At 40.6% G+C, this 288,358-nt stretch overlaps 3 protein-coding genes across 8 annotated transcripts; all 3 read right to left on the minus strand.

Annotated features, from left to right (window-relative positions):
- Positions 1–3,189: 3,189 nt before the first annotated feature.
- Positions 3,190–49,154, minus strand: birc2 (baculoviral IAP repeat containing 2). 3 transcript variants are annotated; one of them, XM_073043240.1, is made up of 9 exons: positions 49,003–49,154; positions 17,961–19,889; positions 17,544–17,643; positions 15,958–16,039; positions 15,807–15,852; positions 13,526–13,765; positions 9,974–10,225; positions 4,523–4,561; positions 3,190–4,310 (listed from the first exon to the last, which is right to left on the minus strand). In XM_073043240.1, the coding sequence occupies exons 2-9, from the start codon at positions 18,868–18,870 to the stop codon at positions 4,117–4,119; spliced, it is 1,863 nt and encodes a 620-aa protein (XP_072899341.1). In that variant the 5' UTR covers positions 18,871–19,889; positions 49,003–49,154; the 3' UTR covers positions 3,190–4,116. The 3 variants fall into 3 exon arrangements, with proteins under 3 accessions (XP_072899341.1, XP_072899342.1, XP_072899344.1); XM_073043241.1 differs by lacking the exon at positions 49,003–49,154 and adding an exon at positions 48,697–48,846; XM_073043243.1 differs by lacking the exon at positions 9,974–10,225.
- A 24,051-nt stretch (positions 49,155–73,205) lies between these two features.
- On the minus strand, positions 73,206–225,700 carry yap1 (Yes1 associated transcriptional regulator). 4 transcript variants are annotated; one of them, XM_073043244.1, is made up of 7 exons: positions 224,737–225,699; positions 156,605–156,723; positions 123,323–123,436; positions 100,785–100,972; positions 80,957–81,087; positions 77,520–77,641; positions 73,206–76,098 (listed from the first exon to the last, which is right to left on the minus strand). In XM_073043244.1, exons 1-7 carry the CDS (start codon positions 225,237–225,239, stop codon positions 75,860–75,862), a joined length of 1,416 nt encoding a protein of 471 aa, XP_072899345.1. In that variant the 5' UTR covers positions 225,240–225,699; the 3' UTR covers positions 73,206–75,859. The 4 variants fall into 4 exon arrangements, with proteins under 4 accessions (XP_072899345.1, XP_072899346.1, XP_072899347.1 ...); XM_073043245.1 differs by having other exon boundaries at positions 77,529–77,641; positions 224,737–225,698; XM_073043246.1 differs by lacking the exon at positions 123,323–123,436 and having other exon boundaries at positions 224,737–225,700.
- A 15,293-nt stretch (positions 225,701–240,993) lies between these two features.
- cfap300 (cilia and flagella associated protein 300) lies at positions 240,994–278,221 on the minus strand. The gene is made up of 7 exons (XM_073041871.1): positions 278,096–278,221; positions 273,287–273,368; positions 268,000–268,075; positions 260,816–260,982; positions 258,927–259,099; positions 247,055–247,121; positions 240,994–241,528 (listed from the first exon to the last, which is right to left on the minus strand). Exons 1-7 carry the CDS (start codon positions 278,200–278,202, stop codon positions 241,397–241,399), a joined length of 804 nt encoding a protein of 267 aa, XP_072897972.1. The 5' UTR covers positions 278,203–278,221; the 3' UTR covers positions 240,994–241,396.
- Between the last annotated feature and the right edge of the window lie 10,137 nt (positions 278,222–288,358).

Below are 288,358 nucleotides of genomic sequence, written 5' to 3' on the forward strand. Positions count from 1 at the left end.
CAGAAAATGACACTACACCCATGTAAACTGTAAAAGACTAAATAGGAAGTAGAATGGTAACAGCTAATCTTGGGAAGAGTGTTAATAGATTCTAATAGCAAATATATCTGGCATTTTCTTTAGAACAGTAGAATAAATCACACCTCAGTAATAAAGAACCCAAGTGTACTAAATGCTGCATGCTTAAATATTTCGTGTGTTGAATTAATGGTATGACTCAGCAACCAAAATGAGTAAATGAATGACATGGGAAGCAGCTGTAATCTGCATTTGCAAGTTTTTGAGAATTGTATGGTCTACATCCAACAATACAGGAGGAAGTTACTTTCACAATTGACAAGTCAACTATGCAAGCAGGTTAGGGAACATAACTGCATGGTTGAGCAGATAAAGATATACTGTTTTGTAGCATTCAGTGGCTGTGCTCATCAGGCAGTATCAAGTATAACAGTGTACAGGGGATTTGAAAGAGGACAAGCTGACCCAAAACATGTGCATTAAAACTCTGAGGTATGAGAAAAATCCATGAAAAACACAGATACCCAGGTTATATACAGTGGCATGCAAAAGTTTGGGCACCCCTGGTCAAAATTTCTGTTACTGTGAACAGCTAAGCAAGTAAAAGATGACCTGATTTCCAAAAGGCATAAAGTTAAAGATGACATATTTATTTAATATTTTAAGCAAGATTTTTTTTATTTCCATCTTTTACAGTTTCAAAATAAAAAAGGAAAAGGGCCCCAAGCAAAAATTTGGGCACCCTGCATAGTCAGTACTGAGTAACACCCCCTTTGGCAAGTATCACAGTTTCTAAACGCTTTCTGTAGCCAGCTAAGAGCCTTTCAATTCTTGTTTGGGAGAATTTTCACCCATTCTTCCTTGCAAAAGGCTTCTACTTCTGTGCGATTCTTGGGCCGTCTTGCATGCACTGCTCTTTTGAGGTCTATCCACAGATTTTTGATGATGTTGAGGTCGGGGGTCAGGGGACTGCGAGGGCCATGACAAAACCTTCAGTTTGCACCTCTTGAGGTAGTCCATTGTGGATTTTGAGGTGTGTTTAAGATCATTATCCTGTTGTGAAATGTTCCCCGTGCCACTGGCTGCAACACAAGCCCAAAGCATGATCAGTCTACACCCCGTGCTTCACAGTTGAAGAGGTGTTCTTTTCATGAAATTCTGCACCCTTTTTTCTCCAAACATACCTTTGCTCATTGCGGCCAAGAAGTTCTATTTTAACTTCATCAGTCCACAGGACTTGTTTCCAAAATGCATCAGGCTTGTTTAGATGTTCCTTTGCAAACTTCTGAAGCTGACTTTTGTGGTGAGGACGCAGAAAAGGTTTTCTTCTGATGACTCTTCCATGAAGGTCATATTTGTGCAAGTGTTGCTGCACAGTAGAACAGTGCACCACCACTCCAGAGTCTGCTAAATCTTCCTGAAGGTCTTTTGCAGTCAAACGGGGGTTTTGATTTGCCTTTCTAGCAATCCTATGAGCAGTTCTCTTGTGTTTTGGTCTTCCAGACCTCAACTTGACCTCCACTGTTCTTGTTAACTGCCATTTCTTAATTACATTACAAACTGAGGAAATGGCTACCTGAAAAGTTTGCTATCTTCTTATAGCCTTCTCCTGTTTGTAGGCATCATTTATTTTAATTTTCAGAGTGCTAGGCAACTGATTAGAGGAGCCCATGGCTGCTGATCGTTGGGACAAGGTTTGAGGAGTCAGGGTATTTATAAAGCTTTGAAATTTGCATCACCTGGCCTTTCCTAACGATGACTGTGAACAAACCATTGCCCTATCAAGCTAATTAAGGTCGGAGACCTTGGTAAAAGTTATGAGAGCTCAAATCTCTTGGGTTGCCTGAACTTTTGCATGGTACTCCTTTCCTTTTTTTCACTCTAAAATTGTACAGAACAAAAATAATACACTAATCTTGCTTAAAATGTTGAAAAGAATATTTCATCTTTAACTTTATGACTTTTGGAGATTAGTTCATCTTCTACTCATTTAACTATTCACAGTAACAGAAATTTTGACCGGGGTGCCCAAACTTTTGCATGCCACTGTAATCAAACTTCTGACATCTAACAAGTGGAGTTAAACAGAAATTCCTTCGTTTAGAGATATTCAATTTACACATTTTATATGCCATAAACTTTTTGAGGCTATATCTTGAACTGACAAGCATTTGTTATGATGAATACCATTACCATGTCCGAAGTACCCATAATGTATTTCACCTAATTTAATTCATGAAAATCCGCTTAATGTTTTCCCAGGAATGTGCCATATAGTACTGTGCAAAGGTCTCAGGCAGCCTAAACTTTTTTTAAAAATATGGTTTCAGATGGCACCGTATGGCTTCCGAAGAGCCCTGATTTCAATATCATTGAGTCTCTCTAGGATTACTTAGAGGGACACAAGCAAGCAAGACAGCCATAGTCTGCAGACGAACTGTGGCAAGTTCTCCAAGATGCGTGGAACAATCTACCAGCTGATTTTCTTAACAAACTGCATGACAGTGTACCTAAGAGAATTGATGCAGTTTTAAAGGCAAAGGGTGATCACACCAATATTGATTAGATTTAGTTATTTTACTGTTTATTATTCTTTAAAGTACATTTTTTTGTATATTTAGAAACTTATTTCATCATTTCAGAAAGCATCTTTGCTTTACAGAATTTGTTTACAAGTGCCTAAAACTTTTGCACAGTACTGTATATATAAAGATTAGGATATATTACATGTTTTTCAAAAAAAGTGGAAATAAGCAGCATTGGTAAATCTGACAACTCTAAACTGCCAGTGTCTCTTTATAGTTTCACGTCAAGACTTCAGCTTCTCCAACACAAGGCACTAAATTATGGGCCAAGATATTGATAGCTGATGGGTGGTGTAGTTAATATACAACATACTTCATTTTTCCACGCTGCACCACTATATTTAGGCCAGGCACCAATATTTCAACAGAATTAATTATTTTAAGGCACCTTAAACCAGGAGGCCACTTTTAAAAATTCTCCTCCAATAAAGCATTTAAACATTTATTCAAACCCTAATATTTATGCACCACATGCAACACTTTTCAATTTTCAGAATGTTGAACTTGTCAACTAATTATGCGCAGTTTGCTGAATTAGAAATGCAAATATAATGCTTTTGAATTAGTGTCATTCTAAAACTAAAAATACACGCTTTCATTTTTATTAAAACACATCTTGAATTTTCTAGCACTTCATGCCTTGCCAAACATCCTATTAAGATATTTTAATAAGGATGCATTATTTATATAAAAATACCTTTGCAACATTATCATACAATTGCCATTTTCAAACTCACCCACCTCATAAGTTAGCAATGCAGTAAAATTACACTGATGAAAAGCATTCTTAAACGTGATTATTGCCAATATCATTTATAAGCATGTCATCACAACAACAATATTTTAAATTGAAATTATGAATTCTATATCAAATTAAAATACAAAACACACAAGCACTCAATAGTAAAGGGCTTGAAGAGCAGGGACTTGTCTCTGGTTAAAACATTCACTCTCACCAAAAATAAAATGTACATCTAGTCTGAAAAGCATTATTAATAATTAATTAATTACAAGATTAATTAAGGAGGACCGTGCCATCAGCAGGGTGTATCGAAGATGGTAGTGGTAATCCATGCTATGAAAAAGAAAAGACCATGGACAGATGGGTTGAGTACATCTCAGAATTATTTGAAGATAGCAGGATTGGATATTTACCAGAATTAAATCAATTGACTAATCAACCTAAAATATTGATGTCAGAGATGGAAAGTCCAATTCGGAGTCTACAAATCAGAAAGGCCGCCAGTGAAGATCAGATTTCCACTGAAATTCTGAAATCACTTGGTCCGAAGGGAAAAATTAACCTTTTAGCGATATTAAACAACAGTTATATGACAGGAAATCTTCCGGAGGACTTTCACAAATCGGTATTTATCGCCTTACCAAAAAAGTCAAGGACGATAAAATGTAATGAACACAGGACAATAAGCATAATGTCTTACTGGTTCCAGCTACTGTTGAAAATAGTGTACAGCAGAATGAAATTGCGACATAACGACAATGAATTACAAGATTATGACAGGAAGGTTCTAACTGTTCCCTTGATAGTATCACGGCAGATTGGGCACTTTCTAAGGGAGGGTGCACAGTCTGTGCAAACAACCAAATGACCACAGGTTATAAACACAACTGAGACCTCCTTGTCCATGCATACTTTACAAGTTCTTTCTTCTTGCAATCTTCGTAATTGCTCTTCCATCGATAGACCTAAAGAAAATAATGAAATCTGTTAATGATTGATGGCTTTTTGAAGTTGTTTGTTACTCAACTGGTGCCTGTTTGTATGTCATTGCATTTCACTTCACTGCTTCAAACAGAACATCTTCGTTTTAACTGTTAAACTACAAATCAGTTTGTCTGTTGATTGTGCACAAATTTGTGTCATACTTTCTGTTTAAGGAAGTAAAAAATAAACTCACCCAACATATCTGATGGAGAATAAGACAGGCTTTTTTGAACTGAAAGAACAAATTAGAGCCTTATTAGAATTAATAATAATGAACATCAACAAAATATTTGCACATATGTTTTATACACACACTTATATATCACCTTAGAACTATGTGGAATGTTCTTCTTGAATCTATGGTACTGGATGAGGGTTATCTGAGGCTGCTATAAAAGGTAAGAGAACATATTTCTTGGAGTCTGGCTGAAACTTTAAATCTTTGCCGGCTATAAGTGAAGTACAGATTGGAAAGACTGCAGGAAAATTTTCACTATAGGTAGGAAAAACTAGTGGACATAGATTTAGAGTAAGGGGTAAAAAAGTAAGAGGAGTTTTGGAGGGTGGAGGCATTTTCACTTTTTACCTGGAATGCAGTGCTAGAGAATGGAGGAAGCAGAGCTACTGACAGCATTTAAGTATTGTTGAGCTATCATCAGCTGAACTAATTTAGGCAATTCACTGTGGAACTCTTAAAGTTTGCGCTTTATTATCTCTGCACAAATGTTCTCCCCTGGCCAACATCTTAAAACATTAATTCTACTGCTCCCTCCCTCTGCACCAATATTCACTCAGAACATTTCTCCAGTTTAAAGCATTGAAATAGGAGAACTTCCTTGCGATAGGTAGTCTCTGGAGTTCTCGATGCTTTGTAATTGAAGCCCATCATTTTTCATCTCTTTCCTTATCTGTTCAAAATGCTGTGTTTCAATCACGTTGGCTCTGGCCTATCTGGCTAAAGTGTGTCAGCTTCCTATTAGTTCTGGTCCAAGCCAACATCACTTTATTATCGCTCTTGCAAGTAACAACTTGTAATTAATGTCTTTGTTCTGAATCAGAGCAGACCAGCCAGTTGGTAGGCATAGGTTACTCAGGTCAGACACAAAATCCCCTATTCATAAACCTGCATGTTCTACCTTACCAAAGAATAACTCACAAATAACTTATTTGGAAATCATTTCTAGTTCAGCAGGTTATCAGAAGCTTCACTGCATCCATTTTTAAGCACTTTGATATAGCTATTCTAGATCACAGGGTGGCAGGGTGGGGATTCCTTCTGCTAGCTTGCAGGTCACCCTTAGGCAAGATGTAGTACCTGCTTAACCCCTACCCCCACCCCCATCAGTCATGCGAAGACATGGGAGCATGTGGTGCATGGTTGTATGAGCAATTGGTGCACATCACAATTCCTGGTTATGTGACTTGACGCTAGGCAATCTCCGAAGGATATTGATAATGTCTGGGGTCACCCATCCTGTAAAGACACTGCCCAGAAGAAAATGGCAAACCACTTCTATGGAAAAAACTGCCAAAAACAATCATGGTCATAGGCCATGATTGCCTACATCATACAGCATGGCACATGATGATGATTTTAGATCACAAAATGGAGGTTGCAGAACAGTTTCATAAAATGGCAGCCTTATATTTCTGCAACCAATGACAAGAACAAAGACATTTGCTTTGTCCGCTTCCACTGGCCTTGCCACATATCTGTCTGTTGCTTTGTAGATTATAGTGCTTTCTGTCCAACAGAGTTATAGACAATGTCTTTATTCTGTCAGGTAGTTGCAGGAAAGGAGGTGGCTATTTTGTGCGACTGTTCTTGCAGCCACCATTTTATGAACTGTTTAATGTATTGGCTCTTGCTCAGAGATAACTTAATCAGATCAAATGAACATGGGATACAATGAGTTTTCTGTTGATGATCTACTAAACTTGAGACTATTTTTAGATGAGAAGTTCCATTATGTAGAATTTAAGGCTTTTAGAAGGAGCAGCCTGTGATCTGGTCGTCTAGGCACAGTGTTTGGTTGACCTGGTTTGAATCGGTTTGAGTTGGAAATAACAAAAGAAATTACTTATGGCGTAAGACTGGGGAGCCACCTTGGGCCAGATCTAATGAGAAGCTGACACAGACCAAGTCAGATGAGCTTAAGCCAACAAAACTGAAACATTATGGATTTATCTGATGAAAAGGATGAGAATGGAGGATTTTGGAAGCACATATAGCAACAGCGCTGTAGAGACTAACCATTACAGAAGTGGATGTCCCAACATCAAAAACCTGGAGATTACACTGGGATCAAGAAGAACGCCTGGCCAGCGTAGACTTCTTACAGTGTTACAATTTCTGTTCATTGATTATTCATGGGGGGGGGGGTGTCAGGGAAACCTAGCAGAGGTGCGCACAGGTAATTAGCTTTGAAAATTCATGTGTTTGGTAACTGAGCCAATAAAGGTACTTGTCAATAAATATAGATTCTCTTTGTGCCTAACTGATCATTATTGTTGAGGGCTAATACCTGATAAAACTCTATTTGATCAAATTTAGTCATAATACACTACAGAACAGAAACAGGCCCTTCAGTCCATCTGTTCCATACCAAACTATTAATCTATCTATTCCCATCGACCTGCATCCAAACCACAACCTAGCCTATTTTAACCTTTGCCTATAGCTCAGGTTCTCAAGTCTTGGCAACATCCTTGTAGATTTTCTTTGTACTCTTTCAATCTTATTGACATCTTTCCTGTAGGTAGGTGACCAAAACTGCACACAATACTTCAGATTAGGCCTCACCAACGTCTTATACAACTTCAACATCACATTCCAACTCCTGTACTCAATAACACACACAAAATGCTGGTGGAACACAGCAGGCCAGGCAGCATCTATAGGAGAAGCACTGTTGACGTTTCGGGCCGAGACCCTTCGTCAGGACTACTTTGTCCTGTACTTAATACTCTGATTTATGAAGGCCAATATGCCAAAAGCTCTCTTTACGATCCTATCTAACTGTGATGCCACTTTCAAGGAATTATGGATCTAGATTCCCAGATCCTTCTGTTCTACCGCACTCCTCAGTGCCCTATTGCTCACTGTGCAAGTCCTAATCTGGATTGCCTCTAAAGTGCAATGCCTCACACTTGCCTGCATGAAGTTTTATCTGCCATTTTCAAGTCGGTCTAAATCCTGCTACAGGCTTTGATAGCTATCCACTAGATCCGCACCCCCGACTCCTCCCCCCCCCCCCCCAATCTTGGTGGCATCCACAAATTTGCTAAATCTGTTTACCACATTATCAGCCAGCTTGTTAATAGATAACAAACAACAATGGACCCAGCACCAATTCCTGCAGCACACCACTAGTCACCAACTTCCAGTCAGAGGCATCCAGCTACTACCATTCTGTAGCTTATCCTGCAAAGCCAATGTCTAATCCAATTTATTACTTCAGCCTGCATGCTAAGCAACTGAAGCTTGCTAATGTCCATGTACATAGACAACATCCACTGCTTTGCCTTCATCAACTTTCCCGGTAACTTCTTTGAAAAACTGTACAAGATTGGTTAGACACTATTTTCCATGCATACTATCCCTAATCAGTCACTGTCTATTCAAATACTTACATATCCAGTCCCTTAAAATACCTTCCAATTACTTACTCACAGCTGATGTAAGGCTCGCTGGCCTATAATTTCCCAGCTTATTCTTACAAGCCTTTCCTAAACAATGAAACTACATTAGCTATTTTTCCATCATTCTGCACCTCGTCCTAGGCTAAAGATGGCTTTAACTACCTCTGCTAGGACCCCTGCAATTTCTGCACTAGCCTCCCACAAGGTCTGAGGAAACACTTGGTCAATCCATCTTCATTTGCCTTAAGATAGCAAACATCTTCTCTGTAACCTGTATACATTCTGTGACCTCTTTGCTGCTTTGCCTCACTTCTATATACTGTGTCTGCCTTCTGAGAAAATTCAGATGCAAAAAATCAATTTAAGATCTCTCCTCAAGCTTTCAAGTCTCAACACCTTGTCTGTGTGCTTATTATCACATTCAAAACCAAGGTTATGAATACATCACTTTAATGTAACAAGCAACATTCCCTTGAACTTAAAGGATAATTTTGTACAAAAAAAAGCACAATTTTACCGAGAAAATCTATTCATATTGAAGGTCTAATTTAGCTGAATGAGGAAAAATACTGGTATTTCTTCTACAAAATATAAAGGCACTTCAATTTGAATTAATGTTTTACTTGAAGCTTCTCATTGTCAACTTACAGCCCTGGAGTCACAAAATAACACCTGAACAATACTCAATGATCACTGGTAAAACAAAAATGAACTGAAAAAAAAGATTTTAAACTGCAAATGGTGGAAATCTAAAATAAAAACAAAAAATGCTAGAAATACTCATGAAATGTTAATTGTTTTCCTTCCCTGTAGGCTGACCTGTATTTCCATCATTATTGGAGCAGGCAGGATGGAGAGAAACTTTAATACTCTCTAATAAGAGTAAGGTTTTGCCAGATGTCATATTTTTGAGGACATTTCAGATCAGGGCTTTCTTCTGTCCTGCTGGATACCACACCAACTCTCAAGTTTACAGTACAAATTTTTAATTGGATAATTCTACGTAACAGGACTCAGTTCAACAAAATTCAGTAAGTTATTACTCTCAAATGTTAAAATATTACATAATTAGAGCTAATTATTTTAAAATATCAAGATTTCTAACACAATCTGTTATAACACACCATTTCTCGAGCTTAAGCTGCAAGCTTAAAAGGGAAATACTGGACTCTTTTCAACATCAAGTGATTCGTTTCTAATACACTCCAAGAGTGGGGAATATTACGTAAAACAATCATCTCTAAAGCACCATTTCATCCCCTTCCCTCCACCCAACAATTAAACCGCCACAAACCCAAACTAACAGGAAAGAAGTGTATTTAAACACTGCCCCCAAACTATCTGGAACAGTGAAACAAACCAGGAGCCAACAATGTACAATCAAAATTCTTCAATTAGTGCTCAAAATATTTCCTGATTGGATGAAAACATGTTAAAAGGGAAAGAAGGGAGAAAGGGGGTATGATTTGCCCAGACAATGTTAAAAACTAATTTGACATAAATCCTAGCAACAACATCTGTTGTGCAAGCAAACATCAGTAACTTAACACAACCAATTTCATAGCTGTGCTTAAAAATAGAGCTGTTTTTGTTTCTGTGATGGTACATTTTAATACTCCAACCTGCAGCACCATAAGTGGTTCAAATGCAAATAGTATTCTTCAAAACACTGGATTTTGTACCCACCTACACAGGCAGAATGGAACGGATACAATTTGCACAAATATTATTGCACTGGAATAACATGATTCAGAATGCAAGTTGATAAGCTTTAGTCAAAGTTACATTTTAAACTGAAAATGCAGCGTTGGAAATGAAAAATGTCTCAGTTGTTACTTTCTACACTTACTAAGAAAATTATTAACTTAAAAAAAAGAATTCAAAATATACTGACAAAACAAACCACTGTGACAATATTTACAGACTACTTTTTCTATTGCAATGCATACTTAAGTTTAACATAAGATGCAGAAATAAATAAACTGCCACAGTAATTACATACCATATAACTTTTCATGCAATTCAGGCTCGTGTTTCAAAAGCACATCTTTGAAGGCTTCAGCTGCTGCTCTTCCTTTGCAAATGATCATATCCACTAGTTCTCTGACTTGTTCATTTGCACAAGATTTATGTTTGATCACATCGCTTTCCATTTTATTAATAACAGAATGAATTTCTAGATCTTCCAGCAAAGGCATTACATTGGTCAAATTATGACTCAGAGCAGCACAATTTTTCTTCAATAGTAATACATCTGCAAAAATAAGTCAGAATTTGCTAAGTTTTGACTAACAGTAATAGTGAAATGTCATTACATTTTAGAAGTGATGGGTTTATCTCTACTACAAGGGCCAAATCTCATCAGTAGTCAATTAAGGCTATTCTCACTGCTTAATGCCAACTTGTTCCTCTCAAAGACAAGGTAATTTGCTCTTGGTACTAGAACTACAAGTGATTCAACAAGGACTGGACGTTCTTATACTTGCTCGTAAAATGTAACAAGGATATCAGGATATTCTCAGTGTCAGTCAATGGGAGGAACCACATCTGGTCCCATCAGTTCATTAATTTTTCACTAATAGCTCATTATCAGTAAATGCATCTTTAAAAAAAATTCATCCAACTACATCGACTCCATGCCCCTACTAACAATTTAATGCACTACCCTCCCATTTGCATCACTCATAGGAATTTCCATTAGGATTCATGACTAACATGTTTCAGTGCATCTTCATAAACACAAGCAATTCTGCAGATACTGGAGAATCTGTCTGCATCTGTCCTCACCTCATCTTCCCACCACCTTAACAGGGACAGAGTTTCTTTCTCTTCTCCTCACCTACCACTCCATATCCAGCACATTGTTCTCCACAATTTCCACCATCTTCAATGGGACCCTATCACCAAAAACATCTTCACATCCTCCTACCCTTGTCCATGTTCTCCCCACTAAATCTCCCTCCTGACACTTAACCCTGCAAGCAGAAGTTTTTCACTTGCCCATTCAATTCCTTCCTCACCTCCATTCAGGTCCCTTAACAGTCCTTCCAGGTAAGGCAACACTTTAATTGTGAATCTGGTAGGGTCGTCTACTGTATCTGGTGCTCCCACTGCAACCTCCTCTATCTACACTGGTGAGACCCAACGTAGACCGGGGGACCGCTTAGTGGAGCACCTTTGCTTCATCTGTAAAAAGGAGTATTTCCCATTGGTCCATGGCCTCCTCCGTAACTACCACGAGGCCACTCTCAGGTTGGAGGAGCAACACCTCATATTCTGTCTGGGCAACCTCCAACCTGATGGCACAAATATCGATTTATCCAACTTTTGGTTATTCCCCCCACCTTCTCTCCTCAATTCCCCACTCTAGCCCCCCTCATATCTCTTCTCTTCACCTGCACATCTGCTGCTGCTCCTCCTTCCCTTTCTCCCATGGTCCTCTCTCCTCTCCTATCAGATTTCTTCTTCACCAGCCCTTTACCTTTTCCACTTACCACCTCCCAGCTTCTCACTTCATCACCCTCCCCCCCACCTGACTTCCCCTATCACTTTCTATCTTGTACTCCTTTCCCCCCCCCCCCCCCACACCACCTTATTCTGCCTTTCTCCCCTTCCTTCCAGTCCTGTTAAGGGTCTCCCTGCCCGTTACATTGCTTATTTATTTCCATAGATGGATGTGAGTTCGTCCGGCATTTTGTGTGTATTGCTCCAGTGTATCTTGCACTTTTGCAAGTGTCACATCCATAACCCCTACATAGTGTTAACAATTTAAAGATAGACATATTACCTACCATATATGTACGGCATTAAAACACATTTGCTTGTTAGTAGACAGCACGGTGATAATTCACTCAATGCCCCTTAGCAAGAATTGGCTATTTATCACTAAAGCAATAACTACATTAGTCACAGAATCAGAGGAATACTACATGAAAACAAACCCTTCAGCTCACAGAGTCTGCACTCTTCATTAAACACTTATTTTCATTAATTATACATGAATTCAAGTTTCTATCCTCCCCACTATCATCATCCACAAAGGGCAATTTATAATGGCCAATTAACCTATCAATCCATACATCTTTATCTTGTGGGAGGAAACCTGCAGTCAAAGGGAGAACATATAGACTTCCGCACAGCACAGACAGCACCCCGGATCAGGACTAAGCCTGGGTGTGTGGCACTGCGAAAAAGAGGCTCTAGCAGCTATGCTTGCCACTGTGATCAGTAACAATGCAGAAACCATAAATACTATATCCATATAGCCAAACTTCCTTTTCAAAGTCAAAACTGTTCATACAAAAGTCAGATAATGTAAGCATTCGCTTTCCTACCTTTCCTTCACCTTTTCATAGCCTATCTCCTTTCAGATAAAGAAGAACTGTAACTCAGCCAGACAATGCTTAGAACAGGGAGTGTAAAGATAAAGATAGTCACCCCATTAACACTTCAAACCATCAGCTCAAATACTGACATTGTAAAGAAATTAGCCACAGAACAAGATCTGCACATGGTAAATAATGTCACACAAGATGCCTGCGGACAGTATATGGCAAAACAGTAATAAAGGAACTCAAGACGAGGGTACACATAAGATCTACTGCATAGAACTCAGGGTAACCTATTTAAGGCCGGTGGATACCAAAACCTGGATGTATCAAGAGCACAAAACAAAACACTGACCAAAATTTCTATTCTAGCAGGCCCTGAAGAATCTAAAGAATCTGAGACTTTTTATTCCTTCAAATAGTGTATTTTTGCTGCAAGGATAGAGGGGAGAGGAAAATTCCAGCTGGTATCAGAGTTCAGCCACTTCAGGTTCAGCCATTCTTAGTTAAGAAAAGGCTGCAAATTGTCAGTGCTGATTACTTGAAAATTTTTTTTAAAACTGCAGTTACTGTAAACCTGAAATAAAAACTGAATGAACTAGAAACATTCACCAGGTAGCTGGAAAGAGAGCGTTTCTGGTTTGGAGCCAGAATTGGGAATGAGAGAAAAGCACATTACTTTTCAGTAGCAGAGAAGGTAGGGCAAAGATGAGTTAATGGGAACAGTTAGATTAATAGTCTGGGTTCTGTAATGATGAGAAGTGAACAAGGAAAAGGACAGGTGCTGCAAGCAACAGGCCCACAACACACAGCATGGTGGGTGGGGATATAGATGAGTGACACAAGGAAATCAAAGAGCAAGTTGTCATTGAAATGTGTACTTGGTGGTGGAATCTCGTTGCATTCTGTGTTATGGACAAAATTCTAACAATTAATGATGAGCAACAAATATATTTATTCAAAAATCCACAAGCTAGGAATGGTCATATGTTTACTTACTCTGCATAGCACCGTGACAAACAAGCCTCAAAATCAGAGATCTGCTCAGGTATATTGTATCTCATATTTTAGTCTATTAACTGAACTTGATCTCCCAAAAATGAGAAATGTGTAATTTTTGAAACACTGATAAATTGAGTTAGAGGTTCAGCTTTATAGTGATGTGACATTCTGTCTTTATAACCATAGCATTAACAAAAAGGGGCAAGCAACACTGAATAGCATACCTTCAGCCAACTCTTCCATTTTTCTTTCTCTGTCTTCTTGTCTTTCTTCATCTTCAGCATTCAATAAGTCAGTCACTAATTCTATAACAGATTTGTAATTCTCACCACTCGTGACAATTTTTCTTTGGACTGTCTGTTTCACAAGTTTTCGACTAAAACCCATTTCCATAGCTCCCTTAACAACTGGTGTGTTCATCATGACTGCATCCTCTGTACGATTTTCACCAGGCTCAAAATTAACTGAATATATAGAAAAAATATAATTAGACAAATGAAAGGTTCCCAAGCTGTTATCCTATCTGAATTATTAGAGATGTCCATTATCTCAGTATAACACCTGCAAAAGTTTAATAAAGTGAAACATTTGTAAAATGTTTGGACCAAAACTGACACTGTATTACACTAAACCCATGCAAACAAATAAAAAAAGGTAAATTTAATTAACTAAATACAGCACTCCTTTGCAATGTACCAAAAGTTCAAATATTGTCTCCAACATAATTCCCATCAGGGTGAAATGTCCTCAAAATTTCCCCCATACCCATAAGCCGAATTTACACTTCTTTATTTTTACCCCCTTCACCATGCTCAGAGATCACACGAACCATCCTGCCCATATGTTTCTAGTATTTGACCATGCTATTCCCCTTCAATGTTTCTCCGATGTCCAATTGAAAAGTATTGTATTTATGTTGCTATATTCTTACCTATCATACCAAAAGAATAGTCTTATATTGTTTCCTCACCCCATGTCATAATTCGTCACATCTATGCTTCTGACATGAATTGACTAAGCAATAAAAAGATATTAAAGCTAACATGGTACCCAAATGGCTATGATTTGTCCCTTGATTTCTAATCTCATTCGGTCCTGTACATTTACAGATATTCCTCCATTCCTATCTCTTGCATAAATGTTTTAAAATGACACTGTTATTGAAGTCATGCTTTTGAAGCCATAAATTTTCCAAAGCTTCTCCCTAAATGCTGCCTCTGTATTTTCCTGCCTTTGTGGTATTCCTTAATACTTACCTCTTTAATCATGTTTTAGTCATCTGCCCTATCATCTCCTTGTAAAATGCTCTAGTGAGGAATATCTGCTGCTTAAACAGTTTAAATGTGTTTAAAAGCATTAATATTTTTTAAAACCTTTGTAAAAGATTTGTACTGAGTACATTGAAATTAATCAAAGATATTTATTCCACACTTTTTTTTTAAAAGGACAATATTAGCACTATCAAATGGCTTGCATTTGATTATTAGCTTCTTGTCAATTAATTTAACAGTGAAAACCAATGAAATACAACTGTAAAGAACCGGAGACTAATGTGAAAACTGGAAAAAGTGGAGCATTCACCGGTGAGTGCCTTCCCACCTTTTATTTTAACATATCTGTTTATTCCTCCTCCCCCCCAACTCTTCTGCATTTGTAGCTTCCTTTTAACTGTTTTAATGTTCTTCACCTTAATTGTTGCTACTAGTAGCACCCGACAAAAGTTTACAATCCTTTGGTATTTAAAAAATAAGTGGCCAAATTATTTAATTACCTTATTTAATTGTTGCTTTCCTAGCAACTTTGGTTCATACTTAATGTGCACAAACCCCTGAATTACAGTAGGTCCAGCATTAAAGCACATGCTATAGTGCTTTCAAAAACCACTGCAAATCAGGCTATTCCTGCAGTATGGGAGTTACCCTAATTTATAAGGTTTTGAGATATTCACAAATATAGCTTCAAACTTTTATTTCATCCTTCAAGCGACTTACTTAGATTTGCATGTCTCTATTGTTAAATATTAAGTAAATAATTACTTTGCTCTATTTGTACTTTAAGTAAATAATTACTTTGCTCTATTTGTACTTTGTGCAGGGACACAAAGTACAAATACAGCAAAGTAATTATTTACTTAATATTTAACAATAGAGACATGCAAATCTAAGTAAGTCACTTGAAGGATGAAATAAAAGTTTGAAGCTATATTTCACCTACAGATTACTTTTGCCATTCCTAATCTACACAGTTCTAATTCATAAGGTGCAAAGGGGCAACCAAAGAGACAATGCAATGAAAGAACTCTCAGCTTCTCCCAATTAAGGATTAGCATGAAATAGTGCACAAACTTGCACATCTTTTGAATATAGGAGGAAACCCATGAGGTCAAGGGAGAACATACACAAGCCTTACAGGCAGCAGCAGAAATGAACCCGGTTGCCTGGCATTGCAATAGCATTACACTAACTGCTACATCACTATGTGACTCTAATGATGTTTTAAGGTTACCTGCTGTTTGAGTTTCTTCCAAGATATCATCAGAACTGGAATGTAGCTTTAAAAGGAAATAGTGAAATGTTTTAAAAATATTTATAAAAATGCCTAAAATACAGATATAGATACCACATGGCATTCTAAATTAACTGAAGCAGATTTTTACCTGAAAATCAAGCAGATGTGGAAACCTTGTCTGAATCTGATTTACAAATGTCTGTCCCTTCTCTTGAAGAAGATATTCACACCTGAAGTAATAATATACTGGCAGGTTAAAACTACGATCAGTTTTGTGGATTAATGTTCAAGTACAATAATTATTTAGAAGGGAGAACAAGGATAGTTGCAGGCCATACTCTAGTTATGGACACCCGACTCTACATTTGAACAAGCTCCCATAATATTAAATCCAATGGATCAACAAATGAACACACGTTTATTCCTACGAACAGCAAATTTGTTTTTTGTTCTTTCTTATCACATGCTTTTGATGTTATTTATTACAATACTGTGGAGATGTGATTAGCATTTTGAGTGATTTTCTTCATGTACTTTCTGATTTAGGGGCAAAACTACTTGAAGATGTCTGTAAAAATGGAACCAGTTAGTTGCCTGTGGATGATCTATATATTTAATTCTATTCTTTGGCAGACTCACACCAATACAATTGCATCACTTTAAAAACTAACTTCAGACTAGCTTTGGGGCAGCAGTTCTGATGAAGGGACTTGACCCGAAATGTCAACTGTACTGTTTTCCACAGAAGCTGCCTGGTGTGCTGAGTTCCTCCAGCATTTTGTGTGTGTTGCTTGGATTTCTAGCACCTGCAGATTTTCTCATTTGTGCTTGGGAAGTTCATGAAGCATTTATAATAGGAAGTACATAAATTATCAGAGGTGGGATACCTGACCCTAAGTCAACCATGTGTAGGGTTTAAACCAGGTGTGAACTCTGATAAAACATTCTGCCTCAGGTTGGGTCAAGCTATGGTACAATGACCCTAGCCAGGGCCTGTTCCAGGTGAAGACTGCCCAGCCAGGATCACTACATATGAATAGTACATCCAAGATTGTAATGCTCGTGGTGATTGGCAGGTTAGGCATAGAAAAACCACTCACACTAACTGAGGCTAACATGACTTTCTGTATGCCTGGAGATGGGTCAGGGATGGAACGGGTATCCATTTCTTTCACAAGCAGACCTTTAGCTTAACTTTAAATATATCAACATGTTTGTTGAAACAGATTGGAGGTGCAACACCTTATATTCTGTCTGTGTAGCCTCCAACCTGATGGCGTGAACATCAATTTCTCAAACTTCCAGTAATGCCACTCTGCCCGCCCCCCCCACCACTCCTCATTCCCATTTCCCTTTCACTCCATATCTCCTTACCTGCCTGTCACCTCCCTCTAGTGCTCCTCCCCCTTTTCTTTCTTCCATGGCCTTCTGTTACTGCTATTAGATTCCCCCATCTCCAGCCAAATCAACTTTCTAGATCTTTACTTCAACTCTCCCCCCCACCTCCCAGTTTCACCTATCACCTTGTGGTTCTTCCTCCCCTTCCCCACTTCTCATCTTTTTTTCCAGTCCTGATGATGGGTCTTGCCCTGAAATGTCGAATGTTTACTCTTTACCATAGATGTTGCCTGGCTTGCTGAGTTCTTCCAGCATTTTGTGTGTATTGCTTGGACTTCCAGCATCTGCAGATTTTCTCATTTATGTTTTGTTAAATACTTTTTTTGAATAATTTACCTTGGGAACCATTTTGCATGTTCCACCCACGGGTCATCTCCAGCCTCCCAACTTCTCAGGCCACCATCACAATAAAAACATTTTACATCATCATTTTGACCTGAGTGGAAGAAAAACACATTTTTCACTTCATTTGTTGATAATCCAAGCTTATTTTAGGTCCCTTCTATTTAAATAATCCTATGCCAAAAGCAAATGAAAATAAGGTACAAAATACTAAGATGAAATCATACTTGAAGGGAATGAGCAGCCCACTGAACACAGATTCTTCATTTCTTGTGAGAACTTAACATAAAATGAGCATATACAGTAGTGACAAATCAATACTAATCATGCAAGGGACCATAAAATCTTATCAAAGTAGAAAAGTCCACACTGTTGCAAAGCTGTGCAAAACTAGAAATAGAATGGTCATACCAACATAGTAGAAACCAGCTCTAGATAATTGTTCAGGTTGAATAAAATTCCTCACTGGCCATCTCAAAAACGTCTGTAGCCGTCTATCATAAGACTGCATTTCAGGATGTCTTGGATGCATCGCAGCATGTGGATTTGGCCTTTGCGATTCTGAGTTATTCATAGGAATGTTACCAATCTCATTCCCCAAAACAAAAGGGCATGTTGGAAAATGTCTTCTATGTTCAGTTGATGGACGATCTCCAGGTTCCCAGTTACCTAATCTTCCACCACAAACAAAACATGCAACTTTATCATCTTCCCCAGTATAATAGAATCCAGCTTTAGCTAGCTCTGTGGGAACTAAAGAAGAATAGGAAGGCCAGTTCTGAAAAGTTTGAAGTCTTGTTTCTTCACTACGCATAAATGCATTGTAATGAGGGCATCGCAATTGTTGAGAAAAGTCTTCCACGCTTCTGGAGGCCACAGGATCAGAGAGATTGCTACAGTACAAATCAGTTGGCGCTGCATTTTCATAATAAGACGAATGAAAAAAAGAGCCACCTGACAGAGAAAATTGAGAGCGGCTTGAAGAACAGTCAATGCCCGACCGCAGGTTATTAATGAAACTGCAGTTTGGGTTAGCCTTTTTGTGCCTTTCAACAGGATTATCTCCTGGTTGCCAGTTTTCAACAATAACAGTACAAGAGAAACACTGCACTTTATCACCTATATTGGTGTAATAGAATCCAGCACGTGCAAGGCTCCTTTCACTTATCAAAGCATTCGGTGGGAACTTAGCAAATGTTGAAATACGGTAAAGTTCTGAAGAGAAGTCATATTGCAGTTCTTGATCACCACCTATTCTAAAGTTGCCAAAATGTTGATTTTGAAGTATATTCATGAAGAATATTTTGCAGAATAAGGGCATACCTTTTTTTTGGGAGGAGCTTTGTTAATGGCTTTCAAAGGTAAAAATTTATGGACGTAAGTTTCAATTTTAAGACTGGAGCACTCAGGCAGGTGTATAATTTTTTAAAAATGCAGCAAGGCTTAGGAAACTAACTAAACATTTCATTAAAATAGTTAGGCCCTAACTTACCAGGTTCCATGCATTGCAGTGTATTAATGTTAACTGCTAGTTTGCAAGAATGGCTACCTCATTTAAGTAAGTTTGAGCCTGGAAGTGGTTGGTGGGCCAAGGATGGGGTAGTAATAGAAGAGAGGAAAGGCAAAAAACTTAATGAGGATGGAAGGGAGAGTGAATGATACACAAGACTTGTTCCTTCAAATCACGAGTTCACAGCAAGTTTTGACTTCGTAATTTGGACAGACCGAGAATGGCACTCATATCACCAGAATGTAGCCAAAAACTTGGTGGGGTGATTTAAATATAGCTTATTAATTGAGCTCCAGGATAGACTTTTATATATTAAATTTTATGAAAGGATTGTAATATATCAACTGTGTACTTCCCAAGTTATGTTGTATACATGCAGCAGCCAATGTGCATAGGGTCTTATTGTGACAACTGTCTTATTTGAGGGAAAAAATCTATTTCGAATTTGCTTTTCTCTCTCATTCGTAGCTGCATTATCTTGAGCTGGCAAAATATCATGTTAAAAATAAACTAATTAAGTATCTCTATTTGAAATAAAGCAAAGTGATCAATATTTGAAGTTCAACTGAATGATGCACTTTATAAAGTAATCTTAGAAGAAATAGGATTCCACAGTGAACAAATTAAGTACAAGATCTCAGTTAAGACAACTGCCTTCTTAAAAATAATTGAACAGAAACAAAGCTCCTTCCAAAAAAAGGTATATGCCCCTCGATGTTTAAACCTCCATCATAAAGTTAAAACTTCAACCTAAGAGAACGGTGCATCTTCATTGTTGGAAATATCTGCATGATAAGAATAACTGGAGACTGTCAGTCTTCAAAAGAAACCTGAAAATAAAGGAAAAAAGTATTGAGTACAACATTTTAGTACCAAGTATTATCTTGCAACCATGAAATTTCATTCTACATTTATCATTGTTCTCACTAACTTTTTTAAACACTAATGTACTTTGATGATAAGTAATCCTTCTACACTGTTGAATTACTTATTATAAAGACAAGTCTGTTAAGGAACAACAGTAACACACAGTTAAACATTGGAATTACACTATGTAGCAAATCTCAGTTGTTTCTTCATTGCCTTCCTTCCAAAGAGCACAAAGAATTATTTCATAATGGCACAAACAAGGTTTGAGAGCACAGTTCTTTCTGAGTTCCAGGAAAAGAACATTAAGATGTGTGCAGAATATTATGTGTGAAAGGGTGAATTGGAAACTATACCCCATTAAAGATGGTGATCGGTTGGAGCTTAAAAGAGTTCAGAAGGAACTCAGAGTACAGATAAGGGGGGCAAAGGAGCAGTATAGGAGGAAGCTAGAACAAAAGCTGCAGAAAAAAAGCATGAAGGAGGTGTGGGATGGGATGAAGATCATCACCGGATGCGGTGCAAAGCGGGGGGCGAACATAAGTGGAGATGTGGAGAAAGCGAACCAGCTGAACAACTTCTTCAACAGGTTCGACAGCTCAATCTCATCCTCACCGCAGAAATCCACACCAGGCTTACTTCCCTCACAGGAAAATAGCCACTCACAGGAGACCTTGCCCACGCCCAGGATTACGGCTGCACAGGTGGAAGGTCAACTGAGGAAGATCTGTACCAGCAAGGCGGCTGGACCGGATGGAGTTTCCCCACGATTACTGAGGGCCTGTGCGACTGAGCTGGGAGAACCACTACAGCGCATCTTCAACATGAGCCTGGAGCAGAGAAGAGTACCCAGACAGTGGAAAACATCCTGTATTGTCCCGGTACCGAAGAAACCACAACCAAAGGAGTTGAATGACTTCAGACCTGTTGCCTTGACGTCGCACGTGATGAAGACCATGGAGCGGCTGATAATACAGAATCTGAGGCCACAAACCAGGCACGCCCAGGATCCTCTTCAGTTTGCGTATAAGGAGAAGGTGGGAGTGGAGGATGCTATCACGTATTTGCTGCACAAATCACTCTCTCACCTAGATGGGGTCAGTTGTGCTGTGAGGATTACATTCCTTGATTTCTCTAGTGCCTTTAACACCATCCAGCCCAAGATCTTAAGGCACAAACTAACGGAGATGGGAGTAGACTCTCACATGGTGGATTGGATAGTGGACTACTTGACAGATAGACCTCAGTATGTGCGGTTGGGAGACTGTAGGTCTGACACGGTGGTCAGCAGCACAGGAGCGCCGCAGGGAACTGTACTCTCTCCGGTCCTGTTCACCCTGTACACATCAGACTTCCAATATAACTCGGGAGTCCTGCCATGTGCAGAAGTTCGCTGATGACACGGCCATAGTGGGGTGTGTCAGGAATGGACAGGAGGAGGAGTATAGGAAACTGATACAGGACTTTGTGATATGGTGCAACTCAAACTACCTGCGTCTCAATATCACCAAGACCAAGGAGATGGTGGTGGACTTTAGGAGATCTAGGCCTCATATGGAGCCAGTGATCATTAATGGAGAATGTGTGGAGCAGGTTAAGACCTACAAGTATCTGGGAGTACAGTTAGACGAGAAGCTAGACTGGACTGCCAACACAGATGCCTTGTGCAGGAAGGCACAGAGTCGACTGTACTTCCTTAGAAGGTTGGCGTCATTCAATGTCTGTAGTGAGATGCTGAAGATGTTCTATAGGTCAGTTGTGGAGAGCGCCCTCTTCTTTGTGGTGGCATGTTGGGGAGGAAGCATTAAGAAGAGGGACGCCTCACGTCTTAATAAGCTGCCGTGGGCAAAGTACTGGAGAGTTTAACATCGGTAGCTGAGCGAAGGGCGCTGAGTAGGCTACGGTCAATTATGGATAACTCTGAACATCCTCTACATAGCACCATCCAGAGACAGAGAAGCAGTTTCAGCGACAGATTACTATCAATGCAATGCTCCTCAGACAGGATGAAGAGGTCAATACTCCCCAATGCCATTAGGCTTTACAATTCTACCGCCAGGACTTAAGAGCTTTTTAAAAGCTATTATTAATGCTTTTTGAGATAGGGATTTAGATGCATATCATATTTTTTACTGAGTTAAGTATTGTATGTAATTAGTTTTGCTACAACAAGTGTATGGGACATTGGAAAAAAGTTGAATTTCCCCATGGGGATGAATAAAGTATCTATCTATCTATCTACTATAATATAAGATACATGATACATGAGGGTTTGCAGGAAGACATTGTTGGATACAACAGTTTAATTGCAATTTTCTTTGCAGACTAACAATTAGTTGTTACTTGTATTTTAAGTGTTCATATATACATGTAACACACACAAAATGTTGGAAGAACTCAGCAGGCCGGACAGTATCGATGGAATCAGTTGACATTTTGGGCTGAAACCCTTCGGCAGGACTAGAGAGAAATAAAAGCTGAGGAGTAGATTTTAAAAGGTGGGGTGAGGGGAGAGGGAAACAAAGTGATAGGTGATGGGATGAACCTGATGGGAGAGGATGAAGTAAAGAGCTGGGAAGCTGATTGGTGAAAGAGACAAAAGGCCATGGTAGAAAGAAAAGGGGAGATGAACACCAGAGGGGGGAGATGGGTGGGCAAGGAAATAAGATAAGAGGGAAAAGGGGATGGGAAATGGTGAAGGGGGGTTGTGGGGCATTACTGGAAGTTTGAGAAATCAGTGTTCATGCCATCAGGTTGGAAGCTACCCAAACAGAATACAAGGCATTGTTCCTCCGACCTAAGTGTGTTTTCATCACAACAGTGGAGGAGCCAATGGATGGATGTATCAGAATGGGAATGGGAAGTGGAATTAAAATGGGTGACTACTGCAAGAACCTGCTTTTTCTGGCAGGCAAAGTGTAGGTGCTTGGAAGACATCTCGCGATCTATGTCAGGCCTCACAACATACAAGAGGCCACATCGGGAGAACCAGATGTGGTATATGACCCCAACAGGCTTGCAGGTGAAGTGCCAGCTCACCTGGAAAGACTGTTTAGGGCCCTGAATGGTAGTTAGAGAGGAGGTGTAGGGGCAGGTATAGCACTTGTTCCGCTTGCAAGGATAAGTGCCAGGAGGGAGATCAGTGGGGAGGGATGAATGGACAAGGGAGTCGAGTAGGGAGCGATCCCTGCAGAAAGCAGAAAGTAGGTGGGGGGAGGAGAGAGGGATTGATGTGCTTAGTGGTGGGATCCCATTGGAGATGGTGAAAGTTTCGGAGAATTATGTGATGGACACAGAGGCTGGTGGGGTGGTAGGTGAGCATAAGAGGAACCCTGTCCCTGGTAGGATGGCAGGAGGATGTGGCAAGAGCAGACGTGCATGAGAAGGAAGAAATATGGTTGAAGGCAGCATTGATGGTGGAGGAAGGGAAGCCCCTTTCTTTGAAAAAGGACATGGTAGACACAGAGAAATTGAGATGGCATTTTTACAAGTTACAGGGTGTGAACTGTATAGTTTAAGTGGATGTGAGAGTCTGTTGGTTTATAATAGACATCAGTAGATAAACTGTCTCCGGAGATAGAGACAGTGAGATCTAGAAAGGGGAGGGAGGTGTTGGAAATGGAGCAGGTAAAGTTTAGGGCAGAGTGGAAGTTGGAGGCAAAGTGGATGAAGTCCACTTCATGTAATTGTTCAGTGTGTTTCCTGATGGTCACAGTATGTACATCTACATGTTCAGTGTGTCCCCTAGTGGTTACTTTTGTATGATTCTGGAAAGCTCTGGAAGTTTCTCTTGGCATTGCATTATTTGACTGGCTAACTCTTATCTGTAAATTTGAATGGAATTTTTCTTATCTTAATAGAATAAAGGGCAGCCCCACATTGGGTGACATCATCTTCTTTGTTTCTCTCTGAATAGACCTCTATCACTCTCGGTTTCCCAACTCTCTTGATTCTATTAAAACTTAATAAAATGATCATGAAGCAACAAGTTTTGGGCCTCTTTCCTGACCTCTGAAAAAGTGTTGGATTAAAACATCATAATCCAATATTTAAATCCGTGATATACATTAAATGTAAAGGCAAAACCCACATAAGAAAGCAATCTCCAGAAGATAAGTACTGAATAAGATAATAGTATTGATGAATTATATGGCCTGTGAAGAGAGTTTTAGATTTCTCAGGTATTGTACTCATCTTCAACATGGAGTTAGTGAAATTAATAACAGCACCTATGATAACTTTCCAAGATTACTTAATGTTCAGGATTACTTAATAACTAGTAAACTCCAGCCAATGTCTGAATGTGATATGCAACTCAAAAACAGAGGAATTAAATTACATTTAATCTTTTTGGCCCACTCAAGATCATATCTGTGACTCAATTCCAGACTCTGACAGCAACCTGCCATTTCCCTTTAAATCTTCGCTAAGTAAATATTTATTCAGTGCTCTTAGATTTTGTCAGACTCCCAAACCAAAAGAAATACTTTTCATCCCCTGATCACCATGAAAACATCAAATTAGTCTTTAATTACTGGACAGCCTTTGTACATAAAAAATGAACTCTATTATCAACCTGAACCCACATGCTTGCACATTAACCACATATAACTTTAATTGTATAATGACACCTTTTAAATCGAAGCAAGAGGTGGAGAGTGAAGAAGTAAAGGCATCTCAGAGAGAAGCCATATTTTTTAACTGATCGGAGAAAAGAGGCTAGACTGCGCAGGCGTGTGATGTTGTGCGCCAAAAGTTTAAAAAAGACCACCATATACAGTGGCCATTATCAGACGGGACTGAGTCAGAGTGGGACAGCTTTGGCTCAAGAGGCTTTGGCGTGAACAGGCAGAGGTGAGGGTAGGTTCTGGTAAGTTTTGTTTTGTTTGTTTAGAGTAGAGAGAATGCCAGGCAGGATGTTGGAATGCTCCTCTTGCAGGATGTGGGAAGTCAGGGAGACCTTCGGTGTTCCTGACAACGACACCAGCAAGAAGTGCATCCAGCTGCAGCTCCTAACAAACTGCATTAGGAAACTGGAGCAGGAGCTGGATGACCTCTGGATCATTCGGGCGAATGAGGTGTTTATAGATAGTAGCTACAGGGAGGCAGTTACACCAAAGGAGCAGCGCACAGGTAATTGGGTTACCGTCAGGCGAGGGAAGGGGAAAGGGCAGGCAGAGCAGGGCTCCCCTGTAGCCATTCCCCTCAACAAGTATACCGATTTGGATACTCTTGGGGGGGGGGGGGGGGGGGGGGGGGGAAATGACTTACCTAGGACAAGCTGCGGAAGCCAGATCTCTGGCACTGAGTCTGGTTCTGCAGTGCAGAAGGGAGGGGGGAAGAAGAGGAGAGCGGTAGTGATAGGGGACTCAATAGTTAGAGGTACAGACAGGAGATTCTGTGGTCACGACAGAGACTCCCGGATGGTTTGTTGCCTCCTGGGTGCCAGGCTAAGGGATGTCTCTGATCATGTGCACAGCATTCTGAAATGGGAGGGTGAGCAGCCAGATGTCATGGTACACATCGGTATCAATGACGTAGGAAGAAAGAGTGAGGAGGCCCTGAAGAGTGAGTATAGAGAGCTTGGTAGGAAGATAAAAAGCAGGACCTCGAGGGTGGTAATCTCAGGACTGCTACTGTGCCACGTGCCAGTGAGGGTAAGAATCGGATGCTCTGGAGGATGAACACGTGGCTGAGGAACTGGTGTAGGGGGCAGGGTTTCAGATTTCAGGATCATTGGGACCTCTTCTGGGGCAGGTGGGAGCTGTACAAGAGAGACGGGTTACACCCAAACTACAGGGGGACCAATATCCTTTCAGGGAGGCTTGTTAGTGCTATTGGGGAAGGGGGGGGGATGGGAACCACAGTAGATAGTGGAGCGGGGGTGAAAATAAATGATGTTAAAGTTTCATGCAAAGTCACAAATAGAAGGGTTGTGTGTGGTGGTAATTATCTTCTGAGGTGTGTCTATTTCAATGCCAGGAGTATTGTGGGGAAGGCTGACGAGCTGAGGGTGTGGATTGACACGTGGAATTATGACATTGTAGCCATTAGTGAAACTTGCCAACAGGAAGGGCAGGACTGGCAGCTTAATGTTCCAGGGTTCCAATGTTTCAGATGTGATAGACGCAGAGGGATGAAGGGTGGGGGGGTGGTGGCATTGTTAGTCAGGGAAAATGTTACAGCAGTGCTCAGGCAGGACAGATTAGAGGGCTTGTCTACCAAGACCATATGGGTGGAGCTGAGAAACAGGAAAGGTATGACCACATAAATGGGGTTGTATTACAGACCCTCCAATAGTTAGCGAGAATTGGAGGAGCAAATCTGCAGAGAGATAGCAGACAACTGCAGGAAACTTGAAGTTGTGATAGTAGGGGATTTTAATTTTCCACATATTGATTGGGACTCCCATACTTTTAAAGGTCTAGACGGGTTAGAGTTTGTAAAATGTGTTCAGGAAAGTTTTATAGATCAATATATAGAGGTACCGACTAGAGAGGATGCAATATTAGATCTCCTATTAGGAAAGGAGTTAGGACAGGTGACAGAAGTGTGTGTAGGGGAACACTTTAGTTCCAGTGATCACAACATTAGTTTCAACTTGATCATAGATAAAGATAGATCTGGTCTTCCGGTTGAGGTTCTAAACTGGGAAAAGGGCAAATTTGAAGAAATGAGAAAGGACCTAAAAAACGTGGATTGGGACAGGTTGTTTGCTGGCAAGGATGTCGTTGGTAAGTGGGAGGCCTTCAAAGGAGAAATTTTGAGCGTGCAGAGTTTGTATGTCCCTGTCAGGATTAAAGGCAAAGTGAGTAAGAATAAGGAACCTTGGTTCTCGAGGGATATTGGAACTCTGATAAAGAAGAGTGAGATGTATGTGTAGGAAACAGGAAGCAAATAAGGTACTTGAGGAGTATAAAAAGTGCAAAAAAAACTTAATAAAGAAATCAGGAGGGCTAAAAGAAGACATGAGGTAGTTTTGGCAGTCACGGTGAAGGATAATCCAAAGAGCTTCTACAGGTATATTAATAGCAAAAGGATAGTAAGGGATAAAATTGGCCCTCTTGAAGATCAGTGGTCAGCTATGTATGGAACCAAAAGAAATGGGGGAGATCTTAAATGTTTTTTTTGCATCTGTATTTAATAAGGAAACTGGCATGGAGTCAATGGAAATAAGGCAAACAAGTAGTGAGGTCATGGAACCTATACAGATTGAAGAGGAGAAGGTGCTTGCTATCTTGAGGCAAATCAGAGTAGATAATTCCCCAAGACCTGACAGGGTGTTCCCTCGGACCTTGAAGGAGACTAGTTTTGAAATTGCAGGGGCCCTGGCAGATATATTTAAAATGTCGGTATCCACGCGTGAGGTGGCGGTGGATTGGAGGATAGCTCATGTTGTTCCATTGTTTTAAAAAGGTTCTAAAAGTAATCCAGGAAATTATAGGCCGGTAAATTTGACGTCAGTAGTACGTAAATTATTGGAAGGAGTACTAAGAGATAGGAGCCACAAGTATTTAGACAGACAGGGACTTATTAGGGAGAGTCAACACAGCTTTGTGTGTGGTAAGTCATGTTTAACAAATCTATTAGAGTTTTTTCAGGAGGTTACAAGGAAAGTGGATGAAGGGAAGGCAGTGGATGTTATCTACATGGACTTCAGTAAGGCCTTTGACAAGTCCAGCATGGGAGGTTAGTTAGGAAGATTCAGTCACTAGGTATACATGGTAAGGTAGTAAATTGGATTAGACATTGGCTCAAAGGGAGAAGTCAGAGAGTGGTAGTGGAGAATTGCTTCTCTGAGTGGAGGCCTGTGACTAGTGGTGTGCCACAGGGATCAGTGCTGGGTCCATTGTTATTTGTCATCTATATCAATGATCTGGATGATAATGTGGTAAACTGGATCAGCAAATTTGCTGATGACACAAAGATTGGTGGTGTAGTGGACAGTGAAGAAGGTTTTCAAAGCTTGCAGAGGGATCTGGACTAGCTGGAAAAATGGGCTGAAAAATGGCAGATGGAGTTTAATACAGACAAGTGTGAAGTATTGCACTTTGGAAGGACAAACCAAGGTAGAACATACAAGGTAAATGGTAGGGCACTGAGGAGTGCAGTAGAACAGAGTGATCTAGGAATACAGATACAAAATTCCCTAAAAGTGGCGTCACAGGTAGATAGGGTAGTAAAGAGAGCTTTTGGTACATTGGCCTTTATAAATCAAAGTATTGAGTACAAGAGTTGGAATGTTATGGTGAGGTTGTATAAGGCATTGGTGAGGTTGTATAAGGCATTGGTGAGGCCAAATTTGGAGTATTGTGTGCAGTTTTGGTCACCAAATTACAGGAAGGATATTAATAAGGTTGAAAGAGTGCAGAGAAGGTTTACAGGGATGTTGCTGGGACTTGAGAAACTGAGTTACCGGGAAAGGTTGAACAGGTTAGGACTTTATTCCTTGGATCGTAGAAGGATGAGAGGAGACTTGATAGAGGTATATAAAATTATGATGGGTATAGATAGAGTGAATGCAAGCAGGCTTTTTCCACTGAGGGTAGGAGAGAGAAAAAAAACAGAGGACGTGGGTTAAGGGTGAAGGGGGAAAAGTTTAAAGGGAACATTGGGGGGGGGGCTTCTTCACACAGAGAGTGGTGGGAGTGTGGAATGAGCTGCCAGATGAAGTGGTAAATGCAGGCTCACTTTTAACATTTAAGAAAAACTTGGACAGGTACATGGATGAGAGGTGTATGGAGGGATATGGGCCAGGTGCAGGTCTGTGGGACTAGGCAGAAAAATGGTTCGGCACAACCAAGAAGGGCCAAAAGGCCTGTTTCTATGCTGTAATGTTCTATGGTTCTACACAGAACTACATATAAATTTCATGCAAATATTGCAGATCAGTGCCTACTGTGTAATAAATAAGACAAATTCATCTACACAAATTTGATTTGGCACTAGTGTAAATATCAAGGTTGACTCACATACGCATAAAGCAGTGCTGCTAATTTTTAAAAAAAGTGCTTGGATAACTCTACAGTCAGTCAGTATCCGTGGAAGCAGTCATTGCTTCAGGATGGTAATACTTGGATCCAGATAGTAAAAGGAAAGTGGTAGAACAAAGGGAGCATTGAAAAACCTTAATGGACTGCTTATCAGAAAATTAAGCTACTAAGCTTCTGTAGGTAGTTGTTAATGGTAGTGGGCTTGTGAACGATAATGAAAAAAATGGAAATACCGTAAAAAAAACTAAGCAAACTAAGCAGCATCAGCGGAAAACACTTAATATTTTAAATGAAACCCTGCATCAGATCTGAGAAAGAGAAATTATTAGTCAGTCTGGATAGCAATGTGTTGTGGGTTAAACAGAGGGAATTTCTGACAGACTGAACATGAGGTAGATGGGATGTGGTATCAGGGTTATGTAATATGTGACTTATGTGAGGATTGAAACTCCTTAGCCTAACAAGTGAATCTGCTGCTCAGCCAAATCAATTCATCTCATCACAAACTCCTTTTGTTCAACACAACTCTACTCCATTTCCCTTCTTCTTTCATCTCTTTCCCAGTTCTGTCAAAGGGTCTTAGACTGAAAATAATAACTGTTTCTCTTTCCACAAATGCTGCCTGACTTGCAAATAACTTTCTTCCTCCATTATCTGTTTGTAGCTCAGATTTGCAGCAACTGCAATTTTTGGTTTTCATCTCCTTATGAAGAAGGTAACCTGTTCCCTGTGTTCCTTTCTCACTCTCGTCAGTCCACCCAGGTTCTCTCTCTCTTTGTTCACTTTTTCCATCTGTCCCCTTCCAGCTTGTCATCTAGTCACTACTCTCCCCCATCTGGTTCCCTCTGCCCATCACCCACACACTTATCTATCTTGGTTTCCTCTCAGCTGAATCATGTTTCCATTCCCCTCCTTCATCTGATTCCACTTATTTACCTGTTTCAACCTCAACAGCCCCATCCCAACTCTATTTACCCCTCATTTTCTCCTACCAATCTGACTATCCATTTCCCTCCACATATGCTTCTTGAACAGTTGTGTTTCTCTAACCTTTGTTTGGGTTTGATTTATACTGACTCATATGGTGAGCTGACACAGGTGTTCTGAACTTTTGGGATTAGATGTGGGATTATTATGGGGATATTGCAGTGAAAACCAAAAAGTACCAATTAGTATGATAAAGCAGGATGCAAAATATTTTCAAAGCTGTGAGTCCAATTGTCATGTTCTGTAATTTCTCTTGTCTGGTGGCCAACTATATTGAGTTTAGCAGGTGGCATGACAGAAAATCTATGGCAGGAAGACCAGAACCTGTAATACTAAGCAAATAACTGTATCTAGATCACACACAGAATACTGTGAACAGTTTTGGTCCTTTAAAATGTTATTTTACTGGAATCAGAGGGACTATTCCATGATAAAAGGTTAAATGATTGAGACTCTGCTCTTCAGTCTGCAGAAGAACAAAATGCAACTTAATTGTAAAAAATTTTGGCTGTCATGGTAGTGTAGCAGTTAGCATGATGCTATTACAGCTTGGAGTGTCAGAGTTTGGAGTTCAATCCCGGTGTCCTCTACAAGGAGTTTGTATTTCTTCCTGTAGAATGTGTGGTTTTTCTCTGAGTTTCCTCCCATACAAAAGATGTAATGGACAGTCAGTTAATTGGTCATGGTAAATTGTCCTGTGATCAGGCTAGGGTTAAATCAGGGTACTGCTGGGCAGTGTAGCTCAAAGGACCAGTACAGCCTATTCTGCAATGTATCTGTAAGTAAAAAATAAATACATTTCTTAAAAGTCTAGATAGAATTGTAGGTTTTCACAAATAAAATAAAGTGAGGTATTTTATGTTTAATGAAACCCATAACATATTTTATTGAAATCCATAACCTAAACACAAAAGCACGCTAAAAGTCTGTACGTAACATCATCATCACGTCAGACCAGCCTCTTAAAGCAAAATCCAACTCAATGTCGGTGGTTGCGAATTGTGTACATTTCTCCAACTACGTTACCGACATAGGCCCCCCCCCCCCCCCATCAGATTTCACTAAAACCGGCAATGTGAGCCTGTGTGGCGCTCGGATGAGCTGCCTCACTCAGGTCCTGTGTTCCGTGGATGGAGGAATCGCTGGTGCCTTTGGCTAATCCAGAGGTGCAGGGACACACTCATGGTCAAACTGTGACGCCAGAAGCCTGGCAACAGAATACTCCAAAACTTGGTGGGCTGATTTAAGGCGATCTACCAAAATACATTCAGGCTTTCCCCTCTTATCTATGATAAGAGTTTTCACCCCATTCCAAAATGTGGAACACATTATTGTAAGGGGACCTAAGAGGATGTCAGTGTGCATCATGGCAGATGAAAACAAACGAGGTGGAATGTAGGTCAACAGGAACCCAAGAGTGCTGTACACCACAATGGGAGGTAGAAGTTGGTGAACTGAATTTACTGAGAACACGAGGAAATCTGCAGATGCTGAAAATTCAAGCAACATACACAAAATAAGTGTGAGGTTATCCACTTTGGGAGTAAGAATAGGAAGGCAGATTATTATCTGAACGGTGTTAAGTTAGGTAAGGGAGAAATACAAAGAGATCTAGGAGTCCTTGTTCATCAGTCACTGAAGGTGAATGAGCAAGTGCAGCAGGCAGTGAAGAAGGCTAATGGAATGTTAGCCTTTATTACAAAGGGAATTGAGTACAAGAGCAAGGAAATCCTCTTGCATTTGTAGAGAGCCCTGGTGAGACCACACCTGGAGTATTGTGTACAGTTTTGGTCTCCAGGGTTAAGGAAGGACATCCTGGCTGTAGAGGAAGTGCAGCGTAGATCCACGAGGTTAATTCCTGGGATGTCCGGACTGTCTTACGCAGAGAGGTTAGAGAGACTGGGCTTGTACACGCTGGAATTAAGGAGATTGAGAGGGGATCTGATTGAAACATATAAGATTATTAAGGGATTGGACAAGATAGAGGCAGGAAATATGTTCCAGATGCTGGGAGAGTCCAGTACCAGAGGGCATGGTTTGAGAATAAGGGGTAGGTCATTTAGGACAGAGTTAAGGAAAAACTTCTTCTCCCAGAGTGTTGTGGGGGTCTGGAATGCACTGCCTCGGAAGGTAGTGGAGGCCAATTCTCTGGATGCTTTCAAGAAGGAGCTAGATAGGTATCTTATGGATAGGGGAATCAAGGGATATGGGGACAAGGCAGGAACTGGGTATTGATAGTAGATGATCAGCCATGATCTCAAAATGGCGGTGCAGGCTCGAAGGGCCGAATGGTCTACTTCTGCACCTATTGTCTATTGTCCATTAAAATGCTGATGGAACACTGAGAATTTACCAGGCAGTCATGGTATCAGGGATCAAATCACTTGGCATTCACAATAGCTGCCCATATATGAACTCTGTCACAGACATCTAAAGGTCCTCTTTTGGAGCCATTTTGAGTCCCAGCAGGACTCAAAGGGGGCGATCATTACAAAACTCATCGGTCAGGGAAGCCGTCAGAGAAACTTTTAAGAAGCAGTGAAATGGCTCACATAGGCCATTGGACTGCGAATAATATGCTGTGGTGTGATGTAACCTAATGCCAGGGTTCTGGGCCATCACAGCCCAGGGGTCTGAAATGAATTGAAGATCTCAGTCAGAGGAAACATCAGACAGAGTGCCAAACTGAGCAACCCAGATCTGTTAAATGCCCGAGCCACATCTGCAGCTGTCATCAATGCTAGAGGGACAACCTCTGGTCACCTAGTGATATGGTCCACCATGGTAAGGTGGTGGGGGGTGGAAGGACTGACAAGGTCCACATTGATATGGTCAAATCATCAAATGCCCTAGTCACATCAGCTGACCAGTCAAGCAGTTGATTAGGTTATTGCCTTTAAGCACACTATACAGGGGGAGCACAGGTTCAGCAACTTGTGGAAGAAGCTGTGATCGAAATTGACCATATCTACAAACTCCTGTAGTTTTTTTTTGTAGTTTTGTAGGGCAGTGGGAAATCCATAATGACAGCTACTTTTGATAGGAGAGGGGTTTGCATCTTCTGCAGGGATGTGAAGGCCAAGAAAGTCAATGGTTGACAACCTAAACTGGTATTTAGCAGGGTTAATAATCTACCCGTGTTGGCTTAGGAGCTTGAAAAGTGTGCAGAGATGAGATACATGTTCAGATTTGGACGCACCAGTGACATGCATGTCATCCGGGTAAACAAAAAGAAAATCTAAGCTTTTTAATACAGAGTAGATCAGCCGTAGGAAAGTCTGTGCTGCATTTTTCAGTCCAAACAGCATGCGTAGAAACTCAGAAAGGTCAAATGGAGTTATCACAGCTCTTTTGGAAATGTCCTCTGAGCACACAGACACCTGATGGTAGCCCCAAACTAGATCGACTTTGGAAAAAATTAACTTCTGGCTAAACGTGCCAGGAAGTCTTGGATGTGTGGGATCAGGTAACGATCGGGGTGATGGCCTCATTAAGGAATCGACAATCACCACATGGGCGGCAACCACACTGACTTGGACACACAAGAAACCTGCGGGTCTCAAGATGGCGCTTATGGAGTGAAGCGGTTTTAGGCTTTGCTCCAAACCTTTTACTCTTTTTTAACCTACAAACACCCCCTAATGATCTTTTTATACCTATTCTAAAGGGGTTTAAACATATGAAATTTTTTTTTTAACTGTTTGAATCACTTTCAACTCGCTGAAATGTCTAAAGCAAAGGAATCGAAACAGACGAAAGAACCGGTAACTTTAGAAGCAATTGCGAATCTTATGGACGACAGACTTGGAAAACTGGAGAGTAAATTAACCGCAAAGCTTTCTACGTTTGATGAAATTTTAAAGTCATTTGATGTAAAACTTCAAGCACTTACACTGGAATCACAAAAACAACAAGCAAGTATTTTAGTTCTTGAAGAAGCCGCTCGCCAGAGACCGTATAATTGAAACTTTGCAACAACAGCAAACTTCGACTTCTCAACAGATGGATCGTTATAAATCTAAAATCACTGATCTTGAAAACCGCTCTCGAAGACAAAATCTTCGGCTAATTGGGATTCCGGAAAAATTTGAGAATGGCGATCTTACTGTTTTCTTTTCCAAATTTTTAATGGATGTCTTTGGCTCAGAAGTACTGGATTCCCCTCTAATAATCGACCGTGCACATCGCATTTCTCGTTTTCATTCAGATTCAAGTTTGAAACCACGACAAGTTATTCTCCGGATCCATTACCCTCATACCAAAGAACGTTTGATTCGGGCTGCATGGAAAACGGGTATGATCAGCTTTCAGGATTTGAAATTCCGTATTCTGGAAGATTACAGTCCCGAAGTCTTAAGGGCAAGAATGGCTTTTAAATCGGTTATGTCGGAAGTTCATCAGAAAGGCTACAAGCAAGCGCTGTTATTTCCAGCTCATCTGAGAGTTTCTCTCGAAGACGGAACTTATCGGTTGTTCAAATCTCCAGCGGATGCTCAAAGATTTCTGGAAGAATAACATTTTACCAGGTTGACTAATGTAATAATTAGTCTATAGATTTGGATCTTTTATAAAATTATAAAATGATGTGTTTTTACTATGTATGGCTTACATGTATTTTTTATACATGGTAAAAGTTCGTTTTTGTTTATTCTGAGTTTGTTATTTTTTCATATTATTAATCTGTTAATTTTGATAGTAATTTACTAGGGTTTTCTTCTAAGTTCGTATATACTTTTTTATATTTTTAACATTTAAATATTAAGATTTTTTAAAAAAATAAAATGTTGTTTCTTCTTCCCGAAAGGCTTTAGTGCTTGGAACGTCACATCCATTTTGATGTGTTTGAGTAAGTTTTAAACTTTCTTTTAAAACACTAATTCAGTATTATTCATCTATGGGTTTTATCACTTTAATTTTTATCTTTAGAAGTCCTTTTGTTTTATATAGATAATACTAACTTTATATTTTAATTTTTGTCGTACCAACCCTTTCTTATAATATGGGTGGTTTGTATCTTTTATTCAACTTTTTTTTGTTTGAGTTGCCGTCTTGAGACAAGGGGGTAATTTTAGTGTTAGATTGTCTGCTTACCTCTTTTTGGCTTTTTTCCTGGGGTTTTGAGGGTGGAGGGAGAGGGATTTTTCTTCTTTCTTTTCTTTTTGCTTGCTTTATGCTTAGTTTTACTTCATGGGCTCATATGAAACTACAAAAATGGTTGCAGTGTCGTGACTTCCGGTTCCTCCTTGAACTTACTTCCCTCTTCCGGATTCATGAGTTCATCTTCTCTTTAGCCTTATGTGTTAATTGTAATAAATATTGTCAATATGGATAGGGTTATTAATTTTGTTTCTTGGAATACTAATGGTTTAAATCATCCGATTAAACGGAAAAAAATATTCAAAGTATTCCTTAGAATGAATGCTAATGTTATCTTTGTACAAGAGACTCATGTAAGGAAGGTGGATAGTCAATGCTTTTTTAGGTTTTGGAAAGGTCAACAGTATCACTCGAATTCTCAAGCCAAAGTAAGAGGCGTTTCCATTTTTATAGATTCTTCAACCTCCTTTATACTTCATGAAACAATTTCAGACCCACAAGGTAGATTTTTGATTATTACTGGTTTACTTTTTAATCAAAAAGTTGTTTTAGTTAATGTTTATGCTCCAAATACTGATTGTCCTGAATTTTTTAAGTGTCTATTTACATCCTTTCCTAATTTGAATCAGTACAGACTGATAATGGGTGGGGATTTTAACTGTTGTTTAAACCCTTCAATGGATAGATCTAAGCCCATACAAGTTCTTCCGAATAAATCGGCCTCTCTTATCAATTCCTTTATGACTGATTCAGCAATTTGCGAAATTTGGCGTTTTCTACACCCCAATGACAAAGAGTTTTCATACTTTTCTCATGTTTATCATAATTATTCAAGAATTGATTACTTTTTCATTGATCAATGTTTACTTACAGATGTTATCGATTGTAAATATGACTCTATTACCATTTCTGATCATGCACCTTTGAAGTTATCTATTAAGATAATGGATTCATCTATTAATGCTAAATCCTGGAGGTTCAACTCTATTTTATTGCAGGACAGACTTTGTTAATTTTATTAAACAACAAATTGATTTGTTTTTCTCAACAAATTCTACAGCAGAGATCTCTAGTGGAATTTTATGGGACACTTTTAAAGCATTTATTCGTGGACAGATTATTTCATACTCTGCTGGAGTTAGGAAATGAACTAATTCTAAAATACTAACATTGGTAGATAAAATCAAAGCAATTGATAAGATTTATTCAATGACCCCCAGCAAAGAACTTTATAAAGAAAGAGTGGAACTTCAAATGGAGCATAGTTTGTTATTATCCTCTTTGATTGAAAATCAGTTAATTAAGTCTAGAACCCAGTTTTATGTATATGGAGATAAGTCTGGTAAATTATTGGCTAACCAATTGAAAACTGCTTCGGTTAAACGACAGATTACTAGGATTCGTAAACAAGATGGCACTCTGACGATCGACCATAAAGAGATAAATAAAGCCTTTCAAGATTTTTATAATTCCTTATATCAATCAGAATTTGCCAAGGATTCTTCTATAATAGATGAATTTTTAAGGAAATTGAATATTCCAAAATTAACAGTAGAGGATAGTGTATTCTTAGATACACCTATCACGGAAATTGAAATAAAAAAGGCTATTTTTTCAATGAATTCCGGTAAAGCTTCTGGTCCAGATGGTTACTCTGCAGAATTTAAAAAATCTTTTTCCTCTATACTTTCTCCTTGGCTTTGTAAAATTTTTAAAGATGCGTTAATTATAGGCAAATTGCCATAATCTTTTTATGAAGCTTCTATTTCTTTAATTCTTAAAAAAGATAAAGACCCTATTGAATGTGCATCCTATCGGCCTATATCCTTGTTGAATATGGATTTTAAGATTTTTAGTAAAATTTTGGCTACTAGATTAGAAAATATACTACCTCGAATCATTTCTGAAGATCAGACTGGATTTATTAAAAATCGCTATTCATCTTTTAACATTAGAAAATTAATTAATATTATCTATACTCCTTCATCCAAAATACCAGAATGTGTCATTTCTTTAGATGCTGAAAAAGCATTTGATAGAGTTGAATGGCCATATTTATTTAATACGATGCAGCATTTTAATTTTAGTTCAAAATTTATATCATGGATTAAATTAATATACTATAAACCCTTGGCTTCCGTTTTTACCAATAATCAAAGGTCTCCTTTTTTTCAGTTATTCCGTGGTACAAGGCAAGGATGTCCTTTAAGTCCTTTACTATTTGACATTGCTTTGGAACCTTTGGCTATAGCCATTCGTGAATCACCTAATATTTTAGGTATTACTCGTGGGGAGGGGACGTATAAGTTATCATTGTATGCTGATGATTTGTTACTATACATATCCGACCCTGAAAGATCTATTCCTGCTATCTTGTCCTTGCTGGCTCAGTTTAGTAACTTTTCTGGTTATAAATTGAATTTTAATAAGAGTGAATTATTTCCATTAAATATGCAAGTTCCAATTTATAAACATTTACCATTTAAAGTTGTTACAGATTATTTTACTTATTTAGGTATTAAAATTACTAAAAAACATAAAGATTTATTTAAAGTTAACTTTTTACCCTTAATTGACCAAATTAAGCAACTTGCTATCAGGTGGTCTCTGTTATCTTTGTCATTGGTTGGTAGAATTAATGCTATTAAGATGATGGTATTACCCAAATTCTTATATTTATTTCAAGCATTACCAATTTTTATTCCTAAATCTTTTTTTGATATTATTGACTCCAAAATATCTTCTTATCTGTGGCAGAATAAAAATCCTAGACTAGGTAAAAAATATTTACAGAAGCCTAAGAACGAAGGCGGTTTGGCTTTGCCAAACTTGAGATTTTACTATTGAGATATACGATATTTAATATTTTGGACACAAGAATTGACTACAGCTGCTTGCCCACAATGGGTAAATTTGGAATGTAAATCTGTACAAGACTTCTCATTGTTTTCAATCTTAGGATTTTCACTTCCTTTTTCTTTCTCTAATTTGAATAAACAAATAACTAATCCTATAGTCAAATATACATTGCGAATTTGGTTTCAATTTCGTAAATTTTTTGGTTTGAATAAGTTTATTTTATCATGCCCTATAATATCTAACTATTCTTTTCGGCCCTCTCTTATGGATCAAACTTTTCTTTTATGGAAAACAAGAGGTATAACATGTTTTCGTGATCTATGTTTGGATAATAGCGTTATGTCCTTTGAACAGCTACCTAATAAATATGATTTACCTAAAACCCATTTTTTTTTTAATTTTTTTTTAGGTATTTGCAAGTTAGAAATTTTTTGTACAATGAGTTACAGTCCTTTCCGAAACTAGGTCCATTGGACATTACGGAAAGAATTTTAGCTCTGAACCCTTGTCAAAAGGGTTTAGTAGCTGCTATTTATAATATGATCATGAAAATACAGCCAGAAATATCAGAAAAAAATTAAGAAAGAATGGGAAGAAGAACTTCATTGTCTTATATCCACTGAGCAGTGGGAGAAAATTTTACTATTAGTTAATTCGTCCTCTATTTGTGCTAAACATACCCTAATACAATTTAAGGTTGTACATAGAGCTCATATGTCTAAGGATAAACTTGCTCGCTTTTACTCTCATGTTAATCCAACCTGTGACAGATGTCACTCTGATGTTGCTTCATTGACCCATATGTTTTGGTCTTGCCCTTGTTTGCAAAACTACTGGAAAGATATTTTCAGTATTATTTCAAGAGTTTTGAATATCAATCTCCAACCACATCCTTTTACTGCAATTTTTGGTTTACCAATGGTGGATAATAGTCGTTTATCCTCTTCATCTCGACGAATGATTGCATTTGTTACATTAATGGCTAGAAGATCTATTTTATTGAATTGGAAATAAATTAATCCCCCAACTATATTTCAGTGGTTTTCTCAAACTATCTCTTGTTTGAGCTTAGAAAAAATTACAAGTGTGGTTTTTGATCCTTCAGTTAAATTTGAAGAAACTTGGAGACCATTTATTCAACATTTTCATATGAGTTAAATTGTCTTTTCCTAAATCTCACTTTTATTGTCCTGAATTGTGTGGATGGAGGTTCGGAGTTATCGGCACTACTGTATGTATTTAACATTATGCAATGGCCCATGTTGGTTAGCGTTTTTTTCCCCTTTTTTGGGGGGTTCTCTTTTTTTTCTTTTTTGTCTCTTTTGTTCATAAATACCATGAGTTTGGGAGGCTATATATATTGATTATTATATATTTGAATGTCTACTTAAAATATTAATTATGTACTCTCAAACACTTTGTATTCATGTTTCATTTATGTTTGTTTAAAAAATTAATAAAAAGATTTTAAAAGAAAAGAAAAAAAGAAACCTGCACTGAGCAGAGGTCTAGCCAATTTAGCCAGGATGAAGTTCCATGTGAAATGTTACCTACTGAAGCAGAGTGTCACCAGTGTGTTCCGTAAGCCTGGAGCTTGCTGCCGTTGGCAATCTCCAGCGAGGTTTTGTCACACTTTGCCTTCTCATCAATATACGATGCTGGCAGCACACTCAGTTGAGCACCCAAGTCACACAGGAAGCGTTGCCCTGAAAGGGTGTCCGTAATGAACAGTAGAAGACCCTGGCAGCTGGAACACATGGTGTTCACAGACCTCTGATGTCCCACTGCGCTGGCACTGTCAAAGCTAAAAGGTGGTTGGCACTTCCTAGCATTCGTACCAAAGACAGCGTGCTGACCAGACTTATTGAGGTAGAGAAAAAAGGAATGATGCACTGCTGCCTAGCTGACTGTAGTTTAGGTCTAGCTGCCCCTCAAAACTTAGTTGTTGGACAAAAATGGCAAATGTAAGAGAGGTTACTATGAAGCCAAGTCACTCTGAGTGAGCTGCAGAAGTAGAGGCTGCAATTGGAGATGAAGTTCATAGTTCCACAATTTAAGGCCTTGCACAAAAAGGGAATCTATGAAAGAGTGGCAAAGCAGCAGCCCTGGCTATATATTAAAAATAAACATTCCCTGGCCTGTAAAGAACTTGCAAAGTGTCACTCATAAGATACTGTAAAGACGTGGTAGAAGGCCCTGTGGTTTGATGAGACTGAAGTAGAATTTTTTGACGTTAGCAGTGTGGTATAAATCTAATACTGCACATCAGCGATGGAATATCATCCCTACTGTAAAGTACAGTGGAAAATTGTGTTTTGGGAATGCTTTTTAGCAGCAGGAACTGGAAATCTGGACAGGATTGATGAGAAGATGAATGCTGCTAAGTACAGAGAGATCCTGGATAAAACAGTCTCTGCCAGAAAGCTAAAACTGGAGAGGAAGTTCACCTTTCACCAGGACAACCACCCAAAGCACTCTACCAAATTGCCACTCTGCCCAAAAACCATAGGGCAGTTTCAAATGGAGAAAATTGATGTTCTTGAGTGACCCAGAGTCCAGAGTCCTGATCTTAACCCGATCAAAAATCTCTGGCAAGTCCTCAAGATTGCTCTCCACCGCCACTCCCCAACTAACCTTGCACAGCTTAAGCAATCTTGCAAGGAGGAATGGACATATTTTGCTCCATCACCATGTGCAAAGCTAATAGAGACTTATCCAAAAAGACTGCTTGCTGTAATAGTTGCAAGAGGTGGTTCAACCAAGTACTGAACAAAGGGGGGTGAATACTTTTGAACTGCTGACATTTCAGCTTTTGAATTTTTAGTTTTTCATGCTTAACAATTTTCCCTGTTCTTTGGGGCTCTACTGTGTAAAAAGGATTTACAATGAAAAGTTCTCAGTTAAATTGATCAAAATTCTTGGTTGTAATACTCATTTATGTGAAGAAAAGGTTGGGGCTGAATACTTTTACGAGACATCGTATTAGGTATTACTCTACATCCCATTGTTCTATTAAGGCTATCCAATCCACATTATAGTAAATAGCACAGATAAAAATACAAGATAATTAAAGATTCTGTTAATATACAGACTTCATATACAGAATGATTCAATATACAGTCAGCCCTCCTTATCCACGGGGGATTGGTTCCAGGACCCCCTGTGGATACCAAAAAACTTGAATGCTCAAGTCCCTTATTTAACCTGTCTCAGTGTGGGTGGACTTTAGGACCCGGGAGCTCCAGACCCGCCACCCACGGCTGCTGCTGAAACCACAGTGTTCCTGTTCTGTTGACGGAAAACAATCACGATTGAAAATAAAGTGGAAATAATAAAGCAATCAGAAAGAGATGAAATGCCATAGGTTATTGGAAAAGCATCAGGCTACAGGTGGTCAACGATCAGAACAATTTTAAAGGATAAAGTGAGAATAATGGAGCATGTGAAAGACCTTGCCCCGATGAAAGCTACAATTATTACTAAGCAATGCAGTGGTTTAATTATTGAAATACATACATTTCTTAAGTGTTTTATATGCATAAAAGGTAAAATATATACTATATACTAAGACAAACGTTTGAATAACTGACACTAAATAATACCGGATGTACCTGTTCCGACTTATGTACAAATCCGACTTAAAGACTGCCTGTACTTTAAATCATCTCTAGATTACTTATAGTACCTAATACAATGTAAATGCTATGTAAACAGTTGTTATACTGTATTGTTTAGGTAATAATGACAAGGGAAAAAAAGTCTGTACATGCTCAAACGGGTGCTGGAGAGAGAAATTCTGTGTTTTCCTGATCCGCGGTTGGTTGAATCCGTGGATAAGGAGGGAGAACTGTATCACACAAAGCACATTATAAGTATTTGTAAAGTCTTCAATTCTTCATCCATACATTCACTATTCCGTTGGTCAGTAATTATTTCATATGTCAAAATTCATTTCAATCCACATAAAGGAACAAGTAATTTTATAGCACTAAATTTTGTTTGTTCGTTTTGTGTTGTGTCATATGACATAAGTGATCATGGTCTTTCCATGACTATGATTGTTCCTGGCAAATTTTTCTATAGTAGTGGTTTACTATTGCTTTCTTCTGGGTGGTGACCCCAGCCTTTATCAATACTCTTCATATTGTCTACCTGGTGTCAGTGGTCACATAACCAGGACGTGATATGGAATGGTTACTCATACTACCATCCACCACCTACTCCTTTGGCTTCATTTAACCCTGATCGGGGGCTAAGCAGGTGTTACCGGCAGGCTAGCGGAGGGAAGGAGCACCTCACACTTCCTTTGGCAGCGATGTATCTCAACCCTGCCAACCATAGCATTAAATTAGACATGCTATAAATAGTAATACAGAGTTGTATATTTAAATCATTACTTATTTCTACCCAAAATATGGAAAACAAATTTCTTTTCCTCCCTTTCTCATCACTACACATCTCTCAAAGGCAGTGAAACATGTTGGATATTAAAACCTCAGCCAATGTTGCCATTCCTTATTTAAGAATCCAATACAGGCAGGATAGACAAAGGAGAGTCAGTGGATGTTGTTTACTTGGTGGAATGACAGATAGTGTTGAGGACCCAGTGCGTCTGCAGCAGAAGGATTTAAATTAGGAGAATGGTCAAAGAAGTGGCAAACAGAATATAGTGTAAGGAAGGGTATGGTGATGCACTTCATAGAAAGAATAGGCTTACACAATTTTCTAAATGGGGAGCTGTTCAGAAATCAAAGGTACCAAGGAACATGGGAGTACTTGTGGTGGTAAGGAAGGCAAATGCAATGTTAGCATTCATTCTGAGAGAACTAGAATACAAGAGCAATGATGTAATGCTAAGGCCTTATAATGCATTCATCAGACTGCACTTGCGGAATATTGTGAGCAGTTTTGCGTCACTTCTGTAAGAAAGGATGTACTGGCATTGAAGGTGGTTCATGAGAATTACCCCAGGATAATTCTTGTGATAATGCTAATAAATAATCCAGATAAATCTCACAGACTGTCTCTAATTTTTTTTAAAAGCATTACACCCACATTTGGGCAAAATACTCCAGTTGATATCAAACTACGGGTTTGTGAAGGTTCTTCCTGACTTTCTTGCTCCAACACTGCATGTCTATCTTTCAAGCACAGGGTTCCATTTTTTCCCCACGTTCCCAACTTGTCCTATTTTGAACAAATTAAACATTTATACCCACTGATCTCTGTTCTCATATCCCTTTTGGAATTGACCACTCCACTTCAAATTGCAGATTTGCAACTTTCATATAAAAGTGCAACACTTTGTTATTGTCTAGAGGGACTCAGATGTCCTCCCATCCAAATCACTAAAAGATAACAACAAGCAGGTACGTCAAGCAAATAGAATAGCAGATATGTACTGCTCTTTACAGCAAGAGTACAGATATTTTGCTCCAATTATATAGAGTCCTAGCAAGGTCACACCCAGAACGTTGTGTGAAATTCAGGACTTAATACTCAAGGAACTCCCAAGAGAAAGTGTGGCAAAGATTCAAAAGATTGATTCCTGGATGTCAAATTTTTCAACACAAGGAGAAAAGCAAATGGGATTATGTTCTTGAGATTAAAAGAATGCAAGGTGATCACACCAAAACATATAAGATTTTAGGGCTTATATGGAGATAAAGTTTTCTTTGGGTAGAATCAGTCCCAAATAACAAGTAATTTTTTTTCCACCCAAAAGATTGTAAATTTTTAGAATTCCTTGCCCAAGGGGGCTGTAAAGGATCAGTCACAGTGTACATTCAAGACTAGCATCAAAATATTTTAAAGTATTAAGGGCCTAAAGCATCTTGAGGTAAGTGTAAGGAAAGTAGTCCTGAGGTAACATATCAGCCATGACCTTATGCCAATGATCATCAATCAGGGTACAATTCCTGCCATTGCCCGTAAGGAGTCTGTACATTTTCCCCATGTAATGTTGAATCAGATTTGTGGGTCTGGCAAGTGATACAGAAAGCACTCCCTGCAAATTGGTATATTAATCTTTTATTTACAAACAGTAAAAATTCAATCAAACATTCATGTTCCCAAGTTAAAGACACTACAAATCTGAATACTCAACAAACATACTTAGTTAAAAGTGCACGCAGAGCAAACCTTCCCAGTGGTCTTGCCTTAAACAAAGGAAGAGAGAAAGTCCCTTCCACGTGCAATTTTATATACCCAGGATATTTGAAACTGGACAACAGACATCTATCCAATGCGAAAAGCAGCTGCAACTTCTAAACTAACCAATCACAATGGAAGAGACTTTCGACAATCAGGATAAGGTATGCCACATGGGTTTCCTCTCATAGTCCAAAAATATGTGGATTAGGATTAGTAAAATGTGGGCATGTTATATTGGCACCAAAAGTGTGGTGATACTTGCAGGTTGCCAGTACATACTGATTTGATTTGATGCAAGTTTTCATTCTAAGTTTTGATGTACATGTGACAAATAAAGCTAATCTTCTTTAAAATAATTATCCTGTGCTAAATGTCATACTCCTGCCTTTGGCACATTCTATTTTTTCTTCAGCTTTAAATTTCATTCTCTATCTATCTAGCCAATGCACCTGCCTCACAATACCTCCTTAAATCTATTCCCCACACATTTCATCCTTAAGTAGTAGAAATGGCAGGACAAAGTTATTGGTTCATCAAACTGCTCTTCCATTCAACAAGAACAAGGCTGATTTTCTATCTCAACACAATTCTTCTACCATACCCCCATACCCCTTGATTTATCTAATATCCACCTATTGATAAGGTGAAGGGTTATATGGGAGGCAGGGTTTAAGGGTCGGCACAACGTTGTGGGCCAAATGGCCTGTATTGTGCTGTATTGTTCTATGTTCTATGATATATTTGACTGATCTCCTACAGCCCTTTGCAATAGAAAATAAAGTGAAGAAACATCAAATTTTAGCCCTAAATGGTGCATGCCCTCATTTTCACATTATCACCCCTAGTTCTACATTGTTCAGCCACAGGAAACACGCTCCTTATAGTCAAGTCCTTAAAGAATTTTGCATGACTCAAGTCTTAATCTAAATATTAAAGGAAGGTAAACTCTAGGGATGGGTGGAGTTAAGTCTCTACCAAAGGAGGTGTAAGGAACTCCTTCCCTGTGCCAGCCTGCAGATCATTCTTGGGCAAGGTGTAGCACTTGCTTAGCGCCCCCCACCCCCAATCATTGTCACACAAAGCCATGGGAGCAGCTGGTGCAAATCGCAAGTCCTGGTCATGTGACCACTGACATCAAGCAGACAATCTCTGATGAGTATTAAATAATGGCAGAGGTCCATTGTAAAAACACTGTCCTAGAAGACGACAAAGGCAAGCCACTTCTGTAGAAAAATTTGCCAAGAACAATCATGGTCATGGAAAGACCATGATTGCCCACGTCATATGACACAGCACATAACAAAAGACCAAAGCTCTATACAGCTTTCTAGCTTATCACCATCTCAGGAAACAATGAGGTACATTTTTGCACTTCCTGTCTATTAACACTATCCTTTTTAGGTAAGAAAACCAAAACCATTGTGTATTATACACATTGCGCATAATACAATGAGTAGCCTCACTGAAATTCCAAGCTGATTAATTTCTAAATTTTCCATTCTGATGGATGTCAATAAGAAACATTCTCTCTCTTCACAAAATAACCTGATCCACTGATTAGTCATGTTGTTCATATTTCAAAATGGAATTGCAATCACAATTCTTCATCATTTTGAAGTACGTAGCTTATGCAAGGACTAAACAAGTTTAAAGCATGAGATGACAAGTGGCACAAAGTTACCATGTAATGACTTCCTCTAATAACTTAACCTTTGACATTTAAAAGCAAAGTAAAATAAAAGTCAAGGGCAAGACCTTAATGTTGAGGAGCACAGAGGGATCTTGGGGTCCAAGTTCATAGTTCCCTTAAAATGGCTAAACAGGTTGAAAGGGCAGCTAAGGCAGCTTATTGAATGCTTGCCTTTATTAGTCGAGGCTTTCAGTTCAAACATCAGGATGTTGCAGTATAATAAAACTTTAGGTTGGTTGCATCTGGATTATTGCATACATTTCTGGTTGCCCTATTATAGGAAGGATGTCAAGGCTTGAAGTTGGTACAGAAGTGCTTTACCAGCATGTTGCCTAGATTAGAGGGCATGTGCATAACGAAAGGCTGGACAAACTTGGGTTGTTTTCTTTGGAGTGGTGGAGGCTGAGGGGTGATCTGATAGAGGTTTATAAAATTATGAGAGGCATTGATAGGATAGACAGACAATATCGTTTTCCTAGGATTGAGGTGAAATCCAGAAGGCATGCATTTAAGGTGACAGGGGGTAATTTCAAAGTAGATTTGAGGGGCCATTTCCACCCCCCACCTCCCCACAGAGAGTGCTGGGTGCCTGGAATGTGCTGTCTGGGTTGGAGACAGAGGCAGAACAGAGACTTATTAGGGATGTTTAGATAGGCACATGAATGTGAGGAAAATGGAAGGATATGGTATTGTGTAGGCAGTGGGAATTAGTTAGTTGGCCATTTGATTACTAATCCAACAACTCAGAAGTTCAATGGTTTGGCATCTGATTTACCAGATATTTGCTGTGTTCCTTTCCCATTCACTAAGGCCTGACTCCCATGCTCCTTTCCCACTTAACTGACTTACTGAAAAATTTACCATAATACTATCAAACATCTAAAAGGTCAATTGGAGTATTCACCCAAGAGTCAAGAAATCCTGATGGCCCTTCAAAACCCCAAATTTCCTGAGATTATCAGAGTTTTATGGTCCAAGGCACGAGTCTACAGAATGACGGAATACTTTTTTACCGGCCTTGAGTGCAGTGCTTTGAACTCAAGAAACTCAAAAGTGACTGGTACACAATTCAACATTCATCCTCCACCAACAGCACAAAAAGGTATGTACTATATAGAAAGTGGACTGCAGTTACTTCTCCAGACTATAATATTTAATAAGGATTTTGCATCAGTCTTCACTGTGGAAGACACTAGCAGAATGCCTAAAATGCGAATATCAGGGAGCAGAAGTGAGTGTTGTTGCTATTGCAAAGGAGATGTTGTTTGGGAAGCTGAAACGTCTGAAGATAGGCAAGTCACCTGGACTACACCCCAAGGTTCTGAAAGGGGTAGCTGAAGAGATTGTGGAGGCATTAGTATTGATCTTTTAATACTAGAAGAATTATTGGACAGTTATCCTGACTTCCATGGTTGGAAAGATGTTGGAGTCTATTATTAAGGATTAAGTTTCGGGGTACTTGGAGGCACATGATAAAATAGGTCAAAGTCAGCATGGTTTCCTAAGGGGAAATCTTGCCGTACAAATGTGTTGGAATTCTTTGAGGAATGAACAAGCAGGATAGACAAAGAAGAGTCAATGGATGTTGTTTATTTAGATTTTCATAAGGTCTTTAACAAGGTGCCACACCTGAGGCTACTGAACAAGGTCAGAACCCATGATATTCCAGGGCAGATACTAGTATAAATAGAAGATTAGCTGACCGGCAAGAGGTAAAAGTTGGGAATACAGGGAGCTTTCTCTGGCTGGCTGCCAGTGACTAGTGGTATGTCGCATAGGTCAATGTTGAGACCACTTCTTTTCATGTGATATGTCAATGATTAGGACGAAGGAATTGATGGCTTTGTGGCCAAATTTGCTGATGATATGAAGACAGTTGGAAGAGCAGGTAGTGTTGAGAAAGCAAGATGCCTGCAGGAGGAGATTGGGGGGAAATGGGCACTGTGGCAGATAGAATAAAGGCGTAGACTATTTTCTAAATGGGGAGAAAATTCAAAAATCAGGAGTTGCAAAGGGACTTGTGAGTCCTCATGCAGGATTCCCTAAAGGTAACTTGCAGGTTGAGTCTGTTGCAAGGAAGGCAAATGCAATGTTAGCATTCATTTCGAGAACTCAAATATAAAAGCAAGGTTGTAATGCTGAGGCTTTATAAGACAATGGTCACATTGTGAGAGTATTGATGCAGTTTTGGGCCTCCAATCTAAGAAAGGATGTGCTGGCATTGGAGAGGGTCCAGAGGACATTCAGGAAAATGATCCTAAGAATGAAATGATTAACATATTAAGAGTATTTGATGGCTCTGGCCCTATACATACTGGAGTTTAGAACAATGAGGAGAGATCTCACTGGAATACATCAAATATTAAAAGGCTTAGATAGAGAGGATGTTTCCTATTGGGGGTTGTCTAGGACCAGAGGACACAGCCTCAATGGAGAGATGTCCATTTAGAACAGAGATGAGGAAATTTTTCTTTAGCTAGACGGTGGTGAATCTGTGGAATTTATTACTAGACTGCTGTGCAGGCCACGTCATCTGGTATAAAGACGGAGGTTGAAAAGGTCTTGATTAATCAGGTTGTCACAGGTTACCAGAAGGCAGAAGAATGGGGTTGAGAAGGATAATAAATCAGCCACGATGGAATAGCCGAGCAGACTCGATGGGCAAACGGCCTAATTCTGTTCCTATACTTTATAGTCTAATGCGACAACACTTGCAAATTCTATCACACAGATGAGTAAGGACACCACTACCTACCGATTTCCCATTTCACACGTCCTATTAATCTAGAAATAAGTAGCCTCTTCTACAAAACCGTCGGATCAAGAGAACCTCCATTTCCTTCTTCCCCCACCCCACCATCGTACCGCACGAACCACGACAACACCCTTCATCAGAAACAGTTCATCGGTTGCAGACAGCCGACTGCTACCTTGTCAAGGGCGACAGCGGCGCCCAGGTTACACAAAGGAAAACTGGATTCCAAGTCTTACCTGAACAGTTGTCTTACTTTTCTTTTACAACCGCCTGACAAATGATCGAATTCAGTTTGCCAGAGAGGAAGTTAAGAGAGAAATGTTCTCTTCCCCTCCCCCACTTCTGACTCAACAGCGAGTTATTCCGGTATGTCAAGAGGAACCTCCAGACGGTCGCCACTTTTAACTGCGCTGCCTCCAGGGCATTGCCTACTAAAGTCATTTCACAGATGAATTAAACTGGACCTTTCAGTTTCACCAGACCACCATTTCCAATGACGTTTACAAAAGTACCAACACAGCCCGCGCGTCAGGTAGACTTACTCGCTTCATGGAAATATCTCCTTCAGCCCAAAAACCACAGCCGTCTGCAGAAACCGGGTCGCACTCCCTTTCTCGGCCCCTCGTCTCCGAACTGACCGGATGCTCGGCGGCCCGGCCCTTCCCTTCCCTTCCCCCTGCCCCTGCCCCTGCCCCTGCTCCCGCCCCCGGACCGACGGAAAGCCCCTGCCGCCGGTTCCCGGCTCTCCTCGCCCCACGGCAGCACCGAGTGCGGCTGCGCAGTTAATTCAAGCGGTAAACAAAGGGCCGAGTGTCTGCCCTGCCCTGCCCTGCCCTGCCCTTGGGCCTTTGGCCGACAGGGACTTTCCTCTGAGTACAGTATCGGGACCATTTCTCGTTGTGTAAAAAAAAGCATATGCCGAAAGTCCAAAATTAAAACAGAAAGTAGGAGAGACATTCAGCAGATCGAACAGATTCTGTGGAAAGGGAAACATGAGTTGCAGCTCGAAATAAAACCCTGCGCCAGAACGGGGAGAGTGGGGGAAAAACAGTTTAAAACACATTATTACCCTGTCTTAAAGTTGGGACCCCTCAACTTGGAAAGGGCGTGCTGAAACCAGAGTGGGTTTTTTTTTAAATGAGGGTCACGAAAATAATTCCAGGTTTGAACGGCTTGTTATAAGAAGAGCGTTTGATGGCTCTGGGCCTGTATTAGCTGGAATTCAGAAGAATGAAGGGCGACCTCATTCACCCTGTCGAATGGCGAAAGGCCTTGTGGATGTGGAGAGGACAGTGGGAGAGTCTAAGACCAGAGTACTCAGCCTCGGAACAGAGCGGCGTCCTTTTAGAACGGAGATGGGGAATTTCTTCAGCCAGTGAGTGGTGAATCTGTGTGATTCTTTGCCACAGACAGTTGCGGAGGGCAAGTCTTTATGTGTATTAAAGGCAGAGGTTGATAGATTCTTGATTGGTCAGGGCATGAAGGGATATGGGGCCAAGCCAGGCGATGACTCAATGGACAAATGGCCTAATTCTGCTCCTTTATCTTCTGGTCTTTAAAAAAGGGAATTGGGGAAAAGAATCACAAAATACCAAAGTAACACGACTTTTACTATCTTTGCTACTTTATTTATTTCACTTTACATAATTCTCAGCCTGGCCCTCTTAACATGTTGCTCATTCTCTATCTGTCTTTCACTCCATGTTTTTGTCCTTATTTCTTAACTTATCGCTCACTTTTCTGTCATAGTCTTGTCCACGCAGTTTTCTTTCACATTTCCTTTACCCTCATCCTAATTCCACTCTTTCCCAATGTCTGTCTTCCTCATTTCTCTATTCCTCTGTATTTTTTATCAAGCACCTTTATTCTTTATTATCTGTAAGGGGTAAGTTCACCTCCATTCTTACCAGGGATGGTAGGGGACTTCAGAAATCATTCTGTACATAAGAACAAGACAATGTTACTGTTCCCAGTGAGCCCAGTTTTACTAATACATTTGTTGTAGGCTTCCATCTGTGGTTGAGTCATCTCTGCTACTTAATCATTTTTGCACAATGTTCAGTGTTTGCGGTCACATGTTTCTTTCGTAAGCACATTTCTTGTAGTTTGTTCTTGCTACTTTAGGCACATACATGTATAGCAACATACTAGCTCGGCACTCTGATTTGTACAACTTCATTTTGTCACATCAAATACTTATAATAAACTGCAAAGTTAATACATATTTCCCCATTCCCTCCTCTTTGTTATCCCATGACAATAGACATCCAATATTATCAGGACTTACGAAGTGAATGATGTCTTTAAGGTGATAATGCTTAAGCTCTCAGGGCTTTCTTTTCCCTTTTATCCCATCCATTCCCCATGAAGACCCAAAACCCTGATGTCCCCTCCTTTCCAAGCACATGACTGAGCACAAAAATCGTAATCAGATTATTGGTATTATTATTACTCCAATGGTTATTCCATAATGTAATATAGTATCCCACCATCCTCCCAGAGTCCTAAATGACCACCAGCATCCAGAGGGGTTATAATTGTGCAACTGCTCTCCCACGTTTCTCATTCTATCTGCTGCCTCTCAAATGCAATCCATCAAGTGAATTATATTTTCTGATTTGTCTGGTGTGTTGGAGCAACATTCTTGTCCAATTAAAGCACACATTCAAATTGCCAGTAACTATGCCGATATTTCAGAAATTGCCTATTGTGCCTCATCAGGGGAGTCAGCTGTGGCATTGCCAATTTCCCAAGGGTGAAGCCATCTTAATCAATTCCAAGTAGCTTTTTCCATCCCATATTGATGTAGATCATTCAGATATCTTTGCGCCTCGTTCTCCTTTGGCCTTCATCCTGTCTGATTGCACAGGGGAGTGCTGAAAGCTCCGGAGATCCATCTGCAGCGGCTTTGGGCCAGCTCCCGTCTCCCAGTAGCAGGAGACAGGTCTGGGAGGCAACTCCAGACAATGGGCCCTGATCCATGGCGGGAAAGGCCAGGCACTCTCTGTGAGGTTGAAACATCTCACGGAATCCCCACTAGGCTCTTCACCTCTGCCATCGGAGGGATTCAAGGTCCTGGCCGGTGTTGCAGCCTTTACCCCAGGAGCAGCTCCCAATCTCTGGCCTCTCAGCAGATCAACTCACTATTCCTCTGTATTCTATTGCTCAATCTCATGTTTTCTTATTCCTCATTTCCAATCCAAGCTACACATTTTAAAAAAATTTATTTAATTCTTTTTCTACCTTTCTGACCTTGATGCTGTCACTCCCTGTATCAGTTTCTGTGATCTGGCCTTTCATGTACAAACTTCCTTTCCATGTTTACTACACAGTTACCATCTCCGTCACTGGCTCCTCTACCCTTTGCTTCACTTTTTTAAAAAATCTATCTTGCTCCCTCTCCCATCTGAACTGAAGAGGAGTAGTCCATCCCAGTGACTCTGTACATCTTAAGAGTTTCTTCCCTTCTCACAGATTACTCCCTTATGCCCTCACACTCTTTCTGCTTTGGCACTCTTGGCATTCATCCAGTCACTGTATCTCAGATACACACCTATCCACACACATGGTGGAAGCAAGTATAAAATAACTGAATCCTATAGTAAGATTGATTGACTTTAATTGAAAGCAATAATTGATCAAGGGTGACATTGAAGGGTAAAATTGATCCGAGTTGGATTAGGCAGAAATGACAATGTTTATTTGAATACTGTCATTACATTCTCAGGAGATAACACCAATACAGCAGCTGAAGAGATCCTGCAATAATAAACTCAATCTCAGGAGATTGCTAGCTAAAAGTCTTCAAATGTTTTCCCCAGTCTTTCAAAACATCCCCAAAATAATCTAACTCTTAATCCATCTGTACTTGTAAACTAAACACCTTTTACTGTTCCTTGTTGTTAGATATGGTGTCCCTTTCCAAACAATGCCCATCTTTTGTAGAATTCCACCTGTCACTGGAACTGACATTAAACAATCTTGAATCTATTTTCTAACCCTAGAACAGGCTCCTATTAGAATCACAAATGATGTTTTAAGACTTTAACAAACGGTAGTATAGGCCTTTTTCCATTCTTGTCCTGTTTGTGAATTTTAATTTGGTAGACTTTTAATTTGGAATCCTTTTTCAACCATTTTCCAATATCAATCAACCATGTGAGATTTACCTGGTTCCACTTTTACCTATTCAGTTGTAACCACAGAATCCCCTGCTATACCTTCTCTTTCTGCTGTTCTTTGCTTGATCCTAACATTTCTACTTTACCACCCTCTCTCGATCCCTTTACCATTTCTGATTTGTGACACCGTATGGATAAATATCAATTTCTTCCAACAAATTTTCGGAAGACTAATTGCTTTTAGTCCCCAGTGCAAACTCTTCCCAGGCTACTAAATTAACCCTTGGCAATCATTTGTAACAAAACAAGATTGTGCCATCTAGAAATCATGTCTGACCCAAAATGAGTTTGGATTCCATTACTAGGATACCTGTATGATAGCTCTTCTTTGTACCTAGATGACTTATTGCTGAGTCTATCACCCAAGTCTTTCATACCTCTTAACTCATTTCTAATTGATCATCCAACTTTTACACTGTCTATTTGAAGCCATCCACAACTTCAGAAATCATTACTCTTGCCTATTAGTCAGTTATTGTGTTTGTTTACTTACACTGGTCCTGATTAAGCAATGCCTAGGTTTTAATATTTTTTTCTTATTTTCAAGTCAGAGTAACAGTGCATAGAAGCAAGCCCTTCAGGCTAAATCTTCCATGAAAAACCAGGATACTAATCTAGTCCCATTTGCCCATATTTGGCTTGTTATCCCTCTAAATCTTTCCATGTATCTGTCCAAGTGTTTAAGTGTTATAGTACCTTCCTTGACCACAACCTCCAGCAGTTTGTTCTATACATGGACCATACTCTCAGTGAAATAGTTGCCCTCAGTTCCTTTCACCTTAAATCCATTTCCTCTAGGTTTTAATTCTCTGTCCTTGGAAAAAAAAACTGTTCATTTACCCTGTTGATAGCCCCCAAGATTTTACACTCTTTTATAAGGAATAAAATTCTAGCCTACCCATCCCCTGTCTATAATGCAGGCAGCTGAGTCCAGGCAACATTCTTATAAATCTTCGCACTTTTATCCAGCTTAATGACTGTAAAACAGCAGTCATGGGCTCTTTCACATCTAGAGGTAAGCAGAGACTCAAAGTACACCAAATGATAACACCCCAAATATTCTGCTACTAACACTGGAGAGATAATAAAGTAGAAGACAGGCATTTATCCCTTCAAGACTCATCTTGATACAATCATGACTGATCTCATGTAAACATGGTTCTCCACTTTCTCCTAACATCACTTCATGCATTTTATGTCCAGAAATCTTTTAAATATATCAGGATCATTATTATTGACATGTCATGACATTTGTTGCTTTGTGGAAGCTGTGCAGTGCAAGACATAAAAATTACTATAAGTTACAATATAAAAAATAAATAAAATGCAAAAGAGTAATAGTGAGGTAGTGTTCATAGACCTTTCAGGAATTAGATGACAGAGGAGACAAAGATGTGGCTAAAACATTTATTGTGCATCGTCAGTCTCCTGTACCTCATCCCTGAGGGTGGTAAGAAGAAGAGGCCATGTCCCAGATTGTGAAGGTCCCTCATGATAGATGGCACCTTGTGGTACCACATTTAAAAGGTGGAAGGCTTGTTCCCGTGATGGAGCTGGCTGAGCCTACAACCCTCTGTAGTCTCTTTCAAGCCTATGTATTGGAGCCTCCATACTAGGCAATAACAACCAGTCAGAATGCTCTCCACCATACTTACTCAAATTTCAAATTTATTATCAAAGTACATCTATGTTACCATATACAATGCTGAGATTTGTTTTCTTGTGGGTATACTCAGTAAATCCAATAACCATAATAGAATCATTGTAACATCACACCACAATCGTTCCTTGGTCTTGCTGATCTATTAAACTCCTGTACGCCTCATTGCCACTTGACCTTCTACCAACAGTAGTGTCATTGGTAAATTTATAAAATGGTATTTGCACGGTGGCTAGTCACAAAGCATCAAGTCTAGTGAGAGTAGAGGAGTGGGCTAAGCACACATCCCCGAAATGCTCATTGTCATCTAGGAGGAGATGTTATTTCCAATTTGCACTGACTGTGGCTTCCCAATGAGAAAGTCAAGGATCTAGTTCCTAAAGGCCCAGGTTTTGAAATATGTTAATTAGTACAGAAGGAATGAAAGTGTTGAACACTGAGCCATAATTGATGAACAGCAGCCTAACATAGGTATTGCTGTTCTCCAGGTTGTCCAAGGCCAAGTGGAAAGCCTCAAGATTGATCTCAGATTCACTTGTGGTCCTGAACTCCCAGACATTGGGCCTCCGGCTTTGCCACCCTCTGGACTTTACTGACTTCTGGGTTTTGACCCCAGGGATTCTGCGATCATGGGACACTTGCCTTTGGTTTCCAACTTCTGGACTTGCATAAACTTCTGACCTTGTGACCCGCTAACTGGTGGGGCTCACTGGCCCAAATGAATCCTGCCGGCATGGAACTCTGGCCTGGCACTTGCCGACCTGACCTCCAAGATTGCTGATCTTCAGCCACGAAGTGCTCAGACCTGGACTCTGAACACCTGCTTCTGCCCGATTATCATTTATTGCCACAACTTCTAATTCTCCCTCATCCCTTCCCTAAAACCTAAACTGACTCCTATCTTCACGTGCTGTCCCCCAAACCATCCCCACGAACCTACAAAGCTACTAATTCTGAGCCACAATCGATGGACGCCGCAGCTTGGTACCATCTTTACTAGACTGGAAGACTTGAGTTTGCTGTAAACCCATTGGTAGTGGTAGTCAAATTGCAGTGGATCCCAGTCCTTGCTCAGGTGGGAGTTAAGTCTAGTCATGACCAAACTCTCGAAGCACTTCATCACAGTAGATTGCTCATCCATTTGTTTATTGTGGCCATACCCAGAAGTCAGAGAAGATTGGGTATTATCATCAGGCTCAGCTGAGATATACAATTGTGTGTCACCTGCATAACTGTGGAAATCAAGTTTATGCTCTCTAATGATGTCTCTCATGTATAAGAGTGGGGGACCAAAACAGCTTCCCTGAGCAACACAAGGTACATTGTATATCTTAGAATTTGGTCAAGACACTTCTCTTTTATATTATATTTTTACAATGTTGCAACCTTTATAAATATCTGCAATTACAAATTGTCTAAATCTAGTTATTGATCTTTGTTTAAAATGATCCATAAAACCAATGACTTTCAAAAAAGCTTTGGTCAAGTACCTCAAGTCACTTTTTGTATGAAGCAGCTAGGGACGTTTTACTTAGATTTATAATTAAGTTCTTTATGTTGATAGCTATTAAGCCCAGATGTTTTTAGGTGCTTTTTCAATCAACTTTCCTCCATCACATGGTTGGAAGTGTTCAATGAATTTACCCCAATAACAAAGCAGTTTACGTCTATTTACTAAATAATATTAATCAACTGATATGGCAAAAAACATTTGAGGCATACTATTTCTAGGTAAAAATCTATAACAAGATAGAATTACTACTCCATTTGATATTCAATAGCATTGCCGCTATCACATCTACCACTGTCAATGTCCAAGGGAGATCACTGATCAGAAACTAAAATGAATTAACCATTTGGCTACCCAATTATGGTGAACTTCCCATCTTGAGCTCTTAAAGCTTCTTAAGCATTTACAAAAAAAAAGTGAAAGAATCACAGATCCTATAAATCTGAAGTAAAAAAAAACTCTGGAAACATGAAGATTCTTAGCCCTGAAACATTAATTGTCCCTCTTTACACAGATGCTTCTTGATCTGTTGAGTGATTCCTACATTTTCTGTTTTTATTCTGCAGGAAACAAGTCAGGTGTTCAATGAAATATGGAGCAACTAGCAATCTGCTGGAGAAACTCAGTGGGTCAGCAGCATCTGGAAAAGGAAAGGAATTGTAACATTTCAGATCAAAGACCTGCATCAGGATTGTTACAATGGCACAATGTCACAGTCACATCTCTTTTGGTTTAATCAAAATTCATTATGTGTTGGTAAACACATTTACCAACATGCACTTTTGTGTCTCTAGTATATTGAAATATATTGCATTTCCCTTTATAGTGGACTAAGAAAATAGTTGTTCTCTACCCGGCATACACTCACTCATGCTCCCATTAGTTCACTTTGCTGCAATGTGGAAAATTCCACGGAATGTATTAGCACAATTGGCAGAATCTGTTCCAAAGCACTTTTGAATGCCATTACATCAAAGCCACAGACCATCCTATCTTTAATTTGCTATTCCTTTGTGTGACTGGGTCACGTCCCTGAATTTTGAACCTAATAGCACAGTAGGCTAATGTTTTCAAGGCCCCAGGAATAGTGAACAAATACTGGCCTTTGAGGTGATCCCTATATCTAGAGGATGGTTTTAAAAAAATGTATCTGTAGATTATTTTATTTACTGTATTTAGCAATACAGCAGAGTAGTCCTTTCCGCTCCTTTGAGCCACGCCAGCCCAGCCCAGCCCAGCAACCCCCAACAAACCCTAACCTAATCATAGGACAATTTACAATGACTAATTAACTCGCTAAGTATGCCTTTGGTTGGTGGGAGAAAACCCACATATTCCACGGGGAGGATATAGAAAGACTTCTTAAAGAATGTGACCAGAACTGAACTGCAGAACGCTCTGATCTGCAATAGCATCATGCTAATCACTACCCTACCATGGCATTTTCTACAATAACAGCTTTGCTAAGCAATTTAATGCATCTGACATAAACATCCTTCTTGTGTAGATGATCAATTATTTGGTCAAGGAATTGCGATATTAGTTACCATATTAAAGGAGAGAGAGGTAGAGTGGGGGTAGGAATTCCAGAGAATGGGTATATCCACATCATTGCTGAGAAGCATTACCATTTCATAACACAACCAAACTACACCTCATCTCTTTTTGGTAAAGCACTTTAGGGCACTTTACTTTGTTAAAACTTGTATATAAATGTGCTTTGTTGTTAATAGGATCTTGTGACATTCTTTTAGGGCTAGCAGATTCATAATGAGAACAGTCAGTGTCTGTACTCTGGATTCACAGGCACTTAATAATTGAAACAGTGGCTTGTTTAACATGTGCAGTAAAAACACTACTGGTGTTTGTTGTCATTACTCTATGAAACTGCCAAAAACATTTATAGTTCAACATGGAAATATTGAAGTCGATGTCAGCGATTCAAGTTTCCGGCATGTTCTACAACTGTTACCAACACATTTAGGGGAAACTGGTAGAAATGATGAAATGTTCTGATATTTGTGTTCTAGGCTTTCTGTAAGATACTCTGAAATATGTTGTACTACATGAAGGCAAAGTAAGTTTTTAAAAGAGTGTAAAATACTATAATTATTGTTTCAAGAGCCTTTAGACCCAATACAAATTTAAATCTCCATCGCAATGAATATTTCAATATATAATGAATTAAATTTAAATGTTTTACTGTTTACATAAACAAGATATTCTGCAGATGCTAGAAATCCTGAGCCCCACTGCATTAGTGCTGCTTCCTGCACCCACGTGGATCATATCAACTTCAACTTTGACTCCAATTTCCACCCTTCCCTCAAATTTACTTGGTCCATCTCTGACACCTCTTCCCTTTCTTGAACTGTCTCCATCTCTAGAGACAGACTGTCAACTGACATCTGTTCTAAGCCTACTAACTTTCACAGCTATCTTGACTATATGCACCTCTTCCCAACCTTTCACTTATAAAAATGCTATTCCCTTTTCTCATTTCCTCTGACTCCACCGCATTTGTTCTCAGAATGAGGCTTTCCATTCGAGAACATTTGTGATGTCCTTCTTTTTAAAAAAAAAGGGTTTCCCTTTCTCTACCAACAAAGCTACCCTCACCCACATCTCCTGGACATTCACCCTTTACCCATCTTCCCTCGGAAAAACGGAGTTACCCTTGTCCTTACCTCCCCATAAGCCCCTGCATCCAGCATATCATTGACCATAACTTCTGCCATTTTCAACACATCATTCCTCACCTCCCCTCCCCGTCTCTGCTTTCCTGTCCAGAATTCCCTTGTCCACTGATCTTCCTCCTGCCACTTATCCCTGCAAGTAGGGCAAATGCTACACCTACGCCTTCACCACTATTCAGGGCCCTAAACTGTCCTTCCAGGTGAGGCAATATTTCACCTGCGAATCTGTCAGGGTCATCTACTGTATTCTGTGGCCTCCACTACATCATTGAGAATCGACATAGATTGGAGGACCACCTCATTGATCATCTTTACTCCACCCACCACAGCAGGGCGGATTTCCTGATGACATGTCAGTCCATGGCTTCCTCTATGACCTTGATGAGGCCACTCTTAGACTGGAGGAGAACACCTTGAACGCCATCTGGGTAGTCTCCAACCAAACGACATGAACACTGATTTCTAAAACTTCTGGTGATTCCTCTCCTTCTCCCTTCTCTCTTTCTATTCCATATTCTGGCTCCCTTCTTACCTCTTCTCACCTCCCTCTAGTGCCCTTCCTCCTTCCCTTTCACCCATGGTCCACTCTTCTCTCCTATCAGATTCCTTCTTGTTCAGCCCTTTTGCCTTTGCCACCTATCACCTCTCAGCTTCTCACTTTACCACACACACATCTTCCTGTTCACCTGGTCTCACTTATCACTTGCCATCTTGTACTCCTTCCCATCTTATTCCGGCCTGATGAAGGATCTCAGCCCGAAACATTGACTGTTTATACCACTCCATAGATGCTGCCTGACCTGTGTGTTACTATTTACGTAGTTTGCTAATGATAAATACACAAGTTTAATCTTTTGATTATAATGCTTACCTTATTTCAATGGAACACATCCTCTCTGACATATGGCAGCCAGTCTCTAATGTTTGCCTCAAGTGGTTTTTGAACCCAAAGATCTTTGAACCACAGTCCTAACAGAGAGCTATATCTGTTGTCCAAGTTTAACAGATCACAAATCATCCTCTTGGCACAGTGATGTTACAGTGCAAACTTCAAGAGGAAAGTAATTGTTTGCTATAAATCTACTGTGGGACTGGCAACATGTCTATTTTGCTGATAGCAATACCAGTTTTTGTAGTGTAATGGCCTTTTCTCCCCCCTAGTGAAAATTTGACTTAACTAGTCATAACTTGACTAGTCATAACTTTGATAAGCTTACAAAAATCAGGCAAGTTCTAATTTACTGATATTTGTCCAGACATGAAGCAACATTTGAGAAAACCCTTTTATTTCACACTTGTTATATTCACATCAGGACATTACTCCCAGTCATCTAGGTTTGACATTATTCTTGGTTGAATCATAACTTTTTACTACAGATTAAACTTTCCAACTTTTTATGTAGCAGGTGACTAATTATGAATGTACAAATGCCTACTCGTTTTAGAACTCAAATGTTCAATTTAGTAATGCAATTTTGTTTTTAGCTCAAATGCAAATTTTTTGTCAAGCTCCTAAAACTAAACTAATGAAAAGGCTGTTCATTAGTTTATACATGATACATGTATAAATACATTATACATAAATACATAAATACATTATACATACACATGATCTTTGCAAATTTATTATATGCTAGTTAACATGTTGCAGTTTTATAGTGTGCTAAGAAACACCACTGTTGATGAAGCACGAGTCTTTGCCCACATTTAATTTGAGGCCATGACATACATGGAATTCAAAATCTTAAGACTCTCAAAGCACTCCTTCCATCGTTGTACTACCTCTGGCAGAGTCTGGATGCAAGTATAATTTTGTTTGTAAGAATATGTCACGTATACATATACAGCTTTCCAAATTCAGGCATAAATTCCCAAATCATTGTGTGGAGGCCTGTACAGGATTGATTTAGTTAGCTATGCTCTTGTGTCTAAATCTGGCACTTGTCAAGTGCCCTTTAGTTTTCATATAGCTCATACTGTTTGGCCATCTCAAATTAAATAAAACCTTACCCCTACAACACAGTAAAACCAATATTGTATTAGGGGACAAGAGGTAAAGGCAACATTTCAGACATACAGTGGCATGCAAAAGTTTGGGCACCCCTGGTCAAAATTTCTGTTACTGTGAATAGCTAAGCGAGTAAAAGATTACCTATTTCCAGAAGGCATAAAGTTAAAGATGACATATTTATTTAATATTTTAAGCATGATTACTTTTTTATTTCCATCTTTTACAGTTTCAAAATAACTAAAAAGGAAAAGGTCTGGAAGCAAAAGTTTGGGCACCCTGCATCGTCAGAACTTAGTAACACCCCCTTTGGCAAGTATCACAGCTTGTAAACACTTTCTGTAGCCAACTAAGAGTCTTTCAATTCTTGTTTGGGGGATTTTCACCCATTCTTCCTTACAAAAGGCTTCTAGTTCTGTGAGATTCTGTTCTGTGTTCTTTTCATGAAATTCTGCAACCCACGGAAGGCTGCTGGACCAGACAACATCCTTGGTAGAGTGCTCAGAGGATGTGCAGACCAGCTAGCAGATGTTCTCACTGACATCTTCAACATCCCGCTGCCACCATTCCAACGTGCTTCAAGGCCGCCACCATCGTCCCCGTGCCGAAGAAATCTTCAGTGTCCTGCCCAAATGACTACCGTCCCGTTGCACTTACATCCATCATCATGAAGTGTTTCGAGGGGCTCGTCATGAGGCATATCAAGACCCTACTGCCCCCCTCACTGGACCTCCTGCAGTTTGCGTACTGTCCCAACCGCTCAACAGATGATGCCATTGCCACCACCCTCCACCTGGCCCTAACCCACCTGGACAAAAAAAGACACAATCATTCAGATGCTGTTCATAGACTTTAGTTCAGCACTCAACACAATCATCCCTCAGAAACTGATTGGAAAGCTGAGCCTACTGGGCCTGAACACTTCCCTCTGCAACTGGATACTAGACTTCCTGACTGGGAGGTCAGCTGAGAAGATTATTGGGGTCTCTCTTCCCGCCATCACGGACATTTACACTACACGCTGCATCCGCAAAGGAAACAGCATTATGAAGGACCCCAGCACCCTCATACAATTTCTTCTCCCTCCTGCCGTCTGGGAAAAGGCTCCGAAGCATTGGGGCTCTTACGACCAGACTATATAACAGTTTCTTCCCCCAAGCTATCAGACTCCTCAATACCCGAAGCCTGGATTGACACCTTGCCCTACTGCCCTGTTTATTATTTATTGTAATGTCTGCACTGTTTTTGTGCACTTTATGCAGTCCAGTTTAGGTCTGTAGTATAGCTTTCTCTGTTTTTTTTTTATTACGTAGTTCAGTCTAATTTTTTGTACTTTGTCATGTTAACCATGGTCCTGAAAAATGTTGTCTCATTTTTACTATGTACTGTACCAGCAGTTATGGTCGAAATGATAATAAAAGTTGACTTGACTTTTTTTCTCCAAACATACCTTTGCTCATTGCGGCTAAAAGTTCTATTTTAACTTCATCAGTCCACGGGACTTGTTTCCAAAATGTATCAGGCTTGTTTAGATGTTCCTTTGCAAACTTCTGACGCTGAATTTTGTGGTTAGGACGCAGGAAAGGTTTTCCATGAAGGTCGTATTTGTGCAGGTGTCACTGCACAGTAGAGCAGTGCACCACCACTCCAGAGTCTGCTAAATCTTCCTGAAGGTCTTTTGCAGTCAAACGGGGGTTTTGATTTGCCTTTCTAGCAATCCTACGAGCAGTTCTCTCAGAAAGTTTTCTTGGTCTTCCAGACCTCAGCTTGACCTCCACCGTTCCTGTTAACTGCCATTTCTTAATTACATTACGAACTGAGGAAACGGCTACTTGAAAACACTTTGCTGTCTTCTAATAGCTTTCTCCTGCTTTGTGGGCATCATTTATTTTAATTTTCAGAGTGCTAGGCAGCTGCTTAGAAGTGCCCATGGCTGCTGATTGTTGGGACAAGGTTTGAGGAGTCAGGGTATTTATAAAGCTTTGAAATTTGCATCACCTGGCCTTTCCTAATGATGACTGTGAACAAGCCATAGCCCTAACAAGCTAATAATATCTTGGGGTACCCAAACTTTTGCATGGTGTTCCTTTCCTTTTTTCACTCTAAAATTGTACAGAACGAAAATAATACACTAATCTTGGCTTAAAAGAATGTTTCATATTTAACTTTATGACTTTTGGAGATCAGTTCATCTTGTACTCACTTAACTATTAACAGTAATAGAAATTTTGACCAGGGGTGCCCAACTTTTGCATGCCACTGTATATGGTGCATTTACATTGCATCACACAATGTTAATATGGCAACAGCCATTCCTAACATCGTGACATTTGATGTGCATTCTCAGTCCTACCCTATTAGGAAAAGTGGCATAGCAGGCTTGATGGGCCTATAACATAGGAAAAAGAAACAATGGTGGTAAAGAATCACAGGATACTTACGCAACATTCTCATCCACAACCAAGGATTACATTTGAATAAAAAATAAACCAAGATACTTTACTCTATAGAATTGTGTTGTTCCTTTCTGTGCATCGTGGCTCATCAGGTAGCAACTTTTAGCCGTTTTTTAAAAGAATTAGTTTTTTTTACGAGGCCAAGTTACTAGCTCGACGCTCAACCGAGCTGGATTCAAACCAGGGACCATTCGCCTCGAAGTCTGGTATGGATACCACTAACACCACTAAAGGACAGTATGGAATACAAGGCATTTGTCTTCCACTGCACAAGACAAAAAGCAATGGAAATAATTGATCACCATTCACACATGCAAGACTTTCTGTAAAATGTGAATTATCTCAAGGAAAAACTGAAATTCTGATCATGGAAGGTTTTGGTTGGGAAAATCCTAGAAATCCAGGGGACTAGTCTACTCAACACAGGATAAGTACCCATATTGTGGAGATCATGTATGCACCGACTACACTCAGCTCTTCAAACAGCATACTGGTTGAGTCCAAAGCAAATGACACCAAATGAACTCAAAACAGCGAAGTGTTGCTGTGTATAGCATTTCTATTTGTGACTTAAATATGCAAATTCCCACTGATTACTGCATGACCTGTTATATAGCCCCATGCAGCTTCCTGCTGGCCATTGAGAGGCCTATAGTATAATCCCTCTTCTTATTTTTGAATTGCCCATATTGCCTTAGAAGAAGTTTCTCTGTAATTTTACATAAATGGAACAAGTTCTTACTGTCAGCCTAGCAAGGCTAGAGAACCTTGGCTGTTCAGAGATATCTAAGTCCTAGTCAGGTTAAAGGAAGTATAGTATACAAGGTATAGGAAGTTGGGAGAAAGTGAATCCCTTGATGACTTAAAAAGATTAAAATATAATTAAGAAAATAAATCACAAGGGCAAAGAGAAGGTATGAGATGGATTTGGCATGTGAGATTAAGAAAAATCCAACATGTTCTATAGTGATATTAAGAGTAAAAGAGTGGCTAAGGAGAGAATAGGTCCCCTTAGAGATCACAGGGCCAACAATGCCTGAAGCTGCAGGAATAAGCGTATTTACTGAAGAGAAAAATCATGTTGCTCAAGAGAAATTGAAATAAATGGAGATGTTGATAATACCAGGGAGGAGGTCTTTGCATCCTGACAGCACATAGAGGTGAATAAATCCTCAAGGCCTGACCGAGTGGCATCCTTGGGCTTTGTGAGAGGCTAGAGGAGAAATCAAAGACCCTTGCAGAGGTATTACTTCATTGTTAGCCACTGGTGAAATTCTCAAAAGACTGTAAGGTGGTTAATACCACTCCATTGTTTAAGAATAGCAACAAGCCAGGGAACTACAGGTTGGTCAGCCTGACATCAGTGACGGGCAAGACACTAGAGGGAATTCTGAGGGACAAGGTCTATCTACCACACCTGGACAGAGAGAGGGTCTGATTAGGATGGCTTTGTGTGTGGGAAGTCGTGTTTGACAAATCGTTTAGAATTCTTTTTGAAGAGGTAACCAAAAGGTAGATTAAGGTAGGGCAGTGGATATTTCCTATGTGGACTTTAATAAGCTGGTCTGGAAGGTCATGCCCAATGAAATTCAGGGAAATCTAGTTAAATGGATTCAAGATTGACTTGGCAGTAGAAGCCAAGTGGTAGTAGTTGAAGGGTGCTCCTTGGAAGGTGACTAGTGTATGGCAGGGGTTGGCTGTGATGAAAACAAAAGACTTGATCACTAAGTTTGTGGATGACAAAATTATAAGGGGGTGTTTATAGTGATGGTTATCATTCATTACAGGAGATGTTGATGAGTTAGGGGTGTACTGTGAGTGGTAGAGCGCAAGGGAATGTAATGAAATAGATGGAACTAAGAGTGCAAGTGGATAGTTTAGTGAAAACAGACACGGTAGTGAAAAAGGCATTTAGCACTTTGGCCTTCATCAGTCAAGTCACCGGAGATACGAATTGTGACATTGTCAAGTCAAGTCAACTTTTATTGTCATTTTGACAATAAATGCTGGTACAGTGCATAGTAAAAATGAGACGTTTTTCAGGACCATGGTTTACATGACACAGCACAAAAACTAGACTGAACAACGTAATAAAAAAAAACAGAGAAAGCTATACTAGACTACAGACCTACACTGGACTGCATAAAGTGCACAAAAACAGTACCGGCATTACAATAAATAATAAACAGGACAGTAGGGCAAGGTGTCAGTCCAGGCTCTGGGTATTGAGGAGTCTGATAGCTTGGGGGAAGAAACTGTTATATAGTCTGGTCGTAAGAGCCCCAATGCTTCGGAGCCTTTTCCCAGATGGCAGGAGGGAGAAGTGATTGTATGACGGGTGCATGGGGTCCTTCATAATGCTGTTTCCTTTGCGGATGCAGCGTGTAATGTAAATGTCCGTGATGGCGGAAAGAGAGACCCCGATGATCTTCTCAGTTGACCTCACTATCCGCTGCAGGGTCTTGCGATCCGAGATGGTACAATTTCCGAACCAGGCAGTGATGCAGTTGCTCAGGACGCTCTCAATACAACCCCTGTAGAATGTGATGAGGATGGAGGGTGGGAAATGGACTTTCCTCAGCCTTCGCAAAAAGTAGAGATGCTGCTGGGCTTTCTTTGCTATGGAGTTGGTGTTGAGGGACCAGGTGAGATTCTCCGTCAGGTGAACACCAAGAAATTTGGTGCTGCAATCGTAATATTATTGGTGAGGCCACACAGAGTACTGGGACTATCTGGGTGGACACTGTGTTTGGTATGGACTCATTGAATTGAAGGGCCTGTATCTGTGCTGTACTGCTCTATGACTATGAGATGGAGGAAGAGTAATGTAGGCAGATTATAGAAAGATGCAAAAGCAACAGGGTTGGTGTTGTGGGTGACTAACTTCCCCATTAACTGGGTGTTCCATAGTGTAAAGCAGCATAAAATCTGTTGTGTATATCCAAGAGTTTCTTAAAACAAGATAGGTAAGAACTAGAGAAGGGACAACTGACTGGCATTTCAGTGGGAAGACATCTCAACACGAGCATTCACAGCTCCTTAAGTTTTAAGATAGTTATAAACAAGGATAGAACTTTGGAGCAAAGTTCTAAATTGAAGGGGTAAATAAATCAGGCAGGATCTTGGAAGAATAGATTGGGAGTGCAAGTCTGGCAATGTGAGAGTCATTTAAGGGACAGCTGATCAGAGTTCAGGTCTGGCATGTTCCAGTAAGGAGGAAGGAGAGGATGACAAGGTAAGAGAGCCATGGATGACAAGAGAGGTTGAACATCTAGTCAAAAAGTGCAAGTTTTATGATGCTGAAATCAGAACTTTTCATGCACAGAAAGAAGGAACTCAAGCCAGGAATGAGGGCCACAAAATATCCTTCACAATTAAAATTAAGAAAAAATGTCCCAAAGCATTTTATACATACATTAAAACAAGTAAATAACTATAAAGGAGATAGGATGACTCTTGGGAATACAAGGGAATTTATTCTTCGGAGTCAGCAGAAGTGGGTGAGATACTAAAGAAGTACTCGGTGTTGGTAGTCACCATGGAGGATGGATCATTGTGGGGCACGTTAACCTACTAAGGCGCTTTGAGATTAAGAAAGTAGCAGTGTTTGGTCTGTTATATCCCAGATTATTTAAAGAGTCAAAACAGGAGATTGCTGGGACTTAACCAGGGTCGTTGTGTCCTTACCAGCACCAGACAAGATGCTGGAGATCTGGAAGGTAGGCAATGTTATTCTTAGGGGAAAAAAGTAAACAGTCGACATTTCAGGACAAGACCCTTCATGAGTCCTAATGAAGGTTCTCTGCCTGAAACGTTGACTGTTTACTCTTTTCCATAGATGTTGCCTGACCTTGGGAGTTTTCCTCGGATCATCTCATTACAGGAATAATGTGGAGGCTTTGAAAGGTATGCAAATGAAGTTTACTAAAATGCTGCCTGGAGTAAAAGGTATTAGCTATAAGGATGGGCAAAATTGATTTTTTTCTTCTACAGCTTCAGAGGCTGAAGAAGACCTGATAGAAGTTTATAATTTAAAAAAAATTTTAATACCTAGTCAGTCAGAAAACTTACCCCAGAGTAGAACTATTAAATGCTAGAGGGCACTAGTTTTAAGAAGAAAAGTTTAAAGATGTACTGGGGAATTAAAAGAAAGAGAATGAACGATAGGCATCCGGAATAGGTTGATTTCACAGTGGTGAGGGGTCATTCAACTTAATTTTTAATGTGTGGCTTCTGCTTGTTTTGCAAGTAAATCTTGGCAACAGATACTGAATGGGGGAGTCCATTAGAAAATTGAGTCAATTATTGCTTCCAAGCAAAAAATGACACATTTACAAAAAGACCCTACTACAAGGCTGATGCTGAACTTCTAAGTCCTTCCCTTTGTACAAGCTTTCCAACCAGTCAGCCAATGCTTCAAGAAAACATTTGAGTTTACATCAGTCACCTTCTTCAGGCTGTTTCAAAGTTTCATCTAATTTCTTTGCAGCAATGATATCCCCAACATCAGCAAAAGAGCTGGTCATTGATTCAAAAGGGGGCAATGCACATGCTCCTGTTCCTGTCAACAGTGCAGAGGCCTGGAGCATTGAGAGCTTCATGCTTCTAGAAGTGAACATCACCAATAGACTGACCTGGTCCAATCATTTTGATGCCACAGCCAAGAAAGCTCATCGGTGCCTCTACTTCCTGACTTTGCACAAGAAATTTTGTGCATCTCCTCTGACTCTGACCAATTTTTGTCAGTGAACCATAGAAAGCATCCTATCCAGATGCATCATGGTTTGGGAAATCAACTGCTCTTTCCAAGGCTGCAGTATGGACCAGCTCACCACATCACAAAAAAACAGCCTCCCCTCCAGGGTCTGTCTACATTTTGCTGTCCCAGTAAAGCATTCTCCCACTTCAGTCATCCTCTCTCCTCCTTCACCTCCCAGGCAAAAGATACTAAACCTAAAAACACGTACCACCAGGTTCAGGGACCACTACGAAATGGGGTCGGAGAAATAATAACGGGGGCAAGCAGATGGCAGATGAACTAAGTGACTATTTTGCATCAGTCTTCACTGTGGAAGACTTGAGCAGAGTGCCAGATGTTGAAGTGTGTGAAGGAAGAAAAGTGAGTGCAGTTACTATTACAAGGGAGAAGGTGCTCAAAAAAGCTGAAAGACTCGAGGGCAGTCACCCACACCAGATGAAATGCACCCTAGGATTCTGAAAGAGGTAGCATTAGAGATTGTGGAGGCATTAGTAATGATCTTTCAAAAAATCATTGGACCCTGGCATGGTGCCAGGGGACTGGAAAATTGCAAATGTCACTCCACTCCTTAAGAAAGGAGGAAGGCAGCAGAAATAAAAATATAGACCAATTAGCCTGACTTCAGTGGTTGAGAAGATGTTGGAGTCAGTTGTTAAGGATGAGGTTATGGAGTACTTGGTCATACAGGACAAGATAGGACAAAGTCAACATGGTTTCCTTAAGGGAAAATCCTGCCTGACAAACCTGTTGGAACTCTTTTAGGAGATTATAAGCAGGATGGAGGATGCAGTGGATGTTGTATATTTGGACTTGCAGAAGCCCTTTGACAAGGTGACACACATGAGGCTGCTTACCAACTTAAGAATCCGTGGTATTACAGGAGTTACTGGCATGTTTAGAGCATTGGCTGATTGGTAGGGGGCAGAAAGTGGGAATAAAAGGATCCTTGTCTGGTTGGCTGGCAGTGACTAGTGGTGTTCCACAGAGATTGGCGTTCGGACTGCTTCTTTTTACGCTTCTTTTTAACAATGATTTAGATGGTGGAATAGATGACTTTATTGCCAAGTTTGTAGATGATACAAAAATTGGTGGAGGAGAAGATAGTGTTGAGGAAACAGGTAAACTGCAGAAGGATCTAGACAGATTAGGAGAATGAGTGAGAAAGTGATAAATGAAATACAATGTTGGATGCATTTTGGTAGTAGAAATAAATGTGCAGACTATTTTCTAAATGGGGAGAAAATCCAAAAATCTGAGATGCAAAGGGACTTGGGAGTCCTTGTGCAGAACACCCTAAAGGTTAACTTGCAGGTTGAGTCAGAGGTAAGGAAGGTGAATGCAATGTTGGCATTCATTTTAAGAGGTCGGGAATACAAGAACAGGGATGTGATGCTGAGGCTTTATAAGGCATCGGTGAGGACTCACCTCCAGGAATTGTGAACAGTTTTGGGCTCCTCATCTAAGAAAAAATGTGCTGGCATTGGAGAGGGTCCAGAGGTGGTTCACAAGGATGATTTCGGGATTTAAAGGGTTATCATACGAGAATCATTTGTTGGCTCTGGGTCTGTACTTGCTATAATTTAGAAGGATGAGGTGGGGGGCGTGGGGAATCTGATTGAAACCTTTTGAATGTTGAAAGGCCTAGACAGAGTAACGTGGAAAGGATGTTTCCCATAGTCGGGGAGTCTAGGACAAGACAGCACAGCCTCAGAATAGAGGGGCGTTCATTTAAAAGACATGCGGAGAAATTTCTTTAGCCAGAGGATGGTGAATTTGTAACCACAGGCAGCTGTGGAGGCCAGGTCGTTGGGTGTATTTAAGGCAGAGGTTCTTGATCGGACACTGCATCGAAGGTTACAGGGAGAAGGAATGGGGTTGAGGAGGAAAATAAAGGATCAGCCATGATTGAATGGTGGAGCAGCTTCAATGGGCCAAATGGTTTAACTCTGCTCCTATTTCTTATGGACATTTCAATCCAGCAGTTATCAGACTATTGAATGAATATTGGACTAGTATGATAGACTACTGACTTCACAACGTACCTCATTATGGTTTTGCACCTTACTGTCTGCCCACAGTTTCTCTGTAACACTATTCTGCATACTGTTATCAGTTTCCCTCGTACTAACTCAGTGTACTCATGTGATGAAACAATCTGTATGGATGGCATGCAGAACCAAACTTTTTCCACAGTACCTCTATACACATGACAATAATAAATCAATTTACAATTTATAAAATGAATGCAAGTAATTTATGTTGCAAAGCAATTGTGTCCAAGCTGTGAATAGGGTGTTGTTCCCAAATTACACCTTTTGGCTACCCAAATCAAGCAAGGACAAAGGCAAGGTTACAGCAAAGATAAAGCCGGTCAGCCAGCAGTGGGAATGAGAAGACCGAGTTGTTTTCACTCCCATGGTCTTTAGCCTCCATCTCAGTCACTCCCAGAAATTCTGATTTGATTCTCAGCCAGCTCCTAGACTTAATGCCTGACCAAACAACCCCACATTCATACATTCTATTCTGTCCCTCATTTAAAGTAAGAGTCCACTGCAGCAAATGATGTGCATTAATTCTAAAACATTGAAATCTAATGACATTCTGGTTAATAGGTCATTGTAAATTGCCCCATGATTAGGATAGGGTTAAATCAGTGGGTTGCTTGGCAGTGCAGCTCGAAGGGCCTGTACCTCACTGTATCTCTAAATCATATAAAAATTGTGTTGTGTGATAGGTGTCTACAATCTAAGCTGCATTCCACAGATAAAACACACACTGCTTTTTAAAGATTACAATGATCATCTTTCAGCATCTTTTCCCACGTGTTTTTGCATCTTAGTGACGTCTTTAATATTCATTATGAAATTTAATCACGTCATCTTTTGTGGAACATCCCACATCTGCCTAACCCTTCATAGTATTGATGGAATAGTGTACATTGAGCTTGCATTTGATAACAACACCACGTTTTGGCTTAGTAGTTTCTAAATTGTAAAATTCATGCAATTGAGATGCTTTAAAGTTGCAATCTCCTGCTATGCATAACAATTAAATATTTAAATCTCACCTTCATTTAACTAGCAAGTTTCCTCCTCAGAGACTTGGCTAAACTTGTACTTAAATCAAATTAACGCAAATAGTTTGAAATTCATTTCATTCACATTATAAAACAGTAAGAACTAATGACCATTCATATACTGAAAACAGGTTACTTACAAATAGTCAAACACATCTGTTAATCTTGAAAGCAGAAACAGTGCATTACGGTTTACAGTTTATCTTCCCGACTTCGTTCCTCAGTGGTTGATTTTTTCCCCCTCCCAGTGTTGAAGTTACCAAGGGGAAGCGGGAACTTGGCATAAATGTAACACTGAAGTTCTTGCAGAGATCTGCCAGCATTTTTGATCAGAGGTCTTAAACAGGAGATGTAAGATTCATGGGAAATGTAAACCTCTCCAAGACAACGTTTCACAAAAGGATGGGGTAGATGCAGCACGGGTAATAATGAACAGGCCTCCTGTTACAAGAATTCTCACACCATCATTCAATTACCTCCAAAAACTTGAACAAACATATAGCAAACTTAAACAGGAGCCAGGAAAAGATCATTGACATGAGCTCTGGTGCACCATCTAGTGGCCAGTTAAGGAGCAACAGAAAATAAAGTGTTTAAATCATTGTTTATCTGTGCTCCTGGGGGAGAAAAAACTTTTGATTCTGAACAGAGAAAGGTTGTTGCCAAAGCCCTGTTATTGGAAGCATGAAACTTAGTGACTGTGATGAATCCATTAACGTTGCACACAAAAAACAGTGCTAGCATCATTAATACAATCTGGCTAGTGCCACCCAATACAGTAAAAAATTAACAAAAATATTTAATACACATTCATCCAACAATCTCTTTGACAGGCAGGAGGATCTGTCGCATCAGGACAAGGGCTGCTACGATGGAAACACTTCTTCCCCTGGGCCATGAGACAAATGAGTTCCCTGTGACCACCTAGCTCTCATCGCGTATGAAGCATGATACTGTTTACTTTTTTGACTTGTGTTGTAAATGCACCTTACTATTTATTAACTTATTTGTAGCGTTATTACCTTATATTGCACTTGAGTTATATGTACTGTGTTATGCACCTTGGTCCAAAGGAAAACTGAACTTGAATTCTATCAGATTTCATTATGTTGTGCTGTCCTTGCTTTTGAAGTATAGTGATTTGAATAGCTAGAAAAATCACACATACGCAACTATCAATGGTGTCTCTATACATTGATGGCCATTTCTGAATAATGTGTGTTGTATCAGCTCAGATGATCAGGACGTGCTATGCTTCCAGACGGATTATTGAGTTAAAAGGACTGTCTTTTAGGGAGTAACTAAAGAGAACTGAACATTCACTGAAGTTTGAAAGCACGAGGGGCAGTCTCACTGGGATCAAAAAGCAGCAGAGTGAGTGTGAGATGATGTTGAAACGGGAGCCTAGAACTTGATGGCCACTGCAATGCTCTGCAACTGCCGATCTTCTCCGGGTAACACAAACTGATACACCTCCTGTGTTCCATGATGCGGGTTTCCACCGTGTCCCGTCTGATGACGGAAATCAATCAGGCTGACAGATAAGCCAGGAAACCCAACATCAAGGAGGAATCCAGCATCAAAGCCCGTCTTCCCTACAATTCCACGGTTTCTGGAAGGATTGTCAGGATCTTGAAGAAATACCAGATTAATACCATCCACAAACCCATATAAGGAAGGTTAAACCGCAGCTTATGCAGGTCAAAGATGACCTGGGACTCAGGACGGCTAGTGTTTACAGGATTCCCTGTGAATGTGGAGCAGCATACAATCGGCCAGTCAGGACGCATGGTGGAAACCTGCATCAAGGAGCACAGGAGGTGTATCCGTTTGGGTTACCCAAAGAAACTGGCGGTAGCAGAACACTGCATTCGCAATGGCCACAGGATCAACTTGCCATGCCAGTCAGAACCGCATGGTAAAGGAAGCCTCTGAAATAAAACCAGAGGAAAAGACTTTTGACAAAGACGAAGGTCTTGCTCCAAGTAAGAACTGGAATTCCATTGTAAACAAGGTGGAACAGCGGAAACCTGATTGGATAAGGGCTAACTAATCAAAAGGGATGGCTAATGCGGGGTATAAATACCATCGGATGAGACATGCCCAGGCACCATCCCTGATGAAGATGGCAGAGTTTGTTATCAAAATGTTTAAAACTGATACGCGTACCTGACTGGAAGCCCAAGTGTTTATTACTGCAACATTGTTTGACATGAAGCAGCAACTTACGGTAGATCGAGCTTTTATGAAAATGTACAGACAAACTCCAACAGGGTCACCAAGCTAAGTGATAGCTAATTCACTGAAATAACGCTATATTTGCTATCTATAAAAATGAGCAAGTTTATTTTTGGGAGGGGCAATGCCAAGTCCAAAGAAAAATGCAAGGGACAAGCAAATCTTTCCGCAAAGAATATATTTTATACCACATGAATCATTATGAACTATTGAAAAGTATTACATACAGAATTAAATGCAGTATGTCTCTAATGTCTCTATATACTGGCATGCTGGTACATCAGGGGAGGGGGGAATCAACATTTCAGAATATAAATTGAAGTGGGTGCATTTATCAGTACTCTGGATATAATTCTTTTCTTCCTTTTTAAAACATACATTTAATTACTATCAGAAGACAGAAATGTAAATGTTTTATGTATGCCAAGCATACACATCACTATTTAAAGATATTTAGGCCTTGTTCAAAATATTTCATTATGCATGTGCAAAACACTTACTCTGAAGTATTTGGAATATTTTGCAAATCTAAAAGTTTGTTGCATTGCTTTAGTTTCAACACTGATTGACTTTCATCTCCTACAAGTTAAAGCAACCCCTAGAAATAAAAAAAAAAAAACAAGTTTTCTCACCGGTTTAACTATATGTACATGATCATGCAAAGCAATTACTTGTTCTTCTACAGCTTGCTTTGCAAAAGTTAATCAAGTTCAACGGCCACCATCAAATATACACAATGACACACATCAAAATCTCCTCACTTCCAAAACAGGGAGAATTGTGAACTTATTCAGGACTTGGTTTTTAAAAGAAAGACATATAGGATCCAATATGGCTGCTCAAATTAGTACTAATTCATCACACTTCCGAGTATGAAATTTATTCTAAAACTAAAAGGTGGATGAATAGAATTCTGCTGCTCATCCCAGAGCACAAGTTATAATAGGCACATGTTTGAATATATTTGTTCCCAATTTATAAAATCTCTATAAAATCAATGTTAACCAGTGTACAGATTATAAAAATGCTACTTTGCAAATGGAAGCTTAGGCAGTAAAGAAAATGTGGCACTCATAAAGGGCCTTGGAATGTAGCACTTACAATAGACTTTCTATACAAAAAAACTTAAAACCATGCCCAAGTAGAACTTGCTAGAAATTCAAAGTACGAAGTGCCTGGAATTTTAACATTTGCGATCTTTGGCGCAAAATACAACATGCTGACATGACAATGCTGCATACTGATTTATTGCTATTAAGTAGGAATAATTTTTTAGGCCAACTACTTTTAGGGATTTATGTACAACGAAGCACTGTCAGATATGGATAATACTTTAAAGATCTTAGAGGATCTGAAATTAGCACTCACTGAGGATATTTGGAAAACTGGATTAATGAGCAACACTGAACCTTTAAATGATTTCTTGGATTCTCTCTCAGTGCCTACATGTTCAAAATCACAAGCCGTGTTGTCTTTACAAGTTCAAAAAAAACTAAATACATGTTGAAACTGTCTAGCCTAACCCCGTTGGGAGCTGCCTGGTACTGGACCACAGAAAATCAGTACTACAGACTCAAAACATGCCAGACTGGAGAGTTTCAGCTTCTATACCGTTTTCAAGAAGTGGTGTTTAGTATTTAACAGGGAAATTAACTTCGTAGAAAAAAGGCTTATGAATTCAGTATTAAAGGAAACACTCTTTGGAGACCCATTTGATCACAAAGCTTCTGCTGATATGTCACAGTTCTTAAATCTACTATACACATACATGTTCTTATAACCATTAACTTTCCTAATTATTCACTACTGTATATAGGACTCTTCATACTATTTGTTCTGCTAACCATCTAACACATAACAAACAGCTACTTAGCCATTCTATAAACTACAAAACAAAGTTCAAAGGCATTTTCCTTTAAGTATCTCTATAAACTGCATTTCTTTATACTGGTCATGCCCCAAATCTTTTGGTGTAAAAAATAACCCTTTGTTCATTGACTGCAGAAGGAAAATGCCAACTTTCAAACATTAACAGAAATAATTTTCACAGACATTACTGAAAATGTATACTGTAAAATTGTGTACAAGTAACTTAAAATGACTGACAATATTTAAATAAGACCAAATTAAACAGTTGAGAGTTCACTTCATAATCTCCCAACTCCCAGAATTAATTACACAGCTGCTTGAAGCTGCTCAATAGCTCAAAGACAAAAGCAAATACAATATTATGGTGTATATAATGAAATGGAAGACACCATCTTCAAATATCCATGTAGGCAGCATATTTGGATGCAAGATATGACAAAACTTTGAAGAAGCTAGGTGAGAGCACTTAGCTGGCGCCAGATTCTCTGTTGATTGTTTAGTAGCTGATGAATTACTCAGATCATACAGAAGTAGCTCAAGTTAAAAGACCATGTTACTTGATTGAAACACTAAAAATTTATCAGATCTGAAAAATACTTTCAAAAGCAAAAAAATGATCGTTGCTGCAAATCTAAGAAATCAAACAAAAATTATACAGCGTTTGTCCATGGCTATAAATTGGATCAGAGTTAAAATCAACAGGGACATAGATACCAGCTCTTCAATGTAAAGGTTTTTTTTCTAAAAAGGTGTATAGCATTTGCTAATCACTATTTCCAAATGTGTGAAATACTAAATAGCAGAATCCGTTCCAAATATTCGGAGTTTATCCAACCTTGCATCAGGAGAAGACACAGAACTCATTGAAGTCCCAATCAAGTTATAAAACTGTCTCAAGTTTTCTCATCCTTCACAGAATAAGGCAAAGTCCATAGGATTAAGAGTCCTATAGCCATGTTAGAAAGCTTTCTTTATCTATCTTTGTGGCAGCAAGGACAGATTCCATGTCATTAAGAAAGTCGGAGCTCAATGCCTCTTGCAGGCTTGGCATCAATTCCTCTCCTTCCACATTCATGCTATCTTCCTCCAGTGTTCCGAGGTCCACATTAGTTCCTGGAATAGTTTCCAAGCAGTCTGGAAAACGGTTCTGTTGAGAATTTATATTATTTGGGCCAAGATTTTCACCTGAGTAAAGAAATCAAAAAGATGAACACAGTCTAACAAAACATTCCATACTGAATTAACTTCACCAATTACAAAGTCATTTTTCTCTAATGAAAATATTCTTTTTCACAAAATGTCCCTGGGGACTTGTGGAAACTGTGGTGATTTCTTTTGAACTTACAGTCCTTTAACATTTTGGACTATTTTTACTGTGCCCATAGTCTTTTTTTATATCAATTATGCTATTGTTTGCACTGTTGTAACTATATGTTGTAATTATGTGGTTTTGTGCAGGTCTTGTAGCTTTAGTTTTTGGTCTTGTTTTTGTCTGGTGGATTTGGAGCTCCTTTCTGGGGAATGCGCTAGACGGTAGCGCGATATTAATACGCAGCAGCCTCTCCGGACTCTGGACTGGGGATTGCCAAATGTTACGTGGATTTTCTGGTGTAGTCTGTTTTGTCATATGCTTTTGTGATCATTCTGGGAGAACATGGTCTCATTTTTTAACTGCATTGCATTTGTGGTTTCTAAATGACAATAATCTGAATCTGAATTTTCCTGTTCTGGACGTACTTTCAGGATCAGGTTTAATTTCATCGGCATATATCATGAAATGTTGTCGTCTTTGCGGCAGCAGTACAATGCAATACATAATATCAGAGAAAAAAACTTTGAATTAAAGTTAAAATATATATATATATATATATACCGTAATAAAATAGTTAAATTAAATAAATAGTGCAAAAAAAAGTGGTCGCATTCATGGGTTCAATGTCCATTCAGAAATTGGATGTTATAATAGTATTCTGTGCTACGTTTGACCACAAAATCATCACAGATGGTCATTATCCAGTTTCTCCTGATATAACCCAGGCAACTGGAGAACGGGGGGTGAGTGGTGAAAATGCTCTCCAATCCTAAGTGCACCAAGGACATAATGCACAAACTACCTGCATGGACAAGGTCAATTAAGTTAAAACAACTTAGGAACATCTTGCACTCTTAAGACCTGACTTACATAGACAGTATGTTTACTTTCAGGAAAGTCAAGTTCATTAACAATCAATAAAAGGGTTAGATTGATCATAGAGTAGGTTAAATGTCAGCACAATCATGGTGGGTCAAAGGGACTGTACTGTGCTGTAAAGTTCTATATTCATTAGACTTAAAGTTCAATATTGCTTGTTCACCTAAAAAAAGAGTGGGAGGTGGTGTCAGGGCCTCACTGGCTGACAAAATAGTTATGTCAGCACTTCTCACCATTGATACCGGGAGAGGTTCCTGCACTGTTCTGGGCCACCCCAATCTGCAAGGAGACAAAATCCTAGCAGTCTCGGGCAATGGAAAATGCCGGATATCATTGGCTAATTTTGGAAATCTACTTGAGTGAAATATTTTGTTTTAAATGCTACATCAGCTTTAAAAAGAATATTTCTCATTACCAAACAGACCTATATCCATTTCCTCAACACTGTTAAGAAAGTCATCAGGTGTTCTGGGTACGCTATAACTGCTCATTCCGAGTCCGCTGTCGGTGCTCTCCTCCCTGGAATGGTACGTCCCACTAAAGAGAGGGGAAACATAGGAGAGAGAAACTATACATCAATAGAATTAGGCCTCTTTAGGCATACACCCCTTGATCTACCATCAAAACACACGATAAATATCCTCTCGGTCTGAGCTTCTGATCAGTAAAGCCTCTGGGAAAGAAAAGGGTAAATCCAATCTAATTAACTGAAAATCAGGCATGTATACAGAAAGTGGTAATGCAGATTATGAATAACTTCACTGTGTAGCTTTAAGCAAGAGGCTTTAGTGTCTGAGTTTTATAATCATGTGTTGTCATATTCCATTTGTTTTATATTTGTGCCTAACTATAACAGTGAGCAATTATTTGTATAAGTACTGTATCATGGAAAGTTAGTGATTTCTGAAACCAGCAATTAAGAAAATGCATCCATCTTCTTTGATCTAGTGATGAACATGTTAAAATTAAGTTCCTCATTCACCATTTTGTTTCAACAAATGTTCTTCATTGCAATGCCTGATTCATTTTGTAGTACACCACTGCTCCCTGCCTTGAAGCTAAAATACAAATCTTCCTAAGAATTGAGATTTTAATCTAAAGACAAACTGCCCTTTAGAAATTATGGAATATAATTTGCACTTGAATGTTTATCAATAAAATTATCCTCACTGTAGGTAAGCAAGTTTTTCAAAACCACCAACAGTTCAACTCAGAAATAGTCTCAAGTAGAAGGCTATGTTTGAAATTATTGGCATACCTTAGGCAATGGGAGCCACTAATAGTTCAGAGTGGACATGGTAAATTTAGTTAAAATAAAACAAGGAAATTGGTGAGGATGCCCAGCAGGTCAGGCAGCATCACTGACCTTTCAACATTTGCCTTTCAATGACTTAGTTGCATGTGGTTCATATTTTACAAGACTCTAGTGTCTGAAAACATGGATAAATAGTTTACTCCAGCTATTTTTTAAATATTCTTTCATGAAAGCAAATTGATTTTTACTTCTACTGATGCACTGCAAATGAAGCCCAAATCTGAAAATAGAACAATCTTTTTTAAGTCAGTAGCATGAACAAAGTCACTCCAACACATTAAGTGGAGCAATAAATCAGAACTTGCACAGTGCACCTTTATGGAACAAAGTTGCAAAATGCACTGTAAACACATTCAATAGAAAAGAGGCACAAGTAGATAATCACAGTGAAAAAGGAGAGACCATGGCCTCTTTTGCTACGATCAGGCCACTCTCAGGGTGGAGGAGCACCATCACATTTTCCGTCTGGGCAGCTCACAAGCTGATGGCATGAACATCGATTTCTTCTTTCCCCTATCCCCTTCCCCTCTTCTATTCCCCACTCTGGTCTCTTGCCTCTTCTCCTCCCTCCGGTGACCTTTTCCCCTTTCTCCCATGGTCCACTCTCTTCTCCCATCAGGTTCCTTTTTCTTCAGCCCTTTACATTTCCCACACCTGGCTTTACATATCATCTACTGGCTTGTTCTCCTTCAACTTCTAATTCTTCCCCCTTCCTTTCCAGTCATGAAGGGTACAATTCTGAAATGTTGATTTTTAATCATTTCGATAGATGCTAAATGCTAGAAAACTCTCTTGAGTTTTCTAGCATTTTGTACATGTTCATAAAGATATTGGGCTGGAAACTGTAATCAGCAATCAAGTAGGTTTTGGTAGGGTCAATGATTAAACCAGTTGAAAGAATTCATGGCAAGGGCTTAGAAATTTTGTACTCAGTCTTTCTAATACATTACTAGAGAAATCAGCTCTGGCAAAAATCAGCTGAATGTGGACAACCATCTACAATAAAGGGAGCAAAGGGTTGGGATGAGATATTGAAAAAGTGGAACTGGGTGTTATTGATGCACATGTGGACTCCAGTCTATTGATGTTGCTAAAGGAGAATTTGTATAACTTGAATTCAGACTCTCCAGTGGTTTAGCAGGGACAAAAATGTAGTTGGGAGTTTCATAAAGTTCTAGGGAGGAAGGATAAAATTTAGAGGCAAGACTACATTCAAAACAATCATTTTCAGAAAGGTGGTGATATTGTTGATGGTAAGCATAATGAAGACAATTTTGGAAGGGTAAAGCAGAGATTTTGCAAATTGCTCCAAATCAATGAACAGCTTAAAAGTTTCCAATTACAGCCAATTACAACTACAACTGTATAATAAATTTTCAGATTGTCTCTATACAGTATCTCAATGCTCAAGTAACTAAAAAAGTCACTTTTAAGAATCCCTATTTGAACAGTGTAACAAATGCTCCTTAATTTGTGGATCTAATGACATAAAAACATATGTATATAATTAACTTTTTCAGAACTACATAGCAGCAAAGCGTTGCAAAGAAAGTTATCAATTGCTACTGTGATTTTAAATTTTAAAAATCGTTCTGGAAGGCATCCAACACCTAATATGGGGTGGGTGCCAGATACTAGAGTACGTGCATAATAGTTTTAGGAAGTCCCAAAGATTCCTTTATTGAATGAAGTCCTTAAGAAGAAAAATGTTGATATTCCTAAGACATTTCTTTGCAGGACACTAAGTGCGCATCTGCCTTCAATTATGAAGTTACCATAACTAAATCAAAGGGCAATACTAACTAAATAGTCTACTGTGATTTGCAAGTCTACTTTATTCCTCTTCCACTTAAGTTGAGCTACTAATAAACGTTCTCTGCATTAGATATACATACACACTGGCAATATTGGAATGTGTACAGCAACAATCAAATAGCACATTATGTAGTGCAAGGAGCACATTTAAATAGGGAGGCTCTAGAAAAAAAAAAATCAGTTATCCAGTCTTAATTTTTTTTAAGAATCTAAGACTTGATAGCTGATTTTTTTCCCCAAGAGCCCCTAGCCCCAAGAGTCCCTATTTAACCCCACAGCACCAAGAGTCCCTATTTAAATTTCTTAAAACACTCCATTCATTTCACTGATCATAATAGCTAACTCTGCTTGTTTGTTGGTGCTAATGTCTCCTAATACTTACACAACACTTATCTTGTAAGTGCTTATCTTCCAGATGAAAGAGCTTAATGATAGACTTGGATTTGATTAGGCCGAATTTTTCGTATTTCTCCAAAAGTGACTAATTAAGCATGTGCAGTTCACGAAACTCAAAATTAGCAACATTAATGGTCTACATAAAGACTTTACTTTTTTGCTGCTTTTGTACAATGTTCAAAACTGTCACCAGCGAAACTTACAACCCAGAGTGAACGTCGTACATTCAACGATTTCCTCAATCTACAAGAATCATATTTAAAACAGAATTTTGTTACATCACAGTACTTTTCCCTTTCACAACGCATTTTAGATTGAGTACCCACCTATTAAGGAATGGATCTGAACTGTTGGTTGTCATTGTTCTTGCATCCTGTGGCATTGCAGATGAAGAAACTGGATTTTGAGGACTACCATCCTGTTCCATAGTTGGCAGCTGACTACGCAAGGCCATTTCCTGAAAACAAGGTACAGAAAGTGAAGTCAAAGGCTAGAATAATTAGTAATCTTTCAAAGTCAAGTTTGTTGTTATGTGCACAAATACATGTATCCACTGGTGCAATAAAATAATTAATTTTAGTGCAGAATAGTCTATTTTGCACTAAAATTTAGCACAGAGATGCTAAACTGCAAGAATTGGTGTTTGGCCAGTTGGTTCAAGACCAAATGGTTAAAGTGAAGTAGCTGTTCCTGAAGCCAGTGCTGTAGGACTTTGGGCTTCTATACCTCCTTCCTGACAGTAGCCATGAAAAGACGGCATGGCCAAGAAGATGGGGTTCCTTGATGATAGATGCTTCCTTCTTGAGGCAATGCGTCCATTGGTGGGGAGGGAAGTATTGGCAGGGTCCACTACTCTCTGCAGTTTCTTACATTCCTGTGCTTTGCATTTCCATAATATATATTCATAAACGATGCTGCCCAAACATGCTATTTTAATCACAAACAAGAGCAAGTCTGCAGATGCTGAAAATCCAAGCAATACACACAAAATGCTGGAGGAACTCAGCAGGCCAGGCAGCATTTTGTGTGGGATGCTATTTTCATTTCATTTTTCAATCTTTTTATTGATTTTCAAATAAAGAATATACAAATCAGAGCAGGAATTTAGCAAACAGATAATATAAAAGACATATAAACAGCAATAATAAAAACAGAAAGTATATAATGTCAAAATCAGATAGGTAAAATATTATGCTGTTATATATACAATGGTAAAAAAAAACTACAACTCCTCATAGCAATAATAAAAAAAAATTGGAAATTTTATTTGATAAAGGGAAAAAAACCCACTAACTAAACTGAAACAAAAAAAAGAGAAAGTAAAAAGAAAGAAAAAGAAAGATTGGGCAGTCCAATCGAGGATAAAATTAAAAAGAGAGAAAAAAAAATCCTTCCAGTCATCTCCGAACTTTCACGGATAAGGATTTTCCCCAAAGAGAATAAAGAAAAATAAATAAATAAAAAATAAATTAAATCATGTGAAAATATTGAATAAAGGGTCGCCAGACTTGTTCAAAATTAAAGGATTTTTCAAATGTCCGGCTTCTAATTTTCTCCAAGCTTAGACATAATATAATGGAGGAGAGCCAATAAAAAACAGTAGGTAGATTAGATTCTTTCCAGTGTAGCAAAATAGCTCTCCGAGCCAGTAAAGTTGAAAAAGCTATCACATGTTGGGTGGAAGCAGACACTTTGCTTGCTTCCTCTGGAATAATCCCAAAAATTGCTATAAGTGAATTAGGTTGAACATCCACATCTATAACTTTAGATAATATTCCAAACACATCCCTCCAAAAATTGTTTAAGCTTACACATGACCAAAACATATGAGTTAGAGTAGCCACTTCTGCGTTACATCTGTCACAAATAGGGCTTATATTAGGAAAAATATGCGCCAATTGATCTTTGGACATATGGGCCATGTGTACTATCTTAAACTGAATTAAGATATGGCGTGCGCAGATAGATGAATTATTGACTAAATAATAAATTTTACTCCACTGATTGTCTGACAGTGAATGTTTAAGTTCTACTTCCCAGATGCGTTGAACCCTATCATTAGGCGACATGCGAGCATTCATTAACTGTTTATAAATGATAGCTATTAATCGTTTTTGAAAAGGTTTAAACTGAAAAATAGCATAAGCCAAATTTAAAGAGCAGGCCGAGGGGTAATTCGGTAAAAAATCACGTAAAAAATTCCTAACCTGTAAATATCTGAAAAATGTGTATTAGAAATATCATATTTATCCATTAACTGTGAAAAGGACATTAAACAGTCTTGTAAAAACAAATCTAAAAAAGTTTTTATTCCCTTAATTTTCCATGTTAAAAAAGCCTTATCCAAAGTTGATGGTTTAAAAAAGAAATTAGAATGAATATTACTAGAAAGTAGAAAATCACTTAATTCAAAAAATCTATGAAACTGAAACCAAATTTTTAAAGTATGTTTAACAATAGGTTTGAGAGCTTGTCTACCTATTCTGGAGAGCGAAAACAGAAAGGGAGCTCCTAATAAAGAAGCTAATGAAAACCCCACTACTGAATTTTCCTCCAACTGTAACCATGAAGGGCAATCTTGGTCGTCTATATCATAAATACAAAATGTAATATAATGAAAATTAATTACCCAATAATAAAATCTAAAGTTTGGTAAAGCCAGTCCTCCATCTTTTTTTGGTTTTTGCAATAAAAGTTTATTCACTCTAGAGCTTTTATCATTCCAAACATAAGACAAAATCAGAGAATCTATTTTATCAAAAAATGTTTTTGGAACAAAAGAGGGAACTGCTTGAAATACATATAAAAATTTCGGTAGAATAACCATTTTTATAGCATTTATTCGACCTATCAATGACATCGACATAGGTGACCATTTAGAAAGCGCCTGTTGAGTATATTCAACTAAAGGGGAGAAATTATACCTATATAGGTCTTTTAAATTTTTAGTAATTTTGATACCAAGGTAAGTAAAATGGTTTTTGGCAATATTAAAAGGTATTTGATCGTAATAATCAGAATAATTATTAATAGAAAATAATTCACTTTTATGTAAATTAAATTTATATCCAGAAAAAATACCAAATTCCATAAATATAGATAACATAAAAAGAATAGATTTTCTAGGATTTGAAATGTAATCTAATAAATCATCCGCGTATAACGAAACCTTATGTAATTTATCCCCTCTCTTAATACCCTGCACAGGTACCTGACGGGTACCTCTATATAATCTAAAATAAGGAGACTTTTGATTATTAGTTATAACCGCAGCTAAAATGATAAATCAATTTAATCCAGGAAATAAATCGTGGACCAAAATTAAACCTCTTCAAAACCTGAAATAGATAAGGCCACTCCACCCTATCAAAGGCTTTCTCTGCATCCAAAAATACAATACATTCAGATTCTTTGGCTGAGGGGGAATAAATGATATTTAACAATCTTCGAATATTAAAATGTGAGTGCCTATTTTTTATAAATCCTGTTTGATCGTTTGAGATAACATTAGGCGAGATATTCTCAAGCCTATTTGCTAAAATCTTAGAAAGGATTTTAAAATCTACATTCAGTAAAGAAATAGGTCTATAGGATACACATTCCAGTGGGTCTTTTCCTTTTTTTGGAATCAATGAAATTAGTGCCTCATAAAAAGTTTTAGGAAGATTCCCAGAGGATGTAGAATCGGTAAACGTTTGATGAAGATGTGGTATAAACATTTCATGAAAAGTCTTGTAAAATTCTACCGTATACCCATCAGGTCCCGGAGCTTTACCTAATTGCATAGAGGATATAGCCTTGGCTATCTCTTCTTGTTTAATAGGTGCATCTAACATATCAACATCTTGAATCGAAATTTGAGGTATGTTTAACCTTTGCAAAAATCTATTCATAATAATAGTGCTATCAGAGAATTCAGATTTATAAAGATTAGAATAGAAGTCCATAAATAACATTAATTTCATAAGGATCTAAAGTTTCTGTTCTATCTGGTCGATGAATTTTTTAAATCTGTCTTCTGACCATCCCAGCCTTTAACTGACCCACTAAAAGCTTAGCAGATTTTTCCCCATGTATATAAAATAAACTTTTAGATTTAAAAATTTGCTGTTCAATGGGAAAGGTCAGACGCAAATCATACTGTGATTGAAGTTTGACCCTTTCTTTATATAGGTCTTCAGTAGGTTTAACTAGATACACTTTATCTATCTGTTTAATTTTATTAATAAGCACTGACAATTCCGCTTTAGTTTTCTTTCTCAAAGCTGCTGAATATGAGATTATCTGTCCCCTAAGATTTCAACGTGTCCCATATAACCAGATTTGACATTCCTTCAGTTGTGTTAAATTCAAAAAATATAGAAATTTGCTCCTTAATAAAATTAACAAAAGCTGGATCCTGTAACAATACAGGATTCAGTCTCCACTGTGACATTTTCAAAAATCTATCCGAAAGCTTAAGGGTTAACTTTAAAGGCGCGTGATCTGAGAGTGCAAAGATGTCATTTGCACATTCAACAACGGAGTTTAACAGATGTGTATCTAAAAAAAAGTAATCAATTCGCGAATACTTGTGATGGACGTGTGAGGAAAAAGAGAAATCTTTATCATTGGGGTGTTTATATCTCCAAATATCGACAAGGCCATATTCTAATAAAAAAGAGTTAATATAAGCTGCCGCTTTATTAGGAAGCGACAGATTGGTTGATGACCTGTCAATCGCCAGATTTAAACAACAATTAAAGTCACCACCCATGATCAGCTTATATTCATTGAGATTCGGTAACTCTGAAAAAAGTTTCTTAAAAAAATTCAGAATTATCTATATTAGGTGGCTACTTTCATAATAGGACAACGATCAATCGGTAATATTTTATTGCTAAACTGGAAAATCTTCTTCATTAACACTACATACTTGAGCAAGATGCACTGCATTTCACTAGTTTTCTTCCCAATACTGAAGCATTTAAGTGTTATGCCTTTTGAATGCAGTCTTATATACAGCTGCCTTTGAAAAACTTCACCCAATGGTCCTAAACCTAGAATTGATTCCAAAAGAATCACAAGACTGAATGTCCATATCAATAAGTGAAAATTACAGTATAGCTTGCTGAAGATGCTTGCACCTCTCAATCTGATTCAAAAACTCAAAACAGCCCTTTCCCAGCCATCCCCATCTCCAGGCTCAGCACAGTGATCGGGTTCCTAACATTTCTGGTTTCTATTGCCTGGCATCACACAAACTGTTTTCAATTCAGTGAGTTTTAACTGCAGCTCACAGTGGTCTCACATGCAAGGCATGTGCTCTACAACTGACCTACAGCACGAGCTACTGATCATAGAATTAAAGACATATTGTTGACCTGACTGAGCAGAAGAGAGTTCAGATACTTGATACACTTAAGCTAGTAAGACGTGTCTTGTGGGTTCTCACGTGGCGGGGACAGCAGCTACTACCTGCATACTTCTAAATGGCTTTGATGGATGGGTCAGATGACCACGTACTGAAGCTGGCTAATGAACAAAGAGTCTTTAATGTCTACAGAAAGAACAAATCGGAAAAATGGTGACCATTGCAGGGTATTCATCTTTGACTTGGCATGGCTACATTAGTGAACTCTGTTAATGGCAAAACAAAAGAGACACACTGTAAATTCAAAAATTTGTAGCCAAGAAATTAATAAAAACTGCTAGTGAAATGCTGGCCTTTATATCACGAGTATGAGCATAAAGAAATTAATACTAATTACCCAAAGCTTGGTTGGGCCAATGGTGAGCAGCTCTGCAAACCATACCCTTGGAAGGACATGGGGGAAGTGCAACGTACATTTACCAACTTGCTACCTGGACATCATAGATTGTATTACAAAGTAGAGATGTCACAAAGTAAATTTGATGTGCCAGGAATTTAAACTCCTTGGTTTATTAAGCTTATTTAATTTTCAAGACATTGGACCCTATCTTGTTTTTGCTTTTCGAGGCTGAAAATAGGCGCCTCTTGAGTTAGCTCTATTGATCTCAGCATCCCAGTGGAACCTCCTGGCTCCTGCACCAGCTCATTGCTTCCACTATTAGCGATCCAGGCAGAATCCAATTCCAGAGTGTGGGCATTAATTAACAAAGGAAGTGTCCAGAAAGCGCCACCTTGCACTCCTTCCCCTCCCCCATCTTCTTTGGCTTCTGCCCCCTTCATTTCCTGTCCTGACTTGGCCCAAAACGCTGACTGCCTATTCCCTTGCATAGATGTTGCCTGATTTGCTGAGTTCCTCCAGCATTTTGTGTGTTGCTCTACTGTCAATAGAATCTATCGCCCACTCCTTCTCCTCCTAGTCCAATTATGTTAACCTTCAATAAATAAATTTTGACAGTTATTTAATGATTCTAGCAGTACATTCCACCCCAGTTTGTATGCCTGGTTGAAACAGCATTACAGTCACTGCTTTCTGTTACTAGACACCTCTCTTAGCTGTTGTAGTTCTGTCTTCACACACATATTTCTATTTTCACTTGTGGTATGGTGTTAGTTTGCTCGTTATATCAATACAACTTCCCTCTGACTTCAGTGTAGTCCCAATTAGTTTCAACTCTCTCCCAGTCTACTGACTGGACAAATACAACCCCCCCCCCACCCCCCCCCCCCGTTGCATTATTCTTACACACAATGTGTTCATTCAGAAAGCCATAAAGAGCTTTATTGCATCTGTGTTCATTTATTAATTCTGCAAATGATTCACTATTAGCAGCTACTTCAAATGCTATCCACTTTAACTCTGATCCACTGAAACCAAGATAGCAGTTGTCTTACTAATGGTGGGACAAGAAATAAATACCAGTTCAGGTTATTCACTGCTATTATGAAAACCCTTCTGATATACTTTCATACTTGACAATGTGCAAGAGGATACTTGTGAACAGGAAATTCAGATTGTTGTGCTCAGGGATCCGATTAATCAGCTGCAACAAATGCCTGCAAAAACCCAATCTTCAATGAACAAATACATTATGCAGATCCCCATTTCGCAATCCATGAAAACAGAATCTGTAGTAGTTACTTGGAAAACAAACCCAAAACAGCTGAGAGGCTGAATGAGGGACTGTGTGGCGCACTCCCAAATAACCGAGTTCAAAGTCGAAACAAAGTACTTTGATCCTTCATTATGAAACCAAACCATATAGTGAAAAGACACTGCACTGTGCAGGGACTTATCAACAAGCTCAGCCTCCCAAAGGGAAGTGACCGTTTCACCGTTATACAGAAGGTCAACGCAATAAAGGGAAATGGTGAGGCATGCCGAGACACACTACTTGTTGATCAGAGCCATTCAGGGCAGCACAGTAGCAAGGCATTTAGCACAGCACTTTACAGTGCCAGATACGGGTTCAATTCCCGCTACTGTCTGTAAGGAGTTTGTATGGTTTTCCTGTGACTGTGTGTTTCCTTTGGGTGCTCCAGTTTCCTTCCACCTTCAAGGGTTAGTGAGTTGTGGGCTGTCAGAAGCCTGGTGACACCTGCAGGCTGCCCAGAACAATCCTCACAGGTCTAATGCAAATGACACGGTTAGTTTCGTTTCAACGTCCATGCAGCAAATAAAGTCAATCTTTAACCTCCATTTAGAGACAGCGTTGAATAACTAGAGCCATGCCTTTCAGAAGTGGAAGCAGGAAATAAGTAGAGATTTTTAAAAATCCTTTGTGATGCAGTCAGGTCAACTATTATTTGTAAATACAGTATCAATAAACACTTGTGAAATAGAACTATTAAGGAATGTGGAGACAGGGCAAATGCATGCAAGTGGGTTATAGTTTATGGATCACAGTGAATAGCAGAATATTGAGAACACAATGGCCCCCATTGCTCCTGAATTCCATAAGACCAGAAGGCATACAATAGGAGCAAAATCAGGCCACTCAGCCCATCGAGTCTGCTCTGCCTTTCAATCATGCCTGATTTATTATCCCTCTCAACCCTATTTTCCTGCCTTCTTCCCGTAACCGTTGACACTCTGACTAATCAAGAAGCAATCATACAATCAGCATGTTTTCCCTACTATTTCAATACCCAATCTTGCCCTGGACTTGAGGGGTAGTTTATTTCTTAGTTGTCAGCAAGTAATTTTTCAGAAATACAAACCTTAAGCTGCTCATAATTACTGGAGTGTAATTATGCATAAGGAGTCTAGCTTCAGTAACAGCAGCTAACACAGTGTTGGCATCTTTAAGTCTTTCTGTTCTGCATTGTGCTTTTTAAATTCTAAGATGTCAGATTCTCTGGATCTGATACCAATAGGTGTTTAAAAATGTGGTTCCAAGGTAACTATCATTTGGACAAGATAGGAAAGGAATAGACAGAACCAGGTTTAACATGGGCAACACACACAAAATGCTGGTGGAACACAGCAGGCCAGGCATCATCTATAAGGAGAAGCGCTGTCAACGTTCTGGGCCGAGACCCTTCATCAGGACAACATGGGCAAATAGGTTTAGCCTAGATGAGCATCACAGACCCATATCTGTGCCATCCAACTCTGACTCAATAAGAAACATTAAAACTCATCAGTATGCAAAGAGTTGATAAAACTAAAACAAAATATTGGTAACATTACAAACCCATTTGCTGGCTAGAAGTCCCAGCAATAAATCTGGCAAATTAATCACCGTGTTATTAAACCTAGGCCAAGAAAATCTACCACTTTGTGTTGCCTAGCAACCATCCGATTTTTCACTCTCCAGTGGTCTCTTGGGATTGAGGATGACTTATTTCCACACATTCTGTGAGTTCAAGGTGACTGCTATGGTTAGCAGGGAACCAGGAGACAGGTGTGGGCAGGTGAATAGTTTGCAAAGTTGTGTACTCCTTCCACCATTCAACCGGGCTCCTACGTGCTCCATATGCAATGATTCAAGTTCCTGAATTTCTACTGAGTGACCATGGGCCATAGATTTCCTGGAACTATGGCACTGCAACACTTCTTTCAAGAAGCCTTTGAGAAATTCTTGGATAATCTTCCTCTATCATTTTCATGCAACAGAGACAATAGACAATAGGTGCAGAAGTAGACCATTTGGCCCTTCGAGCCTGCACCGCCATTTTGAGATCATGGCTGATCAACTACTATCAATACCCGGTTCCTGCCTTGTCCCCATATCCCTTGATTCCCCTATCCATAAGATACCTATCTAGCTCCTTCTTGAAAGCATCCAGAGAATTGGCCTCCATTACCTTCCGAGGCAGTGCATTCCAGACCCCCACAACTCTCTGGGAGAAGTTTTTCCTTAACTCTGTCCTAAATGACCTACCCCTTATTCTCAAACCATGCCCTCTGGTACTGGACTTTCCCAGCATCTGGAACATATTTCCTGCCTCTATCTTGTCCAATCCCTTAATAATCTTATATGTTTCAATCAGATCCCCTCTCAATCTCCTTAATTCCAGCATGTACAAGCCCAGTCTCTCTAACCTCTCTGCGTAAGACAGTCCAGACATCCCAGGAATTAACCTCGTGAATCTACGCTGTACTTCCTCTACAGCCAGGATGTCCTTCCTTAACCCTGGAGACCAAAACTGTACACAATACTCCAGGTGTGGTCTCACCAGGGCTCTGTACAAATGCAAGAGGATTTCCTTGCTCTTGTACTCAATTCCCTTTGTAATAAAGGCCAACATTCCATTAGCCTTCTTCATTGCCTGCTGCACTTGCTCATTCACCTTCAGTGACTGATGAACAAGGACTCTGAGATCTTTGTATTTCTCCCTTACCTAACTCTACACTGTTCAGATAATAATCTGCCTTCCTGTTCTTACTCCCAAAGTGGATAACCTCACACTTATTCACATTAAATGTCATCTGCCAAGTATCTGCCCACTCACCCAGCCTATCCAAATCACCCTGAATTCTCCTAACATCCTCATCACGTCACACTGCCACCCAGCTTAGCATCATCAGCAAATTTGCTGATGTTATTCTCAATGCCTTCATCTAAATTGTTGATGTAAATTGTAAACAGCTGTGGTCCCAATACCGAACCCTGTGGCACCCCACTAGTCACCACCTGCCATTCCGAGAAACACCCATTCACCGCTACCCTTTGCTTTCTATCTGCCAACCAGTTTTCTATCCATGTCAATGTCTTCCCCCTGATGCCCTGAGCTTTGATTTTACCCACCAATCTCCTATGTGGGACCTTATCAAATGCCTTCTGAAAATCGAGGTACACTACATCTACTGGATCTCCCTTGTCTAACTTCCTGGTTACATCCTTGAAAAACTCCAATAGATTAGTCAAGCATGATTTATCCTTGGTAAATCCATGCTGGCTCGGCCCAATCTTATCACTGCTATCTAGATATGCCACTATTTCATCCTTAATAATGGACTCTAGCATCTTCCCCACCACCGATGTCAGGCTGACAGGTCGATAGTTCTCTTTCTCCCTCCCTGCTTTCTTAAAAAGTGGGATAACATTAGCCATTCTCCAATCCTCAGGAACTGATCCTGAATCTAAGGAACATTGGAAAATGATTACCAATGCATCCGCAATTTCCAGGGCCACCTCCTTTAGTATCCTAGGATGCAGACCATCTGGACCTGGGGATTTGTCAGCCTTCAGTCCCATCAGTCTACTCATCACCGTTTCCTTCCTAATGTCAATCTGTTTCATTTCCTCTGTTACCCTATGTCCTTGGCCCATCCATACATCTGGGAGATTGCTTGTGTCTTCCTTAGTGAAAACAGATCTAAAGTACTCATTAAATTCTTCTGTCATTTCTCTGTTTCCCATAACAATTTCACCCAATTCATTCTTCAAGGGCCCAACATTGTTCTTAACTATCTTCTTTCTCTTCACATACCTAAAAAAGCTTTTGCTATCTTCCTTTATATTCCTGGCTAGCTTGGAATAGAGCCAAATAACCAAATAACAAACGCAAGGAACTTAACGCCAATGAGTATAATATCTTAATCATGAGGAAATTTTAAGAATAGATGAGATCCAAGATGGCGGTAACACAGCTTGCAGCGGCCATTCCTTGTGAAGTGGGGTGCCGTGCGCAACCATAATCGATTGAAAACGGACGTGGAAGCACGGAGAAACATTAGAAAATTCCAGGAAGACCTTCTTCGTTGCTGCTGCTGCTGTGAGGTCCGGGACTCTGCTGGGAAGAACAGGCCCCCAGTCCTCAGGGTCGCGTTGCCGATGGCCGTTGGTGGGGCCGTCTTAATATGCTCGGAGAAGCTGTGCCGGAGGGGATGGTCGTCGGCTCGGAGGTTCGACGGACTCAGGTCGCTTTCGGTGTGTGCTGTGTCTGCGAGGCTGGGTTCGACGGAGCTTTCGTTGTGTGCTGCGTCTGCAAGGCTGAGTTGGGCGGCGCCATGGAAGTCCATAGCGGGGGTATTCTTTTCTGCTGCCGGCGTGGGATGGTGAGTCTGTCGGGACCCTGGGGACTTGTGGAAACTGTGGTGATTTCTTTTGAACTTACAGTCCTTTAACATCTTGGACTATTTTTACTGTGCCCATAGTCTTTTTTTTTTCTCAATTATGCTATTGTTTGCACTGTTGTAACTATATGTTGTAATTATGTGGTTTTGTGCAGGTCTTGTAGCTTTAGTTTTTGGTCTTGTTTTTGTCTGGTGGATTTGGAGCTCCTTTCTGGGGAATGCGCTAGACGGTAGCGCGATATTAATACACAGCAGCCTCTCCAGACTCTGGATTGGGGATTGCCAAACGTTACGTGGATTTTCTGGTGTAATCTGTTTTGTCATATGATTTTGTGATATCATTCTGGGGGAACGTTGTCTCATTTTTTAACTGCATTGCATTTGTGGTTTCTAAATGACAATAAACTGAATCTGAAAGTCTGGAGTGGACATGTGAATGACATGCCCTACCCAAAGGGGCTAATGTAACCCAATAAGGACGCTCAATGCTGGATGCTGGCTTGGGAAAGTACACTGAAGATGGCTCATTTATACTTCCAGTGAGCTTGGAGGAATCTGTGGTGACAGCATTATCAATTACAATAAAATCACGATAGATATTTTATCTATACCCTCCAAAAATCTATTGGATCTTTATTGTGCATCCATAATTCTCTTGGGTATAGTGATCCAATGGCCAACTAATCCGACTGTAAAAATCTCTCATCTCAGACTTGTATGGCTGACCAGCCTGAGTCATTCTAACCAGGGTATATATTATACCTCTTTCTATCTCCTGAAAGCTGTAAGAATATATTTAATGGGGTTATCTCTCATTCTTCTAAACTTAAAAAAGGCCCAGTCAGCATAATCTTTCACTCTAGGTTAATATCCCTCTGCCATAAATTAATCAGGAGAATCTTTACTGCATTCTATTTTATTGCAATTTATTCTTCCTTAGGTAGGGGTCTATGATATTCCAGATGCCATCTCACCGAGGTCTAATAATTCAAACAACCTTTACTCATGCTCAAATCCTTTTGCAATTAAGATCAACTTACAATTTAATTTCATTATCACTTGCTACACTTGCATGATAACAGTGAAACTGCAGGCAAGGACATCTATGTCTCGTGAACACGAACACCTTCCAGTCTCTTAGCATTTTGACAGAAATACATTTTTTCCAACCAAAGCTGATGACCCTAACCCATTTCAAAATCGTAACTCCTCATCCATGTCCTTGCCCACTCATCAAATCTCTATATCCTCCTGAAGATGCTATATATCCTCCTATAAACCGCACTGCCATCTGTCTTCATGTTAATATTTGGATACATCTCACCTCATCTCCTCAGCTAAATTATTGACAGACTGTAAACAGCCAAGGACGCTTCTAAATTCTTCATGGCTAATTTCTGACTCACACCTTTGTAGTTTCCTTTGTTTCCAAGATCCCGTTTTCAGATTGAACTATGATTATTTACTATGGTCACGCTTCTCTTAATTACCAGATTATTCACCTCTTCTCAGTCAATAATGCTTTCACCAATCCTTCATCATACTGAAATAAAAGATCATCTCCAATACACTCAACACTCAACAAAATGCTGGAGGAACTCAGCAGGCCAGGCAGCATCTATGGAAAAGAGTACAGTCAACGTTTCCAGCCGAAACCTTTCATCAAGACTGGGGATAAAAAGGATGAGGCGTAGAGGCGTTGAGGAGTCAAGAGTAAGGGGGGAGGGGGTGAAGTAAAGAGCTGGGAAGTTGATTGGCTGGAGAAGATAGAATCTGATAGGAGAGGACAGAGGGCCATGGAAGAAAGAGAAGGGGGAGGAGCACCAGAGAGAGTTGATAGGCAGATAAAAAGATAAGGTGAGAGGGGAAAATGGGGAATAGCGATGGTGGGGGGGGGGAGGAGAAATTACCAGAAGTTTGAGAAATTGATGTTCATGCCATCAGGTTGGAGGCTACCCAGCTGGAATACAAGGTGTTGCTCCTCCAGCTTCCAGTGTGGCCTCATTGTGACAGTAGGGAAGACCATGGACTGACACGTCTGAATGGGATGGAAAGTGGAATTAAAACGGTTGGCCACTGGGAGATCCTGCTTTTTCTGGTGGACAGAGCGTAGGTGCTCGGCAAAGCGATCTCCCAATTTGTATCAGGTCTCACCGATATATAGGAGGCGACACTGGGAGCACCAGATACAGCAGATGACCGCAACAGATTTACAGGTGAAGCGTTGCCTCACCTGGAGGGACTGCTTGGGGCCCTGAATGGTAGTGAGGGAGGTGGTGTAGGGGCAGGTGTGGCACTTATTTTGCTTACAAGGATAAGTGCCTTGAGGGAGATCAGTGGGGAGGGATGAATGGACAAGGGAGTCACATAGGAGGGACAAGGGAGTCTTGCATCCCTGCAGAAACCAATATACTCCATGAGTTTGTCCTCTAGATTGCTACTGCTATTTTGGTTTGCCCCATCTATACTTAAAATTTCCTCATGATTAAGATATTAAACTCATTGGCGTTAAGTTCCTTGAATTTCTTTTTGGGGTCTCGAAGTAACTCCCACCAATATTTTCTCAACTTACTATGATTTAGCTCCACTCACACTGATTTTCCAATCTGACATCATCTCAAATGTCTTTATCTAATCCTTTATTAATCAGATTCCTCTCTTATCCCATATTGTCCGTCTTCTCGAAGTATCTCAGAGTATATAGTTCCCACTATTGGTTACTTCACAGCAACATCTATCACAGTTATTAGATGTTATTTCTATCTGTGCCTTTATTGTCAGTCACTTATGTGAGAAGACAAATAAAAATGATCTAAACATGCTTAGATGAGTTGAACTATTGTAAAGCATCAGCAATTAAATGCACATAATCCATTATATTCAACAAAAGTTATTTTTTTGTTTCTCCAAATTCCTACGTGATATGAGTAGTGTGAAATTATATTTGTGTTCATTTTCAAGCAGTCTACCATAAACAAATAAAAATTGAGGAAGCAACACTTCCAAAAAAAATTTGTTGTCCAGTGTAATTAACCCATCTGTTTTTTTGCAAAATTTTTGAAAAGCCTTCAGTTTTTTTACCATTTCTTTCTGTCAATGAAGGTGTTTGGATATTTAATTCAAATAAATTAACATAGTGCAAACAGATTTTTAAAAAAATGCTTTCAAAACTATCAGCTGCCCAAAACTTACACAGCTTCAGAAAACAATGACCTCTATTCAGTTAGTACTACTCACCTCGCTCCCCAAATAGTGACAGTATTTTCTTGTTTTTGTAACAACATCCAGCAAAAGCACATTTTTCAGAATAAAAAAAGTCAAAGTATATTTTGTGGGCTACTTTATACGTACTTTAAAAATGCATTATACAGTGCCCATGAAACCTACACTGTGTTATCAAACTTTCTGAGGAAAACAGCCAGTATTTTCCTGCCACTTTTCAGCCTGGTTCCAAAGGCTTGCCACAATTACTTCCAGATCCTCCAGTGAGGTGTCCACACAGCTTGCATCTGGGAATTACTCCATAAAACTCAGCTGCATTTGCGTGCCCTATAAGGGAGCTTTATAGTCCAATGCAACCACAGGCAGCACCCTTTCATTTTAACCCCTTACTTGTGCCGCCTTTCGCCTCTCCAACACAACACTTCTACTCTATTACTTTGACTAATATCCTGATCCTACTGTGCATCTCAATTGAAATTCTCACTCCAACTCCCCAACACTAATAAGTGCTACACCAAAGCAGGCAAGGCCTGATTGCGCTGTGCAAAATTTATTAGATCTTGCAAGAAATAGAAATGAGCACCCGGGGCACATACACAGAAGACATTACTATTGGTGCATCATTGGCTTAGCACACATTTAATAGCCGGGTGTAATGTATCTTTGCCCCAATGAAGAGAATGCAGTGACCACAGCTCCATCCGCTCAAGTGTGAATGAAGTCATTTTAGCATTTAGTCACAATTCTTCCTATGAAGCAAACCATTCTAACATGTCAGGAGAGGGATTGGGAATAGGCAGGCAGTGTGGCTGTTACCCTCTAGAATAAGAATTCCACTTTGGATACCGTATACTGTGATGACCTACCAGGAGAAGGCCACAGGTCTCTGGCCCTGTGGCTCAGAAGGGAAGGTGGGAGAAGAGGGATGCAGTGATGATAGGGGATTAAACAGCCAGAAGGGCAGACAGGAGATTCTGTGGATGTGAATGAGACGCCCGGATGGTATGTCACCTTCCAGGTGCTGGAGTCAGGAACCTTCTGGATGGGATCCAGAACAACCTAAAGGGAGAGGATAAGGTACCAGAAGTCGTGGTAGATATTGATACCAATGACCTAAGTAGGACAAGAGATGAGGTCCCAAAGAGGGAATATAGGGAGCTAAGTAGAAAACTGAAAAGTAGGGCCTTAAAAGTAGTAATTCTCAGGATTGCCTGAGCCATGTATCAGTGAGGAGAAGAACAGAACGATACAGCAGATGAATGTGTGGCTGAGCTTCAGATTTCTGGATCGTTGGGATCTCCTCTGGGGAAGGATTATGTTAAAGGACAGGTTACACCTGAACTTGAGAGCAATATCCTTGTGGACAGAGCTAGAGTTGATGGGGATGGGGTTTGAACTAGCTAGGAAGGGGGATGGGAATCAGAGTGACAGGGCAGAGGATGGGGCAGTTGCTATACAGTGTGTGGGAAGTCTACGAGGAAGGATAGGCAGTTGACAGAGCAAAATCACAGTGGGTGGGATGGGTTGAAATCTGTCTATTCTAATCTATGTAGCATCAGGAACAAGTGATGAACTGGGCATGGGTCAGTATATTGAAGTACACTGTTGTGGCCATTACAGAGGCTTGGCTGTCACAACAGCAGGAATGGTTGCTGGATGCTCTGAGATTGAGACATTTCAGAAGGAACAGCGAAGGAGTTTAAAAAAAAGGTGAGTGGCATTGTCAATCAGAGACAGTCTCATAGCTGCAGAAAGGGAAAATGTTGTGGAGGGTTTGTCTAGTGAGTCTGTGTGGGTGGAACTCAGAAACAGGAAGGGAGCAATCACATTATAAACTGCCTAATAGGAACAGAGTCTCTAAGAAACAGATCAGGAGGCAGATTTTGGAAAAGTGCAAAAAAGTGACATGGCTGTTATCACGAGGGGACATCAACTTTCCTAATACAGATTGGCACCTCCTTACTGAAAAGGGCTTGGATGCAATCGAATTTGTTAGGTGTGTGTAAGAAGGATTCCTGACTCGATATGCAAACAGACTGACTAGAGGAGGGGCCATATTGGATTTGGTGTTAGGTAATGAACCAGGTCAGGTGTCAGATCTCTCAGTGGGAGAGTACTTCAGAGACAGTGACCACAACTCCCTGAACTTCAACACAGCCTTGGGGAGGGACAGGAGCAGATGGTATGGGCAAGTATTTAATTTGGGGAAGGTCAATAGGAAAGAACTGGGGAGCATAAATTGTGAACAGACGAACACACGTGAAGAACAAGAAACTGGCCAGAATGGGGGTAGGACTGATCAAGGATAGTAGAGAAAACATTCCTGCAGTCAGAGGTAGGAGAGACCCTTAATGAATACTGTATTCACCAGTGACAATTGAGTACAGCGTAAAACAGGATGATATCCTTGAACATGTCGAAGGAAAAGAGGATGTTCTGGAACTTTAGAAAAACATTTGGATAGTCGAGTCCCCGGGGCAAGAAGAGGTATACTATGGGAAGCAAGCAAAGAGATTGCTGTGCCTTTGGCAATTTGCCACAGGAATACAAGATGATTGGAGGGTGGCAAATGTTATTCCTTTGCTCAAGAAAGGGAATAGGGAGAATCTTGGAAATTATGGATCAGTGAGTCTTACTTCAATGGTGGGCAAGTGATTGAAGAGGATTCTTAGGGTCAGGATTTAGATGTATCATGAGAAGCAGGGTCTGATTAAGGATAGTCAGCATGGCTTTGTGAGGGGCAGGTCATGAATCATGTGAGCCTGACTGATTCTCTGAGGATATGTTAGCGCAGTGGATGTGGTGTTTATGGACCTAGTAAGGTGTTTGATAAGGCTCTCATTGATAGGCTTATTCACAACGTCAGGAGGCGTGGGATCCAGGGGAACCCGGTGGAGTTAGCTTGCCCAGAGAAGGTTGAGGATGCCAAGTAGATGAAGAGAATTAGCACATAGTATTACATTATTCTCAGTATCACCTACCACCCCACCAGCCTTTGCATTCAGCACACAATTCTCCGGAACTTCTGCCATTTCCAATGGGATCCTACCACCAAGCACATCTTCCCCCACCCATTTCTGCTTTCTGCAGGGATCACTCCCTACACGATTCCCTTGTACACTCGTCCCTCCCCACTGATCTTTATCCTTGCAAGCACAACAAGTGCTACACCTGCCTCTACACCTCCTCCCTCACTACGATTCAGGGCCCAAAACAGTTCTTCCAGGTGAGGTGACAGTTCACCTGTGAGCCTGTTGGGGCCTCTACTGTTTCCGATGCTGCTGGTGTGGCCTCCTGCATATCGGTGAAAACCGACGCAGATTGGGAGAAAAGTGGGATCTTCTAGTAGTGACCATTTCAATTCGACTTCCCAGTCCGACATGCCAGTCCATGGCCTCCTCTACTGTCACAATGAGGCCATCCTCAGGTTGGAGGAGCAACACTTTACATTCTGTCTGGGTAGCCTCCAAGCTGATGGCATGAACATTGATTTCTGCAACTGCTGGTAATTGCGACCCCCCCAACTCTCACTGACACAGACACTGACACAGACACAGACACACAGACACACAGACACACAGACACACAGACACACACACACACACACACACACACGTACGTCAGAGGGGTTAGCCAGAGACATTTTCCCAGGGTGGAAATGACTAACACAAGGGGGCATAATCTTATGATTACAGGAAAGTATAGGGGGAAGGAGGCAATTTCATTACATGGAGAGTGATGGGGGCATGGAATGCTCTGTCAGGGGTGGTGAAAGAGGAGCCAGGTACATTAGGGGCTGAGAAACTCTCAGATAAGCACATGGGTGATAGAAACATAAGAGGGTTATGCAGGATAGAAGGGTAGATAGATCTTTGAGTAGATTAAAATGTGGGTATAACATCATGATTCAAAGGGTCCATACAATGCTGTAATATTCTATGCTGTGCTCAAAACCGAAACCTGTTTTGACACTTATGCACTTCTACAAACCATCAATTCTCTCCATTGCACACTGCACTTCCCATCACCACTACAACCACTCCTCTCCCAACACAAACTCATGACATTTCAAACTCGCTATCTTCTTCCACTTTATAAAGCTGTGTTTTGACTGACTCATCCTTGCTGCATACCATTAACCTAACAGTATCAGAAATTCCAGTATTCAAAATCTAGCATCCGTTTAGTCTGAGTTATAAAGAATATAAATTTTATAATGGGTATCACTCAAAAATCCCTCAGGGCATTTCTGCCATGGTACCAGCACAAAAACCTGAGGTGTCCTCAAGGCAATCTCGACTTCCAATGGCAAGGCATCAGCTTGTTCTGGTGGCAGCACGTACCCCTCTGCTGGCTGCCTGGTACTGCTCATGGAATTCAATGGAGTAGCAAGATTGCCAGCAGACTGGCTAGCTCTCTGAGCAGGAATTTTGCCCAAACTTATGCCAAGATAAACTGGTGGAAACATGGATGGAGGAGGGAGAAATGTCAACTCCCGGGGAGGAAGTAGCAATTGTACTGTAAATTTATTGGCAAATTATACTAATCTTGAACTGTTTTGGGCTTAATATTACTGATGATGAATATCAAAGTTCACAATCAACAACCCCAGTCAAAACAGTAGGTCTGATAGTCTGTGAGCTGTCAAAACAATTCAGTAAATCCAAATGGCTATGCCGAGATAGCTCCCATGCTGAAACAAAAGGCACAGAACAAGTGGCACCTACTTTTGGCAAGGAAGATCTAGCCCACTGATCCTCATTTCTGAGGCATACTGTCTCTCCTTCCCCACCCTTCCTGTTCTCTCTCTATACATTTTCCTCCACGTTACCCCTTAGTGGCTTTGTCAAATTAAAAGGCATTTATGAGACTAGACTTTGACCACTGCTCACCATCTAAGGAATAGAAACGGCAAACAAATCTAGACGTTCAAATAAATGCATCTTGGCAGTGGTCAAAAGGAGGTATCCTGGCCTGATACCCTCTCATTGCTAATAAACCAGAGTCAACAATGCTAACTAACATGGATGAGGTCATACAACAGACTGAATCAAGGCGGCTTTCACTGGCTGTAAAATTCATTTTTTTCCCAGATAACTGTCAGAAAGATACTCATCTGGCTAAAACACCATATTTTAAACACTTACTGTCTTTGAAGCACAACGGAAGTAACGTTTCAGTCAAATGAAGAGCTGAAGTTACAGAAACCAACCCTCACAGGAGTCGATCTATTTCTGAAGTGGTTGCAGTGCTATCTAATAATTGAAGTGAGCAGAGCAGATACAGCAAGTCATCAAAAGGTTAAATAAAAACCTGTCATCAGTTATAGTCTTATGAAAGGGATGGCAGCAATGTCAATAGATTATCCCCAGTAATATAGTGAAACTTCAGGCAAGCAAGCAGAATGTAGTGCCGATAATGTAACTGGAATTAAACTGTTCTGTTAATGTGATGTCAGTGTGGTTTCCTAAACTCAAAGGCTGCAATAAAATTTCACCTGTCGTAGGAGCTCTTGGTGTTTCAGTCGAAGCCTTTCTTTCTCAAACTGGAGTTGCTGCAGTCTCATCTGTTGCTGTTTGTTGGAACCCGATATTGCTCCTCCTTGTGGGCTATGAGGACTGTGAGGACCCATGGATTGTGGTGTTTTGACAGGAGCACTTTGCGTCATTCTCTGTTGGTCCATTGCTGTTATCAAAAAGAAAAGACCAATAGTCAAAATAGAAACTTAATCTTCAGTATTACAGCTAGCTATAGTTGGAACAAGAGATCTAAAGGCAATCTGGAAGCATTTTACATACAGGAGTCTCCAAATTCAGTTAAAAGCAACAGTTTCCCCAGAAATGTCAGAACACCAAGTCACTTATTCAAACAATAAGACTGCACTCTAAAAATTCATTAATTTAGACATCACTACCTGTTTACAGATTTCAGTCTCTCAACCTCAGTATGTAAGTACCAAGTTCCAGAATGGAAGCGTCAGTGAATTGCCAAAATGTTCAATGCTCTGTCAAAGCTTTCACCATGCTGCAGAAATAAGTATTACTGGATTTGTAATCACCAACTGTGCAATGGGCTGCATGGCTTGTCAGACTAATTATATAATTCTCAGAGTAAAAATGGTACCAAATCAACTGCAGCATATAAATAAATGCACTGAGGAGTTGTGAATTACCCTCGTGTCCAGGTTTTGGTATTCCTGAAGTTAAGACAAGGAATACAGACAATTGAACTTTCCTTCAATTCACAATCCAGCCTTTACCCCATGACACTTGTGTCTCTTATTGCTTAAATATTTATCTTGCCTATCAATAATTGTAATGATTCAGCCACTACGAATTTACAGAATTCCAAGGGTTCTGTAGGAACCAGGTATCTGTTTTCCATCTGCTTTGTACTGCATTGCACGTTTTATTATGGTAGTCAGTCGTATGGGTGGCGGTGGGGTTGGAGGCATGGTAAAAGCCAAGAGTCTAGTTATTTTTGCATTGTCTTTAATCTGATTCGTTCAGTTAGAGTTGGTTAGATAGAACCAGCCAAGTATGATCTTTTGTTGACTGTTTAATTTCACTTAAACATAATTTAATTAGGTTGAAGAAAGCTTAAATACATTTAATACACTAAGACTGTTTATTTTATTATACCACTAGTTTTAGATTCAGTAGTTTTATCACTTCAAGATTGATTGCTTTGCTAATTGCTTAATAAAGGATTGAATACAGTTCTTCGACTTTGAACCTTATTATTGGTTTGGACCAGAAGGCACGTTACACAGGATAACTGCCCATGCTTGGTCTCCAACAGCGATGCTAGTTTGTTCTAGTAGCTGCTACAGGTTCATAGCCCTGAGAGTACATCATCCTCCTTTCAGTCTTAAAAGGGCACTCCTTTATTATGAGACCATTCCCTCTGATAACAGACTCTCTCTTGGGAGGAACCATCCACCCAGCATTTCCCTTGTCAAGTCACCCAGCTGATACGAACATTTCAAAAAGATAACCTCTCGTTATTCTAAACTCCAATCAGCACAGATTCAACTTCTCAACAGTTACTCGTGGGATAATCCCTCCATAGCTGGAATCACATTACTGAAAGTTATGATTTGACCAGATCATTTGGTTCATCAAGTCTGCCCTGTAATGTCATCATGGCTGATTTATTATCCCTCTTAACTCATTCACCTGCCTTCTTCTCCCCATAATCTTTGACACCTTTACTATTCAAAAACCTATCAACCTCCACTTAAGTATACTCAATAACAGCCTCCACAGCCATCTGTTGCAATGAATTCTACAGATTCACCATCCTCTTCATTTATTCGAAAGAGACTTCCTTCTATTCGGAGGCTGTGCCCTCTGGTCCTACACTCTCCCGCTATGGGAAACATCCTCTCCACATTTACTCTGTCTAGGCTTGTCAATATTTCGAAAGGTTTCAACGAGAGGCCACCTCATTCTTCTAAACTCCAATGAGTACAGGCTCAAGGCCATCAAACATTCAGTAGTTAACCCTTTCATTCCAAGAATCATTTTCGTGAACCTTTTCTGGGTCCTCTCCAATGCCAGCACACCCTTTCTTAGATAAGGGGCCCAAAACAGTTCACAAAACCCCAAATGTCACCTGACTAGTGCCCTATAAATCCTCACTGTTATATCCTTGCTTTTATATTTTAGTCCTTTTGAAAACAATGCCAACATAACATTTGCCATCCTCACCGCTGACTCAATCTGCAAGTTAAACTTTAGGGAATGGTGCATGAGGACTCCCAGGTCCCTTTACACCTGACTCCCAAATTTTCTCCCCGTTCAGAAAATAGGTGAGTCTTCACTCCTTCCACAAAAGTGCATGACCATACACTTCCTTGCAATATATTCCATCTGCCACTTATTTATCCATTCTCCTCGTCTTCTACAGACTCTATGCTTCCTCAACACTAACTTTGTATCCATGCCTCTTCACCTGCCTTTGTATTGTCCGCAGACTGGACCACAAAGTCATCTAAACCACTGACATATCACATGGAAAGAAGTGATCACAACACCAATGCCTGCAGAACACTAATCATAAGCAGCCAACCAGAAAAGAAACCTTTATTCTTCCTGCCAGTCAGCCAATTTTCTATCCATGCTTTCCTGTAATACCATGGGCTCTTATTTTGTTAAGTAGTCTCATGAGTTGCACCTAATCAACAGTCTTCTGAAAAGCTAAGTAAACAACATCCACTGTGTATCCTGCCTGTTATTTCCTCAAAGGATTCCAAAAGATTTGCCAGACAAGATTTCCCTCGAGGAAACCATGCTGACTACAGCCTATTTTATCATGTGGCTCCAAGTACCTAAACCTCATCCTTAATAATGGACTCCAACATCTTCCCAATTACTGAAGTCAGGATAAGTGGCCTATTATATCCCGTCTTTTATCTGCCCTCCCATCCTTAAAGAGTGGAGTGACATATGTACCGGTAGTTTTCCAGTCCTCTACAACAACTTCAGAATCTAGTGATTCTTGTAAGATCACTACTAATTCCTCCATAACCCAGTCGGCTACCTCTTTCAAAAACCTGGGGTGAAGTCCATCTGATCCAGGTGACTTACCTACTCGCAGCTTTTCTTTCCTCTTGGCCTTTATAGTTACTTTCTCTTAGTTTTTAATAACTTCCCAATCATTTCTGCTATGTTATATGCCTTCTCTTCTTTTCCTGTTGTCTTTGACTTCCCTTGTCAGCCAGTTGCATTATCCTTCCTTTAGAATACCACTTCTGTGGAATGTATATATCCTGCACCATCCAAATTGTTCCCAGAAACTCCAGCCATCATCCCTTCTAGTGTCCGTTTGGCCAGCTCAGAATCAGCTTTAATATCACTGAAAAATGTTGTGAAATTTGTCGTTTTGCAGCAGCAGTACATTGCAATACATAATGGTAAAAACTATAAATTGCAGTAAGAAATGTATTTTAAAAAATTAAGTAGTACAAAAGTAAAATTGAGGTAGTGTTCACTGGTTAATTGCCTTTTCTGAAATTCTTCCCCCCCACCCCCCCCCGCCCCCCCAGTGGGCTCATCCACAAGCTGCTCTTAAAAAGCCATCTCATAGGCATTCTAAAACTCCTTCTCTTGAGGTCCAGCACCAACCTGATATTCCCCAATCTCCCAATCCAATGAAATCTGAACCCCTGCTCCTTGCACCTATTCCTCAGCCACGCATTTATCTGCAAATCATAATTTTCTTACCCTCATTGGCAAGTGGCACAGGCAATAACCCAGAGATTGACTACCTGAACATTTTTCAGCTTTCTACTGAACTCCCTAAATGCTCTCATCAGGGCCTCAACCCTTTTCCTATCCATGTCAGTGGGACCAATATGTACCACGACTTCTGGCCGTTCACCCACATCCTTTAGAATTCTGTGGACCTGATCCAAGACATCCCTTTGCTAATGTTACAGTTTGGCCCAATAAGACCAAGGGAGTGAAGATGAAACAATTATCAAAGTATTGACAAACTAGTGGCAGATTCATCGACTATTGCTCAAGTACCTGCTGAAAGGCAGTAAGTGTCCCAGTTTCCCTCGGGATCAATAAAGTATGTCTGTCTGTCTGTCTGTGTGCAGATGGCCCGGTCATTCTTAATGAAGGACAAGTAAAAGCCATCCAAACTTTGTACTGGGTGCTGTACCTGCATTAAGAATCTCTGATACAAATAAATCATATAGCATGCAAGTCAACGATAAACACCTGACGGCAGTTTTAATCCAAGAACATGGAGAAGACTGACAGTGTCCTGTTGGATATTACTCTGCCAAATATCTGATTCTATACACTGGTGGCTCCTCAATGACTGACAGAGGAATTCAAATGGTTGTCTCTGGAACTGAAGAGCTGGCATCAGGAAGCATCCCTCCTGGAACCTCTGTGCACAAGCAGAACCAAAAGCTTTGAGAGTTGGTAGGTGGAAGATCAGCTAATATCTACACTGATTCTCCATATGATTTTGGAAATTTATGGAAACAAAAGGTTTCTCATGCCTGTAGGAATTCCAATCAAGAATGGCCAATGTGTACAAGAACTCGGGAATGTTATCCAATTGTCACCAGATGTCATGTTAAAATGCAAAACCTATTCCAAAATGACTACAAAGGAAAGTCACGGAAATGCATTTGCAGATTAAATTGCAAAACGAGGGCAGCCTAGGAAGGTGTAAATGAAGTAAAAATACCAGGAGCATGTCTGATCAGCAGCTACAGGAAACATTTGGTGGTGGTTACTGCTACTAAAGGAGGTTCTACCAGTTATTAAATACAAGGGTTAATACACTTTTCAGCCTGGACTGTGAATGATTAAACAATGTGTTTCCATAAAGACATGAAAAGCACAATTGTTTATGTGTTATTAGTTTGGGCAGTTTGTGTATGTCTATTATTGTGGCTTAGATGAAGATCAAACCACATTCTAAAAGTAATTAATAAAGAAAACAAGGTAATTGCAAAGGATTCAGAAACATTTTTTTTCAATTATACTTTGTGTATTGCAATGGAGCCTATACCCCTCTTCCACATAATTAGTTAGGATCTTTTTATTTAAGGTCTGTTTTTCCTGCCATGAGGCACGCACACACCTCTGGGGTCTAGAAATAAAAAAGACATTGCCCAAAAGCAGTGACACAGGGAGAAAAGGTGGTGAAGGTGAATGACATGCTTGTCTTCATCAGCCAGGGCAGTGAGTACAAGAACTGTGGTATCATCTTGCAACTGAACAAGATGTTGGTGAGGCCACATCTGAAATATTGTGGGCAGACTACTGAAAACATGTGATTAAGCTAGAGAGAGTGCAGATAAGATTAACAAGGATGTTGCCAGGACTGGAACATTTGAAAGCTTGATTCACATGGAAAGCCTGTACAGAATGGGGCTGAATTCCCTTGAGAGGAGGCTGAGGGATACAGTTGTTTTGGGGGATTAGGTGGGAGGGCATGAATTTTGAAACAATCAGATATACAATTAACATTCATATTACACGGCTAACAATAACCACAGAATGCTGGCCATATTCCAAACTTCAATCATTTGGTTCTCTGAACACATTTTACTATTTAGAAACATGAGAAGTTCTGCAGATGCTAGAAATCCAAAAGTGAAACACACAAAATGCTGGAAGAACTCAACAGACCAAGCAGCATCCATGGAAATGAATAGACAGTTGACGTTTCGAGCAGAGACTCTTCTTCGAGGCAATTTATGTGTGCAGTTTCTTTCTTCTCTTTCAGCCTCATCAATATTGCCAATGGAAGGACAAGCAGTACAGTACCATCTTGCCATTTCCCATACCGCCAAGAGGGATCAATAATAGTTAAAGAGACTAATATTGGAAAAGTAACTGAGGCTTGGTAGGAATTCTCTCATTTTATTTGATGATTCTGTAATTAAGACTCTTAGTTTAAGAAAGTTATTTTCAAAATATTTTTCATGTAAAAAAAGCAACTCAATTTTCAGAACATGCAGCCTTTGATAGTAGAAAAGCAAAAATTCTATTCTCTAATAGTTGCCTCTTTGCAGTTGTGGCCCCAGCATTGGGCAGACTCCTCCCAATGACAAACGCAACAAAACCTCCTCTTTCAGAAACGAGGGCACTTAACTTTATTGGGCCTGATTTCACATTTCACTAGACCTTTTTATATCTAACTATTAATAGATCAAATGCCAATTTGGATTTTTTTCCTCCTTATTTGAGTAAAGGTACATATCTGATTAATGTATCACCCAAATCATGCAAGCCCAACCTATACAGAAATCCATCTGCCTCAATTTTGCTCCTTCACTTAATCTATTACCCAGATTTGAAATTTTGCCATAAATGCAAATTAATATAAGGTGAGGCCTCAGCAGATCCTTACAAAATACCATGTCATTTTCTTCTTATTTAAGGTGCATTCTCATTAGCCCTTCTTCATCTTCCAATGCTTAACCAATCTCCCATCCAAGTCAATAACTTGAGCTCAATTCCATAATTGTAACTTTGGTTGGGTTGAGTTGTTCTCTAGTCTTGGCAATTTACTTGCAATCGTTCTGTCACCATACGAGGAGACATCATCATCTGTGCTGTTAATCGTAGGGTGTTCTCTGAATATTTGCCCTTTATATTCTTATCAATCTGCTGATTGGCCGTCATTATGGAAACTCAATAGTACTGTTGGGAGGGAATCTCTTTGCTAATTGCTTGTGTGGGGAACTTTGTGCATTGTGGTTCTGGAACCTTGCCTGCAGTTGCTCATAAATAGGACTGAGGTCTACATGTCTGTTTACAGAATTGTTTGTGGAAAACCATGCTTTATTAATTCCTTTACATGGTGTGTGTTAGCTTGTGCCATGAATTTCACTGATGCCCAGTTGAGTTTGTGCCCCAATCACAAACAAGAGAAAGTCCCTGCCCAAAGGGAGTAGAGATAGCCCAGGAAATTATAAACCAGTGAGTCTTACTTCAATGGTTGGTAAATTGATGGAGAAGATCCTGAGATAGAGGATTTATGAACATTTGGATAGGCATAATATGATTAGGAACAGTCAGCATGGCTTTGAGCCTGACTGAATTTTTTGAGGATGTGACCAAACACATTGATTAAGGTAGAGCAGTAGATGGATTTCAGCGAGGCATTTGACAAGGTACCCCATGCAAGGCTTATTGAGAAAGTAAGGAGGTATGGGATCCAAGGGGACATTACTTTGTGGATCCAGAACTGGCTTGCCCACAGAGGGCAGAGAGTGGTTGTAGACGGGTCATATCCTGCATGGAGGTCAGTGATCAGTGGTGTGCCTCAAGGATCTATTCTGGGACCTCTACTTTTTGTGATTTTTATAAATGACCTGGATGAAGCAGGGGGGTGGGTTAGTAAATTTGCTGATGACACAAAGGTTGGAGATGTGGTTACTGTGGATGGCTGTCAGGGGTTACAGCAGGACATTGATAGGATGCAAAACTGGGCTGAGAAGTGGCAGATGGAGTTCAACCCAGGTAAGTGTGAGGTGGTTCATTTTGGTAGGTCAAATATGATGACAGAATATACTATTAATGGTAAGACTCTTGGCAGTGTGGAGGATCAGAGGGATTTTGGGGTCAGAGTCCATAGGACGTTCAAAGCAGCTGCACAGGTTGACTCTGTGGTTAAGAAAGCATACGGTGCATTGGCCTTCATCAAGCATGGGATTGAGTTTAGGAGCCGAGACATAATGCTGCAGCTATTTAGAGCCCTGGTCAGACCCCACTTGGAGTACTGTGCTCAGTTCTGGTCACCTCACTATAAGAAGGATGTGCTCTCACTTAAATCATCTAGTAGCTTCTTAGGTTCACCAGTCTAGATTTTCTATCATTCAAGTTGGGCTGTCCAAAACAATTCACGACACACCACTTTCCCATCATTACTAACGCACATGAAGATTAAGAAGGTGCTCAGAACAAAGGTACAGTATGCTGCTTGGGCTGTGGTGGGACCACAGTCGTCAGCTTTCAGTCCAGGTTGGTCAGCTTCTGAAGCACCAAAACAGCCGACTGATTCTCAATGGAGTTTGATTTTATCTGAAAACTCTGCCCGTTTGACCAACTCCTCGATGGGGTTTTGGCTGCTCCTAGACGTTAATACTGGAGATGGAATTTGAGCCAGCCTGCTGCACCTTCGCCACCACTCATGCTGCCCATTAGTGGGGCATCAAAACAGGTTGGCTCCCTGTGTGCAGAGTATGGTTGCCCGCTAGCTGTCTCCCCATGTGTAGAGCACGATGCCTGGGCAGAACTTGAAATCAGGACTGTGCTATTCCAAATACATTAATTAAAAAAAACATTTTATCAGGGATTTGCATAAAGTTACAATCAGAGGAGGAATGAAAAACATTAGGACAATATAACCTAATATTCAGGGAGAGAGAGGGGAGAGAGAGGGTAAGAGAGAGAGGGAGGGGGGAAGAGAGGGGGGAAGAGAGGGGGGAAGAGAGGGGGGAAGAGAGGGGGGAAGAGAGGGGGGAAGAGAGGGGGGAAGAGAGGGGGGAAGAGAGGGGGGAAGAGGGGGGGAAGAGGGGGGGAAGAGGGGGGGAAGAGGGGGGGAAGAGAGGGGCAGAAGGGGAGAGGGAGATCTATCTATCTCTGTTTGGTAAACAGAGATTATCAAAGAATGACACAACTAAGTGGAGTAAGCTGTACCTGAGTGAACTGACTGACAGTACAGCTCAAGTGATCAACGCATTACTTCTGCTCCTAATTCCAATTAACTGGCATTTATGATTTAAAATTTACAAAGTAATCCCATTTGAAGACAGAAACAAAACACACCTGGTATTACTGCTTCTAATGAACTCATTACTGCCAGGCACAAATATCCTCATCCTCTCCAGCAGCCCCTCCCCCACTTTATACCTCATGACTGAGAGCAGATAGGTACACAGCACAGGGAAAGGCCCTTCAGCCCACAATGCTGTGCTGAATTAATTAATCTAGTAATTGAACATCTAATCCCTTCTGCTCATATAATGTCCATGTACCTCCGCCCTCTGCACAGAAACCCAAGGGGCTCTTGAACAGCTATCATATTGGTCTCCATCACCACCCTTGGCAGTGCATTCCAGATGTCCACTATGTAAAAAAGAACTTGGCCTGCACATTTTCCTTGAACTTAACCTCCTCTCACCTTCAATGCATGCCCTTCAGTATTAAGCTGATGGAGTTAGCTGTGTGGTTCATGTCAAATTCAATTTCTAGTAGCTGTTGACTAATTAAAGTAATATTAGAAGCACAGGTATAGTCAAGTCACTTTTATTGTCATTTTGACCATAACTGCTGGTACAATACACAGTAAAAATGAGACATTTTTCAGGACCATGGTGCTACATAAACCAACACTAAAACTACACTAGACTACAGACCTACCCAGAACTGCATAAAGTACACAGAACAGTGCAGGCATTACAATAAATAATAAACAAGAGATAGGCACAGCAGAGGGCAGTAGGTTGGTAGTCCGATGGCTTGGGGGAAAATCTGTTACATAAATAAAAAGTTGAATGGCGGCGTCCGGGATTCCATCCGTTTCTGTACTCCCGCCGAGTATATCGTTGCCACAGATGTAGTCCAATTTAATGTCCATTGGAGAACAGAATGGATGGGAGAGCCGGCCGGCTAGGGCTTGCTTTTTTCCTGGCACGGACTCCTGCCCCCTCGCCTCGCTTCCGCTTTCTCGAACACCGCTTACGATGTCCCCAACTCCAGCCACCGGTATCAGGCGACTCCGAGGACTGCAGGCCTGATTCCCTCAGCAAGCCGAGGACGCGCAATCTAACCAGCAGATTTTCATGAAGGTTCGTTTTTGGGTGAACTCTGTAATGTAGGTGTATCTGGTGATGGTAGGGAGTCGCTCTGTTATCCATTGCCCTAAACCCTAATTGTGCCTTAAAATTAAATTTAAAAACTAAATTAAAGTAGCACCAGATCCGAAAGGCTGCAGCTGCCTTGGGCCGCACCGCCTCCCCATCCAATATAGCCTGGGTTATTTAAAAGTTTCATTCTTGAGAATTGTCCGTAAACTGATTTCTCTGTTCCCTATGGGAATCTTCTTCCTATTGTTCCAAACACTCATAAAATAATTCAGTCATTTAATTGAATAATCACCCTAATACTGCCCGTAATGCAAAGTATACTACATCCAGTCAGTAATGAAGAACATGAAGAATTTTATTATTATTACTAGCGTGAAAAATTCTTTAAAAATAGATAGACTGTGTAAAAGTCAGATTTCCATGATCCTTAAGTGACTCAAAACTTGGGAAGCCCCTATAATTCTACTGTGATACAATATAAACCTGAAAGCAGGTAATTATGAAAAGATGCAACTGGACTGTCAGTGAGACACAGACGTCGAGGAATATGCCTCATCTGACACTGGCTACATCTCTAAGTGTGTAGATGGTGTCAATACCTGCAGAACAGTCATCTCACAGCCCAAACCCAGATGTGTGCTCCCTACTAAGAGCTAAGGAAGCTCCTTCGAGTCTGGTGATAGAACAGCACTCAGAGCAGCCAGGGGGCAAAGACTGCCTTCACACAAAAAATTCAGGAACACCTGTCCAATAACGATCCCCAGAGTATACAGCTGGGTATCAAAGGCATTACTGACTACTCAAGGAAAAACAAAGTCAATGGTACGAGTGATGCCTCCCCTCCCTGACACCCTCAACAACTTTTGTGAATGCTTTGAGGCAGCAACACAACGCCAGCCATCGAAGTGATACCCCTCCACACTTTCAGGTGAGAAGCCACTGCCTGTAACAGCAGCAGACATGAGAAGGAGTCTGCAGAGAGTCAATTCCTGCAAGGCTGTGGGGCAGATAACATTTCAGGACGAGGCCTCAGCAACCGAGAGTATCTGCCCACTAATTATTCTGTGCGCAGGCAGTCTTTGCATTCTTGATGCCCAAGATGAGGTTTCTCTTAGATGCTTTGATAAAGTAGTGGTGGCAGGGTTGGTTGGTGGTACAGAAACCGCACTGCAGCAACAGCGGGTAGTCAAAACTGCCCAATGCTTCACTGGCACCAACCTGCCCGCCATCAGGGACAAAGATGTAGAAATAGGCAGGAGGCTATGTCACATCCACGCCACGACTACAGACTCAAACACAAGTCAGTTTCTTCAAGAAGTCAGGCTGATTAACACCTCTACCTATTAACCCTCCCCCCCCCCCCATCAAAACACCCACAACCACTACTTTATCATTTCCTGTCAGTCACCCTACATACAGACACTCCTGTACCTAGCTCCATTTTATGGTCATACAATCAATCTACATACACAATCTATTATTTAAATTTACTTTTTTTTTTAATTATTGTGTTCTTTACCTTAGTGTTTTTTTAAAACACTGCATCAGATTCGGATCAACAATTATTTCATTCCCCTTGACACCCTTGTACTGGAAATGACATTAAACAATTTTGAGGGATATCTATTCTATTAGTCAAGCTATTTCGCATCATACGGTCTATATGCAAATATGTAGATAGATATTTAAATAATTATAACATTGTGTGGATAATTAAATTACCAAGGCAAATGGTCATCATTAAATATCATGTAGATAAAGGATTGAAAAATTATTCCTTTATCTCCAGATTTTCCAACTTTGGGTGGGCTCAGTAATTTTGCTTCCCTTCCACCCACTTCCCACTAAACCAGAAAGTTGTGGGTTCAAGCGCAACATCAGACCACAATCTTGGATGGTACACCACTGCAATGCTGAGAGGAATGCCAGTGTCAAATGTGCTATGCTTTGAATGAATCTTTTAACCAAGACTCCACTTGCCCACTTTAATTCCACATAAAGATCCAGTGGGAGTGGTCCTATTGAGAGATAACTTTGGACCTGGCTGGATCAAACACTGTACAGTCGGCCCTCCTTCCCCGCGGATTCCGCATGCGCGGATTCAACCAACTGCGGATCGGGAAAACCCGGAAGTTCTCTCTCCAGCACTTGTTGTTTGAGCATGTACAGACTATTTTTTCTTGTCATTATTCCCTAAACAATACAGTATAACAACTATTTACATAGCATTTACATTGTATTAGGTATTATAAGTAATCTAGAGATGATTTTAAAGTACAGGCAGTCCCTGGGTTATGAACGAGTTCCATTCCTGAGTCTGTCTTTAAGTTGGATTTGAAGTCGGAACAGGTACATCCGGTATTATTTAGCGTCAGTTAGTCAAACGTTTTTCTTAGTATATAGTATATATTTTACCTTTCTATCCATATAAAACACACAAGAAACATACGTATTTCAATAATTAAACCACTGCATTGCTTAGTAATAATTGTAGCTTTCATCGGGGCAGTGCCTTTCACATGCTCCATTAAAATTGTTCTGATCGTTCACCGACTGTAGCCTAATGCTTTTCTAATGAGCGATGGTGTTTCACCTCTTTCCGATCACTTTATTACTTCCACCTTATTTTCAATCGTGATCGTGATTATTTTTGTGAACAGAAACGCTGCGCTGGGTCCTAAAGACCACCGCACTGGGACAGGTAAATAAGGGACTTGAGCATCCGTGTATTTTGGTAACCGCGGGGAGTCCTGGAACCAATCCCCCACGGACAAGGAGGGCCGACTGTATTACATCCATTAATGTGTGCAATTCTCATTCGCATGCACCCTTTGAGTGTGCACTTAAATCCTCCCCACTAAAAATACTGCAAATTGTAATTCCACACTACAACTGCGCTTACTTTAGAACCCGGAGTTAACGTGGGAATTTTATAGTCGGTGCTGCACTACATGATAGGCTTCTACTGGTACTTCTTAGATCTTTCTGTTTTCATTGTGTTTTCAAAAAAAGACTCTAGAGTAACCCTTTTTTGAGAGACAATAGTCAAAAGTATGTACACACAATTTTTGTCCAATTCACTCCAATGACTTTGCTGCTGAGGAGTGATGTCAGGTCGCACTAACAGAATTTTAAAATCCAATGAATATGCTTGTCGTGCCAGTAATCAAAACCATTTGGATTAATCCATGTGCCACTTAATAGAGCCACTTATCAATTCAATATTTCTCTTGGGATATCCCATCCTATTTATTGTTCCAGCAGCATTTACAAACTCTAGCACACTTGTTATCAAAGTATGTTTGTGGTATACAACCCTGAAATTCAACTTCCCCACAGGCAGTCACAAAACCAACCCGTTCAGAGAAAAGCTTCAAATCCCCCACTGCGCAAAAAAAATTTCACGAACAGCAACCAAAAAGAATGATCAAAAACACAGAATATAACACACAAAAGGCATATTTCAGTTCAGCTCAGTGTTCATTCAGCGATAGTACAGGTGGCCCCCGCTTTTCGAACGTTCGCTTTACGACAACTCGCTGTTACGAAAGACCTACATTAGTACCTGTTTTCGCTAACCAAAGAGGATTTTCGCTTTTATGAAAAAAAGACACCCGCTTTATATGTGTGTTTACTCCGAGAAAGACTACAATGACCGTGAAGCCTTGTGTAGGCAGTTGTTTGCGCATGCGTGTACGTGCGTACGCGTCTGCATTTGCGAGAGACTGCCGTAGGTAGGCACCTCCTCCAATTTTCTCTCCAAATCGATTTTGGCTCACTGTCTTCCCGAGTTTGGTAAGTGAAACTACACCGTACCTACAATATTTCTACTTTATATAGGGTGTATTTATCATATCATTCCTGCTTTTACTATATGTTAGTGTTATTTTAGGTTTTATGTGTTATTTGCTTTAATTTGGTAGGTTATGTTTTTGGGTCTGGGAACGCTCAAAAATTTTCCCATATAAATTAATGGTAATTGCTTCTTTAATGTACGACATCTCGGATTACAAACGGTTTCACAGGAACACTCTACCTTTGGATTGCGGGGGAAACCTGTACCAGAAAATGAGCAAGCAGAACTAGAACACATCAGAAAAACAGAATTCGAGTCCAAATTTACAATCCACATCAAGTAAACCACACTCCAGCCCCATCAACTGGCATCGGGGGGGGGGGGGGGGGAGATAGATCACTTGTAAGCATGGACTTCCGTCAGGAGTAATGAACAAGAGACTGCTGTAGGGTAGACACCTTCTCCGGCAGCAGCAAGCTAGAGATTGGCAGATGGTGTCAAACACTTGCCTTGATGATTTCAATCCTCAACACTTTAATTGGCGAGAGATGGAGTAGATCATGGACCTGCTTCCCATTCCTAAGCTCGCTAGCACACTTTGGTCGCAGCCTCATGGGACCCTGTCTGAGACAGCAAAGTGCCAGGTTGCCCGATTGGCCTGAAATCACACCCCAGAATGTAGATACCAGGCTCTAACAGCAGTATGAACCATAGAACCTGCCCTTGTGTTGTCCCATGCTGTTCTACTGGTCCAACTTATTTATCAAAAATAGGTTTCATGTCACTTTGTTTATCTTGAAGTCGTTTACTTTTTTCTTTGGACTCAAACTTACATCTGTCCACATTTTTTACAACTTGCCAATTAAGTATTTCTCAACTTATGCCAATCCATTTGGACCATAAGACATGCCGGTAAGCCATTTGGCCCATTATGGCTGGCTCATTATCCCACCCAACCCCATTCTCCTGCCTTCTCCCTGTAACATAGAACATCAAAATCTACAGCACACTACAGGCCCTTCGGCACACAATGTTGTGCCAACCATGTAACCTACTCTAGAGACTGCCTAGAATTTCCCTAGCGCATAGCCCTCTATCTTCTTAAGTTCCATGTACCATTTAAGTGTCCCTCAAAAGGTGCTATTGTATCCGCCTCCACTACTGCCACTGGCAGTGCATTCCACGCACCCACCAATCTCTATGTGGAAAAACTTACCCCTGACATCCCCTTGGGTCCCATTTCCAAGCACCTTAAAACTATGTCCCCCTTGTGTTAGCCATTACAGCCCTGGGAAAAAGCCTCTGGCTATCCACATGATCAATACTCATCATCTTATACACCTCTATCAGGCCATCTCTCATCCTCTGTCACTCCAAGGAGGAAAGGCCAAGTTCACGCAACCTATTCTCAAAAGGCACACCCTCCAATCCAGGCAACATCCTTGTAAATCTCCTCTGCACTCTCTCTGTAGTATCCACATCCTTCCTGTAGTGAGGCAACCAGAACTGAACACAGTACTCCAAGTGGGGCCTGACCAAGGTCTTGTATAGCTGTAACATTACCTCACAGTTCTTGAACTCAATCCTATGGTTGATGAATACCAACATACTCTACACCTTCTTAATAACACTGTCAACCTGCGCAGCAGCTTTAAGTGTCCTGTGGACACAGACCCCAAGATCTCTCTGATCCTCCCCACTGCCAAGAGTCTTACCATTTATGTTATATTCTGTCTGCAAATTGGACTCACCAAAATGAACCACCTCACATTTATCTGGGTTGAACTCCATCTGCCACTTCTCAGCTCAGTTCTGCATTCTATCGATGTCCCAATGAAATCTCTGACAGTCCTCCAGATTATCCACAACACCCCCAACCTTTGTGTCATCAGCAAACTTACTAGCCCACCCTTCTACTTCTTTATCCAGGTCATTTATATATATAAAAAACACAGAGTGGATGGTTCCCAGAACAGATCCCTGTGGAACACCACTGGTCACCGACCTCCATGCAGAATACGACCCATCTACAGCCACCCTTTACCTTCTGTGGGCAAACCAATTCTGGATCCACAAAGCAAGGTCTCCTTGGATCCCCTGCCTTACTTTCTGAAGGAGCTTTGCATGGGGTACCTTTGATGCTCTCACTAATCAACCCTTGCTTTAAATACACTCAATGACTTGGCAACCAATTCCACAGGTACACCACCCTCTGGCTAAAGAAATTCCCCTCATCTTTGTTCTAAAGGGATGTCCTTCTATTGTGAGGCTGTGCCCTCTGGACCTAGACTCCCCCGCTATAGGAAACATCCTCTCCACATCCACTCTATTGAGGTCTTACCAGCTGCTTTACATATAAATATATCAAATCTGATGAGCACATTTTGGATCAATTCCAGATCCTTTGTTTGCAATGTGAATAGCAATAATCCCAGGACAGAGCATGTTGACACAGACTCATTTAGAAACAGGTTTCACTTTTGCTGGTTTGGACAATTACGTCTTAACCCGCGAAGCAGATTGCCTTGATGGCAGAGACAAATTACACACAAATCACTTTCCCAATGAATTGCACAAATGTCAAAAACAAGATATGTCTCTGTTGTGGGTTTTTGAATCTGCAAATGTATTTCTGTGGAGGCTGGGGTAAAATAAACTGATTAAATTTATATGTGCTGCTTTAGTTATTGTATTGAAAGTCAGCCAGTAGTCTAATTATTACAATTTAAGCAGCTCCATCAAGTGACCCATCATGCGAAGTAGATGCTTTAACAAATTTCACAGCATAGGTCAGTAATATGCATGTCTCACATATATCAGCAAGATGGCGCCTGTGAACTACGGTGGCATTTTGTGGGCTGTTTACCAAACTTAAAATATACCTCTTCTGAATTACTCTGTAACGACGTACTTTTGAACTGTCTTCATGAACTAGTGACTTTACAGTCTTCTGAAGGACTCAGCAAATTTAAATCTCAAGCATGTGGGTATGGCATTTTTAAGCAGATGAAGTTACATCACCACGGCCAGGAGCAGGGGAGGACTCCAAGCCAGGGTGAGTTAAGAGGAATTAAACTCCCTCTACCCAGCATCTTGTTAGCAATGTACAGTTGCTGGAGAAAAAGAATGAGGACTTAAGGGCAAGATTGCAGTATTGGAGGGAAATGAGCAATTGCTATGTTCTGTGTTTCATGGAGACATGACTCACTCTGAACACGACAGATATGTCAGAAAGATACAAAGGCTTCTCAATACACAGGATGGATCGAACTGCCGATTCAGAGAAGGCAAAAGGTGGGGGCCTATGTTTCATGATAAAATCTTTGTGACGCTCTGACATGGCAGTTTTGTCATACTCTTGGCCCCCCACCCCCGACCTAGAACATCAAATGATTAAGTGCCAACCATTCTACTATTGATGAGTTCTCATCAATAGTATCCTTTACATTTACAATAGTATCCATGATCCTTTACATTCTGCCAAAGGCCAAAGTTAATCAGGCACTCAAGATATTGAACAATCAAGAAACAGCCCAATCTGATGCATTTCAAATCATAGTCAAGGACTTCATTCAGGTTTGTTTGAAGAAGTCTCTGTCCAATTACCATCAGCATATAACCTGCAGCAGCAGGGTTCCTATCACACTTGACCACTACAAAACCACGATAAGAACACCTACTGTCCCGTGCCCGGACCACATTTTGGGAAATCTAATCACTTGGTTGTCTTCTACCTGCATATAGGCAGATGCTAAAGAGCAAGGCTCCAGAGCTAAGGCCAAGAAAGAAATGGTTGCGGGAGGCAGGGCAGTGGCGATAGGTCTGCTTCGAGTCAGTATTAAAGAACTCAGAGGATCTGAATGAATGAATGACTTTATAAAAACAGTTGCAGTCAAATGTGTCCCCACAAAATTATTCAGTCTTCTCCACCGGAAGCCCTGGACAAACCAGAGATGTGCAATCCACTGAGGGTCAATTCATTGGCATCCAGGTCTAGTGACCAAGAAAGATACAGGAGGTCCAGATAGAATCTCTGGAAAGCCATCTCATGGGCAAAGTGGCAATTCTGGACCAAACTTTAATCACTGAAGGATGCTCGACACTGTGGAAGGGACTGAAATCTATTACCTCTTACAAAGTGGAACCAAACCACATAGTGGACAGACATCAAGGCTTCACTTCCAGATGAGCTCAATGCCTTCTATGCTGACTTAGACCATCAAAATATGGTGGAACTTTCACAAAGTCCCACAACCCCCAATGGCCCTATGATTTCAGTCTCTGAGGCCAACATGAGAGCATCCTTCAGGAGTTGAACCTACGGAAAGCATCTGGCCAAGATTGGGTACCTAGCTGAGTATTAAAGATCTGTGCTTATTAACTGGCTGGAGTATTCACTGGGATTTTTAACCTCTCATTTCAGTACTCTAAGATACCCAACATGCTTCAATTACAGTGATGCCCAAGAAGAACATGGTAACCTGCCTCAATGACCATCATCTAGTAGCATTTATGTCCACCACGATGAAGTGCTTTGAGAGGCTGGTGATGAAATGCATCAATACCTGCCTGAGAAGTGGCAGGGATCCATTCAATTTGCCTACTGGCCCACAGCAGGTGGTATTTCATTGGCTCTTCACTGAAACCTGGAACATCAGGGCAGCAAAGACACACGCATCAGGATGCTCTTCATTGACCACAGCTTGGCCACAATAACATCCTTGTGCAATTGGATCCTCGATTTCCCCATTTGCAGACCCTAGTCAGTCGGATTGACAGCATCTCCTCTACCATCTCCATCAGCACTGCTGCACCACAAGGTTGTGTGCTTAGACCCCTGCTCCACTTTATGCTTACGGCTGTGGCTAAGCACAACTCCAATGCCATGTTCAAGTTTACTGATGACACCACTGTTACAGGCCTAATCAAAGGTGGTATATCAGCATACAGGAGGGAGACTGAAAATCTGGCTGAGTGGTGCCATAACAAAAACCTTTTGCCTGCAATTAGCAAGATCAAGGAGCTGATTATTGTCTTCAGGAGAAGGAAACCAGAGGTCAATAAGCCAGTCCTCATTGGAGGATCAGAAGGAGAGGTTAAACCATTTTAAATTCTTTGGTGCTATCATTTCAGAAGATCTGTCCTCAGCCCAGCACACAAGTGCAATTCGGAAGAAATCACAGCAGCGCCGCTACTTTCTTAGAAGTTTGTTGAAGATTCGGCATGACATCTAAAACTTTGACAAACATCTATAGAGTTGTGGTAGATAGCATGACTAACCACATCACTGCCTAGTATGGAAATGCCAATGGGTTTGAACAGAAAAATCCTACATAGTGGACACAGCCCAGTCCATCACAGGTTAAAGACTTCCCCACCACTGAGCACATCTACACAGAGCATTGTTGCAGGAAAGCAGCATCCATCATCAGCGACTCCCACCACCCAGACCATGTTCTCTTCTCACTGATGTCATCAAGGAACATGGTACAGGCCCCACAGTTCAGGAACAGTTATTAACCCTCAACCATCAGGCTCTTGAATCAGTGGGATAAGTTCACTCAATTCCACTCACTGAACTGTCTGCACAACCTATGGACCCACTTTCCAGGACTCTGCATCTCATTCTTGATATGTATTGCTTATTTATTAGTATTTATTTTCTTTTGTATTTGCAGTTTGCCTTTTGCACATTGGCTGTTGTCCTTCCGGCTGAGTGCCTTCTTCATTGTGTATCTTGGATTTACTTTGTCTGCTCACAAGAAAATGATCCCCAGGTTTGTATATGGAGACATATGTTATGTAATTTGACCTTTTATTAATAAATTATCAAATTTTTGATTCTGAAGCAAAATTGTGGTGCTGCCTTTTTGTAATGAGCCTCGACTTTGCAGTTCAGGCTTGTTATACGAACTGATCTACAGCTGAATATGTTACAGTTGGGCACACACACACACACACACACACACACACACACACACACACACACACACACACACACACACACACACACACACACACACACACACACACACACACACTGCCCTTCAGTGACATGGAATCATATGTACACTTATTAACTTATTAGATCACCAAACCAGATTTTCAAACTTACAGGAGCAGTGAAAACTATTTTTCCACATTACTCAAGAAATTAAATATAACAATATAAAGAGTGCAATTGATTATTTAACTACCTATTCTGCCCCAGTCTTTCCAATATAATGCGCAGCTGTTCTGTATCAGTAGTTTTCCAACAGTATGCCTGTTTCAAAGGAACTTGTTATGCTTTATTGCAGACGGTCATGCAATAATGGTTAGAAACATTTATTAAAATAAGCAGATTAGACTTTTGTGTTTCCACTACCATGTTTCATATACAAATGGCATAAATAATTATGCTGTTTCCTTCAATTCTTTGGCCATAAATCGTATGAGGCCAAAACCCAGACTATTATGGTTTACTGCCGACCACCATGAAACAAGATACTTCCTCGCTATTGAGCAGTTGGTTCAAGGGAACCGATTTTTCGTTTATCATTACATTAAGGATTCTGAACATATCCACTTTCCTCCTCCTTCATCCTCCTGAAACAGCATGCATGAATCCAAAGACGGGTTTACAGATTCTGTTGTTTCCTTCCCCAATGCTTGTACATCGCCGCATATTATTTTACAGTCTGTTCTATGCTTTAACCTGGCAGCTTAGCATTTTTCATGAGCTTTATGGTAGGTATACAAGTTGTTCAGGGGGTTCTCAATATATAGGTATCCTTGATGCCATTCATTTTTCTCCAGTTCTGTTTGGCCGAACTTCATACAACTGATGTAAAAACATCAGAATATTAAGCATGAGTAAAAAAAAAACACAGTTCAAATTTACTTTGTTATCTTTTGCACTAGTTTTGAAAGCAGATTGTTGAAACAAGGCCTTGTTGTTAAGACTAGCAAAACCCCCAGGGGTAAACTGGTTACTACTGAGAGTTTTCACTAACTACACACACATTTTCTTTAGGGAGACTTAAAGGGTAAACTCTCTCGTAGCTACGAGTAAATTATAAGGTACATTAAAAACTCTTGAAGATAAGAGTTACTTCCATTTATAAAGAAACTAAACTCTGCATTAAACAAGAATGTTGGTGCAATTTTTTTTAAAGTAGAGCTTCAGTAATTTAAAGTTACTGTGGTAGTTCTACAGATTAAAAATGCTTAAATTTCGTAAAGAAAACTGTTTAATTGAAATTGCATAATAAGGAAATTTTTATAAAGGAGAATGTAATTATTTTAAATGTTTACATTTAAGTTAATGGCAGGTTTTTTATTTGGCAATAAGCAATGTGTGAAAATTTAGTCTTGGAAGAACATCTGAAATGGCTGCAATTTGTGTTCGAATTATTGAACTCAAACTAGGGACAGTTATCCCTGTCTGCAAAACCAACTTATAATACCACATACCATCTTCAGTGCTGGACTGGCAGAGTCAATATGATGCACAAGTTCTACTGCAGGACGCAACAACATCAGGTTATCTAGTAGATTAAAAAGTCGACACAACATTGTGAGCCGAATGGCCTCTATTGTGTTGTTTGTTTCAATATTCCATGTTTCACAAGGCTGAACTGTTTCACCGGCTCAGTTTTTAAAAAAAAAAAATCCAGTAATAGTGAACCAGATAATTAAAGAAATGACATTGCACCCAATTTTCTAACACTAGAAGCAGCACAGAATCACATCTATTTTGCTCAGTTCTGGCTGTTACAACTTACACCTAGTAATGCTGAACAATGAAAGGAACACACACACACACACACACACACACACACACACACACACACACACACACACACACACACACACACACACACACACACACACACACACACACACACAATATTGGCTGTACAAAGTGTGCTCAGCCTGCCAATGAAGGTTAGCAACTTATAAAAATTTTCGTGGCTTGCAGAACAAAATAAATAAAAACCACAATAAGTCCCTGACCTCACATGTGGGAGGGAAACTCTTTCAAGTTCAATACAACAGCTTGTCTCTATTTAGGCTTGTTTAGATCTATTCTCCAACAGCACACATGCTTCCCACACTCCCCCCTCCTCCCCACCTTTCGTTTTGCTTTCAGTTACACTTGAGCTCTTTGACTCAAAGGGCCTGGAAAAGATTAAGTATCCGACCGCAAAGAAAGACTTGGCACGTATTCAAGTGTGTCTGGGATATTTTGGCAGTACGAAACGCAAACGCACAAGTGGTGGGCCCAAACTGGGTAAGCAGAAATGAAACACTGAGCACGTCAATGGGCTATATGACTGATCTCTAAAGCAAAGAGATGCTCTTCAATAGCTACACAAGGAGCAAGTTACATTTCTTTCTTCACCATAATTCTCTAGGAGTCCTCGTTACACCCAAAGGTCTTAACATGTAATGGGACTGAAAGCAACGAAGACTAAGCGCTTGATTTAATTGTTGAATCAAAGCCGAGTAACTGCCAGAAATTAAAATGGGTAGATTTATTCATTGCTCAGAAATGATTACAAGGTTTATCTTAAAAAGATGAGCCAGGTTGGTATGGTTAAAAAGCATACACTGTTGTGTGTGCTTCCGATCTCTGGCAAAGAAAGAGTTAAAGCTGCTCTCCAATTTGGGGCCCACAGTGGTCGTAGGGTCAATACTTGTAAAGCTTCAAAGGGTTTATATCCTCCCAGCCTGACCTGCTCAGTGATCTGCACACTGTTTTGATTTAGCTCTCGCCAGTCAGACACTAGCACAACAAAACATAGCAATCTGCTTTGTTAAAAATTTTCCACAAAGAGTACTACAAAGTTTGGCTCGACAGCTTAAAAAACAAGTCAAGCATTACCTGTAGCATAGGCCTACTTACCGTAGCGAGGATCAAGCCTTGGGTCCAACCAAGATGTGGTCTTGTTTTTGTGGTTTATGTAGTAAATCTCCCCATCTGGGGTCATGCCTTGTTCCCAGCCTTCGGGAAGTGGGCCTGAACAAAAAGTAAAGGAATTTATGGTGGGCTGCTAAGCAGAGTGAAATATTGCAAGCTCAACAATTACATGACTACCAGAAAATAATAATAAAAAACACCCTCCCAAAAACTTTAAAATGAAAAAAAATCAAAGCAAAGAAACCAAGTATTGCTAAATCTTTAAAGTTGTGTATTTAGGCAAAGGTGTTGCACACAACAGTATAAAGGCAGATTACTAGAGCATTATCTTGTTGGAATTAATCCATACATAGCTTTGAGACTTGCAATATTCTATTCAGGTGCAGCCAGTGACTGAGCCCCATGGACTGGAATTAACTTGTATCCGCATATTCTGCAAATAAGGTCAAAGTTTCAATCCAGTTTATAGACTTAGGGGTAGAAAACGGATGGCTGTAAGGCCTTATTGACAAATGTTATCCTTTTAATAAGCATAACACAGTAGTACATTGTTTCAGTTTGGTAGAGATGGCCCATCCCATTTAACTCTTACCCATGGGGAATTGTCATCTTAAACTGACCAGGAACCAAATGGAGCTCATTAGGATCTTGGAAAGGGAAGTAATGGGGGAAGGATAAAGAAATAAAGGATTGAAGCCCACAATTGTTGAAGTGGGTTTTAACCCTGCCAGACTGTTAAATAAACAAATTGGTGAGTAAAAAAACCTGGAGTTTGAAGCTTTCTGAAAGAGAGGCATGCAATTTAAGTTCTCAGATACTCCCATAATCAATTTATTCTCCCTTTTATCATAATAGGGTAATTAAAAATGCATGAAAGGATGCATTTTACCCAACAGTAGCAAAAGCAACAAAAAAAAGTTGCAACTACCCTCGCAATCCCTCTAGAAATTGCAGGGGTATACTATCGCAGAATGCTGTTAAGTTTATTCAGCTGACTATAGATATCGGTGTCCATATTGAAATGTTAGCCGCAACAGCATTAAAAGGAGTAATTTCATTAAAATGGCATTAATGAAATCCATCCCTTTGGGTCGGAGAGATGCGGAGTCAGAGGGAAGGGGTGAGAGAGGGGGCAAGCAAGCTCACAAGGAGAAGATCAAAAAGCAAAATTTAACATCTAGTTACTGGCTCCAAAGTAGAAATGGATGGATATGGAAGAATTGGATTTACTGAGATCATGATGTTCCTGCTTCAATACAATCAGCGGAATTTGAGAGCAGGAACAATCTGGGGAGTTCTCATAATAATCACGAAATGCTTATACTCAGAACTACAGTGGCGCAGTGAACTTAGCTCATAACAATCATGTTAAAAGTTGTTCCTTCTCCTGGTCAATTTTTCAAAACTCTGGTTCCAGAACCTGACTGAATTGCATGTTAGGGAGTGAGATGCTGGTAAAGAACATTTTTGTCTTCTAAAAATGCATTAATCATCCCTGTCTACAGGATTTTCACTCAAGCAGAACTGTGTAAACAGGTGGTTGTACATGGCATTAATTTTATGCAGGTTCCTTGCCTGAAAGGGGCAGTGCTACATTGAGTGTGCAGAACTTTTCCATTCTTCTGTTCCTACTGAATAGCCTATTTTAATGAATTATGCTCCTCAATGCTGTGTAATAAATTTATTTATTAAACATTTATTTATTATTAAATAAATGCTGCTTTTTAAATTTATTTCAATTTTATTTTATTGAGATACAGCTGGAGGCCCTTCCAGCCATGCTTCCCAGCAACCCCCGATTTAATCCTAGCATACCATGGGACAATTTACAATGACCAATTAACCTACCAGTTGATAGGTCTTCAGACCATGGGTGGAAACTGGAGCACCAGGAGGAAACCCACGCGGTCATGGGAAGAACGTGCAAACTCCTTACCAACAGTGGCGGGAATTGAACTGGTACTGTAAAGTGCTGTGCTAACCTGTGCAGCCCAATGTTAGACCAGTCACATAGAAATATTTGGTCAAAAAACTACACAAAGATGACTCCTTTGCTTGCAACTTCAGAAACAGCTCTATTTCTATCTTTAATGTCTCTATTTTTCCCTTTCAGGGTTCTTTTGAAGACCCTGACCTGAAGTTACACGTTCTTTGTGGGAGTGGGACCCGCTCTCGGGGTTCCATAACTGGCTGCTGCCCAGGGCTCAGCCTCAGAGTTCGGCTCGACTTTGGAGAACTAGGATCTCAGGGCCCTGGAGACGGGCAGATCGAGGGGGCCGGTATCACAACAGGAGACAACGTGTGCCGTCGGGGGAGTCAGAACATCTTCTGTGTGCCTGACCACCCGGGATCTTTGCAATCTTCAGCCACAGAGCTAAAAAAAAAGCGACATAATGGACTTCTGACATCATAAACCAGCGAATTGTTTGTTATGTCTCCCCGCTCGCTGAGAAAATGGAAACACCTCTTTCTCCTTGGTTAGGGGGAGAAAGAGAACTTGCAGTATGTCGAAGACCGGATGAAACGCAGAGCCTTTGGGGTAACTGCAAGACTATTTCTTTGCTGTTGCTGTGCTTATGCTCAAGTGCTCAGTGGCGGTGCTGATGCTTTTTTTGCCGGTGGAGGGGAACTGTTGCTCGCTGCCGCTTACGCGCGGGAGGGGGGAGTGGTGGGGGGGACTTTGGCGTTCTAACATTTAACTGTCATTCATTCTTTGGGGACACTCCTCTGTTTTCGTGGATGTTTATGAAGAAAAAGCATTTCAGGATGTGTATTGTATACATTTCTCTGACATTAAATGTACCTTTGAAATATCAAACACCAACCTAAAAAAAGTTATAATTTATTTCATACCTGAGGAGCAATTTTCTCTCCCTGGAATAAAAATGCTAATATCGTGCTAACTTGTTACCCTGACAATATGAAACTTTCAATTTTACAGTGTAAATATGGAAAGGCTAGTTCAACTCATGTGAACACTTGCTGCTCAGTTCCCCTTCTCAACTTTACTGAAAACAGTTGCATTGAGAACATGCTAATGAGATAACCTTTTCTGCATTGTTTTAATGAAACTGAATGGGGCAGATTATGTGCTCTGCCCAAAAATTACAAAATTGATTATTGATGCCAGTTGGTAATCATCATCATTTTGGCTAAAATAGCGAAATCTTCTCCTGTACGGTGGGGTGCATATATATGTATATAGCTATCTCAAACACAATAAAATTATGACACTATTATCGTGCCTGTACTTCAGGGGTCAAGTCCAAATCTTTATTTGAATATATATATATATTTATTTTCATCAGTACAAAATCAACTCCCCACTGTTTTATCTTCTTTCTTGCAAATCTTCTCTCCTGAAATAAATTATGGTCCACAAGCCTCAAGAACAGCCTTTGATGAATCTCAAAATCTTTTGGACCAGAAGGGAATTATTTGGTTTGTCAAAATCCAATGAGGAACGTACAGTGCTTTTGAAAAAGTATTCAGCCCTCAACTATTTTCTGTCTAATTTATATTGAAGTAAAAATATATAGAATTAGGATTTTTTGAGCTATTCTACAAAAACATTGTGCACCATGACAAATCAAAAGAAAAAATCTAAAATCTGTCAACAATTTGCTAAAAATTAAAAATTAAAATTGTGAAGCTGAAAAGTATTCATTGCCTTTTGTAATTTCTATGCTAACTTTCCTCAGGGGAAGTACTGTATATTATCTTAACAACTCACCCAATTTGTTGATGTAGAAAACATTGGATTTTACTTCCTGAATACTTTTGAGTGTATCTTATGGATTTTGGGCTACTGATCATGAAAATTATCATGAAACCTCCCGACCAAACATCAGTTTTTTGAAATTGCCTACATTTGTAATTTCATTCATAATTAAAGATTTGTGGCAAATATGACTATATGATATATATGTATAGTATCTGAAATACATCTTATGGAAATGTTTGTTTGATGATGAACTTCAATAGAAAATAAATTAGAAAAAAAAAGATCAACTGATGCCAAGATTAAGGCAGGCATTTTTTGTTGGTCCATAAATTAAATAGGTCATCAATGACAGATAATTTGAAGAACTTCTAGTGGGACTGGAGGCAATCATATAGAAGCCATTAAAGGATGTTGTTGAAAATTCTTTTGGGAACTACAGAGCATCAAACTACATAGAGCTGGTTGACAACATGCTTCAAGCACACAAAACCACTAAGTGCAACATGTCACTAAAGATTCATTTTCTGCATTCCCACTTAAGACTTCTTCCTGCAAATCTTGATGCTGTTGGTGACAAGCATGGTGAAAGGTTTCACCAGGACATTGCAGTCATGGAGAAATGGTTATCAGGGCAACTGGAATTCATCAATGCTGGCCGATTATTGTTGGGACACTTAAGTGAGAAGCCTCAGACACTGAGTGCAAATGAAAATCACCAAAATATTCTTAGCTTAAATTCAACTATTGCAAAGCATCAGCACCATTATGCAACTAAACACATCATATTCAAGGGTCTCGGCCCGAAACGTCGACAGCGCTTCTCTCCATAGATGCTGCCTGGCCTGCTGTGTTCCACCAGCATTTTGCGTGTGTTGTTTGATATTCAATAAAAGTCACTTTGCTTCTCCAAATTCCTATGCAATACAAATAATCTGAAATTATATTTGTGTTCAGCTACAAGCGGACTATCATAATTTTTTTTTAAATCTGAGGAAGACAACACTTCTGCAAAAAAAAACTTGCTGTCCAGTGAAATTGGACGATCACTGGTTTTCAATGAATTCAAAAGAATAAGTACCCCCTCTCCCTGTAAGGTTCAACAGTATGGCACATTTTCAACAAGCCAAACCAAAATAAAGGCAAAAGAGAATTCAAGGCAAATCAGGGAAATGATAATACAGAAGCATATATCTGGGGAAGGGTACAAGACCATCGCAAAGGTACTGAATATACCTCACAGCTCAGTGCAATTCATCATGAAAAAGTGGAAAAAATATGAAACCACAGCCACACTGCCCAGGTCCGACTGACCTCTAAATGTAGTCATTGGTGAAGAATGGCACTTGTAAGAGAGGCCACTGTGATGCCAACAGTCACTCTGGGTGAGCAGAAGTCACAACCTGCAACTGGAGATGATGTTCATGGTTCCACAATCTCTAAGGCCTTAAACAAGGTAATTGTGCATTGAACATTGGCCAGGAAGCAGCCCCGGCTATTAAATAAAAGCATATTCTTACCCATAAAAACTTTGATAAGTGCCACTTATAAATTATTCTAAAGATGTGGAAAAAGGTCTTGTAATCAGCCGAAACTAAAGTGGAACTCCTCGGCCTCATCACTAAGCATAAATGTACTGCTGAGCATCAGCCAGATGACACCATCCCTGCTCTAAAGTATGGTGGAGATTGCATCACGTTATGGGGATGCTTTTCAGCAGCAGGGGCTGGAAATCTGGTCAACATTGATGGGAAGATGAATGCTGCTAAATACAGAGAGATCCTGGATAAAAACCTGCTAGCCTCTGCCAGAAAGCTTAAAATTGGGAGGAAGTTAGTCTTTCAGCAGGACAATGACCCAAAGCACACTGCCAGAACCACGAAGTGACTTCAGATAAAGAAAATTTGATGTCCTTGAGTGGCCCAGTCAGAGTCCTGACCTTAAATCAAACATCTCTGGCAAGACTCCAAGTATTCTGTCCACCGCCACTCCCCAACTATCAGCTTGAGCAATTTTGCAAGCAGGAATGGGAAAATTTTGCCCCATCACCTTGTGCAAAGCTAATAGAGACTTATCCAAAAAGAATACTGGCTGTAATAACTGCAAGAAGTGGTTCAACCAAGGACTTAACAAAAAGGGGGGGGGGGGGGGGGGGGATGAATACTTTTGAACTGCTGACATTTCAGTTTTTGAATTTTTAGTTTTTCATGCTTAACAATTTTTCCTGTTTTTTTTGGGGGGGGATCTACTGTGTAAAAAGGAGCATGTGATTTACAAAGAAATATTCTCAGTTACATTGATCAAAATCCAAGGCTGTAATTGATGTGAATTGATGTGAATTAATGTGAACAAAGGGTTGGGGGCTGAATACTTTTACAAGACGCCATATTAGGTATTACTCTGCATCCCATTGCTCTATTAAGGCTATCCAATCCACATTACAGTAAATACCCCAGATAAGAATACAAGATAATTTTATGATAGCCTGTTGCAGGAATCAGACTGCATATATAGAATAATTCAATTTCACACAAACCACATTAAATGTTTTTTGGAAAGTCTTCATTTAATTGTTCATCCATACATACAGTACTTATTTCATATGTTTAAAGTTGCTTCAAACCCACATTAAGGAACACATAATTTTATAACACAATTCTGTTTGTTTGTTATGTGCCATGTCATATGACATAAGCAATCACGGTCTTTCTGTGACCATGATTATTCTTGGCAAATTTTTCTACAGAAGTGGTTTGCCATTGCCTTCTTCGGGTGACCCCAGCCATTATCAATACTCCTCAGAGATTGACAACTGATGCCAGGCAGACAATGACCAGGACTTGTGATATGCAATGACTACTCATACCACCATCCACCACCTACTCCTATGGCTTCATGTAACCCTGGTCGGGGGCTAAGCAGGTGTTACCGGAGGGAAGGAGCACCTTTGGCAGAGATGTATCTCAAACCTGCCATCCACCGCGTTAAATTAGACATGCTATAAATAGTAATACAGAATTGTATATTTACAATACAATAACTTTATTGTCACCAAACAATTGATACTAGAGCGTACAATCATCAAAGTGATATTTGTTTCTGCACTTGGTGCTCCCTGAAGTACAAATTGAAGTAAATATAATAAAAATTTAAATTATAAATCATAATTAGAAAATAGAAAAGGGAAAGTACGGTAGTGCAAGTCAGGTCCAGATATTTGGAAGGTAAGGCCCAGATCCGGGTCAGGATCTGTTCAGCAGTCTTATCACAGTTGGAAAGAAACTGTTCCCAAATATGGCCGTACAAATCTTCAAGCTCTTGAACCTTCTCCCGGAGGGAAGTGGGGCAAAAAGTGTGTTGGCTGGGTGGGACTTATCCTTGATTATCCTGGCAGCACTGCTCCGACAGCGTGTGGTGTAAAGTGAGTCCAAGGATGAAAGATTGGTTTGTGTGATGTGCTGTGCTATGTTCACGATCTTCTGCAGCTTCTTCTGGTCTTGGACAGGACAACTTCCATACCAGGTTGCGATGCACTCTAGAAGAATGCTTTCTACGGTGCACCTATAAAAATTAGTGAGGGTTTTTGGGGACAGGCCAAATTTCTTCAGCTTCCTCAGGAAGTAAAGGTGCTGGTGGGCCTTCTTGGCAGTGGACTCTGCTTGGTTAGATCAAGCCAAGTCATTTGTGATATTCACCCTGAGGAACTTAAAGCTTTTGACCCGTTCCACCTGCGCACCACCGATGGGGTTGTGTGGTCCACTACTCTTTCTGAAGTACACAACCAATTCCTTCGTCTTGCTGACGTTGAGGGATAGGTTATTGTCTTCGCAACATACCACCAGGTTCTTAATTTCCCCTCTGTACTCAGACTCATCATTACCCAAGATATGGGCTACAATTGTGGTGTCATCAGCAAACTTATATATCGAGTTCGATGGAAACTTGGCTACACAATCATGGGTGTGCAGTGAGTACAGCAGGGGGCTGAGTACACAGCCTTGTGGGGCACCGGTGCTCAGAGTGATGGTAGAGGAGAGCTTGTCCCTTATCTTTACAGCCTGGTCCCGTCTGTGAGGAAGTTGAAGATCCAGCTGCAGATCTGAGTGCTAAGACCCAGGTTCCGGAGCTTAGGAATCAGTTAATATTTAATATTAATAGTTAATATTTAAGTCACTAATTATTTGTACATAAAATATTCAAAACTGATTTTCCTCCCTTTCTCATCGTCTACACATCTCTCAACGGCAGTGAAACATGCTGGACATAAAACCTCAGCCGTTGTCACCATTCTACGTTTAAGAATCCGAAACTCATGTCAGACTGCAGTTCATGGACTACAGCTCAGTGTTCAGCACAACCAAACCATCCAAACATCAAGCTTCAAGACCGAACCTGTGTACTCTCCCCACCCCACCTCGTGGCACTGCCTCATTGGCAGACCACAATGAAGACTGGAAAAGGCATCTGCTCCAAGCTGACCATCAGCACAGGTGTGCCTCAAGGCTGCATGCTAACCTCCTGCCTTGCTCTCTATGCACATGACAACTTAGCTAAGCAAAGCTCCAGTGCCATCTCCAAATCTGCCAACGACACGGCTGTTGTTGGACGAATCACAAGTGGTGATAAGTCAGCTTAACAGAGCGAAAAAGGACATCTGTCGGAGTGGTGCTGCCACAACCTTCGGCTCAATGTTGGTAAAACTGAAGAACTAATTGTCGACTTGAGGAAAGGGAAGGAAGATGAACTTGCGCCCGTCTACACTGGGGCACTGGCACTGGTGGAAGTCAACAGCTGAAACCTCTGAACGGATGCCAGTCCTTGACCTTGGCCCAGCACATACGTGCAACCATAAGGAAAACGTGCCAATGTCTTTACTTCCTTTAGAAGTCAAGGAGGTTCAACTTGTTACTGAACACTAACTAACTTGGCCAGATGCACTCCTGAAGAATCCCGACTGGTGGTACGGTGTGGCAATTCAAATGCACAGAAATACAAGAGGCTGCAGAGAACTCTGCCCCATGCATCACAGGCACATGCCTCCCCACCATTGGTAGTTACCTACAGGGGCACCAAATCAAGACAATGTCCATCCATCCATCCTTTCAACACTGCTACCAACAGAGGCTGAAGCCCAATCACTAATGGTTTAGCAACACTACGACCACCATAACCCATTTTGACTAACATTGCTCTTTTTGTTCTAATCAAGATCCTTTCTTGTAAAAAGGTATAATTTTGATCTACTTTTCTCTTCAGAATGCTGCTTATATGATGTTGTACTTGTGATGCTGCTGCAGTAAGTTTGTGTTTGCACTCGCGCATACTCTGACTACAGAATGATTGTTGGTGCCTGACGGGGTGGTTTGACCACCTTAGAAATCACTGATCTCCCGTGATTTTCACACACGCAGTCCCAAGTTTAGAGAATGGCATGAAAAATAACAAACATTATAGTGGGCAGATGTGCCTTGTAATGAGAGTTCCGAGGAGAATGGCTAGACTATTTCAAGCTGACAACAGTAACTCAAATAACCACTCGTTACAACAGTGATGTGCAGAAGAGCAATGGCTGAACGGAACGCACACGTCAAACCTTGCAGTGGGTGGCCGGATTCCACTCCTGTACCTGTGTGTGTAACAAAGCATAATCAGCACTGGTTACAAAGCTCTCTTGAGCTTGCTCTACCATTCAGAATAATATCTGTTCTGATCTTTGTCTTCATTCAATCTTCCCACCCAGTCTCCATGAAGATTTGTGCGAATGATGCCAGGAAGAAAAAAAAACAGATGTGCAGCAAACATCCTTTCCTCATCACTTCACCCCCCCCCCCCAATCAAATGCACATCATAAAAGCGCCTACTAGTTTAAGTAACGCACAACAAGTTGTCTCTGTGGTTAAGGTGGCATATGGTGCATTGGCCTTCATCAATCGTGGGATTGAGTTTAGGAGCTGAGAGGTAATGTTACAGGTATATAGGACCCCGGTCAGATCCCACTTGGAGTACTGTGCTCAATTCTGGTTGCGTCACTACAGGAAGAATGTGGAAACCATAGAAAGGGTGCAGAGGAGATTTACAAGGATGTTGCCTGGATTGAGGAGCATGCCTTATGAGAATAGGTTGAGTGAACTCAGCCTTTTCTCCTTGGAGCAACGGAGGATGAGAGGTGATCTGACAGAGGTATATAAGATAATGTGAGTCATTGATCGTGTGGATAGTCAGAGGCTTTTCCCCAGGGCTGAAATGGCTAGCCCGAGAGGGCAGTTTTACGGTGTTTAGAAGTAGGTACAGAGGAGATATCAGAGGTAAGTTGTTTTTTTTTAGAAACACAGAGAGTGGTGAGTGCGTTGAGTGGGCTGCCAGCGGTGGTGGTGGAGGTGGAAACAATAGGGTCTTTTAAGAGACTCCTGGATGGCTACATGGAGCTTAGAAAAATAGAAGGCTATGGGTAATGCCTAGGTAGTTCTAAGGTAGGGACATGTTCAGCACAGCCTTGTGGGCTGAAGAGCCTGTATTGTGCTGTAGGTTTTCTATGTTTCTATTTCAAAATGAACAACTACCAGAAGAAAAATGATAAATTTACTTCTATTGGTTCAATCGGTGACAAGATTGCACAGAAACACACACAAGGCATTGACTGGGAGCTTTACATTACCTCAAGAGACAGAGGTAATGAATGAGAGGGCAAGCTTTCCTAGCCAAGGTTAGTGGTTGCAGAGGGAACTGCTGGTGATCAGCCATTCTGACCAGAATCCCAGGCTCTCTCAAACTTGGTCGAAATACAATTCTTACTGAGACACAGACAGCATCATGACTACAGCCATCGGGGCAAGTCTTGCTGAGATTCAGCTGCAGCATGCTGGAGAAACTGACCTTTTAATCCCATGCCGCGTAAAACCTCACACAAGATCAGAAGCTACACTGATTAAACAGGAGATTCTTAGCTTACAGGTGTGAAGGAAAGGATTTGGCAAGATTACTCTTGTTTTACCTGCTTTTCATTAAAACACATGCAAATGGATGTTAAGTGTAGTAACTTTCAAAGAACAATTTGCATCTATTTCATGTTTTTCAATTTGCAAATGTTAGGAATATTTAAAAATTATAAGATAGCATGATATTGTGCCCGACTCCAGGGTGAAGGTATGAGATCAAAGCTGCAAGGGAACTTCCTTTGGTTGTTGACTCAGGTCCAGGAAGTTCCATCCCAAAAGCCTTTAAAATGGAATTGGCAGTTATTTGAAAAGGAAGCAAAATAATGGAAGAAAAAGCATTGGAATGGCCGGCAGCCGGTGAACGGGCACTTGTTCTTGCAAAAATACAGAACAATGCTTTGTAAGGAGCTGCCCTTCAATGAGTACAAAAACTTGCAACTACACTGGTCCATATAATCTCGCTCAGCTTACTGGGAGGAAGAATAAAGATTCATTTCCTTTTAAAGCCCACAACAACAGACCTGTTATGAACGTGCCAAGACCTTTAATAATATTAGATCTTCCAAACTGCCATGTTCATGTTTTAAAGATCATGTATCAGGTGAATCAGACTTTTATTGGTGTCAACAATATCTGCAGATCTTGGAATATCCTTTGTGGTGGAGCAGGTGGAATTAAACCGCGGGTCCCTTCTTCACAAGACTTTCATCCAGTAAAGGATTAGATGCATCTTTCTGCATGAACTCCAACAAATGTAATCAAGATTTGTCAGAATGCGACAGCATTGGTAAATGCTGACCCTACAGATGCTTGTTGTAAACTTCAGCTCCAATTTACTTCGACAATGTCCTGAGGGGCAGATGGGATCACCTTCATAAAAGTCAAAAATTCCAACTGCAATTGTCCATTAACTAGGGAATTGCTCCATCAGACATTTGCAGGCTATTTCAAACCTTCAATTATTATAACACTTTAATTCCACACCTATCGTATTCTTCTCCCTCTGGCAAAGTTGACATATTCAATGCATCCTTTGTCATTTTCAAGGAGTAAAGTAATTCCATTAAGCATTCACATCTTTATTAGTTTTGCCTGAAAATTAATAACAGGCCTTTGCACAAAAACAAAGCTGCATTTGTGCAATGAATAATTTTGCCAAGGAGCGGACCAGCAGGTTGTATGTAAATCTGACCAGCCACAGACAAGGTAGCAGCTCATTGCAAATGGCATTAGGCATAAAATATATTTGATTCAGGAGAGTCAGAGACTTCTTAGTCAAGGATGTACAAAAAACGGTTTGGAACTACATTGTTCTATGAGAAAGCATGGTTTGTTCTCGATCAAACTTCTAAAACGGACATGTTCTCACCCCTCCCCCCCTCCCGGAAACCAAGGTAAGAAAAGTAAATTAAAGGTACGAATATGATTAAACTAGCATACATTTTAGAATATTTTACAAACTTAAATCAAAGTACTGTAGATATAAACACTAAAATGTACATCCAAATTATGGTAATATCAACGGATAGCAACAAGGAATTAAAGTGAAGATACTAAGCACCGGACAGTTGTAAAGCGTAGATGTCATGTGTGACATTAACCATATCTGAACACTCCCAATGTACCTGGCGACACTACCTGGGGGAAGCATGCTTAAATGCAACTGCAGCTCCTAACAGGCTGCAGAGCACTTTGAGCTGTGGTTGATCCCTCTATGAAACATATAGAATGTAGAAAATGTTGACAAGTTACTACAGATACAGAAAGAAAGGAGATACAGTACTGCACAAGCCTTAGGCGCATGATGCAAAAACATTTCTGTAAAGCAAAGATGCTTTCAAAATAATGAGATGAAAAGTACAATATACATTTATTATCAAAGTATGCAATCATATAACCTTGAGATTTGTCTACTTACAAACAGCCACAAAACAAAGAAATCCAACAAAACCCATTAAAGAAGCAAGACCACTTAATATCCAATGTGTAGAGAAAAAAGAAATCATGCCAACAATAAAAGCAAGCAACATACAGAACTGAAGTTCACAAAAGTGAGTCCACAGCCACAAAGCCAGTCGTGGCTGCTGCTGGTCCAGGAGTCTGTTAGTTTCAAACTACTGCCTCATTTCAGCACAGAAACAACTAAACCTTGGGAAGCAGCAAGCTGAACCAGTTTCAAGATATCTAAATTTCAAAATAAATTTCTAAAGAGCAGTAAATAGTAAAAAAAACACACTAAATCAATATTTGGTGTGACCACCCTTTTCCTTTAAAACTGCATCAATTGGCTCATACGTTGTTCTAAGCATCTTGGAGAACTTGCCACAGTTCTGCTGCACATTTTGGTTGCCTTGTTTGCTTCTGTCTCTCCAGATAATACCAGACAGCCTCAAATGTTGACATCAAGGCTCAGTGGAACCTGTAACATCTTTTGCAGAACTCCTTGCTCCTCATTTCACTAAAGATAGTTCTTTATGACCTTAGCCTTGAGTTTGGGATCATTACCCCACTTCAGAATGAAGTTGGGACCTAACCCTGATGGTGGTGTGTAATGGATGAAAATCTGCTTGTGCTTCTTAACATTGAGGATTCCATTAGTTCTGGCCAGATCACCAATTTCATTTGCAGAAATGCCACCCTAAACCTGCAGGGAACCTCCACCATGTTTCACTGTTGGTTGCAGATGCTCATTCATGTAGTGCTTTCCAGCTTTTCTAGGTACAAATTGTCTCCTGTCTGAGCCAAAAATTTCTAATTTTGCCTCGTCAGTCCAGAGTACAGCCATTGTTTAGCACCCTAATCCTTGTGTTTTTGTGTGCAGGTGAGTCTCATGGCTTTGTTTCCACATCAGAGGAATGGCTTTTTGACAACAACTCTTCCATGAAGACCACTTCCGATAAGACTACTTCAAGCAGTAGAGGGGTGTTCCATTTGTTTCTGAAGAGTTCAGAGCTGACAGCAGTGCTGGATTTCTTCCCATTCAGAAGGAACATCAGTTTGACACATCTTTCGTATGCTGCACTCAGCTTCCATGGTCACCCACTGTGTTTCTGGTCCTCAACATTGGCCATTTCTTTTTGCTTCTTCAGAAGAGCTTGGACAGCACATCTTGAAACTCCTGTCTGTCACAAAATTTCTGCTCAGGAGAGACCTTACTTACGCAGGATGATCACCTTGTGTCTTGTTGCTATGTTCACTCCTGCCAAGGCGTAGGAATTGATGATTTAAAGTTAAACTGTCACATCTGCCACACCTTCACTTTTAATTTGGTTGTCCTTCACCCAGTCTGATTCCTTCTCCACCCATTTGTGTTTCAGTCGATCAGTTTAGTTCATTCAATTCATTATGTCATTGATCACTGGCACCTGTTTGTTATTTAATCATGCACTGGGCTAAATGCCTACAAAGTCAGCAAGTTTTTATTTGAAAAATGATCCATTACTTAATGCTACTTTCTTGAACAAAATACGAAAGTTTCTCTGTAACATTTAACTTTTTAGAAAATGTTGTTTGGAAATCTAAAATCTGCTCTTTTCTACTGACACACTAAGGCAAATTGCCCTATGTGCCCACTGGGGCAGAACATGGGAATAAGAGAGGAGGCGATTACTCTGTGGGGATTATAGAGAATTAGTGGAAGAGCTACAGTGGCATGCAAAAGTTTGGGCACCTCGGTCAAAATTTCTGTTACTGTGAATAGCTAAGCGAATAAAAGATAACCTGATTTCCAAAATGCGTAAAGTTAAAGATGACACACTTCTTTAATATTTTAAGCAAGATTATTTTCCATCTTTTACAGTTTCAAAATAACAAAAAAAGGATAAGGGCCCAAAGCAAAAGTTTGGGTACCTGCATGGTCAGTACTTAGTAACACCCCCTTTGGCAAGTATCACAGCCTATAAGCGCTTTCTGTAGCCAGCTAAGAGTCTTTCAATTCTTGTTTGGGGGATTTTCGCCCATTCTTCCTCGCAAAAGGCTTCTGGTTCTGTGAGATTCTTGGGCTTTCTTGCATGCATTATTATTTTGAGGTCTATCCACAGATTTTGGTTGGGGGACTGTGAGGGTCACGGCAAAACCTTCAGCTCGTGCCTCCTGAGGTAGTCCATTGTGGATTTTGAGGTGTGTTTAGGATCATTATCCTGTTGTAGAAGCCATTCTCTTTTCATCTTCAGCTTTTTTTTAAACAGACGGTGTGATGTTTGCTTCCAGAATTTGCTGGTATTTAATTGAATTCATTCTTCTCTCTACAAGTGAAATGTTCCCCGAGCCACTGGCTGCAATACAAGCCCAAAGCATGATCGATCCACCCATGCTTAACAGTTGGAGAGGTGTACTTTTCCTGAAATTCTGCACCCTTTCTTCTCCAAACATACCTTTGCTCATTGAGGCCAAAAACTTCATCAGTCCACAGGACTTGTTTCCAAAATGCATCAGGCTTGTTTAGATGTTCCTTTGCAAACTTCTGATGCTGAATTTTGTGGTGAGGACGCAGGAAAAGTTTTTTTCTGATGACTCTTCCCCGAAGGTCATATTTGTGAATTTTCCAGTAAGTTCCTGTGATGTTTTAGTGTTTCTACAGCCAATGTCACACCACTTGAATCTGGCTACTTCATAGGTTAATTATTATCATGGATGTTTATTATCTTTCTATTTTGAGCTAGTTTTTAAATACAAGATGACCCTGCCTACTTTGCTCTGTTTTTGCTTTGTTCTTATTACACTTAATAAATGGCCTTCACCTCCCAAGTTTATGCCTCATTCTTGACTTCAGAAGAACATCCAGATCACAAATTATCCAGATGTAACAGGGCTTATAATGTAGTTGATCCAGATGATAATGGGACATGGAATGCGAGGCTTATCAACTGGATCCAAAACTGGCTTGGTGATATGATACAAAAGATGGCAGGTAGAAATAAGCTGTGATCAGTGGTGAAGAACAGGATTTAGTGGTGGGACCCTAACTATCTGTGATGCATGTTAATGACATAGATGTGACTTATGGAGGAGGTCTACAGATGGCATGAAAATCGATGGCGTTGTGGATAGCGAGGAACGTTGTCCAAGGTGAAACTCCTAGAGTGTTAACAGATGGAATTTGATTTTAAAGAAGTGCATTAGGACACATTTTGGAAAGCTGAATAGGAGTAGGACACAAAAAGTAAATGGTGGGGTGCTAAGGAATGTTGATGAATAGAGGAATCTTCAAGTCAGTATTTTCCTGAAAGTGATAACACAGGCAGAACTCATATGGCATACTTGCCTTCAAACTTTAAACCATGAAACAAAGGCAGGGATGTTATATTGCACCTTCATAAAACACCACACAGAGCTCTGGTCATTGTGTTCTAGGAAAGATGGAGATGCATCGGAGAGCATGCAGAAGATTCACCAAGTCATTGCCTGGATTGAAGGACCTTGGTCATAGGGAGAGACCGGATATGTTAGATTTGTTTACCCTGGACTGAAGGAGAAAAACTGTAGAAGCACATGCAGTAACATTGAAAAGCACTTAAATCGGCAAGGCATAGTAAGATACAGTCCTACTTTGGGGGGGGGGGGAGAAGAAATCAGTGTGGTTCCTGTACTCTATGACTCCATGGTGTGAGAGAGGACAGGAGGAAAAAAAGTGAAAATTTTGCTGGGTACAGGTACAAGTTTTTCAATACCTGTAACTGAAGCTGGGCAAAGAGTGAATTTCAGATGTTTCACCTTCAGAACGCTACAAGTTTGTTAAGAGGTCATTAGAATCCTTCATTACTGCACTACTACAGGTATGTTTTCATCTCAAAAATGATGCAGGAATAAAATAACTCAAAAAACCAACTAGAAAACCAGAAACACATGAGATTCTACAGCTGCTGGAAGTCCAGAGCAACACACACAAAATGCTGGAGGAACTCGGCAGATCAGGCAGCATCTAAGGAAGTCTCACATTTCTGGATGAGACCCTTCAGGACTGGAAAACTGGGGGGGGAGGGGACTCGGAGTTAATGATTTATTTGGTGGTAGGATCCCCTTCAAGATGGGGAAGTTGTAGAGAATTGAGTTGAATGTGGAGGCTCATGGGGTGGCAAATGAGGACAAGGGGAACTCATTCTGTGTTAAGATGGTGGGAAGATGGGGTGAGCGTGGATATCCGGAAAATGGAGATGTAGGTGAGGTCAGCATCAATGATTGAGGAAGTGAACTCAGTTCTTTGAAGAAAGATAACATTGCTGATGTCCTGGAAAGAAAAGACTTTTCTTGGGAAGGGATGCAGCAGAGACGAAGGAACTGATAATAGGATTTACGGTGGGAAGAGGTATAATCAAGACAGCCGTGGGAAATCGATAGGTTTGCAATAATGTTAGTAGGTATTTTGTCTCCAAGAGTTGGGGAGAGATGTTTCAGAAATAGACCAAGTGCATTTAAGGGCAGGGTGGACATTGGAGGTAAATTTGATGAAATTGACGAGCTCTGCATGGGTATGGAACATGGAATGTTTGACATACGAATGCCCGTCTACCCCTTGAGTTTGGAGAAAGTGTTGAGGGTGAGGACCAGTTCTGTCAGATACAGGACAGTGGCGTTGGTAGGAATTGGCTGCATCTTTTGTTGAGAAAGAAATGGAGAGTTTTAAGGTCTCCTTGGTGGAGGAGACCCTATATGTCTATGTATAGGGACTGGACACCATGGACCGTCAGGGCCAGAGAACTGAAGCAGACGTGAAGCTCCAAAATATATGGGTGTGCGTGTATGTACAATTTTTTTTAAACCTGGTAAGAGTTGTACATCCTGTTACTTCCTTTGGCTTTAGGTGTGTTTCTATGGGACTCCCTGCTTCACTCATCTTCTCACTAACTTGAGTCACATTTCCACATAACAGAAACAAATCATGCAAAGTCAAGAAGGAAAGCTGGACTCTGGCATACCAGGTGAGTGACAAACATTTAAAAAGTACATGCTTTTCAACAGCTGCTTGTCTGCTTGACTTACACCCTCCATCTACCATTCTGCAGACCAAGGCCTGGAACAAACACTGAAGTTAGTGATGAACCCAACAACTTCTGGGCTACACAAAGGCATGAAGGAATTAAGTCTTTTTGAAAGAATTAAATCTTTTTATGAAAGAATTAAATATTTTTAGCCTAAGTAGATGTGGAATGAGAGGAGACATGATTAAGGGTATAAATAAGGTGGATGCTAACTGCTACTTCAAATTTAGTCCATCAACGAGGACATGGGGCAAGAGGTAGAGACTGGTTAAAGGGAGATTTCAGACTAACATCAGGAAACACTTCTTTACATAGTGAGCCATGGACACATGGAACAAACTACATAATCTATTTTGTGTAGCTGAGAATAGAAGCTTAGAGACTTTCAAATCTAAACTCGATAGACATTTCAACACACTATGTGGATAGGAATTTGGCACACTTTGATGGGCAGAAAGGCCTGTTCCTATCAATAACTTTCTAATGTTCTAAAGATTAAACAAAAAAAAATGCAGGATCTTTGGTCAATAACTTCCTGCTCCTCTAGAGGATACACTGTTTTACAGCTTACTCTTGATGTAATTCAAAGAACTAATGGAAATTCCATGCAGTTGCAATCTTTCCTCCATCTAAAATTACCTACAGTTGCAAGAAAAAGTTTGAGAATCCTTTGCAATTACCTGGTTTTCTTCAGTACTTACTCATAAAATGTGGTCTGATCTTCAACTAAGTCACAATATTAGACAACACAATCTGCCTAAGCTAGTAGCACACAAACTGTTGTACTTTTTACATCTTTATTGAACACATTGCTTAATCATTCCCAGTCCAGGCTGGAAAACCCTTGTATTTAGTAACTGGTGGAACCTCCTTTAGCAGCAATAACCTCCACCAACTTTCCTGTAACTGTTGATCAGACTCGCAAAATGGTGAGGAGGAATTTTAGACCGCTCCTCCCTACAAAACCATTTCATTTCATCAATATTCCTGGAATACCTTGAATGAGCCGCCCTCTTCAACTCATACCACAACATCTTAGTTAGGGTAAGATGTGGGCTCTGACTTGGCCATTCCAAAATACGAATTTTCTTCTTTTTAAACCATTCCATTGTGGATTTATTCTTGTGTTTCAGATCATTATCCTGTTGCATCATCCAACTCCTATTGAGCTTCAGGTGATAGATCGCTACCCTGACATTCTCCTGTAAAATGTGTTGATACAATTTTGAACTCATTGTTCCTTCAACAATTGCAAGCTGTCCAGGCCCAGAGGCAGCAAAGCAGCCCCAAACCATGATGCTCCTTCCACCGTGCTTCACAGTTGGGATGGGGTTTTGGTGTTGGTGTCCAGTACCCTTTTTCCTCTAAACACAGTGGTGTGTATTTCTGCCAAGCAGTTCAACTTCTGTCACAGAGAACAGTGACCCAGATGTGTTGTGGAACATCCAGGTAGTCTTTTGAAAACTTAAGATGTGCAGCAATGTTTTTTTGAGAACAGTGGTTTCCTCTGTGGTGTCTTGAACACCAACACCATTCTTATTCGGTGTTTTTCTCATAGTGGACATATGAACAGACACTTTAGCAAGCTCTAGAGATTTCTGCAGGTCTTTTGCTGTTACCCTTGGGTTCTTTTTCACCTCCTTCAGCATTGCACATTGTGCTTTTGGTGTGATCACTGCAGGATGCCCACTCCTAGGGAGAGTACAAACAGAACTGAATTTCCTCCATTTGTAGACAGTTTCTCTTACTGTGGACCGATGAACATTTAGGTCTTTAGAAATGCTTTTGTAGCCTTTTCCAGCTTTGTGCATCTTTACAATTCTTCTTCTAAGGTCCTCTGAAAGTTTTGATCGAGGCATGGTGCACATAAACAGACCTTTCTTGAGAAGAGCAGGTGTGCCTATCTCACTGACTGGCTCACCTGACCCCAAATAGCTTTTATAGAAGGCATTACCCCAGAGATTCACATACTTTTTTCAACCTAGATTGTGATTGTTTAAATGGGGTACTCAGTACTGACATGAACAATTGTTTATGTTATTAATTTTGGCAAATTGTGTTTGCCTATTGTGACTTCAGTGAAGATCAGACCACATTTTACGAGTAATTAATGCCGAAAACCAGCTAACTGCAAAGGGTTCACAAATTTTTCTTGCAACTGTAAATACACATTTGTTTCTCTTCTCAAAACCTAAAACACATTTTAAATAGATCATTATCTCATGATTACTTCAAAATTTTGTGTTTAAAATCTACTTTTCTATTGTTATCTACATAGTGGGTGGTTTATGGGAAGCAGTTAGTAGGGATCTTGACACACTGCATGCAAACGGTACACTTGAAACTCGGAATACCTGTAGGTGGCGCAACGTGCGTATCATGGCATTAACATGAAAAGGGCACCACCCATGTGACAGAATTGTCTGCCTTCAGCAAGCAAAGCTAAAATTGAACTCAAGCTTTTTTTGTGCTGAGCTTTATATTTACAGACTGTCTAAACAATAGACTAGAACCCAAGATGTTCCAGTTTCCACTGCAGCCTTGCCCTCCATTCTGAATGATGATTCTTTATTATTGGTACTTGCAGTTTGAATCCTGCATTTCTTTTTAAACCAAAGCTTAAAAAGGGATAAAGTTAAAGCTTTGTCTGATTTAACCATTGTTTTCATTAAGTCATAATTGGGACCTCTGTAACACATTAGGAAATGACTTTGAATGGCTAAAAACTTTACTGCAAGCTCTGATATGATATAGACAGCATCAAGGGTAGGACATGGAAAAGAATTCAACAAAACATTTGGAACCCACAAATCCCTTTTGGCAGGTACTGTGCTTTCTTGGCATCTTTCCATACCCATCAAAGCACACACCCATTCGATCAGGACTTTTTTTAAAAACGGAAATTGACAATTATCAACTGTTGCAAAGAAAAGGAAATAATGGCTAAAGAAAGGAGAAAAGTTTCAGGGAGAGGCAAAGGAGGAAAACAAAAATGGCTGTCATTCAACAAATTTCCTGTCTGGAACCACCACAGCATGGGCATCACAATGATGATTTAGCTACTGTATTTCACAAGGAGGATTGACAAGGAGAAACCATTAAGTTCAGGGGAAACTTGGTCATCTTTATATTTGTTGCTAAAATATTATACTTATGCTCCAAAATATTGGCCTGACAATCCTCTGCTACTTTTCCGGGGCACTAAAACATTGCGTGGTGTTGTAACATTGTTTCCAACAAAAACACCCTTTAGGAATGTGATTATTACTTAGAGCTGGCAGCCTCTGTGGTGCAATGGAGACCTAATTCAACCTCAGCATGCTCTACTCTTTCTACACCCTCGGTTGTGTGGCTAGACACAACACAGCTCAAACATGATCTATAAATTTACCAGTGACACAACTGTTGGCAGAATTTCAGATGGTGATGAGCATGTGTACAGGAGTGAGATAGATCAGCTGGTTGAGTGGTGTTGCAACAACAACCTGGCACTCAACGTCAGTAAGACCAAGGAATTCGTTGTGGACTTCAGGAAGGGGAAGATGAGGGAACACACACCAGTCCTCATCGAGGCATCAGAAGTGGAAACAGTGAGCATTTTCAAATTACTGTGCATCAACATCCAAGGATCTATCCTGGGCTGATGCAATTACAAAGAAGACACAACAGCAGTTAGACTTCATTAGGAGTTTGAGGAGATTTGGTATGTCACCAAAGACTCTCGCAAGTTTGTACAGACATAATGTTGCAAGTATTCAAACTGGTTCTATTACTGTCTGATATGGAGGGCCCACTGCACTGGATCAGAAAAAGCTGCAGGAAGTTATAAGCTCAGCCAGCTCCATCATGGGCACTAGCCTCCCCAACACCCAGGCTACCTACAAAAGGTGATGCCACAGAAAGGCAGCACCCATCATTAAGGGCCCCTACCACCCAGGAGATGCCCTCTTCTCATTGCTACCATCAAGGTGGTGGTACAGGAGCCTGAAGACAAACACCCACCATATTTCTGAATGAACAATGATTCCATGAACACCACCCTTTTTTTTTGCTCTTTTGCACAACTTACTTAATAGTCCTGAGGCTCTTGTACCTTCTACCCGATGGCAGCAGTATAGCAGGAAGAGGGCATGACCTGGGTGGTGGGGATCTCTGATGATGGATGCCACTTTACTGCGACAGTGTTTCATCTAGATGTCCTCAATGTTGGGGAGGGCTTTACCTGTGATGTACCGGGCCAATCCATTACCTTTTGTAGGAGCCAGTGATTTAGACCATGGCCTTTGAATTTGTAATCACAAGTATCTGCCTGCTGAACACAGTTTCCCCAATCATCCTGCAATCAACTTCAAAGCAGCAGGAAGTCTGTTCAAGGCAAAATGAGATTCTTGCAGCAAGCAGATTTAAGGAAGTGATACAATACAAAACTCCAGACGGCACTGTGCATCAACGGGGGTACACTGTGACAATGATAATGCATTTAAACAACATAATCCATAATCTCAAGTTTACAAAGTTGCTTTTGTAAGATCAGAGAAAGCCAGCTACAGTGGATCCTTACATTTAAACCAAAGTGAAGATCACATCAATTTTGCTACTTATAATTGACAGAGTGACTCGGAGAGGAACCCTTCAGCTGGAGGAGAAGACAGTTGAGGCTGCTTGACTTAATCTGTGGTGCTCAATATGGTGACCTCTCTGTAATTACCATAAATCAGACTTGTGACCATTTCAAGAAAAAGATAATCATTGCATTGCTGAGATCTATAGCCTCCATTCTCTTCCCCCCCCCCCCCCCCAATGAAAGGAATACAAGTCAAGAAATCCTGGAGGAAATCCACTTCCTTAAGTCCACAATCAATTCCTTGGTCTTACTGACATTGAGTGCAAGGTTGCTGCTGCAACACCGGTCAACTGATCTATCTTACTCCTTGTCACCATATGAAATTCTGCTGACAATAGTTGTGTCATTGGTAAATTAATAGGTGCCATTTTAGCTGTGCTTAATTACACATTTGTGGGTGTAGAGGGAGTAGAGCAGTCCTTGAGGAGGAGTTGGTATTCCTGACATGCACTGACCGTGATCTCCCAATAAGGAAGTCAGCATCCAGTTGCAGAGGCCCAGATCTTGGAGGTTGTTAATTAGTACTGAGGGTACGATAGTGTTGAATGCTGAGTTGTAATGAATAAACAGCAGTCTGATGTATGTATTACTATTGTCCAGGTGATTCAAAACCAAGTGCAGAGCCAGTGAGACTGCACCCACTGTAGATCTAGTGTGGCGATAGGCAAACTGCAGCAGGTACAGGCCGTTGCATAGGCAGGAGTTGATTCTGGCCATGACCAACCTCTCAAAGCACTTCATCACAGCAGACGCAAGTGCCACTGGGCAACAGTCATTGAGGCAACTCGCCCTGCTCTTCTTGGGCACTTGTATGGTTGAGAGCAAGTAGGAACCTCCAACGGTAGCAGTGACAGACTGAGGATGTCCCTGAACACTCCTGCCAGATGACTGTCACAGGTTTACAGTGCCCTACTAGGTACACCATCAGGGCCTCATGCCTTGCAAGAACTCACCATCAAGAAAGATCTTCTGATATCCGCCTCCTAGACAGAATTCACAGTGTCACTCACCAGATGCTGCAGGGTTTTGCATAGGTGAAGTTCTATTCTCCTTTTCAAAGCTTGCATAAAAGATGTTGAGATCATCTGGGAGTGAATTATTACAGCCATTCATGATGTTGGATTTTGCCTTGCAAGAAGTAATGACCTGCAAGCCCTACCAGAGCTGACATGCATCCGATTCCATCTATACCTTCAATCAGAACTCTTTTTTCACTCTTAAAATAGGCCATACCTGGATTTCTTGTATAGTTCTGAATCACCAGACTTGAATGTCACAGATCTAGCCCTCAGCAGACCATGAAACTCTTGGTTCATTCACAGCTTTTGGCTTGGTTATGTCTAGCATGTTCTTAAAGGCACATACTCATCCACACAGGTCTTGATGAAATCAGTGACAATTGTGGCATTTTCATTCAGATCCAAATTATGAATCCCTGAATATTGTCCAGACCCAACTCAAGGTAGCAAGATCAATGCTGAAGTAACCATACACCCAAGCCATAAAGAAAATGTGTATTATCCAGCACTGACATTAATGAGGCCTAATATTTCAGGGACCAAACTTCATTTTGGAGAGTGAAGAATGCAGATGTTGATTTTATAACCATTGTCACTACTCACCAAGACTGACCATTATCCTCACAGCTACTCCTGATGGAGGCTATAACCAACAGTACACTCCACAAAAATAATTCCAACTCCTGCAACATTATTCAGAAACACCTTTTAACAACCTGCATTATCAAATAGGCACATATTATACTGAGGAATGGAGGCAAATTCATCTTGGGGACAGCACTTGAACTGTCCCAAAAAGTTTAGAGATAAAACTAGAGTACTGAAAAATCCGATCGTGTTCTGCACTCTTCCTGCTGTGATCGTTGCTACAGTTGATATTAATGTGGTGAATTTCAAGGTAGACCTGTATTTCCCCAAAAAGGGGTAATTTCCATGCAACATTAAGGGCACCAGAAATGATCACAGTTCTTGTCCACCCCTTGTTAATTATTTATAGATGTAGCATGGAATGGGCCCTTCAAGCCATACCACTCAGCGATCCCCCAACAACTCCAATTTAACCTAATCACTGGACAATTTACCCACCCAACACACAGACCACAAGAAAGAGGCAGAATTAGGCCATTCAGCCCATCATCTGCTCCACTATCCCATCATGGCTGATCCTGGATTCCACTCAACTCCGTACACCTGCCTTCTCGCCATTTCCTTTGATGCTCTGACCGATCAGGAAACTCTCAATTTTTGCTTTAAATATGCACACCGTCTTGGCCTCCACAGCTGTCTGTAACAGAGTATTCTACACATTCACTACTCTGGCTAAAAAAAAAAATTCCTCCTCAACTCTGTTCTAAACAGTCAGCCCTCAATTTTGAGGCTGTGCCCTCTAGTTCTGGACACTCCCTCCATAGGACACATCCTCTCCAAATCCACCTCATCTAATCCTTTCTACCTTCGGTATGTTTCAATGAGATTCCCCCTCCCCCTTTCTTCTAAATGCCAGTGAGTACAGGCCCAAAGCTGTCAAATGCTCCTCTTTTGTTAAGCCCTTCATTCTTGGAATCATCCTCGTGAACCTCCTCCGGTTCTCTCCAATGACATCCTTTCTGAGATATGGGACCCAAAACTGTTGACTATACACTAAATGCCACCTGACTAGTGGCAGCAACATCTCCTTCTCTTTATAATCTACTCCGTTTGAAATAAATGCAAACATTGCATATGCCTTCTGTACACAGACTCAACCTGTAAATTAACGTTCTGGGAGTCTTACACGATGACTCCCAAGTCCCTTTGCACTTCCAATGTTTGAATTTTCTCCCCATTTAGATTATAGTCTACACTTTTTTCCTTTTACCAAAATGCATTTCCAAATGATGAAATTAAAATCAAACTTTTTGGCTGCAATGAGCAAAGGTATGTTTGGAGAAAAAAGGGTGCAGAATTTCAGGAAAAGAACATCTCTCCAACTGTTAAGCACGGGGTGGATCGATCATGCTTTGGGCTTGTGTTGCAGACAGTGGCACGGGGAACATTTCACTGGTAGAGGGGAGAATGAATTCAATTAAATACCAACAAATTCATCACAGCGTCTGTTTAAAAAAAAGCTGAAGATGAAAAGAGGATGGCTTCTACAACAGGATAATGATCCTAAACACACCTCAAAATCCACAATGGACTACCTCAGGAGGCATAAGCTGAAGGTTTTGCCGTGGCCCTCACAGTCCCCCGACCTAAACATCATCGAAAATCTGTGGATAAACCTCAAAAAGAGCAGTGCAACCAAGACGGCCAAAGAATCTCACAGAACTAGAAGCCTTTTGCAAGGAAGAAAGAGTGCAAATCCACCAAACAAGAATTGAAAGACTCTTAGCTGGCTACAGGAAGTGCTTATAGGCTGTGATACTTGCCAAAGAGGGTGTTACTAAGTACTGACCATGCAGGGTGCCCAAACTTTTGCCTCGGGGCCCTTTTCCTTTTTTGTTATTTTGAAACTATAGAAGGTGGAAATAAAAATGCCTTCTTGCTTAAAATATTAAAGAGATGTGTCATCTTTAAGTTTACACCTTTTGGAAATCAGGTCATCTTTTACTCGCTTAGCTATTCACAGTAATAGAAATTTTGACCAGGGGTGCCCAAACTTTTGCACGCCACTGTATATGGTTCTGTAGGTGGCAAATCGAAACGAGTGTTCAGACACCAAGTTTAGGATCTGATTAGTTGCCTTGGCGACAGCTGTTACAAATTAATAACCTTTTGTGTAAATGGGATCCAGTGACCTGCAAAGATTAAATGTGTGTGAAATTTAAGCCAATAAACAGATAGTGAAGTTTGCTTAATTAATTTCTGGCAGTACACAAGCCTGAACATGCTAAAAGCATGATGCAGAACTGATTTTTAAAAAAATCAGTTCTTCAATGTGAAAAGCAATCATTCAGCCTATAAGCAAAATATTAAATATTGATCTTTCTGTCTCCATCTCTGGAAACGGCCTATCTACTGATATCTACTATAAGCCTACAGACTCTCACAGCTACCTGGACTATTCCTCTTCCCACCCTGTCTCCTGCAAAAAGGCTATCCCCTTCTCACAATTCCTCCGTCTCCGCCACATCTGCTCTCAGGATGAGGTTTTTCATTCCAGGACGAAGGAGATGTCTTCCTTTTTTAAACAAAAGGGCTTCCCTTCATCCACCATCAACGCTGCTCTCAAACGCATCTCTCCCATTTCCCACACATCTGCCCTCACCCCATCCACCCGCCACCCCACTCGGGATAGGGTTCCCCTTGTCCTTACCTACCACCCCACCAGCCTCCAGGTCCAACGTATAATTCTCCGTAACTTCCGCCACCTCCAACGCGATCCCACTACCAAAGACATTTTTCCCTCCCCCCCCCCTTCTGCTTTTTGCAGGGATCGCTCCCTACGCGACTCCCTTGTCCACTCGTCCCCCCCATCCCTTCCCACCGATCTCCCTCCTGGCACTTATCCTTGTAAACGGAATAAGTGCTACACCTGCCCTTACACTTCCTCCCTCACCACCATTCAGGGCCCCAGACAGTCCTTCCAGGTGAGGCGACACTTCACCTGTGAGTCGGCTGGTGTGGTATACTGCGTCCGGTGCTCCCAGTGTAGCCTTTTATATATTGGTGAGACCCAACGCAGACTGGGAGACCGTTTCGCTGAACACCTACGCTCGGTCCGCCAGAAAAAGCAGGATCTCCCAGTGACCACACATTTTAATTCCACGTCCCATTCCCATTCTGATATGTCTATCCATGGCCTCCTCTACTGTCAAAATGAATCCAAACTCAGGTTGGAGGAACAACACCTTATATACCGGCTGGGTAGCCTCCAACCTGATGGCATGAACATTGACTTCTCTAACTTCCCTTAATGCCCCTCCTCCCCTTCTTACCCCATCCCTGACATATTTAGTTGTTTGCCTGTTCTCCATCTCCGTCTGGTGCTTCCCACCCCCTTCTTTCTCCTGAGGCCTCCCGTCCCATGATCCTTTCCCTTCTCCAGCTCTGTATCACTTTCACCAATCACCTTTCCAGCTCTTAGCTTCATCCCACCCCCTCTGGTCTTCTCCTATCATTTCCCATTTCCCCCTCCCCCCACTACTTTCAAATCTCTTACTATCTTTCCTTTCGGTTAGTCCTGACGAAGGGTCTCGGCCCGAAATGTCGACAGTGCTTCTCCCTATAGATGCTGCCTGGCCTGCTGTGTTCCACCAGCATTTTGTGTGTGTTGTTGTATTAATCATGCTCCACAATTTTGCATTGCTGGACACCAAAAACTGAATATTCTGGTTTTAGGTTGAATGAAATACTTTTGGAATAACAAAGATTGCAATAATCTAACTCATAGTCCAGATTGGGTTTTTTTTGCTCTCACTGTGCCTCTCTTCCCATTGCCCTTCCTTCTCTATTTCAGATCACCCACACATCCTAATCTTAGATGCTGGCACAGACTCCCTTTCAAAACAAACCAACAGAATTAAACTACTGTTTACCCAGAATTGTTTTTAATAGAGTTTTATCTTGCTCCAGAACAAAGAACAAATTATTTTATTAAATTACATCTCGTAGTTTGGATCATGGAGAAGATACTGGCTCCAAATGTTTTATTCCTTATTAATCCAAAATCACCCCATTTGTTGCATTATAACATAACTACACGGAAGTAACTTTCTTCCTACCAGAAAGTATTCTATTTATTTTTAAAGTGCAGAAATAGGCCATTTTTTAAAAAAAAAACTTTTTTTATTGTGTTTTCAAGTAATTACAGAATAAAAGTGTGTGAAAAAGAAAATGTATGTTACCCATCCCCCCTCCCCTTTAACCCCTCCCCCCTAACATCCCTATAGAAAAAAAAGAGGAATGCCTGGATATTGGAAGATCCCCACATGCTCCATGGAGTTCGTAATAACTTTAATATATATATTTATTTCTTTCCCCAAGTAACCAATTATTTCATCATCGGAGCACCTATATATTTAATCCTTTCTTTTGTAAATAAGGGTGCCAAATTTTGAAAAATGTTTCATATTTATCTTTTAAATTATAAGTAATTTTTTCAAGTGGAATACAGCCATAAATTTCTTTCTTCCAACGATCTATACTTAAATATGTATCCGATTTCCAAGTAACTGCAATAGCCTTTTTGGCTACTGCCAATGCAATTTTTATAAATTTGTTCTGATATTTATTCAATTTGGATATCGTTTTTATCCCTTCAATATCACCTAGTAAAAGTAATATTGGGTTATGTGGAAGTTGTATTCCAATAATTTGTTCCAATAAAACTCTTAAATTTGTCCAAAAAGGTTGAATTTTAGAACAAGACCAAGTAGAATGTAAAAAAGTACCAATTTCTTGGTTACATCGGAAACACTGATCAGATAAATTTGGGTTTAATTTATTTATTTTTTGTGGTGTAATATATAATTGATGTAAAAAATTGTATTGCACTAATCTTAATCGGACGTTTATTGTATTTGTCATACTCTCAAGACATAGTCTTGACCAATTTTTTTCTTCAATTTTAATATTCAAGTCACTTTCCCATTTTTGTCTTGACTTATGGACTCCTTGTTTAATTGCCTGTTTTTGAATCAAATTATACATACAAGAGATAAATTTTTTAATCTTTCCTTTTTGAATTAAAGTTTCTATTTCATTGGATTTCGGTAATAACATTGTTTGACCTAATTTTTCTCTTAAATAAGCCCTTAGTTGAAAGTAACAAAAAAGAGTGTTGTTTGATACTTTATATTTATTCTTTAATTGATCGAATGACATTAATATACCTCCTTCAAAACAATCTCCTATATATCTAATCCCTTTTTGAAACCAATTATATAAAAGTTGATTATCCATTGTAAAAGGAATAAGTCTATTTTGAATTAAAGATCTCTTTGCTAATAAGGATTTCTTTGTCTCATCGTCAACATTTATCTTATTCCATAAGTCAATCAAATGTTTTAATATAGGAAATTCTTTCTTTTCCCGTATCCATTTAGATTCCCATTTATATATAAAATCTTCTGGTGTGTTTTCTCCTATTTTATCTAGTTCTATTCTAATCCATGCCGGTTTATCTTTCTCAAAAAAAGATGCAATAAATCTAAGTAGATTTGCTTTATAATAATTCTTAAAATTTGGAAGTTGTAACCCTCCTAGCTCAAATTTCCATGTCAATTTTTCCAACGATATTCTTGACATCTTACCTTTCCAAAGAAACTTCCTCACATATTTATTTAGCTCTTGAAAAAACTTCTGGGGTAATTGTATTGGTAGTGATTGAAATAAGTATTGTAATCTAGGGAATATATTCATTTTTATGGTATTTACTCTACCTACTAATGTTATTGGTAATACCATCCATTTATCAAGATCTTCTTGAATTTTTTTCAATAGTGGTAAATAATTTAATTTGTATAAGTTCTTTTTGTCATTATCAACTCTTATACCTAAATATTTTATACCATTTGCCGGCCATCTAAATTGGGTTATTAATCGCCATTGACTATAATCTCCTTTAGTAAGAGGTAAAATTTCACTTTTATCCCAATTTATTTTATAACCTGATATTTTCCCATATTCTTCTAATCTATAAGATAATTTATGCAACGAGTGCAATGGGTTTGTTAGATAAAGCAGAACATCATCAGCAAATAAGTTACCGTAGATTCCGGATTTTAAGCCGCTACTTTTTTCCCACATTTTGAACAGCTTTGAACTTTGCGGCCAATAATCCGGAGCGGCTAATGCATTTTTTTTTCATGCCGCCTCGTAAACATTTTGCCTCGTAACAGTAGACCAATAAAATTGATGAGTAGTTCACAGAGGTCCAATGAAATTGTACGATAAATCAAGCGCACTTTCACAATTAAATTATTGTAAATCAGTCATTTGTACTCACCCTCATCAACATGGAAAACACTCGAAGCATTGTGCTACCTACCCTCTTAGTTTAAACTATATTTGTTTTCTGTACTACATCGCGGGATGCTATGACGACACACCCGGTTTCGCGGCGTCTTGTGGGAAAATGCCGTTTGCGATGAAACGGAAAGGAGGGGGTCGAGCGGCGGAGCGGCTTTGGATCCGAGCGAAATCTGCTTTTAAATGCCGTTTGCGATGAACGGAAAGGAGGGGGTCGAGCGGCGGAGCGGCTTTGGATCTGAGCGAAATCTGCTTTAAATGCCGTTTGCGATGAAACGGAAAGGAGGGGGGGAGCGGATTCCGCGAGCGGCTTTGGATCCGAGCGAACTCTGCTTTTAAGTTAAAGGTATCAATAACTTTTCCTGGTAGGCTGCAGTATATATATTTTTTACCAGTCGTTAGGAGATATTGGAATGTTGTTCAGTAAAGAAGTATACGCAACGTATATTTAAAAGTAGCCGCGTACGGGCACGGTTCGAAAAAAAGCATTTGCAATATGTATTTGTTTTTGTTACCATATGGATTTAATTAAAAGTTAAAAAAATCCTCACGTGTAATATCTTTCTGTGTAAATATCTCATATTACAACGTGGGACACCTGCGGCCGAAAATCCGGTGCGGCCTAAAATCCGGTGCGGCCTTTACATTTAAAAAAATGATTTTATTTCTAAAATTAGTGCCAGCGGCTAAAAATCAGGTGCGCTCTGTAGTCCGGAATCTACGGTAATCTTGTATTCTTCCTGATTAACTCTGAAACCCTTAATATCTGGGTCCATTCTAATCAATTCAGCTAATGGCTCTATCGCCAACACAAATAAAGCAGGTGATAATGGGACAACCTTGCCTAGTTGACCTTGTTAACTGAAATGGTGTTGAAATTTGACCATTTGTCACTACTTTAGCTTTGGGATTAGTATTTAAGGTTTTAATCCATTTTATAAAAGATACTCCTAATCCATATTTTTCCAATACCTTAAATAAAAAATCCCATTCCAATCTATCAAATGCTTTTTCTGCATCTAAAGAGAAATAGGCCATTTGACCCATCGAGTCTGCTCCACCATAGCCATTTATTTTTGCCTCCTGCCTTCTCCCCATAACCTTTGTTGCTCTTTCTAATTAAGAACATATCAACTTCTGCTTTAAATATACAAAATGACTTAACCCCCACCACCCTCTAGCTATAGAAATCCCTCCTCATCTGCTTTAAAAGGATGCCTTTTGATTTGGAAGCTATGCCTTTTGGCTCTAGATTCTTCCGCTATTGGAAATGAGCTTGTCAACTCTCACTCTGTCTAGGTCTTTGAATATTCCATTGGTTTCAATGAGATCCACCCCCCCACCCCCAACAATTCTTCTAAACTCCCGTGAGTACGGGCCTAGAGCTATCAAACGTTCCTCATACACTAACCCTTCCACTCCTGGGATCATTTTCATTGCCCTTTACTGGACCCTCAACAATGCCATCACAATCTTTCTTTACACATGGGCCCCCAAACACCTCACAACACTCAATTGTAGTCTAATACCTTATAAAGCCTCAGCATTCCAACCTTGCTTCTATATTCTAGTCCTCTGAAAATGAATGCTACCATTGCATTTCCCTTCCTTACTACGAAACTCAACCTGCAAGTTAACCTTCAGGAAATTCTGCACCAAGTCTCCCAAGTCCCTTTGCACTGATTTCTGAATTTGCTCCCCATTTAGAAAATAGTCCATGTAATTATCCCTTCTACCAAAGTGCATGACATATACTTCCCTACACTGAATTCCATCTGCCACTTCTTTACCCTTTCTCCTAATTTGTCCAAGTCTTTCTGAAGACTTCCTGCTTCAACACTATCTGCCCCTCCATCTATCTTTGTATAATCAGCCAACTTGGCCACAAAACCAGCAATTCCATCCTCCAGATCATCAAAATATAATGTGAAAAGTAGCAGACTAAAATCCACCATGTGCAACACCATTAGTCACTGGCAGCCAACCAGAAAAGGTCCCTTTTATTCTACCAATTCAACTGACCTCCTGTCTATGCTAGTATCTGTCCATTCTACAGCTCCTCATAATACACCGAACACCAGGACCTTTTAAAACAAATGGGAGTTATCAACACAGAGCTTGTCTTGTGAACCCATCTCAAAGTTTTCAAAATACTCAGCTTTCCCAGAAACACCAAAAACTGTATCACCTTATACTTCAAATGCTGGATTGATTTGCCACTATTTTTGACCATTGCACCTTAGCAATATTGTCTTGGATTCCCCTTTAGCTCTCAGAATCTTACAATGCATTGACTTTTCAAAAATTCTGCATTTTTCAACATCACTCCAACTAATCATACATTTGAATCACTGCTGTATAGCAAACTAAAGTAACCCTAGTACAGAACCTTGCACAGCAGTGAAGGTCAAGTTGCTTTGCAACCTAATACATTACAATATGCAATATTCAAAACTCAAGTCCATGAAATTTTATGGTAGCATTGAACATTCTGCTTGCTAAAAAGCGAAAATTCAAAACGTTGTCAATAAACCCGGTTGTGGAATTTGTATCATCAAAGTGCACGTACAAAAGGTATTCCACTTAAATATTTAGTAAATCAAACTCCACTCAGAGCTAAATAATGTATGCACGTGCGTGTGTGTGTACATTATTCAATCAAACCTAGCATAAAACTTGAGCACCAACAATTAAGACAAATAATAACGGCATCAAATCAACTACATCCTCCTTGCACTGCAGCCAAACTTGCCTTCTGGAGATTTAGAGTGATATTCTGGAGAGAGAAAAAGTTTTATGCCATTTAATCTAATCAAAAAGTTAATTACAGGTTGTCACAACTTTTTATGCTTTGCAAGTTTGCCTTCCATCCCCTCTCTCTCAAACACTAATTAAAATCTGAATGATGGAAGTTCACACTACAAGTAACATACTTGGAATAAGATACCAGAAAATAGGTTAATGAAGTGTTTTATCATGGACTTTTCCCATTTCCTTCCTGCTTCCCTACTTGTCAATATTGATTGCCTTGGCTTACCTGAGGCCGTGGTATTCATTACATTCTGCTGTATGGACACTGGGCTTGCTGAAGTAGCTGAATTTAACACTGGCATTGATTTCCTTGGGTCCTGCCACGTTGTTGTCTGCTCAATGTGACTACAGTGGAGAGATAGAGAGAAAAAAAATCAGTAATAATTAATCTGGTCACATTCCCAACTCAACAGAAACAAGATGGAGGATCTTCTCCCCTGGGGAAACACAAAGCCACAGTTCTGAATCAAGAAAAAACTGGCACCTTGAAGAAAATAGAAGTTGAAATGAACTTTTACGTTGTAGCAAAGTGAATGGCTTTTCTAAAATACAGATCTCAAAAGGACCATGTGATGGTTACACACAAAAAATGTTGCAGGAACTCAGGAGGTCAGGGAGCACCTATGAACAGTCAGAACAGTCAACGTTTTGAGTTGAGACCCTTCATCAGGACTTGTAATGTAACTGTTGACTGTTAATTCCCTTCTATAGATGCTGCCTGACCTGCTGAGGTCTTCCAGACTTTCATATGCATTCCATGTGATAGTTACATTCTCCTCCTCGTCAAAACCATATTTCTAAAGTCAAATCAAAACAGCAAAACGCAGGGGGAAAAATTACCTAGCATAAGCCCTGAAAAGCTAATGAATTCAGCTGAGGAATTTGTCACCTGAAAGCATATGCATGATTGAAAAATGTGTGGCCAGCCCAGCAGCAAATTTTTTAACTATGTATTCCAAATATATTCCATTACGATTTGCCTTACCAACCCAACCGATCAACAGATGACGCAATAGCAACAGCCCTACGCACCGTCCGTACACATCTGAACAAGAGGGATGCTTATGTGAGAATGCTGTTCTTGGACTACAGTTTTGCATTGAACAATGTAATTCCCTCTAGGTTTGACAAGAAGCTCAGAGACCCTGGCCTTCACCCTGCCTTGTGCAGCTGGATCCTGGACTTCCTGTCAGATCACCGACAGGTGGTAAGAGTGGGCTCCCTCATCTCTGACCCTCAGAGTTGTGTACTAAACCCCCTCCTTTACGCTCTGTACACCCATGACTGTGTCGCCACCCACAGCTTCAATCTGCTAATTAAATTTGCTGATGACACTACACTGATTTACCTAATCTCAAATAATAATGAGGCAGCCTACAGAGAAGTCATCTCTCCGACACAGCAATGTCAAGAAAACAACCTTTCCCTCAATGTCACAAAAACAAAGGAGCTGGTTGTGGACTACAAGGGGAATGGAGACAGGCTAACCCCTAAGACATAAATGGATCTGGGGTTAATAGGGTGAACAGTTTTAAGTTCCTTCGCATACACATTACTGAGGATCTCACGTGGCCCGTACGTACCAGCTGTAAGGTGAAAAAGGCACAACAGTGCCTCTTTCACCTCAGACGGTTGAAGAAGTTTGGTATGGACCCCTACATCCTAAGAACTTTCTTCTGGGGCACGATTGAGAGCATCCTGATTGGCTGCATCACTGCCTGGTATGGGAATGGTATTTCCCTCAATCGCAGGACTCTGCAGAGACTGATGTGGACAGCCCAGTGCATTTGTAGATGTGAACTTCCCACTATTCGGGACATTTACAAAGACAGGTGTGTAAAAAGGGCCCAAAGGATCAGTGGAGACCCAGGTCATCCCAACCACAAACTGTTCCAGCTGCTACCATCTGGGAAATGGTACCGCAGCATAAAAACCAGGACCAACAGGCTCTGGGACAGCTTCTACCACCAGGCCATCAGACTGCTTAATTCATGCTGACGTAAGTGTATTTCTACGTTATATTGATTATCCTATTGTACATATTATAAATTACTACAATTGCACATTTAGACGGACACGTAACAAAGATTTTTTACTCCTCATGTATATGAAGAATGTAAGAAATAAAGACAATTCAATTGTTAGTTAACAAACATCTTGAAGGATCTTGAAGAACATGTTAAGTTGTGTTTCAAATCAGCTCTGGATTTGTGGATAGTTTAGCTACAGTTGAAAAAAAATGGTAAACTAATAAATGTCAAGTAGAGAAAACAAAGTTACGCAGATCGTTAGAACATGGCAGCTAATTACAAGTTACAACTCGAATCAGCATTTTATGAGGGAAATGAGCGGTGGGGGTGGCAATGGAAGTTGGGGGAATATTCAGACTACTGGTAAAAGCAATAGGGAACAGCAGGGAATGCAGAACTCGAGGGGAGTGTATAACAGGGAACAAAAGTGCATGCCACCTTAATACCCAGAGGGTATTCTTGAGTCTGTAGATTTGAGAAGTGATATGATCCAAAGGAAACAGAATCAGTTAGATTAAGACTTGGGTAAAAGGAATCAGAAGTCCTCCGTGCGGTGGAAGGAGGAGAGATTAACACTGAATGGCTAGCAACACATAAATGAGCTGAGTGAGAGGAGAGAGAGAGAGAGAGAGAAGAGAATGAAATCTGGAACGAAAGCTGAGGAGTCATGAGTGTAGGCACAGTAGATTGACGAGGAATCCAGAATAAGGAGGTTGAGATGCAAGACTAAATGATCAAAATGCATGCTCATCTTAGTGAGGCAGGGCCGAAGAATTCCCAATCAACATGTCAGGCTAAGAGCCTTCAAACTTCCAGGTGCAACCATCACCTGTGTGCACCAGTCACTAGCACATTATAAAGAATTATTCTATGACAATTTAAAAAACGTTTGGACAGGTACATGGATGAGAGAGGTGTGAAGGGATATGGTTCAGGCGCGGGAGATGGGACTAGGCAGAAACCACACTAGCATGGACTAGAAGGGCTGTGCTGCTGTGCCCCGTGACTTGTGATTGGTCTCAAGATGGACGTCAATAGCATGATGTGTACGGTAGTTAGCATCTCAAATAGGACACATGTTTAGTGTTTGTAATTTACAGATACATCTGCTAAAATATAGGGTGCTGAAGGAATTCTAGCTGCAACACACTGCTCATCCTACATTCCCCAGTCTTGCTGTGTCCCATTCTGTTCTTCAGTGTTTAGTTTCTCCCTCTTGGACCACATACTTTTGAACTGCAAACACGAGGAAATCTGCAGATGCTGGAAATTCAAACAACACACACAAAATGCTGGTGGAACACAGCAGGCTAGGCAGCATCTATAGGGAGAAGCACTGTCGACGTTTCAGGCCGAGACCCTTCGTCAGGACTAACCGAAAGGAAAGATAGTAAGAGATTTGAAAGTTGTGGGGGGAGGGGGAAATGGGAAATGATAGGAGAAGACCGGAGGGGGTGGGATGAAGCTAAGAGCTGGAAAGGTGATTGCTGAAAGTGATACCGAGCTGGAGAAGGGAAAGGATCATGGGACGGGAGGCCTCGGGAGAAAGAAAGGAGCGGTGGGGGGGGGGGGGGGGGAAGCACCAGAGGGTGGTGGAGAACAGGCAAACAACTAAATATGTCAGGGATGGGGTAAGAAGGGGAGGAGGGGCATTAAGGGAAGTTAGAGAAGTCAATGTTCACTGCCATCAGGTTGGAGGCTACCCAGCCGGTATATAAGGTGTTGTTCCTCCAACCTGACTCCAAACCAATTGTTCCTTGGATTCATTTTGACAGTAGAGGAGGCCATGGATAGACATATCAGAATGGGAATGGGATGTAGAATTAAAATGTGTGGCTACTGGGAGATCCTGCTTTCTCTGGCGGACAAAGTGAAGGTGTTCAGCGAAACGGTCTCCCAGTCTGCGTCGGGTCTCACCAATATATAAAGGGCCACACCGGGAGCACCGGATGCAGTATACCACACCAGCCGACTCACAGGTGAAGTGTCGCCTCACCTGGAAGGACTGTCTGGGGCCCTGAATGGTGGTGAGGGAGTAAGTGTAGGTGGAACAAGTGCTACACCTGCCCTTACAAGGATAAGTGCCAGGAGGGAGATTGGGGGGGAGAGACGAGTGGACAAGGGAGTCGCGTAGGGAGCAATCCCTGTGGAAAGCAGAAGGGGGGGGGGGGGGGAGGGGAAAGATGTGCTTGTAGCGGGATCCCATTGGAGGTGGCGGAAGTTATGGAGAATTATATGTTGGACCTGGAGGCTGGTGGGGTGGTAGGTGAGGACAAGGGGAACCCTATCCCGAGTGGGGTGGTGGGCAGATGGGGTAAGGGCAGATGTGCAGGAAATGGGAAAGCTGTGTTTGAGAGCAGAGTTGATGGTGGAAGAAAGGAAGCCCCTTTGTTTAAAAAAGGAAGACATCTCCTTCATCCTGGAAAGAAAAGCCTCATCCTGAGAGCAGATGCGGCAGAGACAGAGGAATTGTGAGAAAGGGATAGCATTTTTGCAAGAGACAGGGTGGGAAGAGGAATAGTCCAGTTAGCTGTGAGAGTCTGTAGGCTTATAGTAGATATCAGTAGATAAGCCGCCTCCAGAGATGGAGACAGAAAGATCAAGAAAGGGGAGGGAGGTGTCGGAAATGGACCAGGTAAATTTGAGGGCAGGGTGGAAAGTTGGAGGCAAAGTTAATGAAGTCGACAAGCTCAGCATGCGTGCAAGAGGCATCGCCAATGCAGTCGTCGATGTAGCAAAGGAAAAGAGGGGGATGGATACCCGTATAGGCTTGGAACATGGACTGTTCCACAAAGCCAACAAAAAGGCAGGCATAACTGGGACCCATACGGGTGCCCGTGGCTACACCCTTGGTTTGTGAGTCGGCTGGTGTGGTATACTGTGCCCGGTGCTCCCGGTTGTGGCCTTTTATATATTGGTGAGACCCGACACAGACTGGGAGACCGTTTCGCTGAACACCTACGCTCAGTCCGCCAGAGAAAGCAGGATCTCCCAGTGGCCACACATTTTAATTCCACGTCCCATTCCCATTCTAATATGTCTATCCATGGCCTCCTCTACTGTCAAAATGAATCCAAACTCAGGATGGAGGAACAACACCTTATATACCGGCTGGGTAGCCTCCAACCTGATGGCATGAACATTGACTTCTCTAACTTCCGTTAATGCTCCTCCTCCCCTTCTTACCCCATCCCTGACAATATTTAGTTGTTTGCCTGTTCTCCATCTCCCTCTGGTGTTCCCCTCCCTCCTTTCTTTCTCCTGAGGCCTCCCGACCCATGATCCTTTCCCTTCTCCAGCTCTGTATCACTTTCACCAATCACCTTTCCAGCTCTTAGCTTCATCACACCCCCTCCGGCCTTCTCCTATCATTTCCCATTTCCCCCTCCCCCCAACAACTTTCAAATCTCTTACTATCTTTCCTTTCGGTTAGTCCTGACGAAGGGTCTCGGCCCGAAATGTCGACAGTGCTTCTCCCTATAGATGCTGCCTGGCCTGCTGTGTTCCACCAGCATTTTGTGTGTGTTGTTGTTTATACTTTTGAACTGTTGTTTTGCCAATCACTAGTCACTATGAACCCAAATGTAACATTCTGAAATAAGGTCTTCTCAGATATCCTGACAAGAACCTCAGTATACTTCAGGCACTTCCAATAAAGGATAAAAAAAATGTGAAGTTATCATCAGAAATTCATTTTATTCTTAATCCTGGTTCATTCAAAGTGGGGTGGTTAAATCATCCATAACTATGACGCAGGTGTACAGGTGAGTGTTTCACTGTTTAAGGTATAAAAACACAGCGTCACTGCATGTTCTCATGTTAACCAGAGCAGGGTAGATATGGTAAATGAGGCTATTAATTCAAAGTTTAGCATAATAAATTCTGATCTGTTTTTAAGTAGACAATAACACATTACACTATGGAAAGTCAGCAACTTTTGGCATTTCTGGAAGTGAAATGTACTATCTGTCATATACTGTTACCCGTTCAAATCAGTACTTTAAAATTGCTTTAGAATACAATCCCACAGTCCTCAAGTTCCCAATTTCATTCCCCATGTTTGCCCCATTAATAACATGAATCTTCATTTGCAAGGAAATGTTGTGAATCTTAATCAAATTCAAATCAGTTGTCTCTACATTTCTGTCCAAGTTAACCCTATTTAAATGCAATATTGTCCTGAATTTTTCCAGTTTCCGAGCCCCATCCATCTGTTCGTAAGGTGAAAAAGCAATGAGTAGTAAATAGTTGGACTACTAATATATGTTCTAAAGTTCTTCATGACAATAGTTTTTAACATAATAAAGAATTATTTTCTTTCACTGAAAATAATTGCATTTCCACTATTTTATTTCGAAGAAAATAGAAATAATTTTATTTATAGCTTTAAATAGATAACTGCTTTGAATTTACCATTCTTATTGTCTTTCACTGTGCTTTGTTAATCAAAATTCTTTACAGTTCTGATGTAATGGCCGGAATGGGTGAGGGGGTTGTGCTCAGGGAGTGATAACCCAGAAGTATTTGGGAACCACTGATGTACATTAACTCACCATTTGCCCCAGACAAACCGGCTACTCAAATGAAGCTACGAAGCTACTCAAGTTTCCCATCCAGTGTGCATTCTGTGCTTTTTCAAAGCCGTTCAATGCGCTGGAACACCAGCTCATCAGCAGAGGGGCAGTGGTTGGTCATAAAGAATTTTCCTTGCTTGTGCAAGAGAAATGTTTCATAACTGCTTCTTCCTGACCATAATCTACCATGCTGCTGCCACCACCAGCCTGGCCCAAGGACAGAACTTGTGATGAAAAGATTCAACACATTGGCCAAAAGGCAAGATTCTATGAACACTAGGTCAGGCTGTTCCTTGACAGTTGTGTGTGATCCTTCTCCAAATCTGGATACCAATCCCCACACATTCCTGAGCAGCACTTTGCAAAGTTGATTGGGCAAGGCATTTCTGGTGAAGTTGATCCTTAGACCATCGACAAGAGGGACCATTGAGATTTAATTAGGTAGTTTTGATGCAACTGAAACGCTTGCTCAGCAATTTCAGGAGCAGTTGAGAGTTAACCAATTTATTTTTGAAGTCGAAACTGGTAGAAATCAAGAAATTTTTAAGTAAGGTGCACTGGGTAGTCAGAACGCAAGCTGATTTTCTCCTGAAGTCCATTATGAATCTATTCATATAAAACGCACACAACCACAGCGAAGTTTGCTTCTATGCATAATAAATGTTGCATCATTGTTATGGCTACTGAGACCCAATGAATTAGACACCAGGGTTTCTGCCACACACGTGTTAACTCAATGCAGACAATTTTAATTTTCAGAATGGATCTCAAAACATTCAATTTTTCTCCACTGCCCCCTTCAATCCAAATATGAAATGTCCCCAATTTCACAAAGCAGGAAAATACCAGAGTTAAAATTATCAAATCTGTTTTCACTTATCGCAACTCTACTCTGATCTTCCCAGTGTAATACCAAATTCATTGAGAACTGCTGCTCTGAATCTATCCTGACATTCTAACTGTAAATAATGATTCAATCCACCTCAGCATTTTAATCCTAAACAAACTTTGGCCAATATTCATAAATGGTCAGAGGGTGTGGTCTGTTTAATTTGCTATTTACTGCACATTTACATCATTCACAACTGTCCACACCGTCAACCCCACCACCATACTAATAAAATAGCTACAAATCTAAGCTTCTCATCATTCAAAATACTCGGATACTAGTGGTGTATTATTGTGGATACTTGTGTTGTAACTGACTGCACTTCATAAGATCATACTTGTTTAAAAGAAAATGTGTAAACATAAACACTAATCCAAAGTAACTTTTACATCCCCCATGGGGAACATCCTCAAAGCATTCTAATTCGGGAGAATGATCCGTAATAGTTTTACTGTAACTATTAAAAACGATCCCTCATGATTAGTGGATCATTTCAGGGCTGGCAAGTAGAAATTACAGTGGGGTAACTGTACAGCTGACCAATTGGATTTTCGGTGCCTATAACTGGACATGCTGTCTGTCAGCATCAGCGAGGTACGAGAGCCTGAAGAATCATAGTCAATGATCAGGAACAGCTTCTTCCCCTCTGCCATCAGATAACTGATCGGTCCATGAACCGTTGAACACTTCGATATTTATTTTTTGCACCTCTATTTTGTAACCTCTAACTGTGTATCTTTGTTCTGTACTGATGTTGTAAAGCAACAAATTTCTCGATGTAGATGTCAGTGATAATGAATGTAATCCTGACTCTCATCTTTGACTGCTGGCTGATTACAATTTCTGTGGAACCAAACAAGGGGCATTTTAGCAGGGTACGAATCATGCAGAACTGCAGGCTCAGATTTCCTTTGTGGTAATATGGCCTGGGACCCTGAAACAAACCAAATCGTCTGGTGAGCCCCAGGCGGCTTTGACTGCCGAGGCAATTCCAATGCCTGGCCTGGCCTGGCCCAGACCAGACCAGCTCCCATTCACCTTCTGGCAGCACAAGTACCCACCTGACCACATGGGGGCCAGGACTTCATATCTCTCTACCTGTCTGGGGTTAAAGCACTGCCTCTGGGACTCCGGCTGCTGTTATACACGTGCCAGGATCAGCCTTACCACCAGTGGTAATGGTTGTGGCAAATGTGCCTGGTTGTAGTGCAATGATTCACGAATGGGGAACAGATATGGTTCAAAGATTGAAAGTACATTTAGTATCAAAGAATGTATAAATTATACAACCCTGAGATTTGTTTGCTTACCGAAGGCTCAAAGAACCCAATTTTAAAAAAGGCCACTGCACAGAGAAAAGGAAAAAACAAACACACATCATGTAAACAATAGAAGCAAACAAGAGCATTCCAAACCAGAACGGGTGCTTCAATCCGCTCCCTGGAGCGGGCCCAAGCCTCGATCTCAGCTCTTCACATTAGCGGGACAAAAACACAGTGAAACTCGCAGAGACAACAGCCGTCAGAGAGAGGAATGAACATTGCAAGAGAGTGAGAGAAACCAACCCAACCCTGGCCTCTGGCCTGTCACTCGGGCTTCCCAGACTACCTGGGCTGGTGTCGAAGCATCAGGTAGCAACCAGAACCTGGCGCAGGGACACACCCAAAGCAGTTCTCAATCCAACTTCACATCCAGGTTAGGAGAAACTCTTCTACATTGACTCCTCTCCAAATCATTCACCCCAACAGCGACAGCAATACCAACTCCCTGAAAACCTCATTACCCTGTGCTCAACCTCGCAACACAGCACATGGAACAGCACCTTCACAAACCATTTGCAAGGCATGCAGCTTTCAGGAGAGTACAGAAACTAACAAACATTACTTAGTATTTATGGCAACCACAAGCATGAGAAAGTCTGCCGATGCTGGAAATCCAAGCAACACACACAAGATCCAGGAGGAACACAGCAGGTCAGGCAGCATCTATGGAAAAGAGTAAACAGTCAACGTTTTGGGCCAAGACCCTTCATCAGGACTGGAGGAAAAGAAGTGGAGGCTCCAAGTCCTAATGAAGGGTCTTGGTCTGAAATGTTGATCGTACTCTTTTCCATAGATGCTGCCTGGCCTGCTGAGTTCCTCCAGCTTTTCATGTGCACTGCCTGGTTTTATTGGTTTATTTGTCAAATGGAGACACAACAGAGGCACTGAATATTAAAAATCATCCTTTGCTGTGCTAAGCATACAAGAAATGAAACACGGGTGGGAAGTTTACCAGCTCAGAACCTGGGGTGAAATGCCGTCTTGTGTGAGGTGTGCCACTGACAACTTCCAATTTTGAAGTACAGTCGGCCCTCCTTATCCGCAAGGGATTGGTTCCGGGCCCCGTCACAGATACCAAAATTCACGGATGCTCAAGTCCCTTATTCAACATGCGGTGAACCTTAGGACCCAGTGGAACCCCAGATCTTATTTAATCTGTCTCAGTGCGCTGGACATTAGGACCCGGCATCAGAACTCTGAATCCGTAGTGTTTCTGTTCACGAAAATAATCACGATCGCGACTGAAAATAAAGTGGAAACAATAAAGCGATCGGAAAGAGTTGAAACGCCATCGGTCATTGGAAAAGCGTTAGGCTAGTCGGTCAACGATCGGAACAATTTTAAAGGATAAAGTGAGAAAAGATCTGCCCCGATGAAAGCTACAATTATTACTAAGGAACACAGTGGTTTACTTATTGGGTTTTGGGTTTTTGATCCTCCACATCAACCCGGCACGGTGGACAGCGCACTCGGGAGCGGTCTGTCATTCTTTTGAACTGGAGCCCGGCGCTGAAACATACGTTCTTAAGCATTTTATATGCATAGAAAGGTAAAAAATATATATATACTAAGACAAATGTTTGACTAACTGATGCTAAATAATACCGGTTAGTAAGAGAACTTCCGATTTGTTTCGATCCCGATCCACGATAACCCACGCACATCCTCCCGTATACTTTAAATCATCTGTAGATTACTTATAATACCTAATACAATGAAAATGCTATGTAAAATAGTTGTTATACTGATTTGTTTAGGGAATAATAACAAGAAAAAAAAAGTCCGTACATGCTCGAACAACAAGTGCTGGAAGAGCACTTCCGGGTTTTCGCGATTCGCGGCTGGTTGAATTCGCGCATGCAGAATTCGTGGATAAGGAGGGCCGACTGTATAGCATTTGTAGAATCAGTAGCTTTGATATTGTGTAGAAGGCTACCTGCGTTTTCATTATCTGACTATGAATTAATGTAGAAGATAAGCCTGAATTTGAATGAAAGTGTACTGTTTGATAAATTAATATTTTAAAAAAAGATGCATTTGTAACAGGCCAGGCAAATTGTACAAGTGAATGCTAGAGCTTCAATTATCAGTGCATGGGACAGTAGGATTAGAGTAACGTGTCTGAGGATCTCTGGCACCAGATGTTAACTTGGACTGAACAGATTCTTTGCCTACCCAGCTGTAATGCTCCAGGAGAGATCACTAAAAAAAATCCAAATATGACAAACTATCAAAACACTAATTATCTTCAAAACTATCTTCACTCCTCATCCTTACCTATCAACCCCATGAACTTCTGCATCCAACACATCATTCTCCGCAACCTCTGCCATCTCCAAAGGGATCCTACCACTAAACACCCACCCCACCGCACTTTCCCTCCGTGATGCCCTTGTCCATTCGTCCCTCCCAGCACTTTTCACTGTAATCAGCCAAATTCACCTCCTCCCTCACCTCCATTCAGGGCCCCAAAAAGTCCTTCCATGTGAGGCAACTCTATCTGCGAATCTGCTGGAATCTATTGTGTCCATTGCTCCCGACGAGGCCACCTCTACAATGGTGAAACCCATCATAAATTCGGCAGTGTGTCTTCGAGCACCTCCAGTCCATCAGTTAACAGAGGAACTTCCTGGTAGCTGAACATTTTAATTCAGATTCCCACTCTGACAAATTTTCCTCCCCCTCCTTTCCTCTTCTATACCGCAATCTGGCCTCTTACCTCTTCTCACTTACATATCAACTTCCCCTTGGCCCCTTCTCCATCCCTTTCTCCCATGGTCCACTCCCCTGCCCCATCAGATTCCTTCCTCTCAAGCCCTTTACCTTTCCTACCCAATCACCTTCTAGCTATACTCCTTCCCCTTCCCCCACCTTTTCATTCTGGCACCTTTCCCCTTCCTGTCCAGTCCTGAAGAAGGGTCTTGGCCCAAAAGGTGTTTGTTCATTCCATAGATGCTGCCTGACCTGCTGAGTTCCTCCGGCATTTTGTGTGTGAATCTTCTCCTCGTGTTTCCCTGAACCTGTCCATGAGTACATTTAAGTAACATACCCTCTCCTGCTTCTCCCCTCCGTCAAAGGATTTCTCACCTCACTTTACACTCCATCTAAAGCTAACTGACGCATAGGAAGAGATGCCCATTCAAAATTAATTGTGCCTCTAGGAGGCCAGACCACTTGCTGTGACTCCTCATTGGACATTGTACCAGCCTCCATTTCTTGTAGGATGTGTGCCTCAGGATTCAAACATCTCAGAAGCATACCACAGCACCAGAACGTACATGCAGAAATGGGTTTCGTGAATTGCTAGGCCGGACTTCGAAGAACATACTCCAACCAAGGTTAAACACCAATGGGAATTACAACATGGATGCAGACAAGAGGAAGATAACTAACTCTCATAGCATCATTGACAGCAGATGGACTGTTTTTAATTTTGTTACCCGTAACTTCTCAAAGAAACTAAGAAGTCTTTCAAAATGTGACCAGATCTTGAAGGATGCAATGAAGTGTAGCAGTGAAAATTGTAAATTCTCTTTTTTTACCCCCCTCCAAATGCCAGACTCATTGTGAGTAGGTAACAACTATTCTGAAGTTAACAACCTGTCTCAGTGTGCTGGACATCAGGACCCGGCGGCACAGCTCCGAATCCACAGTGTTTCTGTTCACGAAAATAATCACGATCACGACTGAAAATAAAGTGGAAATAATAAAGCGATCGGAAAAAGCAGAAATGCAAGCGTTAGGCGACAGTCGGTCAACGATAGGAACAATTTTAAAGGATAAAGTGAGAAAGGTTGTGCCCCGATGAAAGCTACAATTATTACTAAACAATGCAGTGGTTTAATTATTGGGTTTTGGGGTTTTGATCCTCCACATCAACCAGGCACAGATGAAGAGCACACTAGGGAGTGATCTGTCACTGGATCGAACACGAGAACTTCCGTTCCCAAACCCGGCGCTGAAACATACATTCTTAAGTGTTTTATATACATAGAAAGGTAAAATATATACTATATACTAAGACAAACATTTGTCTAACTGATGCTAAGTAATACCGGATGTACCTGTTCCGACTTATTTAGTAAGAGAACTTGCAATTTTTTTCTACCCTGAACCACAATAACGCACGCACATCCTCCCATATACTTTAAATCATCTCTAGATTACTTATAATACCTAATACAATGAAAATGCTATGTAAAATAGCTGTTATACTGTATTGTTTAGGGAATAATGACCAAAAAAAGTCTGTACATGCTCGAACAACAAGTGCTGGAGGAGCACTTCCAGGTGTTCTCGCTTCGTGGTTGGTTGAATTCGCGCATGCGAAACTCGCGGATAAGGAGGGCCGACTGTATCTGGGTACTGATTTTAGAGGACTTGGGTAAACTACAGTGACACCAGACACACCTCACTAAAGATACAGAAAAGGCAGCCTAAGAATAGGAATCAAAATTGGCCACTCAGCTCCTCATGCCTGAACCAATGACCAACATAGTCATAGCTGATCTACCCAGGTATCATCATCGCTTTGGTAGCAGTTCATGACCTTTCAAAATGTATCTACTACTTTAAATATCTCCAATGATGTAGGCTCCACCCCTCTGTAGGACAGTGTTCTGAGATTCACAACCCTCCGTGAGAATGACCATCCCCACATCTTCTACTTATGACCCTTCATTCAGAGGTTCTCCCACATGTGGAACATCATGAAATACAGACCACCATGATCTCTCTCCTCAGAATCTTATATATGAATGAGATCACCTTTTATTCTTCTAAACTCAGCAATTATTTTTGATAGGAACATAGGAACACAGGAGGACAAGTATTTACCATGTCAGCCAATAATATTCTCATCTCTGCAGTTATGAAAGTGCGCTCCAGACACAATTTTGGCCAAAGACCAATGTAGCATAAATCATGCAATCTCATTATTGCTCTGATTTCATATACCCATTACTAAAAAGTTTCAATGCTTTTGTAATAATTTCATGATCTTGCCTTAGGTATTTCCTCAGATACGACAGTGCTTCTCATCCCAATGCAAGTGATCTGGGCAGCAAACGTATGAAGCTGGACCTGTACTGACTGGTGGCTGCTAAGTATTATCATAATCTGTTATCTAGCTATGTGTATGCATGTATCACAATTTCCTTCACTCTCTGAAAGTATGCCAAAAGATAAAGCTAAATACAAATGCAAGAGCTGATTTATTTCACTGCACACGACCTGTAACAAGCACAGTTCACTAGTACAATTCAATTTTGCTCTAAACAATAAAGCCAATATGCTTCAGCAAAATTAAGTAAAATTGTTCCATTTTAAACATAGTAACTCCCAATTACAATTCAACCTGACACAAAGTCCCAAAACTTCAAGTAAAACTGTCTTGCCTGACCAGTCGAGTTCCTCTAGCAGTTTTTTAAAAAAACAATTGATATCTGGCTGCTTTCAACGATTTCATCAACCTCAGTTCAGACATCTACATTCAGTGTGTCATTCTCTCAGACAGTGAACATTATCCATGACAAGGGACACCAACTTTTATATTAATGTAGCTATGGCTGCACCAGATTTGGTTGGATTACATTTTTCCCTTTTATCTACCAAACACCCTTTCAGCTAGCATGATACTCCACAGAATAGACATCCAACTGACCACCTTCTTCCATGATCAACAATTTCTTGCGTGCTCCTACTGTCCCCATCAACAAGTTAAAAGAGCTCCAGGACTTCTAGTGCTAACATTGCAAGGATCCATCTAGCTATCTTGACTCCTTTCCCCAACAACCCCCACCACCCCGCCACATCCCAGACTACAAACAGAAACCACCATGCCTAGGGTCAATTCACTATGGTCTAACTCTCATGTATTCATCCAAATTTTCTCTGTCATATCACACCATAATTCTTCCCAAACATATCCATTAGTCCTACATGTTTCCTTCACTACCAAATACACCAACTACTAACAGGGTTATACCAATGCTTCCTGGTATCCTTGCTACCCCTAAGTCCAGAAGTTTCCTCATACACTTTATGTCACACTTCGAATGGTCCACATTGCCCCTCGAGCCTCCTTAAATGATCACAAATCTGTATTTGTATTTCTTGCAACTCTGAACTTCCCCTGCAGTACCACAGAACAAAAAGAATGAAAGTAAAAAGGCACGATTTGGAACTTTGACCACAATATATTCTTGCTTCTATCTGAAATATAACTTGCTCACTATTCTCCTTTTAAAAACCCTTCCCTGCTACCTGATTCCGTCAGACGCTTGTTCGGTTCTACTCCTAATTCCCAATTCTCATCTGCCATCTGATTCTTCAGCAAATTACCTTAAATTTTTGCCACCTATTAACAAAATGTGCTAAATTAACCAGCTTTTCATTGTACATACCTTTCGTAATTGGTTATCAGCTAATTATTCAGCTCTAAAAGCAATCCCATCTGTAGATTCATAAGAGATTCAAAGAGTGTGCAGCCACACTCATCCCTATCGGCCACGGTGCCTACCGAAGCTAATCCGATTTGCATTTGGCTCACATCCCTCTGGATTGTTCCCATCCATGCACATGTCCAAGTGTCTTTCAAATATTGCAATTGCAACCGCTTTGACTACCTCTTCTGGCAGCTCGTCTATATGTACACCACAGTGGGAAAATTTGCACCTCAAATCCCCTTTAAATTTCATTCCCCCCCCCCCCCCTCATTAAACCAATAGCTCTTTGGTTTGAGTGTCAGATACCCTGGGGAGAAGGCCGACCATCTACCCTATTCAGGGCCCTCAAATTTTATTAACCTCTTATAAATCCATCTCTCAGCCTGCTGCACTCCGGGGAATATAATGCCAGCCTATCCAATCTCAAACTTTAAATGGCATTAGCTCAGGTAGACACCATACTGATATGGATGAGTTGGACAGAATAACTCTGGACCTCTACGAATCTACAGATGGGATTGTTTTTAGATAATAAATGTACTTTGAACTGTCCAGTCCAAGCAGCATTCCTATGAATATTTTCTGCACCTTCTCTAGCTTAATCACACTTTACTAGAACCACACACAAGACTCCAAGTGCAGCCTAACAAATGGCCTGTACAACTGTCACATGATGTCCCAACTCCAATGCTCACTGCCTTAGCTGTGAAAGCAAGCATGCATACAGGACACCATACCAACTGCTACTCCACACCTCTGGTACCAGATCTCCACTACCACCCTCTTCCTTCTCCTATCCACCCAATTCTATAGCTCATTTGCTACATCACCTTGGATCCTATATATTCCAGCCTTCTCCACTGTCCCATCATATGGGACCTCAGTGTGGTGGGCTGTCAGAGGTTACAGCCGGACATCAATAGGATGCAAAACTGGGCTGAGAAGTGGCAGATGGAGTTCAACCCAGATAAGTGTGAGGTGGTTCATTCTGGTAGGTCAAATATGATGGCAGCATATAGCATTAATGGTAAGACTCTTGGCAGTGTGGAGGATCAGAGGGATCTTGGGGTCCGAGTCCATAGGACACTCAAAGCTGCTACACAGGTTGACTCTGTGGTTAAGAAGGCATACAGTGTATTGGTCTTCATCAATCGTGGAATTGAATTTAGGAGCCGAGAGGTAATGTTGCAGCTATATAAGGCCCTGCTCGGACCCCACTTGGAGTACTGTGTTCAGTTCTGGTTGCCTCACTACAGGAAGGATGTGGAAACCATAGAAAGGGTGCAGAGGAAATTTACAAGGATGTTGCCTGGATTGGGGAGCATGCCTTATGAGAATAGGTTGAGTGAACTTGGCCTTTTCTCCTTGGAGCAACGGAGGATGAGAGGTGACCTGATAGAGGTGTATACGATGATGAGAGGCATTGATCGTGTGGATAGTCAGAGGCTTTTTCCCAGGGCTGAAATGGCTAGCATGAGAGGGCACAGTTTTAGGGTGCTTGGAAGTAGGTACAGAGGAGATGTCGGGGTAAGTTTTTTTAAAAACGCAGAGACTGGTGAGTGCGTGGAATGGGCTGCCAGCGACTGTGGTGTGGATGCGATAGTGTCTTTTAAGAGACTTTTGGATAGGTACATGGAGCTTAGAAAAATAGAGAGCTGTGGGTAACCCTAGGTAATTTCTAAGGGAAGGACATGTTCGATTTGTGGGCTGAAGGGCCTGTATTGTACTGTAGATTTTCTATGTTTCATTAAAGGCCTTGCTAAAGCACACATATATCCATTCTCGTCAATTCTCTTTGTGACAGCATAAATAAAAAATTCATGAGACACAATCTCATATGAAAAAAAGTGATGCTCACTATCGATAATCAATTCTTGCCTTTCCAAATGCAAATAAAACCTGTCCTTTATAATCCCTTACAATAATTTTCCACCAGTGAGGCAAAGCTCTTCAGCCTATCATTCTTTGGCTTGTCAATTCAGTCTTTCTTAAGCAAAGTCACAATGTTCACCATCCTCTAATCTTACAACACCTTACCTGTGGCTAATGCAGAGAGAAAACTCTCAGCCAGGGCCAGTGTCCTCCATTGTTTCTCACAATGTACTAGGATACAGACCCTGGGGATTTATCCAGCTTTACAAGCTCCACAGCCACCGCCACCACCACTACCTTCATGTTATCAACATGCTTCGGGATATCTTTGTTCTCGTCCCTGAAGTCGTTCGCCGTCCTGTCCTTCTTCCCAGTTAATAAAAATGAGAATTCACTTCAGACCTCACCCAACTCCCATGGTTCTACACAAACTATCCCATGGAATCCAAGAGGATCAACTCTATCCCTAGTTAGCATTTTCTTCTTAGCATATATAGAATATTCGAAGATTCCACATTAATATTCTGCCAGAGAGGTCTTAATTCCCCTTTCTGCCCCCTGAATTTACTCTTAGCTGTACTCTGATGCCTTTCTCCAGACTCCTTTCATGAATTGTTCCTCAATTCTGGTATAATTGGAATAATTCCTATGCAAGATCTTAACATGCTTCCAAAAGAGTACCGTAGATTCCGGATTTTAAGCTGCTACTTTTTTCCCACATTTTGAACAGCTTTGAACTTTGCGGCCTTTAAAACGGAGCGGCTAATACATGATTTTTTTCATGCCGCCTCGTAAACATTTTGCCTCATAACAGTAGACCAATAAAATTGATGAGTAGTTCACAGAGGTCCAATGAAATTGTACGATAAATCAAGCGCACTTTCACAATTAAATTATTGTAAATCAGTCATTTGTACTCACCCTCATCAACATGGAAAACACTCGAAGAAAAGCATTGTGCTGCCTTTATGGCAGTTATTTAGTTTATAATATTTTCGCTTAGTAATTCATTTTCTAGTTAAAGTTAGAAGTGTTTTAACTATATTTGTTTTCTGTACTACATCGCGGGATGCTATGACGTCACACCCGGTTTCGCCGCGTCTTGTGGGAAAAATGCCAGTTTGCGATAAAACGGGACGGAGGGAGGGAGCGCATTACGCGAGCGGCTTTGGATCTGAGCGAACGCTGCTTTTAAGTTAAAGGCGATCAATAACTTTTCCTGGTAGGCTGCAGTATATATATTTTTTACCAGTCGTTAGGAGATATTGGAATGTTGTTCAGTAAAGTATATGCAACGTATATTTAAAAGTAGCCGCGTTACGGGCACGGTTCGAAAAAAAGCATTTGCAATATGTATTTGTTTTTGTTACCATATGGATTTAATTAAAAGTTAAAAAATCCTCACGTGTAATATCTTTCTGTGTAAATATCTCATATTACAACGTGGGACACCTGCGGCCGAAAATCCGGTGCGGCCTGTACAATTAAAAAATTGATTTTATTTCTAAAATTAGAGCCAGCGGCTTTTAATCAGGTGCGCTCTGTAGTCCGGAATCTACGGTACTTCCCAGAACAGAACAGTAACTTCCCACTATTTATAATCATTTCCACGGCATTGTAAACATCTCCAATTTGAACAACAGTTCACCATCATCTGCTCTGTCTTTTGATTAGTTTTGTACTAACCCCAAGGACACTAATTTAGTTTAGAAGTTTATTACCAAAGATTAAGATTTCTAAACTCCCTAGCCACCACAAGGACAGTAAAATCTCACCGCTCCCTGACTAAAATGTCCCTCTCAAACACACACCAAACATTGCTTTTTACTTCAATGGAGGTCTGCATTAGGGGTCCAAACTGGAGTCCATAGACCCTTACGTAATGGTATTAGTCCATGGCATAAAAATAGTTAGGAACTCTCAGTCCACATAATTGATTACACACCGACAATAAGTGACGCACTGGAGGTGCACTGTGGCTAGATAAGTCTTTTAAATTGCATGGAGAAAAAAATCTCTCTCTCTCTCACATTGACATAAAATTGCATTTGTGAGCTGAAGATAAAATACACCTTTACAACAAAATGTTCAACCAATACAACAGGTTCTCGAAAAATCTGATTTGACTATACTAAATACACAGTGTTGCAAAACTCCTACACTGAAAACCTACGTACTACATTTAAGCCAAACGTGGCCACAATAGTTTGCACTTCCTCTTGAAAGTGCACAACAGCTGGGGTCCCAAGCTTGCCATAAAATGAAACTGCATCAGTAGCCGATGCTATACAGGTAGTCCCCGAGTTACGAACGTCCGACATACAGACAACTCGTGCTTACGAACGAGGAAGGAGAACGCTGTCCACCATTTTAAGTCAGATCGCGATGCCATCCGCCATTTTAGATAGATAGATAGATAGATACTTTATTCATCCCCATGGGGAAATTCAACATTTTTTTTCCAATGTCCCATACACTTATTGTAGCAAAACTAATTACATCCAATACTTAACTCAGTAAAAATATGATATGTATCTAAATCACTCTCTCAAAAAGCATTAATAATAGCTTTTAAAAAGTTCTTAAGTAGTTTACTTAAATACATTGAGTCCTAACCCCGGCACTTTAACATATCTTACTCCTGGCGGTTGAATTGTAAAGCTGAATGGCATTGGGGAGTATTGATCTCTTCATCCTGTCTGAGGAGCATTGCATCGATAGCAACCTGTCGCTGAAACTGCTTCTCTGTCTCTGGATGGTGCTATGTAGAGGATGTTCAGGGTTTTCCATAATTGACCATAGCCTACTCAGTGCCCTTCGCTCTGCTACCGATGTTATACTCTCCAGTACTTTGCCCACGACAGAGCCCGCCTTCCTTACCAGCTTATTAAGACGTGAGGCGTCCCTCTTCTTAATGCTGCCTCCCCAACACGCCACCACAAAGAAGAGGGCGCTCTCCACAACTGACCTATAGAACATCTTCAGCATCTCACTACAGACATTGAATGACGCCAACCTTCTAAGGAAGTACAGTCGACTCTGTGCCTTCCTGCACAGTCGAATTTTAAGTCGAATCACGACGCTGTCCGCCATATTAAGTCGTTGCCGTTAACACTGTGCTGAGTGTTTAACTTTGTATTTGGCTTAAATTTTTCTTAGTAAGATTCACCCCGACCCTGCACCCTCCACCCCCCAATTCAGCGCCGTGCTCGAGAACAGAGGTTCCCAAGTTCAATTTAGTGACAGACCGTTCCCCTGCCAGGTTGATGCCCAGCTCGCAACTCGACCTCGCAAACAAAATCACTGCCACCTCCAGTTTAAATTCCCACGCGGAATATCGTGGATGATCAAATACCCAAACCCAGCACAGCCCCCACGCCCCATTTAACCTGTCTCAGTGCAGTGGAGTTTAGGACCCGGGGAATTCAGTGCTGTGGTTCTTAGGACCCAGCGGACCTCGGGAGCCGGCACAGATTGGGACACTCCGCCCGCAGTGTTTCTGTTCCATTGACGGGAAGCAATCGCAATTGAAAATAAAGTAGAAATAATAAAGCGCTTGGAAAGAGGTGAAACGCCATCGATCATTGGAAAAGCGTTAGGCTACAGTCGGTCAACAATCAGAACAATTTTAAAGGATAACAGATAAAGTGAGAATAATGGAGCATTTGAAAGGCCCTGCCCCGATAAAAGCTACAATTATTACTAAGCAATTCAGTGGTTTAATTATTGGAATACATATGTTTCTTAAGTGTTTTATATGCATAGAAAGGTAAAATACATACTATATACTAAGACAAACGTTTGACTAACTGACACTAAATAATACTGGATGTACTTGTTCCGACTTACGTACAAAACCGACTTAAAGACGGATGCAGGAACGGAACTCGTACGTAACCCAGGGACTGCCTGTACTAACAACTTCAGACCAGATTCCAGCAAGTCAGTATCTATTACAAGACCACTTGCATTTATATTGTTAAACTCAGCACTGCCAACATCTAGTTGGCAGCCTACAGGAGGATTATACAATCTTTGTGCCAGCATTATGAAATAGGTATGAGGATTGAACACATGGGTTTATCCAGAATTTGGAAAAGAGCAACTGAATCATGCACTATAAAGATGATATGGTGCCAAAACAGAATATATCTATACCCATAAATGGACTAAGACACGGAACATTCAAAGCAAATAAAATCCTGGAATCGGTTTATCAAGAGCGTGTTTCTTTGCGAAGGGCTTTTAATAAAAAATCCAAAAAAAATAAAAATCAGTTGATGCATTTACTCTTACTCCCTGCTTAACGATGTGTTCTTTGGAGGTGGAGCACTACGTAATTCAGCGTTAAGCAGGATCATTGTTACGCAGGATCATTGTTACATTATGAAAATGGACGTGTGTCTGATTTAAAAACAAACAAACCCGAGACATAGGATATATTATTTTATGTGTACCCAGTAATTCATGGAGCAGCAACCATACAAATAGGCCTAACCTGTACAACTCACAGCAGTGCAGGGAATCGGGTGGTGGTTACATCTTAGAGGAGGATCCAGGCTGTGGGTCCTCTTTGAACTTTGGCTTCTTCTTCCAAGTAGGCATCGAGATTTGACTGCCTTGTCTGCAGTTCTCTGTAGCAGGAAATCATGCTGAGAACACCTCTTTGCCTTATTGCTCTGATCCTGGGCAGGGTCATTATCGATGAACATTGCAAATTTCAAAGAGGTGCCAACATCAACCCGATGCTCAGCAGCTTCCAAACGCCGTATCACTTGCAGTTTCACATCCATACTGATGCTTTTCCAAGACATCCGAGATGTACCACCCTCAATGGAAGCTGCAGGATGTTTTCCAGACACTATGATTGAAAAATTGGATCAAGAACGTTTACACTAGTGGTCACCAGCCTTTTTAAGCCCAAGATCTCCTACCTCGGCCTTAGTGAAAGGCCAGATTGACCCCAGATCGATTAGTTACACGCATGTGCACTGGGGCAGAAAAGACCGGAAGTAAAACCCCGCAACCCGGAAGTAGAAATAATGTATAAACGCCAGGGGTATTCACCCTTTATTGCCCCGTGGACAGGTTTAATATTGACAATATTCTTGCGAGCCAGCTGATTTGGGGGGGGGGGGTTGTTTAAATGGGAATACAGCGATACTCGAAGCAGGTTCCTTATGTCCAGTCTATTCCACAATTTAGTTTTCTTGGCTCTCTGCACTTGCTTCTGTCCCGCTTGCTCACGTTTTTTCCGCTCAAAAAACTCAACGCGTTTGTCTTTGAGTGCAGTGTGCTTGGACTCAGGGTACCAAAGCAGTTTTGAGGGCTTCATTGCCTCATTAGACAGCCTCCGGGCCTGAACGCCAGCCTCCTGCCCGCCTGCCGCCAGACGCCTTGGCCAGATGCGGCTGGTCGTGGGTGGGGTGAGAGGACAAGGTAAGGGCCGGAGGTCCCCGTGCCAGTCTGGAGAGAGCGATCAACCGAGCGCTGAGTGAGACAGGACATGTCTGCCCCCCTTGTAGGATCTATCAGCCAACAAAAGTTTGTTTTGTTAGATCGCAGCGTGGTAGCTGCTCTGATACTTATGGAATCCTGAGCCCGAATTAAGTCATCGCGAATACTTTAACACTGGGTTCTCCACGAACATTCGGTGTGGTAAACAGGTTTAGAGGCGGCGCCCATCTGTCCGTGCTCCAGGCCAGTAGCAACGGCACTTCTCGCTGGCCGCGTGAGACCGCCGGTGATCCCTGGTGCGAGGGTATCAGTGGGTTTAGGCGACTGATGACCTCGCGTGTATTCAAGTTCAACAGTGGGCGTGAAAGGGAATGAGGAAAGGTGCAGCTGACTCCTATCGTTTCCTCGCGGCCCAGTGGTTGGGGACCACTGAATTACACTGTGTAGTGCAGGGGAGCTACACGCATGCGCATTGGGCAGAAAGAACAGAAGTAAAACCCCGCAACCCGGAAACAATCTCTCAACAGTATTTGTGTATTTATTTTGTTGCTTTTTTTTTGGGATCTACTGGGAAAGTCTCAAAGATTGGCCAGTCGATCGCGATCAACGGGTTTGCGACCACTAGTTTACACGGGAGAGGCAGAGCATGACCTAATACATGATTGGCTGAGAGTGGTTCAGTGCACAGGTAAAGCACTCTCATTGGCTGATTGAATGTTTACTGTAATGGCTGCCACTCTTGCGAAGTTTTGTTGAGAACAAATTTTTTGTCATTTTAAAACATTTCAATAAAGAATGGAATAACCGTGTTGAAGCAAATCAGCTCTATGTGGGGTCTGAGTGTATGTTGCATTTGTGATATCAATAAATGCCTCTGCCAGGTATACAAAGGGATAATTAGCAGAGGCTGGGGCTCACTTCTAGAGGGAAATAAATTTATAATAATTGGGTGAAGAAACTGGTCCCACAGTTGATCTACACAGAATTTCATTGGATGAATTGGCTCAATGTGAAAATCAGACTATTTTAAATAACTATTTCAATACGAATAAAAAAAAATAGTCCAGAACTACTCTTTCAAAACACTACAGAGGAGACATTGCCGTTTTGATAATCTGCAAGAAGCTCAACATTCAACAAGCCGGTGAGAGTTTTACCTGAAACAAGCAGAATCTGCAGAGAGAGGTCAGCTTTTAATTTAACTTCACAGCAAAAGTGTTAAAAAAAAACATTATGTTCCTAACTCAATTATTCTTCTTCAAAAAACAAACCACATTCACAAGCACAATCAAGTTAGAAACAGATTAGCTCATAAAATGAGATTGTAATGTGATAAGGGAATCAGTTTTAGCTAGGTAAACAGGAAACATAGGATGTTGCCTTTATGATTCAAACCATTGTTTTATTTGCAGAGCACTTCCATTCACCGAGTATTCCAATACAGCAAAAGACTGACTTAACATTTACCAATCCTACTAATGACAACTGCTAAAAATATTTGACAATACAATTTTAGATATTAATTTCCCAATCTTTTAGTATCAATTATCAGTTTATGGCGCTTGGAGAAGCTACATACAAGTTGATCACACCACACCAACATATTAGCTTCAGCATTTTGGATTTGAGGAACTAAGGCAAAAAGTCTTTTGAAACAATTGTGGAAAATCCTGGTGGACTGCGAGTCATGTAGCTCACTCAACACCCCAAGGTGTAACAGTGCCTTGAAAAAGTATGCAGCCCCCACAAATACTTTCACATTTTACTGTCTCATTTTCTAAATTTAAAATATACTGAAGTAGGATTTTTGAGCTCATCTACAAAACATTGTGCATCATGTCAAATCAAAGGAAAAATCCAAATCCTGTCAAGAATTTACTAAAAATTAAGAACAAAAATTGTGAGGCTGAAAAATTATTCATGTTTTAATGAATTCATAAGAAAAAATACCCCATACCCTTGTCTCTACAAAATCCAAAAGTATGGTAGATTTTCAAAAGACCAAACCAAAATGAAGACAAAAGAGCATTCACGACAAGTCAGGGAAATGATAATAGAAAAGCACAATTCTGGGAAACGCTACCAGACCATTTCATCAGCACTCAACATACCTCAGAGCTTAATACAGTCCATTATGAAAAAATGGAAAAAATATGAAAGCATAGCCACACTGCCCAGGTTAGGCTGCCCCTCTAAACTTAGTTGCCAGAGAAAAATGGGACTTGTGAGAGATGTTACTGTGATGCCAACAGTCACTGAGTGAGCAGCCGAGGTCAGTGGCTGCAACTGGAAATGAAGTTCATGGCTCCACAATCTCTAAAATCTCAGAATCTCAAAGGTTATTTATGGAAGATTGACAAGGAAGAAGCCCTGGCTTAAAAAAAAGCACATCCTTGCCCACAAAAGACTTTGCAAAGCATCACTTAGAAGATACCATAAAGATGGGGAAGAAGGCCTTGTGGTCAGATGAGACTAAAGTGGAACTCTTTGGCACAGCTTGAGCAACTTTGCAAGAAGAAATGGGTAAATACTGCTCCATCACATAATACAAAGTTAAGAGAAACTTATCCAAAAAGATTACGAGGTGTAATAGCTGTGAGAGGTGGTTCAACTACGTAACTACAGAGCAAAGGGAGGCAAGGTGAATGAATACTTTTGAACTGCTGGCATTTCGGGTTTTGAATTTTTAGTTTTTCATACCTTACAATTTTGTTTTCAGGCTCAACTGTGAAAAAAGGAACTTGCTATACACAAATAAAATTTCTCAGTGAAAAAGATCAAAATCCCTGGTTGTAATACTCATTTATGTGAACTAAAAGTTGGGGGTGGAATCATTTTACAAAGCACTGCAGTTTTAATCCTGACCTCCATCACTGACTGTGTGGTGCTCGCACATTTCTGAAGGACAGGTTTCATCGTGCAATCAAAAAACACGCTGATTGTTAGGCAAGCTTTATCATTGGAGAGCAGTTGGTGTAGGAGCCATGTAACACAAAATACAATACACACAAAAATAGATATGTGATTTATTATGGGTTATGATAATTTCTCATGTGGGTTGGGGTGTGGTTGAGGCAAGTAGAGTCATAGAAATGTACAGCACAGAAACAGGCCCTACAGCCCATCTTATCCGTGCTGAACCACACTGAACTGCCTACTCCGATCGACCTCCACCGGGTCTATAGCCCCCCCAAACCCCTACCAACCATCCAAACTTCTCTTGAACGTTGAAATCCAGCTTGCACTGGCAACTTGTTCCACATTCTCGTACCCCCGAGTAAAGTTCTCCCTCATATTCCCTTAAACTTTTCACCATTTACCCTTAATCCATGACCTCTAGTTGCGGTCCCATCCATCCTCAGTTGGAAAAATCTGCTTCCATTTGCCATATATCCCTCGATATTTTATACTCCTATCAAGCTCCCCTTAATCATCAGGGAATACAGTCCTAACTTTTTCAATCTTATCTTACAACTCCGGTCCTCCAAATCCAGCAACATCCTTGTAAAGTTTTCCCTGCACTCTTTCAACCTTATTGACATCTTTCCTGTAGGTAGGTGACCAAACCTGCATACAAATTAGGCCTCACCAACATCTAATACAAATTCATCATACCATCCCATCTCCTGTACTCAATACTTTGATTTATGAAGGCCAATGTGCCAAAAGCTTTCTTTATGACGCTAGCTATCATCACTTTCAATGAATTTGTACAGTCGTGTATTCACCGTTTGTGCCATTAGTTTAGTTAGAACTAGTAAAGACTTGGATATTTTCTGTTGACCGCCTATTATGGCAATTCTATTATCACTAATTCCAATAGTTTTGCTAATATTGCTAATTTAGATCGACTTTGCTAGTTTCATAATAAAGGATCAGGTGTGCTTCTTTTTTCCAACTTGGAACCCAGTTGTTTTTTGGAAGCACGCTACACAGTGTCAATTCCCTCACTCAATCCCTCAACAGTTTTGATTTGTTTTTCTAGTAACTACTACAGTTGGAATGGGGAATGGAATTCCAGATCTCTCCAAGATGGCACCAACAAACAACGTGGCCAGTGACGATGCCCTGCAGACAATTCACAAAACTACTCTTTCTTTCAAAAAGTGATTCTCCTACTAATCTGCCTGTGATTGGAACCTGTGATTTACACTTCGATGACATTCTTTGATTGAGCCAGCCCATGATCGCTCCATTGCTTCTATGCAACGGAGGGGTCGAGCAAGGTCGAAGCCAACGAAGACGAGGGCAGAGGACGGTTGGTTGTTCGACACCATCTAGCTGCATTTGACTAGTCTTTCTCTCCCTCTTGCTAGCTGCCGTCAGAGGAAAGTTCAGGAGTTTCTAGATCCACGTTGCAAGGATTGATTGGCAAAGCTCATTTTGGGGGACTTTGAGGTTCACATTGTGCATGTTTCTGGATTCTAATGTTTTTTTGTGGATTACTGCAGACTGAGGTGCTCTGGCAAAAACTGGCTCTGTGGCCTGCGGCCAGCTAGCAGCGCCAAACTGAACTAGACCGAGTACCCCTGGGCTCCTGCTTTGATGTTTGATATCGTATGTGTTGCACATTTGCTTTCTGCCACTTGCGCAATTTATTTTATTTCTGCACTTCAGGTGTTTGATGTTTTACGAACGGGTCTCATGGTGTTTCTTTCGTGGCTGTCTGCAGGAGGATGAATCTCAGAGTTGCATTCTGAGTACACACTTTCATAATAAATGCACTTTGAATCTTTGATTGCTCCAAGGGCGAGCAGGGATAGATGGCAACTGAATTCCAGGGCTCCACTGGAGAAGTGGAAAGAAGATGTAGATAGGAAAGTGAAACAAGTAGGTTCAGATCATTAGACCCAAGAATACTGGATTGGGATCTTACTGACCTAGTTCCCAGAAAAGCTGGAGCAGAGCTTTGCCTTCTGTCAAGCTGCCATTAATTTTAATTATTTACCTATCTTGGATTTCCAGGAGAATTTTAAAACTCAAAAAAATTTTTAAATAATAAAAACAAAAAAATAAGTGGCAAGGCTAAAATAAAAAGATCTTTCATAAAACCGAATTTATCAGACCTGATGGTGTTTAAATGTGCTCTACAAACCCAATTAACATCCCATCTGTTCTCAGGATCAGGGTTCATGTAAACTAAGTTCTGAGTGTCATTTTCTTACCCAAATAACAGGAGCTACAGTAAAACAGAGCAGTGTCTTTGGACGCTGGCTGGAGTCCCAAGCTGACGCAAGCTGACAGAACAGTCCACCACATCCGTTGGTCGCATGCAAAGGTGAAGTCCAGGTTTCTGCGCTTGAACACTGGCTGTCCCAATCTGAACCAGCAACTCTCAGCACAACTTGGCCACTTGCCATTTTTAAGGAACAAACAAAACGACCTAATCCTTGCCAAGGGAAACCAGACGCCCTGAGTTAAGTTGCAATTTATTTCATAGACACAAGAGTTTCTGCAGGTGCTGGAAATCACTGTTTCCCATGATGGACCAAATGGCCTAATGCTGCCCCTATACCTTATGGTCTAAACCTGGAGCAGCATACACACAAAATGTCGGAGGAAGTCAGGTCAGGCAGCATCTATGAAGGCAAAGAAACAGTTGACGTTTCAGGGCAAGACCTTAGATTCAACCATTTTCTAGTTTCAACTATTGAGGTGGTACCTTACTGCAGTACTTTCTAGTTTAACCTCTCATCTTTCAGATAGATTCAAAAGCACTACTTCAGAAAAAAAATTAAGCGCTAATGCTGATCAATGTTTCTTCATCAACATCACAAGAGATTATTTGATTATTACCATTTGCCGGAGTCTGCACAAGGTAAATCACCTGCATCACTAATTTCTGTCAATGCTCAGGTCAGGAATCTCTAAATAAATAAACAGTCTGCTTCCCTTACCCAATCTTGCAACTTCAAATACACAATGACAGTGCAACCTCAATGTATTATCTTGTTACGTCAAGATTTCAGGTAAAATGCAGATATAGAATGTTGCTCAAGAACAAAATTGGGAAAACATGAGCTGTACTAATGAAGTGGTAGCTTATAAAACAGGAGTTAAACTGTCCCACACTGTGTATGATTAACTAATTACTGTTTTAAAAAAAATGGCCCCAACATGCCCATGGTTACGTCTGAACTCCTGAACTAAAATACATTTGGGTCAGGCCTTCTCATGCGATTCCCCATGGCACAGAGGGCAGAAGAGTATCTGTTTCCCAGGGTTGAAATGCCTCATGCCAGAGGACATGCATTGAAAGTGAAGGGGGTAAGTTTTTTTTTACTCCAAGTCGTGGATGCCTGTTATGGTGTGAGAGACAAATGCATTAGGGGCTTTTGGTAGTGTTATGACCGCAGCCCCCTCCCTTGTGAGAATCGCAAGAGCACTAAAGGGAGGGTGAGTCAGTGGACCCAGGAAATGAGAGAGGGACGTGCAAGATGCCACGTCCCTGGCGATGTAAAATCCCGGGACATATCCATTGTTTCTTGGAGACACCTTTGTGGATTGCGATCCTATACTACGTGACAGCCTTCAGGGCAAAGTGGGCTGGGTGACGGGGAGAGATTGCATCATCCACCAACCTGATTGACATCTTCAACCCTGCAAGTCAGGATAAAATCAGACGCACCAGAAGACACGCTAGCGATCCCGTAATAGCGGGCAGCCATTTGAAGGAAGCCACGTGCGTTCGGTTCCCTTGCCTGGGAGCCGGTGGCGGGTACCACAGAAACGATTTTCTTGAACTAACAACGGGGAACCAACTCCCCCCGACTCAACGGATTGGCCTCATCAAAAGACCCGGGCAAGTTTCTTTTCTCACAAATCTCTCTCTCTCCAACAAGTGAAAACCCAGCGGTCCCCAAAAACCAGAAGCCTGCAGGAACTGAGTGACTTTTATATTTCCAACGGACAATATATTACCCCCTAGACAAACGATAGAGCTATTTCTTATTGATGATTATTACTATACCTGCGCTTTTAGATTGAGTATTGACGACGTATATTATCTGAATGTTTGTATTAACCTTATTTTGAGCCCCTTTATAAATAAAGACTTTTAAAAATAGTACCATCAGACTTCAATGGACCTCTCTATCTTTGCTGGTAAGTGACCCAATTACGGGGTACGTAACAGTAGGCACATGGAGATAAGGAAGATGGAGGGATTTGGAAATGTAGTAGGTGGGAGGGGAGGAAATTAGTGTTTGGGTGCTTTTCGATTTGCTTTTTAGCTGGTTTGGCACAACTATATGGGCTGTATGGCCAGGCACTATGCTGTACTCTATGTTCTATTAGAGCAGATGAACCAGAGGTGGTGGTACATTTGTAAACCAGCATTAGCCCAGGGAGTCTTCAGTACTGACTGAACATGCCACAAAGTCTCTTGGCTAGGAGACTACCTCCTGATTAATCAATATTCCTCTCCATGTTGAACACTTGTAAGAAACACTGAGGATAGCTACACGGCAGTAAACACTTTGGGTGGGGGGTGGGAGGGTGCTCTTCAAGGTCCCTCACAATGATTGCTATGGTAATGCTGAAATGATCTGGGCACTGAAGGACCAGGTTAGGTTTACGACTGGTGGCAAGTGAAGCAAAGCAAGGCACAAGCCTAGAAGCTTGCCCTCGCCCATCTAACGAGCTGGTAGCAGTCTATGACAACACTGACATGAGTGATCATCCTGAAGAATCCTTCTGGAATCACAACTGTATCTTCACACTAAGGACTTCATCCATTGCACTGTGTGGCATCCCCTTCATACTAAATGAGAGATGATGTGTCTGGCAGCTTAAACCTGACATTGTTAAGTGCTGTGGGTCATTAAATGGCAGAATCAAATTCCACCATATTCTATCCCCCACCTACCACTGCTAGCTGTCACCCAAGGTTCAACAAGGAGTGCAGGAAAGCATGCAAGGACAACAAACACACTCTGAAGCTGAATCAGAAAGTGCAGTACAGGCTAGGTCATAACAGGGTAGATTGTGATGTCTGGTTCTGGTGAGCTTTCTTGGCCAAGGCATCGATGTGGTTGAACCAGGTGATGTTCACAACAAGGAGCTCTCAACCCTGCTGACCTCAGCACCGCTTATGGAACAGGAGCATGAACACCACCCCTCACTTCTAAAGCTCTTTTGTTTTGCTGACATTGAGAGAAAGGCTGTCACATTTGATACATAGAAACATAGAAAACCTACAGCACAATACAGGCCCTTCAGCCCACAAAATTGTGCCAAACACAACCCTACCTTAGAAATTACTAGGCTTACCTATCGCCCTCAATTTTACTAAGCTCCATGTACCTATAAAAGCCTCTTTAAAAAACCCTATCGTAACTGCCTCCACCACCTTTGCTGGCAGCCCATTCCACGCACTCACCACTCTGAGTAAAAAAAAAACTTACCCTTACCCCTGACATCTCCTCTGTACCTACACCCCAGCACCATAAACCTGTGTCCTCTTGTGGCAACCATTTCAGCCCTGGGAAAAAGCCTCTGACTATCCATACCATCAATGCCTCTCATCATCTTGTACACCTCTATCAGGTCACCTCTCATCCTCCGTTGCTCCAGGAGAAAAGGCCAAGTTCACTCAACCTATTCTCATAAGGCATGCTCCACAATCCAGGCAACATCCTTGTAAATCTCCTCTGCACCATTTCTATGGTTTCCACATCCTTCCTGTAGTGAGGTGACCAGAACTGAACACAGTACTCCAAGTGGGGTCCGACCAGGGTCTTATATAGCTGCAACATTACCTCTCTGCTCCTAAATTCAATTCCACGATTGTTGAAGCCCAATACACCGTATGCCTTCTTAACCACAGAGTCAACCTGCACAGCTGCTTTGAGTATCCTATGGACTCAGACCCCAAGATCCCTCTGATCCTCCACGCTGCCTAGAATCTTACCATTAATACTATATTTTGCCATCATATTTGACCTATCAAAATGAACCACCTCACACTTACCTGGGTTGAACTCCATTTGCCACTTCTCAGCCCAGATTTGCATCCTATCTGGTATGGAAGTTGTCCTGTCCAAGACCGGAAGAAGTTGCAGAAGATCATGAACCTAGCCCAGCACATCACACAAACCAATCTTCCATCCTTGGACTCACTTTACACCACACACTGTCGGAGCAGTGCTGCCAGGATAATCAAGGATAAGTCCCACCCAGCCAACACACTTTTTGTCCCACTTCCCTCTGGGAGAAGGTTCAGGAGCATGAAGATACATATGGCCAGATTTGGGAACAGCTTCTTTCCAAATGTGATAAGACTGTTGAACAGATCCTGGCCCGGATCTGGGCCGTACCTTCCAAATATCTGGACCTGACTTGCACTACCGTACTTTCCCTTTTCTATTTTCTAATTATGATTTATAATTTAAATTTTTATTATATTTACTTCGATTTGTACTTCAGGGAGCGCAAAGCGCAGAAACAAATATCACTGTGATGATTGTACGCTCTAGTATCAATTGTTCGGTGACAATAAAGTATTTGTATTTTTATCGATGCCCCACTGTAACCTCTGACAGCCCTCCACACTATCCACAACACCTCTAACCTCTGTGTCATCAGCAAACTTACAAACCCTCAACTTCCTCATCCTGGTCATTTATAAAAATCACAAAGAGTAAGGGTCCCAGAACAGATCCCTGAGGCACTCCACTGGTCACCGACCTCCATGCAGAATATGACCCAATTACAACCACTCTTTGCCTTCTGTGGGCAAGCCAATTCTGGATCCACAAAGCAATGTCCCCTTGGATCCCATGCCTCCTTACTTTCTCAATAAGCCTTGCATGGGGTACCTTATCAAATGCCTTGCCCAAATCCATATACACTACATCTACTGCTCTTCCTCCAATGTGTTTAGTCACATCCTCAAAAAATTCAATAAGGCTTGTAAGGCAAGACCTGCCCTTTGCAAAGCCATGCTGACTATTCCTAAAAATATTATACCTTTCCAAATGTTCACAAATCCTGCCTCTCAGGATCTTCTCCAACTTACCAACCACTGAGGTAAGACTCACCGGTCTATAATTTCCTGGGCTATCTCTACTCCCTTTCTTGAATAAAGGAACAACATCTGCAACTCTCCAATTCTCGGGAACCTCTCTCGTCCCCATTGATGATGCAAAGATCATTGCCAGAGGCTCAGCAATCTCCTCCCTCACCTCCCACAGTAGCCTGGGGTACATTTTGTCCAGTCCCAACGACTTATCCATCTTGACGCTTTCCAAAAGCTCCAGCACATCCTCTTTCTTAATATCTACATGCTCAAGCTTTTCAGCCATCCCTGCAATTGCCAAGATCCTTTCCATAGTGAATACTGAAGTAAAGTATTCATTAAGTACCTCTGCTATTTCCTCCGGTTCCATACACACTTTCCCACTGTCACATTTGATAGGTCCCATTCTTTCACGTCTTATTCTCTTGCTCTTCACATACTTATAGAATGCCTTGGGGTTTTCCTTAATTCTGCCCGCCAAGGCCTTCTCATGGCCCCTTCTGGCTCTCTTAATTTCCTTCTTAAGCTCCTTCCTGGTAGCCCTATAATCTTCTAGATCACTAACATTACCTAGCTCTCTGTACCTTTCGTAAGCTTTTCTTTCCTTCTTGACTAGATTTATTACAGTCTTTGTACACCACGGTTCCTGTACCCTACCATAATTTCCCTATCTCGTTGGAACGTACCTATGCAGAACTCCACACAAATATCCCCTGAATATTTGCCACAGATCTTCCGTACTCTTTCCTGAGAACATCTGTTTCCAAGTTCCTGCCTGATAGCCTCATAATTCCCCTTACTCCAATTAAACGCTTTTCTAACTTGTCTGTTCCTATCACTCTCCAACGCTATTGTAAAGGAGATCGAATTATGATCACCATCTCCAAAATGCTCTCCCACTGAGAGCTCTTACACCTGACCAGGTTCATTTCCCAATACCAAATCAAGTACCGCCTCTCTTCTTGTAAGCTTATCTACATACTGTGTCAAGAAACCTTCCTGAACACACCTAACAAACTCCACCCCATCTAAACCCCTCGCTCTAGGGAAATGTTGATCAATATTTGGGAAATTAAAACCTCCCATCACAACAACTCTGTTATTATTACACCTTTCCAGGATCTGTTTCCCTATCTGCTCCTCGATATAACCTATTACTGTTCGGCGGCCTATAAAAAACACCCTTCCTGTTCCTAACCTCCACCCACAGAGAATCCATAGTCATTCCCTCCATGGCATCCACCTTTCCTGCAGCTGTAACACTATCTCTGATTAACAGTGCCACACCCACCTCTTTTGCCTCCATCCCTGTGTTTTCTGAAACATCTAAAACCCGGCACTTGAAGTAATCATTCCTGCCCCTGAGCCGTCCAAGTCTCTGTAATGGCCACCACATCATATCTCCAAGTACTGATCCACGCTCATCCGCTTTGTTCACAACACTCCTTGCATTAAAATAGACACATCAAGCTTTTTGTCTGAGCATGTCCCTTCTCTATCACCTGCCTATCTTCCCTCTTGCACTGTCTACAAGCTTTCTCTATTTGTAAGCCAACCTCCTCTTCCCCAGTCTCTTCGTTTCAGTTCCCACCCCCCAAACCTGCCAGGATTTTGGTCCCCCTGGGATTCAGGTGCAACCTGTCCTTTTTGTACAGGTCACACCTGCCCCAAAAGAGGTCCTAATAATCCAGAAATCTGAATCCCTGCCCCCTGCTCCAGTCCCTCAGCCACACATTTATCCTCCACCTCATTCTATTCCTATACTTACTGTCATGTGGCACAGGCAGTAATCCTGAGGTTACTACGTTTGCGGTCCCGTTGCTCAACTACCTTCCTAACTCATTGGTACCAATATGTACCACAACCTCTGGCTGTTCTCCCTCCCACTGTAGGATATCTTGGACACGATCTGAAACATCCCGGACCCTGGCACCTGGGAGGCAAACTACCATCCAAGTTTCTTTACTGCGTCTACAGAATTGCCTGTCTGACCCCTTAACTATAGAGTCCCCTATCACTACTTCCTTCCTCTTCCCTGCCCTGCTGAGCCACAGGGCCAGACTCTGTGCCACAGGCATGGCCACTGTTGCTTCCCCCAGGCAAGCTGTCCCCCCAACAGAACTCAAACAGGAGTACAGCCACAGGGGTACTCTCTAGTACCTGAATTTCCCCCTTCCCCCTCCTGACTGTAACCCACTTGTCTGTCTCCCGTGGTCCTGGTGTGACCATCTGCCTATAACTCCTCTCTATCACGCCTACACTCTCCTGACCAGATGAAGGTCATCGAGCTGCATCTCCAGTTCCCTAAATTGGAACCTCAGGAGCTGCAGCTCGACACACCGGGTGCAGATATGGCCGTTTGGGAGACTGCGAGACTCCAGGATCTCCCACATCTGACACTGAGCACAGAAAACTGGCCTCACACACATAGTTCCTACCTCACCTTGTCCCGTTACTGCCTAAACCCATTGAGACAAAGCCCTACCACTCTGCTGCCCACTGGATATGACTGCCTTCTTTTTAAACCTTTCGCGCTCTACCTGCTGACGTCATGCGGCTGAGCAGTCTCGCCTCTCTTTAACCCGAGAAGTAAAAAAAAACTGCTTTCGCTCCGAAAAATCAGCAGTTCACTCGCAGCCTTCTTACCTGCTATGGTAGTAGTCTTAAAAACTGGAAGACAAAGTTAGACCAGAATTTGGCTATGTAGTTCTGAATGTACAGGGAGTAGGATAGGGGTTGGAGGAAGCAGCCTTGAGGGCAATGTTAAAGATAATTGTATCTGCCCATCTTTACCGACTACAGCCTGTTGGTCGGAAGTCAAGGATTTGGTTGCAAATGGGGGGGGGGGGGGTGTTGAGTCCCAGGTCTAGGGTTTTGGAGATGAGCTTACTTAAAATTACAGCATTCAAGGCCAACAACTGCAATGATAACAAAAAAAAACAGCACATCATATTTGTTCAAGTCAACTGTGGTCTAGTGTCTGAATATAATGGAGGTTCCAGAAAGTCAGTCTGAAATTTTAGACCAGTGTAAATTATAAGCAGAAATGAGGTGTGGTCCAGTCCACCCAGATCTTGTGATACAGAGTGGTGCTAAATTCACCTCTCACTAAATGGGACCCAATCAGCAGGAAAGCACAGAAAATACTTTTGCTAAATTTGATGATGTAACAAAAAATGAGGTACACAAATTGTGACGAGAGGTGAGAAAGAGAAAGAACAAATGGACTCTAATATGGGAACATGTCAGATCGTCCATTTTGACCAGAGAAATTTTTAAAAATTACTTAAATATTGAGAAACTATAGAACTCTGAGATGCAGAGAGACCTTGGCGTCTGAATGCATGATTCATGAAAAACCAGTGTAGCGAGTAATAGGGAAAGATAACAGAAAGTTGCTGTTAACAAGAGATTCTGCAGATGTTGAAAATCTTGAGCAACACACACACACACACACACACACACACACAAAATGCTGGAGGAATTCAGCAAGCAGTGGGGGTGGGGAATAAACAGTGAACTTCTCTGGCTTTCATCAGTTTTGTTTGTTGTTAGGGGTCTACGATGTAGGGAGGTGATGGCTCAGATTTTCATGGCACTGGTGAGACATCTGTACTACGGTCTGCAGCACCGGCTCTCTCTTTTTTAAAAGCACATTAAGACAATGAAGCCGTTCAGGGCTGCTTTGTAGACCGACCGGATGGGCTGTCATTGGAGAAGATTTAAATAGGCAAAACTTGTGTCAGCTAGAGTTTAGAGCAATGAGTAGATTTGATTTAAACATACAAGATCCCAAGGGGTCTGGACCAGGTGGATATGGAGATGATGTTTCTCCTTGGAAAATCTAGAATGGGGAGTTACACCAAAAATATAAGGTCTGTCCATTTAATGATGAAGTGATTATTTTCTCTAGTCAAAACTGCCTCAAGTCCTTCAAGGGCAGTAAGTGGAAGATAAATAGTCTTCAAGCAAGTTGGTGGTAAACACGCAGAGGGGGAGGTGTTTAGGATGACAAATCAGTTCACCATTAACTGCCACAGCAGGCCCACCACGGCCCCCAATTTGTATGAGCAAATAGAAGAGTCAGATTGGGAAAGCAATTAACCAGATCAAGAGTAATGCGGTAAAAGCCAAGTTAGTCTTGGCAGTCGGCAGCTGGAAAAAGCATTTTCAGTAACTTGAAACTGACAAAGTGATGTTGACAGGGGCAATGGGAATTTAGGCAGTGAAGCATAAAAGGAAACGGCCAGAAATGGTTGCATCTGACATGGAGGACAAAAATAAAATTGAGCGAGAACATGAAGAACTGTAAATAAGGAAAGGCATTAGGGCAATCACAGAAGAAACAAGAAGTTTAAATGGTTGTTTGCCCATCTTGCTGTGGGTGGTCTTTCACTGATTCTATTGTGTTACTTCGTATTTACTGTGAATGCCCACAAGAAAATAAACCTCAGGGTTCTATATGTAGTTTGATAATAAATTTACTTTGAACAGTGGATAAAGTTAGTACAAAGAGGGAGATGAAGATGCTGGTCATCTCAGTGAGAAATGAGAATGGACTGAAAGGGCCAATACCGAACAAGGATTTAAACGTGAGAAATGTGTTAATACAAATCACTCAATTCTACTGCAGACATTAAGAACAGCTTGATGATTTTTCTCCCATTTAAAAGATGGCTAATGATTGTTGTCCCGCTAATATAATACAACAGTGAAATACAAGAAAAACATTAGAACCTAGTACTTAGTCAAGAAGACATCACTGCCATAACACTTCAAACCAAATGCACTTCATGTGGAGATTTATAAAATCATAACTTTTTGACTCTGGCATAGATATTAACAACTGTGTCAAACTAACATTGTAAAAGGAGCATTAAACTAACCCTTGTAAAAGCTATATTTACAGATTTCATCAGGAGTTATTTTAAAATCCAATCTTGCTTTCAAAAAAAAATCACAAATTTGACTCTTATTTTTGTGATCAATCCACGACATCCATTCCCTTTAAGTTGAACAGAATTTCTTGGGAGCAGGGAATGACCGCTACTAAACACCATTCCCTTGCCTTCACTTTGCGGAAAAGTGCATTTGTCAGACGCGTCAAACGCTGGTAGGTAAATAGAAACTGATGGTTAATATTCACCCCGAACAAAAAAAATCAGCACCACCCGCCCCCCCCCAAAAAACTGTAAAATAAATTCCATTACTGCTTTGTTTGGTGATTGTCCGGTCTTGTTTCTGACTCAGCACTTCCCACTAACTCTGTTTGCTTGCATGCTAACAGCTTTCACTCTGCTAATCAAAGAGCTGCCGATTTCTCTTTTCCCCTTCATCATTCCTCTCAAACAAATAGCTCAAACTTGATGGGGGCCCCTTCAGGAAAGGGCTGCAGAGGTCAAAGCCAGGACCTGCACATGGTTTCACTGGCGCATTTCCCTGCAGCTATTTTGTTCCCTCCTCGCCCACACCCCAACCCCTTCCTTATCTTCCTCCTCTGCCAGAAGGTTGTTAGTCATGGAAACTACATTAAAAGAATAAACACTTTACACAGTGAAGTTCTGTCAGCCAGATGACAAAATATTAAGAACTTTGTAAAATTCCTAGGTACTCCAACATTAAACATTAAATTAGATTCTAAATGCTTTCAGGAAATCTCCATTTTAAGAACTATTTTAGGGAGATTGCATTAGAGGAGAGAACTTAAAAGCTTTCAGCTGGCCTAAACTTCAGCCACCTCCAGCTTACAAAGTGGGAACATACATGATCAAAATCTTCCCAGGATTTTGAGATTTTGATCATATGTTATCGAAACCAATAGCTGACTCATAAAGACACTTCTCCACTCTGTGCCTTGAAGCAAATCAGGTTCCCGTGTCGACATAGTGCAGAGGGAGAGTGAGTGAAGAGGCTAACTAGCCCACAGTTTGAGCAGTTTGGACTTGCACACAAAACAAGGCAGAATGCAACATTCCAACAAATCAACCATCAGATTCAGTAACTTGCACTCAGGTTAATGCGTGATTCTTTAACTATTTTCAACATGAAGTTATAATGATTTATTAACTATCCATGTTGTGTTTCTCCTCAAACACATTTCCCCCCCACTCATTTCACTTCTTGAATGCTCCCGATTATGGAACAATGATTTCTTGACCACCCACTTGGAGCACCCAAACAAAAGCAGAACAAAGCAACACAACTTCCTTTACTCTGCAATGCTAATGCACTTTCAATCTTCACTCGCAATGGGAATAGTTTCAAATATTAAAAAGTTTTTTCACCACGATTTGCAAAGTGACATCTCATACAACATGTGATCCCACTTAAGTGGATGCTATTGCCCAAGATTAAACTGCAAAAAATTCAAGTAACTTAGAATCAGAATCACTTTCTTGCCAGTATGAGAAACAACCCAGAATTGATTGTGGTTCAGTGCCAGGCATAAAACAAAAGGACAATACCATAACGGACAACACAATAGCAATCAATAAATTTACAAGACAGCCATGAGCAATCAATTGGCAGAATGATCACCTATGCAAATATCTATAATCAAGCTTAAATAAATGTGAATATATGCACAAATAAAATAATTATCAACAGAACAAGGAAAGCAGGAAAGACCATTTAATGGATGCTGTGCATGGACAGTTAGGGTATTGCACCTAAATTTTGTGGAGAGGCTACAGAAAAGCAGCTTCAGAGATAATGAGTAGTCCTGGCCGTGATGGGATTTGTAGCGTTTCCCTGATGGCATTTTGGTAATTGGTGATTGCTCGGGTGGGTGAAGTCAGCAGTCAGTTCTTCATCAGCTCCTCGCACTAAATAGGTCTTCTAATATCGGTAGCTGACGGCCAAAACCAGCAAAATATCTATATTGTAAACATCACTGTATGCCCAGCCATAAACCCCATCCTGGTGAGTGGATGCCAGAAGAGATGGTACAATATTTTTGTCAATCCTCCAATGTCAAATCAGTTGATTCAGAGAAACACCAACAGGCGATTTTTTTTGTGTGTAAGATAGCAGGGGAGAGAAAAAAAGTAATAATGGAGAGAGAAGGGGGGGGGGTAAATGGAAGAGCTATTTTCTTTATGCTGATATTTGTTTTTATATCTTTGTTTCAGATTTTAGTGCCTTGAGGGAATCTGTATGAATGGAGTTCCTTTGCTGAAACTGCCTGCTTTGTTGACATGACTGAACACTTACTAACATGCAGTTTTAAAAGAAATAAGCATTGCAAAACAAATCAAGTAAAATGAGTTTGGTTTGCTAGATATATCACGAACACCGTCAAAGGGGCGGTCTCCAGATCTGAAGCCGTCAGCTTTGTTGGTGCATGTAATTTCAGTGCTAGGCTTATTTGAACAGATCAAAGTAATTTCCACATTTATAGCCAGTACAAATCTCCACAGCTCCAGCAAATTGCCAAATATCACTCAATATTTCACTAACATTTCTAATCTGAAAGATGAATATTTTTATCAGCATTGTCAAAAAATGCACCAGAATGGCACTTCCCTAGCATTTCAGGTAGAACAGAACATGTTATACGGGAAATTTGTCCATTCATTCAAAAGGAACAAGCTGTTTATATCACTAGCTGGATGCCAAAGGATCAACCCTGCAACATTAAATTTTATATCAGACAGAGTAAAAAAGCAAATTAGTCCAAAATAAATGAGGTGGCAATCTATGCCGAGAAATTCCTGATAGTTTTGTTTTGGGGAATTTGGTACTGTGTGCTCCAGTAGTCCACTTACTGAAACTGGATCCAGTTTCTCATTGATATCACCTCCTTCCATCACCTCCCTGAACGTTGCTCTGCATTTCACCATGACTGTTTCCTTCATTTCATCTCCTTGCCACCCTCCAACCCCCAAGACCAATTCTGAAGCACACAAACTGCCCACTCCACCTCCAAGGAGACCAAACCTTCCCTTCTGAACATCTCCACTGTGGCAACATAACTCCCCCCTCCCAACTACTCACTACATAAATGTGTATTGCTTGTCAATCTGACTGGGACTTGACAGTGTACACACACACACACACACAAACACAAACAGTACCACCTCTAATATCCAGAATTGTGATTACACATAGCTGTGTGAATTTCATTGTGCAAATACAGATACCCTTAAAAACAAAAATCAATGTAAACTATTATTCATCTACAAACTCACTATACAAATTTACATTTCCTTTGGCCTCTGAATACAAATTCAATGCTGAAAGTTAAGATTTCATGTTTCTATTGTAAACATTCTAGGTTTGGGCACTTCCCCATCTTCACACATACCAAATGCAATCCTAGTCCTGATGAAGGGTCTCGGCCCAAAACGTCGACAGTGCTTCTCCCTATAGATGCTGCCTGGCCTGCTGCGTTCCACCAGCACTTTGTGTGTGTTTGAATTTCCAGCATCTGCAGATTTCCTCATGTTTGCGTCTTTAAATTAGTTACCTTAATTAAACTAAAGGTATTTTAAAAATCGTAAGCAACATACAAGACTAAACTTTACACAGACCAAAACTACTTGTTAAAAATAACACTTTTCAGAACATTAAATCCCATAAACTCAACCACATTTTTTAAAAAAAACTGATTTCAAGGTTCCTCATCTTCATTCCTTTATTTTCATTTTCCCATCTCAAATTTCCCAGGAATATTGAACTTTTGGTCTTGGCTGCTGCTGCTAAGGAAGCAGGAAGTCATTATCCTCCAATCTCACCTTCTCCTCCCCCCATCCTAAACTATCAAATGCTTCACACTGCTTACAATTCAATCATTATAGCTTTCAGCCATCCTTAGTGCAATCTGACCATGGTTATTAAGCAAGGTAATTTATGGGATCTTCAAAACTATAATCACCTCCATGGAGCAATACATTCGCTCCTTTAGTCATCCTGCTCTACCAGACCTTTATTTGTGACTTTTTTTTTTAAATTTAGAGATACAGCATAGAACAGGCCCTTCCAGCCCAGCAACCCACCTATTTAACACTAGCCTAATTTACAATGACCAATAAACCTACTAAATCTTTCTTCAACCTATCTTATAACATAATTATTAGGGGCCCTTAGGTAATCAGACTCTTTGCAACATATGTGTAATCTCAATCACTGACCATACAAATAAAATCATAAGATATTGGAGCAGAAGTAGGCCATTCAGCCCATTGAGTCTTCTCCACCATTCAATCATGGGCTGATACAATTCTTTCAGTCATCCCAGCTCCCCTGCCTTTTCCCCATCCCCTTTGATGTCCTGTCTAATAAAGAATCTATCTCTGCCTTAAATACATCCAATGACTTGGCCTCCACAGCTACTCGTGGCAACAAATTTCACAGATTTACCTCCCTCTGATTAAAGTGATTTCTCTACATCTCTGTTCTAAAATGGACATCCTTCAATCCGGTAGCCGTGCCCTCTTATCCTAGAATCCCCTACCATGGGAAATAACTTTGTCATATCTAATCTGTTCAGGCCTTTTAACATTCGGAATGTTTCTGAGATCCCCCCTCATTCTCCTGAACTCCAGGGAATACAGCCCAAGAGCTGCCAGATGTTCCTCATATGGTAACCCTTTCATTCCTGGAATCATTCTCATGAATCTTCTCTGAACCCTCTCCAATGTCAGTATATCCTTTCTCAAAAGAAAACTTTTAGTCACCAGCTTCCTTTCATAATTCATCTTTTCCTTCCGAATAACCTTCTTAGTTTCCTTCTGCAAGTTTTTTTAAAGCTTCCCAATCCTGTCTTCCCACTAGCTTTGGCTTCCTTGTATGCCCTCTCTTTTGCTTTTACTTTGGCTCTGACTTCACTTGTTAACCACAGTGTCCTTCTTCCATTCGAAAATTTCTTCTTATTTGGAATATCTATCTTCCACTGCCTTCATTTTTCACAGACACTCCAGCCATTGCTGCTCCATTGTCCTTCCTACTAGTGTCTCTTTCCAATCAACCTTGGTCAGTTCCCCTCTCATGCCATTGTCATTTCCTTTATTCCACTGAAATACCGACACATTAGAATTTAGTTTCTCCTACTCAAATTACAAAGTGAACTCGATCATATTGTGAGGCTTTCTTAACCTTAAGCTCTCTTATCACTTCTGGATCATTGCACAGCACCCAATCCAGCACAGCCGATCCCCTAGTGGGCTCAACAACAAGCTGTTCTAAAAAGCCATTCCTCAAACATTCTACAAGTTCTCTCGAGGTCCAGTACTGGCCTGGTTTTCCCAATTGACTTTCATATTGAAATCTCCAAAAATTATCATGACATTGCCCTTCTGACACGCCTTTTAGGAGCCGAGAAGTAATGTTGCAGCTATATAGGATCCTGGTCAGACCCCACTTGGAGTACTGTGCTCAGTTCTGGTTGCCTCACTACAGGAAGGATGTGGAAGCCATAGTAAGGGCACAAAGGAGATTTATAAGGATGTTGCCTGGACTGGGGAGCATGCCTTATGAGAACAGGTTGGGTAAACTCGGCCTTTTTTCCTTGGAGCGATGGCGGATGAAAGGTGACCTGATAGGGGTGTACAAGATGATGAGAGGCACTGATCATGTGGATAGTCAGAGGCTTTTCCCCGGGGCTGAAATGACTGCCACAAGAGGACACAGGTGTAAGGTGCTGGGAAGTAGGTACAGAGGAGATGTCAGGGGTAAGTTTTTTTACTCAGAGTGGTGAGTGCATGGAATGGGCTGCCGGCAATGGTGGCGGAGGCGGGTATGATAGGGTCTTTTAAGAGGCTTTTAGATAGGTACATGGAGCTTAGTAAAATAGAGGACTATAGGTAAGCCTAGTAATTTCTACGGTAAGAACATGTTCCGCACAGCTTTGTGGGCTGAAGGGTCTGCATTGTGCTGTAGGTTTTCTATGTTCCTATCTCCTGCTATAATTTGTAATCCACATCCCTACTGCTGTTTGGAGGCCTGTAAACAACTGCCACTAGGGTCCTCTACCCTTGCCATTTTTTAACTCAACCCTTAGAGACTCTACACCAGGGGTGTCAAACTCATTTTAGGTCACGGGCCGGATTGAGCGAAATGCAGCTTCATGCGGGCCGGATCAGTCGGACGCGTGCGAACGCAGCTTTCGTTGCCTCCGTTTTTTCAGCCTGCTCTCATGTGTCTCAGTCTCTGCTATAACTACAAAGTGTTTCACTTTACAAATTCCGTTTCTTATGAAGAAGACTGCCGAATAAACACTAAAAACCCTGAAAACCTGGTACCTGAATAAACTCAGCATTAGCCATATCATACGCCATAGGCGCTTCGATTACTGGGGCCAGCTTTAATAGTAATTAGATATTATCTCGCGGGCCAAAGATAATTCCACCACGGGCCGGATTTGGCCCGCGGGCCTTGAGTTTGACATATATGCTCTACACCTTCCGATCCTATGTCATCCCTTTCTAATGATGTAATATTATTTCTTATACACAGACCACACCACCCCCTCTGCCTACTAACCTACCTTTCCGATACACCAAATATCCTTGGATGTTCAGCTCCCAATGGCAGCCATTCTTTAGCCAAGTTTCAGAGATGGCCACAACATCATACTTGCAAATCTGTAACTGAATTTCAAGATCATCCATTTTATTTCTTATGCAGTAGTAGGCCTCCGTTAGACCATGGATTTGTTCCTTGGAAAGTTTTCGGGGCGCAGGATTTTTTTAAAATGGAAGACTGGCAGTTGTCCAAGCTGCAAGTCTCCCCTCTCCACACCACCGATGTTGTCCAAGGGAAGGGCATTAGCACCCATACAGCTTGGCACCGGTGTTGTCGCAGAGCAATGTGTGGTTAAGCGCCTTGCTCAAGGACACACATGCAGCCTCAGCCAAGGCTCGAACTAGTGACCTTCAGATCACTAGACGAATGCCTTAACCACTTGGCCACACGCCAACACTTTCTTATGCTGCCTACAATCAAATAAAACACTTTCAGTCCAGTATTTGTTGCTTTCTGTTTCAACTGCCCATGCCTCTATTGCCCTGTAACTCATCCCACTGGCTGTGGTTATGCCTCATCTTCTGCCTGTCCTTTCTAACATCTCTGTTGCACGCTTTCTTTGATTCATTTCTGTTTCCTCCTTCCTCAGCCCAATTACTCTGGTTCCCATCTCCCTGCCAAATTAGTTTAGACCCTCCCTAACAGCTCTATTAAACCTGCCTGCTAGGATATTGGACCCCTTTGGGTTCAGGTGTAACCTGTCCTTTTTGTACAGGTCATACCTCCCCCAGAAGAGGCCCCAATGATCCAGGAACCCGAAGCCCTGCCCCCTACACCAGTCTCTCAGCCACACATTAATATGCCTGATTATGCTATTCTTGTGCTCGTTAACACGTGGCACAGGCAGCAATCCTGAGATTACTACCCTGGAGGTGCTGCTTTTCAGCTTCCTACTCAACTCCCTGAATTCTCTCTTCAAGACCTCCTCCCTTTTTCTACCTATGTCATTGGTACCAACGTGTACCAAGACTTCTGGCTGTTCACCCTTTCCCTTCAGAATACTCTGCACCCGATCCAAGACATCCCGTACCCTGGCACCCGGGAGGCAACACACCATGTGGGTATCTCTATCAGGCTGACAGAACCTCCTGTCTGTTCCTCTCACTGTGGAATCCCCTGTGACTATCGCATTCCTCATCTTCTTCTCTCCCTTCTGCACCACAAAGCCAGGCTCAGTGCCAGAAACCCGATCGCCGTGGTCATCCTCTGTCAGGTCACCCCCGCCCCCCCCCCCCAACAGCATGCAAAACAAGATGACGATTACCGAGAGGGATGGCCACAGGGGTGCTCTCCACTATCTGAGCTCTTCCCTTCCCTTCCCTGACAGTCACCCACTTATCTAACTCCTGCATCCTCAGGGTGACCAACTCCTTGTAGCTCCTATCCATCTCCTGCTCACTTTCTCTAATAAGCTATAGGTCATCAAGCCACAACTCCAGATCCCTAACACGGTCTCTTATAGGGATTCTCCCTGCAAACTATCGTTGAAGGATGTGGAGATTACCACTCCACCGAAGACAAGAAGCAAAATCTCTGCCCAATGGAATATTGTCAATTCTGGGCTGCAGGAAAGGACTCTGCCCACTTTGGGACATCTTAGTAAGGCTGTGATTAATGACCTGCTTTGTAGATGTACATCTCCAGTTTGTGGTAACCTCTTCCAGTGCCTTCATAATGAACAATATACATCACTATTATTTCGATGTAACATTTGTATTTATTTGCTGCCCTCTACTAGCAAACATTTGAACAAACAAAAACCATGGACTTTGGAAAAGAGTAAGAGTATTTTATTCTGAAGAAAGTATATTACCAATTTGTACTACATCCCATGATATCTAGACATTACCTTCCCATTCATCTGCACGTAAATTCTCCGTAACTCCTGGCTTTACATCAAGCCCCGCGTGTTCCCAACTTGCTCTTTGGAAGTCATCACATTTAGATGGCTAGCTTGCCTTTTGGTCAAGCACATTCTGCATGAGATCGCCATTACCCCCCCCCCACTATAATTCCTGCTATAATTACAAAAGATGCTTCTGCTAGGGAATGAAACAGTAGCTATATCCTCTCATTTGCCATGACCATTGTATTCTAGAGTTGCAGTAACTCTGGTCTGGCAGAATCCATCTGCTGTTATCTGTTACCTCGCAAGCCAACCTTTTCAGAGCAAAGCTGCAATTAGTTCAGACTATTTTTAAACCCAGGCACCCCAGTCCAATCAGTGCCCAACACTGCAGGTATAAACCTCCGGCCTGTAACTGACAGGCAAATGGGCCCTCCTGGCACTTATGCTTGCAAACAGAACAAGTGCTACACCTCCTCCCTCACTACCATTCAGGGTACCAAACAGTCCTTCCAGGTGAGGTAACGCTTCACCTGTGAGTCTGTTGCAGTCATCTACTGTATCCGGTACTCCCGGTGTGGCCTCCTGTGTATCAGTGAGACCCAACACAGATTGGGTGACTGCTTCGCTGAGCACATAAACTCTATCCTCTAGAAAAAGCAGAATCTCCCAGTGGCAACCCATTTTAATTCCATTTTCCATTCTGGCATGCCAGTCCATGGCCTCCTCTACTGCTGTGATGAGACCACACTCAGGTTGGAGGAGCAACACCTTATATTCCGTCTGGGTAGCCTCCAACCTAATGGCCTGAACATTGATTTTACAAGCTTCTGGTAATGTTCCCCCTACTTCTCCTTCATCATGGCAGTTTCCCTCTCACCTTATCTATCCATCACCTTCCTCTGGTGTTCCTCCCCCTTTTATTTCTTCCTTGCCCTTCTGTCATCTCCTATCACTCCCTTTTCTCCAGCCCTGTATCTCTGTCACCAACTTCCCAGCTCTTTACTTCGCCCCTCACGGTTTCGCCTATCATCTCGTGTTTCATACTCCCCTCCCCCCAATTTCTTACACTGACTCATCTTTTTTCCCCCAGTCCTGATGAAGGGTCTCTGCCCAAAACGTCAACTGTACTCTTTTCCATTGATGCTGACTGGCCTGGCGAGTGCGTCAGGTAAATGGACATATTCATTAGTAAACTGACCATTTACCTCCCTTGTAGGTGGGCAAACATAATTTTTCTTGGCATCAACTGAAAGACAAGCAACAGTATTAGTACACTGTTCTTGAAATTCTCACAAACTACTGTAATCAATCAAGATGTGCAATAAATTCTATTCAATATGCCAGCTCCACTGACGTCACCCAATGCCAGTGAGTGCACAATCTCAGGACCACCTCACAACTTTCCACTCGTCTCTGTACACCCCCCCCCCCCCCCCAGTTATATTGTTTCCTTGTCAGTCAGCGCAACAAGACAATCCTGTAGTGACCCAAACCAAAAACATCTTTAGTCTGTCTACATGGTCAGGTTACGTGCCAAGCTTGTAACTCCAAATAAATTTACCACCAATTTTAAAAAGATAACAGAACAGAGTGCACAGGCTTGGGCCAGTGGCTCCCAATGAAACCTCTGGCATTCAGCTGCTCCCAGACGAGCAAGTAGTGGACTTGCATGGGCCTGTTACAAGTCCCACATTATATTCAAATCCAGGTTACGTTCTTATGTTCTAAGTCTGTATCACGTTATTGACAGGCATTATCCTTCGCTGAATTCTATATGGAATCCAATGGGAAAAAGAAATTTATGCTGTGATTCCCTAGCATTGCCCTGGTGAATCTACATCTTCTATGGTATACCAACATGGGATCTGACAATACCTAGTGCAGGACTGGAATCCTGGTCATTTAAATAGACATTGACAGTTTGAAGATTAAGACCATTTCTGTGCATTCTATTATTTCTTGCTGTAATTTAAATGTTTCCGCTCAAAAGATTTAAATTGTTTATTAATTACATAGGGATGTTTGAATGTTTCTGAATATCAGAAACTCAAAATATTGCTACAAACATGTTAATATTTATGTTAGTAAAGGCAAGTTTCCAGCCCCAGATTTTGCCTCCTGTCAAAAGCCCTCCCAGTGCTCTGAGGAAATGGCTTCAGACTACATCACACAGCCTAACAACACTTCATCTGATCTCTCCTAGTTGTACGTACTCAGCTTGATTGGTCTGTACCACACATTCAGGTGGGTTTGCAAATTTTAAGAGGAATATTTCAAGTTATAGTTACATGTATTTAGTGCAGGCAAGTGGAAGAGGGACAAGTTCAGCCTGTATCTTAATGCAGATGTGAAATGACAAAAAGCTGCAGCCATCTCTATTTTTAAATAGCAGGAGATCAGTTGATAGGAGATTTGGACTTTCAGTATAGTAAATTCCCCAAATGTTCCATTTCTTAAAAGTCTTTATCACTAATGCAACATGAAATATCCAGTTAGGCTTATAGGGATGCTAAAACCATTTCTGACAAAAATATGGGAAATGGATCAATGTCCATTTGACTTTCAAAACTTTGGAAATCACTAACAGTACTGAGCATGATTTTCTTTGTGAAGTAGATGTTTTGTGATTTTTTTATAATTGGCTTGGATAAGGAAGTGGAAGGGTGGGTTAAAAAGTTTGCAGACTACACGAAAGCTGGTGGTGTTATGGATAATGTGGAAGGTTGACACCTAGGTTAAAAATAAGAGATTGGATGGCAACCTGGGCAGAGTAATGGCAGATGCAGTTCAATCTGGAAAAGCATGAAGCAATACATTTTAGAAGATTGAACTTGACGGCAGACTGTTAATGGCAGGATTCTTGGCAGTGGAGAGGAAAGTGCAGAGCAATCTTGGGTTGACAGATATCTAAGAGTTGCCACACATGCTGATAGGGTAATTAAGCTGACAATGGTGTCTTGCCCTTCATTAGTTGAGGGATTAAATTTGAGAACCTCTATAAAACTCTGGTAACACCAAACTTGGATACTATATTTAGTTTTGGTCATCTTATTGTTTACCTCAATGCTGCCTAAATTAGAGAAAACCTTATGAGCAGCTTGGGCCTCTTTAGAGTGGAGGATGAGAGGCAACTTGATAGAGATGTATAAGATTATGAGGGGCCTAGATCGAATAGACAGCCAGTAGAGTATTCCCAGGGCAACAATGGTCAATGCTAGGAAACAAATTATTTGAGGTAAATGGAGGAAAGTTTAAAGGAAATATGAAAGGTAGGTAGGTTTGTTTTTTGTTTTCTCAAAGGCAAGTCATTGCAATGCACTGCCTGGGTGAGACAGAGTCTGATAGTATAGAAACAATTAAGAGACTTTGATATGCACATAGATGCAAGGAAAATGGAAGGTTTAAAGCCTGTGTGGGCAGGAAGGTTTTGATCGATGGGAGTGGATTTACACAACATTATGAGCAGAAGTGCTGTTCCGAGTACTTTCACGTAGACAGATTTAAAATGCAACTGTACAAAAACCATCCTGGGTTGTAATGACAGCGGACAAGGTGGGCAAAATCACTAACTACACAAAGAGCAACAGAACTTCAAACCAAAAGGTGTAAAAAGAAACTATTAAACACTATTTGTGTTGCTTCTGCTGGTATCTCAATCCAGTTCTCATTCTACAAATCCAATTTCTAGTTAAATCTACCACCTTTGCTCTTGGATGCACATTCTCAGATCTTTCCAAATGCAGACCAAGGAAACAGTCAGAAAGCAGAGGCTCTCTGCGAAATTGTTCTTAGCAAAGGAAGCGTGCATCAATCACAATGAGGCACATTTAATTCAAATCCAAATTCACTGCAATGTGCAAAGTAAATCACTCATTCCTCTCCTCAGCAAATGGTCAGCTTTCTGGACAAACCTAAGTTCTAATGGATGGCCAGAATTTCTAACATCCTGCCAAAAGTGATTACAACTCTGAAAACCTGGCTCTGGCCTGTATCCACATTTGATATCTTCAGTAGGCTTGTGCTTACTCAGCAATGACAGTTGCTTTAAAATGTTAAAATCTGGACTTCTGAGGACCATCAAGAATAAACCTTAAGTAGAAAAGACAGTCACTCACTCAACCATCATTCAAATTCAGAACAAGAATTTTGATTTCGGCCAATATTAAGTAAACAGATTATGTGCTATTTAGTTTGTGTTTTAGAAAAAAAATTGGTGATGGGTCACAAGGTCTGAAACCCTAATGTCCTCACTTTCCCCACATGCTGAATGAGCTGATATTTCCCAATATTCTCTACTTACGCTACAAAAAGAGTTTGCCATTTTAAGAAAGGATATTGCTCTAATCTAGAGATAATTGTAGTGGAACAGAGTAATTAATATCATTTGATTGAAATGCTGGAAAACTTGACTTTATTTGTAGAACACCACAAATATACAAACAGAAATCCCCATGTTGCCAAACAATACAAGCCTTGATGTCAAATGGATAAAAATCACATGAACAGTAATCAGGTCTGTACTAGTAGTCTGAAATACATAGTCACAGTTTCACATTCTCGCCTTCTCCTTGTATTAAATAACAACTGCACATAGAAGTTGGTAAATAATTTATAACAATATCTAACTTAGGTTGCAGAATTAAGATTAGTGCGAATCCAATTAGCTTCATTCCTCGCTGTTAAAATGGTTAAATATTTCTTTGTATTCAGTTATTAATTAAGTAGCCAGCTCTGGATTAGGAAATTGTGCTAACATCCTCAAGGACATCAGGCACTCACTCAACCATCAAGTCATCATTCAAAATCCAGAAAGAAGAATTTTTGATTTTGGCCAGTATCAAGTAAACTGGTAAAGTGCCACATATTTTGTTTTTTTTTAAAAAAAACTTTCTACAGAGCAGTTTTCCTGAATGGCTGTTGCTTACAGCAGTGTGAAAAGATTTGCTACAGATCAACATAGATAGGGTGGTCCCAAAAGCACAGGGGCACGTTCAAATCCCCAACAGAATATTTTGAAACCTCACCACACACAAATGCAGCAATACCAAAGTCAAACCCTGAGAGCCCCTGTAAAATTCAGAACAAACTCCACAAAGGAAAACGTGTTCTGCAGTTCGGAAAAAGAACGTAGATAAACGTGAAATGAATAGAAATTCTTTATTGAACTGCAGTATTTTTTGAGCATGACTAGTTTACAAGAACTGTTATCAAGATGAAGAAAAATCCATCTCCAACATAATTACAAGTGGATTTTAGGTTTATGGTTTTAATTATTCTATAGCAAGGGTCATAGTAACAAAGTCAGGAAATGAAACAAGGCTGGACAATCCCATCAACAATGGAAATGACTGAAATTCTGAGGCACTAGGAGGGCTAACATTAGTCCTCTGAGGCCACATTTCCTCTGCAGATTGCAACGCATCATATTTTCCACAAGGCTCTGCTATTAATAAAAATTAAGTATTATAGGACTTAATAAACGATTAAGGACTGCTTTGTTATCATACAATGAATTAACACACCAGATCAAGACAAGTGTAAAGCAGTCTTAAGTTCCATCACTTCCTGTAAAGCAGGGGTTTCCAATCTTCCTTATGCCATGGACCCCCATTAACCGAGGGAGCCTAGGTTGGGAACCCCGGCTTTAAAGTACAATTGATGAGAGCACCATGCTTCCCTTGTGCCTCGCAACGCACGATTTTCCAGTGCTCAACGTGTCCAGAAATTTTGCAAAAGCTCTCGAGGAAAGGCAATCTGCAGAATAACGTCTGATGGGAAACAGGACAGGAGAGAAAATATTCCAGTTTAATTGAGATATCCGAAAACAGCACTGTGTGTGTTCTGGCTTTGCATGCTTGGCTCAAGGATAGAGACCTCAACTCATTCCCTTGCCAATGACTGACCCGTCCTCCTTCACTGCTCCAGCTTCCTTTAATTGGCATTTGTCAACGCACATCTGTGTTTCTTTCAACTAGACAAGAATCTTACTCCTCACACCACTCGAGATGCTGTAATGACATTTATAATATGCATTTATGAACAAGTCGTCAATTCTGTCCTCGAATTTTCTGCAACCTTTGAAACTCCTGACCAAATCAACATTTCTCTCCTATATCTAGCTGATGGCTCTCTGCTTACTTGGTTTCATCCCTACCTATCAATCACAGACAGCACTTCACCTCTTCTTGGCCCCATCCTTAACTAGCATTGCCCCTCCCTCATCCCCATCTTCTACACAATGCCTTTACAGACATCCTAAAAGACTCTATACGCATATCAAATGCTTCAAGCATAACCACTCATCACTTCCCTTCAATCCTTCACCCCGTTCAGTCTGCTAATCCTCTAAAAATCAGGGAAATATTTTAATCTTTGAGGATCCCCCACAAATCCCATTTCCTTGCCACCACCTCAGAACCCTGCTGTACTGAAACCTGTTACAGAGCTTTGTAGAAGTATTCAGCCGCCAACCCTTTGTTCACATGAATGAGTACTGCAACCAGGGATTTTGATCAATTCAACTGAGAGTTTTTATTTGTGAATCACATGCTCCTCCACCCCATAGTACAGCCCCAAAATCAGGAATTATAAAGCATAAAATTTAAAAATTCAAAACCTGAAATGTCACCAGTTCAAAGAATTCATTCATCCCCCTTTGCTCAGTGCTTAGTTGAACCACTCCTGCAGCTATTACAGCCAGTAGTCTTTTTGGATAAGTCTCTATTAGCTTTGCACAACATGATGATGCAAGATTTTCCTATTCCTTCAGCTTAAGCTGTGCCAGGTTATTTGGGGAGCGGTGGTGGAGAGAAATTTTAAGCTCTTGCCAGAGATGTTCAATCGAGTTAAGGTCAGGATTCTAACTAGGCCACTCAAGGACATCAATTTTCTTCGTATGAAGCTACTCTATGGTTGCTCTTGTAGTGCGCTTTGGCTTGTTGTCCTACTAAAGATGAACTACCTCCATAGTTTAAGCTTTCTGCTTTTTATCCAGGATCTCTATGTATTTAGCAGCATTTATTTTCCCATCAATCCTGACCAGATTTCCAGTTCCTGCTCCTGAAAAGCATCTGTATAGCATGACGCTATCTCCACGATATTTGACAGCAAGGATGGCGTTACCTGGCAGAAGCAGTTTTAGATTTATGCCACACATACCACTTAGTGTTAGGCCAAGAAGTTCCACTTCGTCTCATCCGATCACAAGACCTCCTTCCATATCTTTACAGTACCTTCTAAGTGATGCTTTGCAAAATCTTCATGGGGAAGGATACGTTTTTTCCCAGCCCGGGCTTGTTCCTTGCTACTCTTCCATAAATACCCTTTTTGTGCATGGCCTTAGATTATGGAGTCTGAACTTCATCTCCAGTTGCAGCCAGTGACTTCTGCAGCTCACTCAGAGTGACTGCTGGCATCACAGTAACATCTCTTACATTTGCCATTCTTCTCAGGCGACTAAGTTTAGAGGAGCAGCTGAACCGAGGCAATGTGACTATGGGTTCATATTTCCCCCCCACTTTTTCACAACAGACTGCACTGAGCTCTGAGGTATGTTCAGTGCCTTTGCGAGAGAGAGTCTTGTACCCTTCCTTCCCCAGATTTGTGCTTCTCTATTACCATTTCTCTGACTTGTCTTGAATGCCCTTTTGTCTTCATTTTGGTTTGGTCTGTTGAAAATCTACCATACTGTTGGACCTAACTGAGGTGTATTTATTTAAGTGATTTTCCAATTTTCTACATCAACAAAATGGGTGCGTTGATAAGGTAATACAGTAAAGTTAGCGTAATAATTAAAAAAGGGATGAACACCTTATCAGCCTCAATTTTGGTATTTAACTTTTAGTAAATTGTTGACAGGTTTTAGAATTTTTCTTTTGATTTGACATGATGCACAATGTTTGGCAGACTTGTCAAAAATCCAACTAAAATACATTTTAAATTTAGAGAATGAGACAGAAAAATTTGAAAACAGTTGTGTGGGCTGAATATATTTTCAGGGCACTGTATAACAAACCAAGACTCTAATACCCCTCCTCACTCACCTTTAAAATTTACTGCGTGTCCTTTGCTTTGTTCCACAGTGTCTGTAACTATCTTTCCTGTGTGCTGTTCAATGCCCATCCTAAATGCCCCTGCTGTTATCGCTTCTCCTGCCACATCTTTGAAAAAGAATAACTTTTTGATTAAGCCTTTAAATAGTCCTTCATATCTCACCGACTGATGTCCATCTTTTGCCTGAATAAACTTGTAAAGCAGCAGGACATTTTAAAGGCAACACGAGTGAATCTGCAGATGCTGGTTTTACATGTTTTATTCACAAAATACCAGATAAACAGGGCCCACCACCTTGCCCCTTTCATATTTTTACCAAAACTCATAACTTAGCAATTCAAAGATATGCCGGTTTCCAAATGCACTCTCAGAAAGTTGTCAGCATGACAAGTGGAGATATTTCCATTTCATAAGGGCACAAATGCTACAACTATTTAGTCCAATGCCTTCAGTCCATCATATCCAATCATAAATATCTCCATGGGACTCCGATGTGGTCAATGGCATCAACTTAATAACCCACCTCAGCACCCCCCACAATCACTGACGTCAGTCTTCAGTCAGTTCAATTTGATAATGGGAGCTCATAAAACGGTGGATGCATTCAGAGCTCAGTCCAAACAACACCCAGACAGTGATCCTTAAGCCTGACTGTTACCATGCAGCTACAATAATGCTTCGTTAAACAATATGGAGAAATCTGTAACTATGCTAAAGAGCAAAAATAACCTTTCTTGGCCTCAAATGGTTCAAAGACCTATCCCTCAAGGTCAGAAAGAAAGATAGTTGATGGCAAATATGTGTTCAATTCTTCTTGCAAATTTCAAAACAATGAGGCAAGCAGTATATCCTGGATAACATTTATGTCTTGGGCTGAAAAGTGCTGAGTAAAAGATCTTCCACCCAAATCATCAACTGGCTCTCTTTCCATCAATGCTGCACTTTATTTCAGACTTTCAGCATCTGCATTTATTATTTTCCAAGTAAAATTTATATTGCAAAGCAGAAGACAAGGAAGATTATTCCACTCTCTCACTCCATATTCCTAAAGCATAAATTCTCCATTATCAGGATACAGGAAGGGGGGGGGGGGGGAATTTTGGCTGTTGCAACTGGCCAGAAACTTAGCTGGGCCAGCAGAAAAGAATAATGTGGCTACAAGAGCAGGCCATAGACTGGAGAACATCGGAAGCAAGCTAAATCCCAACACTGAAAAACTTTTCTTCCTTCTGTAGGACACAGGTCGAGAATGTGATGGACTATGGTGCCAGGACAAAGGAACCCAGATAGGACTCAACATTTAGCTCCTTCACCTCAGGCACAGTGTCTTCAGCAACTAAAGACTATTATAGGAATCGTGTACTACATCCCAATTCTCAGTTCTCATTACCTACAGGGATAACAGGCAGCAGTCATGGGATAGCATCATCCCTTGTAAAATGCCATCCAAGTTTCACATCATCCTGACTTGCAAACTTGTCACCCTCCTTCTACCACTGGGTGGAAATCCCTACCTCCACGGCAATGTGGTGGTCTCTTTATCTGAAAGAGAATGTGGTGGGAGTACAAATAGTGGGGAGTAGTAGTCTCAGGAAGCAGGATAATAATCCGCTGGTAAGTCGGGTAGAGCGGCGGCAGAGATAACTTAATCCTGATAGTGCATTTTGGGAGGAAAACATAGAATGGTAGGCTGCCAGAGGGCACTGAGGGACAAAACAAGCTTACTACATCACCAATGGCAGCGTCACAGTTAGATAGGGCAGTTAAGGCTCCATACACGATGTTAGCGTTCATTAGCCAGGGTGGAGAATAAAAGATCAGAGAAGACACAGCTTGGTGAGTATACATCTGGAATATCGTACGCAGCTTGGATCGTCTCAGCACAGAAGGAACACGATTGCTCAAGACGGCAGAAAGGAGATCCACCAGTTGTCTCGGATCAAGTGTTTCATTTAGGAGGGGGAAGGGGGATCTGGAAATTGGCATGGACCCTCTGAATCATCCACTTTCTTAAAACACAAATGTTTGAAGAACGAACTGGAAGAGAACAGCTCTCAATGGCCATAATAACTATGAGGGCTTGCAGGTTACCAACATTGCTCTGAACTAGTTTTCAAGCAACAGTTTAGAAAGTGAGCACTAGATCTTAGAGAAAGAGACAGTGGAAATCAAATTGGGCAAAAATGCAAAAAGAAAATCCCATTTAAAACCACAAATATAGCCCAAAAGATAGAAGATACCTAGTATCTGACTAGTCAATATAGTATATTTTATAGAATAATCTATTCTAAAGAAAATGAGTGATTAAGTATAAACTTCAAGAAGCACAGTGTTTTTTCTATTGATGCATGTGAAATTGATTATTCAACAAATTTGCTGCACATATCTTTGAAGCTATTAGTATGGCTGGATTTCTCTGACCAGCGAGGTTTGAAACCATGCTGCAGATACATTTTGTTCATTGGGAAGGAGAAGAGGCGAGAATGCAAAGGGGGAAAAAAGAGTGCTAAAGTACACAAATATCCCACACAAAAAAATCAGATTTCCTAATGGAAGCTAGGGTACCCAAAAGCAGAATTGCTCTATATTATGTAACCTTAAAATGTTTAATATCACTTCTAGGAATTACTGCACAAACAATTTATCAGGCCCTTATACATTATGAAAGGTAACTGCATCAAAAGTGAAAAAAGTCATCAGACACACACACACACACACACAACACAATGCTGCAGGAACTCTTCAGGTCAGGCAGCATCTATGGAAATGAATAAACAGTCAATGTTTCAGGCCAAGACCCTTCTTCAGGACTGGAAAGCAAGGGGGAAGACACCAGAATAAAAAAGGTGGGGTGGGAGGAGGGGAAGGAGGCTAGCTGGAAGATGATGGGTGACGCCAGGTGGGTAGGAAAGGTAATGGGGTAAAGATGAAGGAATGTAATAGGAGCATGGACCATAGGAGAATGGGAAGGAGGAGGGGACTCAGGAAGAAGTGACAGGCAGGTGAGAAGAAGTAAAATGTTAGAGTGGAGAATGGGGGGGGGGGGGGGGGGGAGTTTTCTTTTTAAACTGGGAGGAGAAATCGATATTCATGCCATCAGGTTGCAGGCTACCCTGATGGAATACAAGGTGTTGCTCCTCCACCCTGAGTGTGGCCTCATCTTGGCACAGGAGCATGCCATAGACCAACATGTCAGAACCAGAATGGGAATTAAAATCAGACACGAGACGTCGGTCAGATTTTCAACATAAGTGCATTTTTATTGCCCAGTGAAATCAACCAGTCCAACTAACACAAGTAGATTTAAAGAACCAATTATACGAGTTTCTGGACAGATGACTAAGGAGAACTTTCAAAGATTAATTACGAAAGGATTTTCCTGCCCAAACAAATGTTTTGTTTAAAAAAATGTCACCTGACCCTGAACAATTCAAAGATATGGAACAAGGGATGTTAATAGGATTATTTCCCTGTAAACCACAAATCTAAGAAAAAAAACATCATTCCCAAATATTTGTGGAATCTACACAGAAAATAAGACAGATTCAATGAAAGGATACAGTGATTCATTTTGCTTCTGGTACAAAATCCACAATATCATTTGGGGGGAGTTTCACAAGGTCACGTCTGATGTTAATCGACGGCTTTCATAGTGGAGAGAATTTTTTTTTTAATTCACTCCACCACGTGTACATGAATTGAATTTAGGTTTATTGTCATTTAGAAACCACAACTGCAATACAGTTAAAAAACGTTTCTCCAGAATGATATCACAAAAGCACACGACAAAACAGACTACACCAGAAAATCCACATAATGTTTGGCAATCCCTAAATCCAGAGTCCGGAGAAGCTGCTGCATATTAATATCGCGCTACCATCTTAACGCGTTTCCCAGAAAGGAGCTCCAAACCCACCAGACAAAACAAGACTACCCAGACACACCAAATCAGGAGACCAACTCTACCACCCAACAAACCAAAAACTAAAGCTACAAGACCTGCACAAAACCACATAGTTACAACAGTGCAAACAATATCATAATTGATTAAAAAAAAGACCATGGGCACAGTAAAAATAGTCCAAATAGATTTTTTTAAAAAATTCTCTCCACTATGAAAGCCGTCGATTAACATCAGACGTGACCTTGTGAAACTCCCCCAAATGATATTGTGGATTTTGTACCAGAAGCAAAATGAATCACTGTATCCAAAAGATGTTAAAGGAATGAGTTTGAAAGAAACCACAAGTTTCCACAAGTCCTCAGGGTCCCAATAGACTCGTCATCCCACGCAGGCAGCAGAAGGGAATACCTCCGCTATGGACTTCCACGGCATTGCCCGACTCAGCCTCGCAGATGCAGCAATGAAAGTGCCGCCGGACTCAGCCTCGCAGACAGTGAAAGTGCTGCCGGACTCAGCCTCGCAGACAGTTAAAGTGCTGCCGAACCCAGCCTCGCAGACGCAGCACACAGTGAAAGTGCCCCGACCACAGCAGACTCCGAGTCCATCAAACCTCTGTGCCTCCGACCACCTCCTCCGGCACAGCCTCTCTGAGCACCATCCTCTGTCCAGCGCACTACGACGCCCCCGCCACCAGCCACGCGACCCCGAGGACTGGGGGCCTGTTCTTCCCAGCATAGACCCGGACCTCACAGCAGCAGCAGCAACGAAGAAGGGCTTCCTGGAGATTTCCAGATGTTCCTCCATGCTCCCACGTCCGTTTTTCATCAGATTAGGATTGTGCACTGCACCCTGCTGCAAACTGCGTCGTGCTGCCATCTTGAAGCATTAATGGAAGTACTACTGGAGCAACCATCAGGAATCAATAAATACAAAGTATAATCGAAGGATAAAGAATTTTCACTGTCTTGAAGGCAACTTGCTCAGATGGCAGTTAGGTTCCATAAATATAAACCACCTATGGCATTCGTAAGAGCACCTGGGCAGTGAGAACTATGTTTAAGTGGCGTTACAGAAAAGATACTGGCACGCATAAAACAACGGCTGACAGGCAGGAGGCATTGAGTGGTAGGCGGCTGGTGAAGAGTGGTGTTCCTCAGGTGTCGGTATTGGGACCGCTGCTTTTCACATTGTTTGTCAGTGATTTAGATGATGGAATTGACGGCTTTGTGGCAAAGTTTGCAGATGATACAAAGATAGGTGGAGGGGTAGGTAACATTGAGGAAGCAATGTGTTTGTAGCAGAACTTCAGACAAATTGGAAGAATGGGCAAAAGTGTGGTAGATAGAATAGTGTTGGGAAACGTATGAAAATGCATTTTGGTAAAAGGATCAACAGTGCGGACTATTATCTAAACAGGGAGAAGGTTCAAACATCAGAGACGCAGAGGGACTTGGGAGTCCTCGTGCAAGACTCCCAGAAGGTTAACTTACAGGTTGAGTATGTGGTAAAGGCGGCAAATGCATTGTTGGCATTTACTTCAGGGGGAGTAGAATATAAAAGCAGGGAGATAATGCTGATGCTTTCTAAGACAGTAGTCAGGCTGCACTTATTGTACTTTCAACAGATCTGGGCCCTGTACTTCAGAAAGGATGTTTTGTCATTGGAAAGAGTCCAGAGGAGGTTCACGAGGATGATTCTGGGAATGAAGGGGTTAACATGAGGAGCGTTTGGCAACTTTAGGCCTTACTCACTGGAATTGAGAAGAATGTGGGGTATGATCTCATTGAAACCTACTTAAAATTGAAAGGACTAGATAGGATGTTTCCTATGGCAGAGGTATCCAGAACTAGAAGGCACAGCCTCAGAATTGAGGGGCAACTCTTTAGAACAGAGAAAAGATAGATAGATAGATAGATACTTTATTCATCCCCATGGGGAAATTCAACTTTTTTTTCCAATGTCCCATACACTTGTTGTAGCAAAACTAATTACATACAATACTTAACTCAGTAAAAAATATGATATGCATCTAAATCCCCTTCTCAAAAAGCATTAATAGCTTTTAAAAAGTTCTTAAGTCCTGGCGGTAGAATTGTAAAGCCTAATGGCATTGGGGAGTATTGACCTCTTCATCCTGTCTGAGGAGCATTGCATCGATAGTAACCTGTCACTGAAACTGCTTCTCTGTCTCTGGATGGTGCTATGTAGAGGATGTTCAGAGTTTTCCATAATTGACCGTAGCCTACTCAGCGCCCTTCGCTCAGCTACCGATGTTAAACTCTCCAGTACTTTGCCCACGACAGAGCCCGCCTTCCTTACCAGCTTATTAAGATTTGTCTACCTGACCCACTCATCAGTCCTATTTATCAATGTTCACCCCCATTAACGTCCAATTCCTGATTCTTCCTGATTCTGATTCCTGATCAGTTCCTGGACCCATCATATAAATGTAGTTGCAAAGAAAGCACAATAGCACCTCGGCTTCCTCAGGAGTCTGTGGGGATTCAGCATGTCATCAAAAACCTTGCCAACTTCTATAGATGTGTGGTGAAAAGTGCATTGTCTGGTTGCATTACGGCCTGGTATGGAAACACCAATGCCTTTGAGCAGAAAATCTTACTAAAGTTTATGGATTCCATAAATCTTTTAGCTCATTATTTAAACTCCGATCTGTGAGAATGCAGTATGAATCCCACGAACAGAAAATCAAGTGGGGCTGGCTAACAATGTGAGCAACTCAATTGAGGTATAGAATATTAATTTACAGTAAGCTGCAGAAAATCAAGAGTTGCAAATTTCATTAAAATAATGTCCAACCTGAAGGACTTTATTCTTTTCTATCAATGTTTAAACTTGTGAAGGACCTTAACAGAAAACATAGGAATATCAGACCTGCAGGTCCAAGGTTAAAGCTAAGGGAATGTGTTTAAAATAATTGCTAAAGCAATTGGAATGGAGGCAAGGAAAAGATTCTGCCCAGAGGTTTGCCAAGGTCTGGAAGTCTGCCTAAACAGAATGCAGAGGCAGTAGCCCTCAGATCCTGGATGAGACTGTGGTGCTGCACAGCAGTAGACCGGACATCATTTCTTTTCCTCAACTAGCACAGCATCACAGATGTAAGGGTCTCACTACAGGGAACAGATTAATCCATTGTTAACGACAGGTACATTTTTATCAAGATAATACAATTATGCAAAGGTCCTTCAATATTTGTTTTTACAGCATCATTGAAACGCAGACTGGTAAAACTTCCTATTTAAGTCCATCTACTTTATCATCACCACGGAGATTCTTCCCAAGTTTTCCATTACTGGTCATTTTTAGCACAGGTCCCCCCCACATTACTGGAGCTACTGCCAAGTCCTATTGCTGATTCACAAGTGCTTGTTTGATGGCCTATAAGTAAGCCGGAGAGGACCTGCATTACTACTGTGTGAAGAATGCACCAGTGATTTTCCTTAGAGGAGCAAAACACTACTTTGTCATATTCAGCTGTAGCAAACAAATGAAACAAAAACAAGCTTTTCCTGATTACAGGTCGCTAAAACAAGGATAACAGGAGTCTAGAACTATTGACATTTGAATTACGGGAGGTGAATCCACCAACCACAGTTACAGTATCTACGAAAAATCCAATTTCCCAACTTTAAGCCCCAAAACATGGAGGATACAGGCACCACTGTCACATAGGGGTTAGCTCCGCACAATCATGGTTGGTGTTTGGAGTTCAATCCGGTGTCTTTTGTAAGGAGTTTCTGTACATCCTCCCACGTGGAGTGGGCAGGTATTGCCCTGGTCCTCCAGTCCAAAGTAGTACCGGGTAAGTTAACTGGTTATGGCAAGTTATCCCATGATTAGGTTAGGGATAAATGAGGGTCATGGGGGCTGCTATACAGTGCAGCTCAAAGGGCCTATTCCACGCTGTATCTAAATTTAGTTGTTCAGGCGTTTAGTCGAGTCTGACTCTTTGTGACCTCATGGACCAAAGGGTTTTCATGGCAAGATACGGAAGTAGATCTTCCTCGCAGATACTGCTGCTGCCCAGGCTGAGACCCAGCTGGGTTTGAACTCAGGACCATCTACCTTGAAGTCCAGAGCTGATGCCACTACACCACCATAAATTAATTAATAACACTGCCTATCGAAGCTCCTTCCTAAAAGGAAAGAACAGTTTCTACTCCTGCATGTTTTTCTGGGCAGAACATTCCAGAATTCTGGTCTTTGGTAGAAAATAAGCTAATCTTCCCTTTAATCCTCCATACTCTCAATTTAAATCCATTCTTCCTAATTACTGATACCTCCTTTAAACAAATTAAAAATGGATTGTAAGAATCCATTTCAGATTTCAAATGTACAGTACATGTCCATACTAAACACACATATACTGAAAGAAAATGTAGTAATTTGATATTCAGTGCCTCCAAAAATAAGCCTTCATGCCTAGTAATCTGACCAGCAGAAAAGTAGAAAGATAAAAAGAAAAAGTTAGATGAGGGAAAAGGTCACTTCCTGCAATAACAGGCCTAATTCTGAACTTGCTATTCCTCATTACACTTGGCCACACTTAGGTTAGAGGAACAACACCTTATATTCCAACAGGGTAGCCTCCAACCTGATGGCATGAACAGCAATTTCTCGAACTCCCAGTAATGCCCCCCAAGCCCCGCTTCACCACTCCCCATTACCTTCTCTCACCTTATCTCCTTGCACACCCATCATCTCCCCCGGTGCTCCTCCCCCCTTTTCTTTCTTCAATGGCCTTCTGTCTCTTTCACCAGCTTCCCAGCTCTTTATTTCATCCCTCCCCCTTTGGGTTTCACCTATCACTTTGTGTTTCTCTTTCTCTAACCCCCCCCCCCCCACCTTTTAAAATCTACTCCTCAGCTTTTTTTCTCCAGTCCTGCTGAAGGGTTTTGGCCCAAAACGTCAACTGTACTTTTTCCATAGATGCTGCCTTGCCTGCTGAGTTCCTTCAGCATTTTGTGTGTGTTACTTGGACTTCCAGCATCTACAGATCTTCTCTTAATTACCTGTTTTGGATGATCTTCTATTAAGCTGAAAATGGATGAATTTTGCAGGATGCTAAATCAAATTATAAAGTCACGTGCAATTAAGCACTTGACTATCCCCCAAATATCAACACATTTCTTCAGAAAGAGTAGAAGTATTGTGGAAGTGTAGTAAAGGGGTACAAGGATGAACTGACTGACTGAAATAAACAGGATTGCACAATAGCCCTGTTCAGTCCACAAGAGCAAATCTAAGCTTCCAAGAACATACCACTTAACTAAATCCCCCTCGCGTTCTAGCTTTCAGTTGGGCTTTCTACGGACAATGTTGGTGGCAGAGATTAGAAATCAGCACCTCGTCTAAGGCCATTGTCGTTCTCAACTCAAGTTCAAATAACCAATTTCCTGGTTTGCGTCAAAACTGACCACTTCTGGCCCGTGGTCATTCACGTGCATCATCAACTGAGGCAATTCTCTTGCCTGATATTCAATAAGCAGTTGAGTATGTATTTCTAATATTGTTTTATTTTAAATTTACAGAAAATGCTATATTATGCATTTCACGACTCAAGCATTATTTCTTCTCTCTGTACAGCCCTCACTCTCCTCCCGCTTTTTACACTCTTCTAGACAGACTGGTTGAGGGCACTAACTGCATTTCTGATTCCTCATCTTGGTCTTCACCTAATGCTTGTGCTCTCACTTGTCCAGTTCCAATAAAAGATCATTAACCCAAAAGGTTTGTCTTGCCTCAGAAAATGCCTGATTTGCTGCCCTGGAAAGGACACGGGGGAGGGAGCCGATAACGGACTTTTAAGATGAAAGAAGTCTTGACTGGAATAGATGCAGAGATGCTCTTGCCAGAACTCAACAAAATACATGATGGAGTCACCAACTGAGCCACTACTAGGGAATTGTCATGACATCTAACCAGAGTGGTTAGATTTTGGAACTCATTATCACAAGAACTTGCATTTTTAAAAAAAGGTACAAGCATGTAAGTGACAAAAGAAGATGTAATGAGATTAATGGGGATAGATGTAGCAGAAGAGGAGGGTTCACGTGAATCAAACTCCTGTATGAACAACTGAATAATTTATATGTTGTACCAATAGGATTATACCACAAGGTAATAGGAGCTAGTTACCGTGTAATGACATAATATACAGTATTAAGCTAAAGGTCATCTGACCAAATACTGTTCTGATAATGAACCCACCTTTCTCCAAGTGTCCAAAGAATAGTTTCACAGTCAGTCATTTATTTTTGAACACATGGGAAGATGGGAAAGAGACTTGCATGTGCTGAGGACTCCAGTACCACTGCTGAGCTCAAGTGACTCACTGTTTAATGACCATTAAAACAAATTTACCATGGCTGAGACAGGATGTCTACTTCTTAAAAAAATACCGCACAGGAAGCAGAAGTTCAGTTCAGATAGACCTTGTTAAACAGTAACTTTTGTGCCAAGTTTCTACTCAGTGTAATGTTCCAAGATTATAACTGAGAGTTAACGAGTTGAGAATGTGTTGGGTACATCAATATGACCCCTTAAATTAAATGTGTACAATTACAAAATACACATTGGAAGCACTTTATTTACTACTGCTAGAGCTAAAACTTCAGTCATGCCAGGAAGATTTGTCTACTGTGCAATGTTTAGTTACTAATACAGTTTGAAGTATATGTGCTTGCACACTAACTAAAATGAAAACAGATTGAGTGGAAACAACATCACTAAAAACCATTTCAGCAGCCAAGCTGACAAGTTACACCACCAATAGCCAGATAAAAATCAGAATAAATTGCTTTAATCAATGAGATGGTGCAAGTGCCTTTTATTTTAAGGGTAATTTTTCTCCTTTATTTAAAAAGATATATAGAATTACTATTGAATTCAATATCTTCTTCAGTTTCTACTGAGTTCGCTAGTATCATTCATGATATCATATGCATCACAAGTTTTGCTGATTCCTGTATGCAACGGAGAAACGGCGACAACATTGGAAATGAGAAATGGCCACAGAATTCAGCCCTTGCTTTTAGTCACTATGACTGACTTCAGGTGGGAACAGGCCAGAGGCCCAGGTCCAGGGTTTTGCATGAGCAATGCCACTATCAGGCATCACATGAATAATGACAAGAGATCAGTTTGCTAAATGAACTATGAAATCGGTATCTGTGGAACTACATCATGAAACAAATTCCCATACAAATACTGTACACTCCTCAAACATGGAATTCTCTAATCTACCCTTTTACCCATTAAACCAAAGGCGAATTAAGCTTTTCTTCACAGATATGTTGACTCCTGAACAGGGCAAAAACCTAAATTTTCCAATCAGTAGCACCTCGGTTTTCTAAGGAAGTATAGATATGTCTTCTTCAGGAAGCTTTGAGTGCTTCCAAAGTCCAAAGATGGCCACATTACAAAGTTTACCCCCCCCCCCCCCAAATGCTAACCTTGTGCTGGATCTATTCTTTCCTCTGCTGACCAGAGGCCCTGAATGTCTGGTCCTACTTTACCAGTAAAGACAAACAATCCATTGACAATCATTGGCTAAAGGCAATTAGGTTCTTCGTGTTCATTCCATTCTAGTACTGTACTACCCAATCTTGTTTCAAATTAATTTGCTCAGTTGGGATCAGGTCTCCCAACTGTCTTAAAGAAAATGTCATAGCAGGACTGTTGAGGCTACCACAGAGCTTGTGCCTTAATAGGACAAGGTTGATGAAAGTCAAGAAACAGTTTTGAGCATGGACCAAGTTTTGGATACATCTTGCACCAGTACTCTGAAAAGTGAGATACCAAACTCAATCCTTACTTCCAGCACTGCAAACAAAACAAGCCTATGATATTATAACCAATATTACCTAGTCCTCCGTCAGAACGTTTATGGTTGTAATTTAATATTACCATAATCACTGAGCTTTCTAAAAGAGTCTCTCAGATGTCCACGTGTACTCCTACTATGCCGTTCGTTAATTTTGATATGGGGAGGATGGTTACGCAGACGGCGATATTTGATGGCTTTCTGCTGGACGCGTATTCCAGGAGCTCCTCACCTGGAACCCGGAGAGAGCAGTGACCACCGACTGAGGCAAACCCATGTCTAACACCGCCGTCTGCCTCAGTAAGGGGCCAATTATTCCCGAGCAAGAGGCTGTTGACAATTGACTAGCGAGAGGAGCATTCGGTGAATAAATGGCCCCTTCAGTTGGTCAAGTCAACAAACAGGATAACAAAGACAGGAGTTCAGATACTAGGAAGATCAGGCAAATTTCGTATGGACACTGACCCAGTCCCCAGGAGAAAAAAAGACGGGATGAAATACAAACATTTTTTGGTGACTGAATAATCAGGGACGTGTGGACCTTCCGTCCCGGCACAGCTAATCGACATGCATGTAGGGTGCCGGCTAACTCTTCACTGAGCGAGCTATAGAGGACATGGATTTTAAATATCAAATTCCAAATGGACCGCACCCCGGAGACCAAACAAGATAATTTCGCGCTGATCTGAACGAGCAGATAAACAAAGCAGATGACGATTTAATGTGAACATCAAATGAAAGGAGAATCCAAAATCAAGTAATGTTGAGAAAGTTGCTAGCTGCTTTGATTTTGTAGTGAGACGTGAAGCAGCAAGTCAAACCTATTTACTCAGACGGATAAAGTACGGTTTATGATGATCGATTATAATCGTTTCCATTAAATGGATCTCAAAACTTGACTGGGCAGGTTTGTGATTTAAGATGATGTCAGCGAACAAGAACCGAGTTAGGCTCTTTCGCAAGTGAGAAAGTACATCATACTTTTTCAATCAGCATAGTTCGTGAAAAACCTTTACATCTGTCGAACAAGAGAATAAGGTCCGTTGATCAGATCAATAACAACAGGAATTAAATCTTGTGGCGTGAATCTAACATGGAAATATTATTCGAGGCTTAAATTGAGAGCGACATGGCGACTCCTCCGGTCCCTTTGTCCCCTCCCCCTCCTGTGAAGCGAGAAGGTTAAAAAGTTCATAAACTTTACAAGCAGGTTTTGTCCGCACTTCCCACGTTACTCTTCAGCTTAAAGAAACATCCTTGTCAGCAGGCCGCTCTTTCAATAATTGACTCTAACTGTCTGCAGAGGAACAAACGCTGGACCCATAGAGATAACTCCTGCCAGACATGCGGACTTTTGCAGGCTCAGCCTCCTACAGAGTGCTATTGTTGCCGGTGTAACCCGACACTCTGAAATGGATAGGGCTCGCTGACTGGCCACGCGGGAGGGGGAGAAGCTTTCTGTCGATCTCAGGCTCCAAATCTCAGCAAACTGGAGCCACTGTCGAAAACCCAGGAAGCTTTCACTGTTTTGAACTTCAAGACTACATTAAAGTGCAGTATTTACTACTTAGGATTCTTTTTTAAAAAACGTACTAAGTCCTATTCTCATCGGAAAACTGACAAGCCTCTTAACCAATTCGTTCTAAACCAGGCATGTACACTGAAGGTTGGTGACGTTTACAAGATTTGGTGAATGATATATCGGCGCTTATTAGCCTAACTCAAGGATTTGAACCGTTTCTGAGTCACTTGGGAATAAGGTGCGTCACCAAGTGGCCCCGGTTGGAACAGGAGTTCGATAGGCGTCGAATGTGAAAAGTTGGTCTATTGACTCTTTTCCGATTGTTGCAACGATTCAGACCGTCAAATATTTAAATCGGGTACTTCCAGCAGTCAGACAAATTAAATGATTCTAACACAAAACCGGATGGCCAGAATCGAGCCATTTTGAGACGGGTTTCGTTTTGTCGAGGACAGCCCACATCTACCATGGACTACAAGAACTGAAGGACGCCTGCGTGAACTTTGCACATTGCAAATTAAAAAAAAACGCAGATGCTGTAAATCTAAAACAAAAATTGTGTTGAAGTTATTTTTCCTGGCAATTATGGCCTTCTCCAAAGTTTCTTTCTAAACTCGGTTCGTAATCGAACTAATCCATTATATAAAATCAACTTAATCCATCGCTGACCATAAAATCTATTGTACATAGCTAATAAATTTCCTTTACCCTTTAACAAATCACTACCACCCACTGTCCTTTAATGCCGTTGCTTTCCTTTCCCTCCCGCCGTTACATACTGTACTTAAGCACTAACTTCACTTAAACACAACCCCCAAAGCAAATAGATCGAGAATCGGATTCTTTGGAAAGTCTGTCTAAACCTGCATTACAGAGCTCGCAGTATATCCCTTGAAAGCCAGGAAATCCTCCCAATTGTGTAACCCGATCTGGTGGTCTGTTGAGAAACGCTATCCGCAGAGCCATTCATGCGGAGCTTCTAAATTAGGCAAAATACGAAATAAAACTAAACTACTCGTTATGTCTGGGCAAGAGGATCCATCTGTTTAGCACTCACTTGAGATAATATCGTTGTCCGGAGGGGGTTTTGGCCATTTCCCAGCCAGGCGGCAGAGGTACATCATCGGAAAACTCGTAAGAAGACTGCCGGAGGTGAGAGCTCGAGTCGGCTCCAGGAGCTGAACCGATTCCGCCAACCGGTGCTCCAGCCGAGCCGGTGGGGGTAGGGCTGGAGGCGGCGGCTGCGGCTGCGGAGCTGAGCAGCGAGGCGGGCGAGGAGTGCGCCCGAACATGCTGCGCCTGGAGCGGCGGTGCATTCCCCCCGTCCGTGCTCGCCTGTCGGGAGTGGCTCTTGGGTTCGGGCTGCTTGAAGAAAGAGTCAGGCAGTTTGCGAAGCCGCATTGGTACCGACTGCGGCACGTTGGAGTTCTTGGGGTTCATGACGGCGTTGAAGAGCGCCTCCAGGTCGGTCTCCGAGTCACCGCGGACATGTACGACCTGGTGCCCGGCTGGAGGTAGCGCCGGCGCCTGCTGTTGCTGTTGCTGCTGACTGGAATCCATCCGTAAACTCCCAGCGAAATGTACAACTTTTAGAATGAAACAACGGGGCGAGAAACTCCACCAAGTCACGCCGAAAGTTTTCAACTTGACATCGACCCTACCGTCGAACCACGACCGCAATAACTTTCACAGAAAACTTTCTGAAACTAAAAGTTTGCGACTGGTGGCAGCCCGCACGCAACTTTGATTGCCCACGTGATCGCTGATGTCGCAGGGGCGGAGCCCAGCCCGGTGGGTTTTGGGTGGGTAGTCTTCCACACCACCACCCCCCCTTAACTTTGTGCATCGCCATCCTGGTTTCCCCCGCCTCCTGTGGTGATCTGGGAATCCGGTCGCATCTACCGCACGCGGAAAGATCAGTGTAACTTCTGCGTCTGCTTCTCTTCGCGTTTTCAGAACTGTAATCCATGCTATTATTGTTACACAACGCACTACACGGCAGAAAACGCCCAGCCATTTGATAAGAAAAGAGTGTGGATCATTTACAGAATCTGCCACAGGTTGTCACAGGTCTCCGGTAGTTGCACATCACTTAACAGACTGAAAAGGGAAATATAAAAAGAGATACGCTGGATTTTCTCTCAAATGATTTGTCCGTCCAATACCGTAATGCAAAATTTAATTTCTAACCATGGTCTAATCACAAAGCTTCGCCTGAAATGGTTTATGTGTGCCGGGCTGGCTCTCAGAAAATCAGTGACACCTCGACCAGATCGCGGCTTGAGTCGTGTTTCCTTTTCCCCGACGTCTCGTTTGGCGCGTCGACTGTATACAGAGCCATGCGGATTGCGTTGAAGCAAAATCAATTAATTGTACTTAAAATGGTAACTCTTACAATAAAAGCGTCCTGGTAAGGCTAAAACAAATCCAATACATTTGGTTGCATAAAAATGTTGATTGTTTTGCTGTTTTCAAAAAAAATGTAGCCCAGCGTTATCGCTTTGCTGAAGGTTTGAGGCCACAACACTTGAGGTTGGGGGAAGGGTACTTTCCTTGTCATCGTTTCATAGCTGAAATTATCCATTCGTCCCGAATCGGTTGAAAAGAATTAATAACCAAACCATAAAGAACCGTTTGTGACGTTTCCCACCAAGCAGTCAAAATCCTCAACTCATAACTGAAAACGTGGTATATCAAAGGCCACCCTTCCGTCCTAACAGTTACCCCTAATCGGGCTGCGTTAGGCTTGCTTTAACTTCTGATGCCCAGCAGGATAGGCAAACTTTGCAGAGAAGAAAACAAATTTGGAAGCGAGATTTGGCCTAGTATTTATTATTAGCTGAAGCTGAAACCACCCCTACATCCTCCCTCTCCCACACACACACACACACACACACACACACACACACACACACACACACACACACACACACACACACACACACACACACACACACACACACACACACACACACACACACACACACACACACACACACACACACACACACACACACACACCCCGGGACCACACGCGGGCACAAGACGGCACGGGGATTCATTCGTGTTTACCGAGACGGGCGAAACGGTAATTCAGATGAGATTTTTAAAATATCTACTTTAGGAGATGGTTTACAAAGAGATATTTGTGAGAACAGATATTCGTTTTCCCTGAACTACATTGGGTACATTAGGAGAAAAAAGCACCGAGGAAGAGGCACTGAATGTTCTCTTACAAACTAAACAATGATTTGTTGTTCACCCATCTTCAATATAGAATAAAAGGTCAAACTAATGAATTCTTATCCTGAAATGAATAAAATAGAGATGGTGCATAGATTAAAATACAGATATTAAGGGACACTCCAATCACAAACAAGAGAAAATCTGCAGATGCTGGAAATCCAAGTAACACACACAAAATGCTGGAAGAACTCGGCAGGCCAGGCAAGAAGTACAGCGGATCGGGCTGAGACCCTGGCAGGACTGGGAAACTGCTGAGTTTAATGGTGCAATCTTGCTCTACCGCTTTCACATCCTTGCCTATTTGTTTAACCAGCAATGACCACTTTTGCCAAGTTCACCTGATACAACCAACCCTTGCTTTTATCTTTAAATTTCCAATCCTTTGGAATCATCCTCTGTCCTTTTACCTCTAGATGTTTATTTCAAAGCAACCTGCCAGTGTGAAATCTACTGTTCTATTCCAACTTACTTCAATCTGAACTTGTGGTTTGCCAGTTGACCACAACATTTCAGGTGCTGAATCAGAGTCTTATCACTGACTTATATGATATGAAATTTGTTGTTTAGTGGCAGAAATAGAGTGCAAAGACATAAACTACAATAAATTACAAATAAAAATAGTGCAAAAAAGGAATATTAGGTAGTGTATGTGGGCCCATGGACTGTTCAGAAATCTGATGGTGGAGAGGAAGAAAGTTTTCCTGAATCATTGAGTGTGAGGTTTCAGGCTCCTTACCAACTGCCAGTTATCTAATACTTCCTTGTACCACACTTTGAAATATGACCCCACATTGAACATCAGATCATTGTTTCCCAGACACTAGCCTCTTTCATTCAGAAGATTATCATTCCCCACCTCACGCCTCATTAACCTCAACCACACACAGCCAACTTCCACCATCTCCCTAAGATCCAAAAGCAGGATTGTCCCTGTTGATGCATTGCTTTGGCAAGTACAACCCACAGAACTCAATTCTTCCCCCACACTTAGTTTTTTGTTCCTTGGTCATTCTCTCTCCATCAATCCTTCTGGTGTTCCTCCATTATTTTGACAATTTACTGGTCCCAACTGGTCACTTCTGCCCAATGCCTCTACACCTGCATATCACGAAGAAGGCTTGAGGAGACTTTTGCTTCTTCCTTGAACAGAGGACCAGCTAGCCTTCCCTATTATCCCCCTACTCTGCCTGACTGAGGTCATATTGAGCAACTTCTATGAAGTTGTTCACTTCTTCTGAATAAGTTGTTTCTATATGAGAGTATGAGTTATGCTTCCTTCTTTGTAGAATATGAGGTACATTCTAAATTTAAATCCTACCCAGGTACCCTCCATTCCCTTGTTTTCTGGTCCATTGATGCTTATATTCCTGCTGCGACCTGCTATTACGTGATTTGCAAAAAGTCTTTAACATGGGAGCCAATTTCCACCCTGTTCTCAACTTTACATGGCTCATCTCTGACACTAGCCACTTCTTCTTTGATGTTTCCATATCCATTTCACGTGATAGACTTGTAACCCAATACTACAAGCCCACTGACTCTCACGACTACAGATTGTCTACTGATATCCCTCTACCCAGCTTCACCATTCCATTTTTCCAGCACTCTAGAGATATTTGTTCTGCCATTGTCATCTTTTATCCTCAATTATGGATTCCCCATATCGCAGTCAACCGCAATCGTGACCATGTCCCACTCAGTTCCTATGTTTCTGCTCTCAACCCATCAACGTACTCTCAGAACTTGGAAAGGTTTCTCATGTTTTCACCTCATCAGCCTTTGCATTCTAAAGAGCTTCCTATGCAATTTCTGACGTATTCAACACAATGTAGGCAGCAGATGTGACTTCCCTGCATTCCTGGTTTCATTAACCAAACGTTCATAAACCATTAAAGCTGATTGAAGTAGATTGGGGGAATTTATGTACAATATTTTCCTGTGCATGCAATAAGGTTATTTGTTACAGCAAAACGTAGCTTTTGTAGATCAAAGATACGTACCCTAAAAAGTTAATGGTAGAATTTGTAATTCCATCATTGGTCATAGGGTCCCTTCTACACAGGGAAAACCAAATATGGATTAGGTGACTTTTGTAGTCACATTAGGTGGCTATAACATTAATTCAGCATTCCTCTTCCATGTTGCCCTCAGCCACGACAAGGTAAGCTCAAGGAGCACCAACTCATCACCTCCCCAGAAGGAGACACATAACAGCCTTCTGGAGTTAGCACTGTGTTCATCAATTTCTGACATTTTTTCTCCAGATTTTCAGTTTTTCTTTGGTAATTTCAGATAATTATTTATCTATCACACTCCAGCTAGATTTTTGCTTACTTGTACCATTTGCCTTTTGTCATTAAATCTGCCTTTCATTCTGTTACAGGTCTTTCCTTTGATTCTTTCTTCCCCTTTCCACCATCCTACATTTTTATACCTTTTATAAGTTGATTCAAACAATTTCCAGTTCTGGAATATTAATTCTATTCCTCTTTCTGCAGATGTTACCTGAGTTGCTGCGTATTTCGAGGATTTTCTGTTTTGATTTGTAGTCATAGAGGAAACACAATACAAGTTGCAAATAATACATCTACAAATGGCAATGTGATAATGACCAAATAATGAGCCTTAATGTTTTTGAATGAGAGACAAAATTGGCCACAACACAGGAATAATTGCAATCTTCTTCCAATTAGTACAGGAACCCTAAGGAAAAGTAGTTAGAAATATGATTTCAAGCTTTACTTCAAACTTTGCACCTTTAACAGTGCAACACTCACTCAGTGTTGCAATTGGTTTTCCATTCATCTCTCAGGAGTGGGACTTGAAGCTACAAACTTGTGACTCAACTGCAGCTAATTTGCTGGATAGTTCCAGAATTTTCTGTTTTTAGCAAAATAACAGTAATGTAAATTATGTACAGATTATCATGTAGAACTGCCTGCAAGTAGAATGATTTCTACTCCCAACTTCTAATCAGAGAGATAGCTTTACAAGTTTATTTATATTATTGGCCCATATACACTTTCTTCAGGTAGACTTATTTTGTCTTCAAACATTATTGAGCTTGGCATTGTCACACATAAGGTACAGGTTTGATTAAAATGCTGGTATTAAAACAGAATCAGATTTAATATCATCAGCATATGTTGTGAAATTTGTTAACTTTATGGCAGCAGTATAATGAAATACAAGTTTCTACAACTTACTTGGATCTTGTACAGCCAGTCTGAATGCTCTCCATGGTACATTTATAGAGGTTTTCGAGTGTTTTAGTTGATAAAGCAAATCTCCTCAAACTCCTAATAAAATATAGTCACAATAAAAAGATTTAAAAAGAAAATATAGCCACTGTCTTTCCTTCATTATACCTGCATCAGTATGTTGCATCCAGGATGGATCCTCAGAGATATTGATATCCAGGACCTTGAAATTGCTCACTCTCTCCACTTCTGATCCCTTTGTGAGGATTGGTTCATGTTCCCTCATCTTATCCTTTCTGAAGTCCACAATTAGCTCTTTGGTCTTGCTGACAACACCACTCAATTAGCTGGTATATTTCGCTCCTGTACGCCCTTTTGTCACCATCTTAAATTCTGCCAGCAATGGTTATATCATCAGCAAGTTTATAGATGGCATTTGAGCTATGCCTAGCCACACAGTCCTGGGTGTAGAGAGAGTAGAGCAGTGGGCTAAGTACACATCCCTGTGGTGCACCAGTGTTGATCGTCAGCGGGGAGAAGATTTTATTACCAAACCGCACAGATTGTGGTCTTCAGGTTAGGAAGACAAGGATCCAATTGCAGAGGGAGGTTCAAAGGCCTATGTTCAGTGGCTTTTTAATAGAGACTAAAGGAATAATGGTGTTAAATGCTGTGCTACAGTTAATAAACAGCATTGTTAAGATGATCCAAGGCTGCATGGAGAACCATTGAGATCGCATCTACTGTACACCTAATTTGTAGTAGTAGGCAGATTGCAGTGGGTCCAGGTTCTTCCGAGACAAGTGTGGATTCTAGTCAGGACCAACGTCTCAAAGCATTTCATCACCATCATTGAGGCAGCTCAACCTGCTCTTCTTGGGCACTGGTATAATTGTTGCCCTTTTGAAGCAGGTGGGAACTTCCAACTAGCAGTGAGACATAGAAAATGTCTTTGAATACCCCTGCTAGTTGGTTGGCGGAGGTATTCAGAGCCTTACCAGATACTCCATCGTGCCCTGCTGCCTTGCGAGGTTTCACGCTCTTGAAAGACAACCGGACATCGGCCTCCTAGACAGAGATCACAGGGTCATTGGATGCTGTAGGGATCCTCAGCTGTGGTTTTATTCTCCCTTTCAAAGTGAGCATAAAGGGTGTTGAACTCATCTGGAATCGAAGCATCACTGCCATTCATAATGTTGAGTTTTGTTCTATAGGAAGTAATGGCCTGCAAAGCCTACCAGAGTAGATGTGCATCGATGTCACCTCTAACCTCTCCCGGAGTTGCTTCTTGGCTCTTGAAATAACCATCTGCAAGTCATACCTGGTGCTCTTACACAGACCTGGATTGCCAAACTTAAATGCCACAGACTCAGCCCTCAGCAGACTATGAACCCCCTGGTTCACCCATGGATTTTGGTCTGGGAATGTACAGTAAGTTTTCATAGGCACACACTCGTCCACACAGGTTTTAATAAAGTCGGTGACAACTGTGGTATACTCATCCAGCCTCCAGTCCACTGATTCAAAGCAGTTCTGTAAGCAATCCTGTGCCTTCCTGGTCCATTCCTTCTTGGTCCTCAATACTGGTGCTGCAGTTTTCAGGATCTGCCTTTACTCAGGGAGTAGAAGTACAGCCAGGTGATCAGACTTTCCAAAGTGTGTGCATGGAATAGTACAGTAGACACTCTTGAACTTAGTGTTATTTCCTCTAGTACTTTAGGTGATTTGTTGATAATTATTTAATGACCTTGTCAAACTGGCCTGGTTAAAATCCCCAAAAAATGATGGGGAAGGCATCAGGATATACTGTTTCATCCCTGTTGATTACATCGCTCAGTTAATCTAGAGCCTGTTTGACGTTAGCCTAAGGTGCAATGTACAGCACTACCAAAATGATTGTTGAAATCTCCCATGGCTGGTAAAAAGGCCAACACTTAATTGTGAGGTATTCCAGGTCTGGTGAACAATATTGGGAAGTCATAACTAACGGGTATGGGGCAGCACAGTAGCATAGTGGTCAGCATAATACCATTATAGCACCAGTGCCAGCATCTCCGGGTCAATTCTCCCACTGTCTGCAAGGAGTTTGAACATTCTCCCCAAGCGTGTGGGTTTCCTCTGTGTGCTCCAGGTTTCTACCACATTCCAAGGATGTATGGGTTAGTAGGTTAATTGGTTTTATGGGTGTAACTGGACAGCGTAGGCTTGTTGGGCCAGAAGAATGGTACAAAAATACAAATTTCACAAACAAGAAGTTGAAATTATACCAATCTGCATAAGAAGTAAAGGATTTGGGGCTTAGAAATTTGATGGCACAATAACATTCAGACATTCAGGATCACCTATGCCTTCGTTGTGGTTGGCGATACCAGTCAATAAGAGACTCTAATTAACTATCAGCACACAGCCCTGGAGGGCACTCATGTTGAGGATGACAGGGAAGAAGGAGCGGTCTTGCATCCTGACTGTCGGAGGTCTGTTGGTTAGGAAGTCCGACACCCAGCTGCATAATGGCATATTTAGATTGAGGAGTAGGAGCTTGTTCACCAAGGTCTTTAAGATCTTTGGCCTAGTTTGAGAACTTTTAACCTTTATTAATTTTTATCTTATCCAATGTAGCTAATGCCCACTGATATAGCGTTACTCTCTTCTCCTGGGAATAGAGATGTATTCTTTTAGCAGCTCACACATGTCTATATCAGAAAATCTTCTTACCCCATTCAATATTGCCTTTCTTTCATACTTATTTATGCTTATATAATATGTTTATTTATGCTGATAGAAATGTTTGGGGGTTGTCTTTATACATTAACTGCTATTTTTGATGCATTTTATCCCCATTGTTTTTTAAATAAATCCTTTATAGTTTTTGTATACAATGAATATGATTATTTATCCAAGAAAATGGATTTCACCTACTGCCTAATCATTTTACAGTGGCCAATTAACCAAAAAAAGATAATGTAGATGTTGGAAATCTTAAGTAACACATTCAAAATGCAGGAGGAATTCAACAAGTCAAGCAGCATCTATGGAGGGGAATAAACAGTTGACATTTCAAACCAAGATCCTTCATTAGGACTGGAATGGAAGGAGGCAGAAGCCAGAAGAAGGAGGTGGGGGGGAAAAGTTCAAGCTGGCAGGTGATATGTGAGACCAGGTGAGGGGGTGGGTGGAGAAGGGGGATGAAGTAAGCTGGGAATAGGTGGAAGAGGTAAAGGGCTGAAGAAGAAGAAATCAATTAGGAGGTGGTGGTGGACATGGATGAAAGGAAGGGGGAGGGAACCAGAAAGTGGTTATGGGGTGAGAAGGTAACCAGAATGGGGAAGAGGAACAGAGAGGGGGGGAGGGGAGAAGTCACCAGAAATTGGAGAAATTGATGTCCATGCCATCAGGCTGGAGGCTACTCGGACAGAATATGAGGTGTTGTTCATTCAACCTCTGCATTCTGTAAGGATCGTTGTTATATCATCATTTGCCACTTCTGCCAGCTTCAATGGGATCCCACCATCAACTACGTTGTCTCGTCCCCTCACCATTCAACTTTCTGCAGGAACCGCTCTCTCCATGACTCCCTGGTGCACTTATCCCTTCTCACCCACACCATTCCACCTCCCCCCCCCCCCCCCACCTCATACCGTGGTACTTTTCCCTGTGACTATAGGAGGTGCAAAACACATCCCTACACCTCCCTAATCACCATCCAGGGACCTAAGCAGTTCTTCCATAAGAGTCAGAGAATCACGTACATCTTCTCCAAGCTATTCAATTACACTTGCTGTTTATGATGTGGTGCCCTGTATGTTGATGAGACCAAGCTTAGACAAGTCGATCATTTTGCAGAGTACCTGTACTTTGTCCGCGGTGACCATTTGAGCTTCTGGTGGCATGTCATTTCCACTCCTATTCCCATTTCCCACAGCAACCTGTCAGACCCATTTTCTCTATCTCTACAGTGAGGCCAAACACAAACACAACAGCATTTCATATTTGGCACTTGTAACCTACAATTCAATGGTATGAACACGGAATCTTACAATAGCAGACAACCCACACACACACACTGTGATCCTTTACCACTCCCAAAAATCTCTCTCTCTTTGTTCATTCCTTGACCGTAATGGTAGCTTGCGGCAAATTACAGATATGAATAGAGCTAAATAATTGAACAAATGCCCTAGCTTTTGCAGTTGAATAGCCAAACCATGACCAAATGATGATCAAGTGATTGCTAAATGTTACATATCACTAAAAATTGCTTTTAGTTAATTAACTTTTAATTAATATAGACAATATCTTGTTTGTAGACGCAGTATATTCCATAGAACTTTGAATCATTATCAGTATCAGTATTCAAAACACTGGACAACAAAGATTTTGCTTCCTGAAAACTTTTGGGTGTATCTTGTGGATTTGGGGCTGCTGATCATGAAAATCATCATGAAATTTCCCTATCACACACCAGGTTTTTGAAATTGTTGTTATAATTCATAATTCGTCAGAATAACTGATGCCAAGATTAAGGAAGGCATTTTTGTTGGTCCACAAATCAAACAAGTCATCAAAGGCAGGCATTTCGAAGAACTTCTATTGGGACTGGAGAAAATCTCATAGAAGGCATTCAAGGAGGTTGTTGAAATTTTTCTTGGCATCTACAGAGCACTAAACAACATGCATCTGGTTGATAATATGTTCTAGGCATACAAAACCATGAAGTGCAACATGTCACTGAAGATTCATTTTCTGCATTCCCATTCAGACTTCTTCCCTGCAAATCTGGGAGCTGTCAGCGACGGGCATGGTGAAAGGTTTCACCAGAACATTGCTGTCATAGGGAAACGGCATCAGGGCAACTGGAATCCATCAATGCTGGCTGATTATTGTTGGGACACTTTAACAAGAAGCCTTGGACACTGAGTACAAATGAAAGTCATCAACAAAAGTTTAGTTGAAATATTGCAAAGTGTCAGCGCCACAACGTACAGTAATTAAATGCATTGTATTCAATTGAAGTTGATTTCTTGTTTCTCCAAATTCCAACATGATACAAATTGTCTGAAATTATATTTGTGTTCAGCTTCAAGCAGTCTATCGTAAACAAAAAAAAATGAGGAAGCAACACTTGTCCAGTGTAATCATGTGTGAATTATTAGGTTGTAGGCACAAGTCCTTACATTCAGTAATCCACGGCTACATCTGCTGTATTTGAAACAATTTCAATAACCAATGCATAAAAATAGCTAGCTTAGTTCCATGGAATCAGTTAAATCTGTAATTTTCCTATCTCCACAACAGGTCTGCAGTGGATGCAATCTCACTGGCTTTTCACTCAGCTCTGGAGCTACTAATCAACTGCAATACAAACGTTAGGCCACTGTTCATCTGTTACAGCTTGATGTTTGTTCAACACTGTCATCCCCTCATTATTAGTCATCTTTGTTCCTCTGGACCTATGAACACATTTCTTGCTGTAACTGCTGGGGAATCTCAGGAAGGTTGTCTTCCACCATGTGGACTCCGATGACAATGCGTACTCACAGATCGATTGGTTGGATTCCATCTTATGGTTTCAATTTCATAAATTTTTTGGCTTGAATAAGTTTATCTTATCAAGCCCTATTATATCTAACTTTTTTTTCGACCCTCTTTTATGGATCAAGCCTTTGTATTATGGAAAACAAAAGGTATAACATGTTTTCATGATCTATTTTTAGATAATAGTTTTATGTCCTTTGAACAGCTATCTAATAAATATAATTTACCTAAAACTCATTTTTTTAGATATTTGCGGTTAGAAATTTCTTGAATAATATGTTACAGTCTTTTCCGAAATTATGTCCAATGGACATTACGGGAAAAATTTTAGCCCTGAATCCTTGCCAGAAGGGTTTAGTAGCCACCATTTATAATATGATCATGAAAATACAGCCAGAAGTATCAGAAAAAATTAAGAAGGAATGGGAAAAAGAACTTCATTGGCTTATACCCACTGAGCAGTAGGAGAAAATTTTACAATTAGTCAATTCCTCTTCTATTTGTGCTAAACATGCCCTAATACAATTTAAGGTTGTACATAAGGCTCATATGTCCAAGAATAAACTTGCTCAATTTTACTCTCATGTTAATCCAACCTGTGACAGATGTTATTCTGAAGTAGCTTCACTGACCCACATGTTTTGGTCTTGCCCTTGTTTGCAAAATTATTGGAAAGATACGTTCGGTATTATTTCAACAGTTCTGAATATCAAATTGCAACCGCATCCTATTACTGCAATTTTTGGTTTACCAATGGTGGATAATATTTGTTTATCCCCCTCAGCTCAATGGTTGATTGCATTTGTTACATTAATGGCTAGAAGATCTATCCTATTGAACTGGAAAGAAATCAATCCTCCAACTATATTTCAGTGGTTTTCTCAAACTATCTCTTGTCTGAGCTTAGAAAAAAATTAGAAGGGTTGTCTTTGATTCTTCAGTTAAATTTGAAGAAACTTGGAGACCATTTATCCAACATTTTCATATCAGTTAAACTGACTTTTCCTAAACCCTGCTTCTATTATCCTTAATTATTTGGATGGAGGTGCGGAGTTATTGACGCTATTGTGTATATTTGACATAATGCAATGGCCCATGTTGGTTAGGTTTTTTTTTCTTTTCTTTTTTGGGGATTTTTTTTCTTATTTACTCCCTTTTATCGTAATTATTATGAGTTTGGGAGGTTATTATATATGGATTATCATCTATATGAATGTATACATAACCTATTAATTATGTACTTTCAAACTCTGTATTCATGTTTCATTTATGTTTGTTTAAAATTAATAAAAAGATTTAAAAGGAGAAGGGATTCCATCAGTAAGTTTGAGGCATTTGGAAACATGTGCTGATGTTCCACATCAACTTGTATTTTTGGGGGCTAACTTAAGAGGAAGAGGTAAAGTAGAAGGTGCATGATTTTAAATTAAAAGTCTAGCCTTTTGCATGGCTTCATAATTTTCCTGTAAATCACAACTGTATCCTGATTGCATATCGGGAGATGTTATTACTGATCAGTGCGGATTGGTGATAAAATTTCCTCCTTGCTAACAGTCAACACATGCGCTTCAAAGAAGCCTACTTAGCCCACTGCTGTACACTATCTATACTCAGTACTGTGGCTACGGATCAAATGCTATTGATAAATTCACCGATGAAACCATGGTTGTTGGCAGAATCTGAGTTGGCGACGAGGAGTTGTATAGGAGTGACGTAGATTGACTGGTTGAGTGGTGTCGCATTGACAAACTCACATTCAGCGTCAGCAAGACCAAAGAATTGATTGTGGATTTAAGGAAAGGGAAGTTGGGATATCACGTATCAGTCCTTATTGAGGGGCCAACTGTGGAAAGTGTAAGCAGCTTCAAGTTCTTGGGCATCAACATCTCTGAGGATCTATCTTGGGCCCAACACATTGATGGAACCACATAGAAGCCACCCAATGGCTCTACTTTGTTATGAGTTTGAGGAGATCTGGTATGTCACCAAAGACTCTTGCAAATTTCTACAGATGTACTACGGAGAGCATTATGACTGTTGCATCACAGTCTGGTATGAAACCTCCAATCCACAGGATCAAAAAAGACTCAGAGGATTGTAGACTCAGCCAATTCCATGACTGACCCAATCCTCCCTGTCAAGAGGTGGTGCCTCAGGAAGATGCCATCCACTCTTAAAAATCCTCATTATTCAGGACAGGCCGTCTTCATGATACTACCATCAGTGAGAAGGTACTGGAGCCTGAAGACCCACACTGAATGTTTCAAAAACAACTTATTTCCCTGTCATCAGATTTCTGAACTGTCCATGAATTAAGACCGTAAGATATAGGAGCAGAAGTAGGCCATTTAGCCCATCAAGTCTGCTCCACCATTCAATCATGGGCTGATCCAATTATTCCCATTATCCCCACTCCCCTGCTTTCACCCCATACCCTTTGATGCCCTGCTAATCAAGAACCTATCTATCTCTGCCTTAAATACACCCAATGACTTGGCCTCCACAGCTGCCTGTGGCAACGAATTCCACAGATTTACCACCCTCTGACTAAAGTAATTTCTCTGCATCTCAGTTCTAAAAGGATGTCTTTCAATCCTGAAGTCGTGCCCCCTTGTCCAAGAAACCGCTACCATGGAAAATAACTTTGCCATATCTAATCTGTTCAAGCCTTTTAACATTCGGAAGGTTTCTATGAGATCCTTCCTCATTCTCCTGAACTCCAGGGAATACAGCCCAAGAGCTGCCAGATTTTCCTCATATGGTAACACTTTCATTCCTGGAAACATTTTCGTGAATCTTCTCTGAACCCTCTCCAGTATCAGTATGTTCTTTCTAAAATAAGTAGCCCAAAACTGCACACAATACCCCAAGTGTGGTCTCACGAGTGCCTTATAAAGCCTCAACATCACATCCCTGCTCTTATATTCTATACCCTTAGAAATGAATGCCAACATTGCATTCGCCTTCTTCACCACCGACTCAACCTGGATGATAACCTTTAGGGTATCTTGCACAAGGACTCCCAAGTCCCTTTGCATCTCAACATTTTGAATTCTCTCCTTATCTAAATAGTCTGCCCATTTATTTCTTCCACCAAAGTGCATGACCATACACTTTCCAACATTGTATTTCATTTGCCACTTCTTTGCCCATTCCCCTAAACTATCTAAGTCTCTCTGCAGGCTCTCTGTTTCCTCAACACTACCTACTCCTCCACCTACCTTTGTATCATCACCAAATTTAGCCACAAATCCATTAATACCGTAGTCCAAATCATTGACATACATTGTAAAAAGGAGCGGTCCCAGCACCAACCTCTGTGGAACTCCACTGGTAACCGGCAGCCAGCCAGAATAGGATCCCTTTATTCTCACTCTCTGTTTTCTGCTGACCAGCCAATGCTCCACCCACGCAAGTACTTTCCCTGTAACTCCACGGGTTCTTATCCTGTTAAGCAGCCTCATGTGCGGCACCTTGTCAAAGGCCTTCTGAAAATCCAAGTACGCCATATCTACTGCATCTCCTTTGCCTACCCTGCTTGTAATTTCCTCAAAGAATTGCAGTAGGTTTTCCAGGCAGGAGTTTTCTTTCAGGAAACCATGCTGGCTTTGGGCTATCTTGTCATGTGCCTCCAGGTACACCGTAATCTCATCTCTAACAATCAATTCCAACAACTTCCCAACCACTGAAGTCAGGCTACCAGGTCTATAGTTTCCTTTCTGCTGTCTCCCACCCTCTTTAAATAGAGGAGTAACATTTGCAATTTTCTAGTCATCCAGTACAATGCCAGAATCTATTGATTCTTGAAAGATCATCATTAATGCCTCCGCAATCTCTCCAGCTACTTCCTTCAGAACCCGAGGGTGCATTCCATCAGGTCCAGGAGATTTATCTACCCTCAGACCATTAAGCTTCCTGAGCACCTTCTCAGTTGTAATTTTCACTGCACAAACTTCACTTCCCTACAGTGGAAGATTCTTAGGCATTCTAGGATTTGTTGGTCCTATGGCAGTTCATTCTCCCTGATCTACTCATGCCTCAGAATACTGCTTATAGCTGGCTTGGAGACAGGAATACTCTCTTAAAGAGTAGGAAATGAACACCTTTGAGGAAGTAAACCAGTGAAGTCCAAGGACAACAAATTCAAAACCACCTGAGAACAAGACATGTATATAATCTGGTATATCTAAAGACCTAGACTATTCTTCCTAGATTGTGCATATGGAGCAACTTGTGCTTCAGAGGAGGTAGAGCCATGTTGTTTCCACTTGTCTTGGTGCTTTTAGTGAATATCCTCCATGATTTGAAGCCCTTGAAGGCTGTCCAATAGACAGTTCTATCTTCAGCTGTTTTGCTGACATTGAAGGAAAGGTTGCTACCATTATACCATGTCAGTAGGTTCTCTGTTTTCTTCCTGGACTCCAACTGATCATTATTTGAGATTTGGCTCACTATGGTGGGTCATCTGCAAACTTGTAGATGGAGTTGGAGCAGAATCTAGCCATGCAATTGTGAACATATTCAATAGACCAAAACACTTGGAAATCTACCAATAAAGCAAAAGCATGACATTATTTTAAGAGAGGTTCAAAGGTTAGAGATAACTAATCAAGGGCAGTTGGCTTATCTGCAAGCTGTTTATATTTGGACTAATATGCTAGTATAGACGAGGTAGTTGAATTTGTTGGAGTAGTACAGACGTACTTGTCTGAAGCGGTCATTAGGCCACTTGCACCAAGGAATCCAGCAGTAGATAATCATACTGCCCTTTACTTAGAACTTTGGTAAAGCCACTTACATCTTTTCTGTGCTGTTGTTAAATTCCTATGTCTCAATAGCACCTATATTTATTCCTATGGTGCTTTAAACCCCCAAGGATGATATCCAGTGAGAGGTTATTGAATCTCAAGGCCCCATTAAGTTGTTGTTACTCTTCATTATGATTTAGACCAAATCACATTTGGAGCTGAGACTGAGTTATGTGTGTAGTCATCATATACTCTCAACCTATTTGGTCAATAGAGTAGCTGGGTTTTAAAAAACCTTACAAGTCACTGCTAAAACTTCCTGTCTGCTACTGAACTGTTGATTCCACTTAAGTTCCAATATGAACTTTATAATTCACATAGTGTACATAAACATTAAAATAAGGTACAAAAAATCTAAATGAATGCATATATGCCACATGTGCCTTGTGCTGTGTATGACTGTTGGTATTTTGTTTTGCACCTTGGCCCCAGAGTAACACTGTTCTGTTTGTCTGCATTCATGGGTATTCGTGTGTGGTTGAATGACAATTGAACTTGAACTTGAACCGTGCACAATCCACAATTATTTTTAATAGTTTTTAAGCCATAGTATAAATGAAAATTGATGTTATTAAATTATAAAAATATTAATCACCTTGAAGGTTTCTAAAATAGTAAATATGTGTTACATCCACAAATACCTGTAATTACTAACATATATTTCAGAACAAAACACACAATAAAAGATAATCCCTAAGATACTTGTATATTTAGAAAACCAGATGATATGAACAACTGTGTTTGCAGAATACTTTGAAACTGTCTGCACTTAATCATCTCTTTACTAAAAATCACAGTTATGCAGAAAGATGGGCAAGTTTCAAATACTGGAATAAATAATTCTCATAATACATACTGCTTCCCCATAGAACATCCTCAGCTAAACACTATTGACACTTCAGCAAAGATACAGGATTGTAAGTAAGCATTAACTGCAGAATAATCCTCCTCCAAAGGAGTGGTATAGTACATGCACATGCCGCTTTATGGGATCTACGATGAGATAGGCAAAAGTCTGTTCGTGTTTCTTGGTGGAAGGATAACATAGGCCATGATCACCCTAGAGAGAGAAAAAACATACAGCGGCGAGCAATTAGTATCTAAATTTGTAATTTATTTACAAATAAAAATAGGAAAACTGTGCCATGTTGGAGGGCAACATTAGTCCCACAATCATAAAGTAATAGAGCATAGAAAGAGACACTTCTGTCCACCCAAGTCCATGCTGACCATCAAGTATTTTCCAGCTCCTAACCTGCAGCCTTCTATGTCTCTGTAACTTAAGTGCTCATCTATATATTTCTGGAATCTTGTAGATATCTTGGCCTTCAACAACCCCTCCGGCAGTGCATTCCAGATTCCTACCACCCTTTGGGTGAATGGTTTCTCTTTATACCTATATATTAAACCAATGCCTTTAGGGTTTATTTACACTTTTATTAGGAAAAAATAAAACATTCTATCCTATCTGTTCTCCTCATATCTTAATCAGGTTTCCCCTCAGCCTGCTCTGCTTCAAGAAAACCAAATTCAGCATATCCACCATTTCTTCAAAACTCCCAGCCAATATCTGAATGAAGGCAAGTATCTCATTTGACTTCCTAATTAGCCCATGTGGCCGTGTAGCTGTCCTTAAGGGTATTTAAACATGTGTCAAACTTCTCTTCAGTAATATTTCCCAGGGTCTTACAATTCATTGCATACTTTTCAGCATTCTTAGTTCTCCTCAGTGCATCTTCTCACATTTTTCAGGACTAAACTTAATCTATCATTTTAATAACATCAACATCGTTCAGTAGCCAAACATTAGCCTTATTATCAACAATACCACAAGTGCCTTAGTCATATGCAGACTTAATAATATCTCTAACATTTATACTAATGTGCATAGCACTGCAACAATTGCTGCCTTACACTTCCAATGACTATGTTGTCTATGTAGAGTTTGAGTGTTCTCACGAGACTGGTTTCCTCTGGGTGCTTCAGTTTCCTTCCACATCCCAAAGTTGGTTGGTTAATTGGCAAATAAGTTAGTCCCAGTGTCCAGATGACTGTTATAATCTGGAGGTGTGAGGAGGAGTGGTGGTCTGACTGTGGGTAAGTTGAAGAGAATGTGTCGAGAATCTGATGTAATCAATACAAGTACGGTAGGTGTTTCACAGATAGTAGATTGAAAGGTCTGCTTCTGTTCAGTATAAAACTATTTCCTTAGCAAGACCTCAGCAGCAATTTATGTGGTAGATAACCAGTTACAGGTTTCAATTCATTTAATATACACTCAAGCATCACCCTCTGGCTTTTGTTATTGTCAACTGTGGATCCATTTTGCCAGCTTGGCCTGTGAAAACTTACTACATAAACCACATTGTCTTCATCCATGTAATTTGTTTTCAAATTGGTCAGACAGGATCTCCTGCAAGCAAATCCATGTTGACTGTGTTTTATTAGTCTCGCTTTCCCAAGTGTAGATTAATCATGTATTTTTCCCAAAATCATTCCAATTGTAAACAGCATTTTTATAATTGTAAATTATAGACTTACTAGTCCATAATTATTTGGTTTGTCCCTATTGCCCTTTGAGAATAAAGGTCCAGCATTTGTTGTCCTTTAGTCATCAGGCACCATAACTGTGACCAGTGAAGATTTTAGAAGTCTCAGTCAGAGACCCAGCACTCTCCTTCCTAAACTTCTAGAGCAGTATGGGATACATCTCATCAGTCCTTGAGGATTCATTTACCTTTAAGCCATCTAAGACATCTAATATTTATTCTGGAATGTCACTGTCTCCCTCCCTGAATCCTAACAACAATGTCTTTCCCTTAGTGAACATAGATTTAGAAATATTAATTCTATCTACATTCTCTGCTGTCATCTGCTGATTGGCCCTTGGTTTCCAAATCAGCACCACTCTTTCCATAGTTATGCATCCTGCCCATAAAATACTGATAAAATGAATAGGTATTTTCTTTTACCTTGTCCATCAGTGATATTTCAAACATCTAATTTGCCTCCTAATTTTTTTAAACTGCTGCCCTTTCATTTCTATACTCCTGTTGGGCCTGATTCTGTTTTATGATATTAAAATTAGCCTTAAATCTAATTCAGGACCTTCATTTCTGATCATTCCTTATACATTTGTATGGCCACCTTAACATTTACAGAGTTATTGTCAATATCTCCAAAATGTTCTTCCATGGTCATACCCATCAATTGACTGATTAGATACCCCAAAATTATCAGTGTTACAATGGAGTAAAGAGAATTATGGAGGCATGAGAGAGGAGCTGGCCAAAGCTGAATGGAAGGGGGCGCTAGCAGGGGTGATGGCAGAACAGGAATGGCTGGAGTTTCTGAGAGCAATTCTGAAGACACAGGATAGATACATCCCAAAGAATAAGTATTCTAAGGGGAGGATGATGATGAAACTGTGACTAACATGGTTGTGAAGATGTTGGGAGTCTATTATTAAGGATGAGGCTTCTGGGTACTTGGAGGCACATGACAAAATGGGCCAGTCATCATGGTTTTCTTAAGGGGAAATCTTACCTGACAAACCTGTTGGAATCCTTTGAGGAAATAACAGGCAGTGGATGTTGTTTACTTGGATTTTCAGAAGGCCTTTGACCAGGCACTGCAATGAAGCTGCTTAACAGGAGACCATGGTATTACAAGAAAAACACTAGAATGGATAGAAGATTGGTTGACTGGCAGGAAGCAAAGGATGGGAGTAAAGTGGGTCTTTTCCAGTTGGCTGTCGGTGACTAGTGGTGTCCTACAGGGATCAGTTTCAGGACCCCTTCTTTTCATGTTGTATGTCAATAATTTGGATGATGGAATTAATGGCTTTGTGACCAAGTTTGAGGATGACACGATGATACTGTAGGTAGAGGGGTAGGTAGTGGTGAGGAAGCAGGGAGACTGCAGAAGGACATAGACAGGTAAGGAGAATGAGCAAGTAAGTGTCAGATGGAATAGAGTGTAGGGGAATGTATGGTCACGCACTTTGGTGAAAGAAATAAAGACGTGAACTATTAATGGGGAGAAAACTCAAAAATCAGAAATGTAAAGGGACTTGGAAGTCCTTGTGCAGGATTCCCTAAAAGGTAACGTGCAGGTTGAGTGAATGATAAATAAGGTAAATGCAATGTTAGCATTAATTTTGAGAGGACTAGAATACAAAGCGAGGATGCAATGCTGAGGCTTTATAGGCATTGGTCAGACTGCACTTGGAGTATTGCGAGAAGTGTTGGGCCACTTATCTAAGAAAAGATGTGCTGGCATTAGAGAGGGTCAAGAGGAGATTCACAAGAATGATACCGGGAATGAAAGGCCAAGATAGAGGATGTTTCCAAGAGTAGAGGATTCTAGGACCAGAGGGCACAGCCTCAAAATAGAATTGTCAATTTAGAATAGAATTGAGGAAGAATTTCTGCAACCAGAGGGTGGTGAATATGTCGAATTTATTGCCACAGATAGCTTTGGAGGCCAAGTCATTGGATACATCTAAAGCAGAGGTTGATGAGTTCTTGATTAGACAGGATGTCAAAGATTACAGGGAGAAGGCAGGAGAATAGGGTTGAGAGGGATATTAAATCAGCCAGGATGGAATGATGGAGCAGATTTGATGGCCCAAGTGACCTAAATTCTACTTCAAAATCTTAAGGTCCAAGATTCGGTTCAGTACTTGCTTTCTCGTTCTGGACTACAAAAAGCTCAAAAAGCTCTTCTAGACTCCACCTTCTACAAGTCTTTTCACACTCAGGCAATCCCAGTTAATACTGGGGAAATTGGAACCCCCTACAGCTATAGCCTATTAATCTTTCAGCCCTCTGTGATTTACCCATAACTCTCTCCTCTATCTCCCAATGATCTTTGAAAAGCCTGTGGTTACATCCAGAACAAATTAGTCACCTCTTTTTTGTTTCTTAATTGTATTCATATTTCTTTATTTGAAGAGCCTTCTAACATAACTTTTAGACTCCTTAATTAATATTGCTATGCCACCTCGTCTTTTAATTTTCCATGTCATACCTGAGGATTCTTTACCCTGGAATATTAAACTGCCAGTCCTGCTCTTGTTTTATACCATGACTGTGACAGTAATAATATCATAATAGTCATAATACCATGTGTTAATTAATGCATTAATCTCATCTACTGTATCTCTTTTCCTAGAAGTAAAATTTACTCTTGGATTCATGTCTGTATATATTCTGCATTCTGGAATGTCTTTGTTTTTCTTCTTTATTTCACTGTACCTCCCTCCATCTTTTCTGAGTAACATTCCCCTATCAAATAATTTAAATCTCTCTGAACTCTCTTGTTTATACATGTATTAAACAGCAGAGTTGTCATCTGCCGTAATTGTTTTTAAGATAGGTACATTTATACCAAAAAAATCCTCCATGGTAATATGCTAAATATTCAATATCACAGAAAGATCACACTAAGATTAGAGCAGTCTCCTAGCCTTATCCTGATTGGAGACCAAATGGATGAGAGGATCTTCAGCTGGATCACTGATCTCATGCATTTTGAACTGTATATTTAATGCAACCACAAACAAATGCCAGTATGAGTACTGGCTAGAGATGGAAAAACTAAAGTAAAGAATGAACCCCCTCAAATATTTGGGATTATTGACTCAGGCAGGTTAAGAGCTTAAACCAGAGGCTACAATGTATTTTATTCTAAAAGTAGAATCAGTAATATTGGCACATACTAATGATAAAGGTTAGAGCTTTCCAAGTCTTTATAGTTCAGACAGGTATAATGTTTGTTCCACTACACTTTGTGTAAAAATATGTTTACTAATTTCAGTCCTAGATGCTTAGCCATTGGATAGTGCTCCATTGTTGTTTCACTGGGTCTGTACTGTTGGATCATTTCAAACACTTCAAGTACATCTCTGTTCAACCTGATAATCCCAAATGAATACAACTGAAGGTGCATTATAATTTAACCCTTCAAATACTGAAAGTATATTGCATTTCCTATACTATTTCCAGGAATTGTATAGCTCTCCTGAGATGTGGAACAGAAGATGAATACATATCATAGATGGTGCCTAACTAAAGCTCATTGTAATGAAAGCATTACCCCTGTACTCCAGCCCTATTGACAGGAAAATAATCTATTAGATGCAGTGTGGATTCTATTAATTTATGCATACTTTGCTCCCCTTGTTTCTTTATTAAGAAATATTGTCTTCAATGTGGATAATCTCAATCTGATATAGTTCTGGAAATCCACTTATGTCCTGATCCGTTAATTTCTGTGGACCAGTATCATATTAGTAGGAGTGTTCATTCCAGGCCCAGGCAAGTTTACATTAGAAAGAGAGTGAGAAATTACCAACTGGTTAAAAAAGCAAACAAAGAAGAGCTGTATTTAATTTTATGTCTACTACTCCAATCTAGATATTAACACTATTACTTCATATTAGTTCAGATTTGTGCTAAAGTTTATGTGTGAATAGATGTTCACCTTCTAATATAGCCAAACTTAATTCTTAGTCTTCTATCTTTAAGTCAGCATTTCAGCTCATTCTACAGTCAACACAGTTCCACAGGAATTTAATACTTACACTGGCTGTAATCTTGAACACTGTAGAGATGACACGTATACCTTTTGTATCAGGATCTTTCTGTACACTACAATAGAAAGTTGCATTTGATTATTTTACAGTGCAGATCTCAGCTTTAGTTCTTTCATTGGTTTGAGACCTGACTGCAAGAACCTTCGTAAATTACTATGGAATATACCAGTAAATTATTAAACTTGACAAGCAGTTTCTCTTTTGCTCCTGCTTTCTCTGACTTAATGAAAAGTAAAATAGGAGCAGATCTAATACAGTGCCTGAGGTAATTTAATGTCAGCGATATAGTTTGCAGGTCCTACAGCCACAGATAACACGAGATTCTGCAGATGCTGGAAATCCATAGCACCCACCAAGGGCTGGAGAAACTCAGCCAGTCAGGCAGCATCTATGGAAAGGAACAAAGAGTCAACTACACCTCCCCATTCACCTCCTCTCTCCCCACCACTCAGAACCCCAAACAGTCTTTCCAAGTGGGGCTGCAAGTCTGTCGGGGTCATCCACTTTATCCCATGCACCCAGTGCAGCCTCCCCTACAGCAGTGAGATCCATCATAAACTGGGGACTGCTTTGTCAAGCACCTTTGCTCCATCTACAACAAACAGGAATTCCTGGTGGTCAACTATTTTAATTCCACTGCCCATTCCCATTCCAACATGTCAGTCCATAGCTTCCTCTACTGCTACGATGAGGCCATTCACAGGTTGGAGGAGCAGTGGCAACCTGACAGCATGAACATTGATTACTTTAACTTCCAGTAATTCTTCCCCTTCTCTCTCTTTCCATTTCCCCATTCTGGCTCCCCTCTTACCACTTCTCTTAACCTAACCTACCTATCACCTCTCTTTGGTGCCTCTCCTCTTTCCCTTTCTCGCATGGTCCACTCTCCTTTCCAGTCAGATTTCTTCTACTTCAGCCTTTTACCTTTCCCACCTGTCATTGGCCAGATTCTCACCTCATTTTCCCCCTCCCCCACCCACCAACCTTCCTCCTCACCTGGCTTCACCTATCACCTTCAAGCTTGTACTCCTTCCCCTCCCTCCACCTTCTTATTTTGGCTTCTTCTCCCTTCCCTTCCAGTCCTGATGAAGGGTTCTAGCATGAGACATCGACTCTTTATTGCTTTCCATCAACGCTGCCTGAACTAGAGTTCCTCCAGCATTTTGTGTGTGTTACTCTAGAGTCACAGATAATTCCTCTTTCAGGAAAGTGGATATCCATGAATGCTCAAGAATATTGCTTGCAAGAGAGTGAACTATGCACCTGGAGCCTGAGATGTGTATATGGAGGAAGAATGAGAAGGAATACTGAAGATTTAGAAAGGGAACTGGCTGGTCTGATTAACGTAGTTAAACAACTAGAAAAATATACACATCTTATAAGGATATATATATATATATAGGATGAGGATAATTATTAGTATAATTTTAATATTAGGGAAAGGAGAGATGTTAATCTGGAAAAATAAGGAACTTAATGAATAATTGACAGAATGGTGTGAAAAGAAAAATATGCAACCTTTATAAGTAGACACAAGAGACTACAAATCTGGGGGGAACACCAAAAGGTGATACTCTAAAAATTTCATAAGTAACCTGGTTTCATTGCAAAATAAAGCAAAGACCTATACTGTAGTGACAGACATATAAATTGAATAGGTAAAAAATTTACGAAGAGAAAATTTACAAGGATGTTGCCAAGACTTACAGACCTGAGTTATGGAACTTTATTCTCTGGAGTATTGGCGAATAAGGGGAAAGTTGATGAAGGTATGCAAAACTATGAGGGGTATAGATAGGGTAAATACATGCAGGCTTTCCCCCCGGATGGGTGAGACTTGAACTAGAGGTCATTGGTTTAGGATGAAAGGGGAACTATTTAAAGGGACCCTGAGGGGATACTTCTTCACTCAGAGGGTGGTGCAAATGTGGAATGAGCTGCCAGTGGAAGGGGTGGGTGTGGGATTGATTGCAATATTTGAGAGAAGTTTAGATAGATACAAAGATAAGAGGGGAATGGTGGGTTATTCTCTTGTGGGAGTAACTGGGACTAGGTAAAACAAACACATCCACATGGACTAGATGGGGCAAAGGGATTGTTTTCATACTGTAGTGCTCTGTGGCTCTATAAAAATCAAAGATATATAAATTCAGCAAAACTTATGGAATTTGTGGAATGCTCTGCCATGGACTATGGTGGAGGCCAAGTCCGTGGGTATACTTAAGGCGGAAGTTGACAGTTTTCTGATCAGTCAGGGCATCAAAGGATATTGTAAGAAGGCAAGTGTATGGGGTTAAGTGGATCAGCCATGATGGAATGGCGGAGCAGACTCGAACCTCCACTCATGCAACATTTCATTCAAATGCACTAGATAAGGAGGAGCTTGGCTGAATTATTCTTTTCTATCAACAAGTTTGTAAGCCCATCTTTCTGAAGTGAAAGTGTAGTTAGAACCATGTGCCTGAGTCAGCTATAAAAGATGAAAATGCAGGCCATCTAAAAGAACTGTTTCAAAGGGAAAGGGTTGAAGCAGAGCTGAAAAGTGCAAAAAGCAAAGCAAATAATGAAACTTATTTCAAGGAATTAAAGATTGTGTACAGAAAGCTGAGCTGAAAAATAATCAGTAGGAGCCTGAATGATTTTCTGGTAAACCACAGTGAAATCCAGACATTAATGTCATTGTTATTCTAAAACCCTGAAACAATGCACCTTCACTTACAAAAAAAAGAAAAAAAAAGTTTTTTGCTCATTATTTAAACTTTGAGCTGTGGGAATGTAGTAAAAATTCCATGAATAGAAAATCAAGGAGGGTTAGATAACAATGTGAGCAACTCAATTGAAGTATATAATATTAATTTACATTAAGCTCCAGTAAACCAAAAAGAGTTACAAATTTCATTAACAAAATGTCCAACCTGAAAGTCATTATTGTTTTCTATCAATGTTTAAATTATGAGGGACCTTCACAGAAAATATCATACCCTGCAGGTCCAAGGTATGGATTTAGGTCCAAGCTAGGGAAATGGATTTAAAATAATTGCTAAAGTAATTGGAATGGAGGTGAGGAAAAGATTCTGCCCAGATGTTTGGCAAGGTCTGGATGTCTGCCTAAAAAGAATGCAGAGGATATGGCAAGAAGGCAGGTGTATGGGATCAGGTGTGTCTGGGTTCAGCCACGATGGAATAGCAGAGCAGACTCAATGGGCTGAATGGCCTAATTCTACTCCTATGTCTTATGGTCTTATGGGATGTGCAAATAATGCAGAATATGAATGGAGGCAAATGTTCAGAGGTAAGATGCTGGAAGAGGACCTTGCTGTGGCAACAGTGAATTACGATCTTGTGGAAATAGCATTAATATGGCTAAAACCTGAACAAGAAACAAAAACTTAGTGAATACACTACTGCATAACGGCTTGACAGTATGTGAAAGTAGAAAGCTAGGAAATGAATTACTGTATTTACAATTCTATTCAACAGTACTAAACAGTGCTCTCCTTGCTAATCATTCATGATGCAAAAAGATGTTCCAAAATTGCAATACATCTTAAGGACAATAAAACAGAACTTATTCTATTGCCTTGGGATTCAGTTAAGATCAGGAAGTAAGCACAGTTTTTTAAAAAAGGGCTACCTCATTGAAATTAGGGTACAACTAAATCAAATAAACTGAAGTAGTTCGTTCAACAATTAGATGGGAAGTAAAACATCTTAATGATAATATAGCGGTATTGTGAATGTTAATACCTCAAACCACCAGATTTTACTCAAAGTTCATTAATGCATAAAGTTTGTTCCACTACTCTTTATATAAAAATGTTTCCTAATGTCATTGCTATATACTTAGCCATCTTAGGATAGTAAAGTGAAAAGGTGAAAGGAAATCTGGTTTACAGATATGCTTTGCAACGAGAAACAAGATGAAAACCATTGTGAATGAAAGAACAGCAGAAACACATGGCTAAAACTTGCAGAAGAAAACACTGTTGTTTTAGTGATGGCTACCATTATTAATACACAAATTGTACAACAAATTCATAGATTATAAGTCTCTACAACTACCTAGTTAATTTATACCATTGCTCTTTGCACAGATAATTACTTTTGAGAACTTGCTGGATTTGCACATTAATTAAAGTTAAAATTGTGATATAAAATGAGAAATACAATATCACTGTCATAAAAACTGCTCATACAATATCAACATCTCGGCCCTGAAAGGAAACAATTTGAATGTACAGTAGCTGAACAGTTCTTAGAGTAAACATTAGCTTTAAAAAGATTTTTAACACATCGCGGTACAGGAACTGCCCTAAGGTGCCACGGTAGTGTTCTGAAGTTTGGAATTAAATTCCGGCGCCACTCTGTAAAGAGTTTGTACATTCTCTCCATGGTATGCGCGGGGTTTTTTCCAGGTGCACTGGTTTTCTCCCACAGTCCAGACATACCGGTTAGGAGGTTAATTGATCATTGCAAAATTGCCCTGTGATGAAGTTACGGTTAATGGGGTTTGTTGGGGTTTGCTGGGGCGACCTGGCTCAAAGGGCTGGAAGAGCATACTCTGTGCTGATTCGCTAAATAAATAAATAGATACATAATATGATTTTCTTTGCTATAAGCATTCCAACAAGTTACCGTACAAAAACATTTTCAGCTGATGCAGATGATAAAATCCTAATAGTGTATGGCATGAGAATCCTTCTTCTTTTGAGATCTCCAACAGTACAACATATTAAAAGGGTGATTTGAGGAACAAAAGCATTAAAGCTGAGGTTAGCCATGCTTGAAATCAAAATTTTAGGCTCATGCCATAAGAGGAGAGGGAAAAAGTGAAAGCTATCAAAATGAAGTCTAAAAACAAATATATTTCCTTAAAGTATTTGGCAAGAAAGATGTTAAGAACATACTTTGTTAAAATATATTTCAATTATAATCACGCATTTTTAAAATGAGAAGCAAAAAGAAGCTACAGATACTAAAGACATAGGAGCAGAATTAGACCACCAGGCCCATCGAGTCTGCTCTGCCATTTCATCATGACTGAAGCATTTGCTTCTCACTCCATTTTCCTGCCTTCGCCCTGTAACCTTTCACACCCTGACTATTCAAGAATCTATCAACCTCTGCCTTAAACACACCCAGTGACCCTGACCTCCACAGCTGCCTGTGGCAATGAATTCCACAGATTCACCATGCTCTGGTTAAACAAATTCCCCCACACTCTGTTCTAAATCAATGTTCCACTATACTGAGGCTGTACTCTCTGGTCCTAGACTTCCCCACCATAGGAAACATCCTCTCCACATCCACTCTGTGTTAGCCTTTCAACATTTGATAGGTTTCAATGAATTCACACCTCTTTCTTCTAATTTCAGAGAGTAAAGACCCAGAGCCATCAATTGCTCCTCATACAATAAGCCTTTCATTCCCAGGATCATTCCCTGTGAACCTCCTCTAAATCATTCCAATGTCAGCACATCGTTTCTTAAATAAGGGGTTCAAAACTGCTCACGATACTACATGTGAGGCCTCACCAGTGCCTTATCGAGCCTCAGCATTACTTCCTTGTTTTTATACTCCAGTCCTCTGGAAATGAATGCTAAAATTGCGTTTGCCTTCCTCAGCAGACTCAACCTGCTAATTATCCTTTAGAGAATCCTGCACAAGGACTTCTAAGTCCCTTTGCACCTTAGGTTTTCAAATTTTCTCCTTTTTAGAATATAGTCTATTATTCCTTCTACCAAAGTGCATGACCATATACTTCTCAACACTGTATTCCACTTGCCAATTCTTTGTCCATTCTCCTAAGCAGTTTAAATCCTTCTGCAGCTTCCCTGTTTCCTCAACACTACCTGCCCCTCCACCTGTCTTTGTATTGTTCGCAAATGTGACCACATAGCCATCAATTCCATCATCTAAATCACTGACATACAACTCAAAAAGAAGTGGTCCCAATACTGATCCCTGCGGAACACCAGTAGTCACTGGCAGCTAATCAGAAAAGTCTCTTTATTCCCATTCTTTGCCTCCTGCCAATCAGCCATTGCTTTATCCATGCTAGTATCTTTCCTGTAATACCATGGGCTCTTATGTTGTTCAACTGCCTCATGTGCAGCACCTTGTCAAAGATCTTATTAAAATCTAAATACACAACATCTGCTGATCTTCCTTTGTCCATCCTACTTGTTATTTCCTCAAAGAATTCCAACAGATTTGTCAGGCATGATTTTCCCTTTAGGAAACCATGCTGATTTTGGGCTATTTTATCACGTCTCCAAGTATTCTGAAACCATATCCTTAACAATCAATCCCAACATCTTCCCAGCCACTGACGTCAGGCTAAATTGCCTATAATTTTCTTTCTTCTGCTTCCTTCCCTTCTTGAAAAGTGGAGTGAAATTTGCAATTTTTCAGTCCTGTAGAACCATATCAGAATCTATGGATTCTTGAAAGATCATTAGTAATGCCTCAACAATCTCTTTGGCTACCTCTTTCAGAACCCTAGGGTGTAGTCCATTTGGTCCAGGTAACCTACTTACCTTCAGACCTTTCAGTTTCTGAAGCACCTTCCCCCGAGTAATAGCAACTGCACTCACTACTGCCCCGATACTCTCAAACTTCCCGCATACCATTAATGTCTTCTATAGTGAAGACTGATGCAATACACATATGCAGTTTGTCCGCCATTTCCTTGTCTCCCATTACTATCTCTCCAGCGTAATTTTCCAGCGGTGCAGCATCTACTCTCACCTCTCCTTTACTCTTTATATATCTGAAAAAAATGTCTGGTATCCTCTTTGATATTATTGGCTAGCTTGCCTTCATAGTTCATCGTTCCCCCTTTATGGTTTTTTTAGTTGTCTTCTGTTGCTTTTTAACAGTTTCCCAATTCTATAACTTCCCACTAATATTGCAATCAAAGTTGGCCAGCTTCTCTCTCATTTCTCTGTAATTCCCTTCACTCCACTGTAATAGTGGTACAAATGACTTTAGCTTTTCCCTCTCAAACTGCAGGGTAAATTCTATCAGATTATGATCACTATCCTGTAAGGTTCCTTTACCTTAAACTTCCTAATCAAATCCAGTTCATTAAATAACACCCAATCCCAATTAGCCTATCCCCTGGTGGGCTCAACCACAAGCTGCTCTAAAAAGCCATCTTGCAGGCATTCTACAAATTCTCTCTCCTGGGATCCAACACTAACCTGATTTTCCCAATCTACCTGCATATGGAAATCCCTCAACTGTCGTATCATTGCCCTTTTAACATGCCTTTTCTATTATAATGCCTGTCCATTATAATTTGTAGCCCACATCCTTGCTACCATTCGAAGGCTGTAGATAACTCCCATCAGGGTCATTTTACCCTTGCAGTTTCTTCTACCCACAAGGATTCTACATCTTCCAATCCTATGTCACCTCATTGTGAGGGATTTGATTTCATTTTTTACCAAGAGAGCCACACCACTCTCTCTGCCTACTTTTCTGTCCTTTTGATACAATGCGTATCCTTGGATGTTAAACTCCCATCTATGATCTTCTTTCAGCCATGTCTCAGTGATGCCCACAATGTCATACCTGCCAATCTCCTACTGCGCTACTAGATTATCTATCTTATTCTGAATACTGCATGCATTCATATATAGCTTCAGACCTGTATGCGTAACCCTTTGTGGTTTTGTCCCCCTTTTACATTGCAACTCGTCCCGCCAACTGCAATTTTGCCCTATCATCTGCCTGTCCTTCCTGACAGTTTCATGACACTTCCTCTCTTATATTCTCAACCCTATCACTCTGGTTCCCATCCCCCTGCCAAATTAGATTAAACCCTCCCAAACAGCTCTCGCAAACCTGCCTGCAAGGATTTTGGTCCCCCTCAGGTTAAGGTCCTGCCAAAGGGTTTCAGCCCGAAACACCGACTGTGCTATTTTCCTAGATGCTGCCTGGTCTGCTGGTTCCTCCAGCATTTTGTGTGTGTTGTTCAGGTATAACCCATCACTTTTATAGGGGTCATACTTTCCCGAGAAGAAATACCAATGATCCAAAAACCTGAAACCCTGCCCCCTGCACCAGTTTCTCAGATGAGTTTTGAAATAATCTTATGCCATGGGTAATTCATGGTTTTTATCTGACAGAACTGAATCATGTGTTCCAGAATTCAGTGAATGTTGCTACCAGCTGCTCGTCTTAGAAATCACCAGTGCAGTATTTGTTCATTCCTTGTACAAGCTCAAACACTAAAATTGCAACAAGACAACACTGACAGATGGGGTTTTACCTCAAGATTAATAACTCAGAAGTGAGCAACAGAAAACAGTCAATTATGATGGAATTTTGTCAGGAAGACTTCAGATGACAGCACATGTCTGCTATTATCCTACACACAATGATCACCTCCCAAGACACTGCTGTATAACAAAAATTCAACACATTAGAACTTTTAATATACAGTATCAATAACTTTCACTTGTTTAGCATAAAAGTTACCTGCTGCATCAGCCCATGACCAAATGTTACATCGATATTGCTGCACACAGACATAATTTCCTGAAAGGTTTGAATGGAGTTACACTATGTGCAATCACCAGTGAACATCCTCACTTATGATGGGGAAAGATGGAAGAACGGTCATTTTAAAGCAGCTGAAATGGATTAGACACAGCCCCAAAGAATAGCTACAACAATATCCTAGGCCAACGATGATTGACCACCAATGATCACAGCTACATTACTTCATAGGAGATATGACTCCAATCAGTTCATTGTTTGTTTTGGCATATTTAATCAAATGAAAGAAACTTTGTGGCATAGAAAGAGACCACTAAATCCAGCACGTTCTTGGGTTAAAAGAGCTACTCAGCCTAACCCATTTTGCAGCAGGGCATGGCTCTTTAAGTGCACATCCAAGTACCTTCTGACTCTGCGTTCCAAACACCTATCAACCCCGAGTGAAAGACTTTTTATTTGCCTCCCCATCAGTTAGCTTAAGTTGATTGAGTAAAGGAATTTGTCTTATTTATTTTATCTAGTTCCTTCACAATTTTAGATATCTCAAATAAGTTTATCTCATTTTTTCCCTTTAGATACAATCTTCCAGTCCTTGCTACATCTTCATAATTCCCTCTATCCTTGTTACAATAAAATACCGTCACTTGATACCACATTCGCCACACCAACATTTATCTTTGAGAACAGCATAAAGATTATCTACACATTGTAAAATATTGGGCACAAATGCAATGTTGTTAGTGCAAGGACACAGAAGTTAAAGGTGCTTGAGGAAAAGATCATGCATGAGTTTTGCTGCATTGGATTTTAATGGGTTAAACTGCAGAAGATGCCTGATCAGTGTACACAACATTTGGAAGCCTGCCAGAAAGCATACAGTTAACATCTATGAGACTGAAGCCTGGAACTTAGGGGAGTGCTTGTACAGTGATACATTATAAATTTACCTTAATTTGTACATGCCCAGCAAAAGTTGGGCTTAAGGCAGTGTTTTAACTTTCCATTCAGTATTCCAGAAATCACATTAGATGAGTAGGTATGACAACCACCACCACCACATTCAAATGACAAGCATAGAAATGAATGTTATGTATAAAATTACAATAAGCTTAATCTGAAAAGTTTCAATCATTTAAAAAATTCACCCCAGAATGTATAGTTGTCTTGAAATTACCCATTTGTTAGGATGTTTTGTTGCATCACCAGCAAGGACATTATATATAGAAAGATGCCAGTAATGTCATGAAGGATCCTACCCACCCTGCTCAGGGAGGTGGCTACATAACATCCACACCAGGCCCACCAGACTCGAAAACAGTTACTTTTCCCAAGTGTTAAGGCTGATCAACACCCCCACCCACTGAACCAGCCCTCTACACCCCCAACCACCATTATTTTATCATTTCCTGACAGCCACCTTATGTACAGACACTCCTGTGCCTAGGATCACTTTATTGACATGCAATCAATCTATGTATAGAAGCTAGCTTATGTATTCATATTTACTGTGTTTTTAAAAATTATTATGGTGTTCTTTATCTTATTGTTTTTTCTGTGCTGCATCAGATCCGGAATAACGATTATTTTGCTCTCCTTTGCACTTGTCTACTGAAAAAAACATGAAACAATCTTGAATCTTGATTATTTAGTAGACACATTGCTTCATTTATTTTAAATAAGTTGATGTTTTCACTGGAATGATGGAGAAAATTTCAGACTGATGTGTTAATTATTTAGCTCCAATTTTTGATGTTAAGTTTCAAATTAACCATTTGAACTTATATTTAAGTCATCAAGGAAAATTCAGTTTCAATGGCATGTAAAGCTGATGAACTTGCACTTAAATATGCACCAAATACGTTCCTACCCAACCTCTCAGGAGGAAGATGACTCCACATTAGTCAGAACTTAATTCCACTTAACTCTTTTGTGGGAATGACTTGTTCTGAATCAACCATATTTTGCTATCAATTAAGCTTAACTCAGGTCTGAATGCTGACTCTTTAAAAGGGCAAGCTGCATGGGTGGAGGTGCTTTTTCTCTGGGGAAAACACATGGAGAAGCCACTGCCAGACGGCAGCAATGGTGCACACTCATTGCATCAGTCAGAATGCAGCCCTGTGCCTCATATGTTAGTGCTAAGTGCCTAACCCACCTAGTACAATGTTCACAAGCAAATGCTGCACACTGCTTCAATAGTTCACTCCATGCATGCAGTAATGAAATTACTTCACTGTTTCATTACTTCAAGTACACCAATAAGGGCTAAGCCCTTAGCCAGATTCATGGCACAGGAGTCAAGAAGACAGGGATCTGTCCCAGATTCAGTAGCATTATCAGCAATATATCTCTCTATATTTAATAACTTCTTTTGAAGCTTATTCTTCTTTACTAAGCAAGGTATTGCTGCATTCTGTTAAAGCCATTAAACTGAAATACATACTCCTTTATGTAAATTTTATGTTCTTCCACTGAACCTATACTGAGGTTACTAATCAGCATGATCCTATTAATCTCAAAGACCATAAGGTGTGTATCTTTAAGGAAAGATAATGTTCTGTTCACATCATTATTGTTTCTTCTGTCCAATTTCTAATACACACCTATATAGTGCATGTAATACTGTGTAAGAGTTATTACACAATATTGCAAGTAGACAACATAGGCGTATGTAATACTGATAATAGCCAAAGAGTAAAAATTATATTTCAGAAATTGTTTATCCATCAGCTTTTTTCTTTGGTAGCTGGTAGGGGGTTGACTTTTTTATATAAAGAATTTCTTTTATGATGTATGACCTATCTTTAAATTTTTGATTACAGAGTGGTATCCCTTTATGTGATATGCTATAACATTTTGATCAATGTTATTACAATATATGAATGTACACAATTTATGTTGAGATGTATCTATGTGTGTACTCTGTAAATCTTGTTTTTTCTTCTGAATAAAAACATTGTAAAAAGAAAAGAAATTGTTCACTTTTTCCTGAACATCATATTTTAATGATGTTAGCTCAGGCAGCAAACAGCACTAGTGAATACAATGTCAATCAGCATGTTTACTGAAGGGTTTCTGCTCTCCCTTGATGGGGCAAATTTATTTGTACATGCAAGTTTATGGCTTCATGAATTTTATTTAACAGAAACAATCACTTAAAATTAAAAATTTTGTCTTTACATATATTAGAGAACATAATAAAAGTAATTATAAAGGAGAAAGAATGAAAAGATACTGACACTTTTTATATTCAAGAGCAGATCAGAAAAAAGAAAAATATAAAATCTTAACGTGTACTATGAGGAAATTAAAGGCATTAAAATATAATAACCTGAGAGCATATTTTACAAACCTGACTATTTCTTTGTAAACTGCCTTGGTGGTTTCTAGGTAGGGGTCAACTGTATCTTCAAATTGACAGAGCATTCCACCCAAGCAGAAATGCTTGAAGAGGCAGAAGATAAATTCTTTACGATCTGTATCACTGAATATTTGATAATTGTCAGAGTCTTCCAACAGTAATACCTAAATTAGACAAAAAATACTAACAATGAAACTAAATGAAACATTAAGAATGAGCAAAATATCAATTACTTGTTTGCCAGATTAATGGTTGGCAGATAATATCATTCAGCACATTACTCAAAAGCCTTTTTCTATCCTATGCATAAACTTTCTCTGTCATTCAAAGCTAAAAAATACAGAATGTAATTCTTGCTCTTCATTTCATTTAAATAATTGGCCGATTAAACTATTGACAAATGATGCAATTGTGTTCCAATGTCATAAGATAAATGCTGTACTTCTAGCTAATGCTTTACATTATTAATAATAACATTTATAACAACACAATTTTAACATGAAACTGCATGTTGTAACAGAATACAAAATAGCAAGAGCTGTATTGAAAAATAGGATTATAATAAAAGTGGCAGAGATTCAGGTGACTCATTTTATAGGATGTCTTCTACATAACACCAATCATTTGAGGATATGTAGCTTTTGTAACTATTCTGCATAGGGGAAAGAACAAAGCAATTATCCTTTGTTTAATTTATTGAAAGGATTCAATGCAGAATGCAGCACAATAAAGTGGTTATATAGAGGACTCAAAGTTAATAGATTCTCAGATAGATAGCCCAGTGTTAGTAAAGGGTTTAACAACCCACCCAAATACTAGAACATAGAACATAGAACAGTACAGCACAGGAACAGGCCCTTTGGCCCACAATGTTGTGCCGAACTAACAGCAAAAAATTCTAACAACCTGCTGGTAGGTCAGCAGGCTACAGTAAATTACCCTTTGTTTCATTGATTGACAAGAGATTTATGAGATATTGACAGGCAATTGAAACAAGAGTATGCTGTAGGGAAATGCTTGATGGAACAGGACTGATGAAAAGGTTCTGAGTGAGGCTCAGTGGGTTGTATGCCATCCTTCTATATCATAAGAAAATTGTAATTAATAAATATAAATGATAAAGGAGAAACATTAGTGACATTGCTGACACTGCAGCATTCCAAGACAAGTTTCTCCCCGACTGTCATTTCAAGTCTTTATGTCAGAATGCTAGTTTAAAACATGAAAAATAAATTCAGAAAATCTAGAGGATGTTTTGTAACTTTCCCAGCATCAGTAAGCTTTAACGATATTTTAGTATACAATTTAGCAGTTATACAGACTCATAAACTTCAAAGAATTAGTTGATTGTATTGTTCAGTACCCTTGCAATGATGCGCAACTTTCTTCAACTAAACAGTAACAACAAACTGTGTTTACATAATAACTTTAATGTAGTAAAACAAACTGAAGTAATTTACAGGCATGTTTCAAATCAAGTTTAGCAGTGAGCCATCGTTCTTGGAGATAACTAAATGTCGGGTAAAGGACTAAGCTTAAGAAGCATCTTTGGAGAGGGTAAGAACAGTTAAGAAGTACAGTTCAATCATCAAACTTGGGCAACAACACTATAAATCTGGCCTGGATTAAGCAGTCTTTAAAATCACCGATATTAATGTGAATTCTCAGTTGTAAAAAATATTGCTTCAGCAAAGGTTTGCATTTTGCAGCCACACCAAGAGGTTAAGAAAGAAACTTAGTTATAACAACTAAGTTCACATACAGGTATTAAATTGGGAGCATTTTGCTTTAGCAGGAAACTTGCCATTCAGTTACATTTTTAAATTTTATACACTATTGCCATCAGTATGTAATGACTTTTTTTCCCATTAAGGTCCTACCTGTCGAAGCTGATCAGCAACAACAAAATCCCCATAGAATTCATCCAAACATTTATTAATGTGCCCTGTTTCTCGTACAATAACATTACTGTACAAACAATCAAAGAATGACATTGAAACTTGCTTGCAAGGAATTTCCTCTGCTTCTGTTTTCTTAACTTCCACTCCTACCAAGGTAGAGTTGAAAATAAATATAAAGGTTAGCTTAGAAATTGAATTGCAAAGTATATGCTTTTTAAATGCTAGTTGACTGAATGCAAAAAAATTTGACACTTAAATATGATCACTATCTCATTGGACTCATGGAACTTACAAAATATTATCTTTGACTGTTTACTTCCATGCATATGACATGGATATGCTTGGAGTACGTATATAGAATATGCATGGATTATGTCAATTCACAAACAAACCTCAGTTTCCAACTTCCCTTTCAAACTGAAACATTAACATGTCATTGAGACAGGGAGGACCTCCTGCAGGAAAGGAGATCTCAATTGCAGACATGCATCTGTGCATGTGCAATCTGTGCATTTTACAAAAATCATCAAATATTTGGTGGAGCTGGACTTGAGACTGTTTTTCATCACTGACTACAGAGCCACAGATTATGCTTTGTTTAATAACGTCCATGCTAACATTTTTGCCATCTACAAAAATACTATTTGCCCGCACAGGTCATTATCCTTCTATGCCTTGCCTATTTAAGCGTCTGCATAAATATCTCATAAATGCAGTGACTGTGTCTGACCTCTGGCAGCAAGTTCTCAATATCATTTATTCCCTGTATTAAAAACTTCCCTTTCATCTGAATCCTCCCTTATTATGGGGAAAAAGTTTCAAACTACCTATGCTCCTCATAATTGTATATACCTTCGTCAGTTTATCCTCAACCCAGCCTCCTTTGCTCCAGGTTAAACAAACCTAGCTTACCAATGTTTATGCATAATATTGATTTTTTTGCATCCTAAAATTTAGGTTATGGGCTGAACTTATGACATTCTGAGCCCCAAATGTGTTTTGAAACACTACATAATTATACATTTTCACTTCCTTTTGTGCTTTGAGGTGCTTGCAAAATATTCAATGACAAGCTTTCATAAGTACTTAAGGAAAACAGCCAGGAGTTAAAAGTACTCCATTCACCAATTCAAAGATTCTAGCTAATCAAATCTGTGTAATCAATATTATTTTCCTCTCAGCTCAAAGGTTCAAAGGTCCAATTTAATGTCAGAGAAATGTATACAATATACATCCTGAAATCATCTCCTCATAAATCTTGAAGATTCTATATTCTAAAAAACATCTTTTTCAAGCTTGAATGATCAAATACCCAAGCTTTTATGGAAAACAGAAATCCAAAGATTCACATCTTCATCAAAATTCATATCAAAGAAGAAATATTTTCTTTCCTTCAACAATGTTGACACCATTTCAGAGTGTGCGGAATTTTGGAAGATTACAACCAATGTTGTCACTATCTTTTTAGTCACATCTTCTGAGACCTTAGGATGAAGGCCACAGGTCAGGGTACCTCAGCCGTTAGTCCTATGAGTTTAGCAATCTAGTCAATTTTTCTCATGAAATGTTTCATTTTGAATTCCATTCTCTTTTGGCCTCCTGATTTTCTTTGTTACTGGAGTTTTTAGTACCTTGAAATGAATACAAAGTATTGATCAAAATTTTCTTCATTCCTTTATTTCCTATTATTAATTCTCTAAGGGACCAAATTTTAATTTTACAACTATTCCCCCTTTTCTGTACTTGTAAAAGCTGCCTATTTTTGTATTTAACACTAGGCCACTCTCCTTTCTGATTTTCTCCCTCTTCAGGTTATCTTTTTCCAATTTATAATCTTCTAGTGAGCCACTTAGCTTCACAACATTACAAGCATTTACTTACAATTTCATACCATCCTTAGCTCCATCTTCCTCATGAAACTAGGGCCATTATCTAAAATTATGATCCTTTTGCTGTAGCATGAGTTGCTGTGATTGACCTATACAATGCTTCTAATTACAGTGCAGATGAAATTCTAGGCAAGGACCTTTAATACTATTACAGACCGGTGATCACTGATCAGGGTTACTGTTGTCCATAAGGAGCTTGTACGTCCTCCCTGTTACCTTGTCAGTTTTCTCTGGGTGCCCCAGTTTCCTTCCACATTTGAAAGACGTATGGTTAGGGTTAGTGAGTTGTGGGCATGCTGTTGATGCTCGGAGCGTGGCAACACTTGCAGGCTGCTCAGCACAATCCTCACTGATTTGATTTGACACGAGTAATACATTTCACTGTATATTTCAGTATACTGTATCCGTGACAAATAAAGATAATCTCTCTAATCTCTTCAGGAAATTCTTAATCACAGCAATCAATATGGACACCTAGATCATTGAAACAAGCAGAACTTGAATGCTGTGATAAGGGGTTTTATCATGTCTAAGTGGATGATCTATAATGGTCAAATAGCATATGCTATCTGTTCTTTTGACATCACTAGATTTTTGTAATAAACACTTGTTTGTAGATTGAATAAGTTTAACATGGTTCTCATTAGCAGAGCTAATAAGTGCAGAGAAATCCTTTGACACAGAAATTTGAATGACTGTGAATGCCAATCCCACTGGCAAAAGTCAATTGTCTGACTATTCCACACAGTCTCTGAATATTTTTCAATTAGGCTTTAGGGAAGACAAGTTTCTCTCCACTAATCATTGAGAATATAGCTAAAATAGAAAATCCTGAAAATACTTAGCAGGTCAGGTTGCATACACTGCATGGAAAAGAAATAACGTCTAAAATTCAGGCCAACATTTTTTCATTAGTAGTGAAAAAAAGCAAATAATGTTTAAATTGTGTGACAAGTTCATGAGCAGGAAAAAGTAGAAAGGGAAGAGAAAGCAGGAAGGTATATGCTAGAAATGGAAAAAGGATTTTAAATTATAAACAGGAAAATGAAATTTGTGATAGTGCAGGGTAAAACTGGATCGCAATAGGACAACTAATTAAACAAATATTAGACCCAAAGAAGGTATAAAGAGGCACTGGAGAATCATTGTTAGCAGCAACTGTTAAATCATTGTTAACAGCAACTGTTAAATACAAGTTTTCTTCAAATTTCTTGGCAATGGTTCTAATGCTTCCTGTATCTCTAAGTAAAATCTCTGAACTTCACACATTTCACCTCTGCACATGCCTATTAAAATCTCCTTCACCTTGTGCCATCTTCCCTTTTATTATTTTATTTTTTCTGCTTTCCTCTTGATTGGGTGGCACAGTAGGAATAATACTATTACAGCACCAGCGACCCAGGTTCAATTCTGCTGCTCTCTGTACTCTCTCCCCATAACTGTGTGGGTTTCCTCTAGGTGCTCTGATATCTGCCCAGGTTTCAAAGATGTACTGGTTGGTAGGATAACAGGTCATATGGGTGTAATTGGGAAGTACCAGCTAGATGGGCCAGAAGGGTAAAATCTCTCACCTTCTTTGTTCAGTTTCATACTCTCAATCTTTACCTCAATTCTACTCATTGTTCTTACCTGTTAAATGTCTAATTATATGTGCATGAAAGATTGTCAACCAGAAGTGTTAACTCGAAGGATGTTGCATAAATTATAAACCTTTCTAACAGATTTATTTAAGATTTACAAAATACATAATATTTTGATTTTGTACTTTGGTGTTTCTCAATATTCAAAGTGAAAATAATCAAAATGATAGATTGATATTAAATAAACAATTAAATGGCAATATTGAATAAAGATTATTCATTTCCATATTAAGGTCTTTATCATCTGTGGCATAGATAACTTATACATGTTTAGATAAAGAGTGAAAGTAACCTAAATTTCTTATCAGCACACTATAGTGATCTGCACTGGTCTTTTTTCACTTCTAGTTTGCATGCCAATGTAAATGTAAAGGAGAATGTTTAATCAAAGATGTAATCAATAAATTGAACAGCTGTCACCTATGACTCACACAACAGAATGCCAAATACAAAAAGATAATTTAATTCCTATTTTAGATTGTTGATGATTTCATAGTTACTGAGACTGAAACTAATTTACATTTAAACAAAGATATTAAATTAATAATTACTTCAACATAAATTCCTTAGCTGCCTTTGTGGGATTTGAACTTAGTTTCTCAATCAATGACTCAGAACTCAAAACTCTCCTGTGTGAAAGCAATTAGGGCAAGTTACCACTGGACAAATAGATAAAAGCCAAAGCTCTGATTACTTTCTTAAATGATCTAAAGCAAAGTTTACATACAAAGTGTTTCTCTAAATGCATACATTAATATTGTGTCTTATGTATTTCACTATAATTATTTGCAATAACATGTCTCAAGAATGCTTGGAGAACCAGAATGAGTAGCACTTTAATACTAATAGTGACACACTGTAATTAAAGTTAATATATTTAAAACTGAGAAAACATCCATACTTAAATGTTCAAATCTGAGAAAATAAAGCGGGAGATTAAGTATCTATCTTTTACACCCTGAAGCTGTTCTGAGTCATTTACCAATAATACTGACCAATATCCATTATAAGTCCACACACTCTAATAGGTATCTCTGACCCATTCCACTCTCCCAGTTTCTCTGACTGTATTGTATCTGCTCTGATTATGAGACTTTTTGTTCTAGTGCCTCTGCAATGTCTTCTTTTATCATTATTCACGGCTCTCTATTTCCCAAACTTCTATTCTCAGTTTCTCCCACGTCCTCTCCTTGCACCCGTTAGTCATCATGTGTAACAGATCATGCTCCATCATTTCCAACCATTCCAAAAAGATTGAAACCAGACAACTACCACCACCCCCCCTTTGTCTTTCAAGAAATGTTCAGAATCAGAATCACTTTATTGCCAGTACATGAAACGTAGGCCACAATAAAACACAGCACAATACCATAACAAACAATTCAACAGGAACCAACAACTTATAAGACAATAGTGCTAACAGCTATCAGCAATCAGCAATTAGCAGAACGGTCACATGCACAAACATCAATAATCAAACTTAAATGTGAACATATGAAGAGACTCAATAATTATTAACAGAGCAAGGAGTGCAAGAAAGGGTATTACACCTGAGTTTTATTGAGAAGTTGGATAGCTACAGTAAAGAAGCTTCAGAGATGACATGTAGTCCTAGTGGTGATGGACTTGGAGCATCTCCATGATGTCAATTTGGTGCATAGGTGACTGTTAGGGTGGGTAGAGTCAGCAGTAATTTTTCCAGCTCTTTTCTTCATTCTGGTGATGAACAGGTCTTTTATTATCAGTCGCTGACAATCAATGATCTTCACTGCTGTGTGGACCCCTCACTACAACCTGGACTTGGAGAGGGAAGAGGTGGAGGGAAACCACATGGTGATGGAGGTGGTCACAACGCTCAATAATGGCTAAGTAAAAATTCATCAGGATACATCCTGAGATGTTAAGTTTCCAAAGCTGGTGTGGGAAGAACAATCTGTTCGGCTTTCCTAGAAATGAATGTATTGTGCTTGCCCCGCTTCAACGTATTGGTAATAGTAGTCCCCAGGAATGTGAATGACTTGACCACTCACACAGCCTGACCAAGGTAGGGAATTGTTGACAGAACTCAATCCTCATTTCCACTGTTTTGATAACATTAAGCTCCAAGTTGTTACAAGCACATCATGCTGCCAAACAAACTACCCCTCTAGGGAAAGGGCAACTCCCACTGAGACCCTCTGGCTTGTTCTCCATGTCCATTAATCAATTCACTTCTCATGACATTCTTCCATGCAACCACAGGAAACAAACATCAACCTTGTAATCTCATCTATCCCCACGAGTCAGGGACCCAGTTAATTAGGTACATTTAATGTTAGAGAAATGTATACAATATACATCCTGAAATTCTTTTTTCAGGTGTAGTAGAAATTAATCTGCATTTCTTCCAATATAGTTACCGGTAGTTGCTTTTGGTGGTCACAATGTAATTTTCTCCACATTGGAAAAAGAAATTGGTTGATTACACAGTAAAACACTGCTGTTCACTCTGCAAAGCTGACCCTGAGCTTCTAGTCATTTGACATTTTCCAGCATTTTGTGTGTGTTGCTCTGGATTTCCAGCATCTGCAGAATCTCGTGTATTGAATCAAGTTTATTGTCATTTAACTATATACTGTATATGTATACTGTCAAAGAAGATAACGTCTCTTTGAACCAGGGTGTAAAGCACAGTAGTTCACATAACACACAATAACTTAGTATAAAATCGACAGATGAATTATGCATAAATAAAGTAAAGTGCATAACTTAAATATTGTCAGGTCCAGAACTAATTAACTGGTGGCATTTTGAATGTGATGTGGCAGTGAGTTCAGAAGCCTAATGGCCTGAGGGAAGAAACAGTTTCCCATCCTGACTGTTCTTGTCTTTATGCATCGGTGTCTCCTGCCGGACGGTAGAAAGTCAAAGATGGCGCTGAATGGATGGGTGGGATCCTTGATAATACTAAGGGCTCTGCTGATGCAGCGCTCCTAATAAATGTCCCAATGGATGGTAGGGAGACGCCTATGATCCTCTCAGCCATTCTCAATGTCCTTTGTAGGGACTTACAAGAAATAATCATATTTCTGTCTGCACATATGCTGTCTAATCTGCTAATTATTACCAACTATTTTGTTTTTATTTAAAGCAGCAGGATTTAGTTCAATACATAATTCTAGTTTAATCAAATTATATATAAGTTTACATTGAAATTTAGTTTTACAAAATTTTTTATAGGTTATAGATTCAGCCAACTCCATCATGGGCACAATTCTTGCCACCCTCAAAGATATTTTTAAGAGGCACTGCCTCAATAAGGTGAATACATCACTAAGGACTTTTATTAGTTTGGACATGCCCTCTTCTCATTATTACCATTAGGGAAGATATTTAGGAGCCTGAAGATCAATACGAAGATTCAGAATCTGTTTCCTCCCTTCTACCATCATAGTTCTGAATAGTCCATGAACTTGTGAACACTGCCTCATATTTCCTTTTTATCATCATTTATTTACTTTTGTAATTTAAAGTACATTTATGTCCTTACATTCTACTGCTGCTGCAAAACAACAAATGCCACATAATTTAAGTCAGTGATAATAAACCTGCTTCTGATTCAATGACTTTGATGCTAAAAGTACTTTGGTCATACCTAGAGTTGTCCATTCACAAGTTAAAGGTGAGACCATTTTAAGATTGACCACAACATTGGGATCCTTGAAAAATGCCTATGGATTTAGAACACATAAAATAATTATACTTAATAACCAGATACAATAAATACGTACAAAATGAGTACTCACGTATCTTTTATAATACTTTAAGTATATGTTTTTTGTTCAAATTCAATTCACTGCCTGCGAAGTATCTTGGTATCACATTCACAGATGAAGATGCTTTATAAATGCCGATTCTTTTTTGTTGGTCCAATGCTCAACACAGATTAATCTTAAAGTAAGTCTCATTTCTTACCTCTGAATTTTGAGGTTGTGGCTTCAGGTTCTATTTTAGAAATATGAGCATAAAGTCCAGGTAGATATTCCCAACAATGCTGAAGGAATGCTGCTCTGTCACTATTGCTATTTTCCAAATGAAATATTAAAGTACTTTTTCAGGAAAATTAAAAATTCTACGATACTCAACTGATCAAGAGCAGGAGAGAATTTCCATTCTTTGTCTTTCACTTAAATAATTTAGTTTGATTACTTAGCGATCATCATTGTTTGTGAGACCTTGCTGTGCACAAATTGGCCATCATTTTTTCTATATCAAGAAAGTGACCACACTTCAGCTATAAGCCATTTGGGATGTTCTGAAATTCTGAAAGATGCCATACAAATGCACATTCTTCTGTCTGTTTATAATTTGCTCCACAGCATAGTATAGTAGTTTAGAAAAATTAATCTGTGGTTTTCCTAAATTACCCATTAAAGAAAGATTCAGTAGTCCCTGAGGAGCAAGGTATCTGGTAGTTGCTTTTCAGGTGCATGCTCTCCTTTAGCCATTTTAGAGACCTGTGGTAAACCATGTATACCTGTCTGGACACGCCCCTCTGCTGGCTGCTCCTGTGGCTCCTCCCACAGACCCCTGTATAAAGGTGATTGAGGCACTGCTCCTCTGACAGTCATTTAACATGGTCATGCTCCATTTTGCTGTTAATAAAAGCCTAACAGTATTTACTCAACTTCCAGTCTCCTAGAGTTATTGATAGTGCATCAAGACCACAAGTGAAAACAGTCTGGGACTGGGTTTAGATCTGGGAGTTGGAGGGAAAAGCTGGCAGTATGGGTGATGCTCAGACCTGAGGACAGGAGAGGGAGGGGATCAGGTGGGGAGCACAGTAACTCTGCAAATAATGCTACTGTCTCATACATCATGTACTGAGTTTGCTTCTGATCTCCAGTACCGTCTATATCGAGTTTGTTTGTTCTTCCCATAACTGAGTATTTTTTCACTGAATACATTAGCTTCTTCTAAAGATGTGCTGTTTTTTAGGTTAATTGACCATTGTGAATGATAGATGGGAGGAAAATCAGCATGGAGTTGCTAGGCATGTAAATAAGAAAGGAAGTAAGTGGATGTGATGGATTCTTCTAGTAAGATGTTGACACATGCAAATGCAGCGGACTCTTGTGAGCCAACCAAAGATGCTTTTTTGTTTGTAAAATTTGTAGTTTATGATCGAAAGACAATTCTACTTCAAGAACTTTGAGTTCTGCAGGACCACTCCATCAGTGAACTGCTTGTTGATCGGAGGAGCTGGATGAGTGTCAGCAGCAGAGAGGGCCGAGGTGTCGAAGGGGCAAGCTGGGATGTTGGAGAAGGAGCTGGCCAAGATTTTGGAGTTAAGCTGGCTGAGGTGTCGAAGATTGGGATGTTGGAGAAGGAGGTGGTTGGGATATTGGAGGAGCTGGTTTGGGTATGGAGGAGCAAACCATGCTGCTGCCTACTACTTGGAATCTTTGAAGTTGGTGCAGTATAACGGTGGGAGATTGTCTTGGACATGTTACTTGTGATTACAAGGCTCTGTTGGACAGTGATAATGTAAGTTGCCACAGATCTGTTATCCTTGTCTGGTGGTGGGACAGATGACATGGGAGCTGTGTGGCTTTAGTTGTTACAAAGACTAAGCCTCAAGCCTCAGGCTTGCCTGCTGTTGCAGACCAGGTGAAGAAGACAGGGAAACATTACAGCATGGCTTCTGCACTTGGCTGGGGCCTGGCCTCTCCCGTTGGTGCTGCCTTCCCATGTACAAACAGTGGAATGATAGGCTGGACTGTGTGTGTTTGCACACTGCTAGGAGACTGTACTATCAATTGTCAGACATTGTCACTCAGAGCCTTGGATTCTATGTTTTTTTTTCCGAATGAATATGCTTCTTTGCCTGCTATTTTAATTTATGTCACTCACTATTTTGAATGTTTGCCTGCTATTTTAATTTATGTTACTCACTATTTTGAATGTTTGCCTGCTATTTTGAGTGTTTGGCACCTTGGCCCAAGAGGAACGCTAACCCATTCAGCCATCCCATCCCATCCCATCATATTAATGATTTGAATGATAATCACACTTGATTCGATTTGAGAGCGGCAAAGACTTGATGGCCTGAATGCCCTATTTCTATACCCTAAGAAAAAAGGAAATACATAGGTAGAAATGATGTGATTTTATGTTCAATTTCTCTTACAGAAATTACAGCCTTTAAGATTTGGGCTAGTGAAAATTGGAAATAAAGGCCATTAAGCACGACTGGAGCCTGGGTCAAAAGATCAGAGCCAAAGTGGCTGGAAAACTTGGTAAGATGGTGAGAGACTTGAAGGAGAGAAGCTAATTTTTGAAAAGGGGAAAGTGGAATTGCTAGGGTCAGATTTTTACTTCTGGGTCAGAATCTTCTCAGGGATGTTCCCTGTGGGTGGTGATAATGCACAAATTAAAAACAGGGCACTACAGGTGTATTTAACAGGGGAACAATGCAATCTAATTTCCCACTCCAAAAGAATGACTTCATTCCAAAGACAACTGCCATGGAAATCAAAAGTATTAAAATATTTCATGTCCAGATGACTTGTAAAATTTCTGGAGTGATATGGTGACAATAATGTTGCACTTTACTTAGTGCTGAAAAATAAGCCTAATTTCTGAGGTTTATGTTTCATTGAATTATACACTACCTAAAACTATAATTAAGTTACTGTTGAAAAATTTACTCATAATTAAGTACAATGGAATTGGAATATTCATTTATACATTTCTTGTATGTAAAACTCATAAAAGAATAATGGTGAAGAATTTTTTAAAATCATTCAAACCAGCACCAAACACACAGACAGTTATAAAATAATTATGCCACAAACCAGTTAAGATTATGTTTTCTGTGATCTTCTAATGCTAGTTTCAAATTTAATCTTAATTTTAAGACAGCAAACCTTATACCTGAAACTGGTCACACCCCAGGTTGAAGTTGCAAGAGCAAACACAAGGAAATCTGCAGATGCTGGATGCAGATGCAGATGCTGGTCCTGATGAAGGGTCTCAGCCCAAAACGTCGACAGTGCTTCTCCTTATAGATGCTGCCTGGCCTGCTGTGTTCCACCAGCATTTTGTGTGTGTTGTTTGAAGCTGCAAGATTTTGCTGATGACATTACTCTTGAAAATCATTTTTATAAGCATCCTGGTACATTTTTTATTGGGAAAAATGTTGGTCACTGTAAAAGTGATTATTTCATAATAATAATACCTAAAAATGATTTCCGTCTTCTTTAAAAGTGAATGCAGAACAACTCTGAGTGGTTCTGCTGTGATTACTGTGATTCTAAGTGTGATTACTGATTAAGCCTGTAAGATATGCTATATTGGTTGTCAGCAATTAATTGTTGCTTTTTGGCTGTTACGTCTTTCAGGATTGTGTCATCTGACTACCATCTCTCTGGACTACGGTACATTAATGTGCATGGAATGTTCAAGAGACATCATTACATCCTTGAATAAACTTCATCTGTGCTCTTCATACTTCACATGTACTACTCTGCATTTTCCTCAATTGAGGCTGACTAACTGACCCAAGCCTGATGAGACTTGACTGCATGTATATGGTTCGGCTCAAGTCTGAAAGATGTTCTGACAGAATATTTGGAGTTGTGTTATGTCAGTTTGGGGATGGCCAAAATGTCCCAATTGAGGTCAGGATGATGGCTTTGTTTCACCATATATCCTCTGTTCTTGATTAAACAGTAATGTCTATGCAGCTGAGCAAGTATTTTCTGTTTTTCCATAAATGCCTCTGAAAAAATTATAACTACTTGGGTTTGGATCAAATTTAGGCTCATTCTTAATTTTATATCTGAATGAACCTCTGTTCTGTAATGAAGTTTAGCACTGAGATTAAGAACTTAGTGAAAGCATATACTTTGTAATACCCAAGAAAAAACTCTATCCCATGATAATAAAAAGCAAACATGTTCAGAAGGACATACCGGAATGTTTTAAATTAAAACTATTAAATCATTCCGCATTTCTATTATGTACAGTACTGTGCAAAAGTCTTAGGCACATAAATATAGCTAGCATGCCTAAAACTTTTGCACAGTACTGTATGTTGGTTAAACATAATGAGAGCATAAGAAACAGGAGCAGGAGTAGGCCATCTGGCCCATTGAGCTTGCCCCGCCATTCAATAAGATCATGGCTGCCCTGTCCATAAACTCAGCTCCATCTACCTGCCTTTTTTCCATAACCCTTAATTCCCTTACTATGTAAAAATCTATCTAACTGTTTCTTATTTAGTGAAGAAGCCTCAACTGCTTCCCTGGGCACAGAATTCCACAGATTCACCATTTTCTGAGAAAAACAGTTTCTCCTCATCTCCGTCCTAAATCTTTTTCCCTGAATCTTGAGGCAATGTCCCCTAGTTCTAGTAAATAGGAAGGCGGTTGGGAAACAGGAATATGAGGACTTCGCTTTGTATTAGCTCAGTAGTATTAAGTGTTACTTGGTAACAGGAAAGATATAATACACAGCATTGTGTAAAAACCTGAGGCACCCTAGTTAAGACATTAGCACAGTTCTGTAGTATAGGTAATCTTTTGCAATGAGCATAGCACTAGTATATAGAGTGAATGTGTTAAATTTTCAGTCCCTAACCATAATAATTTCAAAAGCTCATTTATATTATTTTAGTTTTGAAATCTCATTTGAAAGGATAATCTTACAAAAATTATACATTTTATATCAGAGAAAATAAAACTGGTAGAGATAGATGAGTACAAAATAAGGTTTATACCTTCATTAACTACATGAAAGAAAACACTTTAAAATTATTCTCTGACCAAATAAGATTAGTTTTCAGACATCTGAATCAACAATTCAGATTCCAAAAATAGCATGAGTAAATATGTAGCTTGACAATTATTAAAAAATAATGAAAATACAACAGCACTCACCTGTACAAATTTATCTTTATCATAAGGCTGAAAGTATTCATCAAAACTGAAAGCCTGGACTATGATCCTACCATGCATTGACCTACCAAGGTAAAATATAAATACTGTGAGAAGAAGGAAATTATTTTGATTAGAATCATCATTAGCACCAAGTCAGTATGTTATTTAATTAAGCATTCAGTCACATTTTTTAAGTAATAAGCTTCAAAACCCTGTAATGTTTTCCTAAAAGTAGTTTCCTTCTAAACTCTATTAATATTGAGGGTACACTCTAGTCATTTGATAAGTATAACAATGTATGATAATAAATATAACATGTAATAGTAATGATGCTCAAGTTAACTAAATGGATCAGGCCCTGTAATAAGACAATCAAGCAAGACAACTCTTGCTTCTGAAAGTAACATTGCCCTCTGTACCCAGGGCTCCTCCCTTTCTGTGTATATGTTGTAAATTCAACTCAGCGAGCTCCATCATGGGTCTAGTCTCCCCAACTTCGAGAACACCTTCAAAAGGCAATGCCTCAAAAAGGCAGCATCCGCATTAAGGACTCCCATCACCCAGAACATGCCCTCTTCTCGTTGCTACCATCAAGCAGGAGGTACAGAAGCCTGAAGACACACACACTCAGCATTTCAAGAACAGCTTCTTCCCCTCTGCAATCAGATTTACGAATAGACAATGAACTCATGAACACCACTTTTTTCACAAACAAGAGAAAATCTGCAGATGCTGGAAATCCAAATAACACACACAAAATGCTGGAGGAACTCAGCAGACCAGGCAGCATCTATGGAAGATGCTTTGGGCTGCGACCCTTCAGCAGGACTAAATAAAAAAAAGTTGAGGGGTAGATTTAAAAGGTGGGGGAGGGGAGAGAGAAAAACATAAAAGTGATAGGCGAAACCGGGAGGGGAAGGGTTGAAGAGCTGGGAAGTTGATTGGTGAAAGAGAGACAGGGGTTGAGAAGGGGGAGTCTGAAAGGAGAGAACAGAAGGCCATGGAAGAAAGAAGAGGAGGAGCACAGATGTGTGGGCAAAGAGATAAGCTGAGAGAGCGAAAAGGGGGTTTCTCCAAATTCTGGTAATGGCCCCCCTCCTTCACCATTTCCCTTTTCTACTCTTTTCTCTCTTTTTGCACTACTTATTTTTTATATATTTCTTATTGTAATTTATAGTTTTAAAAATTATGTATTGCAAGGTACTGCTGCCGCAAAACAACAAATTTCATGACGTGCCAGAGATATGAAACCTGATTAATCATTTATTTTTGGGGTTTTCCCCAGAGTAATTTTATTAAAGGACTAAAGGAAAAACAAAAAAAAATGCACACTCACTTTGTGGCATCAACAGTTATGAAAGTGCTTGGAATTTCCATCAGGGAACATCTGCTCTTTCACTAGGCTCAATTTGAAATTCAACATAATGTGGCGTGTGGTGAGGCCAAATGGAATGGGGAATCCCTTCAATTACTCAAAAGAAGGGTTGCAACTTTTTCAGATTCAAAACCAACTTTGAATACTGACTTGTTCAGGCTGCAGGAATTACAAATCAAAATTACAAGTGAAACTACAAATGCTGGAAATCAGGAATCAGAAATAAAAGCAGAAAATATTGGAAATTTTCAGCAAATTAGACAGCAGTCTGTGGATTGGACACATGTCATTGACAAAGAATCATTGATCTGAAGCACAGAACACAACCTAACATGCTGAACATTATCAGAACTTTCGGTTTTTTAACTGCAGAAAATACGAGCTGTTTTGGAATTTATCACTGTATTTAGAAAAACTCTGGCATTGGATGGCTCTATGCAAATTCCCCCAATATAAAATGGGTGGTCTACTTCAAAGACTCATCTCCACTGATTACGTTCAATTCAATTCCAGTTTAATTGTCATTTAACCATATATAATCCTCATGAATACAGCCAAATGAGACAGTGTTACTAATGGATCAAGGTGCAAAGACACATTACCAACAGTTACACACAGTAAGCACACACAAGATCACAATCACTTAATAAGAGTCCCAAGCCCTCCCCACAGCAATGCTGTGGCTTGATGGAAAGTATGTTGATGTAGCCCACATAGGAAACCGCAGAGGCCATTTTTGAGAATCAGTTAACAGTTGTATAGGGTCATTTCCAAAGGAAGGATTTAAGTTGTCGGTTGAGAGATTATAGTTGAATCAGGTCAAGAGAGCACCACAATCCCGCCCTTTCATCATAAAAGTAATGGGCCTCCAAGAGGCTTTAGCTTTTCCTGTCTTTCATATTGCTCAACCTGCTCTTTCAATATCTGGTCCATAACTACTTCAGTGCAAGACGACTCTAGCTGGAAGAAATCATGCCCCAAATTTAACTAGGTTCAGGCAAAAGACAGACAATTCCATCAACAATCTTCTTCTTCTTCATGTGCCTTGTGCGTTGCACACTTGGGCGATCATGGCTCTCCACATCAAACGATCCCTCGCAGCATCAATGATATCTCGCGCATTTAGATTTGTCAGTTCTTTCACAGTGTCCATATATTTCCATCTTTGCCTTCCTCTTCTGCATTTTCCAGGCATACGGCCTTGTAATGTAAGGCATTCTATTTCTCCCTTTCTGATGATACGGCCCAGGAAATTAAGTTTCCTCTCATTTAATGTTCTCATTAAAGATCTTTTTGAATGGGCACGTTGTCTCATTAGTTACCCTATCTCTACATGATATTTTCAATATTCTTCTAAGAAACTACATTTCTGTTGCTTCTAAGTTTCTTTGGAGTTCTGGTGTTATAGTCCATGTTTCGGAAGCATACAGCAAAATTGACCAGATGTAACATTTTAGAAGCCTCAGCCTTGTTGTCATAGAAATGTGTCTGATGGTAAAAATGGGTTTCATTTTTTGGAAGTTGGTTTTGGCAATGGCAATTCTTTTTATTTCTACTTTACTTCTAGCATCTTGTGATATAAAGCTACCGAGGTGATTAAAGCTGGTCTTTTGTTCAATCTCTTGGTTACCGACGTATAATTAGCAGTTGGGAGTATCCTGCTGTTTTGATATTACCATACATTTGTTTTTTTTTACAGTTGATGGTTAGACCAAAATCTGCACTTGTTTGTACTAATTTGTCTAGGAGGATTTGTAGGTCTTCTGCAGTATTTGCTATTAGGGTGGTATCGTCTGAATATTATTGTTGATGTTAATACCAAATTTTATTCCATCTAGGTCTTCTATTTCTCTGAGAATCATTTCACTATAGATATTAAATAATTCCGGTGAGGCAACGCATCCCTGTCTAACTCTTTTTTGAATTTTAGTCCAACTGCTTTAGTCCAACAATCATTGATAGTAATTGTCCATGGGATTACTGACTGGGCAGAAAATACACATAATTACCACACACTTTGTGGGAGCATGCTCTACATGTAGCGTTCTCTCAGGGTCTGAAAGTGGACAGGCACATCTGGATTATGGATTAGCCTCCCCAATCACGAGACTACAAGTACTTCCTCTACCCCAAAGTAAATCAATGAACTTCTGATTTGGGCAGTAAAAGTAGATGCAGCTGAAATGACCAGTCAATGAGTCACAAACATGAGAAAATCTGCAGATGCTGGACATCCAAAGTAACACACACACACACAGTGTTGGAGAAACTTAGCACATCAGGCAGCATCTATAAAAAAAAGTAAACAGTCGATGTTTTGGTCCGAGACCACGACTTTTCCATAAATGGTGTGTGTGTGTGTGTGTGTGTGTGTGTGTGTGTGTGTGTGTGTGTGTGTGTGTGTGTGTGTGTGTGTGTGTGTGTGTGTGTGTGTGTGTGTGTGTGTGTGTGTGTGTTTGTTGCAGTCAGTGAGTCTATCAGTTGAGTTACAATGGGTGATTGGTCCCTATTTAGCACACTCACCAGTTTGCTGGTCAGGTTTCCTTGGCAGGGTTTTCATAGACTCCCAGGTAGAGCAGGTGCATTCTGCTTCATATGAAATATATAAAGCACAATGCACCCGCAAAGATTTAGTCTACTCAGCAGAAACCCTACAAGGGCTCAGAACATTTCTCCCAACTGACCCTTGTGAGGTATGCAGCAGAAAAGTCATTGCGGCATTCATGCATGGCTATAAGTAGTATATTAAAATATTATTATTGTTATATATTATTATAAGTGGAGAGGACCAACTTCATGCTCAATCTATGCAAGCTAACACATGCCAAGAATAACACACACAAAATGCTGGCAGAACACAGCAGGCTAGGCAGCATCTATAGGGAGAAGCGCTGTCGACGTTTCGGGCCGAGACCAAACGTCGACAGCGCTTCTCCCTATAGATGCTGCCTGGCCTGCTGTGTTCCACCAGCATTTTGTGTGTGTTGTTTGAATTTCCAGCATCTGTAGATTTCCTCGTACATGCCAAGAATACTCGGGAATGGCTCCAGGCAAATCGAATATAAATAACAGGTATCTCCAAAGCCCTCTCCTCTCAAGACAAAGGGATGCCATCAAGGAGGATTCATGAACTTTTGATAGGTGAATTGTAGCAGCACACAAGACTCGGCCCCTGGCCACAAAGTGCGACCTGAATGCAAACGCATGCAGTTTCCCAAGTAAGCACTTCTGACCCACTGGCCAAATGTCTTCTCCTGTTGCATGGAAAGAAAAACAACTGGCAGACTAGCCCTCTGAGGTCGCTGGATTAAGTACAGGACTACATGTACTGTATATGTTCGGGATAGTCGAACCCGTGACCTTCTCTGCCTTCTGACTTGACCATGTTTTCTAACATATAGTTCCCACTGTCAAACCTCCCTGCATCTTTTTACCATTTCATAAACAGATCGCAGATTTTTCTATCGTTCATGAAGCTGATCTTCTTGTTGCTCAGATGCCTAAAAGTAAACGCAGGCTTCACTTCTCTTTCCGCAGCCATTCTCCGCTAAAGTTTGCTGGTTGCTGGGAGACGGCAGTCCGTGCTCAATTCCTTTCCCCCGACCCCTACAGACATCAGAACAGTTCTGCCTCTCCGCCAGATGCAACCATTCGGTGTTGCCCGCTTACAGCGGGACGCGGATTTGTAACCAGAAAAGAATTCGCGGAGGTGAGACGCTATGACGGACAAAACCATGAAAAATTAACAAGGTGAAATTTCTCATGATTTGCAACTTCAGAATATTAATCAGACTATTACTATTTTACATAGGACACAGCTTTTGTACGTAGCACGTAAAATTTATCTATATTGAAATTAATTTGCCAATTGAATTTTCATCTTGAAAGATGTTTGCATTTCTCTTTGTATTAATTATACTCCTGAATTTGTGTTATCTGCAACATTTGATGTTATAATTCTGGTTCCTGAATTCAAATTGTTTCTTCAAAGACATGTCCCCAATATCATGCCTTAAAATTTCATAGTTCCACAATATCTACTCTTGGTAAATTCCAATCCTTTGATTATCTTCTAATTGCCACCTTTTTCCATTTCTCCAGTCATTTTGTTAGCCCTGTGTTCATCTGATCTCTCTATTGCTACTCTGTTTACCCAATTTTCCTCGGGATCAGTAAAGTATGTCTGTCTGTCTGTCCTTCAGTGGCAGAAAAGATTGACCTGTAGCTTATCTATACAAGATTTATTCTTTTCCCATAGAAAATTGATTTAAAGTCTCTTAATACACACCTACCCTGAACCCTGGCATACGTTCATTTTCACTTTTGGATTTACCTACCTAGCCTTTAAACCCTATACTGTCTGCCCAAGAGTGTAAATGATTGAAAATATGATACAAGATTGACCATTGTCCTGAGAAGGACCTGTGCTGGTGGTTCACAAAGCTAAATATATGCCCTGTATGAATTCTAAATATTACTTAGATCATTTTAAAATTCATTGACGGAATATGACCATCATTGTCTAAACTGATATTTTGTGCGCATTCTTACATGTTCCTGAACCAAGCAGCCTGGAAATCAGCTTATAGTCAACCATCACATTGTTTGGACTTTGGGATTTAGCTATACTAGCCATTATAAATTGATGAGAAATATGTATTTTGAAGGGTTTGTTTTAATATAGCTTTCAAAATGGGTCTGTTGTTTGTCTTGTTACTGAAATTTTATCGTTCAATCTTTTTGCGATAGCAAAGAGAAGCACTACCCATTCCTTGGCACCTCCATTGCCAATGACACCAGGGAGTAATACTTATCTTAATCTAGTGCTCAACCATGATTCATGAAATGGAAGTAATTGTTTTCTGTTGTCACACATACCAAGATCCAGAGAAAAGATTTTGTCTGGATACTATCCTGATAAGTCATTCTAGATATAAGTTTATCAAAGTGAAAACAAAACAGTATTCAGAATATACAGTTATAGGAGATCGACAAAATGCAAGGGCCACAATGAAATAGATTGAGAGATCAAGAGGTCCTTGAAGAACCTTATAATGGTGGAACAGAGCTGTCATTGAGCTTGGTGGTTTTTGTTATCAAGCTTTTGTACCTCTGCTCAATGGCAGGGGAAGACAGAATGACTGTAGGAGGGGTCCTTGATAATGTTGGCTACTTTTCCGAGGCAGCAGAAAGTGTAGAACAAGTCTAGAGGGGAGGCTTGTTTTTCTTATAGACTGGGCTGCATTTACAGTGCTCTGCAACTACTTGCTCTCTTGGACAGGGCAGTTGCGAACCGAGCTGTGGTACATCTGGATAGGATGCTTTCCAGCATGTAAAAATTGGTGAGGCTTGTTCAAGCCATGCCCATTTTAATTAGTGGTCAGAGGAAGCAGGTATGCTGGTGACACACACAAAATGCTGAAGGATTTCAGCAGGTCAGGCAGCATCTATGGAGAAGAATAAACAATCAACATTTCGGGCCAAACCTGTCATCAGATATGCTGGTGTTCTTTCTTGGCCATAATATCCATGCAGCTGGAGCAAGACAAATTATGCATCAGAACTTGAAGCTCTCAATCATCTCTGCCTCTGCACCATTGATACAGATAGTGGCTTATACTCTGCCCTTCTTCCTGAGATCAATGACCATATAACAATTACAGCACGGAAACAGGCCATCTTGGCCCTTCTAGTCCTTGCCAAACGCTTACTCTCACCTAGTCCCAGCAACCTGCACTCAGCCCATAACCCTCCATTCCTTTCCTGTCCATATACCTGTCCAATTTTACTTTAAATGACAAAATCGAACCTGCTTCTACCACTTCTACTGGAAGCTCGTTCCACACAGCTACCACTCTCTGAGTAAAGAAGTTCCCCCTTGCGATACCCCTAAATTTTTGCCCCCTAACTCTCAACTCATGTCCTCTTGTTTGAATCTCCCCTAATCTCAATGGAAAAAGCCTATCCATGTCAACTCTATCTATCCCCCTCATAATTTTAAGTACCTCTATCAAGTCCCCCCTCAACCTTCTACGCTCCAAAGAATAAAGACCTAACTTGTTCAACCTTTCTCTGTAACTTAGGTGCTGAAACCCAGGTAACATTCTAGTAAATCTCCTCTGTACTCTCTCTATTTTGTTGACATCTTTCCTATAATTTGGTGACCAGAACTGTACACAATACTCCAAATTTCACCTCACCAATCCCTTGTACAATTTTAACATTACATCCCAACTCCTATACTCAATGCTCTGAGTTGTCATCAATGCTCTGATGATAACCTCTTTTATTTTGTTGGCATTGAGGGAAGTTATCAAGGGACTCTGATCACAGGATGTTAATATGATCCGGGAGTCTGTATACCAAAAACAGCACCCAAGCATGCAGCATTAAAAGAGCCGAAATTAAATAGAGAAAACTTGAGATCAATAAATTAAATGAATCATTCATCAATATTTCATCTGAAGATGTGAACATTTATAAAACTTAAGTGAAAAATACTGTACCAATCAATAGATTTTGTAAACACAGCAAGCTCAAACAAAACAACCAAATTAAATGTGAGGAAAAGAAGGGAATAGCCTCTGGGAATACTGCAGGAACAATAGAAAAGAAATTCAATACAAATAGATACAAAAGCATTTGAAAATAACGATCTGAACTAAACAAAAAGTCTGCAGTGGAATAGCAGCTGAAACTGAACAGAACAGTACACAGTTCTAGTATCCCAACTAATACCAGCAACTTCTTACATGAGAAATGCAAGTCCTTGACAGGATATACTGTATATAGATACTCCAGAGTGCTGATAGAGATCAGAGAGGATCTTTGTGGGACAGGAAGTTCAGAGGCACCAACACAGGCATGGAATAGAGGTGTTTGGCTCTTTGGTGGGCAATTGGTCATCAGTAGATTATAAAACAGTTTATATGGTATTCTTGTTCTTAAGTGGTGAACAAAACAGACATTGGCAACTAGAACTTCAATAGTACTATGCAAAATAAAGGTACTGATTATCAAGAGTAACTTGAAGATCACTTGTCATCATGATTTAAGATAGGGTAACTTGTAATATTCCATGGAAATTTGGCTACTCTTTAGGATTTTTGTAAATGACTTGGACGAGAAAATGGAGAGATGAGTTAGTAAGTTTCTTAAATTGAAACTTACTGGAGCACTGTTATCCTACCATCAAGAATGCTTACAGTGCCATTTCATGCCCACACTTTGGCAAGTCTGACTTTCTACTATCGGATCACAGGCAGAGTCTGAAGGCCGGGGAACCAGTAGGGAGGACCAAGAAGGTATAGTTAAGGGAGTGGAGGATCACTTTCAGGGCTGCTTTGAGTGGGTGGCTGGACTGTATTCAGGGATTCATCAAGAATATGCCACAGTTCTCCCTGCCTTCATTAAAACCTGTGTGGATGAGTGTGTGCTTATGAGAATATACCATACATACCCATACTAAAAGCCCTGTATGAACCAGGAGATCATAGTTTGCTGAGGGCTAGATCTCTGGCATTCAAGTCTGGTGATTCAGGGCTATACAAGAAGGCCAGTTATGACTTAAGGAGAGCTGTCTCAAGGGCAAAGGAACAATCCCAATTGAGTTTAGAGGCAGAATCGGCTGCACTTCAACTCTGGCAGGGTTTGCAGGCCATTGCAGTGTTTGCTTCCTACAAAGTGAAACCTAACACCATGAATAGTAGTGATGCTTCACTCCCAGATGAGCTCAACATCTTTTATGATCGCTTTGAAAGGGAGAATAAAATTACAGCTATAAGGATACCTACAGCATCCAGTGACGCTATGATTTCTGTCTCGGAGGCCAATGTTAGAACATATTTTCAAGAGGTGACAGCCCCAATAATGTACCTCGCTCGCAATAAGGCCCCAATAGTGTACCCGTTAGGGATCTGAAAACCTGTGCCAACCAACTGGCAGGTGTGTTCAAGGACATTTTTAATTTCTCATTGCTACATTCTGAAGTTCCCACTTGCTTCAAAAAGGCAACAATAATACGAGTGCCCCAGAAGAGCAAGGTGAGCTGCCTTAATGACTATTGCCTAGCAGCATTCACATCAATAGTGATGACAAACAGGAGGAAATCTGCAGATGCTGGAATTTCGAGCAACACACACAAAATGCTGGTGGAACTCAGCAGGCCAGGCAGCATCTAGAAAAATAGCATAGTCGACGTTACAGGCTACAGAACTCTGGTCACTTAAAATACTGCGTTCATTTCTGGTCACCTCATTATAAAAAGGACGTGGTGATTCTGTCTTAATCCTGCTCACCCAACCCCCGATGTCTAGCAGTCAAGTGTCATCTGCTGTCTTCCTGGTAGCGGTGTACATTTCAACCCCAACCAATGTCAGGCAGACACTGGAGGAGCTGAGCACCGTGATCAGCTGTCATGAAAATGCACCCAGAAGCCATCCCTATCATTGCCAGCGATGTCAGACCAGCTTGAAGAAGTCCCTGAACAACAACTACCAACTTATCACCTGTGGAACCAGAGAAGCCAGCACACTTGACCACTGTTTGACCACCATCAAGAACGCTTACCATGCCAACCCACTGATGCACCATCAATAACTCACTCTGAGATGTAAGAAGCGAGATATCGGCTTTTATTGACTGGAAGAATGAACAACACTACATCCTGGAGAATGAGGCCGGGCTCAGGTCTCAATCACCTTTATACAGGGGTCTGTGGGAGGAGCCACAGGAGCAGTCAGCAGGGTCTGTGGGAGGAGCCACAGGAGCAGTCCAGACAGGTATATGTAGTTCACCACACCCACTTTGAAAAGTCCAATCACCTGGCTGTACTTCTACTCCCAGCATAGAAGGGGAGACTTAAGACCGCAGCACCAGGTCAAAGGAGGCAGAGCAGTGCTTACAGGATGGCTATGAGTTGATGGACTTGACAATATTCAGGAGTTCATCTTCAAATCCACCTCAGTTGTCACCAACTGCATCAAGACCAGTGTAGATGAAGTGTGCTTTTGAGAATCTACTGGCCATACCCAAACCAAAAACTGTGGATGAACCAGGCGATTTGTAGCCTGCTGAAGGCTAGATCGTTGGCATTCAAGACCTATGATGTGGAACTATACAGGAAGTCAAGGTACAACCTACAAAAGGGCTATCTTAAGAGCAAAAAACAATTCCGATTGAAGTTAGAGATGGAATCGGACGCACATTAGCTCTAGCAAGATTTGCAGGCTATTAATTCCGACAAGGTGAAACCTAACATCGTAAATGGCTGTGAAGAGACTTAATATGTCACCAAAGACTCTCACAAATTTCTACAGATGCACTGTGGAGAGCATTCTAACTGGTTACATCACTGTCTGGTACGGAGGGGCCACTGCACGAGATTGGAAAATACTGCAGAAAGTTGTAAACTGAGTCAGCTCCAGCATGGGCACTGAACTCCCCACCATCGAGGACACCTTCAAAGGGTAATGCCTCAAGAAGGTGACATCCATCACCCAGGACATGTCCTCTTCTAATTGCCACCATCATGGAGGAGGTACAGGAGACTGAAGACACACTCAACAGTTTAGGAACAGCTTCTTCCCCTCTGCCATCAGATTTCTGAATTATTAGTGAATCCATGTATATTACCTCACTAATTTTTGCACTTATGTTGCACTAATTATGTGATTTAATTTTAATAATATATTTAATATTGTAATGTATGTTTTTTAATTAATTATTATGTATTGCAATGTACTGCTGCCACAAATCAACAAATTTCATGACATGTGCCAGTGATATTAAACCTAATTCTGATTCAAAACCACTGGATTACTAAATCACTAGCTTAATCACTTATTAGATCATCAGACCCTTTGCTAAGTACCTTCACCATATTTACTAAAACAGTTTAAAAAAACAGCCGAACACTCAAAGATGTCATGTAGAGCCACTGAAGAAGATGTCAGACATAGCAATCATCATTGTTAACGTTAACAGCCCCTCCCAGGATGGTTTGAGGGCTCATCCTCGTGAGGCAAGTGGCCAGCATTACTTCTGCAAACTGTCTATAAATGTGATCAGAGCCAGCGACTTGTGCCGAATAAACTGAATTGGCTCAAGGATAATTTTTTTATTGATTCTAATTGCTTTGTGAGCTCGCAGTATTGGATCTTGGTCTGAAGAAGGCTCAGGCCTGTGGTATGCCATTATTTACTGGGGAGGGCTGGATATGAGTGAATCCTGAACCTGAAGCTGGGCATCAGGTGAGTTCTAGGGCAGCTCCGAAGCCTGGCAACAGGTGGGTCTAAAGGCTCAGCACCTCTGGGAGCAGCATTATGTTGTATACATTGATTCTGAGCTAATTTCTGAACCCACATATCTAAATGGTGTAAAAGTCACCACTAACATCACGTGCATTCTATCTCATCCATTTTAGCTATCTTTAAGCTATCAACATCCACCTGTTTCTTGACGCCACTGTGATGAATTACAGGAATGTAATCTGGAGTTGTCACATCCATCATTACCTGAGCGAAAGTTATATTTTCTGTGCTTAGAATATCTCCTCATCTCCTGTCTTCAGCCACAACTCAAAAACTTGATCATCAACTCAAAATGCTATGTTAACTAGCCTTTGGCAATGGAACAGTCAAGCTGTGCCAGTGATATTACACCCACTTTAGAATCCTGATGAAAACCTTACATTTCACATAACAAAGCACGACAGTGTAAATGGAGATTTCCTCCCATGTATTGGAGACATAGTATTAGTTTGCAGATTAACCCAGTGCATTTATAGAGAATGCAGAATGTTGAGGTACAATAGTCAGGAAGTATTGCTGAAGTTATATGAGGATTTGTAACTCCACCTGTGCTGTGTGCGGTTTTGGTCTCCGTACAAATGGAAGGAAATATACGCCTTGGTATGAATGCAGCATTGATTTGCTAGATTTATTTCTGCAATGTGGGATTTATCCTATGTTGAGCGATTGAGTAAAATTGCTCAAACTCGATGGATTTTAGAGGAATTGATAAGGTAGACATTGATAGCTTGTTGAGAAATTTACTTTCCTCAGACTGCAGAGTACAGAATTAATAGCTGTTGTCATGGGATAAGAGGTTGCCATTTAGAAATGGTGAGGCAGCATCAGGTTTAAAAAGTGAACGGGGCTTTTTGGAACTTTTCATCGCGAGAAGTCGGTTGTGAGGCAGTGCGAGGTTTAAAAAGAGCTGGGGATCTTTCAGAACTTTTCAGCAGGATGCAATCATAACGATCTATTAGATACTTGGCGGGGGCCGATGAAAAGAAGTGAGGTGAAAGTGTGAGTGCATAGCGTTAGAGTGAGCAGGCTTTGCCTCAGTGACCTTCACCGAGAACAGCCACAGGTAAGAACTCAAGTTTGGGAAGTTAGAGATGTGGTAAGTGCAGGCAGTATGGTAGAAAGCTCTTTCTGTGAGATGTGGGATTTCAGGGTACCTAACAGTCTCCCTGATGACTATACCTACAGGAAGTGCATCCAACTACAGCTCCTGGCTGACAAGGTCTAGGAACTGGAGCTGGATCTGGATGTCCTCAGGACCACACAGGAGGGTGAAAATGTCACAGATGGACTTTTACTGAGGTGATCACACCCAGAGTTTAGGCCTCAGATAGTAGATGAGTGACCACCAGAAGAAATAAGGGGAGTAAGCAGTCAGAGCATGGATACCCTGTGGCTATTCCCCTTAGGAACAAGTATACCCTTTTGGATACTACTGGGGGGTTGGGTGGGGGGAGAGCAGGGATAATCTGTCAGAGCACAGCAGAAGCAGACAGGTCTGTGCACTTTGGCTAGCTCTAGAAGGATAAAGTCAGATGGTGATAGGGGATGAAATAGGTAGCTGGACAGACAGGGTGTAAAGAACCAGATTTAATTAGGGAGCTCAAGATCTGGATGATGGGGTGGTAAATCGGATTAGTAAGTATGCAGATGATACTAAGGTAGGAGGCGTTGTGGATAATGAAGTAGGTTTTCAAAGCTTGCAGAGAGATTTAGGCCAGTTAGAAGAGTGGGCTGAACGATGGCAGATGGAGTTTAATGCTGATAAGTGTGAGGTGCTACATTTTGGTAGGAATAATCCAAATAGGACATACATGGTAAATGGTAGGGCATTGAAGAATGTAGTAGAACAGCGTGATCTAGGAATAATGGTGCATAGTTCCCTGAAGGTGGAATCTCATGTGGATAGAGTGGTGAAGAAAGCTTTTGGTATGCTGGCCTTTATAAATCAGAGCATTGAGTATAGGAGTTGGGATGTAATGTTAAAATTGTACAAGACATTGGTAAGGCCAAATTATAGGAAAGATGTCAACAAAATAGAGAGAGTACAGAGAAGATTTACTAGAATGTTACCTGGGTTTCAGCACCTAAGTTACAGGGAAAGGTTGAACAAGTTAGGTCTTTATTCTTTGGAGTGTAGGAGGTTGAGGGAGGACTTGATAGAGGTATTTAAAATAATGAGGGGGATAGATTGAGTTGACATGGATAGGCTTTTTCCATTGAGAGTAGGGGAGATTCAAACAAGAGGACATGATTTGAGAGTTGGGGGCAAAAGTTTAAGGGTAACCCGAGGGGGAATTTCTTTACTCAGAGAGTGGTAGCTGTGTGGAATGAGCTTCCAGTAGAAGTGGTAGAGGCAGGTTCGGTATTGTCATTTAAAGTAAAATTGGATAGGTATATGGATAGGAAAGGAATGGAGGGTTATGGGCTGAGTGCGGGCCAGTGGGACTAGGTGAGGGTAAGCGTCAGCATGGACTAGAAGGGCCAAGATGGCCTGTTTCCATGCTGTAATTGTTATATGGTTATATGGTTATAGAGGAACCCTTAGGAGACAGTGATCACAACCCTGCAGTTTGCGAGGGAGAAGCTAAGGTCAGTGGAGCAAAAGGAATTACAGGGATATGAAGGAGGAGCTGACCAAAGATGATTGGAAGGAGACATGAGTGGGGATAACACCAGAACTGCAATGGCTGGAGCTTTTGGGGGGACAATTTGGAAGGCAGAGGATAGATAGATCCCAAAGATAAAGAAGTATTCCAAAGGGAGGATGAAGCAACCATGGGTGACAAGATAGCATAAAATGAAAAGAGAATGCATGTAATGTGGCAAAAACTAGTGGGAAGTTAGAGCAATGGGAAGCTTTTAAAAACCATCAGAAAGTGATTTTTAAAAAACCAGGAGAGAAAAGATGAGATATGTAGGGATCAAAGAGGATACCAAAACTTTTTTCAGATACATAAAGAGTAAAAGAGAGGTGATGGGGATATTGTATCACTGGAAAATGATGCTGCAGAGGTAGTAATGGGGAAATGCCAGATGAACTTCATAAGTATTTTGTATCAGTCTTCACCATGGAAGACACCAGCAATATGCCAAAAATTCGAGAGTGTCAGGGGGCAGAAGTGAGTGTAGTTGCTGTAACTAAGTCAAGTCAAGTCGATTTTATTGTCATTTAACTATATACATGCATACCAGCAAACAGCAGAACATTTCTCTGAACCAGGGTGTTGATGCACCATCAATAACTCTCTCTGAGACGTGAAGGCGAGATATCGACTTTTATTGATTGGAAGAAAGAACAAGCAGTAGTTGACCACCATACTACATCCTGGAGACTGAGGGCCGGGCTCAGGCCTCAATCGCCTTTATACCGGGGTCTGTGGGAGGAGC

The sequence above is a fragment of the Hemitrygon akajei genome, chromosome 4 (assembly GCF_048418815.1).
Source record: "Hemitrygon akajei chromosome 4, sHemAka1.3, whole genome shotgun sequence".
NCBI lineage: Eukaryota > Metazoa > Chordata > Chondrichthyes > Myliobatiformes > Dasyatidae > Hemitrygon > Hemitrygon akajei.

What these genes read in the sequence shown, in the direction of transcription:
- birc2 (XM_073043240.1), bottom strand. Translation starts at nt 18,870, where the DNA reads ATGCCCTTATTCTGCAAAATATTCTTCATGAATATACTTCAAAATCAA. An exon ending in CATGCAAAATGGTTCCCAAG is followed by an intron (nt 16,040 to 17,543) that starts GTAAATTATTCA and finishes TTATTACTTCAG; the next exon opens with GTGTGAATATCTTCTTCAAG. An exon ending in TTCTCCATCAGATATGTTGG is followed by an intron (nt 4,311 to 4,522) that starts GTGAGTTTATTT and finishes TATTTTCTTTAG; the next exon opens with GTCTATCGATGGAAGAGCAA.
- yap1 (XM_073043244.1), bottom strand. Translation starts at nt 225,239, where the DNA reads ATGGATTCCAGTCAGCAGCAACAGCAACAGCAGGCGCCGGCGCTACCT. An exon ending in GGACAACGATATTATCTCAA is followed by an intron (nt 156,724 to 224,736) that starts GTGAGTGCTAAA and finishes TCTCCACTGTAG; the next exon opens with TCACATTGAGCAGACAACAA. An exon ending in ACCAAGAGCTCCTACGACAG is followed by an intron (nt 81,088 to 100,784) that starts GTGAAATTTTAT and finishes CCTTGTTTTCAG; the next exon opens with GAAATGGCCTTGCGTAGTCA.
- cfap300 (XM_073041871.1), bottom strand. Translation starts at nt 278,202, where the DNA reads ATGGCTGCGGAAAGAGAAGTGAAGCCTGCGTTTACTTTTAGGCATCTG. An exon ending in ATAAAGATAAATTTGTACAG is followed by an intron (nt 268,076 to 273,286) that starts GTGAGTGCTGTT and finishes CTAAATCCATAG; the next exon opens with GCATTTTTCAAGGATCCCAA. An exon ending in TTGTGAATGGACAACTCTAG is followed by an intron (nt 260,983 to 267,999) that starts GTATGACCAAAG and finishes CTACCTTGGTAG; the next exon opens with GAGTGGAAGTTAAGAAAACA.